This window comes from Phyllostomus hastatus, unplaced genomic scaffold, assembly GCF_019186645.2.
Source record: "Phyllostomus hastatus isolate PE091 unplaced genomic scaffold, TTU_PhHast_1.1 phas_contig_196, whole genome shotgun sequence".
NCBI lineage: Eukaryota > Metazoa > Chordata > Mammalia > Chiroptera > Phyllostomidae > Phyllostomus > Phyllostomus hastatus.
In genome coordinates, this window is record NW_025333709.1 from 1,483,744 (window position 1) to 1,754,610 (window position 270,867).

Consider the following 270,867-nt stretch of genomic DNA (forward strand, 5'->3'; position numbering starts at 1 on the left):
ATAAAACGATTTCCGTGGAAGGCGATCTGGAAGAGCATCGGAGTCCGCGGAAAACAATCGGAAGAGGGGGCGGGCCGGGGCAGGCCCGGCCGGGACACTGGAGGGGACGGGCGGTGGCCCGGAGGCGACCAAGGCCGGGAGCTCAGGACTTCCCCGGGGTACCGGGATCCGCTGCCACAGCTCCGGCAGCGGAAGTCCCGCCCCAGGCCTAGTTGGCCCGCCACTCCAGATCCGCCCCCTCAGAACCCCCCTTTCACAGATCAAGGCCCCGCCCCGACTCCGTCCCACCTAGGTTCCCTACATGCCCCGCCCCTAGCGGCCTGGCCGCGGGTCCAGTTTCCCCGCCCCCTAGAAGCTCCTACCCACTCAGAGTCTGCGCTCCGCAGCATCCTCCGGAGAAACGCCCACGCTGCTGGACGCCACGCCCCGTCTCCTCGGGGGGCCACGCCCAAAACCGACCACGCCCCCTCTGCCCCAACCCGGCGACCCGGCCGGCCCGGCACTCCAGGCCCGGGCCCCGCCCCTGCCCTGGCCCCGCCCCTTGCTCCGGGCGGCGGCGGCGGCCGAGTCAACCGTTGGGTGAGCGGGAGGCGCGGACGCGGCCAGCGAGCGAGTGGCCGGTAGGTTGCGGGCCGGGGGCAGGGCCGCCCCGCCTCCGCTTTCTTTCTTCTCCGGGCGCGTGCTCGCGCCCTCCGCGGGCCCGGCCCCGCCCAGCGCGGCTGAGGGCTGCGGGGGCAGGCGGTCGGGTTCTGCTGCTCGGGGCCGCCGGCTCCTCGGGGATCCCCGCCCGAGCACGGCCGCGGGCCACCCTCCTTTTGTTCCCTTCCCAAGTCCGGAGACTTGTCGTGGGCCCGGCCCGGGTCGCTGCGAGGCCGGCGCAGTCCTGAGTAGCACTGGACGGCGGGGGCCAGGGTCCGGCCGGGCGGCGATCGGGGCGGGACCCCGCCCACCGCGCCCAGCTCCCTGCGCCCCGCTCGCTGCCTGCAGGGTCCCAGTTTCCTGTCGGACCTAACAGGCGCCTCATTGTTTGGGCAAAGGCGTCTCCAGGGACCCAGCTCAGCGTTCACCGCCTCTGGTCCCTGCTGTGTTGCGCTTTGGGGGTCGTCGGGGGTGGACAGGGCAGCCCAGAGTTGTGGTGTGTGGACAGTGTCACCAGAGTTGTGGGGTGTGGACAGAGTGGCCCCAGAGTTGTGGGGTGTAGAAAGCAATCCCTGAGTGTGTTATGTGGACAGAACAGCCCGAGTTGTGGGGTGTAGACAGTGACCCCAAAGTTGTGGGGTGTGGACAGTGTCACCAGAGTTGTGGAGTGTGGACAGTGTCACCAGAGTTGTGGAGTGTGGACAGCAGCCCGGAGTTGCGGGGTGTGGACAGTGTCACCAGAGTTGTAGGGTGTGGACAGAGTGGCCCCAGAGTGGCCTGGCCTGGCCTGGCAGGCAACCGCCCAGTGTGCTGTTTCCTCACTGGGGGGTGGGGCTGGCAATGAGCAGCCAGGGGGCACCTGCCCGGCGCCCGGTCCGAGCCAGGTACCTGTGCGGTCACAGCCCGCGGTAACGTCGGGCACTGGTCTGGCACAGGGCCTGTGGGACAGGGACAGTGAGGTCTACACGGAAGGAGGTGGCTGGCTCCCTGGGGTGGTCTGGGGTTGGGGGGGAGGCGTGGGGTGGGGTCTGGAGGGGCTGGGTGGCAGCGGGAAGAGTCCCACCGGCTGCACAGGGGTCTGAGACTCAGAGCGGGCAGTGGCGAGAGGGCAGCGAGTGGGAGAGAGCGCTTGACTTCAGAAACGTAGTCGTCGCCGTGGGAGGTGGCCTAAAAAAGCCTCCTCGCTCTGCCCTGGGCTTTGTGCTCAGGGGTGGGGCGCCCACCCCCAGGCACGGGTGACTGGGGGGCGGGGGGATGCCGCCGGCTGGGCCCCGGAAGGCCACAGTGGCTGGAGGTCACAGGGCGGAGGAAAGGCTGTGAACTCGGCCGTGGAGAGGGGTGGAGAGGGCTGGGGAGGGCAGGGGCCGGCGGCCGAGGGCTCAGGGTGGCAGTGTCGGGCCGGAGGTGAGGAGGGAGGGACTGGGCCAGCCTGCGCGGCCCACAGGAGGGGCTGGCAGCTCAAGGGCCCGGGGTCGAGGGCAGGCCCCTCTTCCCCTCATTAGGAGGAGGGCGTCCAGGAGGCAGGGGCGGCGGCCAGGCAGAGGAGCGGCCGAGGGGCCAGTGAGGGCCGAGGACGCGGCCCCCATCCCCGGCAGGACCTCGACTTCTTCGGGAGGTGGGGCGGCTCCAGTTTCGGGACGAGGCCGGGAAGGAATGCCGAGAGGAAGCTGGGCGCTGCGCCCACAGCCTGCGCCCCGCGGCAGAAGGTGACAGGGTGTGCGTGTCCGGTTTCACTGTCTTTTGACTTACGTCTTTGTCCCAACGGCCCCGAGGGAGTCAGGACGGCGGAGAACACGGTGGCTACCGCGGCCGCGCCATGCGGGAAGCACAGAGCAGCCAGCCAGAGCGTTTTCCTTTCCTTTGAAGTGGGCGGTGTTCTGTGCCACTCGGCCGTCCAGTTAGCGCCGAGGGACTTTCCTGTGGCTGCTGACACAGGCCGCCACCAGCTTCTGGCTGCAAGGACAGAAATGTGTTCCCGCACAGCCATGGAGACCAGGAGCCCGCCAGAATGGGCCTCCCTGGGCTGAAACCTCATGTGAGCCTCTGGGGGCTCCAGGGAGTCCGCTCCTGCCCCTTCTCAGCTTCTGGAGGCTGTTCTCAGCCCTCGGCCCGGCACCCCCCTCCCGCCTTCCTCCGCCGCCTCCCACTCCACTCCCGGCAGCCCACGGATCCACTCCCGTGTCAGGATCCTCAAGTTAGTCACAGCTGCAGAGTCCCTGTTCCCTAGAAAGTGACGGTCACAGCTCCTGGGCCGGGACCTGACATCTTTGGGGAGCACCCTCCAGCCTGCCACAGCGCTCCTGACTGGAGTTCTGACGGCCCGTGGTCCTTCCCGTCCCATACACCGTCCCGGGTGCACGGGGCAGCGTCTGGCCCAGGGGCCGCTGCTGCCTGTGTGCGGGAGGGCGCCACCCTGGAGGGGAGGCCAGGGCCGCCCTGGGAGAGGCGCCCCAGGAGAGCAGATGCGCCTGGCTTGGGGGTTCAGTCTGGCAGCGCAGTTGCTCTTTACTTTGGGGGGTTGGTGGCCACTGGCTCCTTTGGCTCTCTGGTGAACACTAGAGTCTGGGTTCAGAAGCGGACACATATTTCCACAATTTCCACCTGCTTTTTTATAGTTTCTATCTCTCTACGGAGATATGCCATCTGTAATTGTGACTGTATTTTCCATTAATTCCTTGATCACACTGGATTAACTGCCCTAAAGTTCCTATTTGCTTGTTTCAACCCCCCATGTAGCTCAGGGTCCATTTCTGTGGATTTCCTTCCCTCTTTACTGGGGGTCCTGTCTTCTCGTGCCTTTGAACATACAGTGATATTTGCGAACTGGACATCGCGGGTGGTCCGCTGCTGTGGATTCTTCTTCCTGCGGAGTGTTGGTTTTTGTTCTGGACGTTTCCTTGTCTGAACTCCAACAGCGATCTCTACCGCATTCTCCGCTCGGCTCGGGCGCACCGGCCGCCTCCTGCTGCCCTCGGACTCTCCTTGTGCGTGACAGTTCGAGGACTGGCCAGGGACCGGCTCCGTGCGCGAGTGCACTTCAGGGCTCCGGCTCCCTCACTGCTGAGGCATTGCGACGTCCCCCGTCCCCAGGTCCCCAGCCATGACCAGGCCCCATTCTCCGACTCCGAGCGGAGGGGACTGCCACCGTCTGCCCGCGCCCCGTCTCCTGAGCAAGCACACCCCTTCCGTCCCATCCGCCGCAACCCTCCGCTCCTAGGGGGCCACTCCCAGTTTCTGCCTGCTCTTCAGGGCTCCCGGGGCCTGCCAACAGTCGGTCTTTATGTTCTTCGCCCGGTTGGAAGTGGAGCAGCCGAGGAGCGTGTGCCAGACTGCGACGAGCACCCTGCCGATTCATTACCAGGCGGCTCTGATCTCTGGGGGTGACTTGCTCCTCCCCTGGAGACTCAGGAGGCCAGGGGGTCGCCACTCCAGGCCACAGGGAGTCTCCCCCTGGCGAAGCCCGGGGCGGTCAAGCCCAGGGCCGGCCGTGGTGAGTGTGAGGCGGCGCGGGGCCTGTCTTCACCCGCGAAGGAGCTGAATGCGCCCGGTGGCGGTGAGGCCGTGGCGCGGTCTCCGTCGTCGTCCTCTGGCGGAGCCGCTTCGGGGGAAGGACCGGCAGTGGCTGCTCTCTGGCCCCCCAAGGGCGGGTGCTCTTGGGCTCGGTTTGCGTCTACGGCCTCGGGCTCCTTCTGAGCGCTGCGAGGCGAGGCACCGTTCGTCGCCTTTCGGCACCGTGTTCTCTCCCTCCGCCTTGCGCCGCGGCGTCTGTCTGGGGAACGGGGTTGATGACGACGAAGCTGTGGCAAGGGCTGACCAGGGCAGTCGGCTGCTGGCGCCCACGCCCCGCGACCCCGGGGAAACACAGTCCTGGGTGCGGAGGGAAGGTCCGCCCTGCCGGCGGGCCGGAGGGGAGCCGCCCTCTAGACAGACGTCTCAGAAGTCTCCGCCCCTGGCCTCTGATTGGTCGGTCCTCTGCAACTGGGCTCCGGATCCTCGAAGTTTCATTGGTCCACAAGGCGCTGTCCTGATTGGTCAGAATAGAGCTACACCGATTGGATGGAGAAAGCCTCAGTCCTACTGGCTGAGATAGAATCCAGAGTGGGGGAGAGGCCCCTGGGCGGGAGTGGCTGTGGGCTCTTTCTTTTCGTTTCAATTTGAGGCCAGTGAAGCCACCAGGAGCCCTTACGCAGGCATCCTCTCGGTCCGGGTCCTCAGACCCAGTCCAGTGGTGCGGACCGGGTCTGGCACACTGGGTGTCCTCGGTGACCGGCCTGCAGTGCCGTTGGTTGCCGCGGGTGCCGCGGGTGGGTCGTGCGCAGGTGGGCGGCTCAGGCCCTCCCGGCCAGCACATCTGTACTGAGCCCCACTGCGTGCCAGGGTGTGGGCTCCGTGACTCCTCCTGAGCGTGGTCCCGCAGAGCGGAGCCCAGGGACATTTTCCCAGGGGGACACTGGGGCAGAGCGGGGCGCCCGGACCGGCCCCATCACCAGAGCCCCTGGTTGCCTGGAGGTCTGCCTGAAAGGACGGCTGGTGGGGTCAAGCGTTCAGCAGCCAGTCGGCTTCCTCACTGCCAGGGCGGGGCGGGGGCGGGAGGAGGACGTGGCCCGGCCCTGGAATTGGTTTTCCCGGGGCTGTGGTCACAAAGCACCACACACAGTGCGGGGTCTAACCACTCACAGCTCTGGGGGCCGAAGTGCAATCATCCAATCATCCAATCATCCAATCAAGGGGCGGGCAGGGCTGTGCTCCCTCTGGGGGGCCCCGCGGGGAGGATCCTCTCTACGTCTTCCAGCTCCCCCGGCTGCCGGCAGTCCCGGGCTTGTGGCCGCATCACTCCAGCTCTGCCCTGCCCGCACGTGGGCTCTCCCCTGTGTCTGACCTGCCCGCCGCCTCCGTCTGGTGAGGACCCTTGGGACTGCATTTGGGCCCATCTGGGTAATCCGGGATCCCCTCCCCACCTCAGAACCTCGGAGCCCCTCTGCAGAGACCTTTTCCAGATAAGGTCACACTTCCAGTTCTGGGAATTGGGACCGGGTGTCTTTGGAGCCATCGTTCAGCCCCTTGTACCTCTGCTTGGACCTGGGAGGGGAGGAGCCATGGGGGGTGAAGAGGGACAGCGGGGCCTCCTGGCCACCTCCCTCCCTTGCCTCAAAGGGGGTCTGCGCCCGGCCGCCGGGGTGTAGGCCGGGGCTTACGCACCCAGGGCTTCGTGCTTGCACAGGTTCTCGTCCCCCTGTGGGGGGCTGAGAGGCGCCGGAGCAGAGCGGGGCCCTCCAGCCCCAGCAGCGCAGACGGGGGCAGGCCGGCACACGTCGCCTTCGTGCTGTGAACCGCTCAGGGCGGGGCCTGGTTTGTACGTTGTGGGGGATCAGGGAGGAAGCCTGTCTCTCCTGGGCACTTGGGGGTGAGGCGGGGGTGGTCGGCAGAGCAGGTGGACGCAGGGCTTGGCCTGCCCCTCCCGTGCTGGGCTTGCCGCTGGCAGCTGTGCCCGGGGAGGCGGCCGTGAGGGCCGGGGGGGAGGGGCAGGGGGGCAGCCGTCCAGGTGGGATCATGGGGCCAGCCGGGCTGTGGCCGGGAGGGGTCCGGATGCCGGGTCGGGGCTGGAACGCCAGCCCTCGGGGCCGGGCAGGACACATAGCCTCGCCCGCCCGTCCCAGGGTCGCCAGGAAACGCAGCGCCGTGCGTGTTGGGGGCCCGCGTAGAGGAAAGAGTTATTACTCATCTTTCATCCGAGACTCGAGTTTGGGTGTCCCGCGTTGGAGCTCGCGAAGTCCGGCAACTCTGTCTGCAGTCCTGCTTCATCCGGGACTTCGTCTACAAACCACAGACAGAAGCGTTAAGTAGAGGAGAACAGGGACCGTCGTAACGGAAAGGAAACCTGGCATGGTTCAGCTTCAGCGTTTCAAGATTTCTGAACTAGAATTTGCTCCTGGAACCAGAAATAGCCGCCCGCCCTTCCGTCAGCTGTGGGTCCTGGAAGCTCCTGCTCACTTTTCCTGAGACTCGGTCGTCGCCAGCCTGGCGCCCGGAGCTCGGGGCTGGGGGCCGGTTGGCCCTGCTCTTTGAGCCCCTCGGGCTCCGTCCTAGGTGGGGGGAGCCGAGGTCGGGGCTCCCGCTGCACGTCCCCTCCGGCCGTTGGTCCCTCGGCCCCCACCAGGAAGGTGGCATCGGCCAGCCGGGGTCACCACTGTAGACGCTCCTGCTCAGCACGAGGAGACACGGGAGGCACGGGGGGATGGGGGGGGTCCCAGGTGTGCGGTGGTCGTTGGTCCAGCGCGGCCGGTGTTGGCAGCTCCCCAGTCCGGTCTCAAGACCGAGACAGCCTCTCCCACTCCCCCTCTGGGCTCCCGACCCCTCCGAGCCGTCTCCGCTCCTCACGGAAGACACCACCACCCGCCGCCCGCCGGGGCTCGCTCGCTGGGGTCCAGTGCCCGCCTTTCACTTCCCGCTGCCTGCGACCCTGGGTGTTCGGCTGGCGGTGTTTCCCCCGGCGGAGTTTGCTCAGAAACCATGGCTCTCCTGCGAGTCTCACGGCGTCCACTCCTTCAGGCGTTGCCAGACCCCTCGAGGTGTGCCCCCCTCGGGGGATGAGGGACAGGGCCCGCAGGCGTCTCCAGTCCCAGCTGCTCCCGGAGGGCTCCGTGGGCCCCGCCCCCTCCGTGGGCCCCGAGAGCACACAGCGGCTGGCACGCGACGCCGCTGCCCGGGAACACGAGGAGCAGGCGGCTCTGGGGCACGCGGGGGTCCGTGTGGGCGGGGGCTGCTCCGGGGGCTGCGGTGAGGCTGGTGGGAGCTGCGGGCTGTGAGCAGAGGGTGGAGGGCAGAGGCGGAGGTCGGGCTTTCCCAGGTGGAGCCCCACGGCAGCGGGGGGCAGGTGGGAGGCGGGCAGAGGGGCCGCCTGGGGGGCCACCCAGACCCCTTCGGTGGGGCTCTCTGGGCTGCACCGCGCACGGACGCCCGCGGGGTGCGTGCTGGCCCACCAGTCGCCGGCCTCGTCGTCCGCCCGACACCCTCGGTGCCTCTTTCCTTCCCAAGACACGCAGAGCGCCTCGGGACCGCCCCTCAGGGCACGGGGAAGCCGCAGGAGACCACGCACCCACTCCTCTGTGGGTCCGGGCGTCCCCGGGCACCCAGGCGGTGGGGCCTTTGCGCCTCCTGCCTGATGAGCGGGCAGGCGGGCTGCGGCCCTGGCTGGCGGGGCTGCGGACGAGGAAATGCGATCCCAGGAGTCAGGTTCGTCCCCGCCAGCGATGCCCAGCTCACCCCGGCAGTAGGCAGCCCACGTTTTCTTCCTGTAAGTCACAGGAGGCCAAACACCCCACCGAATGCGAAGATCTGGCCACGATCCAGCTCCTCCAAGGTCTTCCAAAGAGACTGTGTGTTACCCGTGATCTGCAGCCCCCGGTGTACTCTGCACCCTCGGGGGAGCCCCTCCAGGCCGCCCTTTGCAGGCGACGTCGGGACAGGCGAGCAGGGCCCTTCTCCCCGAATCTGCCGCCCACTTTCTCGCCCCCCCCGCCCCCGCCGGCAGCTCCCTGATGGCCTTCTCAGTCTCCCAGCTTCTCCGCAGCGCGCCCCCCCCCATGGCCCGGTCCTCCCCCCACCGTGCCGTGGCCACTGCCGTGACCGTCTCTGGCCCTGCGTTGTGACTTCCCCACACGGCACGCACGGTTGTCCTGCGTTTGTGCCGTTCCCGCGGCCGAGTCTGGTGGGATCTCCGGGAGTCCTGACGGGACCCAGGTCCCTCTGGGACCTGGGACTGTGAGTCTGTGGAGATGGCGGCCAGGCGCCGCGAGAGGAGCCGCGTGGGGAAGAGCTGGTTTGCACTGTTGGGTTTGAGGTGCCCGCCCGCTGGCAGGGGAGGTGGGAGACCAGGCCTCGGGGTGGTTCCGGTTGCCCGGGGAAGCGGGGGTCGGGGGGGGGGGAGCGGAGAGCCTGGGGTCAAACGCCAGTACCTTGGGGCGGATGCCGATGTCCACAGAGGAGGCGAGTCTGAAGGGAGGAGGGGCAGGGGCGCAGACCACAGGCCCTGGGCTGGCTTGAGGGAGCTGCCAGCGCTGTTGTGTGGCCCCTGGCGGCGGCGGTGGGGGCCGTGGCCACTGGCGGGCCCTGCAGGGTGCGCTGCGCCCTGCAAGCCCCCAGGGGAGCTGCCGTCCGGCCTCGCGCTCGCTCGAGCGGCCGGTGTGCGGACGCAGGTGGTGCCGCACCGCCAGGGGGCCGGCGCCCCGCGGGCGGCTGCTGTCCTCGGTGGCCTGTAGCGTTTTCACGTCGCTGGTTTCACACGCACACCGTCACCCACCAACAGGGCGGCTGCCCGGCGTGAGGCTCCCGTGACGGCTGCAACAAGCGGTTCCAAACTCAGTGCCTTAAAGCAGCACACACTTGCTCTCTCCTGCTCTGGGGCTGCGAGTCCACGGTCAGTGTCACCGGCTGGGGCCAGTGCTGGCGGGCTGCTTCCCCGGGGGGCCCGGCAGGGGGTGCCCTGTCCTCCCCTTTCCAGCTTCCCGAGGCTCACTGCCGCCCCCTCCTCCGTCCTCGTCACTCTTGCCTCGGCCGCCCTCGTCGCACGGCCTTCCCCGAGACCCTGGCCCCCGCCTCCCCCCGACGAGGACCCTGCGGTTCCACGGGGCCACCTGGGGGTCCAGGGGCCTCCCATCTCAGGACCCTGTATCCAGCTCAGCCGCGAGATCCCCCTGGCCCTGCGAGGTGACACCCACGGTTCCTGGCATTTGGTGGGGGGACATTAGTCAGTCCACCATGCCCCTGAAGCAGGGCCAGTGAGAAGACCCTAGAACTCATTTCTTGGCTATATTTAATGTGTATAGTTTTATTTTATGAAGATTCTATTTAGTTATTTTTAGAGAGAAGAAGGGAGGGAGAGAAACATGAATACGTGGTTGCCTCCTGTGCACCCCTTACTGGGGACCTGGCCCACAACCCAGGCGTGTGCCCTGACTGGGAATTGAACTGGCGACCCTTTGGTTGGCAGGCCGGTGCTCAGTCCACTGATCCACACCAGCCAGGGCTAGTATGTATATTTTTAATAATGAGCATTAAATTATTAAATGCTCAGTCATCATATTTAAGTGATTAATTTAGCACCACTTAGATATTGAATAATATGGCAATTTAGAAATGATGGAAACCAATTGTTCCCACTCTGACCTGTCATGAAATAGGGTCACTCAGACACGGACCTTCCGCGCCAGGTTACCCTCCTGGAAGCTGCCCTCGGGGTCAGCGTGCCAACACACTCCCTCGTCAGCCATCTCTCGTCTTGTGCATGTGAGTGACTTTGAGTTATGCTTCTGCTGCTGCAGACTTTACCCCAGACGGTTGGGCGCGGGCTGTGGACCAGAGCCGCCGGTTCGATTCCCACTCAGGGCACGTGCCTGGCTTGTGGGCCAGGTCCCCAGTGGGGGCCATGTGGGGGGCAACCACACACTGATGTTTCTCTCCCTCTCATTCTCCCTCCCTTCCCTTCTCTCTGAAAACAAATAAATAAATAAGAGAATTTTTCCTAATAACTTTAAAACAATTATTTAAAAATACACTCTTTAAAAAACATATTTTTGAGGACTTCCGGCCAAGATGGAGGCATAGGTAGATACACAGTGCCTCCTCACACAACCAGAAGAAGGACAACAACAATTTAAAAACAAAAACAACCAGACCCAACAGAAAGTCAAACTGTGTGGAAGTCTGACAGCGCAGGGGTTAAAGGAGACACACCCGTCCGGACCGGCTCCGGTTCGGGGCTCGGCTCCACGGGAGGGGCCGGGAAGGGCGCAGGGGGGCACCACCACGGCCATGTCAGCAGAGACCCCGGAGCCCAGGACTTCGGTGCTTTGTTTGGGCAAGGACACTGGGCGCGGCCACCTAGCAGCTGGAGGGGGCGCCCAAACTCGCCGTAGCGGACTAACCGCAGCCGCCCACCGGCGGGGCCAGTCTCTGGGTCCCTGTGCCGCGTCCGTGGAGAGAACCGGGGCCTCGCGCCGGGGCGAGGCGTCCTCGGGGCCGCGCTGCGAACACCCCCACCACCGACGGCTGCGCGGTCCGTTCGCCCTGCGTTGCTGTCATCAGTGAAGAGTTGCTTCCTTGCCCAGGGTGACCACCCGGCAGAAGCTGGTTTTCGAGTTAAAGTTCGTTTGGAGACAGGGGAACGTGGCAGATACGGCCCACCTTTAGGTAGCCCACCCTAGGCCTGGCCTAAGCACGCTGCAGGGCAAGTGGAGGCGGTCTGGCCTCCTCGCCCAGGGGTCTGGGTGCCTAAGGGGAGCGGCGCCCCCACAGCCCTGGAGGGGCCTGGCAGCCAGTGTCCCCACGGCCTGGAGACCGGGCGGGGCAGACTGTCCCCACACCGGGAACCGGGCTCGCGTGTGCAGTCATGTGATTTCCGGCCTGTCTCCCGCCAGCTTCGGTCCCCTCTCGCACTCCGACAGGTGGGGATCCCTGCAGGGCGATGACGAGAGGCCCACGCAAGGCGGCAGGTACCACGACGGGTGCCACGCTGGGGATCAGGGGCCGCGACACGCGACACGCAGGGAGGCGTGCAGCTTGCAGCGTGCGTGGCTCGCCCACCCGTGAATAAAGGCGTGTCAGACATCAAAACCCCCCCAAACGTATTTTCTATTATATCTTGATTTTCACAAGATAATCACTTACTGTATTGATTTTTTTAAATTTTTTATTTTTAGAGAGAGGGGGACAGAGGGAGGGAGGGAGGAAGAGAGGGAGGGAAACATTGATCATTGCCTCTTGCTCCCCTCATACTGGGCACCTGGCCCGCAACCCAGGCATGTGCGCCCTGACTGGGAATCGAACCAGCGGCCTTTCAGTTTCTGGGATGACGCCCAGTCCACTGAGCCACCCCAGCCAGGGCCTGTGTTGCTTTTTACCGTGAACTTTAAAGGGTTTTGTTCAGGAGGGTGTTCTCACTGCAGGGCTGCCCTCAGTTGGCGTCCGGGACCCCGGGTGTCGGGAGGGCCCCCAGCCCCGCCCTGGTCGGATCGGCTCCCTGCGCCTCGCCTGTCTGAGCGGGCAGCGTGGTCTGTGCTGACACCCCTTCTCCGGGGTCCTGGGGTTTGGGGCGAGCCAGCCAGGGGCCTGCGGGACCGGCCCCGCGCCCCACCCCCCTCCCCGGTGTCGCCCTGCGTCCCGACACCCGTGGACCGAGGCCGGGAGAAGGCTGTGTTGACCTAGTGGGCCGTCGAGCCGCCGGGGGCCCTGGTGCAGGCGCGTTGTGCTGACGGCGGTCCTCCTGGCTCCAGAGCCGTCCCCCCGGTGCCCGGAGTGAGCTCCTGCGCCCCGCTCAGTGGTTTGCTGTCGCACCGGCGGCCTCCCCCGTGGTCTGGACCAGGCGATCCAGACTGATGTTTCCCCACGCGGTGCCTTGTTCACATAAATTAATGGGGCGGGGGGGGGGTTGGAGCGTGAGGCAGCACCAGCCGATGCCTCCCCTGGGAAATCCTCCTGGGGGGCTTCTGCTCAGGTGCGGGCCGACCCGGAGTGGTCTCCCCCCAGCCTGTGCCCGCCCGGCTTCTCAGCCCGCCTCCGCCCCTGGCCCCGGTGTCCCTCGGACACGCGGGGTCTGCCGCGCTGCTGGGCCTCGCCACCCGGAGTGAGAGGGTCTCCAGGCCCCTTCTCCTTCCGTCCAGACCGGGGGTGGGGCAGCGCCGGGGAGCGGGTTCTGGGGGGTCCTTAGGGGTGGCCTCACAGGAGGGGCGCGCCCAGGAAGGGTTTCCTGCTTGGGAAGGGGACCCCCGGCCTGACTTTCGGTTTACTGCCCCCTCCACCCGGCCGTTCCCGCGGTAACTGGTGGCTCCCGCGGCGGGTCTTGTCAGGGGTCGTCTGCCCGTTTCCGGGGTCCCAGTGAGCCGCGGGGGGCTGGGCTCTTCAGTAATGAGCTGTCTGGTCTTCTTCCCCAGGGCCCCATGTCCAGAAACGCCATGGCAGCATCCAGCACGCGCTGAGCCGACCGGAGTGAGGGCTATGCTGCTGCTGGTCTCGGCGGCGCGGCGAGATGCACAGAGCGGGGGACACGGCGGAGCGCCCGCCGCAGGGCCCGGCGCCCCCGCGCCTGCGGAGCGTGGAGGTGGCCAGGGGCCGAGCCGGGTACGGGTTCACCCTCTGCGGCCAGGCGCCGTGCGTGCTCAGCTGCGTGCTGCGGGGCAGCCCCGCTGACCTGGTGGGCCTCCGCGCCGGGGACCAGATCCTCGCCGTCAACGACATCAGCGTGCGGAAGGCGTCCCACGAGGACGTGGTGAAGCTGGTCGGGAAGTGCTCCGGCGTCCTGCGCATGGTGGTGGGCGAGGGCCGCGGCCGCCGCGGGTCCGGCTCCAGCGACGAGGAGGCGGGCTTCGGCGAGGGGCGGGGCTGGCGGAAGCCCCGCCTCGACTCCAAGGCGCTGGGCATCAACCGGGCGGAGCGGGTCGTGGCGGAGATGCAGTCGGGCGGCATTTTCAGCATGATCTTCGAGAACCCCCGCCTCCGCGCCAGCGGCGCAGAGCCCCCCAAGTCCAAACAGAGGTCCCTCTCAGAGTCGGCCGCTGCGCGACTGGACCTGGGTCCCGAAGGCGTGAGTGGCCCGCCCCCCGGCCCGCCCCCCAAGGAGGAAGCGTCCAAGGCTGCGCAGGACGACTCGGTGTTCGGCGTCGGGCCGGAGAACCCCGAGGACTTCGGGCTGGACGCCAGCATTCTGAACGTGGCCATGGTGGTGGGCTACCTGGGCTCCATCGAGCTGCCCTCCGCCAGCTGCAGCCCCGAGTCCGACAGCCTCCAGGCCATCCGCGGCTGCCTGCGGCGCCTGCGGGCCGAGCAGAAGATCCACTCCCTGGTGGCCATGCAGGTCATGCACGACGGCGTGCGGCTGTGCACCGACAAGGCCGCCGTGCTGGCCGAGTACCCCGCCGAGAAGCTGGCCTTCAGCGCCGTGTGCCCGGACGACCGCAGGCTCTTCGGGCTGGTGACCATGCAGAGCGGCGAGGACGGCGGCCTGGCGCCGGAGGACGAGGGCGCCGTGCGCACGTCCTGCCACGTGTTCATGGTGGACCCGGACCTGTTCAGCCACAAGATCCACCAGGGCATCGCCCGGCGCTTCGGCTTCGAGTGCACGGCCGACCCCGACACCAACGGCTGCCTGGAGTTCCCGGCGTCCTCCCTGCCCGTCCTGCAGTTCGTCTCCGTGCTGTACCGCGACATGGGCGAGCTGATGGAGGGCGTGCGGGCCCGGGCCTTCGCCGACGGGGACGCCGACGCCCACCAGAACACCAGCACCAGCAGCAACAGCGACAGCGGCATCGGGAACTTCAACCAGGAGGAGCGCAGCAGCCGGGTGCTTGTGGTCGACCTGGGCGCCGGCCCCAGCAGGCACGGCCCCAGCAGCAGCAGCAGCACCTGGGAGGGGCCGGGCGCGAGGGGCCCCCAGCCTTGGGGCGCCCCCTGGAACGGGGCCTTCGGCGGCTACGAGGCCGAGGCCGGGCCCCCGCTGGAGGCGGTCCCGCAGGCCGACAGGAGCTGGGACTTCAGCAAGCACTTGGGGCCCGCTTCTCTCGTGGAGGGCCCCCCGGCCTCCTTGCGGAGTGCGGGCCCCCCTCCGAAGAGAGGCGCCGTGGGCCCCGGCGGGGGGTTGGGCCAGCGGTGGCTCCCGGTGCACGTCCTGCAGGAGTGGCAGTGCGGACACGCCAGCGACCAGGAGTCCTGCACGGACTCCACCGACGGGTGGTCCAGCATCAACTGCGGCACGCTGCCCCCGCCCATGAGCAAGATCCCCGCGGACCGCTACAGGGTGGAGGGCGGCTCCGCGCCGCCGCCGCCCAGCGCCCAGAAGAGGGACTGGTCGCGGAAGGCCTTCGGGATGCAGACCATCTTCGGCCCCCACCGGAACGTCAGGAAGCCCAAGGAGGACAAGAAGGTGAGCCTGCGGGGGGGTGGCTCGGAGGTGGACTCCGTCTGACGGCCGGGTCGGAGACGGTGGGACGACCGTGCGTGCGCCGGCTGCCTGGCCCCAGTCCCGGCCTCCCCTGGCTGCGGCCGCCGTCCGGGGCCACGGGGGGCTCGAGGGCTGCAGGCTCCGTCTTGCCCGGGGCCCTGTTGGCCCCCTCAGGTGGTCCGGTGCCCAGCAGGCCCTGGCCCTGCTGCCCTTGGGGTCCTGGATGGGTCGTCCGGTGGGACAGGCGGCGGTGGGAGGGACGGTGACCTCTCGCAGCCCCGGTGAGGGTCTCCCCCTCCTCCCTGCCAGAGGGTCCTGCACGCTGCGTCTCTGGCCTGCGTCCCACCCCAGTGGCCGGGGCAGCGTGCCCTGCTCAGGTGAGAGCGGGGTCGAAGCGCGGAGCCGGTCCACACCAGGACGCACTCCCTCTCGGAGTGGCTCCTTGCGCGGTTTCCCTCCCAGAGGAGACCCCGCTGCGCCGTGTCCATGGGCATCTGGGTGTGTCCCGTCGTCTTCTGGGGGCCCCTGGTGTCCCGTCTGATGTGTAGGCCGCGGCCCACGCCGAGTCGGCTCTTTGTGAGGGGCGCCAGCGCCGTCCGCAGGACAGGCCATCTTTGTCCCCCCGTCCGAGGCCGGCTGACTGTGGGTGGGGGCCTCGGGCTCCTGTTTAAGTTGTTTCACCCTGAACAGAAACGTGCCGAGATGGGCAGCACCGGCTGGTGGAGCAGGAGAATACAGCGCTCGTGGTGGAGCAGCCGCGCACCGCCCCCCGCCCTGGAAGAGGGCGGGGCAGTGTTCCCTGGTTCTCGGCGCCCGAGGCGGCCCGTCGAGCCTGGCAGGGCTGCGGTGCACCGCCGGTGCGGGGCGGGGGGCGGGGGGGGTTCTGTTTCACCGGCAAGGCTCGATTCACCGTGGGCTGGCAACTCAGTGCTGAGACCGAGGCTCTGTGTGGCCTCCTCCTCAGCCCTCGCGTGACCGCACGGGCCCACCCATCTGGAGGTGAGCGGTGAGGGCTGTGGGCCGCCGGGCCCTGCTTCAGCCTCTCGGAACTCACCGGTTTGCTTCGCTGCGCGGCCCCGTGTCACCCCGCCCCCTCCCCAGAGGGAGCGCAGAGGTTTCGGGGCTGCGAGGCCAGTCCCCTGGCGTCCCTCCTGGCCTGGCCCGCGCTGGCTGGGGCTGTGTCGGCGCACAGAGGACAGGCCAGGAGGGGTGGAGGACGTGCTGGGACCGAGCCCGGGCTGGTGCCGCCCCGTGCACAGGGCTGTGGCCTGGGGACCGAGAGGTCGCCGGTCTGATTCCCGGTCAGGGCGCGTGCCCGGGGCGGGGAGGTGAGCGAGAGGCGTGGTCGCGCCGCAGTGAAGCCTGGCAGGGAGGCTGCGCTGTCAGTCGCGGAGCTCGGGCTCCCCGATCCAGGGCCGGGGGGGCCGCCCCTGAGTGGTCATCCGTGGGGAGCCGGCCCGCTCCGTGCCAGCGGGCGCCAGGAGGCGGCAGTTTCCCAGCAGCCCACCCGGTGGTGGGGGACGGGCCAGGGAACGCGAGACCGGCCTTGTGGCGGGGGGTCCACGCTGGGCCGACTCAGTGCCCTGCGGGGACATTTTTCTGTCCGTTTGCTCGCTCGTTAGCATTTTCTTCTGTTTCCTGTAAGTTCCCAAACCTCACAGCGCAGCCACGCCCAGCGGGGCCCTGTCCCTCTCGCTGCCTGCAAGGGCCCGTGGGGGCCGCTGGGGCCGCTGGGGCCGCGACTCCGTGGAGCCCTGGCTGCGAAGCTCCGTGTCCTCGTCACAAAGCCATGTGCCCCTCGCGCCCCACCCCGCCAGAAAGGTACAAACAGAGACCAGCGAGTGTGGGGTTTCTGCGGAGGCTCATTCTTCGTGTCTGGAGCCTTCTCTGGTGTCGGTGACGGACGAGGGACACTGCCTGCAGGGGGACCTGTGTGGCGACAAGCCCCCCAGCGGCCGCGTGGACGGCCGCGCCCCCTGGGGGCCGCTCCCCGCCCCTGGGCCCCGAGGGCCCCGTGTCGTCTGGCGCCGCGGACCCCGGCTCCCGGGGGGACGGGACTGATTCCCACGGGCCGCCGAGCCCCGCGAGTCCCGTGGAGGAGAAGGGACGGCACGGCCGCGCTCTCGAGAGGCGAGCGCCCGCCCCCCGCCCGCACAGCCTCTCCGGGCTTCTCCGGGCGCGTCTGCTCGTCCAGCGGGGTCCTCGCTCGCCGTGCTCGGGCCGCTCTGGGCAGCTGCCGTTTACAGAAAACAGAGGAGGGGACGGCCCTAGCTACTCCGAAGAGAAGGGTGTTGCAGACCGAGGGCCGGAGCGGTCGCGCCGGTCACACTCCACGCCAGGGAGGCCCAGTTCAGCTCAGACCTCAGGAAGTTCCAGTGAGCACTTGCGGCCTCAATCCAGGGCCAGGGAGCTTTAGCAAAAGCAAGTCTCAAAGCGGCCTGGGGACAGTGCAGGCCTGGTTCCCCAGGGGAGAACCTCTCCGTGGGCGTGGGTCCTGTGCACCCGCCCTCGCTTTCCACTGGGAGCTGGGCCCGAGCCACGCAGAACGGCCGCCTGTACTCCGCACATGCTGCGCCTGCGGCCGAGTGCCGCTCTGGGCAGCGGGGCGGGGGCGGGGCGGCAGAGAGAGCCCTGCAGCCCTCGGCAGCACACAGACTCCCGGGACGTGCCCCAGCAGCTGGCGTGTGCTCTTGCGTTTCGTGTAGCTGCATTTCGGGGAGGGCTACAGAGGCCTCCGGGTGGTGGTGCCGCTGCTGGGTGGGGGCTGCAGGTAGGGAGGGCAGGCGGCAGGGGCCTGGGGTTGCCCACGACGGGCCCCGAGCGGGGCTGAGGGCGGGTGCGGGGGACCGGCCGCACGGGGAGGGTGGCCGCAGGCCCATGGGGGCCTGGGCACGAGGCGCTGGCTCCGGGCCTGGGGGGCGCAGCGCTCCTGGGGAGAGGGGGCGGCTCCGGACACCTCTGTGCTCAGAGTCAGCTCGGGGCACGTGTGGTGGAGAAGGAGTTTTTCCGACAAGTGTTTCTGGAGAACATGCCACACTCAGAGGCCTGCTAGAGGGAGGCGGCTTGCTGGGCAGCCCGGAGCGGGCCGGGCTGCGGCCGGGTTGGGCTGTGCCGCGGGCCAGGTGGACGGGAGCTGGCTGAGCTCTGGCAGGGAAGACCCCGGGGGGTCTGCCACCAGGAGCAGAGACGCCCGGCAGGGCGCACCTGTGTCTGAACCAGAGCCACGAGGCCCTCTCCTGGGGGTGTCTCAGAGGCCGACCGGTGGGAGGCGGGATCTGGTGACCCCTGGAGTGACCGGTGGGAGTGGTAAACCTGTGTTTTCTCGACCTCAGAGAGGCGGCAGAGGTCACCTCCAGGTGACTGACCCAGCCCCCTTTGGGGACAAGCAGACCTTCCTGTGCACCTTGGTTTGTCGGCTGGAGCTCCAGCTGGGCACCAGCGCAGGTGCGTTTGAGCTGCCGCCACGCAGCCGCTTGAGACGTCATCACCTCCGGTCGGCTCTGGCAGCCCCTCTGTGGGCAGCTGGTGGCTCCCAAGCCTCCTGGGGTCTGGCTGCAGCCCAGGTGCCTTGTCTCTCCCCAGAGCCCCTGGCTTTTCTCAAGGACCCCCCCTGCCTTCCCTGGGCCGCTGAGGGGTTCTTGTCCCCAGGAGATCAGGTTTGCAGCTGCGATGCTTTTCATTTGAGCGATGCCGTGACTTGCTGGCTGCAGCCAAGAGCACGTCTGGAGATGCATCCGGCATGACAACCGTGAATTAATTCCAGTCGTGCGCCAGAGAAAGGACAAGCTGTTCTGCTGGCCAGTCAGCGCCTGCCCCGAGTTGCTGGGGCCGCAGACGCCAGCCGCGGGTCAAGGGGTCCTCGGTTCCCCGGAATGCTGATAAAGCTGTGGGGACAGCGCGGCCTGTGCAGGCCGGCCCTCATGCTCACAGTCGCTGCCAGGCTGCGCTGCCCTTGCACGGCCGGCCACCCCCGCTCTGTCCCCTGCTCCGTGACACGCCGCCTGATGCCTGCGCAGGCTGAGGCCCGGCCGTCCTCCGTCCCTGGAGACGCGGGAAGACCCCTTCGGCCCGGCTCTGTGCTGTTTTCCGAGGGAGTGCGGTCCGCACCCCGCGGGGCTCGCCCGGGGCTGACGCACTTGGGTGTGTGTGTGGGTGTGTGTGGGTGTGTGTGGGGGGGGCCCACCCCTCCCTCTGTCCTCCGCGTGGCCTCTGTCCTCCGTGCGGCGTGTGTGCGTCAGGGAAGGCCGGGCACCTCTCCCTCGGAGGTGGCTCCGCTCACCTTTGTCTGTCTGTCTGTCCGTCCAGGGCTCAAAGTTCGGGCGGGGACTCGGGCTGGCCCAGACCGCGCAGCGCACCTCCGCGCGGAGGTCCTTCGGGAGATCCAAGAGATTCAGCGTCACCCGCTCCCTCGACGACCTCGAGGTATGTGTCTCCGCTTTTCTCCTTCCATTCCTCAGGCTGTCAGAAACGTGGTCATTCTTACAGACGCATCTAACCTCCTTTGCCCCCCCACACCCTACTCCCTGGCCCCCGCCCCCCGAGGTCACCGCTGCCTCCTGGTGCACCCCGGGCACTTCTCTGCCCGGCCCGAGGCCCCGGGCCGGACCGGCGTGGTGTTCTCAGTGCCGGGCCCCGCGGGCCGGTGTCGCCGCGCCCCACACACGGGCTCGCTCGGCCTCGCACACGTCTGCGGGGAGGGCGGGGCTGGCGGCGCCCCTCTGTAAAGATGCCGACGCACGGACACAGCCGACGCTGTCCTGTGTGGCTCTTTTTTGTCTGCTCCTTGAACCTGTGATCGACTCAACTTCAGGGCGGGTCCCGGCCGCAGGCCGCTGAGCTGGGCGCGCAGACAGCTCCCGTGTGCGCCCGCCGGCCCCGGCCAGCACCCTGCGCCCCGCGGGGCGGCTCCGCCAAGGGACGGGCCGGCGGGGTGCCTCGTCGTCCGCCCAGGTCCCTCGTTTCCTCGGGCGCCCCCTCCTGGCGGGCGGGGTGCACTCCAGAGGTTCGGGCCAGCGCGGTCTGTCCCGTGGCCGCCGTGACGACGGTCTCCAGGGTCTCCATGGCGGTGCTGTGCGGGGCGGTTTCCCTCTCCGCCTCTTCGCCCCTCCTGCCTCCCCAGACGCGGGCGCCCGGTGACCCGTGCACGGGTCCCTCCCGTGTGCCCCCAAGCCGGCACTGCTGCAGGTGTGCTCCGCGCCTGATTCTGCCCCTTCCTGTGTTTGCCTTTTGGTTACGGATTTGAGAGAGAGAGAGACACACCGACCTGTGGTTCCACTTGCTTACACGTTCACGGGTTCGTTCCGTCCCTGTGTGCGCCCTGCCTGGGGGCCGACCCGACAGCCTCGGCGTATCGGGACGACGCTGGGGCCAACGGAGCTACGGGGCGGCAGGCCTGGTCCCGCCACCTCTGACCCGTGGCCCCCGCGGTGGTGTGTGCCGCGCAGCCTGTGGGTGAGGCTGAGCGTTGCTTCCTGGGTGTTTCGACTGTTAGTTTTCTCCCCCGTGAATTAGTTGCTTACTCACGTCCTTTCCTATTGGCTGTTTCTTGCAGGTTTTTAGTAGTTCCTTGTATGTTCTGGGAGTGCGTCCTCTGTCAGACAAACAGTTTGGAAACACCTGCTTTGCAGGTGGTCTCTGCCCTCGACTAGGCTCTCTGCAGTTAAGTGTGTGTGCGTGCAGGTGTTCTAAGTTCTGGTGACCTCCTCTGCCACGTGAGCCGCTGGCCGGTGCCCAGCGCAGTGGCATCAGGCGCATCCGCACTGCTGGGCCGGCGTCACCGCCGTCCTCTGTGGGGCTCCCCCCCCACGCTGACCCCGGAAGCACTCCCTCCCTCCCCGGCCCAGCCCCGACCCCGCCAGTGGTGTTCCGTCTCCGTGGACCCCACTCCTCTCGGGGCCTCACGGCGATGGGATCACACGATGCGTGTCTTCCCGGGACTGGCTTACCCCGCCTCGTGTGCCGTCCTCGGGGCCTGTCCACGCGCAGCAGGGTCGGGGCCTCCTGTCCCAGGCCGCGTGCGGTGCCACCACGGGGGCGGCCACGTTGTGTTTATCCGTCCGTCCCGGCACTGGCTGCCGCGAGCGATGCCGCTGTGAACACGGTGCAAGTGCCTGTTTGAGTTTGTTCGTAACTGGAAAGGTAACTTCAAGTAAGATAACTTGTTGCAGACTCAATAGTTGACTGGTAGGTTTAAAAAATTTTTTTTTAATATTTTATTTATTTATTTTTAGATAGGAGAAGGGAGGGAGACAGGGAGAGAAACATCCATGTGTGGTTGCCTCTCACACGCCCCCTACTGGGGACCTGGCCTGCAACCCAGGTGTGTGCCCTGACTGGGGATCGAACTGGCACCCCTTTGTTTGTTTGGTTCACAGGCTGATGCTCCATCCACAGAACCACACCAGCCAGGGCGGTGTTTTCTTGTTCCCTGTAAGTGAACTGTGACCTGGTGTGCCGCCGGACGCACTGGCTGCCCGAGCTGGCCGGAGCCTTGCACCCCCGTCGCCGCGCAGCAGAGCGGGCAGGTGGCCTGAGGCCGCTCGGTGGCTGCAGGCGGGAGCTGGCCGCTGGCCTGTGCGCGCTCAGGCTGCCCAAGGGCTTCCCGGGCCAGCGTGGGCTGCTTGTCAGGCCGAGGGCAGGCCAGGCCCCGGCGGCACCGCGCCATCCCGGGAGAAAGCAGGGTGGCCGGTGCTGGTGCTGGCCGCCCCGTGGGCCCTCGGTGCTGTCCGCGGCCCCTGCCGGGGGCAGGCCTCCACCACGCCCGTGTTCTCGGTTTGGGGTTTTGCCAAGTGCCGTGTGTCCATTTTCCTGGGAGGAGGGTCCCCGAGGTGAAGACCTCGAGGTGAAGAAGCTCGCGTCCGATGGTCCGCCGTGTGGTGGCAGCGTGTGGGTGATGTCCGCTTCTCCCACGACCTGTGGGCCCGGCACCAGCACCCGGGGCGGCGTCATTGCTGCTCCTCCTCACCCGGGAGGGCGAGCCGGGGCTTCCCACGACAGCGACCGCGCGTCTGCCGCCGTCGGGCGGGCGGGCGGTCGGGGCAGCCGGGCAGCCACGGCTCTTCTCTCGGTCTTGGCGCCGGCCCGGCGTGGACACGGGCTGACGCGGGGCGGGTCTCAGCACTCGCAGGCCACGCCGGGCCGCGGGGCCTGTGACCTCCCCACGCCCTGGGCCTCTCTGGCTGGGATAGTCCGTCAGGGACATGGGGTCGGACGCCCGTTTTCCGCCTCAAGACCTGAAACTCTGAACGGCCGGTGACCGTCGTCGACCCCGTCACCGCGAGGCCCTTCCCGAGGGGGCCTGCCTGCGGCCGCAGTGCCTGAGCCCCGTGCCCCGGGCCCCTGTCCCAGCCTCCCCCGAGTGCGGCCCCTCCCCGAGGTGCAGGCTGTGTCCTCTCGCCTCCAGCACCTTTCTCTGCGCCCTGTTCCCACCGCGAGTCCCCCCTTGGCCACCGCCCCGGCGGCTCCTGCGCGCACGGTCAGTTTCCAGTCTGCTCCCGGGGCCCTGCGGGCAGCAGTGTCTCCGAGCGGGTCCCCCGGAGGCTGGCTCAGACGGGGGGCCGTTCAGACACCGGGAGGAGGGGAGCCCCGGTGGGGACCCGCATCATCCACACCACGCGGCCGTCTGCGTGCTGGGGCTGGGGGCGGTCCGGGCGCTTGCTGGGCTGGAAGGTGCCGATTAACGTCGGGTCGTTAAAGGTGAGGATGCGTGCTGTCACCTCCAGGTGCCTGAGGACAGTGAGAGAGTGACTGTGCCTCGGGCGGACAGATGGCCGGAGGAGTGTCGCTGCGGGGGCGGGGCGGGGCGACGGGACGGGGAAGAGCGGGGACCGGGGACGTGGACCGGTGACGACCTCAGCCAGCCACAGAGTGAAGACGGGGGGGGGGGGGTTGCTTCCCAGCCCACCCCAGGAGGCGGGCGTTGGAGGAAAGGAGGGTGACGGGGCGGCTCCCGGTGGCCCGGGTGTGAGGCTCCGCCTCGGGCGCGGGGCACAGTCTGGACCCCGAGGCTCACGCTCGCGCCACGGACGTCCTGCGTGTGTGGCGCCTGCACGTCAGCGCGAGTTACCACGCTCACGGAGGGAGCGGAAGAATCAAGGGTCGTCTCAGCAGACGCAGGAGGGGACTGTGGGGAGATTCGGGGCCCGTCCAGGGCTCTGGAAACCACCACCCTCAGGATGGGAACCGAAGGAACCCCCGTGTCCTGGTGGTGGCGTGTGAAGCCCCTAGGGCGTGCGCCGTGCGTGCGTGAGCTCCCCCTCTGCGGTCGGAGCGGGAGGTGGGCGGCTCCGCGGCGGGGTCTCCTGTCATAGTCCCACATGCGCGTCCTCGCCGGGGTGCCAGGAGGGGTGACGGCGGGAGGTGGAGGGCTTGCGAAGGGACACCGCTCACTGCTGTCCTCACTCGGAGGCCCGGGGCGCGGGGAGCCCGGGAGAGCAAGCAGGCCGGCCGTCGAGGTGACCGACGGGCTGAGCCGGGTTGCGGGGCGCGTGCCCGACTCACAGAAGTCGGCTTTGGCTGCAGTGAGAAGTGACCTCCGGGTGCAACGCCCTGCCAGTCGGAACCCCAGCAGGCGTTTCGGGGGCTCAGGAAGGTGGTTCTGCAGTGTCCGGGACATGCGAAGGGCCGAGGGCAGCCCGGAGGCTCCTGGAGAGGAAGAAGGTAGCGGGGACACTTGCTCTGCCAGCCGTCGGAGCTCGCCGTGAGGTTTGAGAGCGGTCGGAGACTGAGACGCGGGCTCAGGGCGGACAGACAGACATGCAGACAGACAGACAGAAGGTGGAGCCGGAGAGGCCTGGGCTGCGTGTCGTGAGCGGGGTGAGTGTGACCTTGGTCGGCGGGGCTGGAGCAGGTGGAGAGGGCGCAGAGGAAGACAGACGCCCCGTGTCCTCCACACCACACGAGCGTGGCAGAGCTCTCGCAGCAGAACAGGGGTGCCCCGGGGCGGGGGGGGGTCGGGCCCGCCTTCCTGGCGGCGGGAGGGGGCGACTGCAAGGCAGACACAAAAAGCTGGAACGGGATAGGCGAAGGCGGCCAGCCGTGGCTCAGGGACTCTCGGGACCTGAGTCATCCAGACCCACCCTCCCTGGCAGGGGAGGGGCCTGGCCGCTGCACCGTGGAAACCGCGACGGTTCTCCGTCCCAGGGGTGCCTCCGGGAGCGGAGTGGGCCGGAGGGCCTAGTGGGCACCCGGTGGGAGCCACACGTGAAGGAGTGTCCAGGCACGTGGGCCATCCGAGGGGCGGCGGTTGCAGCCGCAGTGAGGTGCGTGCACTAATGTGACGGCAGACAGACGGCGTCCCTTGTTGGTGTGGACTGGCCCCGGGGCGCGTGCCTGACGGCCTCCGTGCGTGTGAGGACACAGTGCCCTGTGGCTTGGCACCCCCGCTCCGGGGGTCTGACAGTGACCCCGGAGCTGCAGGCGGCTGAGGCACGGCGCTGGGCCCGAGGCACTGAAGACTCGTGCAAACCCGTGACGCCGTTTCCCGGGCGGGCCCCAGGGTCTGTGCGTCTGTCCTCCTGGCTTCCCGTCGGCCCCGCACTGTTCCTGGGGCGGTGGACACGCCGCGCCCCCCGGGAGCTGCTCTCGGGAGGAGACACACCACACAGGTGCCTCGGCCGGAAGGCGTGGGGGGGGCCTCGCCGGGCGGGCAATGGTCGGGGGTGGGGGGGGGGCGTGCGGGGCCAGGCGGGGTGGGGGGGAGAGACGGCCCCCTCACCGGCCGCGGGCTGGCGGCTGCTCGGAGGAGGGGACGCTCACGCCCGGCCCTCGATGCTAAGAGGGGGCAGCCGCGTGAAGGTCCAGGGGCAGGACCAGCAGGGTGTCGGGGACGGAAGGAGGGAAGTCAGGCGGAGACCTCGGGTTTCGTCCAGGTGGGTGGAGTCCAGCGGGGTCCGGGAGTACAGTTCTGCCAGCCCGTGGTCGCGCCGCGGGCACATCCGTCTTCACACGCGGGGCAGGGCTGAGTGGTGGCGACGCTGCATCACCTGCAGGGCTGGGGGTGCCCTGCGTGTGGCCAGGGGGGCAAGCCTGCTCCCTGCTCCCAGCGCCTGGGAGGGGAGGACCCAGCCCTGCTCCGGGGCGGTTCTCTAGACTGTGGGCGGGTCCTCGCTCCCTCCCGGTGGCGGTGGCCCGAGACACCACCCTCTTCCCCAACGGGCTGCCGGCAGGGCCCTGCCCCCCCTCCCCCGCCTCGTCCTGCTGCTCTTGGACCCCCGCCCTGGCTGGCTGCAGCTTGTGTCCCAGGCTCGACGCGTGGGACACTCCCCACCCTTCATTGCAGCCCCAGAGGGCTCCTGCCGCCCCTCACGGCACCCCCGCCCCCTCCATCAGGGCCCCTCCCCTGCATCTCCGGTTGGAGCACGTGCTGGAGGAAGCCCCCTGGTTTCTCCGCCTGAGCTGGGCCAGGGGCACCCAGGTGCTGATGGCGGAACTGGCCGTGCCGGTTTTGGACAGCAGGGGGCGCCAGGGCCCAGAATGTGTCCGGACGCCTTCCCGGGGCGGGGGGGAAAGGGCGCGGCTTCCGAGGCCGCTTCCTCCCTGGCACTGGTCCCTGCGAGGGCTCCGTCTGGCCCCGCCCTCCCGCTCGCAGCCGGAGCGAGAGGCTGCAATCGCCTTCTTTGGTCGCTTTGCCTTCTTGCGCCGCTTGGCCGGTGTGGTGCGTCCCTCCCAGCGGCTGGCCCACCTCGGGGAACCCCGCGCACACGTGACGCAGGGTGCAGTCGGCGCGGGCTGCTTCTTGGAGAGTCTGACTGCCGGGGTTCCTCCCGCGCTCCTCCGCTCTTAGACCTTTCACGCGGGAGACCACCTGCGCTCTCTTTAGGGCGGCAGTAACTCGGGGCAGGCACGGGGGCTTCCCAGCGAGCACTCACTCACACCTACTGTGCGCAGGCGTCCTTCTGGCCCAGGGACAGCGGGGAACACACCGCTGGTGACCGCTGCCCTCGCGGAGCCGCCTGCCGCCGACACCGAGCGGAGATGGGCGTGCCACAGCGCACGTGCGGAGGGGGGGCTGGGCAGGCATCCCGGGCGGGATCCTCCTGGGCGAGCTCTCACCAGGGTCCTTCTGGCCGCTGAGCCTCGAGCGAACAGTGGGGGCGCTGGGGAGGAGGGTGGGCAGTCAGGCTCAGGGGCCATGTGCTGGTAAACCGGTCGGACCCCTTGCCTGAGGTCGGGGGTGGAGCTGAGCTGGGGGGAGCCCCGAGGGTCCCTGCCCACAGGTCATAGCCGAGGCTGGGCTGCAGCAGGCACCCCGAGGCCCCCCGCCAGCTCCCACTGGCACTGTGGTCCCTCTGCTGCCGCCTTTCATCCCTTAGCGAGCCCGGAGGCTCCTCTTCCTCCTCCTCTTCCTCCTCCTCCTCCTCTTCTTCCTCCTCTTCCTCTTCCTCCTCCTCCCCCTCTCCTACCTCCTCCTTGTCCCCCCTCCCCTCTGCCTCCTCTCCCTTCTCGCCTGCCGCTCCTGCCCCTGCCCGCCGCGGTGGTGGTGCAGGCGAGCACTTTCTCTGTGTGCGGGTCTCCCAAGGGAAGCTGTCAGGGGAGGCGTGGGCCGACGCCGTTTCTCTCCGTGATGTTTTCGGGCAGGTGTGTGCTTCTGCAGCAAACAGAGCCGTGGCCCGACTCCGTCCCTGACTGAGTGCCCACGTGGAGATGCTCGGGGTCCCCCGGAGGGGAGCTCAAAGGAGGGCAGCCTGACCCCCAGCGGGAGGGCCGCCACCCCAGCCCCACGGTGACGTGGGCGCTGCCCTCCCAGCCCCGGACGCAGTGCTCCCCGAGGCTTGCCCCCCCACCCCCAGCACGCTGGGTGCGGGGCCCACGCCCGCCGGGCCGGGTGCCCCCTGCTGTGAGTCCTTGCAGCCCGCAGCACCAGGGGCGCGCCTCCATCCTGCGAGCAGGCGGTGAGCCCCGAGCGGCTGCTGGGTCCAGACCGGTTTCTCTGCTTCTTCCTTTTTTACACGGGGACCTGTGAGGGCTCCCCCACTCCCGGGTGGCGGCAGGTGCGGGGCGGCAGGCGGCGCGGGTCGGGGCGGCAGTCTCAGGACAGGGTTAGGAGGACAGAGGCCGCGGGGCTGGCACCGCGCACGCTCGCGCTCGCGGAGGCTAACAATAGAACCAGCAGCGTAATTAAGGCTGCGAGCGGCTGCGTGCGGCGGGCTCTCTGCCGCTGCCCTGCAGCTGCTGTGCCGACGGAGGAGTCACTCCCGTCGGCTGCACCCCCATTCTTCTCCTCTGGCAGAGGAGACACTTTAGAAACGACCTCGCGGCGTGATTTATGTAAATAGCTTTTTTTTTTTTTTCCACGAGAAGATCCAGAGTCTGAGTGCCTGGCCAGCCCGGCTCCCGGCAGTGTCCTGTTGCCATGGGTGACGAAGGGAGCGGGCTGGAGCGTCATCTGAAATGTCTTTAAACTTTGGCGACGAGCACAGGCACGCCGGGGCGCGGGCGGCGGGTTTCAGCTCCGCGCGTCCGCTGAGGTTCGCAGGGCTTCTCGTCCGAAGATGAATTTGGAGAAAGCGTTGTCGGAGGAGACGCACGCTGTGACTGATCAGCAGGTGAGTTAGTCCAGCGGCTTCTCGTCCTTTAAACAGAATTGTTGTAAGAAGACCGGGCATCCTGACGACTGCTTCGTGCTCAGCCTGTGCAGTGGATGGTAGCCTTTAAGTGTGAGCTTTGGGATCGCTCTTCTTGTGCCTGCACCGCGGGGCTTGGAGACAGTCCTCTGGAGGGAGCTGCCTGGCCCTGGGGCCGCCGACCAGCCCCCGGAGCCGGGCTGGGTGGGGTCAGTCATGCCAGGGTCTGGGGTCCGGGGTCCAGGGTCTGGGTCCAGGGTCTGGGATCTGGGGTCCAGGGTCCAAGGTCCGGGGTCCTGGGTCCAGGGTCAGAGATCTGGGGTCCAAGGTCCAGGGTCTGGGGTCCGGGGCCCATCTGGGCTGTGCTGCAGGCAGGCTCGGCCAGCCTTAGAGGAAGGTCCCCTGTTTCACTTGCCCTTCCGACAGTGATGCCGACGGATTTCAAAGACGAGGGAGTTCGTTGTGTTGAGATCGTGAACTTTGACTTGATCAATGTATTGACATTGACTGCACTGTTAATTACCACCACCTGCCTCGAATCTTAAGTGTAAGGGGTTGGTTCTCTTTCATGCGCGTACATAGGAGATCACCGGCAATCACATTAGTGATTGATCATTATCTGAGCTTATAAAGTTGAGCTTACTATAAATAGTTTTAAAGGTTTACGGTTCAATAAAGAGAATACTTTTTATTTTCCTCTCGTGACTGTGCTGTGGGGATGTGAAGGGGAACATGAACTGACCGCATTCATGGGAGACGGTCAGGAGTCACAGGGTGCCGATTTCAAACTGATTTCTTCTCTGGGGCTTGTCTCGTCGTCCTGCGCCCCCCGATACCTGGTCAGAGGGTCAGAGCCGTCGGCAGAGGAGGGCAGCCTGGGGGTCGGGGTTGGGGTCGGGGAGTGAGCGGCGGCCTCCCTTCCCAGTGGGGAGCGGGCGGAGGGTCGCTGGGCCGGCTGGGGGTGGTGCTGGTGGGGTGTGTGCAGGCTCAGTGTGCTTTGAAAACATTCCGTATGTGTTTGGGAAGCCGTGGCCCCGACCGAGCTGAGTGGGGGGCCGGAGGGGCAGCCCCCAGTGCAGAGGGCTCGTGCGCCCTCCTCGTGAGGCTTCGCGTCGGGGTGGGGGGGGGGTGGGGGGCGGTTTCCCACGGACGCGGTCCTTAATGGACCGGCTAACCAGTGACTTCTACCTCCGATTAGGCTGCCTTTTCTTTTCCATAGTACATTAAGGCAAAGTGTAGGAACTGTTGGTTTTTTAAAAAATTTTTAAATATTGTATTTATTTATTTTTAGAGAGAGGAGAAAGGAGGAAGAAAGAGGGAAACATCAGTACATCCATCAGTTGCCTCTTGTGCACCCCCAACTTGGGACCTGGTCTGCAACCCAGGCCTGTGCCCTGACCGGGATTTGAACTGGCGTCCTTTTGGTTCTCAAGCCGGCACTCAGTCCACTGAGCCACACCAGCCGGGGCTAGAAAGTGTTGGCTTGTATTCTGAGTGAAGGGAAAAAGCCGCTGAAATCTGCCTTCGGACTAGTGTGCAGAGTGCGCAGGGTCACCTGTGAGATGCCTGCAAACGCGCAGACCGGCCAGCGAGCCGTCCCGTGAGTGTGTGGTCCCAGGCCGCTCGTGCGGCTGCGCCCTGAGCCACGCAGACGGAGCAGCGCCCTCCTTGCGGAGTGGGGCGGCAGGTGGTGCGGTGCTGCCGCCGCCGCCGCCGGGGCCCAGGGCAGCCCCTGCCCGCCAGCCGTGCAGAGGTGACAGGCCAGGTGGACGGGAGAGCTGCTGCTGCTCTCCGAGCCTCTGCTTGTTCGTCCTTAGGACGAGGAGGAGGCTGCCGCACACACGCGGCCCGGCCAGCAGGGGGCGCGTGCGCAGCACCGGCGGGCTGTGTGGCCGGCTGCTCAGAGGCGCCGTTCCCGCTGAACCGCGGTCGCGGAGAAGCGGATCCCCGCCCCCCCCCCACCTTTACGTTTACGCGGACCCCCCGCCGCAACCTCGGGAGCGCCCAGGAGGGACGGCGGTGCCGGCCCAGGAAGACGGAGGTCGGGGGGCTCTGGCTGGCCCAGGATCAGACCAGCGTCCCGCCTCCCGCCTCAGGGGAGAGGTGTCGCCGAGCAGGCCCCAGGGCACGTGCCCCGTGGCCAGAGCAGAGCCCCCCGCCCTCTTTCAGCCCCAGCGCCGGGGGCCGCGCGGCCGAGAGGGCAGCGAGGCCCTGGGCCAGGCAGCACGAAAACCCGCCGCCGAAGGAAGTGGGAACGGTCCCAGGAGGAGGCTTCCAGGGCGCCCCGCGCCCACCCCGACCGCGGGCTGCCCCGCAGCGCCCCCTGCTGGCTCCGCTGCCGCGTGCCCGCCCGGCCCCCGGGCCGGCGCTGTGGCCAGAGCCGCTGTGCGGGCGGGCCGTGGCAGCACTCGTGGGTGCTGCCGGGGGCGGCCGTCTCGAGGCCGGGGCTGGGGGCTTTCCCAGCCAGAAGGCGGGGCAGGAGCAGCGCGGTGGCTCCCTGCGACGGTGGCGTCCCCTACCTGCTGCCCGGCCCTGCGCCCTCCGCCCCCTGCACCGCTGTCTGTGTGTGGTCGCCACGCTCCATGCGCGCGCCCCCCGCCCCCCGCCCCCCGGGGCTGAGGGGCAGCCTCCCTCAGTGCCGGTCCCAGGCAGCTGGGGCTGCTCGGCCCGCCACCGCTGGGGCCCGGCCTTCCCTTCCTCGTCGTGAGCACAGGCCCCGCTGTGTTCTCTCTGGCAGGGGCCTCTCTGGGTCGGGGCACGTCGGAGGTCACCGGTCTGTTCTGACTTCACTCTGGCCAGGCAGGTGCCTTGGGCCGGCCAGGGTCTGAGAGGAGGGACTTTCCAGAGACCAGGGCTTGTGCCTCTTGATGCGCGGGGGCTCCGTGTGGGACCTGGAGGCAGAGAGGCTGGACACCGGTAGAGGTTCTCCGGGTAGAAGCCGGACGTGGTTTCCCGGGGGGCTGGGCCTGGGCGCAGAGCCGAGGAAGGCCGGGCCTGCTGTTGGGAAGGAGGGACCCCAAGCACGCCCTCGGGGACCTGAGGGCACCGGGAGGCAGACGGCCCTGGGGCCCAGAGAGCCGGGGCGGCCTGGGGCACAGGAGGGCACCCCGGCAGCAGAGCTGGGCCTTCTGCCCCCGCAGCCACCGCCCAGGACTCCCCACCCTGCCCCTCTCCCGGGCGGGGCAGCAGGCTGCCCGCTCTGCGGGTGCAGGGGCGGCCTGGAGGGGGGGCGCGGGTGCCCGGGGAGCTGCGGCCTGGCTGCCGGTGGCCGTGGGAGGCGAGGCACGTGCCAGGCGTGCCCTTCTGTGGGCCGACGTGTCGGAGGCGCCTCCGCCCGCTCGCCGCAGAGCCTGCCAGGGATGAGCTCACGGCTGGCACCGGGCTCTGGCATTTGGTGTTCTTCTTCCCCAGCTCAGATGGCCCGACGGGGCCCATGCCCCTCCCAGCTGCCCCCCTCCCCCGAGTCCCGGCCGGGGGGCCCCAGCAGGCACCCGCCCGCACCTCTCCGGACCCTGACGCCGGATGGGGGAGGGGCCCGCGGCCTGCGAGGGGCATCTGTGTTTTCCCCCCTCAGTGGGCCCGTCCCTCCCTCGCTGTTCGGCGCTCCGAGTCCCGTTACCCGTGTGTCTGAGGAGACCCTTCCCCCACTCCCCTTTGTCCGTCAGGAAGCCGTCACCGTGGACCGGCAGCCTCCCCTCCGGGCTCCCTGCCCCGTGTGGTCCCGTCTGCTCCCGCTGCCCGGTCCCGCGGGACCCCCGCCCCTGCTCCGCCTCTCTGTGCTGGCCCCCAGCGCCTGGGGGAGCCGAGAGGGCCTCACCCCCAGGCGGGCGAGCCCAGGGCCTGCCCACACGCCCGGTGCCGCAGCAGCTCCCCTGGGCCCCCCTCACGGCCCCCACTCACGGCCCCCGTTCCCCCTGCTCCGGGTCCTTCTGCCCTGTCCCCTAGAGACTGTCCCCGACCTGCCCCGTGGCAGGGCTCACGCACCCCCTCTCCAGACCCACGACACCTCCGTGTCCCCTCCCATCTCCCTGGCCGTGCAGGGGCCCAGCGGCTGGAGGGTCCACGTTTGCCTCGGACGGACCCCACAGCCCAGCCGGCTGCCCTCGGTCTGCCGCCCTTCCCGCGGGCTGACCCCGAGTCCCCCGCTTCAGCAGGCCCTCCGCACCTGCCCCCCTGTGACACTCGGCCCTGGAGCCCCGGGTGCCAGCTCTTCCGCACAGCCCCGGCGACACCTGCCTCCCTCCCCGGCCCAGGCTGTGTCCTGGAGGCGGGGCTGGTCACCCTGCATTGATCTCCAGCCCCCCCCCCCGGCCCCAGGGGGGCAGGGCAGCCTGGGGCAGCAGAGCCGGCCTGGGGCAGGCAGGGCTCCAGCTGGAGGCCGACCTGGGTTTGGAGGATCCTCACTGTCAGGAGAGAGTGTCGCCCTGGGTTCCCCCTGGGGTCAGGCCTCAAGTGCGGGTGAGAGGGCCCTCGGGCCGGGCCCCCGCGGGGAGGGGCGCGCTGTGTCTCGTGCACGGGCTCACCGTAGAGCCGGGGTCTGCGTGGGCACCAGGCTTGGTGCCACTTCCCAGGCCAGCGGTCACGCTGACGTCACTTGCGGGAGCTCAGCACTGTCCTCTCGGATGCCAGACCCCGAGTGTCGTTCCAGACCCGCTGCCCCCCGTGTGGGGGGCCCTTCCCCCGGCCGGGGTCCCTGTGGAGCTCGGCACCCAATCCCGGTCCCCGGCGTTGGTGCGGGGCCGCGCGCCGCCCCTCAGGCTGGCCTGCGCCTTCCAGGCTGTGCAGGAGGAAGAGCCCGAGGCTGGCCCCGGGCGGGGCGGCCCCGTTAGCTGCTCAGGCCTCAGGGACCTGCCGTCCCTGGGGGTGCCTGACCCGAGTCTCCTCGGGCAGCGGGCCGGCCAGGAGCTCTCCGGGGGACACGCCGTGTGCACACACACGTGCACCGCACACCTCACGCACACAAGTGCGGGCCCCCCCCCGGGCTCCGGCACGCTGCCCTCGCTCGCCTCCCCTCCCGGTCGCGGGCGGCCTGTGCTGTGCAGCGCAGGCTCCGCCCTCCGGCCCACACCCCCACCCGCGCCCAGCCGTCCTGTGGCCGCTGCGGAGCGCGGGGCTCGCCTCTCGGGTCCCAGACGCTCCCTCCCGTGAGCGTCCCGGTCTGAGCCCGGCGGGGGGGCGGGGGGCGCCTCTTCCTCGCCTCCCGCGCCTCCGCCCTCAGCCTCCGCGGTTGCTCCTGCTGGGAAGGACAGCGTGTGGTGTGCGTGTGTGTGCGTGTGTGCCCTCGCACGCGTGAGCGTGGAGAGCGCTGGCGGTGGGCGGGCTCGAGGGCACAGCCCCGAGTGCTCAGGTGCCGCGGGGCTGCGGGAGGCCACCCCCGTGTCCCGTGCCGAGGGCCCTGGGGCTGCCCCTCGAGGACAGTAACCACGGCTGTGGTGGGCTTACCTCAGGGGCCTGGTAGGGAGGGCTCCTGCAGCTGCAGCCCAGGTGGGCAGGGGCGCCAGGTGAGGCTGCAGGTGAGAGCTGGGCACAGGGAGGGTTTCTCCAGGCCGGGGGATGGAAGGGGCTGGGCCCCTTGGGCAGCGGCTCTCCGAGTCCTGGGCCGACAGCCCACAGCGGGAGTCACGCCAGGGCATGCACTCACGTGCTGTGTGTGCTCGCGTGCACACGGCTCTGACGTGGGGTGACGGGCAGCGCAGACCTGGGGCACGCGTGGTGGCTCCCTTTCTGCTGCTGCCTCCCCTTCGTTCACGCTTCGTGAGTGCTCCTCACGCCCATGGACTTGACCCGGCAGGCCCCTGGAGGCCGCGGCCCCGCGTGTGGGCACGGGGGGCGGGGGCGGCGGGGCCGCACAGCCCCTCCCGCGGGCGGGCTGGGAGCCGGGCCGCACCTCACACCCGCTGAGCCCCGGGTGGGCCCGAGGGTCTGCTGGCCATCCGGCCCCGCCGCCCGGGTCCCCTCTGCCCCTCCCGGACCTGCCTGTTGACGCGCTGGGGCCAGCGGAGAGTTGCCTTGAAACTTAAACAATCAAGTTTTTTAGAAGTGAAACCACATTGTTACATTAAGGCTTTTCATCATCTAGATTACTTATGTCTTTCTGTTTGTATTAAAAACATTGGATACATGTGGGCAACCTGCAGGCCTCCGGCTGCGTGTTCAGCAGACGTGGGATCGTGGAACACGCTCCGAGTCCACGGCGGGGGACGTGGTCCGTGGCTCAGAGCTGCAAACGCTCGTTGGTTGCTGTGGGGCGCCGCGCCCCGGAGCGGCCCGGGAGCCGTGCGGTCCGGCGGGGCCGCGAGGCGCTGCTCAGGGACCGGCCCAGACACGGCCGGCCCACCGCACTCGGGGCTCCTCCCGCGAGTCACCCCGACTTCCTGAGCCTCTCGCTGCCGTGGAGGGTCCGTGGGACGCGTGTGGCCCGCCTTCCCGCCGGGAGTGAACCCCAGTCAGCCCCCGCCCCCGCCCCCACCCAGGCGTCCGCGGCCAGTCCGCGGACTGGGGGCGTCTGAACTTCAGTCGCGTCTCGAGGACGCTCCGTGAGCGCCTCCAGGCCGAGAATGTTTACACGGGTGAGAACTCCAGCCGGCGGGGGTGGGGGGGGCGCGTCGCAGACCTTTCGGAACCGCCTCCTCGTGGCGAGTGTCTGAGTCGTCGGCGGAGGAAGGTGCTAACTCACTGGGCCCTTCCCTCCGGCAGCCTGTCTGTGTGTCTGTCCTGCCCCGGTGGGCGGGGCTCCTGGGTCTGGGGACTCGGAGGGACCCCGGGAGTGCAGAAATGAGCGCAAGTCAGGGACACAGGTTGTCCTGGTGCCCGAGCGACTGTGAGGAGCGTTACTCCTGGACCCCTGCGGCGGTTTGTGGCGGTCCCGAGGGGTTCGTCCCCCTTGTCCGCTGTGGGGCGTTCTTCTGGAATGATCCCTGGGGGCATCCGCACCTTCGCCATTTGGGACTGCCCTTCCTGTCGGCCAGGATGTGCCCAGGACATGCAGACCAGGCCCCCGGGAAACACACGGCACCCGGCCCTGGCTCCTTCGCTGCCCCCCTCCGCCGCAGCCCGGGGCGCGTCCCCTCGGTGCACACGGGACAGCAGACCGGAGAAGTGGCGCCGTGGTGGCCGTATGTCGTGTGCAGATCCAGCCGCCTGTTCCCTGCTCGCACGTGGACTTGGGGGAGGACGCCGGTTTTCCGTCCGGGCGACGTGACTCTGTCCCCACGGGCCTGCCTTCCAGGCGGGCGTCGGGCTGGGCAGTGGGCAGCTGCCAGGCTGAGTCCCACACAGAGGCGCCCGCGGGTGCAGGGCCACGAGGCAGGCTCCCCTGGGGCTGTGCCGTGGGGCTGTCCCGTGGGGCTATGCCCGCGAGGCAGGCTCCCATGGGGAGCGGTCCTGGCGCGGGGGCCCTTTCATCGAGGGCTTCTGGGCGGAGCTCGCTGCCCGACGGGCGTGGAGACGGGAGGCCAGGCTCAGCCCTGTCCCCCACCCGGGGCCTGGGCGGGCGGGTCTCCTGGACAGCGGACCCGGCTTCTGGAAGGGCCCCCTTCGGGCTCTGGTCACACCGCGGCCTGTCAGGTCTGCGGTGGGGAGCAGTGGAGGGCGCGGGTGTCACCCTTGGGTGGCGCGTCCATGGGTTGAACTTCGGTTCTGGCCCCGCTGGGAACATCACGGGCTGGTCTGAGCGGGGTCTGTGCCTGCAGGCAGAGGTGGGGGGTGCCCGTGACCTCTGAGTTCTCGCCGGCCCCTCCAGGCGAACCCTCAGCACGCAGAGGCCACCGGTCCGCCTGCAGCTCCCCAGATGCCTGGAACCTTCCTGAGGGGTTTGGGTGTGGAAGACCCTCCTTTGGCCCAGGGACTGGGGGGCAGGGAGCCCGCGTGAGGCTGTGGCTGGGGAGTCCCTCCTGGGAAGTGCTGGCCGGCTGAGGTACAGGGAGCCCTGACTCCTCCTCCTAGTGGGGGGCAGTGGTGGGCGGGGGGGCTCTTCCAGGGTCCCCTCTGAGTGCTCCCCCCACCGGCTCCGTGCAGCCCTGCGGGGCGCTCTCAGGTGGGACCTGCAGCTCCGGGAGCCCAGCCCTGCGGCCTCCCCCCCCAACCTCTGGCCTCCGCTGCTGTCCTCCCCGTCCCCACGGTCTGCGCGGCCGCCTCCAGCCCGCCGCCGCTGCACCTCCTCTTCTCTGGCCGCAGCCTCCGCAGTCCCCGGACCGTCCCACGCCCGGGGTCAGGGCTCCCCGCGGCTGCGGCTCCCTCGTCGCGGCCGGCCGGCCCTCCCTTGGGGCGGGTCTCCTCGGGTGGAGGGGCGGCTGAGCTGCGGGCTCTCGCTCGCCTGGGCCTCTCCGGCCGCCTCCTCCCTGCACGGACACACGTGTGCTGTGGCCGCCCGGCCTCGGGCGTCTGCGGCGAGTGGCCGCCGCTGCAGGGACCCGCGGCGCTGCCCGCCAGTGTCACCTGGGCCCAGGGTCACCCGCCGATGGCTGCCCGTCCCGCCCCCCCTCTTCTGCCCAGGGACTCCCCTACTTCCCCGGGGTCAGCGGAGTGCCGCCAGCGTGTCTGCCACCACACCGTCCCCACGACCTCTCCGCGCACCCAAGGCTGCGCTTTTCAGACGTCCTGCTCGGGGGGGCTCTCCCCGCACCTCCTCGCTCTGCACGGAGGCCCCGCCGCCCGCTGCCGCGCCCTCGCCTGGGCCCTCAGAGGCTGCCCTGAGCCGTGTGCACACGCACCCCCCCCCAGCGCTCACCGAGCTCACCGCCACCTTCTCCCCCAGCGGCAGCTCCCTCGACGCCCTCTTCCCTGGGCCCCACCTCAGTGCAGGTGTGGGGCGGGTCTTGTGTCCCGTCGGCCGCAGCCTGAGGACTCAGCCTTAATCCTGCCTGTGGCCGGCGGGGCCGCGCCCTGCGTGACTGGCTCGTCGGACACTGTTACTTGGACGGCTCCTGGCGGTGTGTGTGTGTGCCCGCAGACGTCCTCCTCGGGGGCCTGGGGTGGCTCGCCCTGATGCCTGTAGGTGATCCGTGGTGAGCGTGGGCAGGACCGCCGTCACGTGCCTTTGCCCTCGCTGGGCGGGAGACCCCCTGCCCTGGTCCGGGCGGATGGCCAGGTCCTGGCTGCGGCTGCCACCCTGCTTGGCGTCCGGCAGCGGGGTGGGGGGGGTGGCGTTCGGACTCTGGACCCGCAGCAGCTGCACGCGGTGGCCCGTGGGACGCTGTTGGCCGGTTCCAGAGCCCTTCTGACCGGGACTCAGGAGGGCTGGAAACCGTGGCAGCCCCTCGCCTCACCCACCGGGGCACAGCTTCACCTCGAGGTCCGAGGTCAGACCCCTTCCTGGGGAGGAGGGCGGTCTCTTAGCGGGGCTCCCCGGGCTTGCAGGGGCAAGGCCCACCAGGTGAGGGCCGAGCCCAGATGTGCTTGGGGTGGGAGAGGGCCCCCATCCTCCATGCGGGCTGGGGGCGAGGTCTGGGGGCCTTGGCGCTGGGAGTGGGCGACGGAGCAGGGAGGACAGGGCGCCGCGTCCAGCCGGTGCCGAGAGCCGCGTCCCAGCGCGGACGCCTGTGCGCCCTCCCGCCCGCCCCGGAGGCCGTGCGGCGCCTGCCTTCTCGGGAGAGCCGGCTTTCGCTGGAAGCCGGGCCTCTGGGCCTGGCTGGTTCGTGTTTCGCCTGCGGGCCTGGGAAGGGGCGTGGTGTGCAGCCTCCGGCAGAGGGGGCGCGAGTCCGCCGGGCGAGCCAGCCGGTCTGGGTGCTCTCCCCGCCCCTCCCTCGGCGGCTGCGCCTTTGGCAGCACCCTCCCCACCGCATGCGCCCCGAGCCCACCTCCCTCGGCAGAGCGGCCTCGAGTCCAGTTCCCCCTGTCACCCTGGGCTCTGTGGCTCGGGGAAGCGCCTGGGTTCACCCTTGCTGGGGGCGGGGAGCGTCCTGCACACCTCACCCCCCCACCACCCCAGTGCCCACACGGATGGCACGCCACCTTCAGGTGGGGCCCGAGCTCAGACACTCCGTGCCTCCCCACCTGCCCCCGCCCCTCAGGCCGGCCTCCCTCCCGTCCGGATGGCAGCGGCCCCCCCAGAGCCGTCCGACCTGCGGGCACACGCCCAGTGGGCGTCCGCGGCCGCCTGCGGCCTGCCAGTCACAGGGCAGCAGCAGCCTTTGTTGTTCCAGAGTGTCTGTCACTCCAGAACCCCCTCTGCAGCCTCCAGCCTCCAGCCCCAGCTGCAGTGCGGGGCCTCGCCCCCGGCGCCCCCCGAGCCTGCCCCTCCGTCCTCCAGCCTCGCCCTCCTCCCGACGCCCTCCTCCCGCACCTGGCGGCGGCAGGCCCGGTGGGCTGCCATCCCGGTGGGCTGCTGCCTGGGGAGCTGCTTGAGCTCCCCAGGGCCAGGGTCCGCCCCGGAGAGTGGAGGCCGTGGCACAGGAAGCCCGGCACCAGGGCGGAGGCACTGAGCGGCTGCGACATGTGCAGGGCAGGGCCGGCCCCGGCCCCGCTGCCTGGTGGCCAGCAGCCCCGAGACGGACCGCTGGCTGGCCGGCCGCCTGCTGCCCGGCCCTGTGTGCGCCCCAGCCCGCTGCCCTCGGCCCGCAGACTGGGGTGTGGGGGCGGGCTCTCCCCGAGGCCGTCCCGGAGACTGGGATGTCCAGCGCGCTGGGGCTGGCCCTCTCCCAGCGCACCGGTGGACGGGGACTTCCGCTCTGTCCCGGGCGGCCGGCTCGCCCACTGGCTGGGCGGGGTTTAGTCAGGAAGTGGGAGCCTGACTCACGGAGGCGCCCGGGTCTCCGGGAGGGACACCTGCAGGCAGCAGGGCCCTCCACGGAGACCCGGCCCGTCCTGCGGGCGGAGGTGCTGTTCCCGACCCTTGTCCAGCGGCCGACTAACGCATGTCTCTCTCTCTTTTCTTCCAGTCCGCCACGGTGTCCGACGGCGGTAAGTGCCGGCCCCCGCGTCTGTCTCTGTTACTCGTGACGGGCTTTTCGGGTCGGGCAGGTGGGCGTGCCATCGACGCCCTCCACACGGGGGGTGGCTGTCCCGTGCGTGGGGAGGGGCTGGTTCGGTCGGGGCTGATTTCGGGGGGCTGCCCCTTGCCCCCAGGTGGCACGGCGTGTTTCGGAGCCGCTCACAGCTGAGACATGTCACGAACCTGAATTTCAGCATGACGGGCGCCACGCCGGCACATCCTGCCACACGCCCGGGCCCGGCGAGTCCCAGCCTGCCCCCCTGCGGGCGGCCCAGCCCGCCGGGCCAGGGGAGGCCGAGTCAGAGCCCTGGCGGAACCTGAGCCGCCCGGAGACTCGGGGGGCGCTCTCGGCTGCTCAGGCCCCCTCTCTCAGGAGGAGTGTGGTCCATGGATCGCTACGGAGTCGGGGCGGGGGGCGATCAGAACTCTGTCTCTGAATGGTTGGCGCATGGGGGCCCTGGGAGTGGGGCTGGCCCGCAGCGGGTGGGCCGGGTCGTCTTACTTCGCCGCCGGCAGTTCCTCGGAGGTGGGTCATTCCAGTCCAGTGGCGTCGTTAAGCTCCGAGACGACTGGGCGAGTTTCTTCCAGATAGTCCTCGTTTCTTATACTGACTCATAAAAGCCCTTATGCTTGTAGGTTTTGGTCACATGGTTTGAATCGATCTGTTCTCCTGTCTTTTGGGAGCTGAACTTGACAGTTTACCAAAGGTGCCAGCCTTCTCTTCCCTTCTGTGTGCCGGCCCCGGGCCTGAGGGGGGCAGCCGTCCCGGGAGGGGCGTGGCGCTGCCCGCTGCGGGCATGGCCAGCCCTGGGCGGGGCGAGAGGTGCTCCCCCGGGCTCTGGGCGAGCTCACACCTGCAGACGGACGGGCCGGAGAGGTCCGGGGGCTGGTGTGGGGGGGCCTCCTTGTGTGGTGGAAGGAGCTGTGCCACCTGTCCTAGGTCCCGTGAGAGCCGTGTCGTTTAATCCCACCCAAGCTGGGAGTGGGAACAGCTCCCTCGGAGGAAGCCGGACCGCCCCATTCCAGGATGAAAGCGGCGGCTTTACGAGAGCCGGCTCACGCTGCCCCTCCCCACCGTTCCCAGGGCTGTCCGCCTCCTTTCTGCGGGGACCGCAGCAGTTTGAGAAGTCCGTTTGACGCATTCCTTTGAGCCAGAGACGTCCGGCCCCGTTCGTCTCTGAAGTTCTCCTCAGAGTGTCGGCAGTGGACGGGAGGCCCTGGGGAGCTCTGCTGCAGGCCGTTCCGTGCTTGTCTGCGAGCTGCCTCACAGGCCTGGGGTCCTCCCCGAGGAGGTGGGGTCCCGGCCGGTGCCCTCGGTGGGGGCTTTCCACCCCTCCGGTCCCGCCTGCTCTCCCCGCGTCCAGCCGGGAGCCCCTTGGCGGTGGCGGTGCCGGGTGTGGGTGTGGGTGGGGGGGGGGGGGGGGCCCCTGCGGCATGAGTGTTTCCGCCCTCAGCGACCTCCCTGGTTGTGAGTGAGGAGTGCGGCGCCCGCACGCGACTTGCGTGTTAGTCCTGGGACGCCTGGAGGGCCCTCCGCCATCTTCTCCGGCGCCGACACGGAGGCCGAGGGGCTGGCTGCGCGGGGCTGGGGAGGCCCGAGGGGGGCTGCTGAGCACAGAGCAGCGGAGCGGCCCCCGCCGGCTGCTAGGGCTCGTGCGCTCTCGCCTCCCACCCTGGCGACCCTGAGAACCCCTCCAGTTCCTGACCCTGCTCCCTGGGGACATCTCGGGGGGACAGAGGAGACCCCATCCAGGCCACCCTCCCCCACAGGGGACAGCAGTGTGTCCAGAGGGTCCGGGCAGGGGCAGGACGGCCAGGCTCCCGTGGGCTGGGGCGGCGCCGCGGCTCCCTGCGGGGGCTCGGGCCCCGGGCAGCGTGGGGTGGGCTCGCCTTCCAGCCTCGCTCCCGTGATGAGTGAGCCGTTCCCCCCCAGGGGGCACTCTGTGTGCGACATTCCCTGTCCGTGGGCGTCCTGGGCCTGCCCCCCATTACCTGCTGCCCCATGCATGGTGCTGCGGCCGCACTTGCCGGGCATCGCCCCGTGTCTCCTCTCTCCCGGAAGGGGACAGCCGCCCTCGAGGGGGGGGGTGTGGTCCGTCCCCGAGGGGGGCCAGCCAGGCTGTGCTGAGGCCCAGGGGGGCAGGTCCAGCCTCAAGGAAAGGAAGAACATTCCAGCATTAGAGAGAGGCCTGGAAACGCACGGACCTGCCTCATGGGGAGAGACTCAGAGGTGTGGGCGCGGACCCCCGCACTGCAGCCACGACATGGGAGGTGGCGGCCGGGTGGGCAGGAGGCAGGCGGGACCCTGCCCTGTGGGTGGGACCGAGCCCCCAGGCCCCTCGGCCTGCGGGTCTGTGCCTTGCTGCTTTATTGCAACAGAATTGGTCTTGTGTTATTTCGTTTTCGTCCCTCACTCAGCACTGAGCAGCTTTGCCAGCACTCCCCTCCCGCCAGCTCACACAGCCTCAAAGGTCGCGTGCTGTCTGCCGTTTCTGGATCTGACTTCTGAAGCGGGGACTCGGGGTGTCCGACGCCCACGCCCACTGGCACCTGCCAGGCTGTGGGTGTGGGGCCGTCGGCCCCGGCTCCTGGCTCTGGGGGGGCACCACCATGCGGCACCTCCCCTCGTGCCGGTCCCAGAGTCTCCCAGGGGCGCATCCCTGTCCTCGACTGTGGTCGGGACCTTTCCCTAGCCCGGCCCCCCCCCAGGCCGCAGCGTCTCCCCACCCCCTCCACCGAACTGAACCCTGCCGCTGCGCCTGCTGCTCCCTGGCCCGGCCCCTGGCCCGGCCCCGCTCCCTGACTGCTCCCAGCGGCCACGGGGCTGCGTCAGCACGTCCTTCCGCCCCGCTGGGCACTGCCACCCCACACCGGTCCCCCAGGACCCCTTAGGCACACGGGCCGTCCGGCTGCCTCGCTCAGCCTTGTCCTGCCACCGGCGCGCTGCCCCCTGGCCTGTGGCAGCCCCTCAGATAAGCCCGTGCTGACCGCCGGCCCTCGCACTGAGGGTCACCCTGGCTTCACTTCCTTCCGACGGCGCCACGAGGCCCGCTGTTTAAACCCTTTTCTGCGCCGTGGGTTTTGTTTGCTCCCCTGCTCCCTGGAAGGGGCACCCGCAGGGCGGCTCGGGCCTGTCCTCGTCACCCCGCACAGCACACGGCACAGAGGCATCGGCGAATGAACGGCTGCGTTGCGGCATTTGAGGGTGCGCCGACCTCGGCCGGAGCGCGGGACGGAGACCCGGGCGGGGCAAAGGGCTTCTTCCTTGGAGAGACGCTCCTGGCAGCGGAGCGGGCAGCCTGCCGCGCGCAGCGGCTGAGACGCAGAGGCAGCCGCGTCTGGCCGGCGGGCGCTCCTCTGCTCGGGCGTGGCCGGCCTCTCCCGGGCGGCGTCCGGCGTCCGGGCAGCGGGGCCTGCGCTCTGTCTCCCCACAGTGCTCACTACGCACCTCCTCTTAGCCGAGACACCCCACTTTGAAGCAGGCTGTGACTGCGTGCCATGAACTAACGAGCACTGGTCTCTGGTACTTCTGATAGTTGTTTAACATGGACACTTGGGCCTTTTTGAAACCAGAACGTCTGAGACAGGAGCTGAGCCTTTAATTCTTGTTTCTGAACGGAGGTGGGCTTTGATTGTAAAGGCGTGCCCCCCCCCCCGCTTTCGGCCAGCCCCTCCTCTCTTGGGGTGCAGCTGGAACCGGGAGGCAGGCCGCCACGTGCAGTGAGGCTCCTGGCCGGGTGGTGGCCGAGGAGCCCTGACCCGCCAGAGCCCGTGCGGCCGCGCCGGCTTTCGTCCTCGGGGGACACCTACCCTGGCTCCGTGCACTCGGGGCCGCGCCTGCTCCCACCCAGTCCCGGGAGCACAGAAGCGGGGAGACTCGCCCCTCGTGACCGGTCGCAGAGAGCCTGTGCCAGCATGTCAGGCTGCCCCGTGCGGCCTCAGGGGGACGGTTTGAGTTTGGGGCTCCCCTGCTCTGCGCACGGGGCTGCCCGAGGGGTGGGCACTTGGCCGCCCGCGCAGGGCGGAGGGCCCGGCGGGAGGCTGGACGGGTGGGGGCACTTGCCCTCCCACGGAGCGCGAGGGGGGCCCAGCACGGCCCCCGCCGCTCTCAGGCGGCCAGAGCGGGTCCGGACCTCGATGGCGTCGTTTGTAAAGGGGCTGGTGGGCCCGGTCACTGGTCTCCAGGCTCCGTTCTGAGGGGCGCTGTGGGGCCTCATCACCGGGAGGGCCTGGGGCTGCGCTGGCTGAGGGTCCGTCCCGTCTGTTCATGTCCGAGCCCAGTGTGGCCACCCCAGGACGGCCACCCTCGCCCTGGGGGTGCACTGTGAGGGGCCGCAGAGGCTCGGGCACCCGTGTGCCTGGGCTTTCTCGTTAGGGGACAGGGTGACACTTGTAGGGACTGCGGCAGGAAGGAGAGGCTTCGAAAGAGACCTGACCGGGCCGGTGACCCTGAGATCGGTCCCGGACGGGGGAGGGCAGCTGGGAAGGACATGGCCGAGGTGGCCGGGGCTCGGGCCCTGCTGTGTCCCGAGTCCACAGCCGAGTCCACAGCCGCGCCGTGGTGGCCAAAGACACGTCCGTGCTCCTCGGGAGCCGCGGGCCGCAGCGTCTCCGAGGGGGTTCCAGGCCTTCGGAGAACGTCACGTGCGTGAGTGTGTGAGGATGAGTGTGAGAGCATGATTGAGTGTGCGTGCGCGTGAGTGTGCTTGCATTAGGAGGAGGACTGGGGAGAGGGAGGGAGGAGGAGGAGGAGAGAGACCGGCGCGGTCAGCCGCAGCGCGCAGGCCGCCGGCGGCTCTGGCTGGGGGGGTGGGGCGCCCTGAGTTGCTCCCAGCCTCTTCCTGCGGGTTGAAACGCCCCCTGGTGGCAAGTTGCCCTGAACGGGGAGCAGGGCGGCGCTCTGGTGCATGGGGGGGGCGCTGTCCCAGCTTGGGACGCCCCGACCGCCCCCAGTGTGTTGGGCCGCGCCAGTGCTGTGCCCAGCCGAGCGCCGGCCCTGCCCCGCGTGGCCCCAGGTCCTCACGGCAACCGGGGGGCGGAGCCCGACCCTGCCGCCGCCGCCCCCACGCTCTGCGCTCCGCCGCGGCGCGGCCGCCAGGGGGCGTCCTCCGCTGCAGACCCCCAGGCCGGAAAGGACCGGGACAGAAGGGCAGGGCCGACGGAGACCACGCTCCACCCGCAGACCCCGGTCTGCGGCCGCCTTCTCGGAGATCGTTGTTGAGATCGACGTGACCCCTTTGCACCAGAGCTGCCAGCGGGCGGCGGTGGTCTGTGCCGCGGAGGCCGGCCGCCGCTCGGTAGCGCCTGCGGGGTCCCAGCTGCTTTCCTCGCCGGTACCTTCTAGCCCTCCTTCCTGACCGCGCGCGGTTCCTGGCGATCGCGCCGGTAGAAAAGGCTCGTTTCGTGTGTCTGAGGTGGAAAGGTGTTTAGACCGAAGGTACGGGGGAGACAGGAGGCCACGGCCCTCGTAATCAGTATAAAGAGCCGCAAGTATTTCCTTCTCTCCCCTCACCGTTGCTGGTGTAACAAGCCCAGCCACCGAGGGGAGCCGAGCGGCGGGAGGCCGGCCCCGTTCGTCTGGGGCGGGTGCCCCCGAGCGCAGCTTGTGCGGCGCGCTCGGCCGCCTGAATAATTCAGCTCCGCCGCGGCAGCAGGCTGAAGGCCCCGTGAATTATGCATGCGTCCTCCGGGGCGCTCCGGCTCGGCTCGCTGTGGGTCTCCTCCCGGGAGCCTGCGGGGGAGCTGCCTCTGCCGCCGGTGCCCGCGGCCCGGGAAGGGCCTCCTTGGGGAGCGAGCTAAGGAGCATGTCTCCGTGTGGGGCCCGAGCCTTTGCCCGCGGCCCCGGGGGCTGTGCCGGCTGAGCCTGGTATGGACTCGGAGGGGTGGTTTGCGGTGAATGGTTGGAAGTATTTGGTTAAATGGCATCACAGTGGCTCTTATCAGCTCCACCCAGGTAAAGTCCCTCGTGGTGTGTGCCTTGTGGTTGGCGGGGGCAGGCGGGCCCGGGCGGCCGTCAGGTATGTGCACGGGGCCTGTGGCCCACGGCCCCAGGAGGCGCCCGGGCCAGGCTGTCCGCGTCGCCCGTGCGTGGCCTGAGGCTGTGGTCTGGTGAGGTCGCCTGGTGGGACCACACGGGTGACGCCCGAGTTACAGAATCATCTAGAGCGTTTAGCACTGCGGCTCGCTACCTGCGACAGGCAGGCAGCCCACATGTGGGTCCCACCAGCGTGGGGGGGGCGGCTCTTGCGTCTTTCAGCAGACCCGAAACCGACCTCGGAGCTTTCTCACTGGGAAAGCATGTCTGAACTGGTCGGCTGGACGGGAAGGGACCCACAGCAGTGACGACCAAAACCGGGGAGTGTCCCCTGAGGCCGAGGTCGGTGGGGGCTGGGCACAGTCCCGCTGTGGGGTGCGCCGTGGTCGGAAAGCGGGCGCACGGCTTCCCCACGCACCTGACCCTGACGGGGAGTCGGGCTGTGGGGGGCGCCCGGGGCGTCCGTCTCCCGGCCTCGGAGTTAGGTGGGCATCCTGGCGTGGGAAGGCACTTCAAGTTCAAGTTCATCCCTCATAAACGAGCACCACTCTCCATGTGTCTGTGTCGAGAGCAGGTCCAGGGCGAGCCGAAGACCAGGGCCCCTGTGCATGTGTCCAGGGCCCAGGGGGGTGCTGGGCGGGTGTGGCCCACGTGGGCGGCTCCTGCCTTAGCCTCTCTGCAGGGGCTGGGCGCCTGCCACGTGACTGACTATCCGCAGCTCCTGCCGGGCTGTGCGGTCACAGACTTGGCTTGGGGGTCCCCGGAGGGGGAGCGGTCTGCCCCGGCAAGCTCTGGGCTGCGGCCATGCCTGTCCCAGGAGCCCTGGCTGTGGAGGGGGAGGTGGCCAGAGAGACGGCCGGAGTCACGGCCTCGCCCTCCTGGTCACTGTGCCCACTGCCCCCTCGGCGAGCGCCCCTGGTGCACGAGCAGAGGCCCAGAGAGCAGGCCCCAGGGCGTCTCGGTCAGAGACCGGACGCGTGTGGTCCGTTTCCGGAAGGGGGGCGAGGCGCTCCCTGGGGCGTGGCGGCGGAGGGGCCTGGCAGAGTGGACGGGCTCCTCTGTGGCCCTGCCCCCGCCGCCGCAGGGGGGTGGGGCAGGTGCTCCAGGCCACCCTGCTCGTCGTGGTGTTGGAACCCACACGCCTCGCGCCTGGGGCTGGGAGCTCCGACGCCCGCGATGGCGTGCGGCTGCGCTGGCTGCGGTCGGCGGCCTGTCCCCCTCCCTGGCCGGGGTCTAGCCGGCCTGTGGGGACAGAGCTCAGGGCTGCCCTCCCCTCCAGCCGGAGGGGCCTGCACGGGAGCAAGGTCTCTTCCCGACAGGCCCCTGGTTGTTGCTGTCCCCCAGGGCCCCATCCACACCGCTCCTGCCCCTGACCAGGCCGGCCCTCTTCCCTCCGCCGCAGGGCCTGTGCGCGGGCTGGGCCGTCCTGCAAGGCTGGGCCTGCTGCCCGGGGTCGGTCAGCTTCTGCTCGCCCCCCGGCTCCCAGTTCGGCCTTCATTGCCTCGGGGGTGGTGGAGGCGGTGGGGACAGTGGGGGCGGTGAACGTGTTGGTGCTGACACGACTTCTCCTTTTGGGAGACCCCCTTGTTCACCCATGTAAAAGGCACCTTTGCTGAGGTCCCGTCCACCGTGGTGTCGGGGGTTGGCTGTCGGGGTCGCCCCCGCCCCCGGGGGCGGGGCTGTCTCAGCCCCTGCTCCCCGACTGTCCCTGCTTCCCCTCCACTTTTTAAAACGTGGTCTTCTTGCTGGGGTGCAGTGGGCACACGACAGACACCGTGTCGGTGCCGGGTGTGATGGTGACCGGCGTCTGTGCCTGCTGCGGAATGGGCACCACAGTGAGTCGGGTGGACACCTGTCACCTCACCGAGTCACAGAAGTTTTTTTCTCGGGGTGGGACTTGCAAGATCTATTCTCGCAGCAACTTTCAGACGCGCCGCCGCTCAGTGTTACTGATGCTGTCGCCGTGCCGCACCCTTTGACCCCTCCCCCTCCCCCACCTGTGCCGACCACCGCCCCGTTGTCCGTGGGTCCCTGTGGTCCTTTACGGCTGTGCCTGTGTCCTCTGGCTCCTCCCTCAGACCCTTCGGGACACGGCCCCTTCGGGACACGGCCCCGTGTGCTGTTCTCGTGTCTTCCCGACTTCATTTCCCGCTGAAGCCCGCGGTCCGGTGGGGCTGAGTCCCGCCTGTCGGAAGGGACTGGGCACCTGACCGCTGACCGAGTGGCCCAGCGCCCGGCCCCAGGACGCGTGTCCCTGGCGCGCCGGCCAAGGGCCAGGGTGGGACTCGTGGGGCACCAGGCGGGGCTGCCCCCCCCACCGTCGCCCCGCTTTGCGCGGTCTCTCCGGCGTTCCCGCGTGGTGTCCCCGGGGACCCGCACGCTCGGCCCGGCCCGTTCGTGTCTCGGGAAGCGTGTCGTCCTCTGTGTCGTCGGTCACCAGCATCAGCGGCACGTTGTTCGCCCCTCGGCGCCCCGGTTCCTGGACGGACGTGGGGCCGGAGCTGGCCTCGACCCGGAGCGAGAGGGAGAGCACGTGTGTGAGAGTGAGAGCGTGAGTGTGCACGGGGGTGTTTGTGACGTGCTGTCGGCGTGTAAGACGCCCCGGCCTGGGAAGAGTCTCGGTGAGCGAGCGTCCGAGCCACCCTGAGGGCAGAGGCCCCGGGGGTGGGACCGCAGGTGCCGGGGAGGAAGTTTGCAGCATCTTCTGTGCCTTCGGAGGGACCGGCCGAGGGAACCTAAGGAGGGTTAGGGAGGGGGAGAGAGCGAGGTGGGATCCGGTTACCTACGGGGGTAGTAAGATCCGGCTCTCGGGGGCGGGGCCGGCCAGGGGAGGGGCTGGAAACGGGGGCACAGCTGGCCCTCTGTTGGAAGAAGGCGGACCCGGGGCGCGGCCGCCCGCCCTCCCCGCCCCCCAGGCCTGCGGGTGAGGGTTTGCGGTCCGAGGACCCCATGGGGCTACTTTTCGTGCGCGGCCCTGAGCCTGTGAAGTGCAGAGCGCTGCGGGGAGACGCCATGGGTCGGGGTTCTTGAAGCCAGGCGTCTCCAGGTGCTCCTGTGTGCCTGAGGCCCGGCCCGGCCCCTCCCGCCCTGCTGCCTGCGGCCCGGCAGTGCGGGCGGGGAGCTTTGCGCCGGTGGCCCCGCTGCACGTCGCAGCCCTCCCCAGGCTGGCGGGGGTGGCAGCCTGTCGCAGGAGCACCTCGCGCAGCACGGAAAAAGCAGCGTGCCCCCCGGTCCCGCGGGGCTTCCTGGGGCCTCCTGCGTCTTTCTGTGGCAGCTGAGGTCGGTCCGTCACCCCCTGCCCTTCTGTTCTCCGTCCGGGTCCGAATGCCGTCTGAGCCGTCTGGAGAAGGTGGCTCCCAGGCAGCACGTGGATCTGACGTGGTCGAGTGTCCGGTTCGGCTCCGCTGGCCCCAGAGGTCCCTGGAGGCCCCCGTCCCCTAGGTGGCGGGTCTGTGCCCGGGGCCCCCGCACAGCCCCCCAGCTGGGTGGCCCTCCTCTGGGGTTGTGGGCATGGCCTCTGCCCCCCCCCCCAGTCGTCAGCGTGTCTCGGGGGGGCTTCATCTGCAGGGGGGAGCCCCCTCTGCCCCACCAGGGCTTGGCAGGTCCCCACCCCCGCCAGTCTCCCCCCCTTTTGGTCCCTCGTCTCGGTAAGGCGCCCTTTAAACGTCGGGCTGCAGCCGGTTAACTAGTGGGCTGGACGCCTCCCCACGGCCGGCCCAGACGGCTCGCCACGCACCCGCCGCAGAGCACCAGGGACAGTGGGCACACGGAAGGGCACGCGGGGACACGCAGGGCGCACGCCGGTTCTCGGGGCAACCTCACGCCGAGAGGCCCTGCTGGCAGGCCGACCTCCGCCTGCGCCCCGCAGGTCTGGGGACGTCCTGGCGCTGTGTCTCTGTCGGGGACCGAGGAGGGCGCGCCCCCTTCCTGCCCGGCTGGCCACTGCCCCTCCCTCTCGGGTTTTGTGGGCCGGGCCTGCCCACTCGGGGACGGGGAGCCTAGGGTGCTGGCAGAGGGGGCGAGGGCGCCCCCTCCTCTTGGTGGCGGGAGACGACTCGGGGGCCCTGTGAAGGCAGCGGAGACCGCGGCGTCTCCGTTTGGAGTCTCTCTATTCAGTGCTGCCGTCCGTTTGGTTTTCCCTGCGTTTACGTTATTTTAGATTCTGCGGCCACAGTGGACGTTCGCTGTCGCACCTCGGTTTCGGGCGCTCGGTGCAGCAGCAGCCCTCCCGCGGCCCCTGCGCCACACGCTGGGCTGGGTGGGGGCGGCCTGCGGCTGGGCCGCGGGCCCGCTGCGCGGGCTGAAACACTGTGTTTGGACATCACGGCTGAGCGTTTCTCGCGGAGAGCAGCCCGGTGCAGAAAGGGCACACGTGTGAGGGCCCTGGCTTGGCCCACGGCCCGGTCCCGCCCTCCACACCGCCCACGGCGGCAGCCGCCCCGGACCTGCTGTGCCTCCGAGCCCCACGGGCAACTCCCTGGGGAGCCCCTGGCGGGGCAGCCCCGTCCCGCGTAGTTCTGGTCACCTCTTCCTGCTGAGCGTGCGCCCCGTGCGGCCGCCTGGGGTCGGGGTAGCCCCGTCCCGTGCTCTGTCCCATGCTCTGTCCCCAGAGCCACACCGGGCACGTCTTCGGTGCTCCCGGGGCGGGGAGGGCTGCCTGGGTGTGCACGCCAGAGATGACCCTCGACCAGGGCCCTGGGCCGCCGCCCGCGGGCCGGGGCGGGGACGGGCGTGCAGGTGAGGTCTGTGCCGCCCGCAGAGCTGAGCGGCGCCGACCTGAAGGGCTGCGTGAGCAACCACAGCCTGAGCAGCAATGCCAGCCTCCCCAGCGTGCAGAGCTGCCGGCGCCTGCGGGAGCGGAGAGTTGCCAGCTGGGCCGTGTCCTTCGAGCGTCTCCTGCAGGACCCGCTGGGTGTGCGGTACTTCTCGGTGAGTTGGGGGCCGCGGGGGGTCACGGCGCAGGCAGCCGCCGGGCGGGCGTCTCCTCACACTCGGGCCGAGGGGTCGGGGGGCACTCGGATCAGCCCCCGAGTTCCTGGTAACCACGTGGGGGGCCACGGGTGGTTCCCGCTGTCGGAGGGGCGCTCCGCTCTCAGGAGGACCGCTGCCAGTGCAGCGTGGCCCTCACGGGTGGGGCGCAGCTCGACCTGAGTGACCCCTCGGTGGGTGCACCGTGCACGGCGCCCCAGCCCCGGGCTCCGTGGCAGTGCAGCGGAGGGAGAGGCCGGCGGGAGGGCGGGCGGCCTCTGTCGGGCCGAGGTCGGGGGCTCACGCACTGTGTTTTCTAGGATTTTCTGAGGAAGGAGTTCAGCGAAGAGAACATCCTCTTCTGGCAGGCCTGCGAGTGTTTCAGCCATGTCCCCGCGCACGACAAGAAAGAGGTGCGTCTCTCCACGCAGGGGCAGGCCGGGCGTGGGGCGGTCTCGGGTGGGGCGGCCGTGGGGGATCGGGAGGGTGGGTGACAGCGCCTCCCCTGGCTTCCCGCGCCACCCTCCACACGGCGCTGCCCACAGACGCCCGCAGCCGGGCCCCGACAGCCGCGTCGGCCCTGGCCTGGCCCCTGCCTGCCGTGGCCGGGGGCCCCCCTCCCTTCGTGGGAGGCCACGTGTCAGCGTGTGCCCCCAGTGCTGCGCAGGCCCAGTTCCCACCTCCCAGAGACCACACACGTGCAGCGAGGCCCGCGGACACGGCTCGCGGGCCGAGGGGTGGCGCCGCCCGAGTCTCTGGGACACAGGCGTCACCGAGAGCGCCCAGGGAGGCGCTCGCTCGGGGAGGGTCCGTGCCGGCTTGAGCTCGTGCCAGCGCTCACTGGCCCCGAGACGCTGCGTCTCCAGAGCCTGGGGCCGTGTCAGGCGTGTGGGCACAGCAGCGAAGCACGCAGGAAACATGCGTGGAGGGCGCCTGCGGGCTGTGCGCCCGGCTCATCCACGTGTCCTGCCAGCTTTCCTACAGGGCCCGTGAGATCTTCAGCAAGTTCCTGTGCAGCAAAGCCACCACCCCGGTCAACATCGACAGCCAGGCCCAGCTGGCGGACGACACCCTCAGCGCCCCCCACCCCGACATGTTCAAGGAGCAGCAGCTCCAGGTGCCTCCACACCCTGTTTCGTGCAGGGGCTCTGGCCGCGGGCCGGGGGCGGAGACTCGGGTCCCAGACAGCGAGCTCCCAGCGCCACCAGGTGGGGAGGGGCGGAGCCTGTCTTCCCACTGGCTCCTGTGTCCAAATGCGGCCGGCAGCACCTCGGGGCCCAGGGGGGCGCGGACAAGCGGCTGCTGGGGCCTGCCCGTGTGCGCGCCTGTGTGAGAGCGCGGGCTCGAGGGGTCTGTGGCTGCAGGGCGTCGCGGTGGCGAGGGGCGCGCCTTGGACTTGGTGTCGCCTGGAGCGTGCGCCCCAGCGGCCTCTGCAGAGACGGCTTCTGCTGCCGGGTCGGGTGAGGCCAGTGGAAACCGGAGGAAGGCGTTCCCAGCGCAGTCCCCGCCCCCTTCTGCTCCCCAGCCGGTCTGGGCTCCTCCTCACCACGGGGCGCAGCGCCTCCAGGATCGCGCCGTGGCGCCGCCTCTGTGGAGCGGTTGGGAGTCGTGGGTTTTAAGTGTGGTAGACGAGAGACCGGCGTGCTGTGGAAGGGCGCGATCGCGTGTGAAGGAGCTCTGGAGAGTGGCACTGGGCCGGGCGGGCGGGGAAAGGGGCCGGTAGGTGTCTGTGGGTCCCTGCGCTCTGGCTACTTCTGGGGCCAACCGTGTGGCACTTACCCCGCAGATTTTCAACCTGATGAAGTTCGATAGCTACACGCGCTTCCTGAAGTCCCCGCTGTACCAGGAGTGCATCCTGGCGGAGGTGGAGGGCCGCTCCCTCCCCGACTCCCAGCAGGTGCCCAGCAGCCCGACCTCCAAGCACAGCGTCAGCTCGGACCACTCCAACGTGTCCACGCCAAAAAAGGTGCCGGCCTGCCGTGCCCCGCCCGGCCTCGGGGGCTCGCCCGGTGGGAAGCGAGCTGTGCCGCGTCAGGCCCTGCAGCCAATGAGCGCCGCGGGGGGGCGTGCACCTGCTGTGGGCGGGGCTGAGGCTGTGGGCGGGGCGGGCAGTCGGCACTCCCTGCAGCCCCGCCCCCACCTCCTGCCGCACCGCGTGCGGTGCCCCCGGCCTGAACCCCGGGTAACCACGCTCTGCTCTCCGTCTGACGACAGCTGAGCGGGAAATCGAGGTCGGGACGGTCCCTGAACGAGGACGCGGGGGACGAGGATGGCGAGAGGAGGCGGAAAGGGGCGTTCTTCTCCTGGTCCAGGGCCAGGAGCACGGGGCGGTCCCAGAGGAAGAAGGACCACGGCGACCACACCAACGGTTGGTGGCGTGCGGGGCGGGCGGCAGCGGGCAGGGCCGCAGGGTCTTCACACGCCCCCCTGCCGTCCCCTCCTCTCCCCCGTCCTGGCTGGAGCAGGAACGGGCGCTCAGGGGGGAATCGGGGAAATACAACCGAGTTTAGAAAAGAAAGCACCGCGCCTGCCGTTTGCCGCCCCCCCCATCCTCGTGGCCCTGCCTCGGTTTTTCCCTGCGCGCGTGCGGGGCCACACCCGCCTCCTCAGTGTTTGTGCTGCCCCCCCCCCCCCGTAGTCCGGCCGCTGAGCATTGGGGGAATTGTGGGTTCTGCGGTCGTCAGTCTCAGAGGCTGCCCGGCCTAGACGCTTTCCCCCAGGCTCTTTTTCTTTTCTGCTGCATCCCTGGGGAGCTGGCGTGACGGAGACGGGCTTGCTCCGGAGCCTCGGGCTCCTGGGCCAGGGCGCTGGTTGGTGGCGCTGGCGGGCCAGCGAGGCAGCCGCCGAAACGCACTGCAGAAGGGCTTGAAAGAGTCTTCCCCCCAGAGATTCTGGAAAATTCGAGGACTTCCCAGGAGACAGCCTGAGAGCTCCCGGGCTGTGGCCCTGAAGTTTAACTCGGGCCGTGACCCTGCCGGGGAGAGACAGGCACAGAGCAGCTCTGAGCCGCGGGCGGTGGGTGGGCATCTCCCCGCCTCCTCCCCGCGCCTGCGCAGCCTGCCTCGCTTGTCTGTCTCCCAGAAGGCGGCAGCAGCAGGGTGACGCCTGGGGCTGGGGACCCGTCATCCCCAGGCCACATCGTCCGTTCTCAGGGACAGGCAGACAGCGTAATAGACTTCAGGAGAGCGCCGCTGGGGCACGGCTGCCATGGAGCCAGGCGGGGCCTGGACCTCGGAGTGCCGGGGAGGTGGCCCGGGTCATCTCGTGTAGCCTGCCCACCCGCGCAGGGCCCCAGGTCCTGACCCTGGCACTGCCAGGGACTCAGGCGTGGTGGCCCGGGAGTCAGTGCTTTTGGAAGGTGGGCCAGCGGTTCAGGAGGGGCCTGCACCCGCCACACCCCCAGGCCCCGCACGGCAGCCTGCCTGGGGAGCAGAGCCCGCGCTGCCGAAGGGCCTTTCCAGACGCGTGTTTTCGCGGTTTCCGGCGTGGCCCGGGGTCGCAGTGGGTTCCGTTAGTGACAGCGGTGGCCGAGTGCTGGCTCGGGTGGGGGCTCTGCAGGAAGACGTGACGTGAGCCTTGGGCAGAGAGCAGGGACCGCCTGGGTTTGCCGCTGGCCGCGGGGGCAGTTTCTGTGTGGGCGGAGGGGCTGCGGGCCGGGCAGAGCTTCTGGATGAAACGGCGGGAGGAGGGGCCCCACCCCAGGGGCGCCTCCCTGTCTGCCGACCCGCCCGGGGCCTGCGGTGCGGCGCGTGCTAGGGGCGCGCCTGCACCCCCCTGAGGGGCAGCACCTCGGGAGCCTTCCGTTCTGCCCTCTGTGCTCGGCGTCCCTCGGCTCAGCCCAGGGGGCTGGGGGCGGGGGCGGCGGCCGTGAGTGAGCGAGGGGTCCCGGTGTCGAGCGGGGACACTGAAGCTCTGACACCGAGTCCCTGTGTTCCCCCCAAGACGCCCCGCACGCCAACGGAGGCCTGGGCCGCAGGGAGTCGCAGGGCTCCGTGTCCTCCGCCGGGAGCCTGGACCTGGTAAGTCCCCGCCTGCCCGGCCGCGGGGGTCCGCAGGCGCGGCTCCTCCCCGAGGGCCCGCGCGTCACAGCCTGACGGGGCCCCTGGGACCGGGCAAGGAGCCGCCCGGTAGGCCTGGGGGGCGCTTCTCGGCTCGGAAAACGTCTGTGGGTTCGTTTTTGGGGTCTTGTTCTCATTCGGTTACCTTTTTCTTGAACTCCCACTAACAAAGAAAAGCTTTGAAGGCGGGGGCTTTGTCCTTGTCTCACCGTTTGGATGTCCCGCGGACGCAGACGTCCCGGGGGCCGCCGGGAGGGCTCCTCCCCCGCCCCCTCCCCTGCCCCAGGAGGAGCCCGGCCCCATCCCCCCCTGCCCCCTGCCCCCCTGCCGCCGCCCGGAGCGTGTTCAGCCCCAGTTTGTGGCGAGGTGAGGGCAGGCGGGGAGCCGTGGGGTCGGACGTGCTGGCCTTAGGCTGTTGTCTGAGGCCCGATTGGGAGACCCTGGTTGCCGCCAGCTCCCCGGCCGCTGGGAGCCGGCCTCGAGCTGCCACCCCCGACAGACCGCCCTGCGCTCGGGCGTCTCGCGTGCGCGTCTGTGGGGACGGGCCGCTGGGGCCATTTTGTAACCAGTGTGCCACTGGCAAACTCGCTTCCCGAGCTGACGCAAGGGTGCAGGGGACGCTCAGTGTCCCTCGGAGACGGCGGCAGTGGAGTGACCCGCAGGGCGGCTCTGCGCTGGCTGGGGGGCGTTCCTGGTGAGGGAGTGAGGCTGCGACTCGGGCCCAGAGGGGGCGTCAGGAGAGCCCCCGGGGTGCACTGCCCGAGTGCTGCTGTGGCTGGCCCCTACGCGTCCTGCCCGCCCCGGAGCCCCTGCCTCTGTGCGCCCTGGCGCGGGGCGCGGTGCCGACTGGCAGTTTCCCGAGCTCTCGGCCTGGTGCATGGGCAGTGCAGACGGTCCCGTCACAGACGCTGCCGACAGGCAAGGCCCGCCCCCATCCACAGGTGCGCCTGGCAGGTGAGCCAGGCCACGCGCTGCCCGGGCAGAGGTGGTCAGCGCTCTCGGGGTGGGCCCGGCCGTGGGCTGCCCCCCCCCCGGCCGACAGGGCGTGCCCTCTGCCACCCGCCAAAGTGGGAGGGAGCCCCGCCTCCCCCGAGCCCCTCGCAGCCTCTGCCCGCCCGAAGGGCTTCCCAGGACCCTCGTCGCCCCGCCCAGCCTCCTTCCTCCCGACCTGTGGCCCATTGGGTCAGTCCGTTCCTCCCAGAGAGGCCTCGGGCCAGGTCCTGGGAGCTGGGCGAGGGCAGCTCAGGGTCACAGGGCGGCGATCGTGGCTCCAGAGAGTGAGTTGGGTAGCGGCCCCCCTCGCAGGCGTTGGCACCCTGGGACGGGGCGAGGCTGTGAGCCCAGCGTCTGGTCGGGAGAAACGTGTGCTGTTCCTGCGGGAACTCGGGGGCCCTGGAGCCGGTGTGGGCCTCCCTCGGCGCGTGGGAGCGACCTCTGCCCTCTGGGGCACCCTGCGTGCCCCCTGTAACCCCACGCCCCTCCCGCCCACAGTCAGAGGCCTGCAGGACCTTGGCGCCTGAGAGGGACAAGGCCACCAGGCACTGCTGTATCCAGCTGCCCGACGGGACGTCCTGCTCCGTGCCTGTCAGGGCGGGGCTGTCCATCAAGGAGGTGCTGTCCGGGCTCTGTGAGCGCCACGGCATCAGCGGGGCCGCCGTGGACCTCTTCCTGGTGGGCGGGGACAAGGTACGGGGCCGGGGGACCCGTCCAGGGGACCCGTCCGGGGGGCACTGGCCTGCGGGAGGGGGGGGCTGGTGAATCTGTCTTGTCTGAACCTGCCCTGTCACCCGCCTTCTCGGCCGTGGGGTGGGCTCCTTGTCTGAGCAGTTTGCCCCAGGCGTCCTGAGGGCCGGACTGCACTCGGGGGGTTCGCCCGCAGCTGCCCCTGCGCCCTGCGCAGCTGTGCGCCCGCGGCCCACAGGGAGCGCCGCCTGGCACCTGCGGCGCTGACCCCGCCCCCTCTCCCCCTGTGCCCCGCAGCCTCTGGTGCTGCAGCAGGACAGCAGCATCTTGGCGTCCAGGGACCTGCGCCTGGAGAAGCGCACCTTGTTCCGGTGAGAAAACCGCGGCTGCCGTTTTCACGATCCCCAGAGCCGCACGGTGTGCTGACAGCTGGCCCCGCCGTGGGGCGGGGGCGGGAGTAGCGGTCGCTCGCAGACCCAAGGGGCCAGAGGTTCGCTCTCCCTTCCGGCCCCTCGACCACGGTGGCGGCCCGGCAGGCTGGCCGCCCTGCAGGGGGCTCCCTCTTCGCCGGCCATGACGGCCCCTGTTCGTTTCCAAAGGGAGCCTCCGAGAACGCCCTGCAGGCTGGTTCCCCCCAGAACTGGGGGCGGGAGACCCCGGGGCGTTCAGGACTGGGGGGGCAGGCCGGGGACGCCCACTGTTCTGCTCGGGACGGAACTCCCCCGGAACCCCGACCTGGATTCGCAGCGGGCGTGTCCGTGTTTCTCCCTCCCCGGCCAGGCTGGATCTGGTTCCCATTAACCGGTCGGTGGGGCTCAAGGCCAAGCCCACCAAGCCCGTCACGGAGGTGCTTCGGCCCGTGGTGGCCAAGTACGGCCTGCACCTGAATGAGCTCGTGGCCAGGCTGGTGAGTGACGTGGGGCCTGCGGGGACCCAGGCGGCCACCGCCCCGGCTCCTCCCCGCGGTCTCATCCCGAGTAGGGGAGCCCTCACCTCCTCACACCTGGGCCGTTCCGGAGGGGCTGGGGCCGGGGCGGGGGCTGGGGCTGGGGCCGGGGCGGGGGCGGGGGCCGGGGCTGGGGCGGGGGCCGGGGTGGGCACCTGCGACGTGGCTTCGGAAAACCAAACGGGAGGAGAACAAAAAGCCTGGAAACAGGCCTGCTGTCTGCCAGTCCGAGCAGACGGCCTCTCCGCTCCTGCGCCCTGAGCCGCTGCCTCGGGCGCGTCCCCTCGTGGGGTCTCCCTGCCCCGTCCCCGTCCCGTCCCCGCCTGGGAGAGGCGCCCGTCTCTGGGGCGTTTCCAAGCAGGGCGGGGCCAGGGAGGGGCATGACGTGGGGTGGGGTGGGGAAGAGGGCACTTGGGGTGGAGAGGGAAGGGGCCTGGGCGTGAGCGGAGTCCCCGCCGCTGGGAGCAGAGGCGCGTGGGGGGCGCTGTCCCGGCCGGCGAGCGGGGGCCGAGACCCCGTCCACTTGAGAGTCTCTGCGTGCCTAGCGCACCGCGCCCACTCGCTTGGAAACACTGCGCCTCGAGATGGAGTCCACCTTGCGTCCTTGTTTCTTTAACGAGTGAACTTTATCGGGGCCGTGGTTTCACTGTCTCTAGAACTTGAACTTTCTTGGAAACGGACCCTAGAGTTGTTCACAGTCTTCGACGTGAGGGAGAGGGCTGTGCCGAGGTGTGCCCAGGCCCCCCGGGCGGAGCCGCAGCCCCTACCCTGCTCCGCAGGGAAGGTCGCCGAGCTGGAGCCCCGCGTGCTGGGCGGGGCTGGACGTCACTCCCAGCCCTCCTTCTGAGACCCCACGCTCTAGCTCACTGCCGCTGGGCCTCAGTTTCCCTGTCTGTAGAGTGGGTTGGTCAGGGCTGTTGTGGGACTCCCAGGCTGCCCAGTGGTCAGGCCGTGTCCCTGCCAGGAAGCGGCTCGGCCGCCTCAGGGCCCCCGGTTACCTGGCCTTCGGGGAGGCCGAGGGGCCGAGCCCCCAGCTCAGCCTTCCTCTGGGGCAGCGGCGGTGGGTCCTGCTCGGAAGGGGCTCTCCCCGCCGCACCCGCCTCAGCCCCACCCGGGACACTGCCTCTGAGTCAGGGCCCACGAGGAGGATGCCCACCCTGCTGCCCACGCTCACTCCCTGGCAGTGCCGGCCGGTCAGGGGGGTGGCGTTGAGGGTCCCCTCGTCCAGGTGTGAGTGGTCTAAGGCTTTCCGGCCTGGCCGACGTCATCTTGAGAATGTCGCATTTGCGCACCAGGAAGGGTGCCGCCCGTGCCGAGTGTTCTTCCACCCCCGCCCTGGTCTTGGCCTGGCAGAGGGAGGCCACCCGCTGTCACTCGGGGGGCGGAAGCGGCCCCAACACAGGGGCCCCAGAGCCCTCGTGCTCCAGGCCGCCGCCAGGGTGGGGACTCACTGTTCCTCGCCGGGGGCCTGTGCGAGGCCCTGTACCCCGTGGGCCCGCCCCGCCGGGGCTGTAGGGCCCAGGGTCGCCTGGCGTGTGACTCCCAGCCTGGGCCACGGGCAACTGTTCCGGAAAGTTCCGGTTTGGACGAGTTACTGAGTGCGCCGTCTCGGTCTCCAGAACGGGGAGAGAGAGCCGCTGGACCTCGGCGCCCCCATATCGAGTCTGGACGGACAGCGCGTGGTCTTGGAGGAGAAGGACCCCTCCAGGGGGAGAGGTGAGCGGGGCCCCCGGAAGCCCCAGGCCCACTGCCCGCCACAGAGGGCCTCACTGGGCTGCCACCCCCGTGCCCCGCACAGCCCTGGCCGAGCACAGCCGCACCAGGCCCCTGACTGGCCAGGAGGCCCGGGAGACGAGGGCCGCACCCTGGGAGCCACGTGCCCCCGAGAGCTGAGACCGCCCTGCGCCTCTATCCTCAGCTGGCGGGCCCTGCGGTGCCCCCGCCCCTCCCCCACGACTGCTCCGGGACTCAGCACCCCGGGCTGTGCCTCACCGCGGGGCAGGGGTGGGGGGAGGGGGGAGAGAACACGCTCTGTTCGTGGGAGCCGTCGCGTCCCCGTGAGCCAGGGACACAGTGCCGGAGCCTCGTGGGCTGGGGGCGTCTGCGGTCCGGTCCCCTGTCCCCTGTGTGTGGCCGACCGAGCCCTGCCCAGGGGCGCTGCCACGTCCGCCCCGAGGCCCTGGGGTCCCGCAGCCCAGCCCGGCCCGGCCCCCTCCCCGGCCCGGCCCCCTCCCCGCCCCTTCCGAGTGCTGCCTGCTGGTTCCCTGGGGGCGGAGGTGGCTCCATCAGATTTCCAGCGGCTGCTCAGCTCTCAGACGCCTCCGTCCCCGCCGGGGGCACGTGGTGCCGGCCTCCCCTCCTTAAAGCGGAGGCCCTCCTGGGCCAGCCTGGAGCACGCCGCCCTCGCCACCCTGGGCCTGCTCACCAGGCGGGCGGGTGGGGTGGGGCCTGGTGCCTCCTGCCAGGGCCCTGCCGGCTGGGCCGCCCCCCGGCCCCCTTGTGCACCGGTGAGTCTGCAGAGCAGCAGGCAGACCGCCGGGCGGGGTGTTTGTGCAGCCTTGGGGGGCGCGGCGGCCCTTCCTCCAGCTCAGCTGCGCCAGAGAGGGGTGGGCTTGGGGCCATGAGGGCCGTGGCGGCCAGAGGGCAGCCCTGACTCGGGGTGACAGCCGTGCGTGAAGTTACGTGACCCTGTCCTCCAGAGAGCGCTCACACGGAACAGTCCCTGAAACAGGCTTCTCCGTGCCTGGCCTCCGACGCACCCGAGCGAACGTGGTGGAGCCCCCACGTGCCCCCCCCCACACACACAGCATGTCCTGCCCCAGCGCCAGCAGAGGACGCTGGCCCTGTCCCTGGTCTGGCTCCGGGCGTCCAGCCTGTTTGGGCGGGTGGAGGAGGGGCCTGCCACGCCCCTGTCCACCCAGCTGTGTTCACCACGCCTGTGTCCCCGCCCCCGCCCGCAGATAAACAGAAAGGCACGCCCGTCAGGCAGAGCACCGTGGGGACCTCCGGCTCCAGAAATTTCTCGGCTACGGTAATTCCCCTGCCCGCCCGGTGCCCCACTCCCGCAGGCCAGCCGCATGCCCCTGCCCCCCCACCCCGTGAGCCCGTGAGTCGCCCTGCCTCTGGGGGTCCTCCGCGCCCCCCTGGGCGTGCTCCCGGGACCTGAGACTCGCCAGCTCGCCCGCGTGCAGTTCGAGTCTGGCAGCGACCGTCCCGCTGCCCTCGCGGGCCGGGACGCAGACCCCGCCGCTGTGCCCTGACGCCGGCTGCGTGTGGCCCCGTGTGCGGACTGTGAGTAGAGCCCTTTCCTTCCGATGCAGGGAGAGGAGAGGACGCTAGGCAAGTCTAACTCTATTAAAATAAAAGGAGAAAATGGAAAAAATGCTAGGGATCCCCGGCTTTCAAAGAGAGAAGAATCTATTGCAAAGATTGGGAAAAAAAAATATCAGAAAATTAATTTGGACGAAGCGGAGGGTACGTGCACTCTTTAACCTTGCCCGTTGCGTGGTGGCGACTGTGTCGGTGTTCTGGTGCGGACCTAGGGCGTCCTTGACTGGCGGCCGGGCTTCCGCCGTGCGGGAGTGGACCCCCGGTGTCCGCCTGGGGGGTCCCCCAGAGCCCCAGTTTTCAGGGTGAGAGCCGGGCCCGCAGGAGTCGGGGCGCACCCCAGTGGCGGGGGGTGGGCAGCACAGTGGTCCCCTCCGTCTGCGTCCCCAGCTGGGGTGGGGGCTCGGTTAGTGTCAGAGGGCCCTCAGCGGCAGGTGGGTGCCAGGGAGGCGGTGGCCAGCGGGGGCCCTGGCTCGCTGCCCTCTGCGAGGGGCCTGAGGGCTGCCCCTGCCGGGGCTGCGGGCGGGGAAGGAGGCACTGGGGACGAGCGGGGTGGCCTCGTTGTGGGCACGTCCTCCCCCTCTACAAGGCGCTCACGAAGGAGGGCACCAGAGCGGAGCCATGAGCGGTCGCTGTTGCCGGGGCCTGGGTCTGAGCGCAGGGGCGCTGCGGAGCGGCCGCCCCCGCCCCCCGCGCAGCACGCACAGCCCGCCCTCCGATCCGCAGACCCGCCAACCTGCCGTGGGGGCTGCGAGGGCGGGAGGGACCCCCCCCCCGCGCAGAAGTCTGTGCGTGTCCGAGACACATCAGGGTTTGGGATTGTCACACCCTTGTCCTTGCTCAAAAGCCGAGAGTGTCACGTGAACGCCAGAGAGCTCAGTTCAGGTGCCGCCCCCTGTGCACGGCGGCCGTGAGTTACAACTGAGAAGCCCCCGGGCGACTCCAGAGGCGCCGGCGTGGAAGCTGGAGGGACGCCGCCGGCCGGGAGGCCCCAGGAACGCGGGAGGCCCCAGGGCTGTGGGGCTTGGCGCCGTCGGGGCCGCCCTGAGTGAACGGCAGGCTCCAGAAGCCCGGGTTGGGGTGCCGCCACCGAGGCCCCGCCCACACGCTGCCCCTCCCCGGTGGAGGCAGGCTCCGCCCCCTGTGGCCCTGTCGCGCTGCAGCATCCGAGGGTCGCTCCCGTCGCCCTGCGGACGACCCAGGGCTGTCTGTGAAGGTCCCTGGGGGCGTGCTCCCGGGCACGTCAGCCCACGGGTCCCGGGTTTGGGGTGACTTGGGTCTGTACTTCACACCGCCTGGTTCCTGCGGAGCCATAGCGCTGTTCCGGATTGTTCTAGAAGCCCAGGCCTTCCCACAGTTCTGTGGGCAGAGGTGGCGGAGAGGCAGGTGCCTCCCGACCGCAGCCTGCAGGGGGGCGGGGCGGCAGGCGGGACGGGGGAGGGGGGAGCGGTGGCGGGGGCAGGCGGGACCGCGGAGCGGGAACCTGCACTGCCGGGCGTCCCGTGCACCCTCCGCAGCTCGGCCCGCGGGTTCTCTCCCCACAGCATTCTTCGAGCTCATTTCCAAAGCCCAGAGCAGCCGAGCAGACGACCAGCGCGGGCTGCTGAGGAAGGAAGACCTGGTGCTGCCCGAGTTCCTGCGCTTGCCTCCGGGCGCCGCGGCCAGCCCCGGCCCGGAGACCGGGCCCCGGCCCCGAGAGCCGAGGGGGCCTGCCCACGACCACCCCGACAGTCCGGCGACCAGCCCCAGCTCAGCCAACAGCCCTCCCTCCTGTACCCCCACAACCCCGACCACCCCTGCCACCCCCGAGACCCCCACGACCCCCACAGCCTACGCGCGGGACGTGGAGACCGGGGACGTCCAGACTGTGGAGGGCGAGCACGTGGCCGACCTGACGCTCACGGGGGAGGGGGACATCAGCAGCCCCAACAGCACTTTGCTGCCGCCGCCCCCCGCCCGGCAGGACGCGGCCGGGCCTCCCAGACCAGGTACCTCCGGGCTCGGTGCCCCCGCTCACCTTTGACTCCGTGCCGCTCCGCTTGTCCGCCCGGCTGTCCTCCCGGCTGTCCGCCTCGTCCCCAGTGAAAAAGACACAGCTGTGCTGGGTCCCCCCGCCCCACAATCGTCTAACGAGGTGTCTCCACGGCACTGTCCCCTCTCAGTCACCGTGGTTACGGGGGCTGCCCCGCGTTGTCTGCCAGGAGGGCGTGGGCCGCGGGAGCGGCCGGCGTGTGTCGGGATGGTCCCCGAGGGGCTCCACGCAGACACGCCTGGGCGGTGCGAGCACACTGAGCGCCTCCCCCCGGTCCTGGCCCGCAAGCAGGGCGCTGGGGACTTCCGGAAGTGTACGTGCCACCCTTAAAATGCGGAGAGCTAGCGTTTGTAGCGTTTGTCTCCAGACTGAAAAGAAAACGCTCTTGTTCTGGGAAGTGAACAAAGCGCAGGCGATGGAGCGGGACCGCGCTCTCGGACGCCGCAGCCGGTCCCGTGGGTGCCGGCCCTGCGTGCGCAGGCGCGGCTCAGGCGCCAGGACATTGGAGGGCTTTCTGGGCGGCGTGCTGACCTCGGATAGTCAAGGTTTTTCTCTGAACTTCCGCGAACACGGGTGTAGTGCGTTCCCGAGCTCGGTGAGGGGCGGCTGGCGGCAGGGACGCTTCCCGGGAGCCACGCGTTCGAGGCTGAGCGAGCCTCCCAGTCTCCCACCAGAGGGGCTTCCAGAAGCGGCTCCGCGCCGCCCGCACTGGCGCCGCAGTCGCGTGCGTCCCCGCCCCCACCTGCGGTGCGGACGAGGAGCCTGCGCAGCGTGCACTTCCAAGAGCCCCCAGCGGCCGCCCTTCTCCGCACGCTGGGTGACGCGTGGACACTTTCGGTCACTACCCATTCGCTGTCAGGGCGGTGGGGACACCCTTGCTCGGGCCCATCTGGGACCTGGTGGTAGCCTGGGTCCTGCCCCAGGGCCTGTGGCCGCACCTGCAGGGGGAGGCGGGCGCGGTCATTGCGCTCTGCAGGGGCACTCGCACGATGCGGAGGCGTGCGCGATGCAGGGCGGGGCGTGTCTTCCCTGGTCCCCGCGGAGACGGCGCCGCCGCCCGGCCGGGAGTAGCGGGCGTTTGCATGCGCGCCGCCCCCGCACACATCTGCGCGGACTGCCCTGCCCTCCCCTGGGGCCCGTGCGCAGTGTCCCCGTGTCTGAGTCTGTGTCCTTCCAGGGGAATAAACGCTGGAGCTCACCACCAGACTGGGTCGGAGCTTTCTTTCTCCTGCATGCTTACGTCCACTCTGGCAAACCGCGCGCGTGTTTTACTCCAGGGAAAATACTGCACAACTTCAGGGACTCGGTGGGTCTGCCCGAATGTAGTGGTTTCTTCACGTGGGCCGTTTGCTCAGCAGACGTGCTCACGCACCCTACCCGTGCTGGCAGAGTCGGCTGTGTGGGGGCCCGTGCGGGCTGGGGGGGGTGGCGGGAGGGGGCCGGGGCCTCCGCAGCCTGAGAACGAACACGGGCGCTCTGGGCGGGCAGGCCTCACCCGTCTGCTGTCCCCTGGGTAGGTGAGGCGGCTGGGCCGAGTTCTTCCGAGTCGTTGCCCGTGGGCCCGGGGCCGAGACTTTCCGGCTGCCCTGTGGCCAGTGGCTGCCTCTCAGCTCCTGCCTGCCTCTGCGGCCCCGTCGGTGCTGCCACTCCGGGCTCAGACTTCCCACCTAGCGACCGTCCACACGGGCCTCGTGCCATGGCCAGGCGCCCTCTCTTCCCTGGCTCCTCCCTCAGGGACACCAGAGCCCTCTGTGTTCTCGCTGTCCCTGACTCCCCTGACGTGGTGACAGCCATGCAGGAGCACAGGCGTTCCCAGCGCCCGGCAGGCTCCTCCCCACTGCCCTCGGCCCCAGCCCCCCACCCCAAGATGCCGCGGGCAGAGGGAGCCCTGAACCGTCCGCTCTCGGCAGTCCTGAGCAGGAGCTGCTGCCAGGAGGGGCCTCGGTGGGCGGGGACAGCAGCGTGGAGGCCCCCGAGTCGGGCTCCGTGCCAGGTGCAGTGCGTCGGGGAGCCGCTCGTCCTGGTCCTCAAAGCTTGTGTCGGCGGCAGCCACCTTGCGAGGAAGGGACTCGCCCCGGGAGCCCCGGGCAGGACGGGCTGCGCTGCTGGGGGCAGCGGGACCGTGTCTCTCGGCCTCACTCTGCCCCAGCGCGTGCCGGGAACGGGGCCTGAGCGTCCTGGTGCCTCGGTGGGCGGCCCCTCTGTCCGGGGTGACACGCACCGTGTGGTGGTGTCGCTGGGCCCCGCGGTCCCCACACCTCGGCCGTACGGGGGCCACACCGCTGACCCAGCCCGGCCGCGGGCCTGCCCTCGGTGGCCGAGGACCGAGGGCCCCGGAACGGGGCTTCTCAGAGAGGAGCAGGCTTTCTCTTCCTTTCTTTAAAAAGCACGTTTATTGGTTCAGAGAGGGAGGGACGTCGGCTGAGAGGGAAACGTCGACTCGCCGCCTCCCTGAGTGTCCTGACCGGGGGTGGAGCCCGCCGCGCAGGCCGGGGCGGGAAGCGTGTTCTCAGTGGGAGGGTGCGGGTTTCCGGGGCGGGGGGGGCGACCGGTGTGGCGGGGGCCAGCACGGCCGTGAGAGGCAGCCCTGGTTGTCTGGACCAGAACCCCCACCCCGGGAGTTTGTGGGTGTCCCCCGGCCTTTCCCGCCCTGGCCAGCACCAGGCAGGGTGGCGGCGTTGACTGTCCCCTGGTCCTGGCAAGTGAGGGTCGGGCTCTGACCGTCAGCCCCACGGGGCCGTGCGGAGGGCAGCGCCGGGCTCCCGGGCGTGCTCACGGGCTGGGGGAGACGCCTCCGCCGGCGCCAGCCTTCCGGCTGTGAGAGGCGCCCTGGGACTGCGTTTACGGGGGTGGGGGTGTCGGGGCCGGCTGTGGGCGGCCCGCGGTGCTGACGGGCAGCCTGGAGGCCCCTGGCCCGGCCACCCCCGCTTCGGTTCTGGGCGGGTTCACGGCCAGGCCCTCGCCTTGGCTCCCAGGACGGAGCATTCAGCCACAGCTCAGTCAAGTGTCGGGGCAGGGAACAGCGGGACGCTGGGGTGAGCTGCCCGGGTGGGAGAGGCTTTGCGAGGGGAGGTCCACAGCCCCTCCCCAGGGCCAGGGCCAGGGCCTGAACTCGCTCCAGCACGGCCCCTCCCTCCGCCCGCTGAGTGGGCCAGCCCAGGCCCCACCCCGCCCCGCCCCCAGGAAGCAGAGCCCCGCCTCCCCTGCAGCGGCCACTTGGCTGCCCTGGCGCGCAGGCCCACTCAGGGTCCCAGCTGAGCTCCCCCACCCTTCCGGAGGCCAGCCCCGGGGTGCCCCCTCCCCCTCAGCGCCTGAAGCTGTCCCCGGCGACCATCCACCCCTTAGCGACCACTCACACGGCCCTCCCGGCAGGAGGCCTGGCTCAGCTGTCCAGGCCCAGGTCCCCCCCAGGGGGGCGCAGGGGCGAGGAGAGGCTGCACACTGGGCGGGGCAGAGGCCGGCGTAGCCGTCCCGCGGTCACCCTCCCAGTGGGGCCCAGGGGACCGGAGCAGACGTGGGAGCCGGCACCGAGAAGGCCCTCGAACAGTGAAGGGCTGGCCCCGGGACGGATGACAGCCAGCCGGCAAAGGGAAGGGCCTCTCCAGGCCCTGGGCGCAGGGGGCGGCCCAGCAGGGCCCCTGGGGGGCGAGCTGCGCACAGGTGGGGTCCCCAGAACTGGGTCAGCGCCCAGTGGGGGGCTGCGGAGCCCCGGGGAGGAGGGCTCGGCCGGGCGGCCTGAGCAGAGGAGACAGGCCTGGGCTCCAGCCCCGCGTCTGGCGTTTGAGGGACGGGCGTGCGGGCGTGAGCGGGACCCTGCTCCCCGCGGGAGTGGTGGCCCCTCCCCGAGGAGCCCTGTGGAGCCCCCGCCGGGGAGGCCGGGTGGCGGCTGCTCTGGGCAGGCCGTGGCACGCGGCCGTGACGCCGGCCTGCCGCACGGGGCTGGGCCCCTGCCACTGAGTCACGGGCCTGGGGCTGCCGCCGACTCAGAAGGGCGAGTCCCGGCCAGGCGGGCGGGGCTGGGACCTCGGCCACCCTCCCAAGACCCGCACGTCCCAGCCTGTGCGCCAGCCACCCTGCCCCGGAGACGGGCATCTACCCACCCACCTCCCCGGGCGCCTGAGCCTGCTGAGCCCCTGAGCTCAGAAGGCCGGCAGCTGAGCCTGTGCCCCGCAGGCCTCTGTCTTCCCGGGGGTCCGTTTGGGGGGACAGGGGAGGGCCAGGCCCCCGAGCCCGTGTGGGGCCACAGGCCCGTGAGGGCTCCAGGCAGACGCCCAAATGGGGGCAGAGGGTCCGGGGCAGACCCCGCCCCTCCACACCCTGAAGCCGGGTCCAAGCCCAGCCCCCCCATCCCCCACCCTGCCTGCAGCCAGCGTTCGGGGCACGGGGGCCTGGTGACCGGCTGGGAGCAGAACGTTGGCCGCGTGACTGAAGGACGGGACCCTCGGCCCTGGGCGGGGTGGGGGGAGCTGCAGTTCTCCCTGAAAACCTTCCCCATTGCTTCAAGTGAGACACAGCTGCCCCGAGCGGCTCCCGTGGGAGGTGGGGAGGCCACATGCCCGCCGGGCGCCCCGACACTGGTGCGCCCTGGGGACCGTGATGCGCCCCTCGGGGGCTTGTTGAGAAGACCTTCCCTGGGGGGCCACATGAAGGCATGGGGTGCAGTGGGGTTGGGGACTTCGGGGCCTCAGGGCAGCTGGGGGGCAGCACAGGCTCCTGGCCTGGTATCTGACCCACCCGCCCTCAGAGGCCTTGGACCCACGGAGGGAGCAGGGCCTTGCCCCCCCCGCCCCGCGGCCAGGGAAACCGGGGCCCAGGGAGGGGCATCCATGGGGCAGGGCCCCTCCTCCAGCCTGCTCACTGGGGGTCCTGGGCCGGGGCTCCCTGTCCCCGTGGACCCATGACACCCCGCAGGCAGGCCAGGCTCCTGCCTGCTCCCGGCAGACGGGGTCCTGAGCCGGGCAGCACGGCTGGGGTGAGCCAGGGGGCTCGGTGGAGGGAGCCAGTGCCCCCCTTGCCGGTCCCTGAGGACGCCCCCAGGAAGGCGGGTCTCGGTCTTCCAGAGACGCTGCCCACCCAGGGTCTGGAAGCTTCTGAGGCAGTTCCTGGCAGCCCGGGAGCTCCTGGGGCTGCGGGGGCAGCTGCTGGGCGCTGGGCCGCCTGGAGGAGGGGCAGGCAGGTGGCTGGGGTGGGGCTCGGGGCCCGGTGTGGGGGGTGGTGACGGAGTCGAGGGAGAGCACAGCCGGGCGGGAGTGAGTTCGCGAGCGTGAAGACGTGGCGTGGGCCGGGCAACGGGCGGGCGGACGGGCTGGTGGCCCGGCCCGGGGCGCTGGACGCTGGCGGTGAGGCCTGTGGGGGAGCCCAGTGCTGTTTGGGACACCCCCCCGCCCCCAGGGCTTGGTCCTCCCCCAGCCCAGGCGAGGGGCCTGCCCCTTGGGGACCATTTTTCACCTCCCTAGTGGCTCTGGCCTAAGGACAAGCTCACAGACAGCTCCCCAGGAGGAGCTGGGCGGGGGGTCCGTACCAGCCTGGGGTGTGGGGTAAGGCTAAGATGAGGCTGGGGACCTCAGTGGGGTCCCAGTTTCTGGGGCAAAGGGTGGGGGATTCTCTCATGGAGACGGCCCCCACACTGCTGTCCACTGGCCACAGCCCACCCCAGAGGCCCACCAGAGTCCTCATGGGGCCCTGGGACCCTGCCCTGGCCCCCCGGCCCCAAGCCACAGAAACCCTCCTTTCAGCAGCAGACGGTGTGCCCCTCCCACCAAAAGCCCTGGCAAGGGGACAGTTCAGCGTCCCCTGGCGGAGGGAGCCAGCTGGGCGGGGTGGAAGAGGGGGGCTGAGGGGGTGGCAGGGGCAGGCATCTGGGGACAGCTCTGGGGGCCCAGGTGCTGAGCAGCTTTTGAGGGGCCCCGGGCTGGCCGGAAATGGGTCGAACAAGGGCAGGGCACAGGGAGCCCTGGGTGTCCCTGTGACCAGCAGGGGCTCCCCCAGGGCCCCCAGCACAGAACCTGGGCCCTGCACCCCCAGACCTCAGCCTCCCACACCTGGGGCCCCAGCCTCTGCTCTCTCCTCTCCTGGTTCACGCCTGACCCCCGCCCTCGGCCTCGGGACCCTCCCCGCACTGTGTGGTGTCCGCCAGGCACTCTGCGTGTCTGGGCGTCCGGGGGCCCTGGGCGCTTCCCGGTGCTCGCTGAGCGAGAGGCTCAAGGCTGGCGGTCGGCAGGCTCCTGACTTGGGCCGAGAGGCTTCGGGCAGAGGTTGCTGACCCTGGGGTGCATCTGGGTATTTGGGGAACCCCTCCCACACCCAGCGACAGTGCCAGGCAGCTGGGGGGTGGCGCCTGCCCTGGGCGTCTGCAGGGCTGCAGGCAGCCCGGTGACAGCGTCTCTCTTCTCCCCCTGACAGGAGGCGGGGCCCATGGCAGCCGAGGCCTCCCCGTCAGCACTATCATCGACGTGGACCTGGTCACCGGCTCAGCGCCCGGGCCGGGCCGCAGGCTCCCGGGGGTGCGGGTGGGCCCCCGGAGGTCCGAGCTCCCCGGCCGGAGCCCCGGGCCGGGCCGGCCCACCAAGCCCAAGGCCAGCCCACACCACGCGACCTTTGTCTGAGACCCCGCCAGCGGACCCCTCGTGCCTCCCGCCCCGGCACCTGAGCTGCCCGCCTGCACCCGAGAGTGAAGGCCCAAGACCTCGGGGTGGGGGGGGCAGCCCGAACCTGTCTTCGGGGCCCTGGGAGCCAAACCGGGAGAGGGCGGGGGGCGTGGCCACAGACGGGGCTGGCTCAGGGGGCTCCTCTGACCGCCCCCCCCCACTGCTGCCCTGGCACCCGGCCTCCCCTCAATAAAGTGTCTTCAAGGACCTGGAGTGTTGCCCTCCTGCTGGGAGCTGGGGCCCCAGGCCCGGTCCTCGGGTGCCCTTCACACGGCCCCCTGCAGGTCAGCACAGCTATCCTGTTCAGGGCACAGCGGGGACCCTGCAGGCAGCCGTTGACTCGCGTGGAGGGGTCACCTGCGTGGACCCCCGACTGTGGAGAAGGTCGGGGGAGGGCTCAGGGCTGTGCGGAGCCGGGTCGGAATGGACGGAGGCGGCCCAGGTGGCCTTGGGGTGACCCCAGCAGGGGCAGCGCAGCGCCAAGGGGCCCCCCCCCGCCTTCCCCCCCTGAGTTGGGGGAGGGGGATCCTCACGTTGTCAGAGGCTGAGAGCACCAGGGGGTGTGGGGCTGCTCTGGATGCTCCCAGGGCGCCCCGGGGAGGTGTCAGGAGGAAGAGGGGCCGGTGCCCGCCGCACCTCCGCGGTCTGGGCCAGGAGGGGGCGGACAGTGCTCCGCCCACCCCAGTTCACAGGCGGGTCCCCCAGCCAGGGCTTGGTGGCCCTTGGTGGCCCCTGGGTCCCCAGCCAGGGCTCTGCCGGGGGCCAGAGAGGGAGTCCAGGAGAGACGGGGAGGGGACACCCCAGAGTCGGAAGACCGGGGGGCGGCTCTAGGCCTGCCGCGCCCCTCCACCTCATCGCCCTTCCCGGGCTGCCCCAGGCTGCTCCTGGGGGTGGCAGCAAAAGCCCCATCGGGTCCCTGTCACAGAGCGACATCCTGCCCGAGGCGCCCGGCCTCCCGCCAGTCACCGGCCAGCACCCGCCCTCCAGGCCGGGGCCTGGGAGGGGCTCAGCACAGGTCACACACGGAGCGGGCGGCCAGGCCCCAGCCTGCCGTGTGGCCCTGGGAGACACTGAGGGGCGGCTTCTCAGCGGAGACCCAAGGGCGTGTCAGGTGGCTGAGCCCAGAGCGGGCAGCCGGGCCCCCTGGGCCTGGCCGGCCGAGCCCGGCGGCAGCCGTGGGGGACCCGAGGGCCAGCGTGGGAGGCAGCCGGTTAATCATTTGCAGGCGGCCTTGACCCCAGCTGCCCTGGCCGCTCTGCTCCCCACTCCTGCGGCCCCTCACGCCAACTCCGGAGGAGCCATGGGGCGCTGGGCCTGGGCCCCCAGCCCCTGCCCCCCACCCGCACTGCCCCTGCTGCTGCTGCTGCTGCTGCTCCTGGGGCCCCCCGGGGCCCAGGCCCGGGCCAACAGGGTGAGCACGGGCCCCATCGCCCCGCCCGGCGAAAGCCAGTCTGTCGGGGGGGGATGTGCTGGGCTGGCCCAGTGGTGGTGGGGGGAGCCTGGGAATCCAACTTACTGGGCCCCCACTCTGGGGGAACAGCCTGCTCCCCACTCCAGCCTCTGTGGGGTCTGAGTGTTGGAGGTGGGTGGGGTGGGGCCTCTGAGGGCCTCACAGCGGCCCCAGCCCCAGGGTGGCCCCCAGGGGTGGGGGTGCCCTGCCCCGCAGACCCCAAGCCAGCTCTGTCTGACCTCTTGGTCTCGGCGGTGGGTGGCACGGGCCCAGCGGAAGCCTCGGGGTGTTTGGTGTCCCTGGGTCGCCACTCCAAGACTTGAGGGCCCAATTATGGAGTCTGAGGCCCGGGGCTGAGCCAGCCCCTCACAGGGCTGGGGCGCAAGGGGGCCAGGCCCACACTGATGCCATCCCAGCCCCCTTGGCTCCCCCCAGAACCGCACAGAGCCCCAAGAACCTACAGCCACAGTGACCGCTGGGAGCCCCACAATTCCTGTGACCTTGGTGGCCCCCACGACCTCACCAGCAGGCACTCCAGAGGCAGAGGATCCCCGTGGTGGGGGGCTCACCTCCCCACCCGGCGTGGCTCCCTCCAGCAGCAGCCCTGGGGGCCCAGGTTGGTCAGGGGGACTTCCTGGAGGAGGAGGCAGGCTGCACCTGGGGGGGCGGGGTGGGACGGGCCATGGGGCGGGGGGGCGGTGTGGGAGCCCGTGATGCTGGCTGCCCCCCCAGCAGTGCTCACGGAGGACGGACAGCCCTGCCGCTTCCCCTTCCGCCACGGCGGCCGCCTGCTGCATTCCTGCACGTCGGAGGGAAGCGCCCACAGGAAGTGGTGGGTCCCGGCCGTCCAGGCCTCCCCTCCCCCCCCCACCCCGGGGTCCCTTCCACCCCCCTTCTCCAGAGGGATCGGGCCTGTGCGGGTGGAGCGAGTGAGGAAATGAGTGAACGGTGGGGGGTGGGGTGTGCGTGGAGCTGAGAGAGTTGGCCGGGCCCCCACGTCACTGCACACCCACCCACAGGTGCGCCACGACTCACAACTACGACCGGGACCGGGCCTGGGGCTACTGCGCCCAGGCCTCCGAGCCCCGGGAGGGCCCAGGTCGGTGCCTGGGGTTTGGGAGGCCTGAGCCCAGGCTGGGGGGGTGGGCATCAAGGTCCAGTGCCGGTGGGGGTGGGCGCCACGGGGACAGAGCGGACCGGGGAGGGGCCCCTACCTGCGGGGCCCGGGGGGGGGGGCACCGGGGTTGAGCCCACTAGAGGCCTGGGGGCCGGGAGGGGCGGCACAGGAGCCCTCAGCCCCAGGGTCCCTCCCAGGCAGGACCCTGCCCGCTCTGGGGGCCGCGGGGTTGCGTTGGCCATTGCTGGGACCGAGAGCCCCCTGCCCAGGGTCTGGGTGTTGAGTGGGGCTGGGGGGCTGCACCTCTCCTGGGGCACCCGCACCCCCAGGGCCTCAACGGGGGCGTCTCTAAGGCAGCAGCCCCGACAGAGGTGCACAGCGAGGGGCGCAGAGCGGGGGACAGACTGGCTGGGCCCTCAGACCCTCTCCCTGCCCTCCTGCACGCCCCCAGCAGCCCCGGACCCCTGCGCCTCCAGCCCCTGCCTCAATGGCGGCTCCTGCGCCCGCACCCAGGACCCCAGGGCCTACCACTGCACCTGCACCCGGGCCTTCGCCGGCCCGGACTGCGGCACTGGTGAGCGGGCTGAGGGCGGGCGGGGGCGGGGCCCGGGAGGGCGGGGCCCTGCGGGGGGCGGGGGTGGGCAGGGGTGTGCAGAGAGCAGGGGCTCACCGCACGGCTCCCCAGAGAAGTGCTTCGACGAGACTCGGCATGAGTACCTGGAGGCGGGCGACCGCTGGGCCCGGGTGCACCAGGGCCGCGTGGAGCAGTGCGAGTGTGCGGGGGGCCGCCCCCAGTGCGAGGGGACACACCACACAGGTACACGGGGCCTTCCGTGGGCGACCCGGTCGTCCCTGGTTCCCACCCCTGGGGAGGGACTCGCCCGGGGTCACCCAGCCCCGGGCACCTGGCCCCAGCCCCACGCCCAGCCCCTCCGGGCCTGAGGCCTAGCTTCTGAGCCCTCCCGCAGCCTGCCCGAGCAGCCCCTGTCTGAACGGGGGCACCTGCCACCTGATTGTGGCCACCGGGACCACCGTCTGCGCCTGTCCCCCGGGCCATGCCGGGAGGCTCTGTGACATCGGTGAGTTGTCCAGCCTCCGAGCCGCGCGCCTGGCCTCCCTGCGGGGAGAGGGGGTGGGCGGGTGCAGCCTGGGGCCCAGGCTCACGGCCCACGGCCGCCCCCAGTGCCCGCCCAGCGCTGCTTCACGGGGAACGGCACCGAGTACCGCGGCGTGGCCAGCACGGCGGCCTCCGGCCTCGGCTGCCTGGCCTGGAACTCCGACCTGCTCTACCAGGAGCTGCACGTGGACTCGGTGGCAGCCGCGGCCCTGCTCGGGCTCGGCCCGCACGCCTACTGCCGGTCAGCACGGGCCCGGCCCTCCCGGGGCCACCTCACGCGCAGGGCAGCCAGGGTCTGTCCCAGGGGGAGGGCCCTGGCCCCTCCGCCCCGGGGGCTGCCCCAGCGAGAAGAGCCGGGCTGAGGCTCTGGCCCCCAGGCCCAAGGCCACCGTGTCCAGGGGCAGAGACAGCGGAAGGCTGCTCCTCCGGGTGGGGGTGGGGGGCGGGCGTAAGGGGTCCCGCCCTGCCGGGCATCGCCCTCCCCTCTCCCTGTTTCCCTGCCCGAGGGGCAGCGGGACACCCGCCCAGCCGCCTCTCCCCGCGCCCCAGGAACCCCGACAAGGACGAGCGGCCCTGGTGCTATGTGGTGAGAGAGCAGGCGCTCTCCTGGGAGTACTGCCGCCTGGCAGCCTGCGGTGCGGAGGCTTGGGCGGGGCGGGGCGGGGTGGGGGGGGCAGCCCCACGCCCACACCTGCCCCCTGCTCTCTGGCGGACCACTCCCCGTCTGAGGGTGGGCAGACTGAGGCTTCTGGGGTGGGGCGGGTCCAAGGCCACGCAGCGCGTTGGTGCAGGGGTCAGAGCAGGCAGCCAGCCGGTCCCCTGGTCCTCCAGGTGGCTCTTGCGCACCTGAGCCGTACAGGGAGGGCCCCCAGAGAGGACAGGGTGTCCGTGGGGCGACTAGCACGGTGGGAAGCCCAGCAGGCGGCCCTGGGGTCTGACGCTGGGGGCGGCAGCTCTGTGAGACCACCTCCCATGCCGGACCCTGACCCCAGGGCCCCCTGACCACCCCGGGCTTGGCTCTGGGTCCAGGGGCTGCTGGGAGGGGCACGGACACCCAAGTCCTCCACCTACAGCTGAGGAGACCGAGGCCCGAGCCAGTCCTGTGCACAGGAGACCAGAGCTGGGCCGGGGCGCTGGGCCCTGCTCCGGAGGAGCTGCCTGGGTGGGGAGAAGGCTGCTGGGCTGGAGGCAGCTGATCCTCGGGGAGCCTTTGAGGATGGCAGAAGGCGGGCGCAGCCGGGGCACGAGTGACCGGTGACATGTGCCTCCAGGGTCCCTCACCAGAACCCTGGACTTACCCACCGTGACCCTGCTGGCGGTGCCCGAGGCCACCCCTGCCGGCCCCTCGGCCGCCCCTGCCGGCCGCCAGGCCTGCGGCCGGCGGCACAAGAAGAGGAGCTTCCTCAGGCCTCGCATCGTCGGGGGCTCGTCCGCGCTGCCCGGCTCCCACCCCTGGCTGGCCGCCATCTACATCGGGGACGGCTTCTGTGCCGGGAGCCTGGTCCACACCTGCTGGGTGGTGTCCGCCGCCCACTGCTTCTCCCACAGGTGAGCGGCTGGGGCCCCGGGGTGCCTGACCCCCGACCTCCCTCAAACCACCCCTGCGTCCACCCCGCACCGTCCACGCCTGCATCCTCCACCCAGCCGGCTCGCCCGCCATCCCCGCCTCCACATCTTTCCCCTGTCCTCCCCCCGCCCGCCCGCACGTCTGTGTCCACCTGACAGCACCCACTGTCCTCACATTGCCCCGCCTACCGGGGTGAACTCCCTCCTTCGGCCCCTCTGTTCCCCACTCCACGGCGCCCCTCTGACTCAGGCGGGATGGGGCGCTCAGCCAGGTGCTGGGCTCCAAGGCTGCAGAGACCCGCCTGTCACACGTCCCAGCACCTGGCTCTCCGCTGTCAGAGCGGAGCTAGCCTGCGCGTGCGCAGGAGGGGTGATGGGCGGGGCCATTCCAAGTACAGAGCACCCGGGCCCCGCCCCCTTCCGAAGCCGGCTCGGTCCGCGCCGCGGGGACTCCGAGGCCCTTGCAGCCACGGCCCCTGCAACCGCCGGGGTGGGGACTAGGCTTAGCTCGGAGTGCTGGGGCCTGGGGGTTCCGGAGGGAGAGGGCGGGCCCGGCAGTGGCGGCTCAGGGATCGGGGCCGGGGAAGGTTGGGGGTGGGTGCCAAGGAGCCCCCGCGGTCATCCCAGGGCTGCGCGCGGGGGTGGGGCGGAGGGCGCGAGGCCTCCGCTTACCACTGTGTTCCCTCCCTCTGTGTTCTCCCCGCCGGCCTGTGACATGGGACCCCAGCATGGAACGGGGAGGGGGGGGTTAAGGGGCTGGGGGAGGGGAGCAGGCATCTGCTCCCACATCCAGGGAGGGGTTGGGGGGCCAAGTCTGTTGGGGGTCACAGGTCTGGGCCAGGCAGGGCTGGCTGACAGAACCGGACAGATGTGGGCAGGAAGGAAGGGGCAGCTCAGGCTCCTGGCCCCGCAGGGAGCCCAACAGGGGGCCTGCTCCTTGGGGGGGTGGCCTGCTCCTTAGTGATAGGGACCCCCTCAGCCCTCAAGGCCCGGGGTTTCCAGCCAGCAGCCCGCCTGAGAGGCCACCCCCCGAGCCCCCAGCTCCGGCCCGGCCCGGGGGGCAGGAGGGCGGAGCCCGAGTGGGAGGCCCCGCCCCCCCGACATCAGATGGGAAAACAGAGGGACAGGTAGGGGACGGAGGGGCTGATCCCGGGGCCTGGGCCTGGGCCCCGCAGCAGCCCGGCACGAGGTCACCCTCCTGGGCTGTCTGTGGGCTGCTTGGCCCCGAGCGGGGACAGCCAGCCTCAGGGTCGGGGCGGAGGGTCGTGCTGCCGCCAGCCCCCCCCCACCCCGCACAGCCCTCCCAGGGAAAGTGTCTCGGTGGTCCTGGGCCAACACTTCTTCAACCTCACGACGGACGTGACACAGACATTTCAAATTGAGAAGTACATCCCGTACCCCCTGTACTCGGTGTTCAACCCCAGCGACCACGACCTCGGTGAGGCTGGGCTCCGGCCACGTGGGGGCGCTGCAGGGCCGGCGGTGTGTGCTCCCAGCTCCCGACGGAGCCGGGAGGGGGGCGGGGTGGGCCCCGGAGAATCCCGGGAGAGCCCTCACTCACACAGGGGAGTGTGAGGAGGGACAGGAGGGACAGAGAGGAGGAGGGCGGAGGGCAGGGAGGGGGTCCAGCGGGGGAAGCCCCAAGCGGCCAGCATTTTGGGGCCTGGGCGGGCCTTCCTGCACCCTCCTGGGTCTCCCAGGCGGTAGCTTGTCCCGCGGGGCTGCACCCCAGGGTAAGTCAGGGCCATGCTCTACCCCCCGAGGACCCCCGCCCCCGCCCTGCAGGCTCACCTCTGGCCCCTCCCCCACCCAGTCCTGATCCGGCTGAAGAAGAAAGGGAACCGCTGCGCCGTGCGCTCCCAGTTCGTCCAGCCCATCTGCCTGCCGGAGCCCAGCAGCCCCTTCCCTGCCGGGCACAAGTGCCAGATCGCAGGCTGGGGCCACCAGGACGAGCGTGAGTGGCGCCCGGGGGGGTGGGCAGCAGGCCAGCGTGGGGCCCCCGGGAGCGGTGGGGGCCGGCCCACCCTGACGGCGGCTCCCACCCGCAGACGGGAGCGGGTACTCCAGCTACCTGCGGGAGGCGCTGGTGCCCCTGGTGGCCGACCACAAGTGCAGCAGCCCCGAGGTGTACGGGGCGGACCTCAGCCCCAACATGCTGTGCGCCGGCTACTTCGACTGCAAGTCCGACGCCTGCCAGGTGAGCCCAGCCTCAGACGCGCCGCCCCCCGGGAGGGGCCGGACCTGCAGGGCCCGCAGGGAGCGCCCCACCACCCTGTCCCCCACCACTGCCGGGAGACCCCTCCTCACTCAGATGGGAGGTCACAGGGCCTGATCTGTCCCCGCTGTCCCTCCAAGGGCAGCTGTCTGTGTGTCCCCGAAAGCCAAACGACCTTCTTCCCCCTCGGTCGTCCCCGTGGGCTCCGTGCCCCAGTCCGTCCCCGCAGCTCACACTCCAGAGCACCGCTGACGAGACCTCCTTCTGTTCCGGTGGCGGGGGTGGAGGGGAGGGGAGTGCCCCACCATTCCCCGAGTCACAGGCAGGGAGACTGGGGCCCAGGGAGGGACGGACACTCCTCCCGGGTCACACAGCGCAGGCGTGGGGAGGGCGTGGGCTGGGCGGGGGCCTGGCACTGGCCCCCTGGGGCAAGCCCAGGGTAGCTTCATGGAGGAGGGGGCGTCTGCACTTGTCCTGAGGAGTGAACAGGAGTTCCCCGGGAGGCTCGGAGGGTGTGCCCGGTGGGCGTGTGCCAGAGCACAGGGGCCACATGGGGCCGTGTGGGGGGTGGCCAGAGGAGCGCACGGCTGGTGTGGAGGGGCCTGGGCAGGGCATTCGGGGCCGGATGGCGGGTCAGGCCCTGTCACAGCAGCCGGCCACGGGAGGACTTCCTGGCTGTGAGGCCCGGGGGATGTGGCCCACGAGCTCGCTGGGAAATAAATACCTTTGCCACCTGCCCCCACGCTGGCAGGAAGCCCTCCCAGGGGCCCAGGGGAGCCTCGGAGATGCCTCTGGGGGCATCCTCGGGCTGGGGCGAGGGGGACCGGGGCGGGAGTGGTGGGGGGCGGGGAGCTATTTACAGGGTGCGGGCGAGCTGAGCCCCGGTCTCCCCGGCCGGCCCGGCGCTGACGGGCAGCTCTGCGCAGGGGGACTCGGGCGGGCCCCTGGCCTGCGAGAAGAACGGGGTGGCCCACCTGTACGGCATCATCAGCTGGGGCGACGGCTGCGGGCGGCTCAACAAGCCCGGCGTCTACACCCGCGTGGCCAACTACGTGGGCTGGATCAAGGACCGGATCTGGCCCCCCAGGCGGCCTGCGGATCCCTCCTGAGAGCCCCGGGGTGGGGTGGGGGTGGGGGTGGGGCGGGCTGTCTCCCTGCCGCTCCCTGCAGCTGGCAATAAAGACGTTCCCAAGCGCACAGCCTGCCCTGCCTGTCCCGCTGCCCCAGCCCGGCCTCCCCTCCCAGGCCTGCCTGGGTCCGCACACACCGCCCTGGGCGTGAGCCCCGTGAGCCGTCTGCCCCGGCTGCCGAGGGTCTGTTCACGGGGTGGCCCGCAGCGGTAGGGTGTTTGGGGTCAAGCCTTCCTTGCCTTCCTGCCCAGGCTGTGCTGAGTCAGAGTGTGAGCGGGGCGTCTCCCAGTTGCCCCCCCCAGATTTAGCGCCCCCCAGAGGCGGAGCTCACGGCTGCATCCATTTTCTCCAGTGCCCACTGGGTTCCCATGGGGCCTGCAGGAGCCCCCGCAGGGGGGGAGCCCCTCAGCGTCTGTGGTCGAAGGCCCTTGTCCGGCCACGGGGCTCCCGTCGGCGGCAGAGGCGCCAGGCACACAGACCCCTTTGCTGTAGGCGCTGCTGCTCCCGAGACGTTGGAGCCGGCTCCGCTGGGGCGGCTGGGCAGCCCGCCCCCTCGGCCTCCGGTCTGGAGGAGGCGCCCACCCCTGCGGTCCCGCGGCCCAGGGCCGCAGAGTCCCCCGGGCAGGGCGGGGCAGGGGCGTCAGCCTGCGGGGGCCCTGGCCATTGACACCTGCCTTATCCTTTTCGCCAGGTTCTCAGACTCACCGTCTGTTCGGGGCTTTCCACTCACGTTTCTGAGTGAGGCCGGCCCGTCGCTCTCCTTCCTGAGGCGTGCGGTCCCCACGGCCACCCCGCCCAGCGGGGGCCCGGGAGCCACTGGGCCTGCGGGGGTGGGGGGAGGCGGCGAGGGGGCGCTCTGCACGACGCCGGCCTGGTCCGTTGTCCGGAGGCTCGGCACGGGTCCCTGGGAAGTCCCTGGGCCCGTGGCACCTTCACGGGATGACACTCCCCCCCCCCCCGCCGACGGATGTCCGAGTGGTCACGGACGGGGACGAGGGTCCCAGTTCTTCCTGAGCCCGGGACAGGAAGTGGCGCCTTCAGGAATCTATCTGAGCTGTCACGCTTCCGTGACGTTCACAGTGTCCTCCTGTCGCTCGCTCGATCCCAGCGCCTCTGCTTACCCTCTGCCGGTGCCTGGGGGGCGTCCCGCTGCCTCCCGGCCTCCGCTGCCGAGGCCGAGGGCCGCGCCACGTGCCGCCGGGGCGTGTGCGGCCCCGGGCTCCGCCCCGAGCTCCAGCCTGCGGGCTGGGTGCTGGTCCTGCTCAGCACGGGTGTCCGCTGGTGCCCTCCCCGTGGGGACGCGGGGCCTGGCCCAAGAGGCCGTCGCCTGACCCCGGGCAGTCCGTGTCGGCATGCTCTTCCCGTGTGGCAGATGACCTCAAAGCTCAGGGGCGGCAAACCGCAGCCGTGTATGCAGCTCGCAGTGGTGGGCCGGCAACCTGGACTTGGGCTGGGCCGGCTCCTCCGCCCGCCGGGTGGTCAGTGGGCCCCAGGCTGTCCTGGGCCTGGGGGCTGGGGCTGTGGGGGGACCGGCGAGCCTGCCCGGGCTCCGACATCTGAGAGATCGAGTGCCCGTGACCATCGGCGAAGCCGAATCCCAAGGCAGCGGGACTCCACCTTTCACGGACGGGTGCCCCGGCACGGTTCCAGGGCTGTGGGTGCCGGGCGGGGGGCGGTGGTGTCTGCCGCACTCGGTCCGGGTCAGCGCAGGCCGCCAGGGCCGGGGAGCACAGACCGGGGCCCCAGCCGCAGGCATGCGTGCCTCTCCGCCCCCGAGGCTGACGTCCAGGGTGGAGGGGCCCACGGGGTGGCTTGCGGTCAGAGGCTCCCAGAGGGCGCCTTCCCGCTGTGTCCCCCGTGGCCGTCCCCTGCCGCCTCTCCCCTACTGGTGAGGCCAGGTCCTGTGGGATTAGGGCTCTGCCCTTTGACCCCAAGTAGCCTTAATCATGTCCTCAAAGACCCCTCTCCATACACAGTCACATGGGGGCCACTGTTTCAATGTCTGAATTTTGGAGGGGACACCGTGTGGCTGGGCCGACACTTCCACCCACACGGCCCCAGGCGTGTCAGGTGGCACGTGCTTTCCCCCGGCCGCCCCGCGTGCCGGAAGATACAGGCTGGGCAGCTCGCCCGGCCCCAGCTGACCTCGTGTGCAGCCACAGGCATTCTGGAAGACCCTCCCTGGGCCCCTGGGGGTGCCGCCAGGCTGGGAGCGGAAGCCGGGCTTCCAGAGCGTGTGGGAGGTGAGTGGCAGGTGCCGTGTCTGGCGCCAGGTCCTGCAGCTGCGGGGAGACGGTGTCCCGTGGCCTTGAGTCTGGCAGCGGTGACAGTGTCCCTTGGCCGTGCAGTCGGTCAGTGGAGCAGCTGTGACCCACCGCTCCTCGGGAGGTGGCAGCCATGCCCCCGGCTGCGGAGTCCAGCTGTGCGGTGATGCAGGGCTGACCTTCTTCCAGCAAATTCCTTCCTGCGTCAGTGGCCAGAGTGCGTTTCTGCCGCTGGCAACCAGCGCCTCTGGCCGTAACGGTTCGGGAGACCGCCGCAGCTCGGGCTGCGGCGCCAAATACCGAGGAAGGACAGGGCAGCCGAACAACAGACACTCGTCCATCCCTCACGGCCCCGGAGGCCGGAGTCAGGCTCGGGGTCTGGGCAGGGTTCCCTCCCCGGTGTGCCGACGGCCGCCTTCTCGCCGCGTCCTCACTCACTCGTCTCTACTCAGAAGGTCGCTGATCCCGTCGTGGGGGCTCTGCTGTCCTGGTCTGACCGCCCCCCAAAGGCCCCGCCTCCTGCCCCCTCACATGAAGGGTTGGGCTTCACCATGCGCATGGGGGGGGACTGACACTGGGTCTGGAGCAGGAGCCCGCCCAGCGGACGTCCGCAGTGGGGGCCAGGCGGGAAGCTCCCCCTGCCTATCAGCAGCCCCGGCGGCCGTGGGCGGGGAGGGGAGCTGTCCCTCCACACTGTAGCCCAGCCTTTCTGGGGCCCGTGCCGGGGGAGGGGGTGCAGCTGCCGGGCGTGGCGGGAGCCTGGGCCAGGGCCAGGCCTCAGGAATGCAGCAGGCATCCTTCCTCCTGGCAGCGGCGGCCAGGCACCAGGCGCCTGGGTGGTGGATATGGTGGGCGTGCTGGAGGCCACCGCCCCCAGCTGCCACCCAGCCTCGTGCCGGCTGCCCCTGGGGCCCGCGCGTGCGGGCAGCATGAATAGGCCCCTGCGGCTGGGCAGCCGCTCCGGGGAGGCAGCTGGGGGCTGCACAGGTGACGCAGGGTGGGAGGCCGTGCGCAGGGCACGGAGCTGCTTCCCGGCTGGGCGTGACCCTGCTCTGCACTAGGCCCCAGGCAGGACATCCCAGGGCATCAGAACCAAGCCCGTGGCCCACCAGGGACCTGCCCCCTCTGATCCCCCAGGGGCCGTGGGCAGGCGGAGCGGGTGGACCTGGCTCTCTGAGTCTAGCGCGGGGGCTGCTGAGCTGGGACTCCGGCCCGGGCTCGGCCGCCGTGGATCCGCCCTGGAGGTGAGAGCTGGCACCCGTGGCTCCGAGTGCCACTCCCCTCCCCTGCGAGTGGCAGGCCGCAGCCCCGAGGGCCTGGGCGGCGTGAAGACCCACGCACGTGCCCCAGGAGCGGCAGGCTTCCTGCCTGCGGATTTTGGGTGCACCGCGCACTGTATCTCCCCGCCCTTCCCCCTGCCGGAATGGAGACCCCCAGAGGAGGGGGCCTCCGGGAGGCCACAGTGCCTCCCACGGGATTTCCGGGGTGCTGCCCCCACTCTGCGCCACCGACCTGCTTGGATGCCCCTGGAGCCCTAGAGCTGGGGGCTGCCGGACGCTCCAGGTGCAGCCCTGCGAGGTCCCCAGGCCACCTGGGTCCTGTGAGGTCCCCAGGCCACCCGGGCTGCAGCTGCAGGGCGGAGGGGAAGCCCAGACGCTCAGAAACCCCACCTGCACCCCACTGCGAAGGGGCTACCCCGTGGGTCTCACGGAGCACACAGCTCCTGGGGGCCGTTGCTGCCGGGGGCGCAGGGTCCAGCTTCCGGGGGACAGTGCCCAGCTGGGCTGCAGGAGGCCAGACACGGGGCCCGGGGCGCTGTGTGTGCAGTGAGTGAGTTCTGGTACGGGCAAGCGGCAGCCTGCACGGGGTGGGGTGGGGGGGGCTGAGCTGCAAAGGCAGGACCACACCCCCCCATCACCCTGCCTGGGCCCTGGGGCGTCCCTGGGGCGCGAGGGTGAAGAGGAGGGCTGGGAGCAGAGTCGTCCCCAAGTCAGCCTGTTGTTGGGGTGTCTGCTGACAGCCCTGGGTGGTGGGGGGTGGGGGGCAGGTGCCAGAGGCCAAGGCCAGGTTGGCTGGAGACAAACGTGAAAACTGGAGAGGTCGGCTCCGGAGCAGACCTTTCTGTTGGGCTGTTTGCTTCGCGTGTGGAAGAGCAGCAGAAGCCTGGCGCAGCGGAGCCGGCCCTGGGCCCCCGCTGCGGCTGGCGCCGGAGGGGCTCCGTGGACGGACGGACGGACGGACGGACGGTCTGGGGCGCCGACTGCGCACGCCGCGGCCGCAGGGGCGCGGCGGGAAGCGCACCCACCTCGCGGGACGCCCCGCCCGCGGCCCGCCCTCGCTGGCCCAGCCCAGGGCCCTCCCGGAGCTATTTTGAAAGTGACCCTGGGCTGGGGCGGCCGCGGGGCGGCGGGCAGAGGCGCGGCGGGCGCGCGGGAACCATGACAGAAGATGACCGAGGCGGCGCTGGTGGAAGGCCAGGTCAAGCTGCGGGACGGCAAGAAGGTGGGGGCGCGCGGCGGGCGCGGGGCGGGCGCGGGGCGCGGGCGGCCGCTCACGGCCCCTCTGTCCCCGCAGTGGAAGAGTAGGTGGCTGGTGCTGCGCAAGCCGTCGCCGGTGGCAGGTGAGCGGGGCGCGGGCCGGAGCCGGGCCGGGACGGGTGCGGGGCGCGGGGGAGCGGGCGAGGGTGGCCTCCTGCGCCGCGCCGGCCGGAGCGCGGCCAGCGAGCCCGAAATAGCCGGCAGCGCCGGGGCTGTAACCGGAGAGCGGTCGGGCCTCGGCCTCCGACTGCCGGGGACGCCGGGACCCTCCCGCAGGCGGGGCGCAGGGCCCTGGTCGCGGACAGAGGCCGGGGGCGGGAGCCCCCTTCGCAGGAGGGCGGGCTGCGGCCGGAGCGGCCTGCGCGCGGGAGCCCGGGCCGCCCCCAATCCCGCGCAGTGCTCCCGGGGTGGTGTGGCGCGGCGCCGGAACTCACTCCTGGAGTGAGCGTTGGTCGGGGCGGGGCTGGCTGTGTGTGGGGGGAGGGCGGCTGCCCCGCCGCCTTCCCCAGGTGGAGCAGAGACCGGGCTGCCGGCAGGAGCAGGGCTGCTTCTGCGCCCGAGGAAAACGAAGTGTGGGGGCCGGAGCGGAGACTGGCCCCGCCGGCCCGGGAGCCCGCGGCTGGGCATCTTTCTCCTCCCCCAGGGCCCGGGCGCAGGCGGTCGGGAGGCCGGGCGCTGGGCGGCTGCAGCTGCTCCCGGAGACAGGTGCCCTGGAGCCGGCCCAGGCCCCAGGGGTCGCGTGGGATGCCAGGGTGTGGGTGCGAGCCGCCTCCCACGCGTGGGCCTGCCAGAGAGTCTCCCGAGACACCCGGGTGCCTGCTGTTTCCCAGGGAGGGGGGCAGGGGGTCCTCCCTGTTCTCTGGGGTCCCCTCCTGGGCTCTTCCTGCTGAGCCTGCACCGGACTCCTCACCGCCGTGGAGACACAAGGGCCCACTCCAGGTCGCAGACACGCACTCGGGGCCTCATCACCGCCCCCCCCCCCACACACACACTGTGGTTCAGGCCCAGCCCCGAGGCTGGCGCGGTGTCCTGGGGGGTCTAGAGAGGCCTGGTCGAGGGGGCGGGGGTTGGGGAGACCGAGGCGCCCTGGCAGAGAGGGGGAAGAGAGGCAGTGGCCAGGCGGAGGGCAGGGCAGGCCCGGGGCAGAGGCCTGCGGTGCCGGTGCAGGGCCCAGCCCGCTGCGGCCGGAGCGAAGCTGCCTGCAGGCTGCGTGTTGCGTGGTGGCTCCCCGGGGAGCAGGGGCCTGTGCGGCCCTCTGGGACCGGTGTGCCCCTGGAAGAGCAGCCCGGGGTCAGCCTCTGCTCCCTCGGGGAGTGGGGTGATGTGCACCGAGCGATGGGTTCAGCTCTGCACCCGAGAGCCGGCTGCCAGGTGAGCTCCGCCCCACGGGAGGCCCGGCGGAGGGACAGGTGGTGCCGGCACCGGGGAGCCCTCAGGTGGCCCAGGGCTGCCCGCCTGCCCCGGGGCAGTGGAGGCAGCAGGCGCAGTGGGGCAGCGGGGCGGCCTCCGAGGCAGGGTGCCGGGCTGGGTCGGAGGGGAGAGGGTGGGGCCCCCGGGCAGGGCCTCGCATGCGCACAGCTGCCAGGCCAGGGGCAGGTGGGGGCGGGGGGAGTGGTGGGACGTCCGCTCAGAGCCCACCCACGGTCAGGGCGTGCAGACTGTGGCGGCCTTGGGGGCCTGACTGGAGGCAGAGATCCAAGGCTGCGCTCCTGCGTCACGCCCTCCCGGGAGGGCCCTCGGGGACAGTGCAGGGGCACCAGGGGCTCAGCGGGGGCCAAGGGCACCTTGTCACTTGGTGGCCTCGCCCCCACCGGAGGGAGCGCCTCCTGGAGTCAGGGCGAGGCAGTGAGAGAGGTGCCTTCACCGAGCCTGGTGATGCTTCAGCGGGTGTGTGTCCCTGGGGGCCTCGACCTCTGCCCTGGACAAAGGGCTCCTGTCCGGGCCCTGTCTCTGGTCCCGGCCCATGTCTGGTGGCCCTGGGCAGCCTCTCTGCCCCTCCCGGCCCAGCACACTCAGGGGGTCCCCAGGGCTTCCTTCTGCCCAGAAGAGCCCCCGGAGGGACCCTGAGTCCCGGGGCTGGGGGGCTTGTGGGTTCTTACGGGCAGAGGGCTGGCACCCAGGGGCCCGAGAACAGCCGGGGCCTTGCCTTTCGCCCCAGCCCCCCGCTGCTCCGGGACAGGCTGCAGGGCCAGCCCCGCAGGAGCGCCTGCCCTGTCTCCCCCAGGCCAGCACTCAGGGCGGGGGTCCTCCAGAGCAGAACTACCCCGCAGGCAGCCTGGCAGGGTTGGGACCTGCCGGGTGAGGTGCTGGGAGCCCACCCGCCGTCCCCACCAACCCCGGGCTGCGCGCTCAGTCTGCCCGGGAGCGGGGCCTCGGGGCACCTGCCCCCCCCACGCGGCTGGCAGCTCTGCTGAGCTGGGCGTGTCCCTAAAGGACGGGGGTCCCGGGGTGGTGATGGGCAGGGTCTCCCTCCAGGGGGCACCTCCTGGCTCGGGATTACCTGGGTCCCGTGGGAATGGGTGTGCTGTCTGAGTCCCAGGTGGGTGTCGGTGGTGGCCCCTCCTGTCCCCGTGGAGCCCTTGCACAAGGAGAACCCCTGGAGCTCTCGGCTCAGGTCCCAGCTCTGTCCCCGCGCCCTGTGCGCCCTGGACCGGTGCTCGTCCGGCCCATGGGGGACGGGTGAGGGGGCCGGACACCCAGACCCTGTGGGCCCCCGCCGACCACCGGGCCCCCCAGGTGCCCCAGGCACACGCTGTGAAACGCCTGCACGTCAGACGGGCGGGTGCCTCCTGGCTGCAGCCTGAGGCCCTGCACGCCGGCCTGCCCGGAGGTCCCGCACCCCCAGCTGCTTGGGGCTGCCCCGCCCCGCCCCCACCGGCTGCCCGCGCCATCCGCAGGGCCCCTCCGGCTCCTGCTGGCCTCTCTCCTGAAGACTCTGCCTCAAGGTCGCTGTGACCTCTTAGGGCCGAGTCTAGCTGCCGCTCTCCGGCCTCTGCCCCGGGCCCCACCGCGGCCACGTGGGTGTGAGTCTGCATCCCCAGCCGGCCGGCCAGCCGTCCTCGCGGCCCGTCCCCCACAGGGAGCCCGGAGGTGCACCCCCCCCCCCCCCCCCCACAGCCGGCTGTGAGCGCCTTCGAGGGCTCATGACTCCCCGGTTATTTTTACATCCAGCTGCCGCTCGAGCCACCGGTGCCCTGCAGGCCGAGCTCAGGCTCACGTGTCAGGGCATCACCCCAACCCTACACCCTCTCCCCCGGCTCCAGCATCCCCTCCCTCTTCCTCTCCCTCGTCCCCCATCCCCCATCCCCCACCCTGGAGGTCCCGGGAGCCCAGCTCCCTCTGCATCACCATGATGGCCGCAGGCTGGCCCGGGCCAGCGGCACCTCTTCCCCAACAGCTGCAGGAAGCTGCAGGTCTTCAGCGTGGTTACCCATGTCCCTGTCCCTTCTCTGGACACAGCCAGGCCAGGCCCCTTTGCTCAGAGCCCCCGGGTGCCCTGGGGCAATGGGATGAGGCTCTTGGCCGACCCCCAGGCCCGCCTGACCTGAACTCCTGACTTGGGACCACTCTCTCTCCCCCTCTGCCAGCCCCGCCCCGCCCTCCGGCCCCTGGCCCCCGGGGCCTTTGCACTGGCTGTCCGCTAGCACAGTGCTGTGCCCTGCCAGGCTGGCTCCTCTCGTCACCTGGCAGGTGGACTTCGAAGTCTGTCTCTGACCTTGCCCTCAGGCACAGCCCCTCCTGGTCACCAGGGCCTGTCCCCACTGCCCAAGTCACGCTTTCCCAAGGCTTCCCCCCTGGCGTCCCGCTGCAGAGTCCGACCGCTGGGCTGTGCCGCCTGGGCCCCGGGTTGCCCATGAGCAGAGTGAGGGCTGGGGGAGGGGCGGCAGCGGGGCAGAGCCGGAAGTGGGGGCCCCAAGGGCCCCAGCAAGGGGGCTCCCAGCGGTCCCCAGAGGGCGCTGGGCCCTATGCAGGACGTTTGCCCTTCTCCCCTCCCTCCCTGCAGGGCTGGGGCAGCCCGAGCTGCATCCTTCCTGGGGTCGGGGACCCAAGGCTGCCCCCCAGGTGCTGGCCGAGGCTCCCGGCTGGTGCCACCGTGCTCACTGTGGTGTGGCATCGGGTGCCGGGCCGGCCGGGCAGCGCCTGGACCCCGGAGGAGGGCACGCCCACTCCGCACACCGACCGCAGAGGCTCCGAGAGCCGAGGACTGTGTGTCCGGAGCCCGGTGTGGGTGTGTGCATGGGAGTGCTCACCCCCCGGGCGTCTCCTCGCCCCCCCTCGTCGTCGTCATCTGGGCCTCCTCTCTCCGTGGCGACCCCAGCCCCCTGCAGCCCCCCTCAGGCCCCACGGACATTGTGCCCCCGGAGCCCGGGCCAGGCTGCAGCGGCCTGTGCCCTTCGGCCCCGGGTCGCTGCGGTGATTAGCGCGGCTGGTCCCTCTCGGGACCCAGGGCCCGCGGGGACAGGAGAGGAGCCCCACAGCCGGGCGGCGTGGTCTCCGTCCTGCCCAGGAGAGCCTCCCCAGGGGCCAGTCCCGCAGGACTTCCTGGGGGCAGGTGCCACCCTCCCCCACCCCCGCCCTCGAGGACTGCCCTCTTCCCGACAGGTCTCGGGCCCCTGACTGAAAATTTCCGTTTCCCTGTCACCAGGTCCTACAGCAGCTTTGCACTAGAAAGCATCCCCAGAACAGCTTTTAAAAACGGGGCCCATTTACTGCCGGAGGGGAAGGGCAGGGGACGGTGCTGGTGCGGCTGTGGGACCCGGGGTCCCCCCACGTCCCCAGCTTCCCCATGGCGTCCTGCGCGTCCCTGCAACCTGTCAACCCGAGACGCTGCTCCTGCACTGCAGCCTGGGCCTGGGGCGGGGGCCGTGCTCCAGGCAGGATTTGCCTGGGGCCCCACGGACCGAGGGCAGCGCGCTGAGAACGCATCCCCAGCCCTGCCCGCCAAGCAGCTGCTTGCTCTGCTGGGGGTGACGAGGACAGAGCCCCCGCAGCTGTGGAAGAGACGGGGCCTGTGTGGGTTCCGGACCAGCGGCCCCTGGACCGGAGACCCAGAGGTCCGCAGGGGTGGTGGCTGCAAGGGCGCCCCCCGAGCCACCCACGGCACGTCCCGCAGCCCCTGCTAGTGCGACCCCCTCGGCTGCAGGGTGGGGCCGGGTGACGTGCTCGCCAGGGGCAGGCCAGCCCCGGAGTGTTTGGGGTCCTCTGTCTCCGTGGGCCGTGCAGGGTGGGGGTGACATTCTGTGGTTGAGGAGACGGAGGCTCAGAGTGGCTGGGTGACATGCTCGGGGCTGCCTCTCGAACCCGGGACTCTCGGGGGGGGGGGCGGCGAGGTTCTGGGCACCCGGGTGGCAGCCGCGCCGGCCGGCGCCCCTGACGGCCCGCGCCTGTCCGGTCCGCGCCCCCAGACTGCCTGCTGATGCTGGTCTACAAGGACCGGTCGGAGCGCGCCCGGGGCCTGCCGGAGCGCGGCAGCCAGACGCTGGAGCGCATCTGCGGCCTGGAGCCGGGGCTGCCCTACGAGGGCCTGGCCCACACGCTGGCGGTCGTCTGCCTGCCGCAGGCGGTCATGCTGGGCTTCGACAGCCACGAGGCCATGTGCGCCTGGGACGCCCGGATCCGCTGCGCGCTGGGCAAGGGTGAGTGGCGCGGGGCGCGGGGCTGGGCGGGGGTGCCCCGGGGCCCCACCCACGGGGGGGGGGCTGCAGAGGCCGTGGCCCGACCCCAGGCCACCGAGCTGCGGTGTCTGCTCGGCCCCCGGCCCGGGGCCTGAGCTCAGGGCCCCCAGTCTAGGAGTGTGAGGCTGGGTGGGGGTGGGGGAACGCTGGGCCTTTCCAGCCTCCTAAGTTGACCCCATCAGTTAGCACTCGGGCCTTTAACCCGAGGGGATGGACGTCTGAGCGGTGGGGCCTTCCAAAGTGCGGCCTTTGCTCCCTCACCGGGGCCACTGGAGCCCCGGGCCAGGGCGAGGAGCAGCTGTCCTGGGGTCGGGGGGTGGGCAGGGCGTCCACGGAGGGGAGGGAGAGGATGGGGCCCCGTTGCTTTCAACCCTATCCCGTGGGAACAGTGGCCCCCTGCCCCACCTGGGGCCCCCAGGCGGGGTGCTGAGGGTAGGGGGTCTGCGGAGGCCTGGCGAGAAGACACGGGGGAGAGGGGTCCCCTGCTGGGGGTTCCTGCCAGCTCACCGGGGTCAGAGGCTCCACCCCCTTTTGTCTTATGGGCCGGGGTGGGGCCCCTGTGGGCCCCCGTCTTCCAGCCTTGGGGCTCCCAGGAGGAGGAGGAGGAGGAGGAAGAGGAGGAGGAGGGTTGGAGCTGAGGCGGGGTCAGGAGGGCTGGCTGCCACCTACTCTGGGGGCCCGTCACCCCAGGTGGGCACTGCTGTCCGAGGTGAAGCGGTCTGGGGACACAGGTCACAGTGGCCTCCTTGTAGGGGCTGCAGGGGCTGAGGACCAGGCTGAGACGGGGGCTCGGCCTCCAGGAGCAAGTGGGTTGTGCTTGGCCCCAGGGGTGGGGGACCCATGGTTTCTGGAGCGCCCCTGTAGCCAGGCTCCGGGCCTCCCTGAGCCTCAGTGTCCCCGGTCTCTGAGACAGGGCCACGCGGCTGCCGCAGCAGCCGTTCCTGAGGGGAGGCGCTCTGTGTGCCAGGACCCCGTGCAGGCTGTTTTCACCACGGGCGCCAGGGCTCGCTGGGGTCTCATCCAGCTGCGGCCGGGGGTGGGGGGCATGGCGGGGGAAGCCCCTCCGAGGACCAGCCCGCCCTTGAGGCACAGGCGCAGCCAGAGCAGCCGCTGGGGCCTGGGCAGCGCCCTGCCCTCCCCGCCCCGCCCCCATGCCCGGTGACTGCCCTCTCGCCCCGCCTGCCCCTCAGTGCACAGGTTCCACGTGACGGTGGCCCCAGGCACCAAGCTGGAGAGCGGCCCTGCCACCCTCCACCTCTGCAACGACATCCTAGTCGTGGCCCGAGACGTCCCTCCCGTCGTCACGGGCCAGTGGAAGCTGTCCGACCTCCGGCGCTACGGGGCCGTGCCCAACGGGTTCATCTTTGAAGGCGGGACCAGGTGTGGGTACTGTAAGTACGCGGCCGCGGGAACCCCGGGCACAGGCGCTCCCGCGTCCCTGCGCGACCTCGGGCCCCGCGCACGCGCTTTGCTGGCGCCCAGGGACTCGGCCTGGGGGCTGTCTCTCACAAGGGGGAGCTGGGTGCGAGTCCCGACCCCGGTGCTCCCCCTGGGGGTGGGGGGCTCCCAGCAAGGGGAGGGCGAGGGGCGGGGCCCCGGCAGGAAGCCGTGCGGAAGGGCCCGGGGTCTCCGAGCCCAGCTCCTAGTCACACTCGCGGCCCTGCGTCGGGGGCACCGGGCGGGCGTCAGAGCCGCTTGAGTTCCGGTTTCATGGAAAAAAAGAATAAACGTATGTGTGAGGACGTTCGTTGAAACGTGTCCACGTGCGTGGGTGGAAGGACGCCCGTGGGCGCCCGGGTCCTGGCCTGTGAGCCCCCCACTCCAGGGCTGGAGGGCGAGAGGAGGTGAGCTCGGACAGGGCGCGAGGCCCGGCCACCCGCGGGAGCCACCGTCGGGCCGCGGAAGCGCACGGGCAGGTTGCGCCGGCCGGGAGGGGGCGCTGTTCCGCCGCCGCCGCCCGCTGCTCTCCGTTCGAGATGCAGATGGGGCCTGGTGGGAGCCGCGCCCCGGGCGGCCTCCAGTGGGGACCAGGAGGGCGAGGACTTAGCTCAGGGGCTGCGGCCGCGATGCACGGGGTCTGCGGGGCTCCTGGGCCTGGCCCTGCCTCGTTCCTCTGGGCGGACGGAGCCATTGCACCTGAGCCCTGGGCTGTGGCGCCTGTGGCTCTGGCCTGCGCCCCGCTGCAGGGCACCCGCTTCCTTGGATACGCGCTATGTTTGCCCCAGGCGTTACGCAGTAGGGCCCGCTGGCCCGCTGGGTAGTTCTCCTCCGAGGCCGCGGATCCCGGATCCTTGCAGACACCGGATTTTTTTTTTTTTTTTTTAAGATTTGGGGAACGGAAGGAGAGAGGGAGAGAAACGTCAATGCTAGGTGCTTCTTGCGCGCCCCCTGGTGGGGCCGGGGCCCCGACCTAGTCTACAGCCCAGGCACGTGCCCTGACTGGGAATCAAACCCGCAACCCCTTGGTTGGAAGGCCGGCGCTCAGCCCACGGAGCCGCACCAGCCGGGGCTCGAAGGGCTTTGAAGTGAGCACGGGGTGAAGCCCCGGGGCGAGCCAGCCCGCTCTGTGCTTGGAGTGCACTGCCTGTCCCGCCGTGAGGGGCCCTCTGGCGCCCCCTTCTAGACGCAGTCCTCCACCAGCTGGGGGCCCCCATGGGGCCGAAGCCCCGTCCCTGACCCAGGAACTCGGGGGAGGGGAAGCAAGTGCTCGGTGGCTTCTCTGGGCCAGGCCCCGGGTGCAGGGCTGGGGCACCAGGTCTTCAGTCCTCGGGGGCCTGGAGGCGGCTGGCGGGCGGGGCTGGCAGAGGGGGGAGGCTGCTCCAGGCTCCCGAGGCGCAGACTGCGCCCTGTGCGGGGGCAGGAACCCCCGAGGGTGGGGGAGGCTGAGGAGCAGGGAACTGCGAAAAGCCCAGGCAAATGGGCCGCGCGGCCCCTTCGGACGGTGCCGGTTGGTTTCATGCCTGCGCTCTGAGGTCTGTGCTGCGGGGCTGGGACCGAGTGTCCACGGAGGCGGCCTGGGGACCAGAGTTGCACAGGGCCACCGGCCAGGGAGAGACAGGACAGGACAAGCCCTGTGGGGCTCCCACGTTACTGGGGTTCGGGGTGCCTGTGCCAGCCCCACGAGCTCTGTGCATCACCCCCATTTTACAGACGAGGAGAATGAGGCAGAGAGCCACCCAGACTTGCCCGTCTGAGTGCGGTGGAGCCCGTGGTCTGCCCGGGGGCGCAGCCCGAGGGTCCCCCACGCTGTCCCCTGCACTGTGGCCCCATGAGGGACCCTCTGGACATGCCAGGCCGCATGGGGGCCTCATCTCTCCTCCAGATCCGAGGAGCTCGGTCCTGGGAGTGAAGCCCCGAGCTCTCCCAGGACCCCAGGGGTGGGTGTCCCTGGGCCCTAGTGAGGGTGCTGGAGGGCCCGGCCTCATGTGCAGGGCCCCCGCTCCCCGGCACCAGCACACCCCAGGCCCCAGCCCCGCCTCCTGGGACAAGGGGGAAGCCCAGCCCCCCAGGCTGCTCCCACTCCAGCAGCTTCCGTGGGTCAGGAGCAACCCATCCACGGAGCCCGAGGGCAGCGTGAGGCTGGAACCCACGGAGGGCTGGCAAGAGGTCGGGGAGCCGCGTCCCAGGCGGCCCCGTCACGAGGCTCAGGCAGTCCGGCCCTCTGAGCCGGGTGCCCTCCCCGGGGAGCCGCTGCCAGCTGGGGTGGGGGCTGTGGCCACGTCCCCAGGCCTCACCAACCGCCGCATCTTCAGGAGCGTGACGCGGGGCAGACGCCCCGGCGGAATGCCGCCGGCTCCAGTCCCCTCGTAATGTGGTTTTTTATAGTCGGGGGACTGCTTGTGCCCGGGCGTCTGCCAGGTGCCCGGGAGCTGGGGATTAGAGGCCGGCCCGGGAGGGCGGGGTGGGCGGCGGCCGGCCGGTGTGGTGGGGCCTCCCCCTTGCCTGCCGTCCGGCCGAGGGGGGACAGTGCTCTGCCAGCTCGCCTTGCCTGGGAGGGCTGCCCGCCGGGCCTCTTGGGGGCCCCTGGGGGGGGGCCCTTCTCTCCGCCTAAGTTTCTTTGTCTCTACGGCAGTTGGGTCACCGTTTTGGGGGTGTTGCGTGGGGGAAGCTCCAGCCACCGAAGGGTGTGCACTGCCCTCGCATCTGGGGGGCTACCGAGGGGCACAGTGGCGTTATCGGGGTGGTGGGGGGAGCCGGCTCTCCGGCCCTGCGAGGGTGGAGACCCTGATGGCAGCAGAGGCTCTGGAGTGGAGCTTCCGGTCCCACGCCTGCCCACATGGCGCGCAGGGACCGCCCCCCCCGGGAGAGCACGTGCCTTTCTTTGGGCAACAGGCCGAGGGCGAGAGCCGAAGGCATTCCTGGGTGGTGAGGCCGCTCCGCCGGCCCAAACCCACGTGGCCCGGTGTCCCCATTCACTGGCGGTGAGGGATTTCATTCACCCTGGCGGGGCCGCGGGCCCAGCGGCAGGGCGGGGGGGCGCCCCGCGGACTCACCCAGCCTGCCCTCCGCCCTGGCACCCCTGGGCGTGCAGGCCCCGGGTGCCCGCCGCCCGAGCCCCTTCCTTTGCTGAGAGGGAGTCCCAGGGCGCCAGCTCCGCTTGCACCCTGACCCCAGGGCTCCTGTTTCCCACCTGAAAACACTGGGGGCGGGGCGCTGGCTGGCCTGGGGGCGGGGCACTGGCTGGCCTAGGCAGGGCGGCCGCTTCTTTGCGGGGCGGGCGTCCTGGCTGCAGTCTCACCAGCACCACAGTCAGCACTCGTCACAGCCCTGGGCACGGGGCCCCCCACAGGGTGACGGTCTCACAGCCACCCTCCCGGGAGGGTGGGCCGGCTCTGGGCTGCCCTGCCCCCTGTCCCTCAGTGAGCTCGGAGATGGGCGGGGCCGCAGGGAGCCCCGGCCCCCAGGCTCCGGCCAGGCTGACAGGCTGTCCCCCGCAGGGGCCGGGGTCTTCTTCCTGTCCTCCGCGGAGGGCGAGCAGATCAGCTTCCTGTTCGACTGCATCGTTCGCGGCATCTCCCCGACCAAGGGCCCTTTTGGGCTGCGGCCGGTTCTCCCAGGTGCGTGGGTAGCACGGCGTGGCAGGGGGCCCTCGGCGTCCGCCCAGCTGGGCTCCTGGGGACATCGGCCTTCCTCCACAGGCCTGAGCTGTTGGGGCGCCCAGGCCACCACTTCTGGTTGGGACGGTCGTGCCGATCAGAAGTGGTCAACCGGGTGGGGGTCAGCCAGGGACCCCAGCCCTGGGCGGGGCTCCTGCAGACCTTCTGAGCAGCCCTGGCCCCCAGACTGGTGGCGGGGGGCGGGGCGAGCCTTCCCGTCCCCTGCTCGTGGCCGGGTGCTGTCTTCCAGCCTCTGCGCCGGAGCCTCCGGGCCAGCTCTGGTGGCTGGCGTGGCAGCGCCCTCTGCTGGCGCTGTCCCTCCTTGCAAGCCTGTGTGGCTTGAGCACAGGGTGCGGACAGTGGGCTCCCGGGGCGGGGTGGACACCTGTTGCCCTGCCGTGGGTTGGGGACACACCAGGCTGGCCCTACATGACGTCCCGGGCAGCACGGGGGCTGTGGCTGAGTGGCTGCCGGGAGGGGGCCGGGGCTGCCTCTGGTGATTCCTCTCTGCTGCAGACCCCAGCCCCGGGGGACCCGCCGCCGCCGAGGAGCGAGTGGCCCAGGAAGCCCTGGAAGCGCTGCAGCTGGAGAAGCGGCTCAGCCTCCTCTCCCACCTCGGCCGGCCCGGCAGCGGAGGTGGGGCCTGCGGGCGGTGGGGGCGGGGCTCAGGGTGGGGGCGGGGCCGCCCTCCGGGCCTTCATTCACTCAGTCCTCTCCATCCTGCTTATTCACGCCTCCCGGATGGGCGGAGCCAGGCACACTAGGTGCTGGCCTGGGCAGGACAGGAGGGACGCGGGGGGGGGGGGCTTCCCACCCACTGGACGAGGCCACCGCCCGAGGGGGCTCCCCCATGGGTGCCCAGACACACAGGCCCAGGGTGCAGCTCCGTGCTGGCTCTGGCCCAGGGTGAGGGGAGTGGGGCCGGGAGATGCACTAGATGTCAGCCCCCACCAAGCCCGTCCCACCCCAGGGCCCCCCCCCCCGCAGTCTCAGGGCCCCCTCCCCACCCCAGGGCTCCCCCCAGCCTCAGCGCCCCCTGTCCACCCCAGGGGACGACCGCAGCCTGTCCAGCTCGTCGTCAGAAGCCAGCCACTCGGACGTCAGCGCCAGCAGTCGGCTCGCCGCCTGGCCAGAGCAGTCCTCGTCCTCGGCCAGCACGTCGCAGGAGGGGCCCGGGCTGGCGGCGGCCCAGGCCCCGGGGGAGGCCGTGCTGGGCGCCTCTCGGCCGCCTCCCAAGCCGCCGAGGCCGCGGCAGCTGCAGGAGGTGGGCCGCCAGAGCTCCTCGGACAGCGGCATCGCCACGGGCAGCCACTCCTCCTACTCGGGCAGCTTCTCCTCCTGCGCCGGGAGCAGCCTGGACGTGTGGCGCGGCGGCGATGAGCTCGGCTCGCTGCTCAGCCTGCCACCGGCGGCGGGGGCGCCCGAGCCCAGCCTGTGCGCCTGCCCGCCCGGGACAGCGGAGTACCAGGTGCCCAGCGCCCTGCGGCCCCATTACGACACGCCCCGCAGCCTGCGCCCGGCCCCCAGGGACCAGACCCCCGCTGCCCAGGGCGGCCCCGACGGCAGTGCAGCCGGGGACCCCGGCGGCCAGACGCCCACAGGCTGCCCCTCTGGTGCGAGGCGGCGGGGACAGGAGGCGGAGGCCCCGGGCGGCGAGGCCGCCCGAGTGCCCTGGGAAGCAGGCGGCCCCCACGCGGGGCCCCCTCCGGCCTTCTTTTCCACGTGCCCGACCTGCGGAGGGCTCAAGGTAAACCCCCTTCCCTGAGGGCAGGCGCGCCCCTCCTCACGGGCACGCGCGAGGACCGTCCTTTGGGCATTTGGTGACACCGGCAACAGTGCGGCTTAGTGGGGCGTGGGGGCGGGGCGGCCCCTGGGGGCCAGCCTCCAGGGGGCGGAGCCTGCAGGAGGGCGCTGGGGCTGCCAGTGGACCCGCAGGATCGGGTGGGGGCGGGGACGGACTTGGTGCAGCTGGAAGTGCCTTCTGTTAAGTGGCGGCTCTGGGCAGGTGGGCGGGTCCGCTGAGCCCCCGGCCCAGGATCAGGTGTCAGGCGCGGGTGGGCGCTGGGCCCTCCCGGGGGGCCCCTCCCCTCTCAGCCCGGGTCCCGCTTCCGCGGTCCCGCTTCCGCCGCTCCGCAGCCTCGCCGCCCCTAGACCTAAATCCCTCCGCAGCGGCGCCACTCGCCCGAGTCCCGGGGACTTTGAGCCAAGACGGACCACCCTGTGCGGCCCTGTGTGCAGGACGGGGGGCTGCTTGTCCCTCCGTCCTCCTCGAGCCACACCCACCGGCGGCCTGTCCTGTGGGGAGGAAACTGAGGCTCAGGAGGCCCAGGGACTTGTGGGGGCGGGTCTCTGCCCTCCCGGCTCCGCCCACGCAGCCTTTTCCCGGGAGGGGCTGAGGCTGCCTTCCGAGTGGCCGGCGAGGCTGGAGGCCCAACTGCAAAAGGGCTGGAAGGCTGGGGGTCAGAAGCAGAGGCCGCTCCTTCGCGCCCCAGGGACCGCCGTGGCCCCCGGGCCCGCCAGCGCCCTCCGCGGCCTGCCCGCTCGCCTGCATGGAGTGCCGCCGTGGGGCCTGGCGCTGTGCGCTCGTGCTGCGGTCTGAGAGGCGGCGTGAGCAGCGCGGCCGCGGCCGCGGCCGTCGGCTCTGGACTCTGGGTGGCTTTGCCCCGCGCTCCGGAACCAGCCCCGTGGGGGCGGGCGGCTCACCCGTCCCTGTCCCGCTTCGTCCCCTCTCCGCTGGCTGAAGGCGTTTGTGGTTTTCACACCGTTGAGATCTGACCGTTTGTAATAAATCCTTACACCGGAAATAAAACGTTCTTTTCTTATCATCTTGTTCTGTTCCGTGTGGCCCCCCGCCCCGGCCCTCCCCGCGGGATGAGACCGATGTCCCACGCGAGGCTGTGCCTGGCCGGTCGGCCTAAAGCCTCGGCGTGCGGGGCGACGACAGCGGCGGGCTGCAGGCGGCCCGGGGCTGGCGCGCGCTCACGACCTTGAGTACGTGCATGCGTGTGCGCGCGTGTGTGTGTGTGTGTGCACGTGTGCTGTGTGGCTGTCCAGTGCATGCACGCAAGTGTGGTCCGTGTGATGTGTGCACACGTGGCGTGTTCCTGAGTGTTTATTGGAGACCACAGTGAGGTCCTCGGTGGCCCCTGGGGCTCAGGCAGGTGGCCTCCAGTGTCCAGGTGAGGTGGACACTTGCTCCGTGGGCCCGTGAGGGTGCTGGCTCGGAGCCAGGTGGCCCTCTCTGCCGTCCGCCCCACGGGTGGCGGGGCTCCGGGGACCCCCCAGTCTTCCCTGCACGTGCGGGGGGCCGGGCCCGCCCTGTCGCCCTGTCGCCCTGTCGCCCTGTCTGCAGCCCTCTGGGCGAGCCCTGCATCCCTGCCGGTGGGGAAGGCAGGCTCGGGGGCCGCACGGGGCCCGCCTGCCGGCCGGGTGGCCCTAGGAAGTCACGCCACCAGTCTGAGCCTCAGTTTCCTCTCCCGCAGGTGGGCCCGCGGGGAGGGTCTGCCGAGGTGACACAAGTCAGTCAAGTCAGTGCCCCACAGAGGCCTGTGAGTGAGTCGTGTCACACACACGGCCGCCACCACCACCTCCACCCCGAGGGGTCTGGCCAGCCTCACAGGAAACACGCGGGGCTGCGGGCTGGGGCGGGGTGGGGGAGGGGGAGGGGGCAGGCGTTCCTCCCACCAGAACCCGCGGAGCGGAGTGACTTGCCCCGCCCTGTGACGCCATGGAGGGCGGGGCTACGCCTTCCGCTCGCCCCGCCCCACGCGGGCGGATTTGGACGCGGCAGGCGGTTGGCTGGGACTCGAGGGACCGGCCGTCCGGGGGCTAAGGTGGGAGGGTGGACGCAGGCAAGTCTGGAGCCGGGTGGCCAGAGCCTCCCACCCTCGGTCCGCGGCAGGAGGCGGCCCCCAGGACCCGGTGGGCGGGGCCGGGCTGTGGACCACCAGGCCTCATCCAGGGGAGGGAGGGGCCCTCCGTGGGCGTGGCCACTGCGGCCCTCTGGGGGCTCCTAGAGGCCTCGGCCTCCCGGGTGAGCGGCCCTTCAGGTGCGCAGTGCCGGGGCTGGGGGGTGGCCTGAGCGGGCAGACGCCCCCCACCACGGGTCCGCAAGTCCTGTCTCCAGGGCCCTGCCTGGCCCTGCCCCAGTCCCGCCCCCGGGGAGGGAGACACAGCGGCCTTGCGTCTGCTCATTTCCAGACACCCGTGGTGTCTCGCACCTGCGGGGCTGGCCCTGGAAGCAGGTGCCGTCTGTGGGGTGCGGGGGCGCCCCTGAGGGCAGGGGGGCCGGTGCGCAAGGGCCTGGCTCCCGGAGCGCGTCGGCCTCTGGTCCTGGGTGTGGAAGGTCAGCAGACCCCGGGCACCGCCCCAGAGCACACGGCCCCTCACCGGCCCCTCACACCAGGTGACGGGTCCCAGCAGCCCCTTGCGCAGGAGCCTGGCCCAGGGCGGGGGTGGGGCGCTCGTTCGGAGCCTGGCAGTGCCTGCGCCCTCCTGGGAAGCAGAGTGGGCTCCCGCGCCGTGGTTCCAGCCCCCAGTCCGGCCGCGAGGCCCAGCTCCTGGGGGGTTTGGGACACGGAGGTCCTGGGGTCAGCATAGGTGCCGGCCATGAGCTGGGTGCTCCGTCCCTCCTTCTGTCCCCAGGCGTCAGCGTCCCCAGCTGTGAAGCCACCACAGTCCCTTCCTCCCCTGGGTTCCCCTGGCTCTCTCAGCACCTGGGAGAGGCCCCTGGTCAGGCCGCTCTGCTGCCTGGGGGGTGTGCGTGCGCCACAGCCTGGCCTGCCCCAGCACAGCAGGGGGCCCAGCTGCGAGCCAGCAGAGCCCCTTACAGCACGGGCCGGGTGGATGGGGGCCACGTCCCTGACTCCCCACCCCCCCAGATGGGGTCCGGCAGGGCAGGGCTCAGGGACAGGCGTGAGTGCTGGGCGCACAGGGCGGGGCCCCGGGCTGCTCTCCCCTGCGGCCAACCCCATCCCGCCCTGGGTTGCCCTCCGGGTCAGTGTCCTGGCCCTCAGCTGGGTGCGGGGGGCAAGGCGGGGGACGGATGGACAGACGGATGGACAGCTGACCGAGCTCTCTCTGGTCTAGGGAGCGGCGGCCTCACCCCCCGGGTTCCCGGCGCCTTCAGGTAGGCTTGGCTTCCGGACCGGCTCCTGCACACACACGGGGTGGGGGGCGGGGGTCACGGAGGCCAGGGTGACAGCCCAGCCGGGAAACCTGTGCCGGAGAGGGCCCGAGGGCAGGAGGGGGTGCTGCTGGGACCGGCACCTGGTCCCCTTTGGGTGGGTCCTGCCTGTAGCCAAGGGCTGGCGGGAGCCTGCTGTGGAGGCCCAGCCTGGACCCCACTGAGCAGTTCCTGGGACGGGGGAGGGGCCTGACGTGCTGGGGGGACACCGAGGAGGGGGCGGCACTGTGATGTGCATGTGGCCCTGCACTCAGGCCTGGGAGGAGCAGGACACCAGGGCCCCGATGAGAAAGCGGCTGGGAGGGGTGGTCGAGGTCGGCGGCAGGCAGCAGGGCTGGAGCCAGCAGAGAGAGGGCCCTGGGGGTCGCCCACAGCAGAGGGGAGGTGTGTGCTCGGTGGTGGGGGGACTGTCTCAGGGTAGGCAGAGGCAGACCAGGGAAACGGAAGTAGCCCCCAAAGCCCTGCAGAAGTGGCGGCGAGAGCAGGAGGGGTGGATGGGGGGCACTGGCTGCGCAGTCCTGGGGTCAGCAGGCTCCCAGCCACCCCTGGGGACTCACAGCCCCGTCCTCGTAGGGGCCCTGGGGCCCGAGAGGCCCATCAGCGAGGCGCCCACCTACGTGAACATCCCCGCCAGCCCCTCCCCCAGGACACAGCTGCACTACCTGGGCCTGGGGCTCCCAGAGGCCAGCGTTGGGGTCCGAGGTAGGTCCCCGCAGAGCCTACAGGGGTGGGCACCTTGGGGACCTCAGGTCCTGCTGGGTGGGTGGCATGGGCAGACCCCCAGCCCTCCCCCAGTGCAAGTGGAGGCCTCTGCAGAGGAGGGGGCTCCCCTGGGTCACCGGGCCGCTCACCCGGGGCTGCTTGCAGGGGCCGGCGCCGCCCACTACGCCCAGATCGACCTTGCGGCCACCGCGGCGGCCCACAGGGCGGGCACGCAGCACGCACAGGCACGAGAGGAGCGGCTGGCCGAGCTGGAGCCCCGGAGGAAGGGGGCCCCTCGCTGAGTGGCCCGCGCTCCCATGGCGGACAGCTGCGTGTGGTGGAGCGGTGGTGCTGGGCCAGGACAGCAGCCTCCCTCGCCTGCACCAGCTTCTGAGCTGGGGGTCCAGGGGGCGGCAGCAGGCTCGGCCCTGAGCCCTGGGGTGGGGTGGCAGGGCCCTGGGGCTGTGCCAGCAAACAAGTGAGGTCCAGGGCTGAGAAGGCTCTGCCCCCAGCCCTGGACACAGTTCAAAGGTACAGGGCTCTCCTTTTAAGCTGCAAGCGGGGGGCAAGGCATGGCCAGCGTGCCCCGGCCCAGGGCTGCAGCGCACCAGGCCCCTCCGGTGGGGGGCCCAGACACCCACGCCACCACCTTCGCACCTCGGGAGAGAGGCGGTGTCACTGTCCAGTCACAGACCTCAGGGAGGGCACGGTGTCAACTCCATGCCCATTATTTTGACAAAAGTGAAATTTCTTTATAAGTATCCTTAAAATAAAGACACGAGAACCAGAAACTCTGAACAGCCCATATCTATTTTTAAATCTGCGTTCTTCACCCAAAGACTCGGCACAAGGGAGACTCCAGGCCCGCATGGCGCCAGCGGCAGGGCTGGCCGCTGCGGAGGTGACCTGAGGGGGCTGTGGCAGACGCGGCCATGTGCCCGCGCCGCTGTCCCCTCTCTCGGTGGGGGCGGGGGAGGGGGGCTGTCGTGCTGATGGCGAGGCTGGACCACCGACAGGGGGCCCGAGGGGACAGGGCGTGAGGACCCGGAGGAGACGAACCAGAGACGGAACGAAGCCTGCTGTCTGCAGCTGCACACGGTGCCCAGGCTCCCGGGGGGGGGGTGGGGGGGCGGCCTGACTGGGCCGGGCGGGGGACCCGGGGCTGCTGTGCGGTCGGCTCCATGGAGGGACCAGCCGGTCTAGGGCAGCCCTGCAGACAACCCAGTGGGCTTGGCTTCCCTGTCAGAGCGCAGCAGCAGGTTCCCAGACGGATGTGGAGACGCGAGAGGCCCCCGAGCAGCCGGTCCGTGGCAGAGACCCCGCGCCTGCACCCCTGTGCTCCTGAGCCCACCAGGCCTGTCTGGTGCCAGAATGAGGCCAGTCTGCAGGACGAGCAGGGGGCGCGAGGCCGCAGGGGAGACAAACCCGCAGCCCACCCAGACCCGGGGGTCAGTGGAGGCCCAGGTCTGCATGAGACCCCCGCCTCGGGCAGTGGCCCCCGCCCGCGCCCACGCATGGCACCCGGGCACACAAGCCCCAGCAGGCGGCCCCTGGCCCCCGTCCCCCAGATGAGTGGGCACGGGCTTCCCAGGCCGCAGTGCAGCTACTTGGTCCTGACGGGTCAGGCCCTCCGGGTTCAAACCCGGGAGCAGCGTCGGCTGCCCCATGCCAGCTGCCGTGTGGTCACAGCCCCGTCCTGGGTGATGGTTGGCACTCCCGCCAGACGGGGGCCTGCAGGCTCCTTGAGGCGGCGGGGGGGATAAGCCCCCCCCCAAGCTGGCCTGAGCGCCGAGCCCGTTTGGGGTGGGGGGAGGCCGGAGGCCCTTCAGCCGGGTGGGGGCCCAGGGGCCCGAGGGCCGGCCACAGAGACGCTGGGAGGAGGCAGAGGCGGGACGAGACGAGGACAGCCGCGGAGGCGGCACCGGGGCGCTGACCTCGGGAATCACACGTGGGGACAGCGCAGGACCTCAGGGCGCGGCACCTGCGGCGGCACGATCCAGGCGCAAACCGCGCTGCTGCGGCCAGAGGACACCGGTCCGCCGCCGCCGCAGCCTCCCGCCGCCCCGTTCACGCAGACGCCCCCGGCAGTGCGGCCCCGGCCGGGGGTCAGAGCTCGTTGTGGCGCGCTCTCGAGATCCGGCTGGACAGGTCCTGCAGGTGCTTCTTCACCTGGAGAGAGGGACAGACGGCCGGCCCGGACCCGCGTCCCGGCCACACGGGGTCACCGCGCGGCCCTGCCGCCTTCCAGTTCTCCACTCCCAGAAACCGCCAAAGCCCAGTCACCGACGCAGCGTGGCCGTGGCCGGGACACCGCCAGAGAGCTCGAGAGGAGCTGCTCGCCAGGGCCCGTCGGTGGTCCTGCCACCGGCCCGGCACCCCTGGCGGCCCCTGCCTACTCCTCCCGGAACCTGCCGGCTGGGAGGCAGCTGCCCCCAGGCTCCCATGGGTCCCAGGAACGAGAGTCTGTCCACGCACTTCCTGGCCCCCACGCGGGCTTTCCCGCTCGCTCACACCCGTCGGCCTGCGCCGGGCGAACCTGCCCGCCTGTGAGCCCTCGAGTTCCGATGCCCCTTTTGGAGTCGACTGCGCAGGCGCCGCGGCACTCGGCTTCCCCCACACACTCAGCCAGGAGCAGGCGCAGTCTGCACGGCCATGTGCTCCCGCAGGGCCTCACCCCTGCCGCTCCAGGGGCTGGCGAGGCCACCCCCCGCCCACCCGCTGCCCCAGCCCTGCAGAGGCCAGTCCACCGGCCCCGCTGGGGACACCCTGTGCCACCCCTGCGCCGGCCCCCGCGTGCACCGTGCCCTCCCCACCAGACCCGCACCACAGGCTCTCTGGACAAAGGCCCCTCACCTCTTGGCTCTCGGACAGCGCCCACCCCACACGCCCTGACCAGAGGCCCCACAGGAGGGTGGCAGCTGGCCTGGGGCCGCTTGCTCCAGCCTTCAGTGGGTCCCCACCCCCTCCGCGGCCCAGTGTGGGCCCCCCCACTCCCCCAAACACGGGGCAGACCCTCAGGGCGCAGTGGCCTGCGTGCGCTCTGGAGATACCCAGTGGCTGAGGACCTTCGGGACCACTGACCAGCCACCCATGTTCAGGGCCAGGATTACCGGCTCCGGCCCTGCCCGCCCACCCGCCCTCACCAGGGCAGCCTGCGCAGTGTCCATGCAGGAGCAAGGCTGCACGCCCGAGGTCCCGCCCCTCCGCAGGGGAAACCGAGGCTCAGACCCGGAAGCCGGGCACCCACGTGGGCTGGGGGCGGGGCCTGAGGCCGCAGGCTGTGTCCAGGGGCGGGGCACCCACCTTGTAGCCCAGCTCCTTGGTCTTCTCCTCCAGCAGGGCGTAGCGCTCCCGGTTGCGGCTGACGTGCTCCGGGTCGCCCAGCCGCTCCACGTGCTTCAGCTTCTGGTGCGAGATCTCCAGCTGCTTCTGGAAGTGGCTGTGCTTCTCGACCTTCACCTCGAAGTGCTTCAGCTCCTCCTGGCGGGGCGTCGCGGGCGGCTGAGTCACCCACGGGCTCCTGCGGCCCAGAGCCCCTCCCCTGCAGGCCCGCCACCCAGCGGAGAGGGAGGGAAAGCAGCGACAGCACAAGCTCCCACCGGGCAGGCGCGTGGGGCACAGCTGGGCGCCGTCCTTACCCGCAAGGCCTCCAGCTCCTTCTCCGTGAAGTTGGAGGCCCGGGCCAGGTCCCACAGGTCCAGCACCCGGGGCTCCTCGAACTCTGGCGGAGAGAGGGAGGGGTGGCCTCAGACTCGCGGGGCCTCCTACAGGCCCCGGGAGGCGCCTCCTGTGCGTGTGAGCATGTGCAGACATGTGGGTGGGTGGGTGTGTGTCGTGCAGCGTCCTTGGGAAGCAAAGGGGCATCCTCCCCATGGGCCCTCAATCCGCAGCTCGCGGGACCTGCCGGAAGGCGGGGGTCCCGAACACCGGCCCCCTCCCAGGCCTCCTGCTGGCGGGTCCCGGGTGAGCAGTGGGCTTGGGACTCGAGAAGGACGCGTGGGTGCAGACGAGCCGCCGCACGCGGTGCTGTGGCCAGTGTGACCAGCTGTCCCGACAGATGCGAGGGGCGCGGGGAGGCCGAGCACCTGGCCGTGTGGCACTCCTGGAGAGCGGAGCCCGAGAGCAGCCCGGCCCGCCGCGCGCCCGCGCTCACCGGCCCCGGCGCCGTAGCCCTGGTGGCTGACCCTCCGCAGGCGGTCGTAGCCCTGGTCGATGCCCCGCAGCCGGTCCCGGAGCTCCGCGTGCCTGCTGTGCAGCCCGGCCTCCTCCTGCCCGCGGCTCATGTCCGACGGGCTGATGGCGTTCTCCTGGAGCTCTGGGGGGCGCCAGCCCTGCGTCACCGGGGGCCACACGTCCTCTCGTGTCTGGCTGCAGTGTCCCTCCTTCCACGGGCCCCAAGGTTGCTAGAGGGTCCCTCTCCCAGCCCCTTCCTCCGAGAGGGGCGGACCCGGGAGCCCTCGCTCTCATGCGGCCCTTTCCGGGACGTCAGCGCACCAAGAGCCCGAGGCCGCCCCGCTGAGCCCACCCGGCCCCCCTGGGTGCCTGTCGGCTTTCTGAGGGTCGGAGCCCGTGACTGGGGTGGGTCCTGAGACCAGACAATGGTGCCATCAGCGGTCACACGGCCAGAACGAGGTGTCCGTGGGAGCAGCGGGCGGTGGCAAGCCCTGAAGCAGCGCCCCGTCTGACTAACGCACCTGCGCCTGCCGAAGGCACCCTGACGGGTGGGATCCTGCATGGCGCTACCCCCCCAGAAAAGGGGGCGGGCAGACGAGGCCCCCACACGGTGTCCCCCAACAGCCCCTTCTGGAGCCAGAGCCACCCACGGGGCGGGGCGGGGGCGGGGAGGCACCTTCCGTCCTGCTCAGGGCCTCCAGCAGGACGTTGTACTCCCGGACCTTCTCCCTGTGGTGCTGGAACTCCCGCCAGAGCTTGTCCAGCTCTTCCCTGGAGAACTTCCCCGAGGTCTGTGCCTGCGGCGGGCGGGGAGGGGGCGGCCGAGTGAGCCCGCTGCGGGCCGGGCTCACCTGTCCACGCCTCGGGCGCCCTACCTGCCCGTGGGCCCCAGGGCAGCGTGGGTTAACGCAGGCCCCAGGCTCAGCCTGGGGGCTACAGGGAGCCCCTTCCCCCATGGGCCCGACCCTCCCCGCCCCTGAGACTGAGGCAACAGGCCGGTGGGAGAGCTCCCACTCCTGACCTCTCGCAACGTGGCCCCGACAAAGCATCCCGGACAGGAGCCGGCGGACGGCGGGCAGCGAGGCGAGTGCCCCACCACTGCCTGGCTCTGCAGCCCCAGCAGCGGCGTGCGCTATGCACCCCCACCCCCTGTGCGTGGCTGCTGGGCAGCTCCAAAGGCAGGTGACCCCCAATTCTCGACACAAGGGCACGCATCTCGGGGTCCGCAGGAAGCATCGGGGTACCTTGTGCCACAGTTTCTCCAGCCGGGGGTCCTCCAAGCTGTCCTGCTCGGTCCCGTCGTTGAGGGAGTTGCTGCTGAGCGCCCGGGCGTCCTTCCTGCCGTCCAGGCCGTACTTGGCCAGGATGACTAGGGGGGAGAGGCTGGCGGTCAAGGCGGGGCCGGGGTCGCCGGCCAGGTCCGTCCCACTGCCTGCAGGTTCCCTCCTCCCACCCTGGAATTCCCGTGACACTCAGGACCCAGCGGAACAAGACAAGCCCCGGGGCCACACGCTGCCCGAGGAGGACAGCGGCTCAGGGCCCCGCCGACAGCGGTGGCTGCCCTGTGGCCTCCACAGCGAGCAGGCCCGGCTGGGCCGGGAGCCGTGCCCGTGGGGTCGTGTGCAGAACCATCTCGCAGGTTTTCAAAACCCAACTTCTCAGGCACGTCTAGCGAGGGCGGGAGGGACAGAGCTCAGGGTGGCGGGTGTGGCTGGGGGCCTTTTCGTGGCCAGCCCGCCCCCTGCTGGACGAAGGTTTTCTAAAGGAGAAACTGCAGGCAGCAACTTCCAGTGCAAGTCCTAGAGACCGGGAGGGAGGAAGGCCCACCAGCCCGCCAGCCCACCAGTCCCCAGTCAACTCGGGGACACGCCGGAGCCGATTCTCGGCCATGTGGGGTGCAGTGCCCAGAACTCAGGGCCCACTCCCGGGGCTCCCTGCTTAGGTGGGAGTGGGTGTGCCCAGGCCTCTCCAAGCCCCCAGTCCCGTCCTCGCTAGAAACTGGCCCAGGGCCCCCCTCGCTCTGCGCCCCATTCCTGCCAGCTGGCCCCAGCCCCTCCCGTGGGCGGACCCCTGCTGGATACAACCAGCCCCGCTGGGGGCCCCAGGGCGCATGCCCTGCACACCAGCCCCTTGGCTGGGCAGGCTGCTCCCCCTCAGGGAGGCCCTGCCCCCCACGCAGTCTACAGCTTCCAAACCGAGGACCTTACTGCACCAGCGAGCCCAGACCGCCGCAGGGCTGGAGAGTGAGCCGAGACGAGTGTGTGTTCCCGCACTCACCGGTGAGCCTGGGGGCTTCCCAGGTGTCAACGCCCACCCAGCCCTCTCCCTGAACTGCAGGAGGCCCCACCTGCACAGGGTCGCACAGGCAGACACACCCACCAACCCCTCAGACCATGCCGCTGAGGTCCCCCTTCGCCCCATGTGACCGGCACCTGAGAAGCCAGGAAGCAGGCCGCCTGGAAGGACGGCCCGCAGACCGAGCCCCACTATGGGGTGGCGGACCGCGCCCCCAGACAACGCGGGAGGGAAGGTACCGTTGAGGTTCCGGATCAGCTGCGCCTCCTTCTCCCCGTCTTCGTCTAACCCTTCGGCCTTCAGCTTCTTCCAGGCGAACTCGTCCCTCTCTTGTATCTTCAGGTCAGCGTGCAGCTCGGACAGCTCCACGGGAGACAGCTGCAGCTGCGGGACACGGGTGGGGACGTGGGACGACGGGCCGTGCAGCAGCACCAACGACACCGGCCGGGAGAGGCTGACCCCGGAGACAGGGCGGCCGGAGACCCCGGCAGCTGGGCAGAACTCGGGGTCGGAGCCCCAGCCCTGCCAAGTCCCGCACATGGTCCAGAAGGGGAACCTGGAGGGACCCCGGCCCTGAGGGGCGAGGACCACCGGCCTCGCCTGGACCGTGCGTCCCCAGGGAGCCGCCTGTCCTCAGCGGCCTGGGCCTGCAGGCACAGGTGGGGAAGGCAAGAGGATGCCCCACCATCCCTCCCTGGAACCTGGGGACAGTCACGGGGCACCCGGGCCAGCGGGGTGAGGGGATGCAGGGGCCAGAACGCGGGGCTTGCTGAGGAAACCAGCTCTTGTACTGTGAGACCGTGACTATTATTAAATTAAAGAGGACAGAAGGCCGAGTTGACGAGAAACGTCTTAAAGATAAAAAGCGCCACAGCTCACTGGCTGGGAAGCTTTCCTCGTGAGCAGGCGCCCGCTGAGGGGGGCTGGGCAGGACCCCAGTTCCCGAGAGCCGCACCCCTGCCCGGCCTCGCCCCGCCGCCCCGCCTGGTTTGGGGCCACACCATCTCTCCCAGCGGAAAAGATACGTGAGGGTTCTCGCCTGTTCCATGAAACTGGCGGCTGCAAATATTAATTAGTTCACACACCTGACACCCCCCCTTCGGGACTCGCTAAGGACCCCCAGTGACACACCTGGGGCTGGGTGTGCAGGGTGCCCAACTTCCTGCCTGTCCTGTGGGAGGGTCAGCCCTCAGGGCCAGTGTGGGCTGGAGGCACGCGCCCCCTGCTGGCGGGGGAGGGGAGAGCGCCCCGGCTGGCTGCACACTGGGGCTCGCCAGCACCGAGGGCCCTGTACCCACAGCCTCCGGAGCCAGAGGTCACGCGGAGCGGGGCCGAGCGTGCGGTCCCGGGCACAGTGGGGATGAAAGCACAGACTCCTGGAGTCCTTCATAAGGAGAGCAGTGTGACCTCGGGCCTCCGGTCTCCACCCCTCACTGGCCCCCGGTCTGACGCTCGCACTGCCTCTGCTTCTTAGACGGACCAGCCCCTCCGACTGCTGCTCCGCCACTGCCAGCGGGCCAGGGCTGCTCCCCGGGGCCAGGGCTGCTCCCCGGGGGGAGGGAACGGCGCCGGGCGAGAGGACACGTGTGCACCGGGCCGCTGCCCCAGAAGGAACCGCAGGGAAGGGCCCCTGGACTGGGCAGGTTCTTCCCTTCCCGAGCCTCCGACCCCAGGGGACGAGTCACCGGGGTCACACTAAGCCTGCGTTCCGGTTCGTGCTGGTTCTGAGCGCAGGAGAAAACAGCTGTGACTTCTGAGTCTGAACAGAAGTGTGAAACCTGACCCCCTCGGGTTTCCTGTCCTTCCGTTCCTTCTCCCACCCTCAAAATCCTGACCCGCCTGTGACAAGAAACGCTCAGGTCACAGCGCGGCGGCCACCGCTACAGACGGCGCTGACTGGAAACAAGAAGGCACCTAAATGCTCATAAAAGACCCACAAGAAGAAAAACGTGCTTTGGGGTTTCTAGTTTAACGCCGACTTCCAGACGCCACCTGCAGGTGCGCTCGGGCTGCAGGCTGCGCGTGGTGCGAGCCGAGAGCCAGGCCCTGTTTGTGAAGTGGACGGGCAGGCAAAGATGTGCACCGCGGACAGCCAGACCTGGACTCGGGAACCGGGTTCTGGGCGGCTGCGGAGGGGCAGGGTTGCGCACTGCCCCACCTGGTGACGTCAGCACGTTAAAAGCGGAGGTCCGGCAGCAAAGGAACCTCCAGCAGCGTGACTGCAGAGCAGTCGCCTGTGCCCAGGGCCCGCAATCCTCAAAAAGCCCCCGGGCAGAGGGTGGCTACGGACAGCCCGCGAGTGAGCCGGAGCCGGCACCCGTGCGGCTCAGGGAGGGACCGCCAGCCCCCACTCCTCAGAGCCCTGCTCCAGGTCCCGTGGGAACGAACACCCGGCACCCTCCCCCCGCCCCGGATTCTTTCAATATCTCTTCAAATTACAGTTACCCGTCAAGGCCTCCCGTGAAAAGAACAAGTTAGTAGCAGCCAAACGCAGAGCGGGACGTGTCCAGCATTCAGAGTAGAGAGGACCACCAATGACCGCCAGACCAGCACCACGGGGGTGTGTTTGTGGCGTAGACGGTGGCGATGGTACAAGTGAACATACTCCATTTCAAACCCATCCGGATATGTGCATTAAATATGCAACAAAGCAGTTTAAAAAAAAAAACAAAACTGCTCGGAATGGGCCACAGCTCGGGTCCCCGGCTGAGCAACAGTGTGCGGAGTAGTCCCTGGAGACCCGGCGGTGTACAGCCTCAGTGCGGCACCGCCCCTGGTGGGGCCTGAGACCCCCAGGCGCTCCGGGGAGGCGCCCTCGGGACGACCACGTCCCACCCACCACCAGGTGTGCGAGTGAAACCCACCCCTGGCCCGCCCTCCAGGGTCCCTCCTGGTGCCCCAGGGAAGGGGACCGGCCACAGGCGGCCCATAAGGGCACAGGGGCGGTCACACACAGCCTCCCTCCCTGTCTGGGCCCCCGCCGTGGAGCACAAGCGCTTCAACGGTTTTAATCACCGAGTGAGGACAAGAGCCCTCGACAGGAGCTCGCAGCTCCCAGAACCTTGCTCCCGGGCGCTCTGCCACCCCGCCAGCACGTGACCCTGAGCTAAGAGGGCGAGGCCCCTTGCAGGACTTCTCTCAAACCCCGGGGATCCGGGGTCTCGCAACACCCGAAGGCGTCCAGGTCCCACGAGCGCTCGTATGCACCAAAGAGGAACTGCAGAACTTCACGGGGAGTCAAGACGGAAATGCTGGGGCAGGGGGAGGCGACACGCGCAGCTCCCGGAGGACCACAGCCCCACCCGGCCGGCAGCGCCCCCGGCCCGGCCGCTCACCCGCTGGGCCTTCCCCCACAGCTGGTTCAACTTCTCCATGCGGAACTCGCCACCGGGCTCGCGCTTCGGGGGCCGCTCGGGCTCGTTCTGCTCACGCGAGTATTTGCCGCCGTGGCCCGCCACCTGCCAGGGCCCGAGCACCAACAGGAGCGGGAGCAGCAGCAGCGGCGGCGCCAGGAGCCGGCGCAGCCGGGGTCCGACCGTGTGCGACGCCATGTCCTTCCTCCGGCCTCAGAGACCCCGCACTCAGGTCCACAGGTCTCGCCAAGCCCCGCCCCGCCCCGCCCGCCTCCGCCGCGCTGCCTCCTGGGAGTTGTAGTTCTCTTACACGCGACTGGCCCAGGCGGGGCCGCGGACAGACTACGAGGCCCGGGAAGCATTGCGGAGGCACGTGGGCGTTTCCCAGGCAACCACGCCGCGGCCTCGTGACGTCCGGCGCCCGAGGAGGTCGATTGCGCTAGGGCTGCGGGAATGGATTTCAGGGTTGCCCGGGTTTCGGGGCGAGAGGGGTCAGGTTCTCCCAGACGCTGGAAACCCAATGCCCGCAGGGCCAGTCCCCTCTACTTCGTAGAAATTGTAATTCGGAAGTCGGGACCGTGTCTTTCTGTGCCCGAGACTGTTCCTGCGTCATCTGAAGTTGAATCTTCCTTGTCATTGTAGGCTTGGGGGAGGTGGCCCCTGCTTGGCACTCGGGCGTGCACGTCGCTGCTGTCATGCACCTAGGGGACACCCAGCCCCTTCCTTCACTTGACAGAGGAAGAAAGGGGGAGGCCCGCCCTGGCCGGGCGCTCAGTGGGTGGGAGAGTACTCCGATGCACAGAAAGGCTGCGGGTTCGACCCCTGGTCAGGGCACATGCCTAGGTTCCATCCTGGGTTGGGGCAGGTACGGGAGGCAACAAATCAATGTTTTTCTCTCTCACCAATGTTTCCCTCTCTCAAAAAAAAATTCGTAAGCATATCCTTGGACAAGGACTTTAAAAAATCGTTAACAAAATATTAGCAAATCAAATCCAGCACTATATATGAGGGAGGACCCTGCAAACTGGAATTATCTTCTGGAAGATGGGCCCCTTGTAGTATAGGTCTCCCCTGCTAGGTGAGCGTTCTAGGAACCCACCTGTGTCAGTGTGCCAGCTGGTATTGTCGTGAGAGGCTGCGTTCTGCTTCAGTGAAATTTTTTTTGAAGACTTTCAGTGTGTTTGGCTATTTCATGATGGGGGATTTACGAGCACACCTGCCCACACTGCGCTGAGTATTAAGCAATTTTTGACCCAAAATGGCATGACCCCCATGCTCCACCCTCCCCATTCACCCCATCTCACCCTGTGCAACATTTTTTCTTTGTTTCCCCCAGATGAGAAACGTCTAAGGGGAATGTTTTGCTGATGTGGAGGAAGTGAAACGGAAAACAGCAGAAGCACCAAAAGGAATCAAAACTGACACGTGCAAACACTGTTTTGAGCAGTGGGGAAAACGTCTCCATAGGTGTGTTGCATCACATGGAGAACACTTTGAAGGTGACTGAAGTTTAAACATGTGAGAATAAATACACAAATTTTTAATAAATCAAGCCTGGCTTTTCTTGGGTCCGCCCCTTGTAAATATATAACTAACTTTGGCTTCGTATCTGATGGCGAGTCAGTGTCGGTGGCAGTCTCTTCAGTAGCAGGATAAAGGACACCACGGCTCGCAGTGGTCCCGGCAGGCTCAGCTGCAGCACGTGGCAAGTCCGCCCTCCCCCAGCCCTCGCCGTGGGCGATGAAGTCACGCAGCCAAGGAGCGGCGGAGGGCACTTTCCCGGCTGGGTGAGGGGCGTCCACATGCGATGCACAGCTCACAGCGGACGCCAGGCGGAAGGCCGGGCCCCTTCACGCTGAAACGAAGAAGCCTGCGAGGAGGCTCAGGCGCCGTCTGTGACGTTGGGCACACGGCGTCGCGCCCACCGGGGCCGCCAGAGTGAAACAGACCCGCTCTGTCAAGTGCTGGAAAGAAGGTGAAGCAACCGAAACCCTCCGACATTTCCGGTGGGTGTCGAAAGCGGTCAACCACTTTGCAGAACTCTGTGTCAGTTTCTCGTACAATTAAAAAACACCCGCTTGACGATCCAACCCAATGGGTCCAATGCTGTGGATCCGGCAACGTAACTGGTGGATCTGGCAATGCGACTGCCAAGTCGCCCGGGAGGCGTGAAAACGCGTGCCTGGAGAAAGACGCACGAGCGCGGTTTCGGCGGCTTCGCTCGTCGCCAAGACCGGGAGCAGCCCCGAGCCCGCCACCAAGAAAACGAATGCACAAACCGTAGTACACGCATCTAAAGGAACACTAGTCAGCACAAAGGAAAAAAAAAAAACCCACAAAGGAGCTACGGCTACACGCAACAACACGGACTAGCTTTCTCGCGGGGAGGAGTTCACCAGAGCGGGCCCAGCAGAGAGAGGCGGCGGGGTCTGCTGGCGGGTGAAGGGGCTGGACGCTGGGGGAGACCAGGCAGCTCTGAACCGCTTTTACAGGCTCCAGACAGCTCCCCCGCAATGTTTCTGCAGACTCGGGCGTCCCTCCTTCTCCCCAAGGTGTGCAGTGGGGTGGGAACGCGAGGTCCCCTCCCCCACCTTCCACCGCCCTCCGCTCCGGGGCCTGCTGCGCTGGCCGACCCGGAAGCACTTCACTCTGGGACCCAGCTCACCACTGGGCACCGCCCCTCTGCGCAGGGAGATTACCTTGTCCGTGGTAGACTCCCACTCAGGAGTGCCAACACGAAACCTCCACCGGCCTGAAACCACCGGGTGCAGAACAGTAGTAGTTACTGAAACTGCTCTTTTTACAAATTGACGTTTTGCATGAGTTCCTCCTCCTCCTCCGTGCTCCAGCCTCCCCAAGAGGGACCTGCAATGAGGCGCTTTTTTGCGACTTTAACCTTGGGATGCCCCAAGGGGGGGCAGATGCATGGGTCCAGCTGGGGCCTCCCTGCGGGTCTCTGTGCGGACCGCGTGCTTGGAGCCCCTTGTGCTGCCCCCCCCCAACCCCCCGCACCGGGCTGCCGCTTTATGAGGCAGCCCAGTTCCCGAGGCCCCGCCCCGCCCCGACGAGCAGTTGAACTCGGACAAAGGCCTTTTCCTCCCTAATGACATGAGCAGCCCCATTTCTGATGACCAGAGGACGCGTGCATGACTCCAGGACGGTCACACCACTTCCTGGGACTCAGCGACTGTCCACCGAATGGGTGGGGACGGGACAGTGGGGCCTCCTGCTCCCACGGGTGGGGTGGGGTCTGCGCAGACGGCTCTCCGGCTCTGCGAATCAGCCTGGAGAGCAGGAGTGCGCTGGGGGAGGAGCTGCGGTCTCCCGGCCTGTGAACACGCCTCTCCACGGGTTTCGACCTTCCTCCGCGTCTCCGATAACATGTTCCGGTTTCCCCTGCAGTGATCTTGTGCATTATTCCCGGACTTTGGGTGCTGGAAATAACGTCAGTTTAGGAAAGCTTATTTTCCCCGCACAGCCACTAACACAGAGTTAGAGCTCGATCTTGCCCACAGATTCTGAATCCAGCAACGGAGCTAAACGCCCCGCTCAGGGCCGTGGTTTCTCTGTCCACGCTCAGGCCCTTGCGCACGCAGCCGTGTGGCCTGTGAGTAGAGACGGCGCTGCCTCTCCCCAGACCTCGCCGGCCCCAGCCGCCTCCAGCCAGACTTGCGGCCCCCTGGCCGGCCTCCCGGGGCCAGCTCCCAGCACTGCCCGATAACTCGGGGGACCCCGCGAGCTTTGGGGCGGAGCCTCTCATCAGACCCCCGGCGTTCCCTGCTCTCCCGAACAGCGAGGACGTTTTCTCGAGAACAGAAACTGGATCTTGCCGAATGCTCTCTCTGCGCCTGTCGACAGGGTCACACGCGTTCCGGTGTCCAACACGCTACCGCGCGAGCATCCCTTGGGTGCAGGAGAGCGCCTGTGGCTGGGGGCAGAGGAGCAAAGGCCCCAAGCTCGCCCTCCCCCACCCGCCCCCGTCCTGCGAACTCCTGTCCTGTGTCGTCTTAGGCTCTGTGTCTGTCCACTTGGCGTCCTTCAGTCGAAAGGCCACGCCGACGGCCCACGTTGTCACATCTCCCCGGCCATCCAGAGCCCACAGTCTGTGCTGCCTGTCACACACCACGCCCACGTGTCTCAAGCCAGTGTCCCCCGGGCCCGGTGCCAGACCGCGAGGGGCAGCCCGCGGGCCCCAGAGCCTGCTGGACTTGTTCCCTCTGGCCAGTCCAGAGCGGCTTCCCCGACCTGCCTTTCCTCCGGCGTGGTGACCTGGCGGTGTGGGGCCAGGAGGGACGTGGGAGGCGACGGCAGAGCCCCCTGTGGCTGTCCCAGGGGGCCCACCTCGGGCGGCTGGTGGCGGGGGGGCCCCTGAGTATATGCAGGAAAAGATTTCACAACGCGAGTCCGGGGGATTCTGAGAGCACACTGTGATAGCTGGGGACAGTGACGCACGGCAGGACAGAGGCGAGGCAGCAGGAGAGAGCGAGGTGGGGGTGCCCCGGGCCCCCAGAAATGTTACGGGAGAGGAGTGAGCTTAGATGTGGCCGCTGGCCGCTCACTGGACAGTCAGGGGCAAAGGGGGCCCCGGGGGGCAGGTTCCGGGGTGGGGGTGAGCCTGAAATGAGCGGCTGCCACCCACTGCTCCCCAGTTGCCAATCCTGTGGGGGCCCTCAGAGTTTAGGAGGCCCTGCAAGCCTGTGGGGGGAGGGGAACGGGGGAGGGGAGGAAGGTCGGGGAGAGAGAGCTGGGTCCTTCTTCCTGAGGGCTTTCTCTTTGGGGCTGTATTTATTTATTGTCAGAAAGGGGGGGAGGGAGGGAGAGAGACACCCACCAGCCGTCTCTCCCAGGAGCCCCAGCGGGAGGCTGAACGTGAAACCCAGGCATCAAACAGGGGGCCCCTGGCTCTGCGGCACAGCCGACGCCCAACCCAGGGAGCCATGCTGCTCAGGGCCATCGTGGGGGGTTTGAAGGCTGGGGCTTCAGGGGAGTCCTCCCGGGGTACCTCAGTAGAATGCCCGTCAGCTCCCCACAGACGCAGCGGTGTGAGGCTCATTCCCGGACCGCGCCGCCCTCGGGTGCGGCTGGCAGACGGCGCTCACCGGCCGGGTTCCTGCTGCCTCTCTCCTGAGCGGGCGGCTCCCGCTCCGGCTGGGGAGGAGCGGGGCAAACCGTTCCCTCCTAGGGGTTCCCGGGGGGGGGGCCGGGCTCTGCGGCCCACCAGCCAGGACTGGTGGACTGCTGGGCCCTCCCGGTCTCGGCGTCCCCTCGTCCCGTAGCCCACGCTGTCTCGGGGACAGGGCCCGCGGGGGGCCAGCCCGTGGCCGTGGCCGACAGGCTGGGGAAGCACTCTGCCTGCCCGTCCTCGCTGCGTGTGGTTCCACTGAGAACTGAGACGCAGACAGATGGCGCCGGTTCCCTCACGGCTCAGGGCGGCTTCAGCGCGGGTTTCGATCCCACCACGGACAGGCTTAATCATGACAGAAGCTTCCCTCCAGGGGCAGGGGGTCCCATGGCTTCAACTCCTCCCCTTCCGGGGGCCTCGTGGGCTGTGGGCCATGGGCAGGGGCAGCCCGTGCTCCGCCCGCACCGGCCTCCCTGTGCTCACTGCCCCCCCCCATTCCTGGTGGGTCCTGCAGGAGTCTGCCCTCATCTGGTTGCTGTCATCATCCGGCCCCCTTCATGTCCCCTGGGGCCCCCCCCACCACTCCCCTGAGACAGGACCCTGTGCTGGCCAGACAGCCTCCAGGGACCCACGTCCGTCTGTCTGTGGCAGGAGAAGTTGGCCGGCTCTTGGGAAATGTCAGGGGGTGAGTCGGCGCTGGCCTCGGGCGAGGCCCAGTGACGTGCTGTCACTTTGTGAGTCTCTTTCCTTAATCAGCCTGGGAGAAAGGGCGCAGCGGAGGGTTTCCCATGGCAACCACCAGTGGGCAGAGTGCTCCCCTGTCTGGACTTGTCCCCAGAGGACCGGATGGCCCGAGGCTGCTGACCCCGGCTCCCTGTGGTGAGGGCTGTGCCCTGGGGTGTGACTTCCAGGCACTGGGCTCGGGCTGGAGGACTGGAGCAGGTGCAGCTAATCAGCCCCATCCGCTCATGGACCTGACGGAGAAACTGAGCCCGGAGGGGCAGACGCTCACTCCGCTCAGAAGGCAGGTGTGTGCACGAGCCGGCACTGGGACCTCGAGAGAGCGCTTGGGGGATGCCGCCCGCTGCACCCGGGACTCACCTCTCCGCCGCGTCACCACCCGCCCGTCCACCCATGCACTCGTCCATCCACCCATCCATCCATCTGTCCATCCACCATCCATCTATCCACCCACCATCCACCCACCATCCATCCACCCATCCACCCATCCATCCACCATCCATCCACCATCCACTCACCCATCCATCCACCCACCCATCCATCCATCCATCCACCATCCATCCACCATCCACCCACCCACCCATCCACCCACCATCCATCCACCATCCACCCACCATCCATCCATCCATCCATCCAGCCACCCACCCACCCACCTACCCATCCATCTATCCACCCACCATCCACCATCCACCCACCCATCCACCCACCCACCTGTCCACCCACCCACCTGTCCGTCCGGTAATGAGCCCTGTGTTCACCTGTTCATTTATCCACACGCCCATGAAACGAACTTACCACTATCCCTCCCAGACATCCCACTATCACGTACCCACCCACTTTCCCGCCGACCCACTGCCTCACCCACCTATCTCCTCACCCAGCCCCTACCCCTCAGCACCCCACACACCCATCCCCACTCACCTCTCCGCCTACCCCCCAACCATAGTCCATTTACCTGCTGCCCACCCACTCCCTCACCCACGCACTATCCTCCCCGCACTCACCCACTTGCCCTGCCACTGCCCGCTTACCCCGCCCTCCCAGACTTCTGCCCGCCCACTTCCGGTCCTGCTCACACCCCCGCCATCCGCTCATCTGCGCACCACACCGGAGCGGCGTGTGCTGAGCCGGCCGGTCCAGGGCGCATTCTAGGCAATTTGCATCCGTGTCAGCACTTGATACTATCCGGTTGGGACGTTTGCCAGCCTGGTGGGTGTGCCGTTCACGTGTTGCAGTTTCCGTTTGCGTCTCCCCCGTCCTGCGCCGGGCCGGGCGCTTGGGCTCCCTCTGGTGTGGAGAGCCCGCGTGCGTGCTCGCCGTCGGAGCGGACTGCTCCGCGCTGCTGGGCGCCTGCCTGCAGCGGCGCTTCCCTCTCCTCGTTTCTCGGGTTCGCACTCCTGAGTCCTGGGAAGCAAGACGCAGACTTCAGGGCCACACAGCTCAGATTCAGGTTCATGGGTGAAAACGTCATTAAATCAAGGCTGTGAGTGGGGACCTGCAGACTGCATAGCATTAGGAACGCTTTTGGCTGCAAGCGAGAGAGAGGCAACTTCAGTGACTCCATCGGCTTCTACAACAGACCAACCCGGCGGCGGTGGCAGCTTCAGGTGTGGCATGCTCCAGCGGTTCTGGGTGTCACCCAGTCCTTGGCCCCTGTGTGCTGCTTCTGCGGGGTTGGCCTGTCCCGGGCCTGGTTCCCCTTCCGTTCCTGAGGCCTCTGTCAGCACCTCCGGGAGCTCCACGGTCTCACGCACACAGGCTCTGCAGTGAGCAGGCTGGCTCAGACCACGCGGGCGTCCTCGAACCAGCCTGCGCGATCGGAGCACGCAGTGCGCACGGTGGGTGGAGTCAGCCTCTCGGAGACAGAGACGCGGTTGGCCGCCACACAGGCGCCGCGGCAGATGGACGGGGGCGCGGTGCTGGGCGGGATCGATGAGCGCCCGCTGAGTCGGTGGAGGCCTAGGGTGCTCGGTGGCCGGCCGTCACGCGGGCGGGCGCGGAGCTGCCCCTCCTCCCGAACCTGGGCGCGTGCCTGCGCGCCAGATGGCGGAGGCTCCGGCAGTCTGATCTGTGGATCGCCGCGGGGATTTGCTTAATTAGAAAACTTTCAGCACGGAAGAATGAGAAGGTGGAGGGGCGCGCCAAGCGCCTGGCTCCCCACCAGGGCCGGCAGTCCGGACCGCCGGGCCCCACGTGTTCCTTCTCTCCGCCCCTCCGCGAAGGCCAGGCCCCACGTCTCTGTGTGAGTTGCAGACACTGTGGCGCTTTATCCTTTGTCTTTCGACTCGTATCTGTTACCCACGGGGACGTCTCCTAGAGGACCAGCGTGGCTGGGCCACGCCTCAGAAAACGAACAGTCACTTCTCCAGCGTCAGCTAACAGCCCCTCCGGCTGCAGCAGCGTCCGGAGTGTGCCCGGCCCCTCCGGAGCCGTCCGAGCGCACCGAGGTCTCGCTGAGTCCGCCTTCTGTATCACTGGTCTCTTTAGAACCTTGACATTCCACTCTAGACTCAAAGAGCCCTTTCCCGGTGAAAAGTTTCCCACGAAACGGTGGTTCCGCCACTCTTGCAGCGAGGTGCTGACTTCTGAAGGGCGGGGCGAGTGGTCTCGGGCAGCGCCGTGCGCGGGCCGGTTCCTGCTGGGGTCCCCGCCCCCCCACCGGAAGTGAGGGGTGAGTCCCTCGCGAGGGAAGGAGGGCTTCCCATGAGTGAGGCCACGTTCCGTTCCGTGTGCTGCTGCGCCTCGCCCGCTGTGCGTGGGGAGGCGACCACCTTGAGGCTGCGTTAGCTTTGCGCGTTGCCTCTGAGCCCGCCCCCTCCCCGCCCTCTTTGATTCAATCCGGACATTTTCTCTTACTCCATTACATCTCCTCAACTGACCTCACGATCCCTCTTTGAAGTGCTTCTAGAGGATTTCCTGAGGTCCAAGCTCAGGATGCCGGTCCCACCCTGGAAGCCGCCCGGCCCCCAAAGGCCCACCTCCTGACACCATCCTCTCTGGGGGGTGAAGGTCGCCGTGAATTTTGCAGGCGCGCACACATTCAAATCATACAGAATGTTTCCGAAGAGAAGCTACAAGCATTTCTTATTTCTTCTTCCACGTGGAATGTTCTTATTTCCTTGTGGCAGCATTTACGGTTTTATTTTTATCTCGTTTCCAGCCTTGGACTGTCAAGTGCGCTGGGGGGGTTTTTTTCCCATGTGTGTGTGTGTGCGCACGTGTCTGTCTGCATGTGTCTCTGTGTGTGTCTCTCTCTGTGTGTGGCGTGTCTACATGTATGTGCATCTGTGTGTCGGCATGTGTGCATGTGTGTGTATCTGTGTGTGTCTGCGTGTCCTGCTCCAGGTTTGCTGAACACCTTGGATGTGGGTTGATATTTTTCATCATATTTGGAAAAATTTTTGCTGTCATTTCTTCCAATGTATGTGTTTTTCCTGCTATAGCCTCCCCTCTCCTTCTGGGGCCCCAACGATGGGTCCAGCACAGAAGAGCACCTGTGCTCACCCCCTTAGTGTCACCTCCCTGGGCCTCTGCTGTCCCATCCCTTGTCCCCTCCCCTTTCAGGACAGGCTCTTCCTGTCACGCGCCGTTGGGGACCCCAGCTCCCTCACCTGCTGTGCAGCTCAGCCGGGGTGCATCCATGCCAGACCCCCACCCTGCTCGGTGTAGCTGTCCCACCCGCCCTCTCAGGGCAGCCCTGCCGGGTGGGACCCCTGCCCACTCGCTCCCGCAGCCGTCTGCGTGTCTGAGTCCCAGACCCGGGCGGTGGCTCTGGGGGCTCCGGGGGCTCGTCTGGCTGCCCGAGTGGCCCTGGGTGCGTTTCCGTCGGCTGTTGTCCCCAGATCGTGCATCGAGTTTTCCCGATTCTTCGCGTCTCATTTTTTCCCCTTTTTTTAAAAAAATATTGTATCTATTTATTTTTAGAGAGAAGGGAAGGGGGGAGAAAGAGAGGGAGAGAAACATCCATGTGTGTTTGCCTCTCGTGCGCCCCCTACTGGGGACCTGGCCCTCAACCCAGGCCTGTGCCCTGACCTTCCTCCCGCCCAAACCAGCAGGGAACCCCACCTCACTGCCCCCCACCCCTGTTCCTTCCAGACTTGTGTTCTGCTCTTTTTCTCTCCGTAAAAAAAAAAGCAAAACAAACCAAAAAAACGCAAAACAAAACAAAAAACAACGCCCAATCTAAAAACCATCTAAGAAAAATGAAAAAAAAAACCACCCTAAAAATTATTAAAAAAAAAGACTGAAAAACAAAACAAAACAAAACACAACCAAAGCCATAAAACAACTCTGCAGCCTGTCCTTGAGCGGCTGGCAGGTCCGGGTCAGCGCCCTCCCCCTGCAGTGACCCTTTGGGGTGACGGCTCGTCCCACCGGGTGCGGGTCTGAGGTTTACCTGGCAGCTCCCGCGCCCCTCACTGAAAGGTCCCCGCACTGCAGCGCGGGAAACGCCCCCAGCACACGTGACTCGTCTGCGGCGAGTGCCCGCACGGCCGCCCACCCCGGGCTGCTTTTCACCAGTGCCACCCCCTGCTCCCCTCCCCCCCCACCCCCCACGGCCGTGTGTTCCCGTGTGAACTGTGGGACCAGCTTGTCCAGGATAAACCGGCTGGTGTTTCAGCGGGGGCCCTGCTGCAAACGTGTGTCGTGACTCCAGGAATTTGAGCCTCCTACCCCGGACCACCGTGGTTCTCCGCACGTGCGCCCCTGCTCCGTCCCCTTGGGGGTCCTGGGAGGCCCCTCCTCCAGGTCCGGAGACCCCCTCCGTGGTCCTGACTCAGCGTGGCCACTCCCGTTTCCCCCCCCCCTCCGTCTCACGGAACTCCCCACCGTTGGCTGGTTGCTGTGTGGTGCTCCTCTCTCTCCTCCCCTGCTGACTGCCGCGCCTCTGAACTTGGAGCTGCTCGGCCTTGTCCCTGCGGCGGGGACCGCGGGGTGGGCCTCGGGACACAGCGTGCCTGGGGGGCCCTGCGCTCTCCCAGCCCCCATCCATCCCCTCGCTCCTGCAGTGGTGACCCACCCGAGCTTGCTCCAGCACCAGCCTCCGCTGTGCCTCCCGTCCCACCCGCTGCCGTGCTGACAGAGCGGCCCCTCTACCGGGCCGCCACCCCAGGCCCCGGCGGCCACGGCTGGGTCACAGGGCGGGCTCCAGCAGACGGACCACGGGGGCCGCGCCCCATGAGCCGGCCCAGCCCCTAGACAGCCGCGGCCGCGGCTCTGCTGACCCCGAGAGGCTGCGGCCCGGCCAGCGCACGGCTCCCGGGAGGTGGAGCAGCAGTTCGGGGTCAGGGCAAGCTCAGCGCGGGCGCTTTGCCGCCGGCTCTGGTCGAGAGGCCAGACCCCGCTGGACCAGCGCTGCGCGGAGAACCCCTCTGAGACCAGCTCACCTCCCTCGGGGGCTTCTCCTCCGAGGTCGCAGGAGGCGGAAGAGCCTCGTCCACCGCCGGAAGTGCCGGCGGGAGAGGTTGCCGAGGAAACCGCGGAGGTGCAGAGGGTGACATCGACTCCCACCACTTTCCACGGGGCTGTGGCGTGGACAGCCAGGATCTACGGAGGCCATGTGTGGGCGCATGCACATGAGTGTGTGCTCACTGTGGGTGTGCATACTCACATGTGGTTGTGCGTGGGGCCCTATAGCCCCCCAGTGTGCTGATGGGGACCCCAGCAGGAGGCCCTCGGGGAGCCCCCCCTCTCGACAGGCGGGTGGGGACTGCCCCTGGGTGGGACGTGGGGACAAGGAGGACTAGTTAGAGGGGTGAAGCGGCGGCCTGGCCAGAGGGCAGGACTGGTAGTTGCCGCAGGGAGACTTGGCCCCTGGCCATGTAGCGCCCCCTGGGGTCCAGCTCCTGTCGCCGACCCCGCAGGGCCTGTCACGGTCATGGTTTACACGCCCACGCCCACTCTCTGTCCAGCCCAGGGCTAGGGGTGTGTAGGTGGTCCGACCACGCTGCCCGGGGTGGCTCTTCCGTGACGACGGGGACGGATTCGGCCGAGGGCCCAGAGGGGCGGGTCGGGAGGGACGGGATGAAGCGGACTGGCCCTGGGGGGGGCGTGTCTGTGCTGAAAGCAGGGCCCTTCCTGCACCGGCGGGGGCCCGCCGCCCTTGTAACCGAGTGTTTGGCAGCGCGGCCCCTCCTAGCATCCCGCCCTCCAGGGTCCTTGCTCCCTGGGTGGTGGGGGGGGCTGTGCTGCCCTCCACCCTGCCACAGCCCTCACTCTGCGTGCTGGGGGGGGGGCCTGCCCCAGAGCAGACCCCTCGGGTCTGGACACACCCTGTCTCCGTGGTCAGGTGCCGTGGCCGCTGGGGTTCCAACGAGGGCCCGGAGTCCTGTGCCCGAGTCGGAATTGTCGGGATTCAGGACGCCAGGGGCACGGGGCTCTCCGCCACCTTCTCTCTCCGCGTCCCTTCCCTGTCTTGGCCTGGGAGCAGCCGGACCCTCCGGGGTCTCAGGTCCTGGCCCAGGGCGGGGCACCCAGAAGGAGGGCAGGGATCGCCTACTGGGGCAGCACATAAAGGGGTGACTGGGGCAGCACATAAAGGGGTGACTGGAGCAGCACATAAAGGGGTGACTGGGGCAGCACATAAAGGGGTGAGTGGGCCCTGCGGGTCCTGGTGGCAGTCCGGTCTGGCTGGCTGGCCGGTCGTTACTGCCCATGACCACCTCGGGTGCCTCCGGGGCTGGCCCCCTCCTGCGTGTCCTCCCTGTCCCCGCTTAGCTGCTCAACAGCTCGTCCTGCAGAGCCCACCTCAGGGGCCACCACCCCCAGGAAGCCTTCCAGACCCCTCTTTGTGGCCCTATCCCTCAGCTCCAGCCCTGGTCTCTCAGTCTCCACCTCTGCCCTGGGAGCTCCCTAAGGGCCTGGAGGTGCGGTCCCCAGGCCCTGGAAGGGCCTGTGGGGGTGGCGGGTGGGGGCGGAAGAGGCTGCTGTGCTCTGGGCTGTGCCGGGCCTCGGGCCTTGCTGAGCTCAGAGACGCCTGGTGCCTGCTGGGGAGGGGCCCTAGGGGTGTTCCTTTGCCTCTTCGCTTTGTCCCCAAGAGGCAAATGATCACGTTTCCTCCCCTCCCAGCGGCAGGCCTCCCCCCGCTCCGAGCGGCCCCCCAGTGAGAATCCAGCACGAGCTCCAGCTGGAAGGGGGGGAGGGCCCAGACAGCCGCAGGGTGTCCAGCAAGCAGGGCGCATCACACACGTGCTGGGCCGAGAAAAGACACAGGCATGTTTTTAATTTAATTTTTTTTGGTTTTTGCACTATCTCAAAAGGAAAATAACAACCTCAAAATGTTAAAAATAAACTATTTTTACTTTAAAAGGGCAAAAACAGCCCCAACAAACAGAGCAAATAAAAAGATCTTGGCTGAAGGGACGGAAGGCTTACTCATCGCTGCCAGGGATGGGAGTCGGTCAGACCGGGAGAAGCGTAGTGCTGGGGGGGCGGGGAGGGTGTGGAGAGAGGACCGGGAGAGGCACGTGCCTCCACTCGGGTGTGTGGAGGGAGCCAATGCTGGCGTTGGGAGCACTTCTGCCAGAGACAGGGCATCTACCCCCACGGGCTGGTGGGAGATGAGAATTCAGGGAAGGCTTCCTGGAGGAGGGGGCCCACCTGCCCTACACTTGGGAGGGCGCGCCTTGGAGAAAGAGCCAGCATCGTGGAGGGCCGGGGGGCGAGCTGGCGCAGCGGGTGACAGCTGTGCTCACAAGCCAGGGACACCCGGGTCCACATCCCGCTCCATCCCTTGGGGGCCGTGACTCAGGCACAGGCCGCTAACTTCCTTGGGCCCAGTGTGCTGACCTGCAACTTCTGAGCGGTGAAAGCGCAGGAGAGGCCGCGCCCTTAGCTGGGAGGCCCAGGCCGCGTGTGTCGGCCCTTGGAGCTCCGGTGGGCGGACAGGGGCTGGTGGCGGCCTGTGACCACCAGGTGGCGCCAGTCAGCAGGGAGCTGCTGCTGCTGCCGCTGCTTTTTCTTTTTTAATCCTCACCCGAGAACATTTTTTCACTGCTTTTCAGAGACAGAGAGAAGTGGGGCGGGGGGGGGGGGACATTGATCTGTTGCTCCCCATGGGCTCCCTGAGGCCGCCCGCTGCACGAGGACCCACTGCCTCCCTCAGGCCCCTCCCCCGCACCGCTGGTCCCCAGGTCCCCTGGTCCCCAGGCCCCAGGAGGACCGAACTGGGTGTGAGGGCAGGCTGCCCAGGTTCTCTGCAGGCCCCCAAGTCCCCGGGGGCCGGAGTGGGCTGAGGTGGAAGTTTGGAGAACGGGCTTGATTTTTGCGGCTTTGGGAGCCCCTGAACACCACCGGTCGTCGGTCCTGGCCCCTGGGGAGCCCTCCTTGCGCCCTGCGGGGCTCGCCTCTGGGCACATCCGGCTTGGGGGTGCCGAGGGGTTCCCAGGGCGCGAGGGGTCGCCCCCCCTGGGTCTGGGGCCCGGGCCCCTCTCGGTGAAGCAGCAGGTCCATCGTCCTGGCCGAGGCTCAGCTGTGCCCCCGGAGGGGTCGGCGGTGGGCAGGGGCCGGGGACTCTCTTCTCCGGCCGCTCAGGGCCCAAAGCCCCTCTGTGAGCCTCGTCCACCGCATGGATGACAGACACCGTACCCCACTTCAGAAGACACCAAAGGACTAAGTGCTGGGGTGGCTATCGGCTCGGGGGCCTCGCCACCCACAGCCAGGAGCTGGCGGGCCAGGCAGGACCGGACTCCATCTGCCACCCCTTCTGGATGGCTGGGGCCACCGCGACACAGGACTGGAGACGGGGACTGAAACAGCACTCGGACCTCCTCCCTGTCTCAGAGGCTGGAAGTCCACGGTCAAGGTGTCGGCAGGGCCGGTTTTCCCGGGGCCTAGACTCTCCTTGGCGTGCAGACGGCCGCTTTCTCCCCATGCTGAGTCCTCACGTGGTCGTCCCTCTGCGTGTGTGCCCGTGTCCTCACCTCTTCCTCCTCGGGCTCCCTCAGGCCCTGCTCCACCTTCATCGCCTCTTTAAACAGCCGGTCTCCAAAAGCAGTCACGCCCCGAGGCCCCGGTGGCAGCCCAGACAGGAGGACTGCTGGGGTGCAGGTCAGCCGGCAGCAGCCCCTCTGCGGGGCGGGGCTCCCTGCGGCTCGAGCTGCTGCCGCGTCCAGGGTCTGGCCTCGGCCCCGGCGACCGCGCCCCCAGCCCCTCTTGGCTCCGAGGCCGTTCTCGTCCATGCAGTTGGGCCGAGGCCAGAGTGGGCCCCATCCGAATCCCCCTGCCAGGGCGCGGGCAGGAGACCCGACATGCCTTGGCTTCCAGACACCGAGCCCGAGCCCCTGCTCCCGCAGGAGGTCCGGCCCAACCAGGCCCCGCCTGCCTCCGCCTGGCTGGCTCCCACCTCGAGCCCGTCTGCCGGCTTGTCGGGGCCCAGTGGTCGGCGGAGTGTCTGGTGCCGGCGGGGGTGGGCGGGCGGGCTGCCGGCCATCTCTCCAGGTCTCGGACAGGTGACAGCCTCTTTCCCGGCCTGGCCCACAATGGGGGACGGGGGTAGCAGGCCTGGCAGGAGCCCTCAGGACCTCCAGTACCCCTGAGACGCCTAGCTCGGTGTGGGGGGCCAGGCCCAGCCCGGAGGACGGAGTGCCCTGGGACTGCCTGGCCTGGGCGGGGCGGGGGGGCGTCCTGGGGCCCAGCCCTTCCTGCACCTGCCTCACGGTGGCCCTTGTCTGTGTCCAGGGGCCTCCTCAGCCTGGGGATGGGCCTGACCCATCTCAGTGTCCCCAGCTGGGGCCTGCGAGTGAGTGGGGCTCAGCGGGACTAGTTGGATAAACGGGAGAAGGAGTGAGTGAGTGAGTGAGGAAGTGAATGAGTGAATGAGTGAGTGAGTGAATGAATGAGTGAGCGAGTGAGGGAGTGAATGAATGAATGAGTGAGTGAGTGAATGAATGAGTGAGCGAGGGAGTGAATGAATGAGTGAGTGAGGGAGGGAGGGAGCAAACAGAAACGGAGGCTGTCTGGCACTGGAGTGCCCCAGGCTCCAGCAGTCGGGCTGCTTCCTGGGCGGGTCCCTGGCCGCTGCTGGGGGCTGCGCGGATGGGGCCTCAGCTCTGGGGCATCAGGGCCTTTGCACATGCTGCCCGGTGTGTGGGTCCCCACGTCCGCGTGGCTCCCTGCATCCTGCCTTCGGCCCCACCCACGGGCCACGTCCGTAGCCAGGCCTGCGGACTCCGGAGTGGGGCTGCTGCGGCCGCCCCGGCCCCTCCCTCTCGCCTGCACCCTGTTTCCCCCCATAGTCTCTGCCTGACCCTCCTCTGGACTCTCTCTTTTCATCTCTGCCCCCCCCCGTGGTTCCCACTGCTTCCTGCCCCCCCCCCCGCCCCCGCAGGTTGGTGCGGGGAGAAGGAGGGTGCACAGGAATGGAGGACTCGGCCCAGAGCGAGCCCAGGAGGGTGACTTGCTGAGCTGCGAACCCAGGTCTCCCAGGCTGCTCCCTTGAGGGGGCCCCCCAAGGGCGTCCCCCAGAGCCTGGGCCAAGGGGGTGGGGTTCTGGGGCAGGGAGGCAGACTTTCCAGGCCGGCAGTCAGACGTGCAGCCATGGTCAGAGGGCAGCTGTTGGCTGCGTCACCGCGGGATCCGGCCGGCACGGGAGAAGGCGGCTGCCATGGGGAGGGAGGGCCAGCAGGCCAGGACCGGGCGTGCCCAGTGGGGGCCAGGGTGGCAGAGTGGGCAGCCAGGCCCGCACACCAATGGCGAGGTGCTTGCCGGGCGGGGAGGCTGTGTCAGAGGCCACAACCTCGCTGGGCGCAGGGGAGTGAAGAGGACCCGGTCCACTGGCGTAGACACCGGGCCGCCCCTGCGCAGGCCACTGTCTGTCTGCCCGCCCGCGGCACCCCGCCGCCTCCTCAGTGTCACTGTCATCCCCCACCCTCCCCTGTGCCCTGACGGAGGGACCGCAGCAGCCTCCTGTCCCCACACCCCCCCCCTTGTCACCTGCCGCTTGCTGACGTCTCCTTATCGCTCCAGGATCTCGTCCAAGCTCCCCAGGCGGGCGTGGCAGATGGCTCGCTTGGCCCGGGTTCCCCACTCTGCCCCGAGTCCACGGCCTTGGCCAGGAGACTGTCTGTCTCTCTGAAAGCTGAATGTCTGTCTGCCAGGGACGCCGCGGGGGAGGGGGCTCGGGCCGGTGACCAGCACACACCGAGGGCGGGGCTGGGAATGACTTCAGGGCCTCGGCGGGAAGAGGCCGCAGCGCTGTCTCTCTCCCTCCAGGCCTCTGCCATCGTCGCCGTGACAAGGGACACGGGCCAGGCAGGCTGCTGGCTGCAGAGGACCAGACGCGGGAGGCGCACACCCAGCCCCACGCCCGCCCGCCTCCCAGCCGAGCCCGCGCGGTCCGCCCAGGAGAGAGCTGGTGCCCGGGGAGGCGTGGGTGCTCGTTAGGCAGCCGTGGCTGACGGACGCAGGCCGTGCCCAGCTCCAGGGGCCCAGTGCCATCTTCCCCCAGGCAGCCTGCCCGTCGGGGTCACCGCCTGTCCAGACACGCCCAGTGGGGACGTGCCTGTGGCACATCTCACTGCCCTGGAGCTCCCCGGGGGCTGTGGAAGTTAACGAGGAGTCGCAAGCTGCCCTGGGCCTGGCCTGCCGGTCTTGGCCCTGTCTGCTTTTTCCGTCAGGGCCAGGCCCCAAGGTCAGGGGCAGGCCCCAAGGTCAGGAGCTGGCCCCAAGATGCCCTCAGGCAGAGCACTGGCTCCGCTCCCCACTCTGAGTGTCTCCCTTGGAAGCGGGGGACACTGGAGGGAACCAGAGGGGAGGGAAGCCCAGTGCCGCAGCCCCCTTGCGTGGAAGGTCTGGGCCAACGCCAGCCCCTTCCCCCCGGGTCACGCTGCTCGGGACAGCCGCCTTGGAGATGAGCTTCTCTGCACAGGCTTGCAAATGCCGGCTGTTCTGGAATCGTTGCCAGGGGCAGCGACGGTGGCCGGCCGGGCCAGCCCAGGCCACAGACCTGGGAAGTCACACCTGGGTCCGGGTGCGCGGACAAGGGCACAGGCTGTTTTATCGTTCCACCCACAAGGGCTCCCAGAGGCTGCGGGTCTTCCAGTGGTGACGACGGGGCGGGGGTGGGGAGGGGAGCCCGGCTCCGGCTCGGCCTGAAAGCCGGACCTCAGGCGGGACGCTCGGGGCGCACCCTGGAGCAACCGTGGCAGCAGCCAGCTCAGCCGGGGTGCACAGGGCCGGGAGCTGGGGTCCAGCCCCCGCTCAGCCCGGGCCACCCAGTCCCGCACCCCAGCCTGCTGCCTGCCTCTTGCCCTGGGGGGAGGGGTGGCTCCCCCATCACAGCTGGGCGCAGGGGTCCTGGGTTGCAGGGGAACGTGGAGAGGAGGATGTGAGGTGGCTTGGAAGGGGGGGTGTGACGGCCGCCCCAAGAGGCCGGGCCTCGTGGTGGAGCCACACAGGGTGCCGGGTGGAGGCCCCTGCCCGGGGTTGTGGGGGGGGCACATCCGGGGGGCCGTCCAGCTGCGCCTCTCAACCCAGCTTCCCGGCAGGTGCGCGGCGGGGTGAGAGTCACTCATCTCAACAGCAGGCTCTCGGGGGGGTGTCTGTGTAAAGGGCCATGGGCCAAACACCCACTGAAGCCAGAAGTATGTCCCCAAATTCCGGTGCCGAAAGCCACGTGTATTTCTTCCACTTTTACGCCTGCGTCAGCCACTGCGGCCATGGCCGCTGCCGGAGTTCCTGCTGGCTACACTCCGGGTCTTCGCCGGGGTCCCCACGTTTATCTTGTTACCCACAATGCACCATTTTATGTGCTGCTTGTTCCCAAACTTCTTACATTTCTAAGTGGCTGGCATTTTTGCTTACATTTTATTATTTGTAGCTTCAGTGCATAATGGCAAGAAAATGAGAGCAGCATAAATCCTGTGTTTTAAATATTTATGGAGGTTTCTCTGCGTCTGGAGAAGCTCCATGCCCTCCACGGCGCCCCTGGTGGCTCCTGCAGGGCGTCCCTCGCCCCCCACCCTCGCCCACCCGCTCCTGCCAGTCCGGGTTAGCTGGTCCTCGGAGGGGCCCGAGTCCTTTCTCCCTGGAGGGACGATAATTTAATTTTCTTTCTTTCTCGCCTTCTTTGTGGTGTTGGTTCAGGTCTTCGCTCGCAAATGTTTGTCGTCTTTCTCCACGGTATCTGCATATTTGCATGGTACAAAGCGATCCCCCGTGTCCACACGGAGAGTTTCTTGCTATAAATTCAACTTTGCAATATTAATGCTCCTGTCCCATATCCCTTTATTTTATTTATTTTATTTTATTTTTTAAATTGCATTTTATTGACTATGCTATTACAGTTGTCCCAATTTCCCCCCCACCCCGGGCCTCTGTCCACCCAGTGCCCCCCCCACCCCCCTGAGGCCACGCCCCCCCCCCGCCGTTGTCCATGTCCGTGTCCACCGGTCATGCGCACAAGCTCTTTGGCCGCCCCATTTCCTGGGCTGCACTTTCTGGGCCCGTGGCTACTCCTCAATCCCCCCACCTCTTCACCCCCCCCCCACCCACCCCCCACGCCTGCCTGTGTAGCAACCCTCAAACACTCTCTGGGTCCATGACTCTGTCCCTGTTCTCCTCGTCTGCTCGGCTTCTTTGTCAGATTCACTGCTGACAGATGTGCATTTATGCCGCTGATTTCAGTCTGTGCCTTTCCCCATCTGGTCATTGCACACTCGTCCGTGCTGTTTATCATCTCTCTCTCTATTTTATTTATCTACTTTCAGAGAGAGGGGAAGGGAGGAAGAGAGAGAGGGAGAGAAACATCAGTGTGTGGTTGCCTCTCCCATGCCCCCCTACTGGGGACCTGGCCCGCAACCCAGGCTTGTGTCCTGCCTGGGAATCGAACCGGCGACCCTTTGGTTTGCAGGCCCGCATCCAGTCCACTGAGCCACAGCAGCCAGGGCCTTTACATCTTCTGGCTCCAGCCCTCCGCAGCAGGCGGGGGTCCCTTTAGGCGTCTGCAGTGACAAGCCAGAGAAGCTGACCGACAAAAAGGAAGTAACAGGGATTTCCACTCTGGCTGAGATGGGGCAGCAGGGACCACGGGAAAGCAGCGAAAGGATTCCAGACAGAATCCCGGGACGAAGCACAGCGTTGGGGGCGCTGACTCGCTGCCGGCCACCGCGGCGATCACAGACACAGGCAGCCTGCGGAGCGGACCGGCTTCAGCGCAGGCCAGCGCAGCCCATCTGCCGCCCGGCACGGGGGGCGGGGTGGGGGGAGATGGAGTCGGAGCCTGCCCCGGACTCCGGAAGGAGGCCCAGGCGGGGAAGGAACGGAGAGCAAACGCGGAAGGGACTAGAAAGCTGGCGGATGGATATCCGCCATCAGTGCTTAAGAGAAGGACTCGCGCCCTGACTCCCCCGCGGGAAGTCAGAGCCCGCCCCGGGGGTCAGGAGGCGCCAGCGCCGGCCGCACGGGGCTGGGGGCGGGGGGTGGGGTGGTTTCGCCTGCGCGGGCCCGGACGGGGCGCCAGTGGAGGGACGGGGCAGCAGACGCCGACCACTCACCGGAGGGTCCTGGGGCGGGCGCGTCGCTGTCCGGCCGCCGGTCTCAGGGCCGAGCGCTCGCGGGGGGCACGAGGGCCAGCTCATCACAACGGGGGCCGTGCGTGGGGGTGCGCCGTGCGACAGGACTTCCACGCCGGCGAAGGGAAAACGGAAAACGCCACTCGAGAAAACACGGACACCCAGAGTTGAGACTGGAGGCGTGGCAGCTCACCTGTCAGTCACTGACGCCAGCTGGCCCGACGGACAGAGCAGACCCTTTGCCTGCCCCCCGCCGCCCCGGGGACGCGGCTCAGCCTGCTGCTCCCGGGCCGCCCGCTCGCGTGGGCTTCTCCGGGGACGCAGTCAGCAGGGCGGGGCGGGGGGGGGGGCGGTAGAGGTCAGAGGCCGGTCCCTCCACGGGATGCACTTATTCCGTCGTCTTTGGGGTGACGGGTGGGGGCGCTGTGCCGGGCATCCTGTGGAGCGTTGGGGTTTAGCGGTCTTACACACGCCTGTCCCTCGTCCTTTCAAGGCCTCGCACCAGGGTTTGGGGTCACGTCTCCTCGCTGTGGCCGGACTGGGGCTCCGTGGTCAGGCTGCCTGGGTTCGAATCCCCCCTGCCACCGGCTGCTGTGTGGCTGGGGGCAGGTTACTGGGCCTCTCTGGGCCTCCGTTTCCCCCCCGTGTGACCTATGTCACCGGATGCCAGTGCCCACCCGGTGGGGTTGTCGTGAAGGCGCCTGGCGCAGGGGACCCGGGAGAGGCCAGCTGTTGTCACGTGGCCACGACCCGTTCCGTCCCCGCGTGGGTTCTGTTTGCCTCGGAGGTAGTGACTCGTTTTCATGTGCTGACTCTCTGTGGCCGTGCAGCCGGTCGGCGCTCCCAGGGAGAAGGACCAGCGGCTCCGGTGTGTTGCGTGTGGACAGACGTGTGTGTGCAGGGGCAACCCGGTACCATGCACGCTAAGGGGTCTGTGTCAGCGCATCGGCTCGCGAGCTGGTGGGGGCTAGCGCGGCCGCCCCGGAGGCAGTGAGCTGGCCCGCCAGCTGGGAATCCCGGCGGAGCGGGCGCCGCGGCCCAGACGTGGGGTCCCTCCTCCTCCAGGAAGCCCCAGGATTGGCTCCGCAGGCCTGGACGGGCGGCACGAGGCCCACCGCACCGTCAGGGTCCTCTCCACACTCAGGGTGTCCCGACAGCCCCCGTGAGCCCCGCCCACACCGTGTCTGCGCAGCCGCACTGGACGCCTGCTGGAGTGATTGATGCCTGGGGCCCGGCCGGCTAGCTGCCCCTAACACGGGCCGTCCCAGCACCTGTTCCACGTTTTTCTAGAAATACCCGGACAGACGCTGCAGACGCCTCTCACAGGCCGTGTCAAACACCTAGGCCCCCACGTGCCCGTGCCCGTGCGCCCTCCTGGCCCCACCTGCCTGCTCCAGCCGGGCCGGGGGCGGCAGGGGTCCCCTCCCGGGCCCTCGCGCCTGCTCTCCGCCCGGTCCGCGAACTCCTCTGGGGGCGGCTCTCCATCCGGCCTGCGCGCCTCAGGGCAGCCCCAGGCGGCGGCGCCAAAGGCCTGCGAGTGGCTGTCACCCACCAGGCGCCGTTTGGCCCGAGGAGAAACCCACGCTGAGGATCCTTCTCTGTGTTTGGAAGGCTGTGCTTTTTAACTTGTCCTCTTCCATCCTGCTCCCGACTGGCGCTGTCACATTCCCGTCCTTCTCGGTGACAGTTTCGGGTCCTCCTGTCGGGAAGCATCTATCTCCGGCCTGCGAAAATGTCAGCCCGGGGGCCGCAGGCGGCACCCTCCTCCGCGGGGACTCAGGGGCTGGCGTGGGCGCGCTTGGCCCCGGCGTTGGGCAGTGCTCCTGCAGGGCCCGCTTCGGCACCTCCTTCCTGCCTCTGGTCGGTTCTCCGGAACTTTCCGCAGCCCCTCAGTGGGCTGCGGGGCCTCACCAGTCAGGGCTCGGCTTGTCTCTGTGTTGCTTCCCATGTGACATCTTCTCCCAAGTTTTGCTTGAGTTTGTGAACCTTTCGGAACCGCCCAGCACATGAGTGGCGAGGGAGCTGGAGGGGGGGGGGGCTGCGGCTGCCGGCTGATCCCCGAGGACTCGACTCCCCGAGGACGCCTCTCGCTCTGAGCTGTTCCTCTGCAGACGTCTCGGGCTGTGTCCTGCTCCCAGGTCCCTCTGACTCAGAGACGGCATCACGCGGGCTCCTGTCTGCGTCCCTCCGCCTGCAGGTCCCTGAGGCCCCGGGTCATCTCAGGTGGCCGGGCGTTCGGAAGCTGGCCGGACCCTCCCGGGGCTTCCGGGGCCCCGTCCCTGGGACGCCATCACCGCGGGGCTGAGGCCCAGGTGGCTGGGCGTGTCGGCCCCCGGGGCGGGGGGGTCTGCTGGGTGGGGCCAAGCAGCCTCTCTAGGCCGGAGGGTGCGGGGCAGGGAGCGGCCAACCCCCTCTCTGAGTCAGAAATCTGGGGGACAGGCAGGCAGCCGCTGCCCCCTCCCGGCCCCAGTCAGCCCGGTGGCCTCACCCACCTCCTTCTGGAAACACCTCCTCCTGCTCTGCTTCTCCCAGTGCTAACCCTAACCCCACCTCCAGTCCCTCCCCCAGGCTCCTGAGACAGACCCACAGACCCCCCACACACACACACACAGTCTGGGGTGCCCGTCTGCAGGCCCCGGTGCTGGGTCCCCTCCTGGCCCCACTGCGCGCTCCCCCTGCGCTGGGTCTGGGGCACACAGTCAGTCCGTCAGCCCTGCCGTCCACGCTCCTCACACACCAGCCGGGGGCCGCTCACTCCCCCTGCGCCCCCCGCCCCCTGCCGCCGCCCTCCTGGTCCCAGCCGGCGCGGTCTCCCGCGTGGCCGGCAGCAGTGGCCGCAGCCGGAGCCCCCACGGCCTGTCTCCGCTGCCTTCCACCTGTCCCCCCCCCCCGTGGACCCTGTTGCTCCCCTGCTTAAAACGGTCGCGTCTGACTTCCCGCTGCTCCTAGGGTGAAGTTCAAGTTCCTTTACTCTCCCAGGAGGCGGGGGCCCTGGGGCCTGGTCGCTCCCTCGGATGGAGCGACCGCTCCAGGAAGGCCTGCCGCCTTCCCTCCCGGAGGTCACTCACAGCCACAGGGACCTCTCTGGGACCCCTCGCCCCCCAAAACACACGTCTCCTGGAAACTCCTTCTTCAGGCTTGGCTTTTGGGGGCATCCTGAGAGGGGTCAGCCCGAGCCTCCCAGTGGGGGGAGGGCCGGCTCTCCCAGCAACAGGCTCTCGGGCTCCTGCCGGTCTCTGGGTGATCGCTGGGGTGACAGTTTGTTCCAGAAGCTCTGCAAACACCTTCAGACCCCTGCCCCCTGGGTCCGGCCCAGGTTCACTGTGACGGCTAGGACGGGCTGGGTGCTCCGCAGGGGCCCAGGGGCCGTCCTTCAGGGGACACCCTGGCGGGCCCCCTGGGAGGACCCTCCGAGCTGTGGGTGTCGGGACTGGGGGCCGGGGAGGCGTCGCGTGGTTGCGCCCAAAGACGGGTTCACATCTGAGCCCCGGAAAGTGTGAGGGCAGCCCTCCTTGGCAAGAGGATGTTTGCAGGTGGGATCGAACTGGGGGCTTGAGGTGAGACCGTGTCTGATGGGCCCTGAACCCGACGATAAGCGTCCTTGTAAGAGAGACGAGGCGGCACAGACGCACGGGGGTGGGGTGGGGGGGGGGCCTGGGAAGGCGGGCGGAGGCTGGAGGGATGCAGCCGGAGCCCAGGAGCAGGGGGGCCGGCAGCAGCTGGACCGGCCCCTGGAGCCTGCGGAGGTCGGCGGCCCTGCGACAGCCGACCGCAGACTCCTGGCCTCCGGGGTCCGAGGGAGAGCCCGACTCTGTCATGAGCCCTGGGGCGTGGGGCTCGGTGGTGGCAACCCCAGGACACTGCCCAGGGTCGGCCGGGCGGAGCTGGTGGGTGTCCCGTGTCTGGGGGGTCGGCCCTGCTCCTCGTCTGTGCCACCCGAGACGGTCCCTTCAGAGCTCATCGCCCGCTGTCCCCGCCCGCCCTCCCTCAGGAGGGTCCTTGCCCAACCTGGGGGGCGGGGACTTCCTGCGCCGCCAGCGCCCCAGGGCCTCGAGTTGGGGGTGTGTCCGTCTGGCGGCAGGGGCCTGGGGGGCCTGGGGGGCCTGGGGGTTTCCTCCGCAGCCCCTGCCCCTGCCCCGCCTTTGCCTTCACAGCACCCCAGCCCCCCCCCCCCCGGGGTTACCGCACACTCTCTGGGTGCACAGAAGCGCCCGGCAGGCCCTGCGGGCTCCCGACGGCGCGGCCCCTCCCCCCCGCGTGACTCACGCTGCGCCAGGCCTGGGCGGCTGAATCACCCGTCAAAGGCGCAGCGGCTGCCGCGTTCTCGCTGGTTTCTATTTAGAAGCCTGTCCTTTCGCTCCTCGGCAGCCCCGGGTCTCTTGCCGCGGGGACCTCCAGCTCTCCCACGGACCGCACAGCCGCTGAAAATGTCTGCAAAATGCAAAACTGAGTTCAGACAGACTGCGTGGGGTCGGTGTCTGGGGGCGGGGGCCCAGCCTGGCCGTGGGGCCCACCGCCCACACACAGAGCGCCGGCTGGGGCCAGACGGAGTGGAGGGTCCCGGCCCTGCCTGCATCAGAAGGGGTGCGTTTCCCAGGGGGCCCGGTTCCTCCACAGCCCACCCTGCTGGGGTTCCGTTGACACGCGAGGGGGCTTTCTAGAAAACAGCTCTGATGCACTTAGGAGCACGTGGCTCCCTCCCGAGGGCCCCCGGGGGCCCCCGGGGCCCCCGTCACCACCTGAGGCTGCCTGGGGCCGCCTGGGCCAGCAGGGTGGGGGTGCAGAAGCCTGGGACGATGTCACATTCGTCGGGGCCCCTTGGAACAAATCAGACACTGATGGGACGCTCGGGTGACACTGGGCCCGGAACTCAGCCTGTCCCGGAGTCTCGTGACGCCCGACACCTCTGTGTGGCAGACGCTGGCCTCCTCATTTCCTGGCAGTGACACCACCCCCATGTGACTTATCCGGGGTGCTCCCGGGACCAGGGGGCGCGGGGGACAACAGGGCGGGGCAGTAGAAGGAACTAAACAAGAAAGGGGTCCCCACTGAGGTCCCGCCTCGGCCTGACCGGGGGATTCTGGGCGTGCCCTGGAGCCCCAGGGGGGCACCTTGTCCCTGCGGGGGGTGGGGGCTCTACTGGGCCTGCTCCTGGGGCCGGGCGCAGCCCCCTGCCCGTCTGCCCTGCGTGCAGGGCTGTGGAACCGCCGTCCACAACACGGGCCCCCTTGTGACGAGGCCGAGGCTCCGCTGGACGCTCAGAGCACACCGCGGGTTGCAGGCGAGGAGGCGGAGCGGGGCCGAGGTCCGCCCCCCAACCCCCCGCCCCGGAAGAGCCCCCGCAGACTGCGGTGTATTCCAGAGACACCTTCTGCCCTTCTCCTAGGTTCTGTGCCCACTGTCGTGCCGCCGAGACCGCCCTGCCTGTGGTGGCCGTGGTCGCTCTGAGAAGGAGCAAAGGAGAGGACAAGGGGCAGAATTCGACGACAGCCGTGACCTGTCACCAGCAGGCTCATCGGCCTTTTTTTTTTCCCTTTTTGAACCCTGAGGATATTTCGCTGATTTTAGAGAGAGGAGGGGTGGAGAGACCGAGAGAAGCAAGCATCGGCGGCCTCCTGAGCATGACCCGACTGGGGATCGAACCTGCAGCCTAGGAGTATGCCCCGGGCGGGGACTGAACCCACAGCCCGCTGGGGTGCGGGACGGCGCTCCAGCCGCCTGGGTCGCCCGGCCGGGGCCTCGTGGGCCTCCTGGAGGGGAAACAGCCCCGTGACCGGTGTGATCACAGGTCAGTTACCAGGGACAACCCTCCCCAAACCGGAGTGTATTCATAAAAATGTGTGTGTTTATTCTCACCTGCTTAAACTCCGGTCACCTTCGAGGTGCCCTCGGTTGGATGCAACGCCCCCCTGGAGAGCCTTGTTCGTTCCACTGCTGAAACAGTGTTTCAACGCACCGATTCTGATGCCTTTTCCTGCTTCTGCCTCTGCCGTTGTTTGTTTCACCTCGTCCACATCGGCAAAACGTTTCCCTTTGAGGACTTTCTTCATCCCCCGAAACAACAAAAAAGTCTCTCAGGGTGAGATCAGGTGAACTCGGAGGGTGGGGCTGGGGGGTCATGGCTTTTTTTGGTCAAAAACTGCTGAACACTCATCACGGGGCGGGCAGGTATGCCCATAAAACACCCTTCATGAAATGGAGAAACACGATGAGTCTTCAAAACAAAAAAAATTGCCAAAGCCAAACGCAGCCTCTCACAACAACGCCAGCTGGCACACTGACACAGATGGTTCCTGGAGCACTGACCTAGCGGGGGAGCCTGTCCCACAGGGGGCCCACCCTGCAGCAGACAATCCCAGGTTCTGGGGGGCCCCCTTGCATACCTGTAACCCTCCAGAAAGTCCTTACTCAAGTACCTGGCGACAACAATGGCCGTCATGTGGCTCAGGTAACCGGTTTTTTTTTTCTTCAAAGGGAAAAACAAAGTGTTTTGTCTGGTTGTGGCTCAGCAGTTGGGGGACCCGGCACCAGGAACAGAAGGAAGGACTGGTCCGACATGGGGAGACAGTGAGTCTGAAGTTCAAGTCCGATGTCAGGGGAACCACATGATTCTGACCCCCAAAAGGACAATTTCACACGGTGTCACCAATCGGTCCCGTGAATCGTCTCCGGACTTGAATCCTTAGCTCCGAATCGCCCCTCGGCCTGCTGGGCTCATTGTCAAGTGCGTTTCCACAGAGGCTGCTCGTGAGAGAGGGAACCTGCCTTTGGCTGGTCCAAGAAGGCCCTTCTGTGACCTTCTGGAGTGGACACAGCTCCCTGGCCAGGCCCAGGGTTCCGGATCCCTCTGTGGGGCCTCACTGGGTGGCCCTGGTTTCTCCTGCTTCCGGCGGCGGGGGCGCTGCGGGCTGGACACTGCCTCAGCCCTGTGCACAAGGTTCGCCAGCACCTGTGCGGGTCTGGGGGCCTCTTCCACGGGCCTAAGTCCCCTGGAGCGGCCTCGGTTTCTCCACAGCCCTGGCCCTGCTTCCGGACCCTGCTCCACCCACCAGGAGCACGGGAGTGTCTTCTGCGCAGCCCGCGTCCCCCCGTTGTCCTTCCTCTCTCTTTAGGGGGAGTCTCGTGCCTCCTCTCCCCTGGAGTCTCCACCCCGCCCCACCTGCTAGGGCCCTGGGGGCCCAGAGGGGAGGGAGGGTAACTGAGGTGTCGTAGAGTCCAGAGGGCCCCAGGGGACCCTGGGGGCAACTGAGAGGGAAGGGGTGCCATTCCTCAAAAATGAGATAGTGAGACCCCCGTCTCTGGGAGCATTCAAGGGGAGTCTCACTGCTCTTTGTTGCTGGGGTAGTTCTTGCCTTTGGGTGGTAGGTGAGCCTCGGGTGGTGTCGTGGGTTGAATAGTGGTCCCCCAAATATGTCCCGCTCCAGCCCCGGCACCTGGACACAGGACGCTGTTCGGGAAGATTCTATGCAGGTGAGTTAAGGGGAAGGGCGGCAGGTGAGGGCTCCCAGCCCAGCGGCAGTGTCCGGACAAGAGGAAGGAGAGGAGAAGGCACGGATCGTGGGGAGGCCGCGTGGCGACAGAGGCAGAGCCCCAGGGAGGCGGCCGCCCGCCCGGGGAGCGGGGCGCCGGGAGCGGGGAGAGGCAGCGAGGACGCACCTCTAGCGACTTCAGCGAGAGGACACGCTGCCCGCGACTGGATGTCAGACTTCTGGCCTCTGGGACGGAGAGACGACCGCGCATCCCTGTTGTTTTAAGTCCCGCTGACGGGGGACCCTTGGTGATGGCGGCCCAGGGCACACATCACGTGGCCTTGGGGACTGCCCCCAGTCTTGGGACAATCCCAGGTGCCTGGACCCCATCCTCCCGGGGCAGGGAGGGGGAGGAGCCCGGGGGACGCCCGAGGGATGCGGGCACATTCCTGAGGGAGGGGGTCCTCGCTCTTGGTTAAATATAGTTCCTCCGTCCTCTGTGGTCCTGGACTCAGAGCCAGCAGCAGCCAGGCTCCTGGCTTGGGCGGCTCTGGGCCTGTGGGGGTCGGTGGGGGGGCGCCGACCTCTGCGTTAGCCCTGCGGGAGGGTGAGGGGGCGGGGAGAGAGAGGGCCGCTTTGGAGCAACCAGGCGGCAGAGCCCTCCCGGCACACTGCAGCCTAATTGCTTTTGCAGAATGACTCTGCGTGGACAGATGTCTCCAGGTGGTGAACTCCAGGTGGAAGGCGGTCAGGAACAGCAGGGGAGGGCCCGGTGAGGTCAGAGGGAGGGTGGGTGGCGGGCGGCAGGGGCCTGCCTCCAGACTCGTCATCCGCAGGACGGCACCAGGGTGAGAAGTGACCTCCGGCGCATGGAGCAGCGGGCGGGTCAGGAGGAACCCGCAGAACCGAACGCTCCAGCTCTCCCGGGCCCCCTGGGGCTGCCAGGCCCCGGCCCCAGATGCCCGACGGGGGGACATGCAGCCTGTAGGAGGGTCAGACGCTGGACGCCGGGTGGGGCCGGGGAGGGGTGGGGGGGCGTGAGAGAGGAGCATGGAGCTGGAAGAGGGTGCCACTGCCCTGCTCTGAGCCTCAGTTTCCCCTCTGTCACAAAGACCTGGCCCTACCTCCGAGTCCTGCCGGCCTGCCCCGCCCACTCCGGGGGCTCCCCAGGTCCAGGAAACGATTTTCGGAGAGCTGGCGTGAGGCCTGACCCCTGGAGTCCTGCCGGCAGAACCCCATCTCCTCCGGAACCCCTCGTTCCTCGGCGGGCCTCTGGCAGGAGCCCCAGCGTCTGACCGCGTCCCTGGGCGCTGGTTTCCTCCGAGTGCCGCCCCCCTGGGTCCTGGCCGCCCCCTGGGGCTCAGCCCGGAAGTCTGCAGCCTGCCTGGCCCTCCCCGTCCCCAGCCCCACACCCGCCACCAGCGGCCTCCAGGTGACTGACCGCACAGCCCTTGGCCCGCAGCCACCAGCTCGGCCCCCCGCCCTTCACCCCTCTCTGGACCGCTCTCCCGGCCGGACCCTGGCCCCCCACCCCCACTCCACCCACTGTCCGGGCAACTGTGAGCGCACCAGGAGGGAGCGCGGCCGAGTGGACACCCGCAGGGGACGGGACCCACCCCGAACCCTGGCCTTGGGGGCCGTACCTGGGCTCACAGGCCGCGGGGCCTTCGCACCTGCTCTCCGCCCTGATTTCACGCCGCCTCTGTCCCCCTCTGCGGGCACACCTCTCCCGCAGAGACCCCCAGGCCCACCTGGTAGGCTCCGTCAGGTAGCTCTCTCCCGCCCCACACTGTCTGCTTCTCCTGGGACTCGCTGTCAACCTGCTCACGGAGACCAGGCGGCGGCCTGGGCAGCTCCGGCTCCGGCCGACCAACACCGCCTGGGTGGACATTTTCCAGGGAGCGGGCCGCGGGGCTGAACGGACGGACGAGTCCTTGGGGGAGGCTTTTCCAGAGGGGGCGGCCCCGGCCCTGCGGCTTACCGCTGGGGAAACTGAGGCCCAGAGGGGCATGTGGGCTCCCCCAGTGTCCCCGGGGGTCCCCGACCACCCACGCAGCAGAGAGGATTATCCCCTCTCCCCCACTCCGGGGCTCTGCCTCGGCACAAGGGGCCTGTGGGCCCGGCCGGCGGAGGATTGGAGAAGGAGCCGCGGGAGGGAGGTGGATGCTGGGCACGGACCCGCCCTAGGGCGGGGGTGAGCAGTGGGGTGTGGGGGACCCCGCCCCGTGAGCGCAGGAGGGGAGGGAGGGGCCCAAGAGCCAGGCCGAGCGGGGTTCGGTCCCCAGGGCTGGGTGCTCCCCACACCGGATGCCAGGCCGGGAGCACCCTGTCAGTGCAGCGGCCCCTCGGGCCCCTCCTACCGACACAGGAGGGAATCAGGCCCAGCGGGGGTGGGTCCCACGATGCGGGGCGGCTGCCGCTGGGCCCCCGGTCACCTGTCCTGCGTGGGCAGCTGGAGCCAGGACTCAACCCGGCAGGTACGCGCTGAGACAGGTCTCCCGGGGGAGTGCCCCTGGGGACAAGAGAAAGGAGCAGCGTGCTGTCCCCGGGGGGCCGCTCAGCCTAATGAGGCCGCCAGTGCGGGCTCTCGGCATGCAGGGGGCGCTGCTGAGGGCCCGGTCACCTGTCACCGTCTGCACTCAGAGCCACCCCCCATGCCACCCCCCACCCCCACCCACTGCAGGGAACCCAGACCTGGCTGGGGCAGGACAGAGCCGCTCCCGAAGCCCCCTGAGCCCAGCGGGACTCCAGCCGCCCGAGGCCCCCAGCCGTCCTCTCCCGGATGCACTTCTGACCAGGCCTGACTCCACACAGGCTGCGCTCCAGCTCGGGGGATGAGGAGGTGCTGGCAGCGCCCACCCCCCCCCGGCCTCTGCGGGGTGCATCCCGGGGCCTGACTGCTCCCAGTCCCAGTGCCCACCCCGGTGGCCGCGGAATGGCAGGCACCTCTGTGGATGGCGATAGTCTTCCCGGGCGGGGTGTCCCTTCCTGCCAGGCTGGGCCTGCCTGAGGCCCGGGAGGCGTCTGGGGGGCGGAAGGGAAGGAGGCACCAATGCTGCCTCCCTGCTGCGCTGGTCCCAGACCCGTCCTCCGCCCCTCCCTGTCCGTCCTGCCGCCTGCTCACCCGTCTGTCCATCCACCTACTCATCCCCCATCCACCCACCCACCCGTCCATCCGCCCATCCACCATCCACCATCCATCCATCCACCATCCACCCATCCACCCATCCACCCACCTACTCATCCATCCACTCACCCACCAACACACCCACCCATGCACCTGTCCGCCCATGCACCTTTCATCACGCCCACATGCACCATCCACCCGCCCGTCCCCCATTCTTTCAGTCCATCCGCCCGCCCGCCCGTCTGTCCCCCATTCTCTCTCCTCTCCTCCGGGTTCTCTCCGGGAGAGAGCAGGCCCAGGGCGGCGTGGGGGTGCCAGCGCTCTCCGAAGCCCAGGGGTGCTCGGCGAAGGTGCAGCAGAGCGGGGGACAGGGCTGGGACCAACCTCCCGGGGCGTGTGGGGGGGCTCCTCCACGAGTCCTCCCATCCGGAGTCCACGCGCCCCCCCGCACACCAGGGGCTGTTCCGGGCTCACGGACTGCTGGGCGCGTCCGGTGCCCCCTCTGGGCCTGGCCTGCTCGCGCCACCCTGCCGTCCAGGGACTTCGAATCTTGTTAAGAAAGGTGGGTCTGTCTCCCCTCTCCCCTCCACCCCCTCCCCCTGAAATCTTCAGGCTCAGCCTCCCCTGTGAATGGGGACGCGGCCCCTGGGGGTGGAGAGAGCGGGCGCAGAGGGCCCTGGGGCCCGTGGGTCCCTGGAGCGCAGCTGCGTTCACCGCGCACGGCCTGTTTCCGGGGACAAGGAGTGACTTTACCGAGAGGCCGCCGTGTGTCTGTTAGAACGACCACCGCTCCCCAGAAACGCCCCGATGGAGGCGCCGTCAGACCAGTCTGTGCCGGGCAGGAGGCCCTGCCTTGGGAATCCCGCCGGTCACGCGCCCCATCCCGGATCCGGCCGCCCCCCGTGGTGCGGCCAGCCGGCGGGGCCGGCGAGGGCCGCAGGGAGGCTGCCCCGCCCACCCAGGCCCAGCTCCTGGCCTGACCCGGGTGTCGTCCCTAGGATGATGGGTCCAACCTTCGTCCGATGACCTGTTTCCTCTTCATTCATTCCAAAAAAGGGAAAGAATGCGAGTCCACGAAGCCATCACCGCCCCCCACCCCCCCGCGGCCCAAAGGGAAGAAGTGGGAGGCCGGGAGGGCTCCGCGAGGAGCCGCCGGCACTTGGTGTGGCGGAACGCGGTACAGTGTTCTCGGCCCCGGGGCGTCTTGTCAGAGTAAATAGGCTGCTTGAACCTGGAGAGGAGACACTCGCTGTCTCTGAGGCCAGGGCTCTGCCTCCTGGGGGGTGTGGGTGGCGTGTCTGGGGTGCAGGGCAGCCCCCGTCTCTCTCCCCTGCTCCGTACGTGTGCTTGGTGGGGACACCTGATGTCCCCGAGCTCCTCTGCCCCTGCAGCTGACGCCCTCAGCCACCCCATGAGGACGGCGCTGCCACTGCCCCATTGCACAGATCAGCAAAGCGAGGCCCCGAGGGGTCTCACCCGCCCAGCCAAGCCCCGACTCCAGGCAGTGGGCTTTCAGCAGGAAGGGGCCCTCCCACCCCCCGTCCAGGAGGTGGCCGGGTGGGAGGGACCACGTCCCCCGCCCTGGCCCGTGTCCCACCGTCGGGCTTCCCGCCGTGGCTCACCCACCGGAGCACTTTCTCTGGTGTCAGCAAAACAGGACTCGCCCGAGTCCATGACACACGGAGCCCTCGGCACTCTGGGGGGAGCCAGTTCACGCTTCTTCCTGCGAGGGGACGCCCAGGACCAGGTCCTTGCGCCTAAGTGCCCCCCTCCCCCCGCTGCTGGGGCGGGAGCCGGCCCCCACGCGGGGATCTCTGACATCGGCGTGGCGACTCGTCCCGAGCCTGTCCAGATGCCTCTCCAGAGTCGTTAAAAATAACGTGCTCTCGGGCGGATTTCACCACCAAGCACGCAGGCCCTGGCACCCTCCAGGAGGCCGTGCGTCACGGATTCCCGAACGATGATGCGGTGCCAGGCTCGGGGAGGGGGGGGCGACTGGACCTGCACCGGGGCTGCTGGCCAGCTGGGGGTGTCAGGCCCTGTATTTCTAGAGCGCTTTACCCACTAACCCCCAATACATACCTGCACACACACACGTGTGTGTGCATGTACACACATGGGTGTGCATACATGTGCACAGATGAGCACACATGTGCAAGCACACACATGCATATACATGGCGTGCACACATGCTCAGGCATGCACACAGCACACACACATGCTATGTGACCACGCGCACACACACAGACTTGTGTGTGAAACGTGCAGATGGCATGCATACATGTTCATGCACACACAGCATGCCAGCACATGTGTACATGAACACACACACACACACACACATGCACACACAAACACTAGTTACCCACAGTCTAAAAGATTAACTGGAAAATTCCAGAAAGAAACCATCAAAAGGTTTTACATCGTGTGTCTTTCCGAGTAGCGTGATGAAACCCCACACCGTCCTGCTCCATCCGTCCTGTCCCGTGTCCAGGCGTCCACGCCGCCCACCTGCTCGTCACCGAGGGACCCGTGGGGTAACCGGGGGGCTGTCCCCGAGTGGCAGCACTGGTGTCCGAGTCCCGCCTCCTTTGCTCTCTCCTGCTCTGGGGCTGCGAGTCCACGGTCAGTGTCACCGCCTGGGGCCAGTGCTGGCGGGCTGCTTCCCCGGGGGGCCCGGCAGGGGAAGGGTCCCGTCCTCCCCTTTCCAGCTTCCCGAGGCTCACTGCCGCCCCCTCCTCCGTCCTCGTCCCTCTCGCCTCGGCTGCCTTGGCCCCCCGTCTCTCCCCGACAAGGACCCTGCGGTTCCACGGGGCCACCTGGGGGTCCGGGGGCCTCCCACAGGGCTGGGAGGGGGAGGGAGGGAGCCGTGTGTGTGTCTGCATGCAGGGGTCTGTCTGCGTCGGTGTGTGCACGTGTGCGCACGCGTGTGTGTGGAGATGAGGGTGTGTGTGCGCTGCGTCCTCAGGGCGTGCCGTAGTCTGCGCCGTGTTCCTCCTGTCGGAGCCCCGAAGCCCCCACGGGCTGTCCCCTCACGGACGCCCCTGTCCCAGGAAAGGCAGCGGGCCAGCAGCTCAGGGCCCCGGGCCCACGGCCAGCCCCTGTGCCGGCTCTGCCCACTGGCCCCCCCCCCCCGCCCCCAGGGGAGAGCCCGGGCCTGCTGTGGGCAGGTGACGGACGGAGAAGGGGCAGGAGGCAACCTTCCCGGGTGAGGAGCAGGAGCGACAGGCTGAGCAGGGAGGCCGGGAGCGGGCTCAGCGGCGGCGGGACCCCGGGCTGGCGGCGGAGCTGCGTGTCCAGGACCCTGGGGAGGGCGGACGCCCGTGGGGGCCTGTGGCACCGTCCAGACAGGACAGCCCCGGGCAGCCCCGGAGGGTTCCAGGCAGGTGGCTGGCCTCCCGCTTCGAGTGGCCGGGGACGCCCCGGACCCTGAATGGGGGGCGGGGGAGCCAGGCTGGGACCTGGCAGGAACATCGGTGTATGGGTGTGTGGCCGTGCTTCCCACGCACGACGCCACCTTCTCCAGGAAGCCTGCCCTGGTCTCCCAGGCCGGGTGGCCCCCACCATGGGGTCGGGAGCTCCTGGAGGCCAGGGCAGGGTGTGGGGCCGGGGCAGGCCCCAGGAGGAAGTGGTCTGACTCGGGGGGGCGGGGGGCCCCAGGAGGCAGAGAGGGAGGTGGGGTGAGCGGGAAGGAGGGGCCCTGCCCACCCCCCTGGGCCCCGGAGGACTCCTGTGGTGACCACTGTCCTGGTGTCCCGGCTGGGGAGCCCCTGGGTGCGGGAGGCCCGTCCGCACCCAGACGCACAGCTCAGGAGGGCTGGGGGGAGCAGGCAGTCGCCCCCCCCACCCAAGGACAAGGTGGCCCGTTTGCGGGGGGAGAAAGGGCTCGCTCCCCCCACCCCCGTTCTCACTCCTGAGGCCCCTGCCCCAGTGCCTCGTCCCCACAGGGCGGTCATTACGGGCTGGGAACAGCGGGTGGCCGGGGGGTTGGTGCGGGGGATTGGAGTTGGCTCTGTTCCCGTGGAAACCTGTGCTGCAGCGAGGCTGGGGTCCCCTAAGGAGTGCCCCCCCCCAGGCAGGAGAGTGGCCAGGAGGACCTCAGCCCCCGGCCCCTGTGCTGGGCCGGCCTCGGCCTGGGTCCCGGACGCCCCCAGACCGGGGGAAGGCGGGGCCCCGAGACATCCGTGTCCCGAATTGGGGGCATTTGAGGCTGTTTCTGGGAAGGATGCGATGGAGAGCAAGAGCTTTCCGGGACGTGTGAGGAGCGGCCACAGAACAACGCCACAGTGACCTTTGACGGTGGCCGTGCCCTAGGCCCAGGCCGCCCCGGGTCCCTGAGGCCCCTCCCCCCAACCCACAGGGGAGCCAGAAGACTCTGAGCAGCTGCGTGGAGGGCAGAGGAGGGCAGACCTGGGGCGGCAGCGAAGACCCCGGGGTCCATCCAGTCAGCCCTTTGGATGGACGGCACCCGTGACGCCCAGGGTCAGGGGCCCGCCCTGGGGAGAGGAGGGTGCCCCTGGGGACCCGACACCCGGCCGAGGGCTGGGGGGCAGTCAGCAGGACCCAGCACTGGTGGGAGGGCAGGGGGCCGGGGCGCCTGGTGGTCAGTCAGGTGCCCAGGACGAGGCTCCATCCGACGGAGCCGCCCGGCCGGCCGTCTAGAGACGACGCACGGGACGCGCGAGAGGAGGACGTGGCCAGTTGTGTGCGAGCCCTACGTCACCACACCTCGGGGGCTTGGGCGCCTGCGGGCTGCCGGGGGCCCCTGGAACCCTCCCCTGACGCTGAGGGGGGACCGGAGTTCTCCGGAAAGGCGAGTCGTTGGAGAACTCCGGCCGGTGCTGACTGGTGCGGGGCCGCAGCCGGAGAGCAGGGCTGCAGGCAGAGGGGTCCGGTGCCCTGGGCGCAGCAGCCGCGACACCCTCGTGGGCACAGCCCTGGGGGGGTGCCTCCCCCCCACCCCCGGGTGGGGGCCTCGTGGGGAAGCCCCCAGCGCCTCCCCGAGCTCCAGGAGGCCCAGTCGCCCCAAACTCCAGCAGCAGGAGAGGGAAACCATGTTGATAACGCCAGAGTAAACATGTCCAAAAATAAAAGCTCTGAGGAAATGATAACCGAGCCCCAGAGCTGGCTCTCGGACCACGTTCGTAACATAAACAAAGCTCCTGAGGACAGAGGGCCCCGGGACAAACCGGGCGGGGTGTCACCCCGCGGCTCACCCGCCCCCCGCCCGCCCGCGGACACCGGAGCCCTGCCAGTGGGTGACCTGACCCGGGCGCCCAGACGCGGGGACGGGGCTGACCGGGGGAGCCCGCTGCCTGTGGGAGAAGCAGGCGGAGTGATTCTCCCAGGACAGGGCGGCCCGGGGGGCCTCGGGCTTGGGGAGGGGCACCCAGCCCTGCAGGAGACCGCGGGGGGCGGGGGTGTCGGGGGAGCGGGCTTCTCAGAACGGGGTGCCTGAGCTGAGTTCTGGAGCGGGGAGCAGGCTGTCAGTCAGGGTGGGTGGAGCCAGCAGAGGCACGCGGGGCGCCCGGGGGCGGGGGGAGCAAGGGCGCCCTGGCTGACCCCAGCGGCCTGGTGTGGGGAGTCCGGGCACCCTGAGGCCCGCAAGCAGAGAGGTGGGGAAGGAGAGGCAGACAGAGGTCCCCTCCCAGGAGCTCGCGCCCTTGACCTCCAGTGCCCTGGGAGGTCACCACCGACTCTGTGCTCCATCCGTCTCGGGGGGCGGGGGCGGGGCCCTTCCTTGTCCCGCTTCCTGCAGCTGCAGCGGGGCGGCGCTGCGGGCCCAGGCTGGTGTGGGCCCAGGGCAGGGGGATCACTCTTCTGGCCAAAATGCGAGCGAAGGCCGCCGGCCGCCTCCCCGCACGCAGCTGTCTTTCCTCATCCCCCCCGTCCTCCGGAGGCTGAATTCAAAGCACGACATGCGAACCCCCGCCCACTGCGAAACTCTCCATCCTCAAAGCCAAGTTGCTGGTGACCCATGAGACCGTGCTGGGCCAGCGGGGGGCTGGTTCCAGCAGATTCTCTGGCAGGGCCCTGGCGGGTGGGCCGGTCACCTTCGGGAGGCGTGCGAGGGGTTTTGTCCTTCACGGGACTCACCTGCCGCCTCGGATGGTCCCCCTGACACAGGTGAGTGGGGACGACCTTGGAACCGGGCCACAGGCGTCGCGATGGGCATCGTCCCCGTGACGACAGGGTTTTGGGGTGACTCCTGGTGCCGGGCGCCCACGGTGGGCTGTCTTGGCGTGAACACACCCCTCAGTCCATCTCAGGGCCGCGTGAGCTGGAGAGCCACCCCCCCCCTTCAGACAGGCAGTCTGAGGAGATGACTAAGCATGCAGTTTATGTAACAACCCTGAAGATAATTTGACACCGTTTTGGTTCGGGGCACAATATTCTCTTTAAAAAGGAGACATTCTCTGCTTCCACGAGCTTTTCCAAAAGACTGAGCGTCAACTCTCTCCCCCAATAAAAACAAAAAGCCTGCTCTCCCACGAAGACACGAACGCTGAGCTGCGGCAGGACGCGGTCCCCCACGCCGCGCGTGAGCCCCCGGCAGCAGACTCCCCTCGTGGCGATGGCCGGCGTTCGCCGGGCACTCATGTGTGCGGGGCGCTGCCGCCTGTCAGACGGAGGCTGCTGCCTCCCCACTGCCCAGGCGGGGAGACTGAGGCAGAGGAGGGGGCCAAGGGGCCAACCCCAGGGCTCACTCAGTGAGTGACACCGTGGGGGTTTGTCCAGGGCGGCTTCTGTCGGACCCATCGGCCTGGCGGCCTCGGTGGGGCCCAGGGTGGGGGCCGGGGATCCCCCAGTGTGCTCCCTGGGGGCAGGGACGGGGAAGGGACCTGGGGTCGGGGAGGCCCGCCAGCTCACGGCAGGGCGTGCTGTTCTTGGAGGGAAAGCCCTCTCCCCCCTCACCCTGTGTCACAGGCCGCCTTTGAAACATGCCCCTGCGGGGTTCCCTGAGGCCCGCAGCACCCGCCCACCCCGGCTTTTCTCTGCACCCCCTGCCCTGCGCTGGGCTGTCCCTGTCCTCGGGGAGCTTTGGCGAGGCATCGGGGCTGGACCCAGAGGCTGAGCGGGAGCAGACGCGAGGCTGGGCCCCCAGGGGCTGGTGCAGGGGACAGACCCGCAGGGCAGGGTTTGCCGGTGGGGCTCCCACAGAGGCGTAGGGCCCCAGGACCAGGACCCAGGAGACGGGGCTCGCACCCACCTCACTTCTGAGTCTGCCATGGCAGACAATCCTTGGAGACACCCAACAGCCAATATTATTCTAGACGTTTGCCTGTGGCTCATGCCACTGACAAACCAGAAGATGGTCTGGAGACCCAACTTCCCCCCCACCGATCTGAAACATGGAATCCCCAAAACGCCCGGAGGTGAGAGAAACTGCCAGCCTCACAGGAGAGCTTGTTGGAGAGACTCACAGGGTCCTAGAATGCACGCAAACCCACCCACCCGGGAACCAGCACCAGGAGGGCGCCATTTGTTTGTTGGAAGCAGGGGAGGTGACTGAAAGCCAGCTCAGAGCTGAACAAGTGGCACAGTTCCCACTCGGACCCCTCCCCACACACAGCCACATGGGCTGCCCCGCCCTGGTGAACACCTAAGGCTCCGCCCCTTACTACAGCACAGGTGTGCCAAGGCAAAAAAAAATGGCCCAAATGAAAGAACATATCAAAGCTCCAGGAAAAATACAACTAAGCAGTGAAGAGACAGCCAACCTATCAGATGCAGAGTTCAAAACACTGGTAATCAGGATGATCACAGAATTGGTTGAATATGGTTGCAAAATAGAGGAAAAAGTGAAGGCTATGCAAAGTGAAATAAAGGAAAATGTACAGGGAACCTACAGTGAAGGGAAAGAAACCAGGTCTCAAATCAACGGTTTGGAGCAGAAGGAAGAAATAAACATTCAACCAGAACAGAACGAAGAAACAAGAATTCAAAAATATGAGGAGAGGCTTAGGAACCTCCAGGACAACTTTAAACATTCCAACATCCAAATCATAGGGGTGCCAGAAGGAGAAGAGGAAGAGCAAGAAATTGAAAACTTATTTGAACAAATAATGAAGGAGAACTTACCCAATCTGGCAAAGGAAATAGACTTCCAGGAAGTCCAGAAAGCTCCGAGAATCCTAAAGAAGTTAGACCCAAGGAAGCACACACCAAGGCATATCATAATTACATTACCCAAGATTAAAGAAAAGGAGAGAATCTTTAAAGCAGCAAGAGGAAAAGAGAGAGTTACCTCCAAAGGAGTTCCCATTAGACTGTCAGCTGATTTCTCAAAAGAAACCTTACAGGCCAGAAGGGGCTGGAAAGAAGTATTCAAAGTCATGAAAGGCAAGGACCTACATCCCAGATTACTCTATAATTTAGAATGGAAGGGCAGATAAAGTGCTTCCCAGACAAGGTCAACTTTAAAGGAGTTCATCATCACCAAGCCCTTAGTATATGAAATGTTAAGGGGACCTATCTAAGAAAAAGATAAAATATGAACCGTAAAATGACAACAAACTCACAACCACTGACAACTAAACCTAAAATAAAACAAAAACAAACTAAAGCAAACAACTAGAAAAGGAACAGAATCACAGAAATGGGGATCACATGGAGGGTTATCAGCAGGGGAGGGGAGAGAGGGGGAAAGGTACAGAATAAGAAGCATAAATGGTAGGTACAAAATAGACAGGGGGAGGGTAAGAACAGTACAGGAAAATGTAGAAGCCAAAGAAGTTATATGTATGACCCACGGACATGAACTGAAGCGGGGAATGTGGGTGGGAGAGGAGGCGCAGGGCGGAGGGGAGTGAAAGGGAAAAAAAATGAGACAACTGTAATAGCATAGTCAATAAAATATATATATATTTTTTAAAGAGGGCCCTGGCTGGCATAGCTCAGTGGATTGAGCTCAGGCTGCGAATGAAAGTGTCACAGGTTCGATTCCCAGTCAGGGCACATGCCTGGGTTGCAGGCCATGACCCCCAGCAACCGCACATTGATGTCTCTCTCTCTCTCTCTCTCTCTCTCTCTCTCTCCCCCACACCCTCCCTTTCCTCTCTAAAAAAAAAAACAACAAAAAACCAAGCCCACAGCGAGCATCATACTCAGTGGTGAAGACCGAGAGCCTTTCCTCCGAGACCAGGAGCACGGCCAGGGTGTCTGCTGTCCTCGTTTCTACTCAACGCAGTACTAGAAACTCCAGCCAAAGCCATGAGGCAAGAAAACGAAATAAGAGGCATCAGAATTGGGGAAAAAAGTAAAATGATCTCTGTGTGTATTTACTATGATTTTACCTGTAGAAAACTCTCGAGAGCCCCCAGAGAAATACTGTTCAAACGAACAGACGGATTCACTGCAGCGGCGGGGCGCACAGTCAACCCGCAAAAATCGGCTGCATTTCCGCACACGGACGACGAACGGCCTGAGGAGAAGTCTACACAAACCGTTCCATCTGTAGCAGCATCCAGAATAAGGAAACTCGTAGGAACCGACGTAATGGAGGAGGTGAAACACTTGCACAGCGAGGACGACACAACGGACTTCAAATAACTAAAGACATAATGCCCTGGCTGGCGTGGCTCAGTGGATTGAGCGTGGGCTGCGAACCAAAGTGTCGCAGGTTCGATTCCCAGTCAGGGCACATGCCTGGGTTGCAGGCCATGACCAGTTGCACATGGATGTTTCTCTTTCTCTCTCTTTCTCCTTCCCTTCCCCCTCTGGAAATAGATAAATAAAATCTTTAAAAAAGGGAAATAACTAAAGACATAAATAAGTGGAAACGCACCCTGTGTTCGTGGATTGGAAACTTCACGTTGTTGAGATGTTAATCCCACCCAAACCAGTCTACAGATTCAGTGAGGTCCCTGTCAAAATCCCAATGATGATTTTAAGAAAGAGTATTTATTTATTTTTAGGGAGAAGGTAAAGGAGGGAGATGAGAGAGAGAAACATGGATGAAAGAGAGAATCGTCGATTAGTTGCCCACCTCAGCTGGGGCCCAAACCCCAAACCAGGCCCGTGTCCTGACCGGGAATCCAACTGGCAACCGAACTGGCGATCCTTTGCCTGGTGTGAGGACGCCCAACCAACTGAGCCACGTCGGTCAGGGCCCGATGATGGAAACAGAAAACCCATCCTGAAATTCCTATGGAATCTCAGGGGACTCCAGGTGCCGGAGACAACCTTAAGGAAGAAGAGCAAACCCGGCGGACTCGCACAGCCTGGGTTCAAAGCGTAATCCAGAGCCGCAGTCGTCAAAACGGTGTGGTCGGCACAGGGGCAGGCACGGGCCACGGGTCGGAGCAGAGGGGCCCCGGACGGACCCTCCCCGGGGTGGCCCACTGGGGTTTGACAGGGGCGCCCTCTCCAGCCCTCGGCCTCCACCGTGAACAAGAAAATGTGGGGGGCAGCCCGTGTACCGGCCGACAGTTTGAAACACACGCTGTGTCCTCAGGCAGCCCCTCAGGGCCCCGGCTTGGGGTCTGCAGCGGCAGCCTGCCCTCTGCCGGGCCGGCCGGGTGTGGGGTGTGTGTGTCGGATCCGGGAAAGTGAAGGCACGTCTGCCCCGCAAGGGCGCTCCTGGCTGAGGGCAGACCTGGGGTCTGCCCACGCAGGGGCGGAGCCACGCCTGCAGCCGGGCCACCACCTCTCCTCTGGGCCCCCACCCGGAGGGTCTCGTGGGGCCATCCTACCCACACGGCACCCCGGGCCGAGCCACGTGCAAGGGTCCCTGTGGACGCCTGACAGGGTGTCTGCAGGCTGACCACACAGCTGACCACACCGTGCTAGTGGACAGACCGTCCTTGGCGACGGGGAGCCCAGGTTTTGTCCTTCAGCGGCTGGGGCCAGGGGCAACTTGTCCTCTGCTCGTTCTGGAGCAGCCGTCCCCTCTGTGGTCTCCGCCACAGGTCACTGCAGCCGCAGGCCAGGACGCCCTTCCTTCCCCGGGCGGGCGTGCCGGGAGCAGCGGCAGGGGGCCCGGGGACACGGCGAGGGGGCCGCGGGTGCAGCTCCGCGCCCTGCAGGAGGACGGGGGGGCGTCCGTGCGCAACCCCGAGCAGCCGCCGATGCGCAGAGGGCCGTGGTGAGGACCAAATGCAGGCGGAGCAGGAAGAGATGGGATTCACGGGCGACGGAGCTGATGGCAGAAGTGATACCAGGATGTGCGAGCGTCACCCTAGAACACACACACACACACACACACACACACACACACACACTGAAACAGACGAACCTGCAGCCACTTTGAAGAGGACAGAACAAGCTCTAAATCAGCAGAGGAGGGGCCACACAAACGGACACGAAGAGGTTACATGCAAACAATCTAAACATTCTGATGCGATGGCTGTTTGCTCGGAAAGTGCGGGTCGCCGAAGTCGTGTGAGGAAGGAAACCTACTGTGTGAGGAAAGACTGAGAAACAGTCAGCTCTGCCTCTCCCCCCGTGCTCAGAGTCCCGTGGGGCTCCGGCGAGCTCTCTACCCTTTCCCGCAACGCTGCATCAATTTCCCGGGGCAGACGTGCAGTGGGAGGCTGCCCGGTGATGGGTTTTAGGGCACCGGGTTTGTGTCTGAGTGTGCAACCGTGGCACACGCTCCACCCCGATGACAGAACTGGCTCCCCGCGTTTAGACGCGAGTTCCTAATTAAAATACCTGCAAACCCAACTTCGCATGATTTTATGGGAAAAGATTCCTGTTCTGTAACCACGGAGAGCTGACCTCAGACAGTCAAGGGTGTTCGTCCAGAAAAACCACGAATCACAGAAATGAGAAGAGTCAGAAAAAAAGTGGCAATTGCATTAGATTCATCCATTTGTACATTTTTATTCATTCATTTATTCCCAAGTATTTATGAGCATCCTTCAGTGCCAGCTCCTGCCCATTGCTGGGACCCCACCAGGGGCGGGGGGGGGGCGGGGGGGCACGCGTTCACACACTGCGTCTGACAAGAGCCTGAGCGAGCCAGGGAGAGCGGCGACCCCGTGGAACAACATGGAAGTCTCGTCTGGAACAGCAGCCCAAGGGAAGGCAGCCCCGAAATAGCATCGACTTCCCCACTGAAACCAGTGCCCGGACACAGCTGTCGTCATGGTGACCATCGTCTCAGACTCTGGAGATGCCTGCCGTCCACGCCTCGGGGGGGGGGCAGGTGGGGCCGAGGTGCATCTGCACTTCGCGGAGCTGACCCCCCGCCACGTGGCTCTGGGCTCCGTGGTACCAGCTGTGGCTGCTGTGCACCCCGGAGGCTGGAGGGCCCACCCACCAACCTCCCCCGCAGCTGGGGCTGCAGAAGCTTCCCCTTGCCCCCCTGGAGCCTGGGTCTTGGGGGTCAGGGGCTGGGGTGGGGGATGGGAGGAGGAGAGGCGGGTGTGACCACCCCCACCTGGGTCTCCAATGCTCTGGTGGGGAGCACCTTGGGGGGATGCCTCCGACCAGCTGCCTGTCCACAGCGGGAGTGGGGCCCGGTTCAGTCCTGGGCTGCGGGTGGGGGTCAGGGAGGGGGTGGCAGTGTGGGTGGGCCGTGGCACCAGGTGGAAGGGGCCGGCGCTGAGGGGCCTGCTGGTGCGGGAGCCCCACGCCGTGTGGCCAGGGTCCTCTGTAGACGGCCGAGTGCCCCACCCTGGGGAGTCGGCCACACGCGTGGGGTCGCGCCCCCAGAACAGGAGCCCGTCTCTGTCAGTGACACGCCTGGTTCAGGAGCGTTCAGCGCTGTGAGAGACGACCCTGACATTCCACGGTCCTGCCTGTTTGAGACGTTCACGGCAGACAGGCCGGTCGGAGCCCCACCGTCGGCGGGGAAACCAGCGAGACCCAGCGGGCCTGCGGAGCCCTGGGGACTGACTCACACGCATGCTCACAGCCAGGGCCCCGGGGAGCAACCCCCTGCGCCGAGGGGCATGCGGGCCCCAGGGGGACGCACTCTCCAGCGTCCTCTGTGGTCACCTCATTCCCGAGAGGGTTAACCGGAGGGAACTATTGTAAACCCTGGAACTTGACACACCTCCAGGATGCGGTGTGAGAAGCTGTGCACTTCTGGGCCGCCGGGAGCGGCCGCAGCCGGCCCACCGGGGACGGGGCGGCGCGGCTGCTTCTGGGCCTCCCTCGTGTCTCGTCTCTGTCCAGTGCGGCGGCGGTGAGTGGCAGGAAGTGTCCGCGGGCGGGAGGTGGCCTTTGGCGACAGACGGAAGACGGCTCTGCTCCGCTCCGCTCAGAAGGACGAAAGAGGAGCTGCCCAGCTGTCCGTGCTGGACATTGAAGCTGGGGTCGCGGTGGAGTCCATGCCCCTCTGGGGACCGCAGAGGCACGGGGCTGGTCCTCCCACGGGACACGGACCTGGAGAATGGGTGGGAGCCCCCTCCCCTTGGTCGGCATCAAACACCGAGGGAGTGTCACTCGGTGCTGGCTCTGCCCAGGCCCCTGGGGGGGGGGCGGCTCTCAGACCCTGGCCCGAGCCCCGTGGGCCACCGCTGCTGCCCGCTGCACCGTGGAGAGCCCCGGGGGCCCCGGAATCGGGGGAAGGCCGGAGTCGGCAGGCCGAGTGCTTTCCAGGAAGGAGCCTCAGGCTTTGTCAGTAACTCGAGGGGTCCTGGGACCCCCAACCCCTGCAACAGTCAACTTCTCTCTCCTGTTCCCTGGACGGGAAGTCAACGTGAGGTCAGCGCAGGAGGGCCGTGTGCGCAGGCGCTGCCTGGAGGAGGGGGTGCGGGACAGCTGGGGGGCAGGGGGGTGGGGGGCTTCTCCACCACAGGCGGTGGGAGAGCACCCCAAAGACGGGGGCTGCCTGCAGGCGGGAGCTGGGGTCAGCAGCATCGCTGGCCAGGCGGGCACAGCCCCCGGGACGCCCCACTTCCCCCGCCCACTGCACGCGGGGCCCTCTGGTGGGCTGCGTTTTCTCCGGGGGCCCACACACGTGGTCGTTCCCAAAGGTGTGTGCGTGGGCTCTGGGGAGCACTCTGCTGGCCCACCGCCTTTCCCACGCCACCTGTGTGACCGAGCCACCCAGTGCTCGTGGAGTCACGGAGCACGCGGGTGCAGAGCGGTACGAGTATGCAGTGACATCATCACACAGCCTGGTTTCACGTGACCCTGTGGCAGTGTCACGGGGTCTGCACCGGCAGGCGATCACATCAAGTGTGGTCGACAACAAGCAATCACAGAACGTGCGGTCCTGGTACGTGATTACATGACGCTGGGGTTCTACGATGCGGTTTTTATGTGGCCACACGGCAGGCGACCATATGACGGTGCCGCTGTGTAGCGATGTGACCGCGTGCTGTGCGATCGATTGTGCGTGGCCGTGATCACACGCCATGTGATGATGTAACACTGCGATCGCGCGGCACGGTTTCCACACACGCGGTGACACTCACGTGACCACGTGACGATGTAACACTGTGATTGCGCGACACAGTTTTCACATATGTGGTGACACGTGACCACGTGACGATGTGACCATGTGACCGTGGGCTGTGCGGTTGCATAGCGACGTGACCCTGTCATTCTGTGATTGTCCGCAGGGCCCTGAGTGACAGGCGCTGCAGAGGGCCCACCGAGGGCCCTGACGTCATTTCCTCGTGGGCCACCTCGCCTCTGCCGTCTCCGAGCTGCCGTTCCCGCCCCCGCAGCCGCGTCCTCTCCTGCGTCCTCGGGGACCCCCAGAGGCAGCCTCTCCGGGCCCGCGTCTCCCCAGGCCGGGGGCGCACATAGCCGGGGTCCTGTCCCCCACAGCTGGAGGACAGGCATGCCCCGGACCTGTCCCAGGGCCAGGCTAGAAGAGCGTTCAGGGCCCTCCCACCGTGAACACCCCCGAGGCAGGCGGGGTTGGAGAAAGCCCAGAAGCCCCCTGCAGGCTGCACTGGGTGGCGGTGCCCCGGGGCTGCTCTTTGGGGGGGGTCACCGTCGCTCATCGCCACCGGCAGGGAGAGCGGTCAGCGCGCCCTCCTCCCTCTCATGCCTTTGGGGGGCACTGGCTGGCCCACGTGGCCAGGCTCCGGGCGACAGGGGGGTCTCACAGACAGCGCCCCGCCCTGGCCATGTGCGGCTGGGAAGGCAGGGCGAGAGTAGGGAACTTGGGGGCTGCAGCGGGAGGATGAGCTCTGGGAGGAGACAAGGGGGGGGTTCGGGGCGCCAGAGGGAGCCTGTGGCATGGGGGTGGGGGGGCATTGCTACTCTGCGCCTGTGCCTCCCGGGTCTTCCGAGTGGCGGGGGGGCTGGGGTCGTCCCGGCCCGGCCCTCGCAGAACCGGGACAGCCGGAGAGCCCTGGGCCCATCGCCTGCCGCTGGCCGGGCTTTCTGAGGGTCTGCCGGGCCCCAGGCAGGGCCACGCTCCTGCGCCAGCTGTGCAACTACTATCATGAGGGCCTTTCCAGCGTCACTGTGGGGAAAGCAGAGGTCCCCCAGGCAAGGCGGTCAGGTGCCACCAGATGGAGGCGGGGGTCTTTTTCAAGGTCGGCACAAAGGCCCGCACTTACGCTGATTGCTCCCAGCGGCAACAAAGGAGCAGGTGTTCCCAGCCCGCGTGAAACATAATGAGAACACCCGGGAGGCGGGCGTGTCTGCACGTGGCCTCCCCCACGTGGAACCCGCCTGCCTGCCTGCGCCTCCCGCCCGCCTGCCCGGCAGGGAGGTCCCCCCTGGGCTGGTGAGCGGGGCTGGGCACTCGGCTTCCGCTTGGTCTTGCCTCCAGTCTGATGACCCCGTCCCTTGATTTCTGGGACGGTCAAGGGCGAGGCTGGTGCACATAGACGCTGCCAGGCACAGACTGCCGGGAAGATGCTCCACCTGTTCAAGGGGCGGGGTTTGGGGTGGGGTGCCGGGGCGGGGGCGTGGAAACGCCCCTCCCTGGAGCAGGAGACGCGTCATTTACAGCCCGAGTCCCTCATCCCAGCCTCATGCTCTGTATTGCTACCTGGCAGGTGTCGGAGGGGGAGGCTGCCCCCTCCCAATCTGTGACCGGGGATCACCTCCCGATGGTGAGCAGCGGGATCCCCCGTGAGCAGCGTTGATCTGCTCCTGGAGTTTCCTCGCTCCTGTTTCAGCCTTCATCCACTTTTCTGCTGTGGCGCCTTTATTTTGTTGTTGGTTTGTGAGACTTCTTTACATCTTCTTTTTTTTTTTTTAAAGTATTTATTTTTAGAGAGAGGGGAAGGGAGGGAGAAAGAGGGAGAGAAACATCCATGTGAGGTTGCTTCTCGCACGCCCCCTGCTGGGGATCTGGCCTGCAACCCAGGCCTGTGCCCTGACTGGGAATCGAACCAGCAACCCTTTGGTTTGCAGGCCTGTGCTCAATCCACTGAGCCACAGCAGCCAGAGCCTTTACAGCCTCTGGCTCCAAACCTTTGCTGAGTTCTGTTTGTTGCCTTTTCACTTTCTCTGGTGTCTCGTTTTCGCCACAGTCCCTTGAGCCCCTTTTGCTCCAAAATGTCAGTCCCTCTTCACGTATGTGTCACTGTTTCCGTGCATATTTTAAAAATAAGGATACTGGAGTGGTGGTGGGGAATGGAGACCACTGTATTGAACACAATAAAAAATAATAAAAAATAAAACAAATAAAAACAAGGATAACGTGTATGCTGGGCCCCCATGCACTGGACGTACTGCCTCAGCGCAGCGGAGCGGGTGGCCGACCACTGGGCCGCGGTTCCTGGAGTCTTAGCTCCTCAGGAAGCCCTCGCCCGCTCTGAGGCTCCAAACTCAGCTTTCTTGGTTACCCCTCGGTGTTAGGGCGCTGCCTTTCACATTTAGGTCTTCGCGCCGCCTGGGCTGGGATCTCTGGGTGTTTGCTGCGAGGAGGGGAAGCAGCTCATCGCCTCCCACACGGGCAGCCGGTGCTCAGCACCTCCCACGTTGCTGGTGGCCGCCGCCACCGCTGCCGAAACGTCCTCGCGTGGCTGGGTCCCTCCTGGGTGCTGGGTCTCCCGCTGGTCACTGTGGCCATCCCTGATCTAAACCACGTGGGGACAGAAAACACCTGCCTCCGCACAGGTCGGGGTCACGCGCACGAGGCACAGACACAACAACTAAGTATAATGTGTACACGATCCAGGCATGTATAACGTATACATGCATTATGTGTCCGTTTGAAGTAGAATAACGTAAAAATGTCGGGATAGCCCCTAAAGCTCTCAACTCGGAAGCCTCATTCTCCGAGGACTAGTGGAGCGACCGGAGGCCGTGCTTCTGTTCGGATTTACGTGCAGAGACGGGCACTCGCCCCTCTCCCACCCCCTTAAACTGGAAGCTAGACACACTCTTTTGGATCCAGATCAAAGAGATCTGGAGTCTGGCTTTGCCTGTGCTGTGAACGTGACGAGTTGTGAACAAATCACTTTATTTTTCATCTACTTTTTACTATGTTAAAGGGATGCGGCCACAACACATTTTACAAGACCTTTGTTAGAAATGTATAAAATGCATTCTTTTAAAATAGTATCCCATTGTGTGAAGGCTGGTGTTCTGGCGAGGCCAGTCCTCCTAAGGGGTTCTTCGTGTATCAACTGCGTAATCAGCAACAATTTCCCGAGCGCCTGCTGAGCTCCTGGCCTGGCCCTGCGCTCCGGGCACCGGTCAGTGAATGAAAGGAACGGAATCCCTGCTCTTGTCCCAGGAGAAACACCAGGGGAAATCCTGCCAAACCAGGGAAGGACACGGTCGTTAGGGGGTGTCCCCTTCTAGGGATAAAAACAGAGATCAGAGTAATGGGATGGGGGGAGATGGCAATTTTTTGTTGTCTATTTATTTTATTAACTTTATTTTTTTAAGATTTTATTTATTTTTAGAGAGAGGGGAAGGGAGGGAGAAAGACAGGGAGAGAGACATCAATGCGTGGTTGTCTCTCATGTCCCCTACTGGGGACCCAGCCTGCAACCCTGGCATATGCCCCACCTGGGAATCAAACTGGTGACCCTTTGGTTTGCAGGCCAGTGCGCAATCCACTGAGCCACACCATTAGTACTATTTTATCAACGAATATTATTGAGGCGTAAGTTACATACAGCAGAATTCACCCCTTTGAAGTCTAGAGTTGGATGGGTTTGGGGAACGGGGATGCCTTTGTCCCCACCGCCACGGTCACGGCATGGAGCATTCCCGTCGCCCCGAAGCTTCTTTGGGCCCCTCCCAGCCGGTCTCCCTCCAGCACAAGACTCGGTGTCACTGTGGCTAGAACGGTCCTCCTGGAGCTGAGTCCCGGACGCCTGCGGGCCGGGGGCTGCGGCCGAGCGTGCTCGTGAAATCCCTCCGCCCTGTGCCCGGTGGCCGCGCCCCTGGCCGCCCAGCGGCGCCCCGGCTGTGGATGCGCCGCGCTGGGCAGTATTCCCCTGCGGACAGTCATCTGGGTCGTGTCTAGTTTTTGACTATCACGGATGAAAAAATGGGCGAACAAGTCTTAGTGCACGTGTGTGCTGGATTACGCGGTAACGTTTTTTCAACTTCATCAGAAACCATGAGACTGTTTCCCAAAGAGGTCGCACTCTCTCACATTCCTCCGCCGGGGGCGCGGTTCCCACGCCGCTGAGCCGGCGCGCGCGCAGCCTGCCTGCGCCCGGCGTTCCTGGGGGGGGAGGGGGTGCGCGGCGCTCTCGCTGCGGCCCTGGTCGGCGTTTCTTTGACGGGGCTGTTGAACGTCGCTGCAAGTGCGCGCTAGCTGGTCCTCGGCTCTCTTCCTTGAAGCCTCTGTCGAGTCTCCGGCTTATTTTTAAATCCTTTGCGTTTCTTGTTGAGTTGTATTTATCGTTTCATTGTTGCTTAATGTCTGCGGGTCTGTAGTCCCGTCTCTTTCCTCTGCTGTTCAGGAAACTGGTCATTGGTGCCTTTCTTTTCTCCTCCATCAAGTGCAAGTGCGGATGAGGGGGACAGCTGGGCCTGGCCGGGGCTGGGGTGCTGCCGAGAAAAGGCCGAGGGGGTCGGACGCGAGTGTGCAGGCGCGGGGCTCGAGCAAACGAGGCTGGGTGGGCCGCGTGGGCCGTCACGGGTGAGACCGGGGAAGGGGCGATGCGGACAATAGGTTGTGAGTCCTGGGTGGTCTCGTTCTTGGGGGGGCGTGTTCAGTGGCGATGCCGTGTCCAGGGTGTGCCCGCCGGGAAGACGCTGGAGCGGTGGATGGCCGATCAGGAGGAGAGACGTCAGGGAAACGAGAGACCACTGGGCCTGCGCTGGCCTCTCCGCTCCGCCTCTGCCCAGACTGGCCCCCTGTCGGGGGGGGGGGCGGGGCAGAAAGTGCTGCATCCGGTGTGGTTTGAATCTTGGGCACTTACGAGCGGGGTGACCTTGGGCAAGTTCATTTATCTGGCCTTCAGCTTCTTCGTTTAGAAGTCGGGACAGTGACGCCCACCCCACAGGGTTGTCGGTCCCAGGAAATGAGATAAACTGCCTCGTCGGGTGGAGAGAAAGGAGCCCACCGATTTGAATCTCCATTAACAATAATTTCTGATGGGTCTCCTTTCGGTCTTCTTTTTATGTCTGTTCTGAAATTGTTTATACAGGCATATGGTTAAACTGGTACTTGGTGCATAATTTTACATTCCCCTGCATTTGTGATGTTCTTAGCACGACAGACGTCCGATGGGAAGTCGTGCAGCCGTTAGAAACCGAGCTTTCTTTTCCAAGGCAGAGAAAGACAGATACCGAGCGGGCTCGCTTCCGTGTGGAATCCAATGAACAGAATAAGCGGACGGACAAAACAGACAGACTCACAGAGGGAGAGCGGACTGACAGCTGTGGGGGAGGGGCGGTGGGACTGGGTGGGAGAGGCGAAGGGATTAAGCAGTGACAGAACCCGCAGCCGGGGACAGGGACGGCGGGACGGTGACCGGCGGAGGGGGCGGCAAGAGGCTGGAGGTGGCGAACACACGACCCAATGTCCAGCCAACGGGTCGTAAAACTGTGCCCCGGAAGCCTGAGTAATTCTACCCACCAACGCCCCCCCAATACATGCAACGAAAAAGAAAAAGTTTTAAAAAACCATGCTTTTTGATGTTTGGGATTCGCTTTAAATTATTTGTAGCGGTTTCCCGCGGCTCCGATCACAAAGTGCTGCGGCATGAGATGCTGGAACAAAACAAATGTATCCTTTCGCGGTGGGGAGGACGGAAGCCTGAAATCAAGGTGGGGGCGGGGCAGGGCGGGGCCCGCGGGGGCTCGGAGTCCCGCCCCCACCGCCTCTGACTGCGGGTCATTAGCTGTCCTCAGCGTCCTGGCTTCTGGCGGGACCACTCTGGCTTCTGCCTCGTCCTCACATGGGCTCTTTCTGCCTGTGGCTCTGTCTGGGTGTCCTCACCCCCTCTTCCCACGAGGAACCCGGCCGCGCTGGGCTAGGGCCCACGGTGCTCCATCCCACCCTCATCCCAGCTGAGCTAACCCGTCTTCCAGGACCCTCGCTCCCAACGCGGCCACCGCCTTCGCAGGCGCCAGGGCTCTGACCCCGGACGTGTCCTTTGTGGGGACACAGTCCCACTCCTCCCCGAGTTCTACCCAAACAAAATCGGAGGGGTGGCAACAGACGGAATTAGGTTGGCAAAATGTTGACAATTTTGAAGCTAGGGGGTTTATTATGTAATTCTCTTCCTCCTTGTATAGGTTTGAAAAATTCCATAATAAAAAGGTATTAAAAAATCATGCTTCCAATGAATATTTAATAAACTGGAAAATGTTAAGTGCAAAAGATAATATATAAAACCGTGCTTACAATAAAGCCCAGTACCAAAGACACCACCTCAACATGTTCCCAGCAGTTTTCTCTGCGGGAGGGGCGCTGGGGGCTTGCTGTTTACTTCTTTTTACTTTGAAATTTCCTGTATTTTCCCAGATTCCCACACAGGACATAGATTATTTGTATAATCATAAAATAATGGCACTTAAAAAATCAAGCCAACCCTCCACCCCTGTGGTCCTACACGCACCCAACAGCGGGCCCGTCCCCTGCCCGGTCCCCGCTGGGCGCCCCCCCCCCCCGCCCCGTCCTGCCGAGCGGCCCCCGCCCTAGGAAGCTCGCAGGCCCCTCCGTAGAGAGAGCTGCTCCGGCACAGGCAGCCCGGTCTCGGCTAAACCTCAGGGAGTCACAGCGGGTTTGAACGACCGCTGAGGGAGGCAGGGGAAGTGGAGTCCTCTTAAGGATCTTTGAAATTATTAATGGTGTTGATAAAAACCAATTCAAGGGCCGCCCGCACGCCAGGCGTGTGATGGGCAGGCCGGGGCACGCACTGGTTAATCAGGGGGAGGCCGAGGCCAGACAGGGCGCCGAGCGCAGCGAGCTCCACGTGGGTCCGCTGAGCCTTTCTCCCTGCGGGGGAGGCGGGGGAGAGCAGGGCCCTGGAGACAGTGAGGGAGCGTGCTCCTGGGGCTCAGGCACCTCGGGGGAACCGGGAGAGGGCTGGGGCCGGGGCCAGGGCCGGGCTTCAGTCTGGGGGCTTGGACCGCAGGGGAGGCTGCAGGCAGCAGCCCCCAACTCACACAGCAGGTGCCCCCCCCCCGGGGGCCAGGCAGGGGTGCTCATTGGTCACGGACGGCCCTGGAGGCGGCCAGCCTGCATCCTGCTCCCGGATGTGACAGCCGCTAGCTAGGCAACCTGTGTCCCCTCCCCCGGCCTCAGTTTTCTCTTCATCGGAATGGGCTGAGGGTGCCAACCTCTGCTGCTGTGAGGGCAGAAGGGCCGTGCTTGGAGAGTGACCCGAAATCCGACTGTGGGGTGAAGGGCTCGACAAAGGTGAGGATGATGGTGAAGAGGACGACGAAGGTGATGAAGACCGCGATGAAGATGGTGACCCCATCTTGCCCTCCCGGTTGGCAGTCTGCGGAGAGCCGCAGTGGGTGGGCGAGAGCGCGTGCGCTGCCCGGACTGACAGGCAGGGGGCGGTCTGCACGGGGTGGCCGGCGGCGGAACACAGGCCCCCGGTGCGAGCTCGGCTTCGGGAAATCCAGGCAGGCGGGTCGGGGCTGCGCTGGACTGAAGTCGACTTGGATTCCTACTGAGCTGGCTTCGGACGGAACCGACATGACGTGCACTGCACCGGGTTGAACTGGGGTTGGGCGTGGCCTAAGTCGGTGGGCGGAGTTTGCAGGACGGAAGCCCCTGATTTCAGTTTGAGCCTCAGCACCTGCCCGTCTTTGGTGCCCCTCCGCCGCCCGCCCTGCCTGTCCTGGCACGGTGCCCGCGAGGAGGCTGTAGAGCTGGTGGCGTCAGTCCTCAGCCTCACCTCTGCCCCCACCCCCTCCCCCAGCCCCTGACCTGCAGGGCTCCTTGGGGGCCAGGGACCCTCACGAGTGGCTCTGGAAGGGTCTTGGGGGATGTGTGTATGCGGGGGAGGGCGCGCGTGTCCGTGGGCATGCCGGGAGCCCCTTCTCCTCGGCAGGGCCTGCAGCGTCCGGGACTCTGCACCCTGGAGGCTCAGCGTGGGGTCCCTCCCCCTCTGCCCGGCTGCCGTCTCCCGGTCACCCCGCACCGGGGCTCCTTCAGCGAACCCTTTCAAAGGCTCGACCCCAGAAGCACCACCAGGGCTCCCCAGTCACCCGGATGAACCCCGAAGGGGTCCGGCTCAGCCCACCTGTGCGCTGTGGGAACCTCCCCAAAGTCAGCCTCTGTTTGGATGCCCTCACGGATGGGGAGCTCACTGCCTCTCAGTGCAAAACCTGCTTTGTCGTACCGCCCCGCACTGGTTCCGGATAGGCTGCCAGCTCCCCCAGAGCCACCCACCCTCTGTGGTCCCTCATGCACCGGGTGTGCCCTGGGCAGCGGGGGGACAATGTTCGTGGCCTGGCAGCCGCTGAGGCAGGGACGCTGGCTGCCCAGCGTCCCCGCTGGGTCTGAGAGGCTACGTCAGCTCCCAATTCCTCCTTCAGCCGGGTCCCCGCAGGCTTGGGAGGAAGTAGCAGCCCCGTGTCCAGCAGGCCAGGGGAGCCTGGGCAAGTTCAGGGCTCCCTTTATTCTTGGGGGTCACCCCCTCCAACCTGTGCGAGTCCGGCCCCAGCCCTGCTCTGACGGCAAAGGAGGCGAGTCCCGGGCAGCACCAGCTGCTCCACTCCCGGGCCTGTCCTCCAGGGAGCCCGGCCCGGGGGGGTCAAGGCTCAACTCCCTTCCCTCCCTCGCCCTCGCCCACCCCCCAGGTCTGCTGGGGGCCCACATTCCTACAACACTTGGGCCAGTGCTGCTCTGGTTGCCAAGGGAACCAGGAAGCCTCTGCAGTTTGCAGCCTTGGGCCCCGGCTCCTCCCTCCGCCGGGACTCCCGAGAGGCCCCCTGGGTCGGGGGAAGCAGCGTAGCCCTGGGCATGGGCCCTACGGGCACCCAGCACGCTGGCAGCCCCGAGATGGAAAGCACAGGCAGGGGCAACACAGCCTCAAGGGGAAGGGTAGTGTCTGCTTCCAGAGTTGACCCTACTACTGGCCGAGCTGGGTCGCCTAAGGTCACGACCCAGGGGCCTCCCAGGGAACAGGGTGCAGCTTCCGGCTGTGCACACCCTTGGGCTGACGGAGGTGCCTGCCCGCTGGGACCCACCCACGGCCTCCTCCACCCGGGCCTCAGTCGCCCCCTCGCAGTGAGGAGGCCAGGCTGCCGTGGGATGGGGCTCTGCCAGCTTGCCTGGCTCCTTCGCAGCTATGGTGCAGTGGTCCCGCCCAACTCCCACCCATGCCTCTCCCCCACCGCCCCAGCGCCCTCAGGAGAAGGCCAGCCCGCCCCGGGCCCCCTCCCAGGGCCAACAGCGTCCTCGGCCCACCCTCCCGGAAGAAGCTCAGATCCGTCCCCAGGAGCGTGCAGAGCTGGCGCCAGGCCCTTACCTGCGACCTCCCCCGCCGCCGCCGCTGGTCCTGGCTCTGGGGCCACCGCGGCACCGCCCAGAGCCCCGGGCCCCTCGGCTGGTGAGCTGCCCCCTCAGTCCTGCTCCTCCGACCCACTCCTCCCTTCTTCCCGGGCCGAGTCCTGGCTCCAGTTCCCGCCAGGCTGTGCTGGTGGCCAGGGCCTCGAAGGACGGAAGGGGGCAGAGAGGCCACACGGAGCGGGTGTGGGCGCTGAAGCCGCCCCGCGCGGCACCATGATGCTGGCTGGAGGGCATCTGTGGGAGCCACAGAGGTGAGCCGAGGAGCGGGGACCCTGCCATACACTGCGGGCTTTGTCCCCTCAGTGTGGCCGATGGGCCGCACCACTGCAGGACGATGACGGGCCGGGAAACCGAGACGGGGGCCGGGAACTCCGGACTCTCCGCCCAGTGTGTCGGCAGACGTGGGACTGCTCTGAGCAGTGAGATCTCTCGATTCAGAAGAGATCGTGGGGTGACTGGACTGGGGCGGCGGAGGCGCCGACCCTGGGACCGGCCCTGCCCCCGAACCCCCTGGGGCTTGAGCCCTGGGCCGCGGGGGAGCAGGGTGGACAGGTGGGAGCAGTTCCCTGCCAGAACATTCCCGGCAGAGCTCGGGCTGTCCATCACTCCGCTCGCAGAGACCCGGGGACGGGGTCCACCGTGCCAGGTCCCCCCGGGAGACGGGGGACCCCAGCTGCCGCCCCCCAAGTGGTGCGCCCGGCAGGCTGGCAGGACCGTGGGAAGCCCCTGGGACTCCCCTGCCTCCTTGGGAGCGGGACAGTGAAGGCGCCGCCCGCCCCAGCGGGGACTGTGGGTCCCCTCCTGGAGCTGGAGAGGCGCCGCGACTCGGGGCGCGTTCAGCGCCGCGAGGAGGAGCCGGAGGGGGCGGGCGCTCTCCTGTCTAATCTGCAGCTCTCCCCGCTCAGCTCTCCTCACTCCTCCCTGTAATTATCCCATCAGCGGGTGAAAAGAAACCTCCCAGAAGAAGGCGGTACGTGGGGGCTGTGGGCCCCACGGGAGGGAGGGGCCGCCTCTCCCCTCCCGGGGCGCGTGGGCAGCCTGCAGTGTGACCGGCTGTCCCGGTCCAACACAGAAAGTCCTGTGTCCCAGGACCCCCAGACCTGGGTGAGGGGGAACGGTCACTCTGGGCCCAAGCTCCGGAGGGCCTCGGAGCTTCCTGGGAGAGCAGGTGGGGGGACCCCTGCCCCAGGCTCGTCTCTTCCTGGGACCCCACCCCACCCCACGTGACCCCTTTCCGACCTCTCTTCACTCTGGGCTCTGGGCCTCTCCTTAGCCTCCTCCTGGGGAGACCCACTGACCCTGCTCCCCAGTTCTGTGCTGTATCCCCCGCCAGAGCTCCAGACCCCAACGTCCACCCGATGGATGGCCCGAGGAGTCGGGCTGGGAGACAGCGGGTTCCCCCATTGCCTTGGGCCACGGGCCCACTGCTGTCTCCGTGATGAGTGACTGTGAAGTCCACACGTCCCCCCTGTCCCCACCTCGCAGGTTCGGCCGCCTCCCCCCTTCTCCCTGCCCCACATCCCCCTGCCCCCAGCTCCGATTCCCTGGGGGTGGCACGGGGCAGGGACACCCAAGGGACAGCGGTGCGGAGGCCCTCTGGCTGGTGCGGAAGGAGGTGACGCTCTGCCCAGCTCAGCTGGGTCTAGCCCTGCGGTGGAATATTACTCAGCCCTGAAAAGGATTGAAGTGCAGGCACACATGACAACATGGATGTTGAAACCCTCGGAAACTCGACGTTCACATGAGCCAGACACCGAAGGCCACACACACACACGCGCACGCACGCACACACATGTGTGCACATGTGTGACTGGACTGCACTTCTGTGGAGTGCCCAGAACCGGCAAATCCAGGCACAGAGACAGGAGGGTGGTTGCCAGGGGCTGGGGGAGGGGCACAACGACCTAACGGGTCTGGGGCCTCCCTGGGGACAACGAAGTTGTCCGGGACCTGGAGGTGGTGGCCACACGGCACTGGCAATGCACTAGATGACACAGGATGGCCCATCTCAGACAGACCTCCTCCCCGGTCCTGCTGGCGGCTGTCCGGTCACTTCCTGAGCTCCGAGCGTGCTCCGCTCCTGCGCCCTGCTCCCCAGCCCACCCCCAGCAGGGTCCCCTTCCCGGGTGACAGCCATGTCCCCGGGGACCCACCCCACCACTCCACCAGCGGCCAAGTCTCCGTCTGCAGTGGGCCCAGGCCCCGCAGCTCACACGGGGTGGCCCACCCCGCTGTCCCCCCTCACCCCGCCTCCCTCTCCGGTCCCCCTGCTGCCCCCCAGCTCCCCCGGCGGCCACTTGGCCCGCCCCTCCCCTCCCCCAGGCCTCCCCACACGGCAGGCCCTGCGGCCAGGATTCACCGGGGAGGATAACATTTAGAAAAATAATTCTTTCCTTCTTTTTTCCCCAAAGAAACTGAAGAAAGCTGTGGTTTGCAAAGCTGCTGACCCAGCAGGAAGCGCAGGCTGGACCGCCCGGGGGTGTTGGGGAGAGGCCAGGGCCAGGTGGGGAGGGCCTGCGGGCACACCCGGGCTGGTGCAGGGAGAAGGCCCCTTATTTCTGGAGCCCCCCCCCACCTCTCCTGAGCCCGGCTCACCCGGGTCAGAGCCCCGCTGGGCCGGTGAGGGCCTGAGCGCCTCCTCACTGATGTGGGGCTGAAAGCTTGCCCCTGCCCCCTCCAGGGGCTCCCTGGCGGTCCCAGCCCTCACGTGTCCCTGGGCTCCAGCCTCCCCCCCCCACATCTCCAGGTCTCCATGCACCTGCCTCTGTACCCCGGCCCAGACCTGGCCATTCCCTGGAGCAAAGCCTCAGGCTGCCTGTCCTTGGCTTCCTTCCTCACCCAGTGGGATGGGGAGGGTGCCCAAAGGGGGGATGGGGCAGGGGAGCAGTGAGGCTGGCCTGGCTGCTGTGGTGGTGACTCGGGTCATCTGGGCCATGGGCTGAGCATCCCGGAGCGTCGGCCTGAACCAGGCCTGTGGCTTCGAGCTGAGGAGGCAGGATCCTCGGGCTCCGGGTCTGCCTGGGGGTGGTTCCTGCGTGGAGGACGCCGTGGTTCCCCCCAACCCCCACCCAGTGTGAGCTGAGATGTCACGGGCCAAGAAGGGGGAGCCCACAGGAGGCACCTACTGCATGGGTGTTATTACCGTTCTTGTCGCCGCCATGATGATTCTTCTCCCAGCCCGCGCCACAGCCCGGCCCCCCGTCCCCGAGGGGTCTGTGGATCTCCCGGCCCCCGGGGTGTAGGGGCTCTGAGCGGAGGGAGCTGCCTGGCTGTGGGGCCCAGGAGCCGGGACGGGGCTAGAGGGGCCAGCACTGCACGTGCTCCTGCCGGGTCTTTCCCCCTCCCGGGACTCAGTTTCCCCCCTTTGCCGCGGGAGTAACGATGTCCGTCTGTCCGTCCGCCCGTACTGCGAAGGAGACCAACGGGCCAGCCCACGCGGAAGGGACCGCGGTCTGCCGGGGCGTGCTCAGGGAGGGCCCAGCACGGCAGCCCGCCCCCGCAGCCCGCCGCCCCCTCCCTCGGAGGACACTCGGCCCCACCCAGGCGGGACCCCCGCACGCCCGCCCCCTCCGGCCCGGGGCGGCCTAGGTGCCCGGGCTCAGAACGCCTTCAGGCTTCCCATCAGGCTGTGCGCGCGCGTCCCGGCGCGAAGTCCAAGGCCAGGTCGGCGGCAATGCTCCCCGGGTCCTGTGCTCCCGGGTCCTGTGCTCCCGGGCCAACCGCGCCCAGGCGTCTGCGGAGCTGCCCTGTCTGCGCGGGGGGTGGGTGGGGGGGTGGGAGGTCCCATGGCTCGCGGTGCACGGTGTTTTTAGGACCATAAGACACACCTAGGTTTTAGAGGAGGAAAATAGGAAAAAACTTTTGAAGCAAAATATGTGGTAAAATATTTAATAACCTGTGACCCCATTCCACCGCCGCCCCCACCCCCCACAGCGAGCCAGGTAAGCTACATTCAGACTATAAGACGCACCCCCATTCCCCCCAACTTTGGGGGAAAGTGCGTCTTATAGTCTGAAAAATAAGGCAGTTGCGTTTTGGGGCGCAGGAGGGTCAGGAAGGGCGGCGGGGAGGGGCTGGCAGTGATGGAGGCTGGGGGGGGGACGCGGTTTCCTCTCCTTCCCACCGGCCCATGACATCCGTGCACCCTTCCCAGGGCTCTGGGCAGGGGGCGGGCCACGGGCAGTGGGGGACAACCCAAGGTCACTGTCAGGGCGCCTCGTCCTGGACGCCAGGGAGCAGCCAGAATCTCGTTCCAGGGGGGAGGCAAAGCCTGCTCCTCCAAGCGGGGAGGCCCAGGCCTACCCCCAGCCGCCTTGACCTGAATTTCTGTTCAACCGAGTCCCTCACCCCGGGAGGCGCCTAATCGTTACTTGCTAACCTTGGTGCTAATGAGCTGAGCCGGCCCCTGGGGCACCCAGGGCCGTCTGCAGCGCCTCCCGCCGCCTCGGCAGCTGCGGGGAGAGCCTGCCTGGAAGCCTGGCCGCCTGTGTCCGATCTGCAGCTGCTGCCGCTGCTGGTCCCGGGGGGCCGTGTGACCTGGGCGCCTGGTCCCCCCACCAGCCTCACTTCCTGGACTCTAAAGTGGGGTAACGCTGGCACCCGCCCCAGGGGGGTGCAGGGCGCCCCAGCAGCAGCCCCGGGTGGGGCTCCCCACTGCCGGGGGGCTGTGTGTCCCGCTCCCCTGGGACTGTGGCATGCTGGAAAGGACGGGACACTTCCATTTTCTGTCGGAGAGTCTGAAGTCATGGCTGATACAGTGGCGGCCGCCTCCATCTCTGCCCGTGAATACAGAGCAACCACAGGCCCCACAGAGGGGCCCCCACAGGTGTCGGAGCCGCCCCCTTCCAGAGCGGGTGCCGGGGGAACAGAGAGCGGGACCGGGGACGGGCGCCACGGCCCGGGGAAGCGCAGGCCGGGGATGCCACCTGCCGGCGTTACAGAACAGACCTGGGGCGGGGTGGGGTGGGGTGGGGTGGGGGGACGACGATGTACTATTACTTAATGGACCCACCCTCCTGCTCCGGGGGTCCCCCACCCCGTACTGGGTTCTCCTTGCCCCCTGCCGGGGAAAGACATCTCTCAAAGCCAGAGATTGGTGAAAAGGAAAGGGGTTATTTATTTAAAGAGTTATGCAAACTTAAGAGTAATGACTTAATGTGTTCACTGAGATCCCAAAGTCCTTTAGAACACCCACACACGCACAGTCCTTCCTTCCCCCACTGCCCAGTCCGGGGAACTGTATCTTAGAAAAAGAAGTAAAAGTCTGTGGTTCTTCTCTGCCCAAGCTGCGTGGTCCCAAAAAGACCCCACGTATGACTGCCAGGCCTGGGTTTAAATCCCAGCGCCAATCTTCCTCAGACGCCTGGTTTCTGACTCCTCCCACAACTGGCCACAGCTGCCAGCATTCCCGTATTTCTCCAGCTTTCCTGGGCTGCCACAGTAAGTCCGGGCAGGCGTGTCCCTGTGGTGTGGAGCCAATCATCTCCAAGCTTTTACGCAGGCGCTGTAACCAGCGGGAGTTGCCTCCCAGTTCCATCCTGGGTGGAAGTCACCACCTTCCCCCTGGCTCAGAGCATGGTCACAGCTGTTTAACATACCCATGGAACCAGTTAAAGGTTATAGATACGTTAAATGACCGTTCTAGAGGTTAGCTGCAAAGCTGTTGCTGTTCAAAACCAACTCTCAACGGCCCTGCTCCATGCGTCCCCTCCCCCAGCTCATACTTGTGGGGGTGAGGACACCCTATTTTTCCTAATATTTCCTGGACATCCTGAGTTCCGGACCCCATTACAAATCCCTATTTGGGCCCCCCCTTGGCTGCACCCTGTTACACCTAGACTCTGGAACCTTGTGTGCTCTTGGTGGGGGGGGCTTCTATTACTTGACCCTTGACCCTCGACCCTTCCCTGATAAGCCCACCCTGCCCCGCCCCCTCCTGGGCTCAGCTCCCGCAGGTCCCTGGGGGAACCTGAGCTCACCAAGGCTGGGTTTCTGTGGCCACCGGCCTGTCCTCTCCTTACTGACAGCACCTCGGGGCGGTGTTGGGTGGGCCTCAGTTTCCCACCACGCTGAGGCGAGGAGGGAGGTCACGTTTGAAAGGGCTCCCTGCCCAGACGAGGTCCCCCTGGCACCACGAGAGCAGGACGCTCAGGGGGGTCCCAGTCTTCCTTGCTGGTGGGGCTCGAGGGCCAGAGCGGGCACTTCAGGCCCCAGGGTGGAAGAGACCCCGTCAGCTACTCATTCACGGTGCGGGTGCTGATGGCGGCCCCCCACCCGGTTCACAGGTGGGGCCCCGAGGCTTGCCCAGGTCACGGGGCGGAGGTGGTGGGGTGCACCCCCTCCCCTGCTCGGGGTCATTGCCAGGCCCCGGGGCTGCCTCCTCAGAGGCAACCCTCCCCGCCCTGGGGGAAAGCAGGAGGGCTTCCAGATCTTTCCAAAGACCCCAGGCTTCGAGGAGTTCTTCCGCACCCTCGGGAGGGTCCGGGGGTCCTGGGGAGAGGTGGCACCTATCTCAGATGTCAGCGAGTTTTCCCCACGTTGGCACCTTGCACCTGCTCCCCCAGCAGCCCCGTCACGGCACTGGGGAGCCCGCCCCCGGGTGATCTGGCGCTCCAGAGGGAAACTGAGGAAGTGAACGTCAGAGAAGCACATGGCTAGGGGAGGGCCATGGTCCCCCCACCAGTGTGGCCGCGCCGTGCTGGTGGTCGAGGGGCCCCCTGTTGCCCCTGTGAGTATTGCTGGTCCCCAGGGGCTGCCAGGCCAGCTCTTTCCCTCGTGCCCGAACACGGCCAGGGCCTGGCCCGCAGCGGACGCGCAGAGGGAGAGTCTGTTTGCTCAGTGGGAGGGTGGATGAGTGGGTCGGAGGGTCGGTGGGTGGACGGTGGGTGGATGCGTGGGTGGGAGGAGGGAGGGATGGATGGGTGGATGGATGTATGTGAAGAAGCATGAAAACGTGTATCAGTGAGTGCGTACACATGTGAGTGCACATGCACGTGAGTTTCATATGAGCGTGAGCCTGCCTGCATGCAAGTGTGTAAATGTGTGAGGACACACATGTGTCTGCATGTGGTTGTGTGTGTGTGAGCATGTGCACAGGTATGAGAGTGAGTGTGGGTGTGAGTATTGCATGAGTGTCTGTGAGCATGCGTGTGTCTGTGAGTTGTGAATTCGTACAAGTGTGTGTGCACATGAGTGTGAGTGCGTGCACGCACATGTGTGACCAGGGGGACTGCTCAGTGGAGCCGCAAGCCGGCCTTGAACTCCCACACGGGTCCCCACCTGAACCCCGGGCAGAGGGGCCAGCCAGTGGGCGGTGGGTGCTGCTTGTTCCCGGGGTCAGCGCCGTCCCGGCTTCCTCCAGTCCCCGAGGGTGGCCTCGGTGGTCCCACCCGCGGGCTGGCTCCCTGTGCCCGTCCCCAGGCCCTCGGTCCGTCCGAGTGCAGCCCCGCCCCTGCTCTGGCCCAGCAGCGGGGCAGACGCGGTCCAGGGCGCTCGGCCGGGGCTGGGAGGGCCCTGCCCGGGAACCCAGACAGAACAAACACACGGGACCGACCTCGGAGTCAGCACATTCCCTCCCGCTTGCCCTCTGTCTCAGATTTCTGGCTCATCGGAACAGCGTGTGAGACGCACGATCAAAACACCACCATGCCGTCCAGGTTTATCGTGAAGGCCATCTCGTCCCTCCGGACGCCCCGCGCGCCCTCCTTCCCCTTCCCCGGACCGGGGGTTCCAGCTCTTCCCGGTTCCGCCCGTATCGGTGTGGCCTTTCCCTCCGTGCCCCGGCGGTGTCCTCATCCTGCAGCACGACATTTCAAATTTCAGACGCCACCCGCTGACCCCGAGGAGGACAGGCCCCCACCGACCCCCGCCCCAGACAGAGAAGCCTTTGGCGGGCTCCCAGGCATTTTCCCCGTTGGGGTCCTTCGGGGCCCTCCGACCCCCGAGCCTCCGCCTCATCCCCGATTCCCTCCCTTTGAATTCCGTTCTCTCTCCACTCTGCCTCCTCGGCCTTGGGCTGCCTCCCCGCTAACGAACAGGCAGGGTTTTTCTTTCCTGCCGAGTTCTCGTTTGGGGGCGGGGCGGGCTGTGCTCTTCTTCCGCAGTGCGTAGTCTTCTTCTGTCTGCGCTATGCGGGGATCTGTCTGTCTCTGGGAGTTTTTTCTTTTCGTTTACCCTCGTCTCTGCTTTCTCGAACGTGGGCGATCCGTGGCTGTCCGTCACGTGCGGGTCAGGTTCTGTGACACACAGGTCAGATTGTGCGCTGCCCCGCCCCCCGCCGTCACCCGGAGCGGAGCCGGCTGCAGCGGGCGGTTGGTCGGCCGACTCCGCCTCCTCCCCGGCAGGTTCTGTGCGGGGAGGGTGTCCACCCCGTGCTCTGGTCCATCCTCGCTGGGAGCAGTGATTCCGAGCAGCGGGGCAGGGCTCTGTCCCTTCGCTGCGGAAGGCCACCCAAGAAGGGCCAGCAGGCTGCCGAGGGGCGGGTGGCGCGCACGCCCATTTGCGCAGAGGGACCGGCGTGCGCGCTCAGAGGAGGTCAGTGTCTGCCCCGCCAACAGGGGTGCGTGTTTCCGGGGGGGGGTGAGGTTTGGAGCGACGCCCACTTCCTCCTTTGTGTTTCTCCGGATTACCCGGAATAGTCACCGCAAACACCGGCTGCCTTCCCACAGCCACGTGCATCGTGGGGAGGGGAACCCTTCACGTTAGTAGCCCCCAAACTGCTTCAAAGCCAGAGCCGGCTCCCCCGGGCTCACAGCCCGCACAGCCCAGCAGGTGACGAGGCCCCGGGCCTCCCCGCGTTGCCCTCTGTTCCTCTGCCACGGAGCCCACCCTCGCCCCACCGCTGCCGTCCCAGTTCCCCGGACCTCTGCTGACCCGTGCCCCCGCGCCGGCTGCTCCTTGCTCGCTCTGCCCGTGCTGGGGTGCTGGCTGCCAGCGCTGCCCAGGGCCCTCTTCTGGTCGGTGCCCTTGTCCTGCAGGCTCCGGGACCCTCCGAGGCCTCCCCTCCCGCTCTCCAGCACGGTTATGGGTTTCGGCGTCTTTCCCGTCTCACCGGTCTTCCCTCTGGTCTTGGAACAGGACAACAGATGTGGACGGATGGCGGCTGATTTGCCCGCTAACGTAGGTACCTCCCCGGGGCTGGCCTGGGGCCCGGGACGCCGCAGCCGACACACACGCGCCAAGCGTCTGAGAACGACTGAACAGGGACCCCGAGAATGGGAGGGCGGGAGCAGGGAGAGCAAATAGGTGGCTGGAATTTTGGGTTTGCCCTTTAGTTTTTCCTCCATAAGAGATAAAGTAAGAACGCACCGTCACAGTCATGGTTCCACGTAAGTCAACAAGCGCTCAGCGGACGGCCGAGTTAAGGACGGTTTCTCCCCCAGAGAAACCACAGCTGCTCTTCCCGAGTCAGCAAGTGGCTGCCGCGGGCGGATCGCCAGGCTCAGGGGTGGGGGGAGGCCCAGGGTGCGTGAATCCCCCTCCCCGTGAGGAGCGGGGTTTGCGTGCAGGGAAGGGACAGCGTCGGTGTTCGCCTCCTGTTTCCCCTCTGCTGTCAACAGGGCGTCAGTGTGTTTCGTGACGATCCGGGCCTTCCGTCCACGCCTGGGACCTGGGTCCTGCTGTCCAGGCACAGCATCTCCCCTCTCGGTGCGGGGGCCGCTGGCCCTGAGGTCCAGGGGACACCCGGGCAATCTGATAGGCAGAGCGAGTGCGTCTGGCCGGTGGGCTCGGCCAGGGGCGGGAAGTCTGGCTGCTGCGTCAGCCCCTTGGGGGCGGGAGCCTGCGGGGCTGAGGGGACAGGGGGCTGGGAGAGGTGTCCTTCTGGGCTGGCAAGACCGGAGGTACCCTTGGGCCCCTGAGCCCCCTCCTCCAGGACAGGGAAGCCAATCAGTGCGGGGACGGAGCCGAAGTGAGTGTTTCATCTCAGGGCAAGCAGCCCGTTTTTCCTCATCTCCGTGGCTGGCAGCCTGCCACGTCCTCGGGCAGGGCCCTGGTGGTGGCGAGGCCGGTGTCATTGTCCAGCGGCTCCCAGCTCCTGCCGGGCGTGGAGTGAGTCACACACAGGCCCTCTGGCCGTCTGGGGCGCTGCTTCTCACGGTGGGCCCCGTCTGGGGGGGTCACATAAAACCCATGTTCTCGCCCTGGCTGGTGTGGCTCAGTGGATTGAGCGCCGGCCTGTGAACCAAAGGGTCACTGGTTCGATTCCCAGTCAGGGCACATGTCTGGGTTGTGGGCCAGGTCCCCAGTAGGGGGCGTGTGAGAGGCAACCACACACTGATGTTTCTTTCCTTCTCCCTCCCTTCCCCCTCTTCCCCCTCTCTTCCCCTCTCTAAAAAAAAATAAATACTTAAAAAAACAACAACCATGTTCCGGAGGTGTCGCCCCGGAGTCTGTGCCCTGCACATGCCCTGGGGGCTGGCCCTGGGCTCTGCCAGAGGCAGACAGTGCTCGGGGTCTTTGGGCAGAGAGGGCATGCCACCCCTCAGAGTGGGGGGCGGTGGGGGCCAGGCGAAGGCTCGTCCTGCAGGGAGAGGGCTGTGAACCTGGTTCCGAGGATGGGGACACCACAGGCCCGGGCGACCAAGGGCAGACAGGGCCCGGCTGGAGGTGACAGCACAGGCAAAGACCCAGAGAGAGGGGCTCCGGATGTGGAGGAGCCGGTGGAGGCTGGAGGGAGAGCCGGGTGGGCGCAGGTGGGTGGAAGACCTGGGCGGGGAAGGCGGGACGGTCTAGCGCCTTCGGGGCAGCAACCCACGCTCCTCACGGGGAGGCTGTGGGAGGGAACCACTCTGAAGGCCTTTGGGGAAGAGATGGAGGGAGGAGGCTCAGCAGAGCCGAGTGGGCGGACGTGGGGCCCGTGAAAGCACTCTCCTAGTCTCAGCGGGTCCTCCACTCCTGCTCGGCCGACCCCGAGGACGCGCCCTGCCCTTGGGCGCCCAGCCCTGCCGGTGCAGGGGGCGGCTCGCAGGGCCTCTCAGAGCGGAGCGGCCTGCGGAGTGCACAGGGTCCCAGAGGGGCTCAGAGCCCCGGCCTCGGGCCCAGCACCCATCCTCCCTTCTCCCTAGAGACCCCGCCCCCGCCCAGCCAGCTTCTGCAGGACTTCACAGCCCAGAGCAGCTGTCACCTCGCATCGGTCAGCTCGGGACGGTCGTGACTCGGGCGCTCACGAGTCTGTGCTTGGCTCGGGCTGGGCTGCAGCGCGTCCGCGGGCAGGGGACCTGGGAGCTGCCAGACGGACAGACGGACAGCAGAAGCGGGTGCTGTGTCTCCGGGCCTAGGCCCAGAGTGTGCACGCTGCCGTCTCCACCCACGTCCCCGCGGCCGACGCCAGGCCTGGGACCGAGCCAGCCTCACTGCGGTGCCCGGGGGGAAGAGGGGAGCGGGTCCTGATGTGCTCCCTGCCTCCTCTCTGAAGGGCCCCTGGGTCCCCCGGACAGGGCCAGGTGGCGGCTCAGAACCCTGTGCCTGGTCCTGCCAGCGCCCCCCGCAGGCTGCGGTCACACCGTGTGTCTGTCTGCAGCCTGGCACTCCCTGGGGGCAGAGCTGCCTCGCTTCATTCTGGACCTTAAGTGTGGGCACAGGGGAGCTCCTTCGCGGGGAAGGAGAGGAGGAAGGACAGAGGGGGCGGGGTGGGGTGGTGAGGGTGGTGGGCATGGATGGCCAAAGGGGCTGGCGCCCGAGGTCTCCTGCCCCACAGCAATCCCGCCGGCTGCTCCGGGTGCGCAGGGCGGCTTGGCCCGAGGGCCGGAGCTGACGGAGCTGGCCGGCATGCCAGGCCCCGCTTGGGGAAGCAGCCACGGGGAGAACTGCCTGCTTTGCAAACCTGCCCTTCCCTGTGCTGAGCGTGTGAAAGTGCTGACTCCCCGCCTCGCTCGCGCTCTCCTCCTTAGGCTCCCTGACTCCACCTGCGGGGTGTGGGTGTCAGCGGAGGAGGGAAGCCAGCGGGGCGGGCCGGGGCCCCCCGCCGAGGCCCGGGAGGAGCACCCACGGAACAGAGCAGCCCGGATGCCACTGAGCCGCCCTGGGCGCTGCAGCACAAAGGGACTCGCTCTTATCACGGAAAGTGCGGGCCTGGATCTCAACACCTCCGAACGCCTCGAGGAGGAGTAATTGCTCGACTGCAATTATTTTAGGAGGTTTAACTCAGCCGCATGGGTGCTTTTAAAGAATAGTTCTTCAGCGAGAAATTCCGCCCACGGCCCCCGAGGGGGGCTCTCGGGAGGAGGTTCTGGCGTTGACACCAGCCCTGCCCAGGGAGGCGGAAGGACCCCGTTGCCAAGGAAACGGCCTCCTTTGCACTCTGGGAAGCGGGGCACCTCCCCGCAGGGCAGGACGGGCTGGAGGGTGCTAAGGTGGCGGGGGAAGGAGGAAGAGGAGGGAGGGAGGAGGGGACAGTGGCTCTGACGGGCGCTCTTCCGAGCCTGCGTTTCCTGGTGAAGGGGCAAAGAGCCTCCGCCGCTGCCGCCGCCGGGCTCCGCGGGGACTACATAAGAGGACGCGCGGCAAAGGCGCCGCAAACGCCCGGCACCGCGACACGAGGCCCCGCCCCTCGCTCGCCCTCGTCCTCGTGGGCCGGGAAGCGGCTCACCCCTGACCCCGGGGGCAAGGCTGGGCACCCTGGCTCCCGCCGAGGGGCGGGCAGAACACCCCAAACAAGACAAAACAACGCCTGCCCAAGCCAGCTCGGGATGCACCCGCCGGCGACGGCGGGTGGACACGTCGCAAAAGATGCTGGGTAACGATTATTCGTAAAGAACGAGCTGGAAGACACGTGCCGCTGGCGAAGGCGGCAGGACGAGCCGAGCGGTGGGCACTTCAGTGAAAGGGAGGGCGCGTCGGAGTCTCGGCGGCCCAGCTCGCTGGCGTGCCCGCTGGGGACCTCCTTCCGGAGGATGACGGCTCTGGGTCCCGCCGTCCGACAGGGCTGCGCGGCGGGCGCCGGGGTCGAAGGGAAGGGGACACTTCTCACGCCTCAGGAGCCCACACGCCTGCACGGACGTGTGTGGTTCAGGAGGGAAACCGAGGCACGAAGCCAGAAGGGGCCTGGGCCGAGTCCACACGGAGCAGGGGGCGGAATGGCCGCTCCGGCCTGGCCAGGTCTTCCCGGATGTCCAGGACCCCGCGCTGTCCCCCACAACCCCACTCTGCCACACACATGCCCTGGCTGGCGACCCTGCGTGGGGGCCTGGAAGACAGGGCTGCCTGTCGGGCAGGGCAGCCCCCGCATCCTCCCCCAGGCCTCGCCGCCCCTCCCCCCCCTCCAGGGCCCCCCAGTAAGGAGGAGCACACACGGAGGAGCCCAGTGAGGGGCACCGCAGTGTCTCACACGAGTGCTGCACGGTTCACCCCGGGAGATAGGCAAAGTCCTCTCTCCTTTGTTGGAGAGGGGAAACCGAGGCACAGGCCGGCTTCACGCTCGGGCTGCCAAGTTCAAGGGCCCACAGCCCTACGCATCCCACTGTCACCCCTCACTGAGAGTGAGATTCTCCTGACCCGTCCCTGTCCCCAGGCCACAACGCCCCCCTCACGGCAGAGGCCGAACTGCCCCCCGGAACCCACCCCCGCTGTCACCCCGAGTGCGGCTGTCCCCAAAGGTTGGGCCTGATTCTCGGTGGCCCCTCCCTGCAACCCACTCGGCGTGGGCACTGAGAAGGGGGCACGCACCTTTGCTCAGCTCCTGGACGCCGGGGAGCCAAGGGACAGGGGCAGCGTCCCGGCTCCAGGCTCACCCCGGGCCCCCCCACCCCGGGAGGCAGACTCCAGCTCAGCCCCCAGAGAGCCGGCCGGACAGGGGCGGCTCCGGTCAGAGAGCCCAGGGGTCAGAGCGGCCGCCGGGGCTCCTCTTCCTCCCCAGGAAACGAACGAGCAGCAACGACACACGAAAGCGCTCCCCAAGGCCATGTGACCCCGCCGGGTTCTCATCCACGGCGCTCGGTGTGGACCTCTGGTTTCACCCAGTGAGCGAGAGCCTGGGCTCCCCCAGGGAGCTGCGCTGAGCAGAGAAGGAGCTCGCCCTCCCCCCACCGAGCCGGCGGCCAGCTCAGACACGCCCTGCAGAAAACGCGTGCCCGCGGGCAGCCCGCCCGTCGGGGTGAGCCTGGCACTGGGGTGTGTGCGGCACCTGGGACCACGTGACTCACGAGAAAACCAGGTGCCGTTTCCAAGGAAGCCCGGCCTGCACCTCTGCAGCGCCCACGGTCTGTGTCCACCCAGGTCCCCGAGGCAGGAGGGGCGTCCCCCTGGGCTGGCCGAGGACAGAGGCCTCAAAGCAGAGAAGGGGAGCTTTCCGGAGGCTGGGCCGCCCGCCTTGGACAGGGCCAACTTCCCCCTTACCGGCCCGTGAATGGGCGTGAAGGTGGGGGCGGGGCAGGCTGCTGGCCGGGTAGGGGGGTGGCCAAGACCCTGCCAGGGCCGGGCCTCTCCTAAGGGGACCCACAGGCGGAACACGCTGTCCCGACCGCACACACGGCACAGCACAGCGCAGCAGAGAGGGCAGGCGGCCCCGGGGGGTGCTGCCGCGTCCTGGCTGTGGGCCTTCCCGCGAGTTCTGAGCCTCTGTGGGCCTCTGCTCCTGCCTGCCTTGTTCTGAAGGCCAGATGAGTTCACGGCCGGACCCCACAGCCCCTGGCTGGGGGTGAGTCCCATGAGGCCCTGACCGGCTGTGGGGAGGCTTGGACGGGGTCAGGCTTCTTACAGAGCGTTTACTGGGCCGTGGGCCCCTCCGGGAGGCGCTCGGGGTGTCCCGTGGGGAAGCCCACCTGCCCTCCGGGGGTGAGCCTTGACAGGGCCTCTGGGCAGAGACGGTGTGACCACCTGGAGACCACGGAGGAGGGGGCGGGTCCTGAGTGGTCTGGGCAGGGCCCGAGGGGCGGAGCTCCCCGGTGGGCGCTGTCCCGGGAAGACCGGGCTCTTGACTGGGACCGCCCCGCCCCCTGCCGGCTGTCAGAGCTGCAGGTGCGCACACGGCACGCTCGGGGTGGCTCCGCACCAGGTGGGCACCGTGCAGACGCTTCGGAAACTCAGAGCCAGCGGGATCGCCCCCCATCCCCACCCCACCTGCCTCCCGGGACCCAGCCACAGGCTTCTCCCCGAGGACGTCTCTGCACCCCCAGCTCCTCCCCTTATGAAAATAGAGGCAATGACATTTTTTAAAAGTGAGATGTTTGCTCTTTCCGAAAGCTTCAAAAGTATCACTTTTGGGCCGACATTTGGCAGCTCAAGCATTTTCTGTGCCCCTGAGAGACGCCTGCTGGCAAGGACACATGGTTGGGTGTCCGCCTAGAGCAGGGGGAGCTGCCGACACGGCGCCCCTGTGTGCTGGGGTGGGGCTACAAATGACAGAGTCCTTTGGGGGGCCCCCCCATGGGTGAAGCAGGGCAGAGACACCGCCTGCGCTCTGACTGGTGGCCCCTGGAGCCCCACGCAAATCCCGAGGCTTCGAGGGGCTCAGCGCGGGGGCCCCTGGCAGGAGGCCCGCGGGTCTCCTTCCGCAGAAGTGGGACCGGGGGCTCCCTGCCCTGCGGTGTGGGGTCACCCCCAGCCCCCGCTGTGACCTTGGCAAAAAGACCTACTCAGAGCGTTGTCTCAACCACGCAGTATCTGGGCCTGAGGTGACACCCCCGCCCCCAGGCACGGCTTCCCTGGGGGCGGGGGGCGGGGCAGGGGGCATCACTGTGCTGTTTCCTGTGGCTGCTAAACCAGTTGGCACCCGCTTAGCAGCCAAAACCACCCCTTCACGACCTCCCGGTCCTGCAGGTCGAAGCCCCGTGGACTCGGCTGGGTCCCCGGCTGCAGGTCTCATGTGTGGGCTGGCCGGGGCGCTTCTCTGCAGGCGGTGGGGGCACCCAGTTCCTTGGGCTGAGACGGTCAGTTTTATGCGTCGGCTCGGCCGGGCCACGGGACCCAGCATTCCCCCAGCATTCTCTCGTAGATGCTGCTCGGACAGGGGTTTCCGATGAAGTCGGCGCTTATGTAAGCACTTCCTGTGGCTCGGCTCCGGGAACCCCCCCCAATCCCCCGCATTGGCCCCTGTCCTGCCTTTGCCTCCCTGGGCCTCCCGCCACGGGGACGGCGGGCTCCAAGTGGCCGGCCTCCGTCCCAGCCACCTCGGAGCCGGACGGAATGCAGTGTGAGAGCAGGCTGGGGTGGGGGGGGAGGCTCCCCGCGGGAAGGCCATGGGGCTCTGTCCGAAAGGCGAGGGCGCCGGCCGAGTGCGGCCAGCGGGGACCCGGCAGGTGGCCGAGGGCCCACGCCAGCAGGCGCTCAGGGGGCTTGAGGAAGGGGTGTCTTCAACCACGCCCTTCTGACCAGGCCCAGGTCTGAAGGACCGTGGAGGGAGCTAGGACAGACCCCAGAGAGGAGGCCGGGGCTGGGCCCGAGGGACGGGGCAGCCCCGGGGAGGCTGCAGGCCCGGGCCCCGCCTGCAGGGAGCCAGGGAGAGAACTACCCCCTCGCCCCGCCCTCTTCCGTCCGGGACCCCCTGTGGCCTGACGTGAAGAGAAGCGGGAGGACGAGGGCCCGTCCAAGTGACCGTGAGGGCAGAGGGCAGGGGGCAGGGGCGGGGATCTGGGGGAGCCGAGGGAGACCCGCACGCAGCCGAGCCCCGGCCCCCGGCCTGCGGCAGGGAAGGCACCGCGACACGCCCACGGCCCGTGTGAACGGGGCCGTAAGACTCGCCCGAGAGGCCCAGGGAGGCCCGAAATAGAAAGGCCGGGAGCGCTCCGACGCCAGCGAGATGCCAGTTCTCCTAACTCGGGGCACAGACTGAACTCGGCGCTCATAAAAATTCCAGCGGCCGTGTTTTTTATGGAGCTCCAGTTGGTACCAAAGTTCGGACGGAAAAATAAACACGCGGGAATAGCTGAGAGGGTGCTGGAGGGCCGGACTGCGGGGGAGGGGCACCCGCCACCCCGGACGGCGGACGTCCGATGGGGTGGGTGCTGATGGCGCCCCCGAGACCCCCGAGCACTGAGCCGGGGGCCGGGAGCAGCCTGGCTGCCCAGCCCAGCCCAGCGCATGGTGAAGGGCCGTGTGGGTCCCCTGCGGCGGTCGGATCTTTCAAAGGTCGGGCTGTCGGGACCAGTAAGTGGGGGACGGTTTGGAGAGAGAGGGACTCAGAGAACAGACCCCCAAGAGGCGTGGCCTAAACACGCAGACTTAAACGGACGGACACGAGAAGCCAACGCAGCTCGGGACTTCCCCACCGGGGGGACGGCCCGGTCTCCCGGGGGACAACACGGACGAGAGTGTCTGCGGACGGAAACGGAGACAACCCCACAACCTGCGCATGGAGAACAAATACGCAAAAACTAAAGGCAGTCCAGGCGGTGGTGTCGGGAAGTCCCTTCCCAGGCGGAAGGTCTCGAATGGGCAAAGAGGTTGTAACAGTGGAGCAACCCAAACACAGACACGTGGAAGAAGCGAGCCGACGGGAGGGAGAACAGCCCCCCGTCGGGGACGCGGCCCCTGGGCCCAGGCGCAGGCGCCCCCTGCCCTCTGGGGAGAGAAATGCCGGTCGGAGCCCCGCCTGCGACGCTGTCACTCACTCAGCCGCGCGGCAGAAATAAACAGGTTTGGCACTGGCCCTGTCGCTGCGGCCTCGGGGACACGCAGGGGACCCAGACGGCGCCGGCGGGAGCGCAGAGCGGCGTGTCCCTGGTGGGGGGCAGCGTCTCGCAGAACCACGCAGGGTGCTGCCCTGTGACCCCGCAGACCCGCCTCCTGGACTTGACCTTGAAACGACACCTCCCCTGATACTGGTGGACACACACGGGCTCTTCTTCACGGCGTTACTGTCATGGCCGCACGGTGATCACCGCGTGGGAAACGCCACCGGCGGCGTGCTCCCCGCGTGTGTGACGAAGGGAAACGACGTGGACGCGTGGCTGCCGGTGGCCGGTCTCGGCTGCAGCTCCCCTCAGTCTGCGGGACGAGATGGGCAAACAGGGCCCAGAGCGGAGACCGCAGGGGGGTGAACCCCGCTGTGTTTCAGGAAACGAGGGGGGCCGTGCTGGGAGGGGGATGGAGGGGCTCACCCAGTGACCGCGGACCCTCACTCGGGCCGGATCTGGGGCGCGGGGCGGGGGCGTGAAGGCCGGCCGGGTGCCACTGGCCCGCGGGGCCCGGCTCCTGCAGGGCCCGGACAGAGCAGGCCTGAGGCAGGGCGCTGTTTGAAGGCGCTTGAGGGCGCGGTGCCGGTGCGGACGCCGCCGGCCCCTGAGGGACGCCCCTTCTGCCCTTCGGCGGCCTGGTTTGTCCCCGCTCTCGGATGCCCTCCGACCAGCCCCAAAGGCTGGGGACCCGGTGGTGGCCCGGACCCCGGCCGGCAGGAGGGCAGGCCTGGTCTTCCTCCGGGGCTGTGCCCTGCAGGGCGCAGGAGGGAGCCTCCCCGACCGCCCGTCTGTCCCGGCGGCGGGTTTGCTGTCCCCAGGGCGCGTCGCTCGTGATGAACTCGGGACGGCAGTGAAGAGGGAGACGTGGCTGATGTAGCCCCTGAGCTGAGGCGCCAGCCCTGCCCGGAGGGTGCGGGGTGGGGGGCGGGGGTGACCGCCACCGGGGCAGGACCCGGCCAGGAGGGAGGTGGGGAGTGTGACCCCACCTCCGCCGCTCCCCAGGGCTGTGGGCACAGAGACGCTGGGGAGGACCGCCCCTTCCTGGTGCCACACCCTCCCGCTGCAGCTGTGCCAGAAGGAGGGGCCACCCGCGGCCGTGACCCCGTGGCCAGGGTGCCCTCACCCCCCTGAACAGAGGAGGAGCAAATCGGGGCTGTGGGGGGTGAAGTGGCAGGACCAGGACCCATCTCTGCCCTCTGTGACCGCCAGTCCCGTCCTGAGGGCCACCAAGCCACCTTTGCAGTAAACGAAGGAGACACACTAGTGACCCTGTGCCTTCCAGCACCAGAGACTGCTTCCCCCAGAGACCCCGAGTTTGGAAGACTCGTAGGTGCCAAGCAGCACTTGTTCCCCTTTCAGAATGTCCCTCGGACGGGGGTCCACGGCAGAGAGCCCCTCGTCGGGGAAGGGGGCAGCCGGAAAGGGAGCCGCCTCCACCTGCCACCTCCTCCCCTGGGGCCGCTCCACCCGGGGACCTGCTTCCAGCCCTGGGGACACAGACACAAACCCAGGGCAGCCCCGCCAGCTCCAGCTGCCAGCCAGGAGCCTCCGCACAGCACCCGGGGGCAGCAGGTCCCTGCGGGCCCAGGCCCCGCCCCAGCGCAGCTTGGACCCCGGCGGGTAGGCGGGGCCATGCGGGTAGAAGGTGGGATCTCACCGGGGCATCTGGGGCCAGGCCCCAGCCCCTGACCACCGCCTGGGCACCAGGTTGGGGTGCCCTGGGGCGTCCCGGCCAATAGGCAGATGGGCCCCTCACCTGCCTGCTGGTGGGGAAGCGCCACTTGAAGGGTCCCCGGGCTCTTGGCGCCCCGGCCTGGCTCCCCTCCTCGGCCTTCCGTGCGCCAGGTGCGGGGCCGGGCCCCACACGCTCCGGCCTGTGGCTGTGGTCTGGACGCTCGCACTCCCCACGTTCACAGGTTGAGTCCCCAGCCCCCGTGGGACGGTGTTGGGCGGGGGTGGGGAGGGGGCTTTGAGGCCCTGGGGTCACCGGGTGCAGCTGTATCTGTGGGATTGGGGCCCAGACCAAGGAGACCCACCCAGCCTCCTCACCCTCCACCTGAGGACTCGGCGGGCAGGCACCGGCTGTGCGCCAGGAGGTGGCCCCCCCACCCCCGAGCTTGACCCCCACGTGCTGACTCCCGATCTCGGACTCCCAGCCTCCAGGGCTGCGAGCGCCAAAGGTCTGTAGATTGCAATCTGCCGGCCTGCGTGGGGCTTTGCTACAGCAGCCGGACCCACTGAGACAGGTACCAGCACAGTTAGACCCGATCACAGGTGGCCCACGGGGACAGGGGCAGTTCCAGGAGCTGCTGAAGGTCACACAGCCATCGTGTGGGGCAGCAGGTCCAGGGCTGGGGGCTGCACTGCCCTGGACGGGGAGTCCGGGGGGCTGGGCTGTGGGAGAGTGGTGGCCCGCATGCCCCTGGGGCCTCACACCCCACCTGTGGCTCTCAGCAGGGAGGCTGTGCCACTCTGGGCCTCCGTGTGCCCCTGCAGCAGCACGGCGGTGACGGTGACGACGGTCCCTCGCAGGGAGGAAGGTCCAGGCCTCCGTGGGTCCTCCAACATCGCGCCACCCTCCTCCCAGAGCCCACAGTAGTCACGGCGAGAAGCCAGGCCACCCCCGCGCCCGTGCCCGCTAATTGAATAAATATTCATTTGTGTGAGCACCCGAGGACGAGGTTTCCATGGAGACCCACTCCTGACAGCTTCATCAGACGAGGGCACGGGCTCTCCGAGGCCTGTGCCACGCGCTGATGGGCGTATCCCCATCGGTCTCGGTCCCCCCCGCTGGCCTGTCCCCGGAACCTCGGAGGAGCAGGGCCGGGGACCTGCAGTGGGCCTGAAACTCGCTGACATCGGTCCACACCGCACGCCGCCCCGGAGATGCTGGCGTTGGTCCCGGCCCCCGCACACGAGTCCCAGGGACCCGGCGCCCGTGGCTGGTTTCCACGGTGCACCCAGCGTGTCCCACCCGAGGAGGGGCGTCTCCTGCTGCCACCACCCCGGCCGCCCCCTCAGCCGGCGCGTCTGGGCCTGTGGGTGGCACTGGCCCCACCTGCCTCTGGGGCACTCTGTCAGGGGTCACTGCCGCCCACCGCATGGTCCTGTGCTGACCTTCTCCTTGACCTCCCCGGCTTCCCATGCTAGGTGGCCTCAGGCTCTCTGCCCCGCTCCCAGGCGACGCCGGAACTCGCCGTGTGCCTGTGCTGTCCAGGGACAGCCACCCCCGAGTGGTGGCCGTGAAGGTCAGCAGTCCTAAGGAAAGAAAGCGTGGGCCACTGCTGAGTCACCGCGGAGGCCACCCAGCGAAGCGTTCTGTCCATGGGAGCGGCGCCCTGGCCCGCCCTGCCCTGGAGCAGGCCCCGGGGATGCAGACACCACCTGACGCGGCCGGGAAGGGTTGTGCCTGGGGGTGGGGCGGACAGAGAGGCGGAGACGCTGAGCTGCCCTGGGCCCAGGCCTGCCCTGCGCCTGGAGACCGACGCACAGGCTGCCGTCTGCCCCGCGGGGGCCGAGACGTGGGAGCTCCAGGGTCCAGCCAGGGCGGAAGGTCGCCCGGCGCAGGCAGGCTGCCCTGGGGCTCGCTGGCCGGGGGGCCCGCCTCTCTGCTGTAAGCCAGAATGCTCCAGTGAGTGGTGCCCAGATGGGGAGATAGTGCCGCGGTCCTTGCCCCCCGCAGGCCCCCCCCGCCCACCAGCAGTGCTGGCCTCTCGCACACAGAGCCCGGAGCGCCTGCTGTTTCTGCTTAAGCCACGTGGGGCTCCCGCCAGGACGCACGGGTGAGCAGGCGGCCACTCGGAAAGAGTCCTCCGGCAGGGAATGTCCCGGGCAGCGTCTGTGATTGAGTCGCAGCGATGAGGAAAAGCCGCAGCGCGGGCTCAGGGTCTGAGGAGGGGCCCAGCGGCCGGTCCGCATCTCCTCTGAGCCCCCAGGAGCCCCGCAGAGCAGGGCTCATTACACCGGAGCTCACGGTCAGGTCCCGGGCCCCGTCCACAGTCGGGGAGCGGGGGTTGGCCCTCGTGTGTCCTCCGTGAGGCCTGGAAGGGCCCGTCGTGGCCACCTCCCACCTGTCCGGTCGGATCTAGCCGAACCACGTTCCCAGCCTGGGTGGGTCCGGGGCCAGGAAGCAGACAGCGCCCGAGGGGGTTACAGGGAGCGGGGCGGTGCCAAGGGACAAGGAAAGGCCCCCCCCTCCCCGCTAGTGACGGCTGGCGATGGAGGGAGCACATGCCAGGCCTGGGCCTGTGGTGGCTGGGGCAGGGCGGCTCTGGAGGCTCACGAGAGCCGGCCTTGGCGGGAAGCCCACCCCCCCCCCCCGCCTCACCCACGGGAAGGGCGGACGGAGGCTGCCGACTCAGACGGATGTGGGCTTCCCCTCTGTGCTCCTTTCTCGTTTCCCCGTCCGTCACTACAGAGGACTGCCCCCCACCCCCCGCCCCAGCCCTGCGCTGGACCTGGGGTGCAGGGCAAACGCCTGGGTCCCTGCCCTGAGCATCCCGGGCGCGAGGAGAGGCACTCAGGAGAGCGAGACCACACGCATCCTCCCCCCACGACAGGGCCCTGCAGCCCTCAGGCGTCCTGAGGAGACCCCGGAGGGCTTCCTGGAGGAGGCGGCAGGGCTGATCTTGACCGATGAGGAAGAGCGGGCTGCGAAGGTCACGGTGGGGAGGGTGCTCTGTGCAGAGGGGGCCCGCCACCCAGGAGGGTGTGGCGGTGTGGAGGGCATTAGGGGAGAGCAGAGCTGTCGGAATTCCAGGAGAGGGGAGAGAGGCAGGCACCAGACCACTGCGAGCTAAGTTCTGGGCCCGCGCCTGCCCTCCTCCCTGCGGGTGATGGCTGTGGGTGGGGTGGGTTTGCTCACGGTCCCATCCGGAAAGACCCCTCTGGGGCAGCTCCTCTGGGCGGAGGGTGGGGGTGACACCCACGCCGGCAGCGTGGGACCCGGTTCCTGCTCTGTCTCCACCCAGGCTTCTAGCCCTGGGGACCAGTGCGGTGTGTGGGGGGGGGCGGGCAGGGCCACCCGATATCACCCCCTCCTGGACGCCAGGCCAGCTGGCTACCAGGGTGAGTGGCGAGGGTTCCAGCTTCCCCGGCGTACCTGTCTTCCATCACTCCTGCCGGGTTGCCGGGCGGGGAAGGCCAAGGCCGGGCAGCGCTGCAGCCGGCAGGTGCGTCTTCCGTGTGTGAGACATGTTCGCTGCCTCACGGGGTTCACGTGTACGTTTTCCGGAGGTAGCTGGAATGATGCCTGGACTGAGGCGTCTCATTCCTAGAAACGGAACGCTGGCGTGTCCCGCGACACGAACCTGCTGGGAAAGCCGCACGCGGTTTCCCGGGGCGACCCCTGTGAACACTGCGGCGAGGAGGGGTTCGCTCTAAAACGGTTCCCCTCGGCACAGCACCGGAGCCGGCTGCCACCGACCGACGCCTCTGTGCTGCGGGTCTGGGAACGCGGCTCTGCGCTCCCGTGCTCTTGCACGACAACGGCTCAGAAGCCCGGCCGCCTGGGCAGGACCCTACCCCACTAGGGTTTCGAGGGCCGGGAGAGCCCGAGGAAAGCTGGGCCGCACCACTCGTTCAGAGGGGTACACGGTGCACCGAGCGCCCAGGGCTACGGGGCATCATCGCACTGGGGGGAGACCCGGAGGAGGAGACTGCGGGGAGACACAGGGGGGGCCACGAGGTGGGGGAGCACCAGCCCCGGTGGCACGAGCTGGGTGTGCCAGGGGACCTGTGGGAGCCCGTGCGGGGGCGGCCGGTTAGCGCACACGCTTGCTCAGCAGCGCCCCCTGAAGGGGGGGCCTTGTCCTGCCCCAGGCCGGTGGGGCGTCCCATTTGCCGGAGGTCTGAGAGGACCCACAGGCGCCGTGGAGGCTGGGGCCGGGCGGAGGGGCTCCTGGCTGCTGCCCAGCACCAGTCCGACCCGTCCAGCCCTGGTTCTGAGGGGCCTGCAGGCTCAGCTTCGCTGGCTGGGGCCGGGCCGCTCCGTCTGGCCTGCCTCTGTGCCCCAGTGCCCCCAGGCGTAAGGGTCCGATGAATTCTCCGTGTGCCTGTCTCTTCCTCTCCTGGTAAGGACACCGGCCGCTTGACCAGGGCCCACACCCTCTGGCATGACCTCACTGACTCTGACTGAATCCTCGGAGACCCTGTTTCCCGGGGGGGGTCACCCTCAGTGATTCCGGGACGAGGACCTGGACCGTCCGGCCCGTACGTAACAAGCGTGCAGCTTGGGTGCCGTCTGTGAGCAGTTGGGACAGCCCGCGTGACAATCCGGATGTCTGTCGTCTTCCGGCGTGACAGCGGGCCAGGCACCCCCTGCTGGCGGGGCGTGCTCCCCAGCCCCACCCCAGCCCGGCCCCACCTCCTCCCCAGGCGCTGTAGGCACTTGGTGGGGCCCGGTGGGGCCCAGCTAGGAGCGACTTTGCCCCTGGGGGTTGCTCTTGGCCACTAGTGGGTAGGGGCCAGGGATGCTGCGGAACATTCTGCAATTGACCAGGCAGCCCCCACCACAAAGCAGTACCGCCCAGGTGTCAACGGCGTCCAGGCCCAGAAACCCTGGACACCTTGACCTTGGCATATGGCCACCCTGCTACAGACTACATTTCCTAGCCTCCCCTGCTGTAGGTGTGACCATGTGATCACGTTCTGGCCAATCAGATGTCAGCCTGAGGGCCACCTGCAACTTCCAGAAGCGGGTGCCCTTGCCCTGGCCCTGGCCCTGGCCCTGGCCCCCCCCACCGCGTGGACTGCAGGCTTGCGGGGAGTGGCCTGGAGGTGGGCGCCGCCCGCTGGGGAGGGCCCAGCAACGGTGGAAGGCGCCAGCACCTTCGGCCGCCCCCCAGGCGGCTGTGTGGGCCCCCGTGCAGACTTCCGTGTGGGAGGGAAACCAGCCCCGGCTGTCTGAGCTGCTGTGTTTGGGGGCCACCTCGTTACAGCAGCACCACCTGCACCCCGACTCACCCACAGCCCCAAACCTCAGGCCCGGCCCGGCCCCTCCCCTGACGCATGGCCCGTCTAAGTCCCAGCCTTTCTGGGGCGGGGGACGCGACAGGAAGACACCGCAGACCCGGCTGCCTGGGAGCCGTGGGGCCCGGGTCCAGGGCACAAGGGTGGGGCGAGGACGGCCCAGCCTGCCTTCCGGGGCGCTCGGGGTCAGGCCCAGAGCCCCGGGTCAGGGAGAAGGTGACTGGTCTCACCCTCCCAAACACGGCCCAGGCTCTTCGGCATGTCCCCCACTGAAAAAATACCCGAGCCCCACGAAAGGAGGGCATCTCCAAGCCCCCCCAGCTCTGACGCACACGCCAGGTCCTCAAACTGTGGGCAGGAAGTCGCTCTAGTTTATTTAGCCCCCCGTCGCCCCCCCTCCCCAGGCATGTTCCTGCATCCTGGGTGGGCGTGATGCGAAGGGCGGGTCATGCCTCAGGATGCAGAGGACGGCCCCCCGACCACAGGCCGAGGTCGCCCGGTCACCTGCCCACGCACGGGCACCTGGGCCCAGCGGTGCTCCCTGGAGCCCAGAGCGGGCAGCACCTAGCCCCGCGTCTGCAGCCCCCAGGTGCAGCGGGGGAGGGGTCTATGTCACCATCTCCCCTTCCTGGGCACCGGGATGAGGGGCTGCTGACCACCAGTGTCGTCCCAGCAGGCTGGGGGGGACACAGCAGCTCTGGCCATGGGAGGGGCGTGGCTACCTGGGGGTGCCCAGAGGGACCACGGGGGTGGGGCCGGGGGGAGAAGCTCTGGCCTCAAGGCAAGGTCCCTGGGGGTCCTTCGTTAGTGTGGGTGGTCGCCCTGGAGGCACCCGAGGTGGGCGGTGAGGCCGGACGGGCCAGGGGCCTGAGCCAGAGCGGGGAACCGCCGGAACATTCCTCGGAGCCCTGGCAGCATGGCTGCCCGTGTGTCCTTCCCTACCTGCAAAGTGGGGGGGTTAGAAGCACCCAACTCCCGGGGGGGGAATGAAACGAGAATCTTTCACATCTGCTGAACACCCCGGCAGCTGCCTGCAGAGGAGAGCCCTGGACGGAGGGCCTGGGGCCTGGCCCCGGGGCGGCGGGGGGGGGGGGCGCGTGCCAACCCCAGGGTCGCTGCCCTGCTGGAGCAGCCTACCTTGGGGGAGGGGCGGGGGAGCGGTAAGTACGTGAGGAAGTGGAAGAAGCTGCTAGGAGGCAAATCGCTTGGCTGAGGAAGTGCCCCCTCCCCGCGGAGGTCGGGTGCAAAAGCCCCTTACTTCCCCCACGCCAGCTCCAGCCCCCACATGGTGGTGTCCCCTCCAGGAGAGCGCCTCAGGTCCGGCCTCTCTGTGTCCACCAGGCCTCACGGAGCCCCGCCCACAGGGGCACCGGGATCCCGTGCTCCACCTCAGCAATAACCCGAGCCCCCTACCCGGGGCTGGAGTGGACCCCTGGGAACATGGCGTGCCTCGGCCCCCCGCCCCCCACCGTGGGCCAGCCGGGCTGGGACGGGCCGGCAGGGACCGAGAGAGTGGACCCCACCGGCGGGGACTCGAGGAGCGGACGGTGATTCTACCAGAAATCCTATCAGCTCTGTGTTCCCGGAGCTTGCTGACTGGCAGCCATGGTGAGATCTGAGTGCTTTTTTATTAGAATTTTTTATTTGCCAAAGTAACTCTGGCTGTCAGAACAAGTTAAACAGCGCAGAGACACACAAAGGAAAATCTCGCGGCAGCCTCCCTCCCAGGCCTGCCTGCCTCCCACGGGCCGGGTCCCCAGGCTGACAGGAGAAGGTGTCGCCCCTCCTGGCACCCGAGGGAGAGAGGCCGGGCCCACCCCTCCGAGGCTGTCGGGAGGCCGGAGGGGTCGGGCCGTTTGCCCGCGGCCCCCCCGCTGGCGGAGGCGGCAGACCCCGCAGGGTTTCAGCGGCGTCTCCGAGCCCCGCTCCGAGTCCCGCGGTGCTCAGCGCGGCCTGGCTGTGCTGTGGTCTCCCGGTGGCACCTGCCAGCCGGCCGGCCGGGGGCTGGTGTCCGGGAGGACCTGTGAGTCTTGTGCCTCCGGCCACAGGCCCCGGGCCTCAGGGCAGGCGGGTGGGTGACTGGTCCCATGGCACGGTGACTCAGAGGCCAGCACAGGGCTGCAAGGACACCCTCCCTCTGTCTAGAACCCCATGGAGGCTGGCACCCAGAGGTGCCCGGGAACGTTTGCAGACCAAATCAACGACCAAACGAATGAAGGGCTGCCCACAGGGTGAGGCCAGGCTGGGGAGGGGGCCCAGAGGGCCAGGCTCAGGGGTCTGGGCAGCGGCAGCCCCTGGACGGTGGACATGGTCAGACCCGGGCTGGCTGGAGGCAGGGGAGCCGTGAGACGGCCAAGTGACACCCGTGATGGGGAGCTGGCGTGACCCCAACAGGCCCTGGGCTGCACCCCGAGACAGGCTGATGCACCCCTTTAACCTGCTGCACTCACGGCACACCCGAGACCGTCCCTGGAGCAGCTCTCTCGGGCGGCCCGGTGCCAGCTCCGCACGGCTCCGCGGTGCCAGCCCGGCAGCACGACCGGTGCTGCAGTGGGCCCCGCCGCGGGCTGGTGCGGGGAAGGCCGGGCCTCGGGCCAGCGAGGCCTGGCCACGTTCTGACAAGACCAAGCAGTTCCGGAACCCTTCAGGGAGGGGCAGGGAGAGGGGCAAGCCGCACTTTCCCTGCATCACCTGTAGAGACAGTTTCAAACAAATGGGGGCAAAACCCTCAGCTCAGCTGGAAGGAGAAAACAAGTCCCCCCAGCCTGGGGGCTGGGAAGCCGGCTGGCTCGGCTGTTCCCGCACCAGCCTGGCCTGGGGCCCTGCCCCTGCGGGTGCCGGCGGAGGGCAGGACCAGAGACACACACACGCCCACCTGCGGGAGCAGGCAGCCCAGCAAGGACGGACCTGGCATGGGTTTTAGAACCAGCCCGTCCGACACCCCATTGTACAGAAGGAAAAACTGAGGCTCAGGGAGGCGGGAGCTTCTTCCAATGCCAGACAGCCGTCAGCGTGGAGTGGGAGCCGCCCCCACAGCCAATAGCCCCGGCCTCCAAGGGGCAGAGCCCGAGCGGCCTGCTGGGCAGGGGCACCGCTCCTCTGTGCTCCCGGGGCCCCACACCCAGCAGAGCCCCCGTCCAGGGCCGCCGAGGAGGCTGGAGGACCTGGGGCACACACAGGGGCTGCGACCTCAGCCACAGGACCCGCCCCTCTGCCACACTTCCACTGAGGCCCTGCTGCAGGCCCTGGGCCCGTCCCCCTACCAGGCGGTGGGGCGGGGACATGGCCCGGCCTCAGGAGCCCACGGCCGAGAGAGACACGGGCACTGAGGGTCACCGGAGGGCATGGGGGGCAGGGAGGGGCCTGGGACCCAGCCTGGGTTTCTGGGGGGCCTCCTGGGGAGGGGGTAGCCACAGGGGGAGATGGGCCGGGGGCCGCCAGCCTGCAGAACCACCTGTGCCAGGCCCCCAGGCTACGCAGGCAGTGACGGGTGGGCTCACAGCCTGGACGAGGGGGCCACGGAGCCATCTGAACGAGGCAGAGAGGAAGAGGCAGGACCCAGCCCACAACCCGGGAAGAGCTGCTGAGATGGCGCCACAAAAACACTCCCACAGCCTGCAGCCTGGGAGGGCGAGCGAGGCACCTGTGCGTGTGCGCAGCGATGTGCGTGCACGCGTGTACGACACACACACAAGCACGCACACATGAACTCACACACCTGTGCACACACACACAGCATGTACACACAACCACACATACGTGTGTGGGTATTGCACACATGGGTATGTGCACACACATGCATGAAGTGTATGTGTGCACACGGGCAGGTGTGTGGCGTGCAGATACGTGCGCACACCTGCTGGGAGTGCACACACATGGGTGTGTGCATGTGTATTTGTGTGAAGCGCTGAGTCATGCACATGTGCAGTGCCCAGTACATATGCACGGATGTGTGTGCACAGATGTGTGTGCCTGTGTTGTGTGAATGTGGGTGTGTGCGGTGCATAGACCCTGTGCACGCACACACACACGCACAGCAATGGGTGCAAGGAGACAGGCTGAGGCCCCTTGTGGAGCACAGAGCACCTCACCCCAGGTGTCCCCGGCGGGCCTGCGCCCCAATGCCCCCCTGGCACGGGGGCCAGGACCCAACGTCCCCGGGTGTGGTCCTGGCTAGACCAACCCCTCTGGGCCCCATTCGTCCCGGGGATGGGGGGGGCAGCTGAAGGGCAAAGACAGCCCCCCTTCCGAGTGGTTTCCTCTGAGCTGCACCTCCCCCTCCCCCATGTCCCCCAGCCCCCCCCGACCCCAGCAGCACCCACCCCGTTGTTTCTCCAGGTCCTGCCAGGCCCGGGCCTGGTCTTCAGTGACCCTTTGGGACAGGCAGTCGGCCCCGGGCCATGCCGTTCTTGCTGCAGGATGACCAGGGATGTGCACCAACGTCCGGGGTGAGAGGCCACCCTGGCTCCCTGGGGACAGCTTCGGTCCCCGGGCCGTGGAGCGGCGGGCAAGCCTGCGTCCCGTGCGGCCCCGAAGCCCAGCCAAGGGCCACTCCACTCCAAGAACCCCTCGGGGGCCTGGCTCTCCGCCGCCCCTGGACCCCAGACCTATGGGAGAGGCACTCCCTCCTGCTCAGGACAGGGACAGGCTGCCAGCAGTGCCAGGTCTGTGACCTGAGGTCAAAGGCCAGCCAGGGGTCCCTAGGATGTCCAGGTACACGAGATGCCCCCAGCACGGGTAGCCCCTTCCTGGGCAGTGCCAAGTTCTGTCTCCTTTGGGCCCCCGCTGCTTCCAGTCCTCCCCCCGCCCCAATTCCTTGTGCCACGCTCTCCCTGCTTGAGAACACGCGAGGTGTCAAGTGGAACCCGGACCCTGCATGTTCCTGGGCTGGCCCCCAGCGTGCTCCTCACCAGAGGAGAACCCTGGCGGTCCGGAGGAGGCCCCCAAGGGTGCCTGGGTGCTGGGAGAGGGAGAGAGTGCTCCACAACCTACACTGATGTCCTCGGCTCCCCCTGGCTCCCTGCCCTCCAAGACAGAGCCCACCCCCGCCCCAGGGCACATGCCCCCGGGGCCTCCCCCCCCCATCCCCTGCGTTCCCCAAATGCCCCTCCTCCAGGCAGCCTTCCGGAAAAACCTCACTCACTCCCAGGCATGGATGGCATCCACCACGCCCATCTCAGGGTGTGGCCAGCACGCCAGTGCGTGCGTGCGTCGACGCAGGGAGGACGCAGGTGTGTGCGGGTCTTCCCTGCAAAACGCACCCCCAGGTGCTCCGATCGGTGGCACCTTTAGGCCCCTAGAACCAGGAGGACCTTCCACAAGGATGGTGTCCTCCCACCTTCCCAGGGTCACACACCTCTCACCTGCAGGGCGCCTCAGTGCCTGGGGTTGGCACCGGAGGGTCAGCCCCTCTGGGGCGGGCCCACCACCTGCCAGCCTGACTCCGCCCACCCTGCCTGGGCTCCCGCCTCCTCTGTGGCACGTGGTTAACAAGGCTCCAAGGCTCCACTGCGGGCCTCTCCGCTGAGGCCTCTGAGCTCTCCTGCGTCAAGCCGTTTGAGGCCCTGGGGAGCTCTGCGAAGAGGCCCCCAAACCACCCGTTTCTAGGCATCACTGGGCGTGGGGGTCGCTCCTTCCCCTCCCTGCCAGAAGTGTCCCGCCTCTCCTCCAGCCCCGGGAATGACCGACCGCCCCCCCGCACCCCCGCGATCCCACCATCTAAGGAGGCTGGGGGGCAGCCGCCAGCCTGGTGCGATCTGGAAGAGGAAAGCTCTTCCCGCTGGTCCCAGCAAGAACGAACTCCAACCTCTCCCCAAAGTCTGTCTCCCACAGCCCTCAGGCTGCCCGGCGGCAGGGACCGGCCCTGGACGCGGGCAGGGGAGTGACAGTGCACATCTGTGGAGTCAGTGAACAGAAACAGGCGACAGGGCGAAGCGCATTACCCTGAGCATTCACCCCTACGCCGGCAAGAATGAGGCACCCACGCAAAAACTCCCGTCATCCGGGCAATTCGGTTAGGGGTATTAGAGGTGGTGGTTTTGAACACCCCCCCCCACCCCCAACCCAGCATGAGAATTAAACTTCAACAATTGCCAACACGGGTGCAGAGCTTGGGAGTCTGCCCGGAGCTTCCACGGTGGCCGCTGTCGTGATTCGTGCAAGCCGGCAAGGCAGGGGACCAAGGCCAGGGGTGCGGAGGTGGCTCTGCCTGGGAGCACTGACCAGAGACGCGTCTGGACCCCGCGCTCAGAGGACGGCCAGCGAGAGGCTGGCTCTCCAATCAGGCGGCGGACCCCAGCCGGCCGGTGCCGCGCGCGAGTGTGCGCGCCCGCGTGTGCGTGTGCCCGAGGGGAGGCGAGGATGCTGCTGTCTGAGAGCAGGCTCCGGGAGCTCACCGCGCAGGCCAGCCGGCACTCAGCCCTGTCCCGCAGGCTGCAGGCGGCCCTGGAGGGGGCGCCCTCGCTGTGGGCTCGCGCCCCGCGCCACCGCCCCACCGCCCCGACTCCTCCCCGGCGCTGCGCAGGCAGGCTCGCCGAGGCAGCCGCGGGCTCGGGCTCCGGCTCCCGGCCCGCTCCCCCCGGGCTGGCGGCGCTGGCCTGCCCGCCAGGCCGCCCCTGCCCGCCCGCGCCCCGCCCTGCTGCGCAACTCTACCCAAGTTGGAAGCCGAGCCCGGGCGGCTGCACTCGCGCGGAGCGCACGGCGGCGGCGGCGGAGGAGAGAAGGAGGCGGCGGCGGCGGCGTAGCTTGGGCGAGCGAGGCGGCGCCCGCACGGCGGAGCAGGGACCGCGGGGGGCGCCCGCGCTGAGAGCAGCAGGAGGAGGGGCTGGAGAAGGACGCGCAGCGGTGCCCTGCCCGGGAAAGTAAAGTTGGAGCCGAAGGCTGCGCGTGGGGGTCCGGAGGAGCAGCGGCCCGCACTCCGGGGCGCCGGGCCGTAGCCGGCCGAATGGGAGGCAGAACTCCCGGGCTGCCGCCTGCAGCCTGCGCCTCCGCCGGGTGCTGGGGCCGCGGAGCCGCTGGGGGCCACCCGCTCGGGCGCCGCGTCGCCGTGGTCTCGCGGCTGGGGCGCTCCTGGTGAGCGGGGGCCGAGGGCGGGGCCACGCGAGGACCCTGGGACCTGCCCCCTCCCCCCCGCCGCCGCGTCGCCGTTTGCTCCGGGCGCCTCCTGCTCTGCACTAACGCGCGCGGCAGCTGCGGGGAGCCCGGTAGCCACGCTCTCCGGCGCGCCGCTCGCCGGCCGAGCCACCACGGCCGAGGGCCGGCTGCGGGGAGCTTCGGACCCGGGCGGGCGCGCCGGAGGAGCAGGTGGCGATGCGGACGCCGACAGAAGCTTGGGGGCTGCCGAGCTGCCGCAGCTGCGTCCTGGCTCCAGGCGGGACCGCGTAGCTCGCCGGAGGACCATGGCGTCCCCGGCGCTGGCGGCGGCTCTGGCGGCGGCGGCGGCAGTGGTGGGCCCCAACGCAAGCGGCGCCGGCGAGGGGGGTGGCAGCGGAGCTGCCAACGCCTCGGGGGTCGCCTGGGGGCCGCCCCCGAGCCAGTACTCGGCAGGTGCCGTGGCGGGGCTGGCAGCCGTGGTGGCCTTCCTCATCGTTTTCACCGTAGTGGGCAACGTGCTGGTGGTGATCGCCGTGCTGACCAGCCGAGCTCTGCGTGCACCGCAGAACCTCTTCCTGGTGTCGCTGGCGTCGGCTGACATCCTGGTGGCCACACTGGTCATGCCCTTCTCGCTGGCCAACGAGCTCATGGCCTACTGGTACTTCGGGCAGGTGTGGTGCGGTGTGTACCTGGCGCTCGACGTGCTCTTCTGCACCTCCTCCATCGTGCACCTGTGCGCCATTAGCCTGGACCGCTACTGGTCCGTGACGCAGGCAGTCGAGTACAACCTGAAGCGCACGCCGCGCCGCGTCAAGGCCACGATCGTGGCCGTGTGGCTCATCTCGGCCGTCATCTCCTTCCCACCACTGGTTTCACTCTACCGCAAGCCCGACGGCGCCGCCTACCCGCAGTGCGGCCTCAACGATGAGACCTGGTACATCCTTTCCTCCTGCATCGGCTCCTTCTTCGCTCCCTGCCTCATCATGGGCCTGGTCTACGTGCGCATCTACCGCGTCGCTAAGCTGCGCACGCGCACGCTCAGCGAGAAGCACACGACCAAGGGCCCCGACGGCGCGTCCCCGACCGCAGAGAACGGGCTGGGGGCGCCGACGGGCGCCGGCGAGAACGGGCACTGCGCGCCCCCGCGCCGCCCGCGCGCCGACGTGGACCCGGAAGACAGCAGCGCGGCGGCAGAGAGGCGGCGGCGTCGGGGTGCGCTGCGGCGGGGCGGGCGGCAGCGTGCGGGAGGAGAGGGGGCCGCGGGCGGCGCGGATGCGCTGGCTCCCGGGCCCGCGGAGCCGGGCGCGCTCGCCGCCTCGAGGTCCCCGGGCCCCAGCGCGCGCCTGTCTCGCGCCAGCTCGCGGTCCGTCGAGTTCTTCCTGTCGCGCCGGCGCCGAGCGCGGAGCAGTGTGTGCCGCCGCAAGGTGGCCCAGGCGCGCGAGAAGCGCTTCACCTTCGTGCTGGCCGTGGTCATGGGCGTGTTCGTGCTCTGCTGGTTCCCCTTTTTCTTCAGCTACAGCCTGTACGGCATCTGCCGGGAGGCCTGCCAGGTGCCCGACCCGCTCTTCAAGTTCTTCTTCTGGATCGGCTACTGCAACAGCTCGCTCAACCCGGTCATCTACACCGTCTTCAACCAGGACTTCCGGCGCTCCTTCAAGCACATCCTCTTCCGACGGAGGAGAAGGGGCTTCAGGCAGTGACTGGCGGCGCCCCTCCCCCCGCCGCTTCGCGCGCCGGCCCTGGGCCGCTCCGGGAGGAGGGAGCGGACAGGCGTGGCTCCCAGGGGAACCTGGGTTAGATTCCCTGGAGACCCAGGGATGGGTCGGCCTCTAGGGCGCGGGGCAGGAGCGAGGGTCCGAGATCCGAGAGCCCCCGGGAGAGGGGAGGAGAAAGGGAGACGCCTCTGCCTTCCCATCTCAGCGAGGGGCCGCTGCCGGGTCTCCAGGCCTGGATTGCCGCCGGGCGCCCTGCCGGGTGTGGCTGTTCGGTCCGGTCTTAGACCGCAGCGGCATGTGCGACCTCCCAAACGGGTGAGGAGGCCCCCTGGCGCACGCTGCCCCCCCAGATCCACCTCCGCGAGTAAGGGCTGACCTCCCCAGGACCTGGAGGGGGCGGCGGTCTGGGGGCAGGAAGGAGGGCGCTGAAAGTATTTGGTTCCTGAAAGTATTTACATGTTTGCCAAAAAGGACAGCCCAAACTACCAAACTATTTTCTAAATAAACCTTTGTAATCTACGCATGGGGTGCAGCCGTCAGTACCTAAGCGGCCGGTTGGCGGCGGCTTCCAGACCCTCCCCCTGCCTGACCTCCCCCCAGGGTGAAAGAGGACCTCCAGACTCTAACCCTCCCCCACCGCTTGCATGAGAAAGGGGAGGTCGTTTTCTTCTTTAAGCCAAATGTTTTACCTCCGGGTCAGTTACGCACTCAAAATCCTCGGGCTGTCACTGGCTAAGGGGAACTCCCAAATGGACTCCAAACTTAGGTCCTGCAGGGCTGTCCTCTCCTCATCTCTGTCCCTGTCCCCCCGTGGTCCCACCCAGGGCCTGCCCTGGCCTGGCAGCCCCTCCCCGGGGGGAGAAGGTGCGGCGGCCAAAAGCATCTGAGGCCGAAGCTCTGCCTGGCGGCTGCGGACTAGTGGCACCTCTGGGCACGTCGTGGGCCGGCCGCTTTGGAGGACCCAGGGAGCACGGGTACCTGTCCGGAGCAGGTCTGGGGTGGCACTGAGGCCAAGGCCGGCCTCCAAACCCTGTCACAGACCAGAGGCCTTTGCCAATTTTTTGCTGTTTTGAACAAGAGGCTGGAAAGTCATGGGGGGTGGGGTGGGGAAAAGCCTGCTTTGCTGGGGAGGGGTCGGAGCCTACTGGCAGGGTCCACCCCACCTACCCCCTTCGTTTCAGTGTCTTGCCCCGGTTCCCCACCCCCCTACCCCCATGTCTGCGCTCACCCCACACTGAGGCTTGAGGAGGGTGGCTAGAAGAAGAGACTGAAGTATTGGAGGCTGCCCCCACCCTGGGCTCTGCTGGCTGGCCCTTCACGGAGACTGGAGCTGGGGTAGCTCAGGGGAAGGGGCGGGAGCAGGATCTGGGCACTGCAGGGGGAGGCGTGGCTTCCCCCGAAGCAGGTGCGTGCAGGCACACGCCCGCTGAGTCTGCGCTGGAGGGACTCACGCTGTGGACCCCTGCTGGTGGGCATCCCGTCTTCCAGGCCCCTCCCTGCCCGTCCCCTGCCTGCCAGCTCAGCGTTCTCCCGGATCGCCACCCGTCTGCCCCCGGCCTGGGGTGGCCACACGTCTGCCGGGAGGGGTCACCCCAGGGTCCTTCCTCTCGTCCTCAGGTCCCTGAGCCTCTTTCCCGGTCCACGGGCCCGGCTGTCCCTTGGATACCCCCAACCTCTCCATGATGCCAGACCTCATCACCCCAAGCTACGGGTCCTCAGGACAGGCCGGCTGGCCAAGCTGCCCCAGGCCGTGCCCACACTAACGCACGGGGCACTCCACCCCTGCCGGGTTTCAGCTCAGGGACAGGTCGTGGAGCCCAGACCTGGGGTGGAGGGGTGGGGTGGCCCTGTCCAGCTCCGCCCGCCCGGGCCAACTGGCACATCCCTGACCCGTCTCCATCGGGTGGGGACCTGGAGGGACACCCGTGTCGGAGGCCCGGCTCTGCCGCAGCGTGGCTGAGCCAGCTCTGCAAACCCTGGCCCCCTCCCGGCCTCCACGCCCCTCCTGGGGGGCATTGCTTGAAGCCTGCCAGTCTTTGGTCAGCCTGCCAGCCGAACCGGGGTGACTTCTCTGGAGGTGGCACATCGACACCGGGGTTGCTGCTGAGTGGTGGGGCCCCCTGGGTGCGGCGGGGCAGGGGCCCCCGAGGCTCGTGGGACGAACGAACGCAAAGTCTCCCCTGGGGGCGCGCTCCCTTCCTCCCTGACCCGGGAATTGCACCTTGCACGCCGCCGCCCGCCTGTCGCAGGGGCTGCTGGCAGCGGCGCCTGGTCCCCATCAGCCGGCAGATGTTCCCCACTCCATCCTAATTGCCGCCTGGAGAGGCTTCCTCTTCAGCTGGGTAAACAGAGACAGGCCGGGCTCCCCACCCGGCGCTGCCGCACTGCCGCAGGGAGACGGGCCTCGCGCAGCACCCTGCTGTCTGCGCGGACCAAGGAGGGACGCCGGCACCCCGCCGGTGCCCCCGAGCACCGGCTGCTCCCCCCGTGCTCCAGGGACCACCCTGCAGGGGGGCTTCTCCGCCCCCCGGAGCAGGGGCCTGACGTCCGTCCTCCTGCCCGCGGTTGGTGCGGCAGGTCCGTCCACCGTGGCCCGTCCGTCCACACCGCGCCCTCCTCCCCTACCTCCACGTCTCCTCCGCCGTGCCAGTTGTCAGCCCCGCCCTGCGGCTGAGGAAACTGAGGCCTAGAGCTGGCCATCTGGCCCGGGACCCACCAGTGTGAGGGGCAGAGGGTGCTGTGAGCCCAGAGGTGTCCAGCGCCCACCCTGAGACTCCAAGCCCCTGCCCTGAGACCCCAACCCCGTGTCCCGTGAGCACGGCACCTGCGGGGCCTCGCGCTGCGGTAGCCTCAGACACAGCCCGCCTTCCCGCGGGGGGGCCGTCCCTCGGGCTCGGGAGGGTTCAGGAAAAATTCTAAAAAACCCCCACGAGGAGATCCCGGAAGGCGGCCCCTGAGTGGGCAGACGGGCTTGACTGTGGAACGGGCCCAAGCCGGGTGGGTGCCAGGGTGGCTCTTACAAGATGTAAGTGGGTACACGTTTGTTTAAATTACTTCCTGCATTCTAATTTAATGGCTGAGTTGAAAGAGAAGGGGGGAAAGGATCATCCAAAATACCCCAGTACAGCTCAGTGTGGAATTCAGAAACCGCCCCCCCCCGGAGCAGGCGGCCTGGGCGCACGCCGGGAAAGCAGCTCCCGGCTCCGCGTCCAGCCCCCCGCCCCCCTGCGCCCGGGCCCGGGGGCGGGGCTGAGGGCGGAGCAGACTCGCGCGGTGGCACTCGCTGGCGGCGGAGCCGGCCTTCCCGGCTGTGCTGGCAGCCGGCTGTATTTTCGTATCACATCCGCCGCAGGCTCAAGTGCTCGGGCTCAGCCTCACATCAACACACACGGAGCCGAGGCGGGCCTGTCTTCAGTCTGGTCGGGCAGCTGCGGCCCCAGGCAGAGCCAAACCCCACCCCGATGGCGGTGGGCCCCCATCAGTGTCCTCCTACCCTGCCGCATGCGGGGGGGCGGGGGGCTGCGGGGCACAGCTGGGCTGAAGGCTGCAGGCCCCACGGCCAGTGTGGGGCGCCGTGGGCACCTGGCCCCATGACAGCCCTGGCTCTCCCCGGGCGCTGGCGGGCAGCCTCCCCTGCTCACTCTGGGGCTTCCAAGGGGCAGGATGTGGAAGTGGGTGGGGCTCATGGAGGGCGGGGTGGGAGCTGAGAAGTGAGTAGGGGGAGGGAAGGAAGGGCTCAGGTGAGAGTCTGGCGCCAGGGCCCGGGCACGCTGGGCTCCCTCCGCCCCGATCGCCAGCCTCCACTGGACTAGCTGGGCTCTCAGGAGCATGGGATGCGGCTGCAGGGGGGTCGGGGGGGAGGGCGCTGATGGGGGCCTCGGATGGAGGGCAGGGGCTCTGCACGCCCTTCCCAGGCTGGCCAGGGCGAGGCAGGGCAGGCCCGAGGCTCAGGCTGGGGCACTGCTGTGCCTCTGAAAGTGGTCTGGGAGCAGAGCTGGCTGCCAACCCTGGGCCCGGGGGAAGCCCTGGGGACCACGAATGTGCTGCTTTCCTGCCAAAGGCTCTGTGGCTGCTCCCAGTAAGAGCCCCGGGGACAGTGATCACCATGTCGACACAGGGGCTCTCCGTGCGGGGGTGGGGGGTGTCGCTGGCCCAGAAAGCCTGGTTCAAAGGCGTTCTCTCTGGTGGCTGAGCACAAAATGTACATGAGCTCCCTGGCAGTGATGGGGAAAAGGGAAACAGGATCCACACCTGCACTCTGCTGCCAGGTTGACCGCGGACGCTGGGCCAGTGGGCCAGCATGAGGCCTGCCTGAGAGACCAGCAGGCCGGTGCCGGCTGCGCTGCCCAGGCCTCTGTGACACGGGGTCCTGTCTCCAGTAGGGCCTCGGGGACCGCAGAGAACCCCAGGACACTCACACAGCCCCCAGGCCCAGCCCCAGTCCCCAGCTGCACCAGATGGGGCCCTTTCTTATCTGCTCTGCCCTCACCCCTGGGCCTGCCCTTCCCGGACCAGGACCAGGCTAGGAGCCAGGACAGCTGTGGGGCGTGACAGCCCTGGGGACTAAGGTCACTCGGCCCTGCTGCCTGAGGTCCCCAAACCCCGGGGCCAGAACAAGCCTCTGGGCTGCAAAGCTGCCACGGCAGACCCCCAGCTCCCGGCTGCGGGCCAAGCCCACAGGGCTCCTGCCTCCTCGGGCGCCCCACCCCCATCCAGTCGGGGGCTTCCTGTGTTCTTTGAAGAGGAAAGCCACCTCTTCCAGCTGAGCATTCAGTCCTAGATGTCAGGATAAAATTCCGGGGAAACTTTCGGGACTCTCGGAAAGCCGGCCACATCTGCCCTGTCTCTTGTCACTCACTTTCTTTAAACGCGTGTTTGTGTGGGCCCTGGTCTGGGGAGGGGGCACGGAGCCCACGGCTGTCCCCGCAAAGCCACCAGGGCCACAGCCACCGGGAGACCAGAGGGGTCAGACCCTGGGAGGGGCCGGCTGCTGGGATGTCAGCGGGACTCCAATGCCGGGCCGCTGACCTGAGGGAGTGGACAGCGACCAGGGTGGCCGGGAGGCCTGGGAAAGCCCTGAGCTGGGGTGGCCCGGGTGTCAGAGACGGGGCCGCACCATGGCGGATATTGTGGGTGGGGCCCCCGCCACGACACCTCAGGGAGACCCTGCAGGAAGTCACTGCCCTCCTGTGGTCACTACTGCCACTACGGAAAAAACAAGGCACACCGATGACCACTTCTTTAAAGGCTGTCCATCGAGCGTCCACGGCCCCCCGACACCTGGTCAGCGGCAGAGAGACACGCACTCCTATCCCCGAGGAGTGGGCAGTCGTGTGGGGGGCAGGTGGCGCCCACAGACCCACACGAGCAAAGGTGACAGTAGGGACGGCGGTGTGTTGGGTGCAGCTGCCCGACCCTGGGGTGCATGGGGGGCGGCGGGTGTGCAGCTGACGGTGAGTCTCCTCCTGGCACGCTGGCTGGGGACCCGGCCTCGCCTGTGGGCGGAGCAGCTGGCCCCACGCGCCCGGGCTGGGTGCTGGGTCAGTGTCCTGGGCCGCCCCAGCGGTACCTCACACAGGGGCTCACACAGCAGGAGTGCGTCTCCTCCCGGTCCTGGGGGCTGGAAGCCCAAGGTCACGTGTGGGCAGGGCCGGGGCCTCCCAAGGCCTCTCTCCCTGGCACTGTGATGGCCGCCTTCCCCTGGGTCCTCGTGGGGTCCTTCTCTGGGGGTGTCTGGGTCTTAACCCCCTCTCCTTACAGGGGCACCAGTCGGGTTGGGTTGGGACCGCCCCAGTGACCCTACCAGAACTCATGTCTCTTAGACCTGACTTTCCAGCCGGGTTCTAGGGTTAGGGCCTCAGCATGTGGACCTGGGGGACACGGTGTGCCCGCAGCAGGCCCCAGTCCATTTTCCGACACCAGGCATGGTCACCAGGTGACTGACATGGGCCAGCTCCCGCCTTCTCCTGCCTCAGTTTCCCTAGTTGTAGCCCTCGAGCTGTGCCGTCCCCATCACATGGGGTCAGCCCTCAGGGGTGGCGGAGCTCCGTCAGCAGCGGCTCTCAGCCCACATCCCAGCCCTCCCCGGAGGGGCCTTGGAGCTGCCAGGCAGCCCTCCCCCCACCACTCGCAGCTGGAGCGCGCAGGGCAGGGCCACGGCCACCGCTGACCAGCAGAGGTTCGGGAATTCCCTGGGCCCTGGTCTCGGGGCGTCCAGGAGATGCCGGTCCCAGGGCCCAGGACCAAGGCCAGTGCACGGCCCACGGGCTGTGGTCCCTCTCCTCGCTCCCTCGGGGGTCCCGCCCCACGTGGGATGTGTGTTTTTAATGTTTACAACACCTTCCTTCAGGACAGCCAGAACAACCGGAAAGAGCCCCGAAGTCCGCCACCCGGAAAGTGGAGAAACCAGCCGTGGCAGACCCACCCACCCCGCGGGAACCGCTCAGCGGGGCGCGGCTGCGCCGCAGGACACGCCCCGAAGCCCGCGGCGCGGATGGATCTTGGCAGCATCGCGAACGCGCGCGGGGCCGCGCTCAGAAAGGCCGTGTGCTCCATGGTTCCATTTGCGTGACATTTTAAAACAGATTTTACATTTTAGAGCTGCTCCGGGTTCACAGCGCGATCCAGCAGAAAGTACAGGATGGTCCCACGTGCCCCTCGGGCGCGGGCTACCGTCTCCATCTGTACATGAGGGGCGGGCGCGCACCCCGCCGGGAGCGGCAGCGGGCGGGGGCGGGCTGTGAACTGTGAAGTGCCGCGGCCACCGAGGCTCAGTCAACACTCAGTGGAGGTGGCTGGCTGGCCGGCCACCAGGGTTCGCAGATGGTGGGAGAGGCTGGCTCCCCAGCCCGGTCCAGCGGGTTCTGGAAAGGTGCCACTGGCCAGAGAGGGATCTCCCAGCGCGACACTTCCGCCTGCAAGGTCGGTCGTCGGCTGCAATGATGGAAAACTACCAGCCGGCTCGCAGGGCTCCAGCCAGAGCCGGGCCCTTATCTCCCATCAGTGAGTGGGAGCCTCGGTGGCCGCGCCGAGCTGGAGCCGGCGGAAGACAGGCCCTTCCGCTCCTGGAAAGCTGGGCACAGCATGGCCGCACTGACGCCTGGCGGCTGAGGGCAGCGAGAGGGCCGGACCCCTGCAGGTCTCCACCCGTCCCGGCCCCGGGCAGTTGCCAGGAGCCTGCAGGACGAGCTTGGGACGGGCCTGTCCTCGGGGGCGGGGCTCAGATCCTGCCGCCACCTCTCTGCACCAGCCTTGACCTCGCAGCGGGGGTCTCTCCCAGGGCTGCGTTGTTTTAGCGCCCCCCACAGGCCAGCAGCACAGAGACCTGTGTCTGCTTGGTCACAACCCATCCGCAGGCACCGAGGAGGCCAGTCGGGGCCCCCAGGGACGGTGGCTGCTGAAGCTGGGGTTTGAGCCCCAACCCCAGGGCCCATGCTCCCGGGTGCGGGGCACCGGACTCCTGCCCCTCGTGGTGAGCCCAGGACCGCCCTCCAGAGAAGCAGGTGCCACGGTTCCCTGTCCCTTGGCAGGGCTGCCAACTTGGGGGCCCAGGAGGCCACTGCAGGGGGGAGGTGGCTGCCCCCAGATCCACATCCTGGAGCAGCCTGCCGCTACGGGGTGGGGTCTGAGCTGATGCACTTTCCTGGGGTGCCTGTGGCTTCTGTGGGCACAGGCCCCCCGGAGAGCACGGGGCAGGGGGCGCAGAGCTGGCTGCTGGCCGAAAGGAAGGTCTCCATGCGAGCCGCACCTCAGCCGACACCTGCTGCGGCCTAAGGCTAGAAGCTGCGGGTGTGGGTGACACCCCTGGACCGGGTCTCCCTGCGTCCCCCTCTCTGCTTGCCTGCCTTCCCCGGAGAGCCCCCCAAGGGGGCGTGACGCCCTCCCAGCTCAGCAGCCCCAGGAAGGGGCTCCAGGTCAGGTCCCACGTGCAGGTAGCTCCCCGCTCTGATTTCCCTGGGCCCCGCTGGGCCGGCGTTCTCGCTGGGGCCTGGGCCCTGTCCCCAGCCTGGGCCCCCCGAGACCTCCCCGAGGTGAGGGCCTGCGGGGCTCACACCGGCTCCCAGGGACACACGCTCAGCTCTGAGCGACTGACTCAGAGTCCCGCACCGGCAGAGGAAAGACTTCCGGGGTACACTGTCCTGTGGCCCCGTCCCCAGAACCTGGTCCCCGCGGCTCAGACTCGGCTTCTGCTTCCTGGGGGTGGCAGGGGGAGTCCCCCCCGATTCCACCTGCAGCGTGTAAACATGTCTCCCTATTGTGTTTAAACTGCTTTCCTGGGAACCCCCCCAGGAAGGAGGCCGGGGGACGGGCAGGTGACGCTGACTCGGGGCCCCACACTTGCCTCCCGGCACCCAGGGGACCTGCGCCGGCCACACGGGGCTTCTTTTTTTCCCTAATTTTTCAAAAATTGTGGTAAAAGACACACAACATAAAATTTACCAGCGTAACCGCTCCTGCATGTCCACCCACTGACAGTAAGCACACTCACTCGGCTGTGCAGCTGCCACCCCCCACCCCCCTGTCTCTCCACCTCCAAAAACTGCGGCCCTGTCCTCACCGAGCAGTGCCCCCGGCCCCGGCCCGGCGAGGCTGCCCCGTCTCGGTGATTTTGACCCCTCTAAGTAAGTCAGCACACGACGTGTTTCTTGTGCCTTTGAGCCAAGGGGGAGAGTTTTAAGACGGGAGGTGGGGGTGGGGTTCAGGGGTGCCCCATGTGCTGAGCCCCTTGTGGCTCCAGCTCATGGCCGGTGCCCCTTATGAGGTGGCCCCAGGCGACCCAGAGCAGTGCTTTGCAAGAGTGGGAATGGGAGCCCCCACTTCACAGGGCGGGCAGGGGGTCCGGGGTCGCTGCCCCAGCCGAGATGTGGACGTGGGACCCCCCCACCCACCCTAGCTCCCCTCCTCGGCCTCCCTGTCCCCGTCTCCACCTCCCCCTTCTTGGTGGAGCTGGGGTCCCGAGGCCCCCGTTCCAATGGCCAGGAGCCCAGGCAGCACCCGCCTGCCTGCACTTGCTGTGGGCACCCCAGCAGCTGCGCTGGGGGTCGGGCGGCGAGCACAGGGACCCCCCGTGAGGTGCGGGGACTCACGGGCACGGGTGAGGGCATCTGAGGACCCAGTGCACGTGGACAGCGCGTGGGGCTGAGCACGGCAGGGCCCAGCAGCAGCGGTCCGGGGCGGCGCTGCCGCAGAAAGGAGCCACGAGAGCCTTTCTGTGGCTTTTCCAGCCCAGACGAAATCAATAAATTCTGGAAACATGAGAACAGCTAACCTTTGAGATTTCTAGCAAAGCTTCCAAGCGTCAGCTGGGTTTGGGCTCCGGCTCGGAGCTGAGGCTGAGCGTGGAGGCGCTGGGAAGCCCCTCGGAGCAGGCGCCCGCCCCGTCCAGAACGCAGGAGCTGAGGCGGACCCCCGGGCTGCCGGGGGGTGGCCCCCTCGGGCGTGGACCCCGAAGGCTGCGCCCATGAGCAGGCTTTCTCTGTGAGCTGCTTGTGGCTTCAAGGCTCCCGCTGCCCCGCCAGAAGGTCTCCAGCGGCACCCCCAGATGGGGAAACCGAGGCTGGAGCAGGGGAGGGGTTGGGCTCCACTCCCGGCCTCACTGCGCCCTGTCCCGGCTTCCCGCCTCCGGCTCCCCCGTGGGAGTGTGGGTCCCCAGGGACCCGTGTGGCTGGCATCCCATGATGCTCCAGGCCGTGCTGGAAGCGGGAGCCCACAGCGCCCCCGGGGGGGCAGGCGTGACAGACACGTGGAGCATGGTGGGGGGGAAGCAGGGCCGGAAGGGCTGTGTGATGTGGGCCGGGACGGCCAGCGGCCCTGCCAGGACCTCCCTGGGGCCTGGGCCCCTGTGGGTGCTGGAGACCCGAGGACGAGGGAGACCCACACCCCAGGGTCACACCCCTGGGCTCCTCCGCCTCCCCACCTGCTCAGTGCCGGCTCCTCCCCTGCCCCCGCCCAGTCTCCTGACGCCCCCCCTCAGGCCTGGAGGCGCCCCCAGGCGGGTGGAAGGAGGAGCCCGCGCTCGCAGGCCCCACCAGCGCACAGCTGGTTGGGCTCCGCAGGTGAGGCGGTGGGAGGGGCGGGGCCACCCTGCACCCGCGTCCAGAGCCACCTTAGGAGCTGTGTCTTTCTCTGGAGGGACGAGGGGTCCCTCGGGATGGGGCAGAGGGGGTCAGATGCGCGCTGCAGACGGCGGCCGGCTTGCCACAGGGTGGACTCAGCGCTGGGAGGGATCGGGGCGGGGGGGGGCATTTGGACAGGAAGCGAGTGTGTCAGTGGGGCACGCGGCAGAGCCCACGGAGGCAGGGTGCGCCCCAGGCCCGCCCCTTTCTGGGCGCGGAGGCGGCGGAGGACGGAGTCACCGGCGCTGACCAGCTGTGCGGAGGAACAGCGCCCCCCGCCGGAGAGGCCGGAGAGGGGCCAGGCGCCCGGCGCTCAGATCCCCGCGGGGCCGCCTGTGTCCTTGGCCCCGGCGCACCGCCCCACACTGTCCAGCACGGCTCCCTCCGGCCAGCGAAGGGGTGGACGGGCGGGTCCCACTTGGGAACACAGCTCCGGGTTCTCCGTGGGGCCCACTCCCTCAGCGCCGGCCCCGCAGCTTGAGCGGGGAGCAGGGGCAGCTCGCGGCTCGGCCTGGCTCGGCCTCCGCTGACCTCGGCGCCCGGCCTCCCCGAGACACGGCCTTCTCGGCGGGGCGGCGGGGACAGTCACGCGGGGCGGGGCAGAGCCCTTGGCGTCGCGCCCAGCCCCGGGTCAGCGCTGCTCGCCTTCCGCCAAGGTGCCCGCCTCTGTCTGCCGGGTGGGGCGCCCAGGGCAGACGGCCGTCTGGACCCCACTTCCCAGCCTGCGCCCCACAGGCCGGCCTCCGGGGGCGGCCTACGGACCCGCCGGCTGAGCCGCGTCCGACGACGGGGAGGAGTCCCGGGTGACGCGGAGCGGACTGCCGTCTGTAATCACCCGGCTCCTCAGGGCCTTCAGCACGCTAACGGGCCGTCTGCTTTCCGGGGACCGTCTCCCCAGGCATGTGACCTCGGACACGCGTGTGTGCCTGTGTGTGCAGCACCCGTGTGTGCCCCACTGGTCAGCTTGGACCCGGACTGTATCCTGTGGGGCAGGGCCGCACCCCACGGAGGGCCCTCTCCCGCCTCAGGGGGCCCAGGCTGGCCGGAGCGCCCGGGGCGGCGCCGGCCTTGGAGGAGCAGGGATGGTCCGCACAGCCGCAGGGGCTGCCCGCGCCTGATGGACAGGGACGGAGGAGCCGGGTGGGGGCTCTGGCAGCCTCCGGGAGAGGCCTCCCCAGCCTGGAGGGAGGGAGGACGGGGTTCTGGAAACCCTGTGGCGGGGGTGTGGGTAGCTGAGCCCCGGAATAGGGGGAGGGGCGCTCTCCAGAGCCCAGGGTGGACGGCTGGGCGAGCCCGCGTGACTGGTGGCAACCAGGAGCGGCAGAGGGATGGGGGGGCACCATGGGCACGGGGGGCACGTCTGGGAGACAGGGTGGGGAGGGGGGTTCGACCTCTGGGACGCTCGCTAGGGCGGGCGGCCACAGCGGGAGGGTGCCGGGCCAGGTCCTGCCTCCGGGAGCCGCCCAGAGCCGGAGGCCACCGAACTCTCAGAGGTCTGGCTGCTGCCCTTGCCCTTGGCCCGTGGCTCCGGCAGTGGCTAATTGGATCTGCGAACTTGGGGCAGCTGTTCACGGAAAGCTTTTAGTCCCCAGGACAGGGTGGAAATTGGATTTCGGGCTCCTGGCTGGGAGATGCTCCCGGGTCCTGACGCCCGCCCTGCTCAGCGCTGAGGGGGCTCAGGTGTCTTGCATCTCCCGTCTCGAGACAAATCCATTTCGCTTCCACGGGCTGCGGGGCTCGGGCTGGCCCCGGCCCGGGGACCACGGGAGAATGTCCCCGCTGCAGTGACTGGGTCTGGGTGGGGACTAACGGCGGTGGGACCGCGGGCGGCAGACCCCCGGGCCGAGGTCCCTGAGGGGCCCCTGGCAGAAGGGGTGGGCGGTTTCCTGAACTGCTCACAGAAACGCGTGTCCGCCCAGCTTTGTCGCCGACCCGCCTCCACCCTCACAGCCGAGGGAGACCGTGAGAAGTTGGGGTTTTGAGCCAGTGAGCGTTGGGGTGCTCTGTTACACCGCAGCAGATAGCTGGAATGCCCCCTGCGGCCCCAGCTCTGCCCTCGGGGCCACGCGGAGCCCGCTCCCTGCACCCCGTGACCACAGCCCTCCGGCGGTCTGCAACCGCGGCCGGTTCCCCGAGGCCTCCCTCTTGGTGAGACAGCTCTAGAGCCCACGGGGGCCACGCCCCTCCAAGTCCTCGCGGGAGTTCCTTCAGGGGGCCCCGCCACGGCTAACAAATGCGCTCTCATCGGCCAAAGGGACCCAGGACCAACCACAGCCCAGCCGGGAGACAGCGGGCCTGTCCCCTCCCTGTTCTCAGACACTCTGCTTCTACTGATGTGACCAAAGCCCACATTCCCCTTCGGGTGACCTCGCCCTGGCAGCTGCTGTCACTGCCACCCCAGGTCCTGCCCAGCAGAGCAGGCTCCGTCCGATGCAGCTTCCACGCTTGTCCTGGGAACCCTGGAGACCCACCGGCCCCCACCTACCCAGGCCCCCCGCCAAGGTGTCAGGAGCCGGAGGTGAGCCGGTGGCTGTGCTGGGGGCAGGCCACCCCCCTCCCTGCCAGCAGGGCGGCGCTAATGAGTGAGTGGGTGGCCCCACCCCGGGATTCAGGCTTCCGAAAATGCCCCCCAAGCAAAACCTGATGCAACCAGGGACAAAGCAATTTGTCACACGTACGTGATATATTTTTAAAAACAATTTCAGGTTTTAAACAATTCACTGATTTTTCTGTCACCCATCTCAACAATACCAGAGAGAAAAAAGAAAGAAAATACATATTTCATCATTTTAACATTCAAAATAACTCTCTCTCCCAGGCTTTGAATCACCACTCCCCAGTTCCAACGTGGGTTTCCCGCGAGTGTCTCGATCAGCTAACTGTTCTTCAGCTGCGGGGGGGGGGGGGCCTGCAGCCCCAGGCTATGTGCCGCTGTGGGAGACGCCGGGGAGGCCCCGGTGCTGCCGGCACGGCCAGCCCTCGCTCCGGCGGAGACCTGCCAGCCTGACACTCCGGCCGGGCCCAGGGAGATGACCGGCTAATCGGATGGACCCCTCACATCCTCAGCGGCCCCCCGGAGACCCGAGAGTCTTGCAAGTTCAAGAAAAATGAAAGGAGACTGTTCGTGGTGCCGGTCAGGGCTCCTGGCTGAAGGCTCCGTTGCATTTCGGAATTGCAGTGAAACAAAGAAGAAAGGACGTGTTTTTAAAGAGAGAAGCCTGAGGGTTTCATGCCGGTTCCTAGAGGCCGACGCCCGGAGCGGATTCAGGAGGCTGCGGCACAGGCCGCGTGCACGCCGGGGGCAGGGCTGTGGCCTCCCCGGGGCTCTGGGGGCGCTGTGACTCGAGTGTGTCCGAGTCCGTGTTCTCCGGGTTGGGAGGACCACGCCCATCTGTTTGACTCGAGTCTGGTGCTGGAGAGTGAGTTTCCCCGACCCCTTTGGGGCCGCGGAGACTTACTCTTCGTGCAAATTCCCAACGTGGGATTAGGTGTCACTCAACTGTTAGTCTCCACACCCGCCGAGGCGTCGGGCGGGGGGCCCCCGGGGCGCCCTGCCCGTCCACAGTGGGTCCTGAGCCCACACCAGGGGCTGCGTCTGCGCCACCCGCCTGCCCTCACACAGCTGCCGCTCCCGTGGCCCACACGTGTGTGTGTGTGTGTGTGTGCACGTGCTGGGGTGCTCCGTGCCGAGGGGACTCTGCGGCAGAGCACAGATGTGTATGGAGAGGGGGTGGTGTCTGGGAAGGGCCCTTCCCCACGCAGCGTCCCGGGAGCGGAGGGGGGGTAAGTGACAGTGTGACCCATGAGGACATCCCAGGGGAGTTCCAAACGGAGGCGCAGGCCCGTGCAAAGGCCCTGGGGCAGCAGGTGCTGGGGCTGCCAGGGGACAGCAGGCGAGTAAACGGGGGCGGAGAGGCAGGGGAAGGGGCGCATCTACCGGCACCGCCAGGTCCGGGACCTGCCCAAGGGTGACTCCCTGCTCGCTCACCGCTGCCTCGACTCCCGGCACCTGCACCGGTGCACCTGGCTCCCCTGTCTCCTGCCTCCCCTCAGTGTCCCCTCGGTCCCCCTCTGATTACAGCCTCTGCCCCCAACCCCGTCCGGGGGAGGCTGACACCGCCCCCCTCAGGGTTTAAATACCGTCTGCACATCGTGATCCCCCAAATGCACATTTCCACTGGAGGGGCTGCCCGACTGTGGACCTGAGCCCACGGCCGCCCGCCGCCCCTCGGGGCACCTGGGGGCTCTCAGACCCCCCTCGGGCCCCGACTGCTCCGGCCGAGCCAATAGCTGCCCTCGGGCCTGCTCGCACCCTGAGGTCGGCTCCACGGGAAGGGTGCGGCCTCTGGCTCCCTCCCGCGGCGAACGGCAGCACCCGGTGTGTCTGGGCAAACCCCCGAGGACGGGCTCTGCCTGCCCACCCCCTCTCGGGGGCGGGACAGCCGCGGCACCCTGACCTCTGGGAGGTGAACGCAGGGCCACGTGGGCTGCCCCGGGGTCAGGGTGACGGTCAGCGGGGCTGTCGGGCAGCAGAGGCCTGCTGTGTGCCGGGAGGGGGCGGTGCGGGCCGGCGCCCCTGGGGGCTTCCATGGGTCGGGGGGGCCCTCAGGGCTCACTCGGCCTCCCTCTGCGACCGCACTCTCTGGCGGGACCGCGGGTGTGGGAGCGCTGGGTTAGACGGGAGAGAGAATGCTGAGGTTTTAAAACGCATGTCGCCAACTTTTTCCCCCAGAAGCTGTGCTGCTTCCAGCGGCCTGTGCTGTCATGCCACATGGGGTCTGGGGGGGCTCGGCCGCCCGTCCCCCGGCTGGAGCACAGGCCTCGGGCTGGGGTTCCCGGCAACAGACACTGGTCACTCACGGTCCTGGGCGCCGGGAGCCCGCCATCGGGCGCCAGTTCCGGTGGGGACCCTCCCCCGGGCAGCCGACCTCTCGCTCGGCCCTCTCGGGGGGAGGGGCTGGGGAGCTCTGTGGGGTCTGTCTCCTGGGGGCACTGATCCCGCCTGTAGGAGCCCCGCCCTCATGGCCCGAGCACCCCTCCGGCCATCGCCTTGCGGGGTGGGGTCTCAACACAAGAATTTGGGGGGAACATTTCGTTCTAGCATGGGTGGTGTTTGGCCATCATGTGGATGGAAAGGGGGACCCTGTGCCCGCCTTGGACTCATCTGCCTCGCTGCCCCCGCCCCGCCCCCCGCATCACGCGGGAGCCCGGTGTGCAGAGTGGCTGCCGCGTGAGGCGCAGGGGCGCACAGCCCTTGGGCCCTGGGTGGGTGTCCTGGCGCCCCCTGGCAGCTGGGGCCACGCGCTTCCCCCCCGCCCCGGTGCTGGGCCACAGGCGGGGGTGGACGGAAGCCGGTCCCTGGTGCTGGCCCCAGGCACGGGAAAGGGACAGGAGGTGAGCCCTCCCTGGGACCCCACTGCCCAGCTGGCTGCCCCTCCCCACTGTGGCCGGCTGTCCCGGGGAGGGTCAGGGTTAGGGTTAGGGTCGGGGGTCCTCCGTGGGCAGGCCACCCGCCCCACACTCAGGGACGCCCGGGACCACCTGCCACAGCGGCAGGCAGATCAGGTGACTCAGGCTGAGCTATTTTTAAGCGATGCGAAGGCTGGCGAGGAAGCCGCCTGACAGCGGCAATTAGCCCCCACACCTGCACGGCGCCACCTCGTGGGGCGCCCCCCGGTGCCGGTGCCGGGCCCGGAGCCCGGCTGCGCGCCGCCCCGGGGCACCTTCCTGCTGGGCCAGTGGAGGCCCCGGGGCCCCGGAACCAGGGCGGGCAGCTGGCGTCCTGCGTGCAGGACAGGGCTTCTCACCCCTGTCACCCCGGGGGGCCCCGCCACCCCCCCCCACAGGCACCAGGCTCTGGCAGCCCACTTCCACCCGCCACGTCAGCCTCCCAGCCCTGGGGGGAGCCCCGCCCTGGGCCCTGGGGTCCCCGCTCGGTCTCAGCTCTGTGGACCCAGGCCGGTGTCCCGGGCTCGCCTCCGACGGCCATCGGCCGAGTCCCCCGCGCCGCCGCCCCCACGGCCCCCACTCCCTGCGGTCAGAACCAGGCTGGGCCTCCCCTGGGGGCGCCACTCCTCGCAGAAAACCGGGGTGGGTGGGAAGAAGCGGCATTCTATCCGAAGCCCCCCGAAACATGCACACGCGTGTGCACACAGGGGCATAGTGCACACTCATGCACCACACAGGCATACACGCACCACACCCACACGTGCACACCGGCAGGCACCTGCCTGTGTGTGCACACAGACCCACCTCCACCCCTGGGCCCCTTCTTCAAGCTGACGAACCCCCGCCTGGCTCGGACCCCCGAGGACGCCAGCCCTCCCGGGGCCCAGGAGAGCTCGGGCAGCGAGTCCAGTCGGGCCCGACACCGGAGCTGGAGAGCCCGGCCCTCCTCCAGGCGCCTCCCCGCCCTGCCCCGGCCTGCGGTGGCCCCCGAGGGCCCGGGGAAGCGGCAGGTCCGCAGCCCTCGCCTGCTTCCCTGCCGGCGCCTCCGATGGCGCTGTGCCCGGGGTGGGGAGCCTGGTGCGGGGTGGGAGGGGCAGTTGGCTGGGCAGTGGGGTCCTGGGGAGGGCTCATCACAGGCCCCTCAGCACCCTGCTCCTGGAGCGCCACCCTTGGCTGCAGTGCCTGGCCCTTCCAGGGGACCTCCTCGGGGGCCACCCTTTGAAGAAAACCCCTGTCTGGTCCCACCCCAGGCCTGCCGGCTCCCTCCTCCTCGTCGCTCTCCCACCTGGCTCCGGAGCCGCCTGCTGCTCCCCGCCCCCGCCCCACCCCGTTCCACGTGCCTGACGCTGGCTCCTCCGCTCGCCGCCTCTCGGAGACCTGCTCCTGGGCGAGGGCTCCACGGAGGACGAGGGCCCTGGACGCCCCGTCAGAGGGGTGAGTCTGGGCTGGGGGCAGTGTCCATGCACGGTGTGGGGGGGGGATACAACATGCCCACAGGCCGCAGAGGGCTCCCAGAAAGCAGGGTCCGGGCGGCTCCACCGCTCGTGGTCTGGGCTGTGGGGTGCCTCGCTTCACCCCCACTGTGGGGCCTCCCCCATGGGAGGGCTGTGGGGCCGGACCAGAACTGGGCAGCTGGGGCCCGGTGGGGAGCCCCGCCGAGGCAGTAGCTACAGGGCCAATGCCGAGATGCTCCCGCCCCGGGGGGCCCAGGCCCGCGGGCACACGGACACCTGCCCGTTCCCCGTGTTCAGCTGCACAAAGGTCACAGCGCGCCGGGCCGCCAGGCAGCGTGCCGCCGGGGGCAGGCTGGGCCCCGGCCCTGTGGGGAGCTGCCCCGCCGGCCCCGGGGCCTCTTCTGGAACTCGGTCAGGCCGGCTGCTGGGCTCTGCGCCTGGGCCACAGAGCGGACCCACTGGCCGTGCAGCGGACCCTGCCCAGGCTTCCGGCAAAGACCGAGCGCTGTGCCAGGGGCTGGGCATCGGGGAGCCGCCCCTCAGGTGCTCCTCATGGCCTCGGGGCTGCCGCACCCCTGCCATGTGGGTGGACGCCCGCATTCTCCCCAATGTCGGGATGGTTGTTAAAGGGCTCAGTGAGACTGGCAAGCAAGCACATGGGAGACCCCAGAGAGGACCTCCTGCCGCCCGAGGACCCCCGCCTCCCAAGGCCCTGCCCCCACCCCGGCCCTTTGAGCTCCTGAACCCGCGGCAGCTGCACCCGTGGGCGAGTGTTAGACGTGCCGACTCCCGGCTCCCAGGCCTCCTGAGTGGGGCGCTGCCGGCTCCTGGGCTGCCTGGGGGTTCTGGGGAGCTTCTGAGTCGGGGGGTGGGGCAGGACATGCAGCTGGAGGGGTGGAGGTGCCTGTGCTGGCTGGTACAGAGGTGGCCCGAGGCGGGACGAGGGTGAGGAGAGCCTTCCCTACAGGAAGAGCAGGGCGCAGGTGAGGGTGGGCGGGTGTGTTCTGGAAGCTGGGCGTGGGGAGGACGGGAGGGGGGCATCTGGGAGGGGGCGCTGCTGCCCTGCCCCCGCCCACTGGCGCCTCTTCCTCTCCCTGGGGCCGCCCTGGTCTCCTCTGTCCTTCTGAACACGTGTGGGGAGCGGGAAGGGCCGAGTCTCCTCCTCCTGCTGCTGCTCCCAGCGCCCCGCCTCCTGGAGACTGGACAGGTGGTCCTGTCCAGACCCTCTCAGGGGGGGACAAGCCGCCTGGCCGGCAGTCCCACCGACATGGTGGCCTTCCAGCTGGGACGAAGGCGGTGCCTACCAGCCCCACCTGCCTGCTCAGGACACCCGCCCACTGGTCAGGACAAGTGGCCGTCCGTTGGGAAGCCCCTGAGCGTCCCTCTGGGCCGTGCCCGGCTCCCTGGCGACCAGCAGAGGTCTGAGTGGGCCCAGCCTGCCCGAGAGGCTGGCCCGCCCTGCTGTCCCCGAGCCCTGGTGACAAGCAAATGCGGAAGTGAGCAAACAGCCAGAACTCGGGGTCTCACGCGCCTCGTTGGCCCGCATCTGGCTCCCCTGCTCTGACATTTTGCGGGGAGCTGGTCGCTCCCCTGGTGCTCAGAAGTTGGCCCCGTTTGCAGGAACCGTGCTCAGCGCACCCCGTGGATCCAGCTGCCGTCTGCAGAGTGAACCCGATGGGCTGTCCGCCCGCTGGGGTGGCTAAGGGAGAGCTGTCCCCCGCGCCCCTGGGGCCCGGGAGGAAGCGCAGGGGCCTCCTCCAGCCTCAGAAGGAAGCCTGGCGGGCAACGCCGCCTTCGCCGTGGGGGAGGGCTGGGCGCGAGGCGGCCTCGACCCAGTTTGCCTCCCTCAGGGGAGGAGCGTGGAGCCCGCATTGGCTCTAAACTGGATCAGACTGTCCTGGGCCCACGAGAGGACTTCCGGAGCGGCCGGCTTCCCCGTCGCTCCTCAGGGTCCTGCGAGAGGCCTGTTCTTGGCGTTTGGAGAAGGTCCGTGGCAGATGCGAGGGCGCCTGTGGGGGGCTGGGGTATCCGGGGGGCTGGGGTATCCGGCCGGCCCTGCAGCGGGCCGGGACACGTGCTCACCGGCCAGGGAGGCTGTCGGGGGCGGGGCGCCGGCACAGCCCCTGGAGGGCTTCAGCCTCCCATCAGCCCACCTCCCACAGAGGAGACGGAGGGACGGCGGACTCCTGCATGCGCTACCTGTCAGGGACCGGAGGCTGGTGTCCCCAGAGCCCACCCATGTGCTGAGGCCCGAGCCCCAGGAGGCGGTCGGCGGAGCCGGGGCCCCGGGAGGTGATTTGGTGGAGACGAGGTGGTGCCTGGGGTCCCCGTGATGGGGTGAGCGCTCCGATCCGGGGAGGAAGACAGACCAGAGTTCCGCCGTGTCTTGACAGCGTGGGAAGCCCTTGGACCCTGACTGCGGCCCCGCCCCCCGCTGGGCACCTGCTGGAGACACCGGAACCCCCTGCGCCAGGCCGGCTCTGCATGCTTCTGACACTGTCTTGGCCCCTGGTCCCAGTTACCCCCTTTGCAGAAGAGGACATGCTGGCCCAGGGAGGCCTGGCCGGCCACCGGCTGGGGGCCCTCGGTGGGTACCAGTGGGGCTCCAGAGCCCTGCTTTTCCCAGACCCCACCCTGCATAGCCTCCACCGTGCTCGGGGGGGCCGTGGGGACGGTGCAGGCCCGCAGGAGCGTGAGAACCCGGGAGAGAACGGCCGCCCACTTGGTGGTGGGAACCTGCTTGCGGAAAGGCGGGAACAGGGCGCGATGGGAGGAGGGGCGGGGCGGGGCCTTGCCGCGCAGGCGCACTGGGAGGCGCAGGGGCTGTGGAGGGCGAGCTGTCCCACTAGGGAGCAGAGGCCAGGCGGGGTCCCCGAGGGCGGAAGGCAGACCCCTGGAGGGCTCGGAGGGACGGCTGCCTCACAGCCACTGCGGAGGACCCGGAGCCCCTCAGTTCCCACGTGGCAGAGGGGAGTCCCCCCGCGCGGCTCTGCGGGCCTTTCCCTCCGCAGGCTGGTCCCCTCGACCTCATCCCCCGCCCCCACTTCTCTCCACCCCACCCCACTTCTGACAGCAGAACCCAGGGCCCCGCTGTGCACACAGCAACACCTACTGGACGGTGACTGCCGCCCCCCCCCTCAGGCTCAGTGTCCTCGTCTATAAAACGGGGGTACCCATGAGCTCCCCCCTCGATTCACAAAGGGCTGACATCAAGACCTCACTGCGCATGTGCGCCAGATCAGAGCAGAAGGACTCATTTGTATAAGGAGCCACACAGGCGGTTAGGGCCACCCCCCGCGGCTGCTGTGGGGCGGCCCGTGGGGGGCGCGGCCACCTCCGCGCCACCCGCTTTGTGTGTGCGTCTGGCTGCCGGCAGCAGGAGCCCATGGGCTGTGGGACGGCCCTGAGCTCATTTCACAGAGAGGAAAGGAGATTTGTGCTTTTTTTTTTTTTTTTCTTAATTCAGTTTCCTCCTCGGAAGCTGGCAGGCAGCCTGTGGACACCCAGGTGCCACTTTCCTGCGGACGGCCTTCCATGCTGGGCCGCCTCGCTGTGGGGAGGGATTTGGGGGAGCCCCCAGCATTGGGCTGGAGGGGCTTTGCCTTTGGAGCAGAGCTGCCCCGCCCTGGCCTGGCCGCCTCCAGCGCGGATGTTCCGCATGAACGAAGACGGAAGAGCCTGGGCAACTGAAAGAAAGGCGTGGTTCTCAGTTACGTCCGAGCTCTGCGGACTCGTGGGGAACATGCATTTACGCCCGGGAGGTTTGGGGCTGCCTGTTACGCAGTACTGGCATGCCCGCAGCTAACTGACGCAGGCCCCGCTACCGCCTGGGGACGCAGAGGCCGCCGGAGCCGGCCTGTCTCTGAGCCGGCGTTCCTCCCTGCTCCCCAGTCACGGCCCTGCAGCCCTCCGGGGTCAGTCCTAAGGCCCCGAGTGACGTGGTGGACAAACGGAGGTCGTGTCGCTGTGCGAGCCCATTTCCCTCCTCCGGGATGGTCGCCGAGGCCCAGCTGGTTCTCACGTCCTCCCCCGCTCTCAGCCTCACGGGCCTCGGGTGACGACAGCTGTGCCAGACGTCCACGAGGGGGTGTGCTCAGGTTAGCATCTCGCTCGCTGAAGGTCACCGGAGGAGGAAGGTGTGGTCAGGGCTCCGGTGTGCCTCCCGAGGTCTGTTTCCGCGTCTCGTCCGCGCGCGCACACACAGGCTTCCTACTCGCCGAGCGTCTGCGAACACTGCAGGCTGCACGCTCGGGCGGCGCCGGAAGGGGGCGCTGGGGCGGAGTCACCGGTGGTGGGCGTGGTCTTCCTCCTGCTCTCTCCGCCTGGTGTCCCGAGTCTCCAGGAGGACCGACTTCTCTCGGTGTCCGAAACCAGAGATGGTTTTGCAGAGAGGGGGAGGAGGGGTTCCATCTGGTGCCCGGCCTGTGGCTGGGGAGGGCACCCTGCGATTCAGGACCTACGCTTAGCGACAGGGGAAGCTTTGGGGAAGAGGAGGAAAGTCAGGGCCCGCCGTCCTGGCCCCGCCCCTGCCGAGATGGGTGACCCCGGGCAGGTGTCTGCACGTGTTCGGCCTCAGGTGTAGAAAAGGGGGCGTCTAGCCTCTCGTAGGACCCCAGGGTTGTGAGGACCCACGGGGGAGCTGGACCCGGGGCGTCACTCCAGGAGCAGTGCGACCGGGCCCAGACCCTGGGCTCTTTGTGTCCCGCACGTGGGCTGGGAGCGTGGCCGTCCCAACACGCCTGCGGGCGCCCAGACTGGGAGGCGGACGCTGGGCCCTGGTCCATCCATCAGCCCTGCTCCGGCGGCAGAAGGGCCTGCTGTTTCCTGCACTGCTGCGTCGGAGCCGAGCTAACGAAATGAACCCCGGAGAAGCCGGCGCGGCAGCGTGCAGGGTCGGAGGTGGGGGGCCGGCTCCTGGCGCCGTGAGGCTGGCTGGGAGGCCTGCAGGTGGCGGGCAAGGCCTTGGGTGTGCAGGGCTGTCATGTGTCACTGTGGGCGCCTGGCTGAGCCCCGGCACCCGGTGGGAGGGGCACCGAGCGTCCGGCTTCCTTCTCTTCTCCCCCTAACTGCGCCCTTACCTGCTCCGGCTGCCGGAGAGTGTGCGGCCCAAACTCCTGTTATGCATGGGGAAACCAAGGCCCAGAGGCAGTGGGCAGTGTGGGAAGGGGTCAGCCTGAGCAGGTCTGAACCCAGACCTGGACACTGGGAAATTGGGGGCGATCCCATGGGAATGTGAGGGGGAGGGGTTCCCCTGTGGCCAGGGCTCAGGGAGGAGGAGGAGTGAAGCCGCTGAGCCCTGCAGCGTCCTCAGGGCAGGTGGGTGTGCTGCAGGGCGGGGGCCGGTGAGCCCTGGGGGAGGGGGACAGTCTCTCTTCTCAGTCCCCCACCTGCAGCCCCACCCCCAGACCCCCACCCCCGCCCCAAAGTGCCCCCAGGGAGTTCTTCCCCCAGATCTGCAGACCCAGACCCCTTTCAGGGCACTTCCTACTCGTTTTCACCCCTAAAGAACCGGCCTGGGCTTCTGCGTGAGAAGGTGGGGCGGTGCTGCCATCTGCTGACCACCGTGAGCACTTGCCACAGGCGTGGAACTCAGTTTCACCCCAGAGGGGCGGGGTGGGAGGGAGGAGAAAGGGGAGCCGAAGGGAAGGGGAGGGGAGTCCCGAAGGAAGGAGCTCGGCCTGACTGGGACAGACCTGGGCTTGGACCTTGCTGTGGGACCTTGGGCAGGTTACTCAACCTCTCTGGGCCTCGTTTCCCTTATCCGCAGAAAGGCGGTAGATAACAAAGCGCAGCTGGGAATAGCAACCATAAAGCGTCTCGGTGCCCGAGGAGGAAACCAGGGCTGGGCGGTGCCCCCGAGGCTGGTGAAGTGTGACGCTGGCCCCGCCAACCCCAGGCTGCTCAAGATCTCTAAGTTTCTCCACAGCCCACGTCTACTGGCCCGGTCCCCTGTGGCCCTCGTGGGGTGGAGGGTGGCGACCCAGTCCCCTGTGCTCCCCTTGGAGGCCTGGGTTGCTCCCGACGGTGTGGGTGGGCCCCCGTGGGGTAGTAGAGGCAGCAGTGTCCCCGAGGCCAGCCTGGAGGAGACCCCCTGGAGCACCTGGAGACGGACGTCGGTGGGGTCCCACCACCAGTGGGTGCCACCCTGCAGCAGAGCAGGGCAACGCCGGCCTGGCCAGAGCCTGCCATCCGGCTCTGCAGCCTGAAGACAGAATCCAGACGCTGAAATGGAGGGGTCCCAGCCCTGGCCGCCCCCTCCAGAAGCCCCTAAGGAACGGGACTCCAGTCCCGGGAGGAGCTGCAGCCCCTGAACCTCCCTGTCTGCTCTGGGCACCGGGCCACGCGAACCCCACCGCACCGCCGAGCCCCCCTTGGAGAAGAGACCCCTCCCCCCACCCTCCCTCCCGAGGGGGAGCCCTGGCTGGTCAAAGTGGAGCGTGAGGGTCAGCACTGCTTGGCCCAGTCCCGCTGGGCTCCGGCCCCTTCCCTGGGGGTGGGTGCAGCCTCGGCGCCCTGCACCCCAGATCCCGGCACTGTCACAGAGAGGGCCACGGCCAGCAGGGCTCCCCTGGCCAGGAGGAGCCCCTCCCTGGGGAGCCCGCGCCCCGCCTGTGTGGGGCAGTGCGTCTCAACTCCACAGTGCCTGCGCCAGGACGGGGCACCCGCAGTGCAGATCTGCACGGGACAGGCGGGCCCTTCATCATCCCGGGTCGGGTGGAATGGGAGCAGGGAGGCAGGCAGGAGGCTTCCAGAAGGCAACTGCCCGCGCCCCCACCCACACCCCCTGCTACTAGCCCTCCGGGTCGCGGCTGCCATTTGACACGCGGCCACGAGGTGGCGCCATTGTACCACAGACGAGGACGCGGCTCTGAACCTCCCCTGCGCTTCCTTTGGGCGGAGCCCCCACACCCCACCGGTCCCCTCAGTTCATCAGGTCAGATTGGGGGCACTCGTGCTGCCGAAGAGCTGGAGGAGGGGGCAGAGCAAGGCAGCCGCATCACCCCCCACCCCCAGGAGGATTCGACTCCCTCATCTCTCTCCTGCACGGCGCCCCCAGTCCCCAGGCTGGGGCGCGCCAGCACATGTGTGTGAGTTCTGGTCTCTGGTGGGGAGTCTGCCTTCCCTCCCTCCCTCCCTCCCTCCTGCCTCCGTTCCCCGAGCACCTGCGAGTGGCCTGAGCCCCGGGCCCTGCAGGTGCACAGCCTCTGAGCCTGGGTCCCCCCCTGGGGCAGCTGGGGACCCCAGAAGGGGCACTCAGGGCCCGGCCCAGCACGAGGACTGCGTACAGCTGAGTGCACAGGGCACGTCGGACCTGGGCCAGGCAGGTGCAGGGCTGCAGAGCGGTCAGGGGGTCAAGGGGTCAGGCTGTGGCCGGGAGAGCCTGACGCCTCTGAAGGCTGTGATGGCACTGGCATCCCCGAGTGTCACCGTGTCCCTGGGACCTGGTGCACCAGCTTGATCTTGGAGACAAAATGGACCATGCCCCCCACTTCCAGGAGGCAGGAAAGCTGTCAGTGCCCCTGAGCTGGGAACAGGTGGGTGGGTGGGGGATGGTGGGTGGTGGGTGGGTGGTGGGTGGACAGATGGATGGATGGTGGATGGATGGATGGATGGATGGTGGGTGGATGGATGGTGGATGGTGGGTGGGTGGACTGACAGACAGGGAAATAAATGGATGGATAGATGGGTGGATGGAATCATGTGCCCTTCTCAGCAGAGCCAGCGAGGTCCCCATGTACGGATGTGGCTCCTGCCAGCTTTGACCCGGAGGTCACAGGAAAGGACGGCTTGACTGTGAGACTAGGACAAAAGACCGCAGACTCAGCTCCCGTCTGCGGGGACGCAGCCTGTCCCCAGGCTCAGGACACATGCGGGAAGCACAGTGCGCAGGAGGCTGAGCGGCATTCCCCAGCAACCCCTGGAGCTCGTGTCTGGGCTTCTCTCTGCGGGTGACCCCCGAGCTCTGCCCAAGCCCAGACGGCAGGGGGCGGGGCCTGCGTGCACACCTGGCTCCCTTCAGGGCGCCCTTCAGGACACTCCCTGGGGGCTGCTTCCCATCACAGTGCCCCCCCCAAACAACGGGTTCTGCCCGCCTGCCACTGCCCCACTGCCGGGACCTCTCGGAGGCCCCTGTGTGCCCCGGGCTGAGGCCGGAGGTCCCCGTGCAGACCGACTGCCCATCTCCCCCGTGGAGCGTCAGGCTCAGGGACCTCCGGAGCCAGCAGGAGTGGTGCGGGCCAGGCTGCCTGCCACCCGGCCAGGAAACGCTGCTGTGGCGTTTTCGTCTTTCCCTGCAAGTCCTCAGAAGGGAGGGTGGGGAGCAGGTTGGGATGGGGCGGGGGTCACGCGTGGGCTCTAAGAGGCGCCCGCCCGCAGAGCTGGAGCTCACAGGGACCCCAGGGGCAGTGGGGCGCTGGCCCCACAAACGGGGCCGCTTCCTCGGTGGCGGAGACAGGGTCAGGGGGTGCTTCAGACCCCTCTGGGAAGACACCCGACATCCTGCCCTGCCCCACCCCTGCAGCTGTGCTGGGTCTGGCTGGGCCAGGACGGTGGTGTGGCCCAGGGGGCTCATGGGGCAAGGCCACGGCCAGGGGTCTGGGCAGAGCCCCGCAGTGAGCTCCAGTGGGAGGAGGGCGCAGGCCCAGCCTGAGATGCTCAAAGACATCCCCATGGCCTCTCGCCTTTGCACTGAGCGACTTGGGCCTGTGGCCAGTGGCCCGCTCCCACAGACCCGCACCACTGCGGGGCCCAGGGTCCAGCCACCGGGCAGGTGTGCCAGCCGGGACCCTGGCGGCGGCCAGGTGCGCTCCAAACGGAAGCCCCCACGGAGGTGCTCCGCCCTCAGCAGCTCTGCCCACGGTCCTCAGCCCAGCCTGCCCTGCCCTGCCCCACCCCACCCCCGCCCCTGCCTCTGCTCCTTCGAACCCCTCTCACCCCCGAGGCTGTGCCGGCTGCCTCACTCTCCGCCCTCCCACAGGTCTGCATCCCGGGACTACCCTGGGACCCCCAGGCCGTCCCCTTCCCTGGCCAGCCCTCTGGGGGAGTCACACCAGGGGAGGCCTGGTTCCCATTCAACTCCGTGGGGAAGCGATCTGCCCTGGAGACATAAACATGGAGGCTGTTTTGTTACAAACTATGGCTGCTCTGGGGCGGGGGGGGAGGGCACAGAACACCCGCCCTCTCCATGGCAGGCCCCCAAGGCTCCACCTGAGAAAGCCAGGGCACGTGAAAAGGGGTGAGCACAGAGAGGGGGGCCAGCCAGCCCGGAACCCCGCGGGGGGCCCATCATGGGCGCTCGCAGAACCAGGCGGACCTCAGGGGGCTCGGCGGGCGCCCAGAACCCTCCCAGGGAGCAGAGAAGCTGATGAACGGATCTTCTGGGGCTGGCAGTGGGGCCGGTGCTGCGGGCGGTCGGAGCCGAAGGAGGGCTCGCGTGGGCGGGGCTGCAGCCCAAGGGCTCCCCGGCCTGGGTTCTCAGGTGGGGCCCGAACCCTGGACACCTGCCTTCTGAAAGAAGCACTGGAGCCCCCCTCTGGCTGCGGGGAGGGGGGCAGCCCCTAGCGCCGCTTTGTTCTGCGACAGTGGGTATCGGTTTTTCTCCCGCGGCCCAATTACCTGGTCAGTGAGGCCGGGTCTTCTAGAACCTCAGGCTCCCAGCGCGCAGCTGGAGCTCACGGGCCTGCGCAGCGCAGTGCGGCGCACGCTCCCTCGTGCTCGGAGCTCCGCGGAGGAAGCGACGTACTCCCGGCCGCGGATGAGCCGCTCTTCTCGGATATGGGCGCTGCTCCCGCTGGTGGCCGGAGGGATGACGGCGAAACGAGCCTCTTCGGCTGCTGTGCCGTCCGCCCTGCAAGGGTTCCCGCGCCCCACACTCGGTGACAAACACGCGGCCAGCCTGTGCCGCCGTCCCCATGTGACGTCACGTCGCCCCCACCGCCGACCCCACCCGAGTGACGTCATTTGAGTGACGTCACGGGGAGAAGTGGTTTCAGTTGGTCCCTCTGCCTGGCTTGACCCCTTTCCCAGATACTGGGTCACCGCGCATGGGATGTGCGGTCATTTCCGGGGCTGCGGTAACCAGACACCCCACAGTCCTGGGGGTGCAGCCCGAGATCACGGCGCCGGCCGGGCCTTGCTCCCCCTGGAGGTGCCAGGAAGGGTGTCCCCTGCCCCGCGCCCAGCGGTGCCTGTGGCGGCCTCACCGTCCTTCCCAGGGCGTGCTCCCCGTGTGCGGGTCCGCGGCCGCCTTCCCCTTTGTAGGGACACCACCGGTCATGCGCGTGGGGCCCCGGCTCCGGCAGGACCTCATCCTCGTCACTGTATGTGCAGAGACTTATTTCCAGATAAGGTCGTGCTCTGAGGTCCTGGGCGTGGGGACTACAGCCCTGGAGGACAGGGCGCCCGCGGACCGGCCACAGGCACCTGCCCAGGCTGTCGGGAGCACGTCTGGCCCGGGAAGGAGCGAGCCGGGCGCGCCCGCTTCCTTCGGCGACTCCGTATCTGCGCTGCGGCCGGAGGCCCCCAGGGGGCACCGGTGTGTGAGAACCCAAGGTCTGGGCAGGAGAGGTCGGTCAGTGCTGCGCCGTGGGGGGTGGAGTTCGGTTTCTTTGGGGGGGGGGACGTGAAGGCGGAAGAGCATCGATGCAGAGTGAGCGTGTGGCCCCTGCGCTCTGTCCCCTCCGCACGACGGCGCAAGGTCAGCGAACCACTCGCAACCTCCCGTGAGGCTGCCGGGCGCGCTTAGCGGGGGAACGATTTCCCGGGGCGCTGACTCCTGGGCCCCTCCCGCTCAGCGAGGGAATCGGCATCCCGCTGAGAACGCGGCGCGCGTCAGGGGGCTCCGCGGCACTGTGTGGTCACACCGGCGCTGGCGCCCAGTGGGCTCCCGGGAGACATTTGCTGCAAGGATGGAGGGAGGAGAGTGGTTCGGATCCACACTCGACGGGGAGCGCACCGTCACCCCGCGTCGCAGTGCTGGGGCCCGGGGATTTCTGGCTCGGTTCGCAGCGCCAGCCGGAAGGGTCCGGCCTCACTGCCCACCGACACTGTGGGACACTCCTGGTTTTATGGTTCTGCTCTTTCCAGAAACATCTATGTAGCCAGAGAGGGGAATGGGGATGAGGGAACATGCCCCGTGACCGAAGGGACGGAGGATGGGTTCCGGGACGCGGTCACTGCTTTCATCCGCCTGAGGGCGGCCGCCGGAGGGAGGAGGGGCCTGAGCAGGTGATTTGGGGCTCACCCATAACTGGTGAGGAGTGTCCTAGGGAGGCAGGTAACAGTCGGAGCTTTCAAGGCATGAAAAGGGGGTTCTCAAGAGATAGTGAGCTCACTGTCCCTGGAGGCGTGCAAGCTTAGTCTGATCAGCCACTAGCTGAGAATATTGCAGAAAGCACCCGTGGATATGAAGTTGGACGTGGGGAGGGGGGTGGGGAGCCAGGCACTGAAAGCCAGAGCAGGAGGCCGGCGGGGCGGGCGGGGGCGAGGTCGAGGTTAGTGGTGCTCTGCACTCCAGTGGGGCTGCTGAGTCCTGTTCACAACCATTTCTGCGCCACCGGGAGAGCACAGCGTGAGGCCCATCGGGGAGCCGGGTCCCCTCCCCAGTGTCTGCAGATCAGAAAGCCCAGGTGGGAACCGCGGGCAGACACCACGCCCGGGCCCCCAGCAGGTCGGTCTGCGGGCCGGGCCGGCCCAGGCGGGAAAGGGCGGGGAGGGGGCAGACGGGGAGGCGGGGCCACGGCGGCTGTCCGTGCAGGCGAGGTGTTACAAAAATGCGGGGAATGCTGATCGCTTCAGCCTGTGGGGCGAGGCAGCCGGGCCTAATTGTGGTCCCCCGGCCCCCCGACGCCCCCCAACACCCTCCTTGCGAGCACAGGGTCTGGGCTCTTGATTAGCCGCCAGCCTCCGCCCTCCAGCGGTAAGATCAGGGGGCTGCATCTAGCGTCCTGTCAGCCCCCCCACATAATGGGGAACAGATGCCCTCAGAGGGGCCGGCGGGGGGGAGGGCTGCCCACGGCGGCTGGGGAGGGCTTCCCAGAACCAGTGGGCGCACTCGGCTGTCTGAGCATGGCAATACTGCCGTGTGCTAGAACCTTCCGTGGGCTGCCCCGCACTCTGCTGGATCTTGGGGCTCACCATTCTGATCCCCACCACAGCCGAGCTGAGGGAAGGCCGAGTCCCAGGTGGCGAGGGAGGGGCCGGGCACTCTGAAGGGGCTGGACACTGGGAGGCGGGGCAGGTCCGACCTCAGACCCTCGGGGCCTAAGGCCACTGCGAGTCCCCTGGTGGCCCCTCGCCACGTCCTCCTGAGGACACGCACCAGGCCTGCTCCGGCGTTGCAGTGCCCCCATGCAGGACCCGAAGGTCCCTGCCTGGCTGAGGGGCCCCCAGAACCAGACTGCAGCTGGGGTCTCTGGGCGCGGGCAGGGGCGGCGGGTCTCCCCAGGCCCCTCCCTTTCTCAGCCGTGGCTCCTGGAGCGAATCTGACCTTGAGGCGGTGACACCGGAAACACGGCCAGGCCCCACCCCCCCGGGGCCTCTCCGAGCGGGGACGGGACCTACTTCCCAAGAATTTATGGAGCTCGGTGTCCGGTTCCGGGCCCCGCCCGCCCTCGTGCACAGGCCCGGGAGAGGCGGGTGTCACGGAGCAGGCCCACGACACCCCACAGGCAGGGTGTGGAGGCGGGGGGGCCGAATACGGCTGAGGGCGGGCCAGGCCGTGGGCACAGACGTGTGTACGTGGGCTTAGTTTCCTGTGGCCGCTGCAGCAGCCTCAACAAGCAGACTCACTGTCTCGGTTCCGGAAGTCTGGAGTCCCAAATCCAGGGGTCCACGGGGCTGTGCTCCCTCAGGGGGTCCTCGGGGAGGACCTGTTCCTTGACTCTTGCAGCTCCCGGTGGCTGCCGGCACGCCCTGGCGCGTGGCCACGTCACCTCACAAACACAGCGAGCACAGAGGTGGAACAAGGAATCGTGGGCCTGGCCTAGGTGCACTTTGGATGCAAACCTAAACAAGTGAAATCTTGTTTTAAAAATATATTTTATTTATTTATTTTTAGAGAGGGGGAAGGGAGGGAGAAAGAGAGAGAGAGAAACACCAGTGCCTGGTTGACTCTTGCGCGCCCCCTACTGGGGACCTGGCCCACAACCCAGGCCTGTGCCGGGAGTGGGAATTGAACCTGAGACCCTTTGGTTTGCAGGCCTGTGCTCAATCCACTGAGCGACTAAATAACTAAAATCTTTTTAAAAATAAATAGGAATAAAAATCTGGGACAATAACGTGGTTTTCATTATCTTCCTGATAGTGTTTGTTTTTTTCCTACACTTTAAAAATTGTTTGCTTTTATTGCCTCTTTAAGTGGTGACGGTACGGCAACGCCATTTTCCATATAAAGACTAGAAAGGTAATTCCAGCTTCCCACTATCGAGTGGATTTTAATTTGTTTTCGACCATCGCTGGTCCAGGGAACTTGTTTTTAGCCTCACAGCACAGGGCTAGTTACAAAGAGAGGCCGCGTCTGTGCCCTGTGCTCCCGGGGCCCGCTCCCGCTCCCGGGGGTGAACCGGATCACTCCGCGCTGGCGCTCGAGAGCCGCTGCGCAGACTGCCGCCGCCGCTGCCGCCTCCTCCTCCGCAGACCCGGCCGGCGGTGGGCACCACCTGCGCGCTTTCCTGGCTGCAGCCCGCCTCTCGGTGCGGGAACGGCTCCGTCTGGCTTCCCTGTCGGCCTTTATTTCATTGCGGCCATGTTATCTGATTTTTCCCCCTCCGTTCCTTAAGAGATAAATTCAAAGTTGACAATAAGGCACCTTTGATGTCAATCCAAGCCGGGAATCTGCGATTTCTCACTTGTTTTATCGAATCGCTCCAAACTGTCTTTGCAAATTAGAGCTTAAACAGTACGCTGGAGCCTCATCCGCTTTTTGAAGAAGGCTCTGGGTCTCATTTCTGCCCGCCCGGCTCTCCAGGTGCCGGAGCCTTTGTCTGCGGGTCCTTGTGGCTCTGTGACCACAGGGCCCCCCCACTCTGTCTCCCCTGCCGTCCTTTCTGCGGAGCGGCCCCTCTGGTGTGGCCCGCCCCCGCCCCCCTCGGCTTGTCCGTTGCCGACCGCGCGGCTGCCCAGGGGCCAGCTGCACCGCCAGGCCTGCTTCCCTGTGCTTGCAGGCCGGGTGGCTTTGCCTGGAGGATGTCAACCCTCACGCAGGAGACCGTCCTCGGTGAGGGACATCACCGCCACTGCCCGTCTGGCCCATCCTGTCCAGGGAGCCGGGGTCCACCCAGGATCGGGAAGGGGTCCCCCTACCGTCTGAGCCACCGGCCCCTCGCCCTGCTGCCTGGGAGATCAGAACCCCACCCCCCACCCGACCTCCAGCAGCCTCCTCCTGGGCAGAGGGACCAGGACCCTGGCGGGCGGCTGTGTCAGGGGGACCGGGGCTGGGCTCCCCGGGGCCTGAGCTGATTTCTCCGAGGAGGGGGAGCAGCGGAGCCCCGCGCAGGGCGAAGGCGCAGGTCTGACAACAAACAGGTGTGAGTTCCAGTCCCGCCGGGCCGGCCGCGCTGGGCGACCCCGGGCAGGTGACTTCCCCGGTCATGCCCAGCAGGGCAGAGCCCCGAGAAGCACGCCGGCCGGGGTCACCTGCGCGCCGGGGGCCCGGGGTGTGCATCCCGGACCCTCGCCCAGACGACAGAGTGCCGGTCCCTCACGCGCCGCCAGATGTTGTGGGCCGCGCTGACCTCCTCTGGCAGAGTCTGGGCTGCGAGCAGCTGCGGCCCCCGGCCGCCGGCGGGGCCGGGCAGCTGCTCGCCAGTCCTCAGCCCTAATTGCTTGAGGATGTTTCAGCCGGAGCTCTGCTCAGCCTCCCAGCCGTGCCACACAGGCTCTGGCCGGCGCCGCAGCGGGCTGAGCCCCAGCTCCCACCCGTGCACTCCTACCCCCCGCACCCAGGGCAGGGCGCCCGGCCGGGGCACAGCCCCACCGTGTCCTCTGGTGGCCCGCAGCCCAGCTCTCCCACCCTGCGTCCGGCTGCAGGTCACTGGAACCATCAGCCCCCACGGGCTGGGCAGTGACGTCGGGGAGGCGATGCCCACAGAGACCACCTCTTCCCTGCCTCTCCCGCCCCTGGGGTCCCTCACCATCCGGCACACCCAGGGCCCAGGTGGCGGAGGAGGAAGAGGAGGAGGAGGAGAAACCGCGCCCACGTGTCATCGCCCGCCACTCATTTGCAAAGCCACTTGTTTGCTCAGCTGTGGTCGCCGAACAGCGCCGCCCCTGACGATGCCCCGGGCCCTCGGCCCCAGAACCTGTGTGCGGGGGACCTGTCGGAGCCAAAGGGACTCTGCAGGCGTGGCCAAGCGATGGGTCTGAGGATGGGGCGACTGACTGTCCTGGGTTCCCCGAGGAAGGCTTTCAGAGGGCCGGGCGTGGGGGCACAGAGCCCGGATCAGACACTCCAGGCGGAGCCCGGGCCCCTGCTCAGAGGGGGACAGGGAGAGGCAGCAGCCGGACCCCGCGGGGGAAGGAAGGAGAGAAGGACAAGGGTCGGGAGAGGAGGACAGGAAAGCGGTGCCTGGAGGCGACAGCGACTGGGCGGCACTGCGGCCGGAGCCCAGACGTGAGGCCCGGGGGCGCCCAGGGGCGTCTGTACAGGGGGCTGGAGGGAGAGGTCGCCGCACAGGCCCGTGGGCCGGTCTTCTGTCTCTGGCGTGGAGCAGGTGGCTGTGGGAATCATTAGCCATCGGGCCCTCAGGTGTCCAGGCTGGGGCAGGTGGCCTCGGATCCCGGCCCCCAGCTCCTTTCAGCACCAGACAAGGCACACTCGGCCCTCCAGGGACCCCACGGGCTTCCCAGCCCACTGGCCTGGGCCGTGACCCCACCTGAGGACAGAGGGATCCTGCACTTGGGCGGGGGGCAGCCCCCCAGGCCCATGTGGGCACAAGATGGGGCTGTCTCACCGGCCTCCCCCACCCCGTAAGACTGGGGCCAGCCCCTGCAACCCCCCTCCCTCCCTCCCTCCCCGGGGCGCCTTAGGGAGGACACGGGAGGCGGAGACCAGGATCCAGAGGAAACGGTGCAGGGCAGGGTCGCAGCTCTGAGAAGGGATCTGATCCCGGCAGCTCCCGGTTTCAGAACCGTGGTGCCCGGGTCCCAGAGGCGCGCCAGCCCACGGGTCCCGGCCGGAGGGCTCTCCTGGAGACGCCGAGGGTGGAAACGCGGCCGCGGGTGCACGCGCCGCCCCTTCCGTGAGAGACGGGCGAGCAGTTTGAGGAACCGGCGGGTTTGACCGTCTCTGCAAAGCCTGTCGCTGCGTCTGCCGCCCAGCACGTTTCCGTGGACAGCACAGCGGCACGGGCACCCCGCCGACCTGCAGCTCTGCCTCTCTCCGCTGGGTGGCGGTGTGAGCAGGTCGCTTGTCCTCTCCGAGCCTCGGTTTCCCAGTCTGCACAACGGGGGTCGTGCCGCGAGCGCGTGCTGTGCGTCCAGGTCACGTGAGCGGGTGGTAACCCGCCCGAGGGTCACGTTCACCAGGTGCTGCTGTGTGCCCGGCACGCTGCCGTGTGGAGCTAGCCCCTTTCCCTCGGGCGGGAGCTGGAGGCTGCAGGGGGCCACTCGCTGGCGGTGGCTGCGCCTCCGCAGGGCGGCTGGCCGGGCTCTGCTCGTGCGGCCAGGCCTCAGAGCCGCACCGGTCACTCCCCAGCGGTCAGTCTGTCAAAGCTGCGGAGGAGGCAGCTGTGACGACATAGCACCCTTCCGGAAGGAGGGGGGCGGAACCGCGGCGTGGAGGCAGGGTGCGGGGTGGGGGTGGGGGTGGGGGTGCAGCACGAAGCAGTGGGCATTTCCTCCACGCAGCACAGGGGTCTGCACCCAAAGTGCTAGCCCTTAGACCCTCCTGGCTTTGAGGCGGCCCCCCCCTCGGAGGGAGGGGCCCACGCCCCACCCCCGCCTACCAGGAGCCTACAAATGACGGCCCCACCGCGCAGCCCTCAGCCCCCACGGCCTCCGATTTGGGGCTAAAGCAGCGGATGAGGTCTCAGAGGCTGCCCCCCCCCCCACCGGGGACACAGCCCCATCCCCGTTCCCGTCCCAGGGGCTGCGCTGGCCCTGAGCCGGCTTCTCCAGCGTGACCCAGTGACCTTCTCTAATTTGTAAAGCAAACTCCAGGGAGGGTGGGAGGAGGTGCGGATAAGGGCTCTTCACGGGCCACTGCGCTTCTCTGCCCCGCTCAGCACGCATTATGTCCCATCCGTCAGCCCCCACCTGGCGGGGCGGGGGCGGGGGCGGGGGCGGGGAGCCGGAGACCTCCCTCCCTCCCCCCAAACCCTGCAGCAGCCCGGGCTCTGCTCTGAGCTGAGTGACTGGGTGGGGTGGGGCCCCCGGCGGGTGATGCCTGCAGCCCAGCCCCGCTTGACCCTAAAGCACTGGACAGCAGAGAGGCTCTTGCTGGGGCCACTCGTTTCCGGATGGCCCAGCCCGGTCACCCTGGGCGCGCTGAGCGGTCGCTTCTCGGTGAAGCCCGGAGACCCCGGGTGTCAAGGCTGATGTGGCCACGGCCGGGCCTGGGGCCTGTCCTTCCATGTGGAGACGGGAAGAAACGGCTTTGGGCAGGCGGCCGGGGCAGGGGCGTCTGGAGCCCTTAGTCTGCCTCTGCAGGGCGGGCCGAGTCCCGAGGGCCGCAGCTCCCAGACCGGAGGGGCCACGGGCCCCTTTTCCCAGGAGCTTTGTGGGACGGGCGTGTCTCGGAAGGCGCGGGAGGCCAGGAGGGCCACGCAGGGTCTGGAGTCGGGAGCGAGAGGAGCCTCGGGTGTCCTCCCGCACCTGACGCTTGGGAGCTCCTTCTCTGAGCTCTCCGTCCCCTGGGGGGGCCTCCACCCTGGCTCCCGAGAACTCCCGGGGACCGTGCTGGGGACACATCCCCAGGGGCAGCACTGCACACCCACCTGCTCTGTCCCTGGGGGCTCTGGGGCTCAGGGGAGGTCCCCCCGGCCTCTGGAGGTGGACAGCAGGAGGTGGGGGAGAGGCTGGGACGCAGGGACCCTGGCGCTGGCCCCGGCTCCTTCTGGGGCCAGCGGGTGAGGGCAAGGCCAGCCGGGGTCAGACGCCTCCCCTCCCCTCTTGTCTGAACGGAGGGCCCAGGGAGAGATCTCGTGCTTTTCTCGAGCGGCCGCAGCCTGCGTCCTCGGCGAGGCTGGCCGACGCCTTTCTGTGCGGCTCCGTTCCCTGAGGACCCACCTCCAGCCCTAGGTCTGCGGCCGGCTAGTCCGGCCGGCCCTGGACCACTGCCGAGCGGCCCTGGCAGAGCCAGCCCGTCCGGCCGAGTCAGGAATGGAAAGGGAAGACGGAGCAGGGACTGGGGCCCGGTTCCTGGGCGCCTCCTGGGCGCTGCAGGGTGCTGGGTCCACAGCCACTCTGCCGCGGCCTCAGTCTCCACGGCTGTGAAACGGGCTCGGGAATCCCTCGCCTGTCAGGGGGCAGGAAACCCGGAGTCGGGCGCCGGCTGCAAGGACCCGCGAGGAGAAAGCCGGCGACAGCTCCGGGGCGGGGGTGGGGGGGGCACACGTGTGTGTTTAAAGAAACGTGTTCAACAGCCCAGACGTGCGCTCCAGTGCCACCGAGGAAACCCTCTCCCAGCTTTGCCTCCAGGGAAGAGACTTTCTCCGAAATGCCACGGCCGCTCCCCGGCCAGGGAGAGGTCGCCGCTGTTAGTGCTGGACAGACAGGGGCTGACACTCCCGAGTCCCGAGCCAGGGACGTGCTCGGGCAGCAGCTGGGTGCTGCCCTCTCTGGGCTCCCTCCCGCGCTGGATCGGCAGACACGAGGCCAAGCGCTTCGGCTCCTCAGCGGTGCTGGCAAGTGCCGGGACCTAGTTACGGCGACGGGTTGGAGGCGCCGTGGACGGCGGTGGGGGGACGTCCTTCTGCTGGGACTCTCCCTCGGGCTCCCCGCTGCCGGCCTCCGGTGACCCCCCACCCCGCACCTTCTCACCAGCGCTGTGGTCTCCCGAGACCCTGGAACGCCAGCCCACTCTGATGGCCCCGGTGCCCCCGGCACAGCGGGCACGGCCTGACCGTGCCGTTCTGCTCAAAACGCTTCTCAGTCCCTGGGCCGGCCTTCCGTGCCCGCCCGCCCGGGGCGGCTGGGGCAGGGAGCCGGGGCAGCCCTCAGAGCGCGGACCGGGGAGCGGAAGAGAGGGACACCCATCAGAGGGGGACAAAACCCCTGACGGGGCAGAGTGGGGGGCGCCAATGTTGCCCAAGGAGTCCGGAGACCCTCCAGGGGCAGGGGCGGTGCAAGCTGTCAGTGAGGACAGGGAGGCGACTCCAGCCGCGGGCGGGCTGGCTGCCCGGGGCGGCGACCCTGCACACGGGCAAAGGCCGTGGGCCTGCGGGGCTCCGAGTGGGGTGGGGAGGAAGCGGAGGGGGGCGGAGGGAGGGCCTGGGGGGCAGTGCTTGGTGCCAGGTGAGGACACCGCCATTTGCTGGGCGACCTTGGGCAAATCTTGGCATCTCCCTGGGCTCAGCTGCTGCAAGAAAGGGGGTGGTCGGGGAGACGAGCGAGTGAGTGGAAGTCCTGAGTCCCAGCCCTGGCTGGTGTCGCTCAGTGGATTGAGTGTGGGCTGCGAACCAAAGTGTCGCAGGTTCGATTCCCAGTCAGGGCACATGCCTGGGTTGCCGGCCATGGCCCCCAGCAACCGCACATTGATGTTTCTCTCTCTCTCCCTCCCTTCCCTCTCTGAAAATAAATAAAATCTTAAAAAAAAACTCCTGAGTCCCCTGCGGACAGGGCGCTGGGTGCCTGCTGGCTGCCCAATGTCCAAAGTCGACTGGCCATCGGCACAGCCGGGTCCCGCAGTGACAGCCCGAGGAGGGAGGGAGGGTGGGTGTGGAGGGAGGGAGGGGGAGGGGGACATGTGTTTCCCTTTTCGCGGAGAACCTGGAGCTGCTTGAAAACCACTGCCCGAGATTCCAGCACCCGCCCACCCCCCACCCCCCTTCTCGGTGAACCGTCCCAAAAAGTGCTCATCTGAAAAAAACCAGACTCCCGGGGCAGGGGGGCGAGGCCCTCCAGGTTTCCCTGGTAACACTGCTTGCATCCGGGATGGGAAGTGATCTCACGGGGGACCCCGCGATCCCAGAGACGCCTTCCGAAGGGGGGGCCCTGGGAGGGGGGCCCCCACAGCTGTGCCAAGCTGCCTTCCTCCCAGCCCGGGCGTGCTTTCCTGGGGCGGCCTTGAACCTGGCCCGCGCTGCTCTGCCTTTCCCGGACTCACCTCTTGGGCAATCAGCTGCCCCCTGGGGCCCCTCGCGCTGCATAGTGCGCAGCCCCTGAAGGGAAATCAGTCAGACCTTGAAGGAAGTAGATCTGGGCTCCTGTCTTCTGGGGTGAGCCTCCTTCCCGCCCTGCCTGGCGCTGGGCAGCTCACCGGCCTGTGCACCCGAGCGCTCGCACCTGTGCGCCCAGGCTGGGCAGCAGGGGGCGCCCCGCCGCACCCGGCGTGCAGATCCCCCCCTTCCTGCTGCTGTGTGTCCTCGGCGCGTTTCCTAGCCTCTCTGTGCCTCTGTTTCCTGGCCGCCGAACGGAGGGTAACCTGCCACCCCCCCAGATGGCCGGCCTCTCTCAGACACCAGGTTTGCAGGAGCAACCCCCTGGCGCCCCGCCCCGGCCCACCTCCTCGTGCGAAGCTGCGTGTGCGGCAGGGCTGGGGGGCAGCGTGCCCTGGTGGCTGCCTCATTCCATCGGTCCCTGGGACTCGCCCTCCCTCCCTCCCAGACGCCAGGCGTGAGGTCAAGGGGCCGAGGGCCCTGCGCCTCAGGTGGCGTCCCGGTTCCCCGTCCCATCCACCTCCTGTGGCCCAGGGCGGGGGGCAGAGGGCGGGGCCCGGGCAGGACCTGGCTGCCAGCGGGACTCAGCTTTGTGCTGGCCTCGTGACAGCTGAGACGGCGGAGCTGGGACTCACTCCAGGACTCGGGGCCCGTGGGCCCCGCCAGCACGGACAGACACCCGTCAGAGCCCCCCAGGTGCTTCCTGGAATCCCACGAATCCAGAGGCCTTCCCCACGCCCTTGTCCCTGAGGGGGAGCCCTGGAGGCCGGGGTGCGGGTCTGGAAGTGTGGGGAGGCTCACCCCCACCAAGGCCCCTTCCTGGGAGGACTCAGGTCTGCTGTCCGCAGCGTCTGGCGGGGCCCCCCGGCGACAGCCCAGCACCCGGCTGCCCTGGGCCTCCGCTTCCTGGTCTCCCGAGTGGGGGTGGCGGTGACGCTCGGGGATCGCCTCACGCAGTGGAGCGAGGAACCCCGTGAGGTCGCAGACCAGCAGGGCTGCCCCAGGGACCGTGGCCCTGTGTCCCGGGTCCTCCCCCGGCCCCTGCCCTGGAGGCCGGTCTGCACTGGACCCTGTGGTCTGCGGGGGAGGCTCCAGCGCGGAGGCGTGGAGGACTGCAGAGGTCCCAGACGTCACACACCCGCAGGGCACATCCAGCGGGCTGCCTCTGTCCACTTTTGGTTTCCGAACGCCTGGCTGGGTGTTCGTGCCAGCTGTGTCCTGGCTGGGGGGGTCCCGGCGCCCCTCGCTGGGGGCTGCAGGCCTGGGCCTCGGGGCTGAAGGGACCGCGAGGGACAGACGGGAGGCGCGGTCGCTGCGCGGCATCGGCCGGCCTTGGCCTGGCGCCGGCTGGGGCTCTCCCTCCCGCGCGGGCGAGAGGGACCATGTGAGTGCCGGGTGGAGCGGCAGCGGACAGGTGTGGACGCGTGGGGACAGACCCGAGGGCGTCCACTCTCTCCCTCAGATGGGGCGGCACAGCCCACCCTCTCGGTGCTCCCGAGTCCGCTCTGGGGCTCGGGGTGGGGGGCGGCCCGCTCTCCCCGGGAAACTGCTTCTCGACCACACGGGTCAGACTCGAGTCCTGACGGCACCCTGCGGCCTCGCGTCCCCCAGAGCTGCTGCAGGGGGCACCAGACCAGGGGCAGCCTCCCGGGATGCCCGTGGGGGCTGAAGGTCCCCCCACCCTGCCGCCGGCACCTTGGTCACTGTCACCAGAACCTGGCCAGGCCCTGCTCTCATCAAGCTCATTTTCTGTTGAGAAAACTGAGGCTTAAAGAGGCACACAGTTTACTGACCTGGGTCCCCCAGGACCAGAGACGAGATGCAGTCCCACCAGCTGCAGGGACAAGCGGACAGTGGCCTGGTGGCTCGTGACATGGTATCTCCCACAGGGGCAGACCCCACGGGTGGCAGGGGCGGGGGCCGGGGCTGCTCTCCGAGCCCCCGATGGGTGGGCCTCTCGATGCTGTGGGAGCCTGGGCCCCGCAGGCCAGCTCTCCTCTCCGGACCCCGGCCTCCCGGGGTGCTCCTGGGCATTCGGTAAGGAAGAATGGGGAGAGCCTGCCCCTCCACCCGTCCCTGCAGCAGCTGCCCCCGACCTGCCCTGCCCAGGTGGGAGGCCCCTCCATTCCCAGAGGGAGCCGCAGGGGAGGCTGGGATCTGTCCCGTCCCCTGTCCCTTGTCGGGGATTTACACTGAAATGTAGGATTCAGTGAGGCCATCCGCTGCCCTGCATGGACCCACCGGTGCCCCCAGAGGAGTGAGTGGGCCCCTCCCAGCCAGACAGGTGTCTGCACCACTGACCCCCCCCACCCCAGTCTTCTTACCTGGGCTGACATCCCAGGGACCCCGCACCTCCAGCACCGGCTGGTTCCGAGCCTCCCCCAGCCCCTCCCTGCCTTCTCCATGCCCCTTCATGAGTAACATTCCCCTTGCCTGGGAAAGAGAAAGAGTGGAGTTCAGGAACCTGCTGCTCCAGGGCCCAGCCGATGACTCCTGGCTAGGCAGGCCCTGTGGGAGAGCAGCTTAGGTCTCCAAAGTCCGTCTGTCTTTCTTGTTGTAAGAGCAAGAGCACCGGTCTGTGCTCAGACACAGTTCTTCCCATAGACCCGGGCTGGCGGGGGGTGGGAGGAGAGGAATGCATCCTCAGACCCAGGAGAGAGAGAACGGAAGGGAGCCGATTCCCACCGGGATGTCCACGGGAGGCTGCCAGGCTGGGCGCTGCCCCCTGCTGGAGTTCCACCCTAATTACAGGCCCAGGGACAGAACGGGGGGATGCGGGGGGCGCGCGGGGGCTGGCCTCTCCTGGATTCTCCAGGCTGCCGGACCGGAACTTGGGCCGGATGTGGCACGCACACTCTTCCTGATGGATTTCGAAGGTCACCCTAGCTCCTTGGGGCTCGGACCCCTCCTCCTGTCCTGCTGAGCGGGACCACCAGGGCCAGAAGGAGACGTGGGCACATCAGAGACTTCGTCCGTGTGCAATCAGACCGTGGAAAGTGGACGCTGCCCACCCCCTTCCCACGTAGGCAGGAGTGGGCTGCCTCTGTGGGGCTCCACGGGTCCAGAACGGGCTCGCTGCTCGGCTGCCTCACGTCCGTGGCCGCGGAACAAATGGCGGAGTGAATGAATGAAGTGCCTGCCACGCCCCTCGCCGGGCCGGCCCCAGCCGAGTGCCCCCGTCATTGCTGTCGGGCTCTGGCCCCACCTTCTCGGGGCGGGGAGGGCGGGCGGTCTCCCGGAGACAGTCCCGGCTCCCGAGCCTCGGGGGCAGTGGAAGAGGCACCTCCACGCCTCGGCCCAGTTCCGCCCCACGGCGCGCCCCACACCACGCCAGAGTCTTTAGTTCAAGGCCCCCGACTGCCGCAGAAACGGAGTGGGGTGTGGGGACCCAGGCGGCGAAATGCACGTCTTCGGGTCTGGGCCGCAAAGCAGTGGCTGCTTCCAGTCAGTTCCAGGAGTGTCCCCACGGTGGCGCTGCTGGGACGGCCGGGCCCTTCCTGGCCCGGTCGCTCCGCTCGCTCAAACCTGCAGAGCCGATCAGCCTGAGACGCCGGCGGCCCCTGCCTTCGCCCAGAGCAGCGAGGGAATCCCCGCAGAACCTGGCTCCTCTGTAGATCCACGTCCGAGACCAGCAGGTCTAGGACGCCCCCTGGATCCGAGAACCCGATGCGGAGTGATTCGGGCAAATCTCTTCCAAGTGCTTCCGAGCTGGCGTCTGTAAGCCCCGTCCCCGTGCTGTGAGTCCGCCGGGGACGCTGGGGACGCCGGAGACCAAGAGCCAGGCCCCACCTTGCAAACTGCTTCCCACGCCACTGCGACACTGGACAGCTGATGGCGGGACAGCTCACCCCGCGGCTGCAGCCAAACCATTCACTCGGGGGTGCGCAGAATAGGCTGGCGAGTGGCAAAGAAACTTCAGCCGCTGCTGAGGATCGTAAGCGCCTCGGACCACGTGGACCGAGGGGCTGAGAGAAGCCAGAGCCCCCGCCAGCAGGCAGGGCTGCTGCCCTGAGGGCGGGGGGGTGAGGCTCAGTCCATCCTCACGGGCCTGGGGGCGGAGGGCAGCGAGATGGGGCGCAAGGTTCTGGGCGTGGTGTCCGTATGCAGGGGACAAGCGAGGACACAGGCCTCTAACTGAGGGGTCCAGGCCGGACTTCCACCCACCCACCCACCCCTCCTCAGGCACGGAGCCAGCAGAAAGCCGCCACCCACCCCCGGCACTGGTGATGGCGCAGGCGTGGGCTGCCGTGTGGAGTCAGCTGAGGGGCCTGCCGGAGTGGGCGGGCCTGGGAGTCCAGGATTCGGCTTCCTCCCACACCGCGGGGCACCGATCCCTGCCTGTCCCCAGCCGGTGCGCACAACTGCCCCCAAGGAGGCTCTGGCCGGCCCCAGGTGGGCCCACCCCAAGGAGGGGGCAAGGGGAGCCGTGGGCAGAGGAAGCCAAGATGTGGGGGATGTGACCGACCGGCCGCCTGGCTCAGACCAGGCCCCGGGACGCAGGGAGGCTGGACTTGCCTGAGAAACAGGAGGTCCCGCCGCCCTGCTGAAGCGTCCCTCCTGTGATGGACACAGGGTGTGGGCGTCCTGTCGAAGGAAGGGGGTGTGTCACTCAGCACATAGCCCCACACTCCATCAGAACCCCCCCAGAACTTGCCTCGAAACCTTCGTCACACCCCCCAGCCATCAGAGGCCAGCCCAGGCCAGCCCCGGCGAGGGCTGGGGGAGGCCCCGTGGCGGGAGCTGCGGAGCGGGGGCCTTCCCCGGCCAGGCGCACTCGCCCAGCGCTCTGCTGGAGCCCGCGGTTCTGTGTGGATGATGGGGGGGGCGTGATGACGCCACGGTACATCCCCCGCCACTGCGTGTGCATTCCATCCCTCCGGGCCCTGCTGGGAGGCTCCCAGGGCGAGGAGGTAACAGTCTCCACAGCCGTCAGCACTCGGCCGGCTGCCCTCCCCGCTCTGTGCGGAGCCCGGGGCGGGGCCTGGGGGCCTGGGGCCTGGGGGCTGAGACACCCTGCCGGTGCCCAGGCCGATGACGATGACAGTCTCGTGGGCTGAGATCTGACCGTGGGTCGGGGGGCCCGTGGGGGAGGAAACGGGAGCCGGGGTGAACGTCAGCCACGGCACACGCCCCGCCAGACTCCAAATGCAGTGCGCCCCGAGGCCCACCCCGGACCACCGGCCCAGCCACAGCTGGGAGAGGGCTCGGCCACGGAAGGCGGGCTACCACCTCCAGGCAGCCCTCGGCACAGAGGCCACTGGATACCGTTAGTCTGGCAAAACGTGGAAAATGTGAAAAACGTGGAAAATGAAAGGGGCCGTGCTACCTCCCGGCGGGGGGGGGGGCAGCCCCACACCCCCCTGCTGGGAAGGCGGTCTGTGGACAACCCAGACACACACACGTGCATTCACACACACGCACGTGCATTCACACAGGCGCTGCGGGGCCCATCGGTCAGAAACAGGAGAAGCAGCGCCTGAGGACACAGTGGCGCGGGTCCTGGTAAGTGACACACAGTCGGGGCTACGTGCTGTGATCGGAAAGAGGGGCCAGTCAGCGGCCGTGAGAGAGGGGCGGCATGCAGCCAGGCTCGGGGGCCCCGGGCCACACTGGGGGAGAGGAGGGTGGGAGAGCGAGCCCCTCCCCAGGGCTGTGTGTGTCCCTGTGTACCTGGGTCTGGGGGAGACGGCGTGGGGAGCCCCGCCCACAGGTGAACACACACCTAGGGTCGATATGCCTCCCACAGGGCGGGGGCAGCCCCCCAGGACCTCATGCTGCCCTTGGGGGACTCCCCCTTGGTTTACACCTCAGTGTCGGCTGGTCAGTGGGGGGCTTTCCCCCCTTAGCTGCCTCCGGACCTTTCCAGCCCCTCCGCACCGCCGTGGCCCTCGGTCACCTCCGGGGCTCTCTGCATCCTCACTCCCCAGCCGTCGGCCAGAGGCCCCCACCTCTGCCTTGTCTCTGCCATCACCCTAAGGGCCCCCTCTCCCAGGGTATCACTTCAGACAGCTTTCACTTCTCCCACTTAATCTGTAAAGATTAATTTTCCCCTGGTACCAAACTCACACGGAGCAGAGGAGTGAACAGGGGAGTCCCGCCCCTGACTGCAGCACCCAGCGCTGCGGGTGGGGCGGGCGTCTCACAGCCCCCTGCCGCCCCGCCTTCCCCAAACCAGGGTGCCGTGCCCTGCGCTGTGTCCAGGGGCTGCTGCCGGAACGGAGGACCCCACGCGGGGAGCTCCAAACAGCAGAAAGGGGTGTCTCCCAGTCTGGAGGCCTGACGCCCAAGATCCAGTGTTGGTGACGGCCGCGGGGGCGGGTGTGTTCCGGGAGCTGGGAGGGGGGAGGGGCTGCTGAAAACGGGCGGGCGGGGGGGGGGGGGAGGCTCCAGCCCTCGCGCCCCCACCCCGCGGCCTGCGTCTCTTCGCAGGGCCTTCCTCGGGTAAGGACGGGCGTCCTATAGGATGGGACCCCCACTCTGGTGGGACCCGTCTCTCCCTGCCCCTGCCAAGGCCCTCTCCCCGGAGCAGGTCCCAGGTTGCGGGGACTGGCGGCCCGGGCTCCCGCACGGGAACTTCCGGGCGGTTCGGCCCCTCTTTGTGCCCCCGTCCGGCCCTTCCCACACATCCTGGACCCGCTCTTGCTTGCTTCCCTCAGTCGGTCCTCGAGCGGCCCCCTCCTGTCCGGAGCACCCCACTATTTTCCCAGCTGCACGGTGGCCCCCTGCTGAGTCCCATGTGGGGGTTCGGATTTTTGCAGCCGCACGTCCTGCTGGGTGGCCTCTGGAGTCGCCACTCCGCTGAAGTCCTCACGGGGTGTGCGGGGCGCGGGGAGGGGCCCGGACGCGGTCAGACCCACGGAGCCCAGGCCCGGGAGGGAGGGGCGTGCTGAACCCGCTCCACTCAGACTCCGCCCCCACTCGGATCCCGCGCTTCTGATGGGGGGCGGGGGGGCAGGGGGCGGGGCTTCCTCGCACCGCCAGCCGAGCGGTGGGGGGTGGAAGGGGCCGGCCTTCTGCTCCGGCGACCGGCGGTCCCGCGGCAGACATTCCTGCCGCACGCGCGCGCCGCGCTAGGCCACAGGCATCCGCGCCGAGGCCGGGAGGGCCGAGCCGGCCGGACCGGCGCGGTCCCCGCCGCTCCTGGGAAGAGGCTCCCTGCGCTCGGGGTCGCCCAGCCCTTTGTTCCAGCCTCACGCCTCCAACCCCAGTCACTTCCAATCAAGGTCACGGGCAGCCCGAGCTGCCTGCAGGTCCCCCGTGGTTCGGATAACTCAGAGCACGAATCTGGGCTCCATTGCGGAAACCCAGACCTGCTCCCACCCCCAGGTGCCCCTTCTATTGGAACCAGACGTCCCCGCACCCTGAGCCCCCGCGACCGCGGCTTCTCAGCCCTCGCCGCCGGGGCGCGAAGGGGCGTGACGTCACCGCCGGGCAGTGTGGGTCGCAGAGCAGTGCCCGGGACAAAGGTCTCCCTCCCTCCGACGGACGTCGTCTCCCCATCCCGGCTCGGGGGCCTGATCCCGGAGGAGGGGAGGCACCCAGTCTCCCTGCTGGTCCGTGGCAGGGCTGAGGCAGAAACCCATGAACTTCCATGAACCCCTCTGGGTGGGCGGGGGACCCCAGACAGACAGACAGACAGACAGACAGAGGGATGGACTGTGGACAGACGTGACCCAGCCAGACCACGTGCTGCCGGGGGCACCTAGCGGCTGGGTGGGGGTGTTCTCTGGCCAACTCTCACGAGTGGTGTGCGTGTGTGGAAGTTTCCCCCAAACCCCCAAAACGTGGAGGGAAAAAAATCTACCCACAGAGAAGGGACAGGCCCCTTCACCAGTGAGAGCCCCTAGCAGAGTCCCAGTTTTGCTGAGCACCTGCAGGGGGTGGGGGTCCCACGGGTGCTTGCCACCCAGGGACAAGGCACACACAGCCAGCAAGCCCTGGGAGGGGGTGAGCACGGGCCGGAGACCAGCTCCAGGTACTTCTTCAGAGACCCCGAGGCAGGGGGTGGGGTGGCCAGGTGGACCCCGAGCCTGCTGGGGTGGGGGTGGGGGTGGGGGCTCTGTCAGAGCTGCTTCACTGAGGGGACAGGCAGGGGCGGTCCCCTCCTCTGCCCCGGCTGCCGGCTGCCGCTCCCAGCTCTCAGCTGTAGCCGCGAAGGGGCCCTTCCTGGGAGCTCAGGCGGGGCAGCCGGCGCAGTGGCACTGGCTGGGAGGAGTCACCTGCTGGGAACTGAGGGCTCTGCCCCCGCCCTCCGGGTGCCAGGAATGTGGAGGGAGCCTCCTCTCCCCCCTCCCCCTCCCTTTCCGCCGCCTCCTCCCCTCCGCTCCCCTGCCTCGTAGTGGATGGGACTCTGGGAAGGACCCACCCAGCACCTTAGGAGCAGGGCCCGCCCCTCCCAGTGCCAGAGGGGAGCCCTCCCCGCGGAAGGCGGAAGGACCGGCCCGGCCCTCTGGAGGCAGCCGTGGCCGTGGGCAGGCATCTGGTCTTTCTCAGAGCGACCCTTTCCCACCTAAGACTTCCGGGCACGGCCTCTCGACACCACCCGTACCAGTGTCGCAGCGGGGGTCCCCGGGGGCCACGACCTGCTCGGGGCCGCCGTGGGCTCAGCAGCCGAGCTGAGACGTGGGGCCGGTGCCTGCCGCCTGGGAGGACGGCCGCGCTGCCAGGACGCGGCCCTCGGGCTGTGAGGTGGGGGGCAGGCCATCCGGGAAGCCAGGAGCAGGGCCCTGGGGCTGTCCGGAACCCGCCCCCACCCCACGGGGGGCCGGAGGTGGGAAGAGCAGACACTGCCAGGTGCCCCAGGTGCCGGCTAGGTTCCCCTGGGCGTCCCCTGTCACACCCACCAGCAGGGGGGTAGCACTGCTCGTCTGCTGGGCCACAGCAAGGCCTGGCCGTCCCCCCCACCCCACCCCCGCCAGCCCCTGCGGCCGCTGTCAGCCCGCTCCTCCGAGGCCCAGCTTCGGCCCAGCCACTCCCCACAGTGGACAGTCCGACGGCCTCGGTGGCTCCCCATTGCTTTGCAAACTAGGAACCTTGCGTTTGCCAGACACACAGGCCTGTCTGCCTGCCTGGGGCCGCAGGCGGTCCCGGCCCTGCCACCCCCGCTCCGCTCCCGCCCGGAGAGCTGCACCCACAGCAGCCTGCTGGCTCCCCGCCCATGCACCCCTGCCCAGCCCGGAGGAGAGCCGGGTCAGGCCAGGCGCAGGTGACAACAGGAGGGACCTGAGACGATGGGTCCTTCTGAAGTGCTCAGTGACGTTCAGTCTGCCTGCCTGTCGGGACCCTTCTCCCAGGAGTCCCCTTGGGTGGGGGGCCGTGCCCACACAGCTCTGGGGCCCACGAGCAGGGACAGCGGGCCTGGCCGTCAATACTGTCCGCACTGGGGACGAGCTGGCAGCAGCCTGATGTCCTTGGGGGGCGTCGGCTGTCTCCCCACGTGCCGGCGCGCGGTTCTCTGGCCCCACAGCCCCACACACGGTCCTACTTCGGGGCGGCGGGCTCAAGTCCGCTCCCCTGGAGCCCTGGGACCACTGTGGCTGCTCCGGCCGAGAGAGGAGGGCGGACTGCTGCCCTGGACTCCCAGGCCAGGCCCCCCCACACAGGTGTTCTAGAACCCCATGCTGCGGCCCATGGGGAGGCCCCGGGTCAGGGGCCCTCAGCACGCTCCCGGTACAGGAGCCACCCCGCCGCACACGAGTCCCCCCGCCCTGTGTTCAAGTCAGCTGGGGCCCAGCCGCTGCGCCCGGGGGGGCCCCCCCACCGTCCCCAGCCACAGACCCGGCGAGCGCGCTGCCGGGGGTCGCCTCACCCCCCAGGTTCTGGGGACCGTGTGCCTCGGGGTGGGCGCTGGAGCAGCGGGCGTGACCGAGGGTGCAATGCACAGCGGCCGAGAGAACCGCTGCTCCACTGACCAGCGTGGGCACAGGCTGCACGCACTCCGCTCTCAGGTGGGGGAACGAGGGGCGCGGGAGGCTTTTGTACAGTGACGGACACCAGCAGGTTGGGGGGCAGAGTGAGGACAAGTGGCGTCGGGATGACAGAGGACGGAAGCGAAATGAAGACAAAGTCAAAACTGAACAGCAGACATACTTTGAAATTATTCCCAAAGAAACAGTTTACTAAACCGAAACAAAACAGGCCAGGGCCCACCCCTCAGGTGTGCGGAGCATCTGTGGCCACCAGTCCGGGGCCAGGCCATGGGGACACGGGTGACGGGGCACCATCCCTGCCCGCTGTCCAGGCGAGAAGAGCGGTGGGGACCCCGTGGTGGCCAGCGCGCCCGGAGAGGTGGTGCGTGGGGAGGAGAAGGCAGGGAGGGAGGGAGGGAGCACGAGCCGGCTGTGGCTTGGGCGTGGGGGCCCGCACAGACAGCGAGACCCCGACGGTGACAACTTCCCGCCCGGGGAGTTCTGCTGCAGCTTCAGAATTCTGCCCAGTGCCCGGAGGTGACCAGAAACTCGGGCTCTGGGTGTGGGGGCGCCAGAAACCCCACTTGGAGCGGCGGGGTCCCTCTGGAGAGCGTCCCGGCGCCCGCGGAGAGCAGCCCCCTTGCTCTGAGCCGTGGGCCACCTCTGCCCGCGGAAAGCTTCGGCGAGGGCGAGCCCAGGCACCCCCTGGTCGGCGGCCGGAGCTCGGCCTCTCCCCTCCTCACCTGCACGCGGGCTGTGCTGCGACCGGCGCGGGGCAGAAGCGAGGCCCGGGCCGCCACCTTCTGGCGACTTCGGCCTCCCTGGCCGACCGGGCGCCCGAGCGGAGACCATCTGCCGGTTGCCTGGGTCCCGAGCTCTGGCCACCACGGCGCTCAGGAGCTCGGAGGGGCCCTAGGTGCCGGACCCCACGTGGGGGCCGCCCGCCCCCGTGGCCCGGGGCAGCAGTAGGTATGACGCGCCCTCTGTAGCCCCCAGAAGGCCCCCTCCCGATGGCTTGTTTGGGCCCCCCTCAGCCCCTGGCCTCCCATCCCCCGAGGTCTGCAGGGGCAGTGAGTGGGCAGACGCTGCCAGCCTCCCGCTGCCTCCCTGCCCCTGCAGACCGCGTCCAGCCTCAGCTGCCAACTGCCCAGCACAGACAGGGCACTCACTAGTGTGGCTGACAGAAGAGGGGACAGGACGGGAGAGGTGAGCCTCCCCTCCCCAGGGCCAGCAGCCCAGAGCTGAGAGAGGCAGCACCGGCCCTGAGGAAACCGCCCCCCTCATGCTCAGGGGTCCAGAGGAGGCCGGCTGGTGGGAGCGAGTGTCCAGGGCAACTCAGTGGAGTGGCTGTTATCTGGGAGGCACTCCTCCCACGGCCAGGCTTGCATCTGGCCCCTCTTCGGCCTCAGTTTCCCCACCTGTCAGAAGGCCTGGGGTTGGCTGGTGATGGGCCAGGAACCAGTAATTCTCTTCCTAATCAAGGAGCTCACTCCTCCCCTTGGTCTGGCCCCTCCCGCGGGGGTGCCCCAGGGGCAGAGCTGGTACCTCGGTCCTTCCCCAGACCCCAGCCGGGTGTCCTCCTCCATGGAGCGCCCCCTCTCCACGTCGGCCGCCAGGCCGAAGGTAACGCGGCGAGTCTGCGCCACTGAGGTCTCCGTCCCGCCTGGGGCGGGATGTGAGGGACTGAGGAGCCGGGCCCAGGGTCTCGTGGCGAGCGGCAGGAGGGCCCCCTCTCACCCGAGGTCGCCGGCACGGGGCAGCCGCGGGCGGGGCACGCACGCAGGTGAGGGGTGTCTCCCGGAGACTCGCCGCGGTCGCTCCCGGGAGGCGCAGGGTTCTGTCTGCGCGGCCGCGGCGGGCGAGGCTCCCGGCTAAGCCGGGGGGCACTCGGCCTCCCCGCGCACTGCCGCGCTCTCCCGTCGGGTTACGGACGTCGCGGGGAGGGGGCCCCAGGCCCCAAACCATCGAATTCCAGACCCGCCGGAGCCGCTTACCCCCGGGGGTAGTCTGTCCTCACCCTGTTCTCCCTTCGGAGATGAGGACCCTCCCTCCGCCGCGGCTGTTCGGGGAAATGGAAGCGACTGCGAAGCACCATTCTGCAGCCGCCCTCGGGGGAAGCGGCAGCAGCCCGGGGGGACAGGGGCCCGGGCTGGCGGTGCGCGGCTGGATGGGTCCTTGCGCGAATACCCGCGTCGGGTGAAGCCGGCGCGGCCCGCGCGGCCCGGCTGCGACCCGGGGCCTGGGCTGCCCCTCGATCCCGGGGAGGCCGTTCTAAAGGTCACTCCCGCGGCTCCGAGGGCGGCGGCGCGGGAGGGCCACGCGTTTGCCCCGCGCTCCCGGCTGCAGGAACGGGAGGGGGGCAGCCCCTCACGGATTCACAGCCCTGGAAACGGAGGCTCAGAGACGGACCGGGCCCGCCCCCGGGACCTCGGCGGAGGGGCAGCGGCTGGACGGGATCTGCGGCCCCCTTCCGAGGCCAGGGCCTGCCGGGGCACGGGACGTGGCGGGGGGAGGGGAGGCGGGGGGAGCGGCTGCCACTCTGCGCAACTTCGGGCGGGACAGCGGTGGGCGCAGTATCACCCCGCGCTCGGAGCCGGAGCCTGGGAGCCAGAAAGTTCCGGGGCGCGACGCTGGCTTTAACGGTGCGAGCGAGAAAGCACGCTGCAAGTTTGCGAGACATTCGGGGTCTTGAACAAATGACTAGGGTGCAGCCTTTTTCGGTTTCGTAGGAGCCCCGGGATCTTCGCGCACCCCCACGCGCGCGCACACACCCACTTGCACACACACACGCACGCACGCACACACACAACCGCTTGCACACACGCACACAGCACGCGCGCGCGCACTCACCGCTCTCCGGGTGGCGAGGTAATTACGGCCCCTGCCGCACGCTGATTGGCCAGCCTGTTTCTCCTCGGGCCCCGCAGCCAATGGGCGGCCGCCCAGCCGAGGTCCCACCTCCGCCACCCCCGGCGCGGGGGCGGGGGGCGCGGACCCCGGGAATGGATCACGCGGGGCGGACCGGCCGAGACTCCCAGCCTGGGTCCCCGGCCGCGCGACCGCCCGCGCGCCTGGCCCCGCGGCGTCTCTGGGCAGCGGCCGCCCCGGGGTCCGCGCGTGGTCCTCTGGCCGCGCTGGCCGCCCGCCCGCCCCGCCCCTGCTGGCTCCTCCCCCTCCCTCCCCGCCCCCCGCGGGGCCGGCCCGGGCGGCGACCAGAGCGGCGACGTGAAAGGCGAGCCCGGCGGCAGTCTGGCCGGCTGTCCGCGCGCACCCGCTCCCGGCCCGGCCCCGCGCGGGGCCCGACGCCAGCGCTCCGGCCAGCGGCTCCAGGGCCGGCCGGCGTGGGCACTCGGGAGCCGCGAGCCGCCGTTCCGAGTGGACACAGGGACCGGCGGCGCCCCGGGCGCCCGGGACCCCCGAGGAGCCCGGCAGAGCCCGACGGGCCCGCAGCCGCGATGCCGGACGAGCTGACGGAGCCCGGGCGCGCCACGCCGGCCCGCGCCTCCTCCTTCCTCATCGAGAACCTGCTGGCGGCCGAGGCCAAGGGCGCCGGGCGCGCGGCGCAGGGCGGCGGCGGCGGCGGCGGCCGCGAGGACGAAGAGGAGGACGACGACGACCCGGAGGACGAGGACGCCGAGCAGGCGCGGCGGCGGCGGCTGCAGCGGCGAAGACAGCTGCGCGCGGGCTCGGGCCCCGGCGGGGAGGCACGGGCGCGGGCTCTGCTCGGGCCTGGCTCGTTGGGCCTGGGTCCCCGGCCGCCCCCCGGCCCCGGGCCGCCCTACGCTCTGGGCTGCGGCCGTGCAACGCGCTGGTACCCGCGGGCGCACGGCGGCTACGGAGGCGGCCTCAGTCCCGACAGTGAGTGAGGGCGCGTGGATGGGCGGGCCAGACCGCGGGGTTCGCACACCTCCCCGCGCGTCCGCTCCAGGGACTTTGCGTTCGTCCGCGCTCTTTTGGGGTCTTGTGTGTGGCTGGGTGTGGGTCGTGGGGGCCCCCAGCCGAGACCCTGGTTGGGCGGGTTTGGAGGGACACTCTGGGGAACAGGCTGCCCCCGCGAGGAGGAGGTTACCCAGAGTCTGGGTTTCACCCGTTGCCAGGCCCGGCCGGTATCGGGGAGGCTGGGGAGCCGCGGGGAGGAGCCGGGGGAGAGCGGACGGCAGACAGCTGGGGAGAGAGACCCGCAGGAGAGACGCGGGAGAGAGGGAAAGACAGGGAGCAGGGGCGGTGGCCCCGGCGGCGAAGAGGGAGGGACGTTGGGAGAGGAAAGAGGAGAACGAAATGCAGGAAAAGAAGCCCAGCCGAGAGGGGAGAAGAGAGGAAGGGTGCAGAGAGGGGAACGAGAGGGAGGAAGCACGAAGTGCGCGACCAGAGGCAGGAAGCATGGGCGCGGGCAGAGGGAGCCGCTGCTGTGGGCCAGACCGCGGGAGGGTCTTCCCTGGCCTGTGCCCCAGAGTCCCGCTCCCCCGGGGCTGGCCGCGGTGTGCCTGGCGGCGGCGGGGGAGCCCACCGGCAGCCCCTATCTCTCCCTTCCCTCTCTTTTCTGCTCCTCCCCCTCTCCTGCCTTTGTTCCCTGCTGAGGGTGGGGGGCTGGGACTGGGGTTCTCCGCCTCAGAACCCCCTCAGTTCTGCGCCCTTCCTCTGGGCCACTGCCTCCCTTGGAGACGTGCCCGTTGCAGGGAGACACCTGGGAGGGAGACCAAGCATTCCCCAGGATCGGGACTGGGAACCTGGTCCCCAGGCTGTGCCAGCCACCCCCAACCCCAGCACACGTGCACGGTGTGGCCAGCTCCCCGGCCCCTGGGTCTGGGGCTCCCGCCTGGAGCCCGCTCTGCTCTGGGGCAGGTCTCCCTGCACGGTGGTGGGTGGGCAGGCAGAGAGCTGTCCCCCACTCTGGTGTGTTTGGGGGCCGTCTCAGACGATGCACTCAGAAAGTTTGCACCCCTCCTGTAAACGTGGGCAGGCCTCAGTGCGGCCCGTGAACAAGCGATCAAATGTAGGGCCGTCCCTGGGGGCGGCTTTTGAAGGGGGTCTTGAAGGACGAAACTCCTCCCCTCTCTTCACCCCTCCACCTGCAGCCCTTCTGCCCGGGAGCCCCCAAGAGGCAGCTGGCACCTCATTTCGTGCGAAGCGGGTTAGGGAGTAGGGTCCCCGTTTACACCAGAGCTGGTACGCCGGCTTGGCACCTTATGTTAATTTTACGAACCGCCACGAGTCTGGAGGTGTGGGGTGTTGTGGGGGGCAGAGGCCCCCCAAATCTGGTGGCAGGCACACCAGCCTGGAACCTGACCCTCTGCCAGCACCGTGAGGGCTCAGCCACCAGGGTGGGGGGCACGTGCAGGTCCGCACACCTGTGGGCCACACCTGCACACCTCCAGGGCGCCCGGTGACGCAGCCCAAGCCACCACACACGCCCACCAGTGCAGACACTCACACCGGGGACCCGCCGCTGCCGGGTCCACCGTGTCCCGAGAGCTGCCCCACCAAACGCTAGCTGGACTGCCACCCCCCCCCCCCGCAGGGACCTTTGCACACAGGCCCAGGCCGGACCGAGGGGCAGACGGGCCTGAGGTGGCTCTGCGTTCAGGCCTCAGCCGCTTGGAGCCAGGCCTGGACCCGGGTCCTGCACAGCCTTGGCGGGAGCCTCTCCTCCTCGCCCGCCCGCCCCGGGCACCTCCTCTCCTCTGGGAGGGCAGGTGGAGCTCCCGGTGTGGAGCCCCAGGTCCGGGAGGGCCCCCTGCAGACGTCTGGACCCTGAGCCCCCAGGCTGCAGGGCCTTGTGGGTTTGGGTGGGGTTCGGGGCTGCCTGTTTCTGCCAAGCCCCACGGGTGCGTGTGCCCTTCCAGCGGGACTGTCGGTTGCTGGGCACTTATTGGGACCTGTGGGTGGGGGGTCGGGAAACGGGCCGAGTGGGCATCCCCCAGTGGGCAGGGGGATTCCTTCAGGGGCCGTTTGCGGTTCTTTGTCCTCCTTCTGCGGGGAGGTTTCTGTGCACGCGGGAACCGGCCTGCCGGGAGAGTGAGTGCTCCGGAAGCGGGCCCAGCGGCTCATAACAAACTTTTGTGTCTGGGCTGAGGGGGGCCGCGGGGGGGCGGGGGGCGAGGGGGTGTCTGCTGTGTTCCAGCGAACAGTGCGTTTCTCTGAGGGACATCTGCCCCCTGTGAGGTGGCCTGCGGGCCTTCGTGCGTTTTCGTGCGTTTTAATGGCGACAGGAAGTCAGTCTTTCTGTGTGTTTCTCTGCCTCGCGAGCGGGTACATGGTCGCGTGCTGGTGTGGCGCAGTGGCTGCTGCCCACCTCCTGCTGCTCTGCCTCTCCCATCCCCCTTCGGATGCGCCCACTGCGGGGCAGTGCGCTATGGGTGCCGGGGGGAGGGTTGGCTGTGCCAGGAATACTGCCCGGCCTGCAGCGGTGCCGACCGCGCGGCGTGGTGGGCGCGGAGGGCCTCAGCGACCCGCTCTGGGGAGCAGTCCGCGCAACCAACCGTGTGCCCCTCTCTCTCCTGCAGCCAGCGACCGGGACTCACCGGAGACGGGCGAAGACGTGGGCCGCGCTGAGGGCGCCTGGCAGCGGGGCCCCGGCCCCGGCCCCGGAGCGGTGCTGCGGGAGGCAGCGGAGCTGGCGGCTGCGCGGGGCCCTGCGGCCGGCGCGGAGGAGGCGGTGGAGCTGGCCGAAGCTACGGCGGCTGGGGAGGCGCGCGGCGGCGTGGCCGTCGGCGGCGGGCGGAAGAAGAAGACGCGCACGGTCTTCTCGCGCAGCCAGGTCTTCCAGCTCGAGTCCACCTTCGACCTGAAGCGCTACCTGAGCAGCGCGGAGCGCGCCGGCCTGGCGGCCTCCCTGCAGCTCACCGAGACGCAGGTCAAGATCTGGTTCCAGAACCGCCGCAACAAGTGGAAGCGGCAGCTCGCGGCCGAGCTGGAGGCGGCCAGCCTGTCCCCGCCGGGCGCACAGCGCCTGGTGCGGGTGCCGGTGCTCTACCACGAAAGCCCCCCGGCCGCGGCCGCCGGGCCCCCCGCCGCACTGCCCTTCCCGCTGGCGCCTGCCGCGCCCGCGCCGCCCCCACCGCTGCTCGGCTTCTCCGGGGCCCTGGCCTACCCGCTGGCTGCCTTCCCGGCCGCCGCGTCTGTGCCCTTTCTGCGGGCGCAGATGCCCGGCCTGGTGTGAGCCCCACCCGCTGGGCGCGCTCCCCGCGGCGGCTGGGGAGCTCTGCGGACGGACGCGCAGCCTGGTGGCGCCGGAGCGCGGGGCCGCAGGGGCCATCCAGGCGGGCTGGCGCGCCCTCACAGCCCCTCTGGGCCTTGGGAGGCGAGCTTCGGCCCTGGTGCGCGAGGTGTTGTCCCGAGCTCCCCAAGAATGTAGCAGGTACGGCACGGACAGCGGGCCTCCCACACAGTTGCAAGGCTGGAGCTCCTCCTCCCCCAGGGAAGAGGGTGTCACGGAGAGGCAGTGGCCGTGCCGCACAGAGTACCCTGGGGACAGGCCTCAGCCTGGAAGTCAGTGTAGCCACCCCCTTGGGAGCCGGCACCAGGCCAGCCCGCAGCAAAGACAGCCGCTTGGGGTGCTTCGGCGGTAGCCCCTTCCCCCGTCCCAGCACAAACATCTCTTCTGGGGACCAGGAGGGCAGGCCGCCCGGGGATCGGCATCAGCCTCCTGGCCCTGAGGCCGGGCTGGGCCGGCGGAGAGGTGGCCCCCTGGGGAAAGCCCCTGCGGAGGGGGAGGGAAGTGACCTGGGGGAGGGGCCACGACTCCGATCGTCCCTGCGGAAGACGGGCCGCACGGGGCTCCTCTCCGGGCTGCGGCCTCCATCAGTGAAGACTTGGTTTCGTTTCGTTTTGGTTGTTTTTTTTTTTTTTTAAATGAATCTCCTTATTTGCGTATGGAATAAAAAGGGACGTTTTCTGGACAGTGGGCTGCTTTGTGGTCACTGGGGTGGCCCCTGCTCTGGCGGCCGGGATGGGCTCGCCCTGCCTCCCTCCCGGAGCACTCTCCGATGCTGGCCCACCACAGAGCCTGCCGCCCGGGGCGGGCTGGCGGGGGTCTCAGGTCTGGGGGTCCCACTCAGACTTCCCCTCCCGACCCCCGACCGGGCAGGGGGTGGGGCAGGGGAGGGAGCTGGGGAGCAAGAGGGGGCCAAGGAGTTTCGAGGTCTCCACGGAAACAGCCGCCAGGCGGGGGAGGCGGAAGCGCGCTTTGGCCCAGGGGGCTGTGCGGTGCCCCGTGCGCACCGTCCCCCTCCTGCACTGGAGCTGCGAGCCGTCTCTCACCAAGTGGGTTTTCTTCTTTGGGCCAAGACGGCAACACGGGCACCGCAGCAAGGTCGGGTGAGGGGCGCTGAGCGTGGGCTTCAGCGCCACCCCCCCCCCACCCTAGCTGCCGTCGCTGGCCAGCTGGGGGACTTGGGCGTTGGGCGCAGCCGCAGCTCAGGGCCCCGTCTGCGGGCCTCAGGGGAAGCGTACGCCCGGGGTCCGGGTCTCGGTGGCCGCCCGCCCCCCTCGGCCTGGCTGGCAGGGGGTGGGGTGGAGGCGGGGCCCCGTGCGGGGCGAGGCTGTGCTGTGCTGTGCCTGCTTCTCCAGCCTGGAGAGAAGCTGTTCGGGCTGAAAAGCCTGCTACTGGCGCAGAGTCAAGGCCCCTGAAAACCTCTGTGGAGGCTGCAGGCCTGGAACAGACACTCTGGGGCCAGGATGCACAGCACCCCGCCACACCCTGGGCCCTCGGCAGGGGGGGAGGGGTGCCACAGCCCCCCACCCCCCACCCAGGCAGCTGGCCCATCTGTCTGTCTGCCTCCACCCTTCAGCCTGCTGACCAGGGGTCGTCCCCTGCCTGTCCCCTCCTGGTGCCCTGAGGCCGGGCCCCTGAGAGCTCCAGCAGGGCCTTCTCCGTGGGATAGAGGGTGACCCAGGCGGTCCTGCCCCCCTGGGCCCTAAGATCCCCACCTCCGGGCCCCCAGCGCCCGATGCAGGACAGGTGGGCATCTCGAGGGGCCTGTGGGAGCAGCTGGCTGCCCGCTGCCCGGCTCGGCCTCCCGTCACCCTCAGAGGCTCGGACTCCCCCTGAGGGTGGGTGGGTGGGGGGTAGCGGGAGGCCGCCCCACGTTGCTGCTCTTCGCGGTGGCTGGAACTGTTTTAATCCAAAAGGGCCTGCGCACATGGTCAGTGAGGTGCCAAGGGGGCTTCTCCTGGCCACTCCGGGGGCGGTGCCCACCCATCTCTCCACCTCTGCTCCCCGCCAGGCCCACTCGAGGCCTCCACACCCTGGCTCTGTCGCTTTTGCGGTGGTCCCACGCAGCCAGCAGACTCCTGCGGACACAGCTCCCACCGCGAGGCCTCCGGCCGGCGCGGGTCCTGCCAGGGCTCCGCCGTCTCCCTGCCGGATGCCAGCCGGTCAGGCCTCCATGCAGCCCCCACCCCGAGTCTGCAGCGGCGACGATACTTGGGGGTGCCGAGGCCACGGGACTCTCAACCACCGCGAATGGGATCACTACAGCCGAGCTGAAAGGGAGCCTCCCCGCCCGCCACGCGGCCGTTTTCCTGGACTGTGGCCCGTTCGGGGGCAGTGCCCAGACGACGTGGCGCGACGTCCGCACCTGCCGCCGAGCCAAGTGCGGTGCCCAGGCCCACAGGCGGGAGCCCTTCCGCCGCGGAGGGATCCACAGCGACCGGAGCTCCGGAAGGCGACCCTGGAGGGCGGGCGCGCGCGCAGGGCGAGGAGCGTGTGGGCGCCGCGTCCAGTACCCGCGCCCCCCCACCCCGCCCCAGGAAGCAGAGAAACGGGCCCCGAGCCAGAGGGAGAAAGAGCCCCCGTGGCCGCAAATGCGGGGCGGACTGTGTCTTCCCGTGGAATCCGTGACGGTTTGGGCTGGCGAGCGGCTAAGGAGCACGCGGGCTTGCCCCGCGCACGGAAGGCGCCGCCCGGAGGTGCTTGCTGCCCAGCGCGGAAGGCCGGGCATGGTCTCTCGAGTTGCAGCCCAGGCACCGAAGCAACGAGGCCTGGGCTCCGGGAAGCCGGCTTTACCCCACGACGGCCCAGCGTCCCGGTGCCGCACCAGGGGTAGCGGAGCCAGGGAGCAGCGGTGGCTACAGGCGGCCCCGGAGGCGCTAGAGGGGCCAGGCCCAGGACCACAGGGTCCCGGGAACCAGCACCGTCCATCACGCGCCAGCCTGGGCTTCTTGGATCTGCGCCTGGCAGGGGATGGGTGCCTTGGACCTGTCCCCACCACCCTGGCCTGCCGTCCCTTCAGCGAGGCCCCACTCAGGGGTCACCCAGGGCTGCGGGGCGCAGAGTCCCTGAGCCCAGGTGGGTGCAGCCGATGCCCAGGGCAGGCCCGCCTCCGCTCAGGCCCAGCCGCCCCCACCCCCACCCAGTGACCCTGCTTGGGTCCCTTCTCTTCTCCATGCCTCCGTCTCCCGTCACAGACCTGGCTGGGGCCTGGGGTCTGTGACCTGAAACAAATGGTCAGCTTTCCTGACCCGCTGGTGCTGACAAGGTGCCCAGGCCCGGCCGGGGCGACGCCCCTCCTCAGCCTAGCCTGGAGCGGACCAGGGTGTGGGACCAGAGGAGGGGCTGGCCCCTCTGGGCCTCTCAGTCCCCTGCGGGGCACTACCAGAGCCATGTCCTCACCAGCGCCTCCTGGAGGAGAAGCTGGAGCAGCAGCGCCCCCCCCGCCCGCCATCAGGGCCTCTGTAGGTGAGTCCCAGGGAGCACCCGGCCCCTGAAGGGGTGCTGGGCGCCAGGCTCCTCCCGTCCTCGGGTCGGGGGCAAGGTGGCGCTGCCATCTGACACCCACGCCACGCTGCACCCAGAACCGACCTGCTCCATCACCCCCAGGTGCTGGCTCCTCCCGGCCCACCCCAAACCCCACCCCTTCAGGCCCTGGGCTGAGAGCGGGCAGTGCGGGGCCTCTCCCCTGCCCACCTCATCGAAAGCTCTGGTGAGGGACTGACCTGTGTCGTGGGAACGGCCCTCTGGCTGGCAGTCCCCCGCCCCATCCACTCTGCGCACCCCGGAGCCCCGGCCTGGACTCTGCCCACTCAGGGCCTCCCACTGGCTGCCCCCACGCCGTCAGGTCAGGCCTTCTCACCGGGTGAAGGTTAGGGCCGTGGGGCCAGCGGCCTCTGACCTCCTCCCCACAAGCTGGGAAGATGTTTTCCTAAAGCCCAGGCTCCCGCTTCCCCAGGAGGTGGGCGCCCTGTCCTGACCGAGTCAGAAGGGGCCCCAAGAGCGGCAGGAACGCCAGGTGGGCTTGTCTTCCTCCTGCGTCTGTCTGCAGGCCTCCCACGCGTCTCCCTGGCCTTCTGGCCCGTCTGCAGCCCTCAGAAAGGGAGACTGAGGCCCAAGTGGGGCAGAGACTCTGGGGCAGGAGCTCCGTGGAGCTGCTCTGCCACCCACCCAGGCCCCCGAACCCCCTTCCTCCGCCTGGTGCTGGGGAGGCCCGCCGCCCGTCCCCGGGCCCCACCCTGCACAGGGGTGCCCATCCGTCCCCGCCGGCCCGTCAGAACCATCTGGATGACTCCCTTTGGCGGTCCTCCCCTCTGGCGGCCAGTGCAGGCGCCCACCGAGCTGCCTGCATATGGCAGGGGTGCAGCTGGGAAGTGGGGTGTGGCCTCTTGACATCCTTAGCCCGGAGCACTGCCTAGCCAGGGGTGTCCAACCTTACGGCATCTCTGGGCCACACTGGAAGAGTTGTCTTGGGCCACACATTAAGTACACTGTGACACGTAATCATACACACACAAACTCATACTGTTTGAAGTAAATTTACGGTTCTGTGTCGGGCCACATTTATGGCCATCCCGGGCTGCGGGTCGGACACCCCCAGCAGCCCCTGCCATTTAAGCCCCCCAGAGTCACCTCCGCCTGGGCTGGCTGCACAGCGCTGCTGCCACTGAGGAAAAGGAGAGGCAGACCCCTCCTCGCCGGCGGACTGGAGCAGGGCCGCCCGGTCCTCGCAGCGCCGGGTCTGAATCCGGGACGGACTCTCCCAACAAAAGCGCGAAGAGAAAACGAGAACCCAGTCCCGGCTTCCCAGTCTGCAGACCCGGCTGCCTGCTGCGCCCTCCCCACCCCCCATGGGCCTCGACCAGGGTTCGTTTTCTAAATTGCAGGCGTCACAGTGTGTATGGTTGCAGCCGGGTGGAGACGGAAGTGAGTCGTCTGCATTTGCGCCACCAAAAAGTCAACTGCGCCTGAGCGTGGGGCCAGCCTGGGGAGTTCCTGTGAAGTGATTTATAGCTGCGTTGTTAACTTCCACAAACATTCGCGCCGCTTGGAGACACACGTGTGTTTACTGGTGGGGTGCCGTCTGCGTTTGCTTGAACATACCTCAGCAAAAATAAACAAGTTAACTAAACACTAGCAACAAACAGGAGACGCCCGGATGGGACCGGATTGGCCAGGAATTAGCTGATGCTCGTTGAATACGGGCGGGTGGGAGGGGTGTGGATTTCCAGGCTCCCGCTACTTCGTTTCACATTTGGGAAATTCCGTAATAAAAAAATGCTTTTAAAGGGGACGAGAAACACCAGGGTGCGCCTTGCCGACCGCGGATGGTCTTTGTCCGGGCTGCTCTGCGGGAAGTTTGTGTTCATCCCCTGGGTTCGCTCGGTCTCTGCGACGCGTTTCAGCCTCAGACCTCTTTGTCCACGAAGCTTCCCTGCCTCCCCCCTGGGTCTCCCCACCCCGGGTCCGCGATCCCCTCCCGGGAGGCCCTGAGACCTGCGCGGACGCACGGGGGCTGCGCGGTCGCTGGCGCCGCCTCCCGGCCCCCCACGCTGGAGTCGCCAGCGCGGACCTGGATCTCCAGCTGCCGCTGCAGCCGGTCTGTCCCCGCTGTGGCCTCGGGAGACTGAGCCCGGCCGCGGCCCCTTTGGCTCCGAGTTCGTGTCTGTGGACACTCTCGGAGTCCCCAGGTCCACGGCGTCCGAGCCTCCCGCTGAAGAGGGGTGGGGTGGCCCACGCGCCGCGCAGCACGAGGCCCCTGGAGGGCAGACCCGGGAGGGGTCCCGTCCTTGGGGCTCCATTCAGAGGGACAGACCGGTGCGAGGGGCGCGCCCTAGCCCCGAGAAGGAGGACGCGCTCCCAGATTCTGGGGTGTTAGGGCCGAGGCGGCTGGGGTGGGGGCCGGCATGGCACGCTGAGGGGCCTGTGGGGTAGCGGCGCCCCAGCCCGGAATTGCGGGTCGCCTCGGGGTCTCGCCACCCCCTGAAACGGTGCCTGGTGGGAAGGTGCCGACCCGCACAACCTCGGCGGTGTCCCCGGGGCTCGGCCTGCCCGGCCGCGCGGTGCCCTCCTCGCCTAGGGCCCTCTCAGTGGGTCTCCGCCTCCGGGTCTCTCTCCCCTCCTCCGGCGCCCAGCATTCCGCCCGAGCGTCCGTCCCCGCTGACCGCGGCCCCCCTTCGCCACATTTCCCTCTCCACGACGGGATTCCTCCCCGCTTCGGACCCGCCCGGGAGGGCTCGGGAGCCCAGGGGCTCCCTTTAAAGGTTTTATTTCTCTGCCGAGACGTCTCCTGGACTTAGGCGCGCCGATTCCCTGCGTCGCCGCGGTCCGGCCGCGGTCGGCATCGCCGCTTCGCGTCCTAAGCCGGCGCCTGTGCGCTGGGACCCCGGGACCGGGCTCGTCCCCTTTCCGGGCAGGAGATTCCCGGGAGGCGGGTGAAGGCAACGAGGCCCAGGCCCGCGGGGCCGTCCAAGCCCGAAGGGGAGAAAGTGGCACCGGCGCCTGCTCCGCGGCTGGCGGGTCCCGCGGACATCCACGCGCAGCGCCCCTGCCCTTCCCCGGCCTCCCGGCAGCCGCCTCGGAGCGCCCGGCCTCCGCCCCGCGGTCCTTCCGGCCCCGCCCCCACCCTGCCGGCCGGCGCCCGCGCCCCCTCCCCGCCCCCCGCCGGGCTCACCTGGCGTCTCGCAGGCGTCTGGGAGTCTGGCTCGGCCTTCGCGCCCCGCCCCTCGGTTCTCACCTCGCCCCTTCCCGCTCCGCGTTCCCCCGCCCTTCCCTTTTCCGCTCCGGCTCGGCACCGAGGGTCCGCGCGGCCTCCGCGCCGGCACCCAGAGAAGGGCGCCGAGCTCAAGCTAAGGACAGGGACTGGGGCCGGGGAGAGGGGAGGCGCCCACCGGGGTCCCCGAAGGCTCTGGAAGGAGGCGGTATTAACCCCGAAGGCCCGAGAGGAGTGAGGCACGAGGCACGAGGGCGGAGAGCGTGCGGTTGCCTGGAGCCTCGGCCTTTGGAGGGGCAGCCCCCCTTGGCTGTCTGCCGTCGGGCCCTCCTGCGGGCACCCTCCTGTGCGTAGGTCACCCCCTTTCCACTCTTCCCTCCCGGAAGCGTGGGGCGCGGAGTTAAGATGGCGCGGCGTGGGGAGAATCACTTCGCCTTTCTGCGCTCCGACCGCCCATCCGTGGAATGGGTGGGCAGCCTTGGCGAAGGGGGCGCGACCCAATGACAAGGGCGCAGGCTCAGGGCGAGCCGCCCCGCACGCGGCCTTCCGTGCCCCTCTCAGCGCCCGCCACAGCCCGGGGACCGCCGAGATGAGACTCCCAACCCACAGGCCGCGGCGCGTGGACCGGGGCGGCTCGGCGCCGTGGCTGGTCCGGGGTGCAGTCACGCCACTGCCCCCACCCCCACTCGTGCGCACAGTCACGCTCCCATTGGCACTTCAGCTGGGACAATCACGCTGGGTGCACCTGCGGGTGCCCACCCACCGCGCAACAGCCCTCCTGGTCACAGCCGCACCCCGACCCCACAGACGCCTTCAGCACCACCTGTCCACAGCCCCGCGAGGGCCCAAGTGCCCACTCCCCTGGCACAGAAACCGTCCGCCCCTGTCACAGCTCCAGTGGACACCCAGGGTGTCTCCACGCCTGTGTCCCCCCCCCCCACAGGCAACCATTCCTCTCGGACCCAACCACAAATTGGTGCCTGTTCAGTGCCCGGAAGTGGACACAGATCCAGGGGGGGTGGCCCCTAGCCCCACCCACACCACATTAGCACTTTCTTGGAGCTGGGAGGTGATTGAGTGCTTTCTTGGAATTGTCTCAAATCCCCTCAGCAGCCTGGGTGGGGGTGATGTCCCCAGTTATGAATGAGGACCGAGGTCCCGGTCCAGCCCAGATCACAAGCACCGCCTGTGCAGACGACAGGGAGGCGTCCAGCTGTCCTCCCAACGGGTAACGGCCTGGAGCTCAGCCCCACAGCCCAGTGGGCTCCCTGGGGCCTCCTCCTCCCCCCACATTTTCCTTCCAGACCTGGGTTCCCCCAGGCAGGGGTGTCTCAGCCCCAATGTGGTGCCCCAGACTGCCTCAGAGGGCCCATACTGTGGAGTGCCGTCCTGGGAATTGTGGAAGGCCCGCTGGGAGCGCTGGGACCCACCGTGCCTTAGTGGGGCCCCGGAGGGCTGCTCCCGGCGCAGGGACCTGTGTGGGTGGCCGGAATGACGCTGGGGTGCTGACCTGCTGACCTGGGGGCGATTCAAACCGATTGTGCAGACAGGGTCCCCTTAAACACACTCCGTCGCTGGAGGCGGGGGGGGGGGACAGCCCCTGAGCCACCTCCCCAGCAGAGCTCCTGGACCCATTTTACAGGCAAACCCAGTGCGGCCCAAGGACGGGGAGCCAGTCACCCCCCCCCCCCCCCCCCCACCCCCGCAGCCCTCTGCTCCCCGACCCAGCCGAGGCAGCCCTGGGAGCAGGGGGCAGGCCCCATCCCACATGGGTGCCCGGGTGTTGAAGGGGAGGCAGTGGGGGACCCAAGGGGGAGCCGAGTCTGTGAGGAGGCCCACCTTCCACTTGTGTCATTCAGTCTGCCCCCCCCCCCAGGACTTCCATGGGCCTCCCCTCTGAAAGCCGGGTTCTCCCCAAGGGCCTGGCAGAGGGATACACCCGGGACTGGACCCCTGGGCCCCAGGACCCCAGCCAGTCCGAGTCCTGGCTTGCCGTCCTTAACCTCCAGGAGACTGGTGCGCGGCGGGGGCGTGGTGTGTGTGTGTGACCGGGCCATCGAGTCTCAAGCGCTGGGAGAGAGGCCTGACGGCCGGCCGAGGCAGTGAGCCCAGGGCGCGCGCGCTCCCTGCCGAGCATCCGCCTGGGTGGGAGGGCCCTCTCTGTCCGTCCGGCACCGGCCGGCCTCCTCCCGGCTCACAGCGGCTCGACCGAGCGCGGGGGACGCGGGGCCCAGGGAGTGCGCGGCCGGCCGGCGGACGGCGCCCCGGGGGCCCAGCCCCCGCCGCAGGGCCCGGGTGACTTTGCCCAAGTTCGTTCTGCCTCCACGTCTCCGCCTGGGCTTCTCGCCCCTTCCGCGGCCCCCGCCCGCGCCCCTTTCCCGGAGTCGCTCGGGGCTGCAGCTCCGCGCCGAACCGCAGCGTCAGCACATCCGGGCCTCACTCCCTTTGGTTTGAATTTGTTTCTTAAATCGCGAAAATCCATTTTCCCAAATGGGCGGGAGCTCGCTTCCCGCGGTGGGGGTGGGGGGGCCCTGCCCTGCTGCCCCCACCTTCGCCCCCACCCGCACCCCCGAGGCCCGGCATTGATCCCGCATCTTGTGTACATCGCATTAGTCCTAATGGTTTAGCTGATGATTCAACTTCTTTTTCGCTAAAAGCCGACCCTCGGTCCTCACCCCTCCTCCGCCTCCGCCTCCGCCTCTCCTGGCCACGCAGGCCCCTCCGCGGCGCGCCTGCGGCCCGCGCTCTCCCAACCCGCTGGGCCCTAGAGACGCGGCTCTTGGAACCCAGGCCGGGCGCCACGCTGACGGTGTCGCTGCCTCCAGAGGAGCGCGAGGGGGGGCACGGGTGGGCTCGGTCCGGGGAGGGCCTGCGGCGGGCACCTTCGGCCCCCTGGCGCGTAAAGTGCAGAACGGAGCCCAGTGGAGACACCAAGTCTCTCCCCCTCTCTGCAGACCCAGACCCGGGCACGACCGTGGACCCACACAGAAGCTGGGAGACCCACACGCGCTCCGGGGAGGGCTCCTGGAGTTCCCGCTGCCAAGTCTCCCCGTGGGAGGCTCGGCCCCAGACCGGGCTCCAGGTCACCCATCACTTTGGAGCAGAGCCGGGCTGTTCGCAGAGCCCCATGGCCCCCTGCACTCCCTCCTGGGTCTCCAGCCCGGGGACCCTCCGGGCCTGCGGAGGGCAGACGCCCGGCGGCCCGACCTTGGGGAAGCTGAGACCCCCGGGGCCCGGCCCTGGGCGGAGGAGGGCCCGACGCCTTCCCGCTACACCCCGTCTGATTTCACGTGGAAACGCTGTCCACTCCCTGTTCGTTTCTCTAGAAAACTGAGAAAATCCAGGAAAAAAAAAAAGGCACCACAAATCCGACTACGCGGAGATAGCCAGAGCGCACACGACTTTGTTTTCTCTCTTTATTTATTTATTTATTTATTTAGAGGGGGCGCCGCACCGGGAGGGCGCAGAACTCGAACGGGTGACAGGTAGCTGGCGGCTGGGCCGCCTCCCTCGGTAAGCGCGGTGGAAAACTGACCTTGGCGGGAAGGCGCCGTGGCGAGTGCAGTTTGGCCGGGGAGTTCGGACAAACGAGCAGACCGTGTAGCGGCCTTCCGAGTCCTTTTTTTCCCCTTTTGATTAGGAAAGGGAAATGCTCACATCAATGTCCAGGAGGCTGACCTCAAAGACCCACTGCACCCTCCTCTTCCCCCTCGGTCTTACTAAACCTAGCCGGAGTTATTCGTGCGCGCAATTTTAAATGTCCTCTATTTCCATAAACAAACAAACCCGGAATACCCGCGCCCCAGCTGCCACCGGAGGACCCCCTGTCCACCCTGTCCGCCCTGACTCTGTTTCCAAACGCCCCGGGTCTGCGGCTGCTCCTGGTGGCCTGGGGGGCCGAAGGGAGGCTCGGGTGCGGAGGGTCGCGGCCACGTGGCAGGCAGCCGGAGGCCCTCGCCTCCGTCCCCTGCGGACCAGCAGAGACACGCGCTCCCAGCGCCGCCCTCCCGTAACCGCCCTTCCGGCCGGGAGGGAGCTGGGATCCCAGTTTCGTGCTCGCAATCCTTTCCCACTTTTCTTTCTCTGCGCCTGCCATTTATCTGCCCCCCAAACCCCCTCCAGCCTCCTGCTCCCCCAGAGACGCCGTGCCACCCACGCGGAGGCCGGGGCCTGCGGGCGGTCCCGCTTCCAGCTCCGAGGATCCGGGTTTCGGAGGCCCGATTCCGCAGCAGCCGGCAGGCCAGGCCCTCTGCAGACGCCCGCCCTGGGCCGCTCCGGAGCGGGACGCGTCCCTCTGTGGGTGCCACTCCCAAAGGCTTCTGGGCCTCCTCCGTGACTCCGGGGGCACTCTCCACTCTGCCCCACAGCCTGGGAGGAGCGGGCGGGTGTGCCGAGCGCCCGCGCTGAATCTTCGAGGGTCTTCAGCCGCCCCGGAGGGTTTCCCCACAGTGAACACCCTACTGGCCACCGGGGTTGAACGAGGGTGCGGGTAAAGAGAACCTCCCTTATCCCCGTCGGGACCCTTCACGTGGGGGTTCACCGGGCAGCCCCGGGCTCTGCTAGGTGACCCCCTTCCTCACCCACCCTCGCTTTCCTGGAGGGTCCCTGCTGTTTCTCCTCTGCCTTCCAAGGCTGGGGGCTCCGGGGGCAGGACCCCTGCCCTGCCATCTGACCAGCTGTTCCGGGGGACCCCCCACCCCCCACCCCGTGGTCCTTCGTGAACAGTGGTGGAGTGAATGGCAGATAAGATTGTGGTCAGTCCCCACAGCAGCCACGCCATGTGGGTGAGGCCTGGGCAGCCACTTAGCTGGGGATTGAGTCTGAATCCGAGAGGCCAGCCTGCTGTTGGTTCTCCAGGCTGCACGGGGCACAGGGCCAGGGCGGAGCTCCGGACAGTGGGAGGCGGAGGGGTGCCTGGAGGGTGGCCACCCAGCGTTCAGACACTCACTGTCCCGCCGGAGGGTTCTGGTTCGAGACCTCACACAGCTGCTGGGGTGAGGGCGGGGTGGAGGGCCAGGGCCCTCACACGTCAGGAGCAGAGGGTTCCATACTGCCGCATTTATAGACTGACTTCAGGACGTGAGAGGCACCTCTTACTGCGGCTGTGTCTTCAGAGTTTGAAGTTTGCTGGGTCACATTGCAATTATTATTATGTTTACCTATGTTCCATTTTTAAAAGCTTGTTTGGAGAAGTAATACATGTTTTTCCTCATGTTGTTCTCAGGTGTTGTGTTAGCGCTCTCCGGAAGAAAAAAGAACCAGTGTAAGGCCTAGGTGGAGGCGTCGCTATCCTGCGTACAGTGTTTCTTGCATCTTCTTCAATAAATGTCTCTTTTCTGTGGCACGTGGCTGGATACTTGGACCCGCGATGGCGAGCAATGGTTTTGGCTCCTGCAATGGGGGCTGGCGAGGCAGGTTCCCGCTCGGTCCTGAGCAGGAGCCCTCCCGCCTGGTGGGACTCCAGCCTGTGCCCTTGAGGCCTTCAACTGATGGGGCGAGGCCCACCCACACTGGGGCGTGTTAACTCCACGTCCTCCGACTGAAGCGCTGACCGCAGCTGGCAAACCCCTCCCCGGCCACGTCTAGGCGGAGTCTGAACTTGAACCACTAGCCAAGTGCAGGCCCCCACGTGCGTCCTAACTCTGTCTCTCCACACAGAGCAGCACGAGGCCCCGGCACCGGCATTTCACCGGCATCGAGTGACGTGGGTGAACCGACCAGTGTCTATGAGTCTGGGGCCCTTCAAACCACGGGGTCCCCCAGGTGCAGGCTGCGTTTTGGGTCCCGCCCCTGGGGAGCAGGCCCGGCCCTGTGTGGCCTGGCCTCCCGGCAGGGCAGCAAGCCCCCACCGGCCCCCTCCCCACCCGATGGCGGGCTCCTGGAGGGCAGGGGTGCATTTTGTCAGTCCAGGCCTCCAGGCCCCGCCAGAGGCTGAGCCAGTGCAGGGGGGAAGTGGGGCAGTTTCTCTCCCACTGTCCTGGGGGTGGCGGCGGAGGGCAGCGAGAGGGAGGGGCCACGAGGCTGGCTCACGGCTCACACCTATGCTCACCTCGGGGGGTTAAAGATGAGAGTGCAGTAAATGGGAAAGCAAAGAAAGGCTGCAGATGCGCTGAAGGCATGTCTGGCCCCAGGATGGGGGTTGGGGGTGGGGCTGGGGGTCGTACTTTCCCCTCTTGCTTCTCCCCAGTGAACTCTTCTAGGTTCTGCTGGCCACTCAGCTACGGACCACACTTCCCAGCCTCCCTTGCAGCACCTGGCTGGGTCCTGTGGTGAGGTTCTGACCAGCAGGCGTGAGGAGAAGAGCCATGTGCAATCCCATAGGATTCCCAAGAAAGCTGGGTGGCCCTCGCACCCTGCTCGCCACTTCCCGGCTGCCCGAGGCACGGCTGTGATGTCCGACGCGGATGTGATGCCGGAGTGAGGCACAGCCTCAGACGGGAGGACCCGGTGCAGGAGGGCTGCCCCGCCCCTGGACCGCCCACCGGCTTGCACTTCTATGTGTCTTGTGTAAGCCACCATGCCCTGGTTTCTGTGTAGGAAACTGAGTCGATATCCCAACTAATACAAGAGCCTTTCCAAGCTGGGCCAGTCGGCGTCTGCCTTAGTCTGCGGGGGACAGAGCACTGAGCACAGCCCACAGGTGGCAGCCCGGGGCCTGTGTGGTCTCCACAAAGGCACCACGGACCCAGGGACCCCTCTTGCTTTTTTTGTCTGCCATCCTAATACATGGGTCCTATCCTCCAGTCACAAGGCAGCTGCCGAAGCTCCAGCCCTCATATCTTTGTCCCATTCAGGAAGAAGCTAAGTGGCCTCCTCCCAGCTTTGAGGGATGCTACTTAAAAGAGGCCCCTCCTGCTGACTTCCGCCCTCATCTCTTTGGCCACCCGGCCTTGCAGAGAGGTTTTAGTGACTAGAGCAGAGGGGAGGGGGTTGGGAGGAGCTAGGAGGCATGGCACAGAGGAGGCTGTGCGCCGTGGCCCCAGATCAGCAGCAAGATCAGGACTTTGCAAAGACCTTCCCCGTAGGGACCAGACTCCTGGTTCTACCTCAGCCCCTGCCCGGGCAGCGGGGTGGGCGTGCCCAGTCCCCGCACCCAGGCCTGGGAAAGGCTCCGGGGTACCAGTCCAAAGGTGGGGACCCGTGAGGCAGGGTGGTGCGGGGCAGGGGAGTCCTGGCACCCCTGCTGTGTGGCTTTGGGTGAGGCCCTTGACCTCTCTGAGCTGCCACTGCCCCCCTCAGCTCCTGCTGCACTGCGGTGCTCGGGACTGGGTTAGCGGAGTGCTGTGGCCACTGCAGGGGCGGCCTTCTCCTCCTGGGGTCAAGGCCGAGTATCAGGGATGGCTCCTCTCCCCAGGGCAGCCCAGCTGTCCACAGCCATACGCTGCTCCTCCCCTTGCCCCTCCCCACTCCCCAGGACTGAGAAAGCTGGCAGGGAAAAAGGTCATGGTCTCGAGTGGCCTGAGGTGCCTCAGTCAGGTCCTGGGGAGTCCTTTCCCGTGACGAGTCGGCCAAGCTCTGGGGCTTAGGTCCGCTCTGTCCAGTGAGTACCAGGTCTGGTGGGGTCCTTGGTAAAGACAGTCCCCTCCTCGCCTCTTGCCCCCCCCCTCCCGCAGAAGGAGCAGCACCTGCCCCCCCGGCGTCTCTGCCAGGGTGGAGAGGGGTCCGTGTCCCGGAGCCCCTGAACTGAACCTGCTGCCCTCTCGGGAGGCCAGGACCCGCCGTGTGCAGCCCACCCGGATCCGTTCCTTCGTCTTCACCTGGCCCCCGTTCACCTGGCTGCTCCCGGGGGGAATGGTGGGGGGGAGGGAGGCGGGGCCAGGCACTGGACTTTCTCCAGAGGGCAGTGGGAGGCCACGGGTGGGTTCGTGCTGTGGAACGGTCCCTGGTGGGGGCTGTGAGCAGCAGCGTGGGAGGGGTGGGGAGCCTGGGTAGGAGGGGGTGTCCCAAGTCTGGCTCGGGGTGGGAGGAAGCTGGAGGAGGTACAGGTGCGCTAGACTCTAGGCTCTAGGTGGGAGTGCGGCCAGCTCCCACGCCTCGGGGTGTCCCACAGAGGGCGGAGGGTGGGCGTCCTCACCCCGACTCCCCAGGCGCTGGGGAAGAGCCGCTAGAGGGGTGCTGATCCTCTCGGCACCCCTCCGCGCAGAGATGTGGGTCCCCGTGAGGGAAACCGGCTGTGAACTTGGAAGGGACAAGGCCGAGGGATGCACAGGGCCCCGACGGAACAGGTGACGGGGTGGCCTGGACTAAGGAGCAGGTCAGAAGAAGTGACCGGGGAGGGTTTGAGTGGCCTGGCTGACCAGCAGGGACTGCGCGGTGAGGAAGGACTCCCTGCGTCCTCCTCTCCAGGCAGGAGGAACAGGCCCCGCCCCCACAAGGAACAGGCCCCGCCCCCACAAGAAACAAGCTCCGCCCCCCACACGGAGCAAGCTCCGCCCTTCTGCACCAGGAACAGGCTCTGCCCCACCACTGAGGAGGTCCCAGGGGCGCTCGGCCCGGCTGGGAGTGGGCGGGGCTCTAATTTTCAGGCCAGCAGAGTCCGTGAGATGCCGCAGGCCCGCACTTCCCGGACTCCTCCGCGCCCAGAACCAGCTGGGGTCTCATTAGCAGGACGATTCCCACTGGGGCGGTGTGGGGCCTGAGACTGCTGTGTGACCAGTTCCCAGGGGACGCCCAGGCTGCTGGCCCGGGGACCGCACTTGGCGGGCGGGCGATGGCCCCCAGCGGTGGGCTCCGACAGCGGGGACCACCCGAAACAGCGCTGGGAACAAAGCTTCCGCGTCTCCTTCGGCTTCAGAGCTGACTGGCTGTGCGCGAGCGGAACGGCCTTGCGCATCTCCGCTCTGCAGGGGTGTTTCAGGCCTCGCCCGAGGGTGTATTTATCGATTTTTTTTAGAGAGAGAGGAAGAGAGAGAGAGAAACATCCGTTGGTTGCCTCTTGTCTGCGACCCGGACCAGGGGATGAACCCACTACCTCTTGATGTTTGGGGACAGTGCTCCAACCAACTGAGCCACCCGGCCAGGACCAGTTGGGAAGTTGTGTGTTTTTTTTTAAGGGTTTTTTTTTAAAGATGTTACTTATTTATTTTTAGAGAGGGGAAGGGAGGGAGAAAGAGAGGGAGAGAAACATCGATGTGTGGTTGCCTCTCATGCGCCCCCTACTGGGGGCCTGGCCCACAACCCAGGCACGTGCCCTGACTGGGAATTGAACCGGTGACCCTTTGGTTCGCAGGCCGGCGCCCAATGCACCGGCCACACCAGCCAGGACAAGATCTGAGGCTTTCTCATACAACAAGCAGTAGGCTGGGGCCCGGCTCCGAGCCACCAGAACCCCGCAATCCAGGGGACAGTGAAGCCAGCATGCGGGTCTGGGGCGGCTCCTTGCTGCCCGACCCTGCTCCTGCATGACCCCGAACCCAGCACACGCTGTTCCCACCGTGCACACGGGGACACCCAGGCCCCAGCGCAGAGGTCCCTGCAGGAAACATCTGTCACCCGGCTTTCCGGTGGCGGAGGCCGGCTTTGAACCTGCGTCGGCGTGCCGCGAAGCCCTTGGATTCTCCCGCGTCGAGCTGACTCCTGTGTTAGGTTATCTCAGGATAAAAATAAAACCTGCACGCAGGGAAGGGTGAGCGGGAAAAGGCCCGAATGTCTAAATTCGGAGAACTGTAGTCGCTCAGGCTGAGGGGGCGTTTGTGGCTCTGACGGCTTCCCCCCAAGTATTTTTTTTTTTTTTTTCTGTGAGCTGATGAGAAAGTCTCATTCCCCGCAGTGGAAGGGGCGAGTCTGGAAACAATAACATCAGCATCCTCGTAATTAGCCCTTAAATTGTTCCTCGCTCCGAAAGCTCCCCCTGGTCCCAGCCCGGTCCCGCTCCTTGCACACTCTTGCTCGCACAAACCTGAACCATTTTTGACAAGATTTTTGAGTTTTGTCAGATGTGAACTGTTAAGATTTAATTGAAAAAATGAACAGAACGCAGCCGCCGTTTCGAAGGAAGTGACCCAGAACCAATTAGAATTTAGTAACAATTGACCATTCAGCGCTGCAATCCGTGTTGGGAGGGTCCGATTAAAGCCACTTCAATTTCACCTCTCCCTCGCTCCTGAACTTAAAATGTCCTGAGTGGGTGGGAGGCTTCCCCGCGTTCCCCCGCCCCGCCCCGCCCCCCAAGCCATTTCCCTGGTTTTGGAGGCGAAGTTCAGCTGGCGGGCCTGTGCTGGAGAGGGCTCGGGCTGGCCGGGATCGCCCGGCCCGCGATGATGATCCGCAACCCAGGTTACCAGCCTGAAAAAACAGGTCAGACCGAGCGGCGTTCCTGCCCAATTGCCGCTGACAGCCCAAACAGGAACCCGCGGGGCCACAAAGAGGCCTTTCATCTGGGGACAGCACGGCGCATAATTGCTCATTCTCTCCTCCTTCTCGGCCGGGGGAGTGTCCCCCCACAAAGCCGGGGCTTCCTGCAGGCCACTTCTTAATCCTTCACGGTGGGTGCCCCCGGGAAGTGTCTGCTGAGCGAACCTGGCCTGGCGTCCTGGGTGCGGTGCCCTGAGCGTAGTAGGTGCTTGTTAAAGGCGGCAGAAGTGGCTTTTGGTCCATGAGCTCTGTTTCCCGCACTAGAGCTGCGGTCCCAGGCCCGGACTGTGCAGTCGGTTCTGCCCCTGTCTGTCTGCCGGGTTCCCCTCGGGCTCCGGAGTCGTGCGGTCCGTCCACTCCGGGGCCTGCTGGGGCTGAAGCCCTCCTCGCTCAGCCCCGAGGCCTGGCCACCCTCTCTGCCCAGCTCCTGGCCACCGCCACGACTTCCAAGCACATGCTCGCTCCTAGAAGACTGAGGCCGGGCAAGGTCAGCGGGCTGGCTGAGTGGAACACGGAACCTGGAATACGCCTGGCCCCATGGGTGTGTCTGCCCCCCCCCCACCCGGCACCTCCAGCTGCCTGTTCTCCAACGTTGGTCCCTGGGGGTTCTAGAAGCAGGGCCTGCCCCAGGCCCTTCCTTCCCTGTCTCTTCCCCGAGGGGGCGAGCAGCCGGAGCCCGGCCCTGGCCGGTCCGCATTAGACTCTACGGGGCGTGGTAAGTCCAACTCACGCACTGAGAGCTCACCTTCACTGCTGTGGGTGGTTCATCATCATCATATTTAATGCCACCGCGAGGGGACGTCCTAGAGTCAGTGACATCCAGGCCAACCTGGCCACCATTTGCGTTCTCGCCGTCACCCCCAGACGCCTTGAGCGAGACCCCACCCTGCGGTGTGAAGAGTCACAGCACAGCACATACAACACAGAGTGCCCTGCCGGGGGTCAGATTCGGAAGGGTCCTTCAGGGTGTCTCAGAGGGGTCACTCTCTGAGCCTCAGGCCTTTGGTGTCCAGGTTGGGGTCCCCAGAAGCAGATGCTGAGACAAGGACTGGTGGACAGGTACTCATCCAGGTTGTGGTCAAGAAACACGGCGAGGGGGAGATAGGGAGGCGAAGGGAACTGGGGGACGGCATGCACCTAGGCCTCCTGAGGGGGGTGCAGGGCTGGGGGTTACCTGCTAGTCCCTGCCAACGCGGCCCGAGGGCTGCTCCAGGGTGTGTGGGGACGTGGGGTCCCTGGCACTTCTGGCTGCCTGCCCTGCGCTCAGCTAGAGGAGAGGCCAGCAGTCAGAGCACATCCCTAGGCAGAGGGGCTGCTGGCATGTGGCAGTTGGGGTCGTTGAGGCAGCTGAGCAAGGGGGTGTGAGGCCGTTCTTCCTTCGATTCGGAGGAGATGGTGGGTGTGGCCCATCCCCCTTAGCTGTGTGGCCTTGGGCCCACCGCTGTGCCACTCTGCGCCTTGGTGTCAGCAGACCTGTGCGATGGGAAGGTGCAGACCCCTCCTGAGGCTCCTCTGAGGCTTGGATGAGCCCCGGGAGTAAACCACCCTGTCCTAGGAGCACCGTTGCTGAGAGCACACGCAGCATGCTGTAGCTGGAGCGGGGTCTGGGCCTCGTTCTAAGGGAAGACACTTCAGAACCTAGGAGCGCTGTGGCAGGGGAGAGGGGTCACACACGTCCTGTGTGGCCCCGAGGACAGTGCTGAGGACTGTAAAGGGAGACACCCCCTTCACCTGCATTTCTGGAAGGACAGAGTTGCTGGTGGAAGAAGCAAGGTGCTCTGTGAGGTAGTGAGCTCTCCGTCCCCAGAGGTGTGTAAGAGGCTGAGTGTTGATGTTAACTCTCCTCAGGAGTGTGGAGAGCTCCAAGCCCTGCGTGGTGTTGGCAGACAGGGGTGGCTGGCCAGGATGCCCTTTAAGATGCTTTCCAGCTCGGAGAGCCTAGAATTCTGTGGGCCTGTGAGGGGCCAGGCCCTGCAAACGTGCTCCCCATCTGACGCATTGCATCTGTGACTCCTTGCGGCTCCCCAGACAGAGGGCAGCAGCTGGGGCCTGGTCTGAATTAGTGGGGTGTTCGGGGGGGTGGGATTCTGGCTTCAGCCTGAGTGGTCTGCTGAGTGGTGACCTGGAGCCTGGACGGGAGAGGGGCCGCCAGCCAGTGGTGTCCCGGGCCTCAGACTGCGAGGAGAGCAGAGGGGAGTCTGCCGGGCTGGGCTGGGGACGAGCCTGGGGGTCGGTGGGAGTCTGGCCAAGCGGCGGCTCCCGGCTGTGGGGGTGTGCTGGGCACAGATCCTGGGGGGAGAGTACTCAGGGTGAAGGGGCCGCGAGAGAACCCCGCCACGGGCCATCTGTGCACCTCATGTCGGCTTTGGCCGCAGACCGTCCGAGCCCTTGGGCCGGGCTGGGAGTTCAGGTCCCGAAAACTCCCCGTGCTTCTCTGCCTTCCCTGGGAGGTTCCCAGGGAGAAAAGTGTCTGCAGATGAGACCTCGAACCCGGCCCTTTCCGGGAGGGGCCGGCCAAGGACATGCTCGGCTGGGGTTCTCTTGTGGCCCCCGGGCTCAGCGCAGCAGGTGCAGGGCAATCGGACCAAAGGGCCCCATGGCACCGTCCCTTCCTGTCCAGCCTGGTTCTGTCCATTATTGTACAAACACTGTCACACAGACCACACTAAACTAGGGCACAGGCCACCCAAGGGAGCCGTGGGGGTGCCAGGCCTTGGGCAGGCAGAGGCGGGCAGGCTGACGTGGCCCAGCCAGCCCCCGGGGGCCCAGAGAGTTCGTGATGAGCAGGTGACTGCGTTCATTCATTTGCCCGTCCTCTCAGCCGGCACCTCTGCCGGGCGGCGCGCCCAGGGAGGCACGGGAACTGACACTAATTGATAACTGTCAGGCACCCGGTGACTGATGAGACCTCACCATCCCTGTGCAATGCACCACGAGGACCCGTCTGAGGTCTGCCGCACCTGCGCGTTTACAGCCGTCGGTGCAGATTGCTCCTGCTGCCCGGCCGCGCACCTCCTGGGCCTCACAAGGCGCCGGGAATGCGGTCCGCGGTCCCTGAGGTGGCCGAGCACCTGGATTCTGGCGGGGGAGGGGCGGGGCTGGTCCTGGGGCGGGACACACAGGGGTGCGCTCCCCAGCACGCTCCTGGGGGGGCCCCGAGGGTGGAGAAGGACCCCCAGGTGCCCCTCCGGGCTGCCGGCCTTTCCTCTCTACAGAATTCAAGTGGAGAAGCCACACACACACACTTATCGATGACAGTCAGCGCGTGCCCGCCTGGGGGGCCCCGGGGGTTCTGGGGCGCCCCGACACCTGCCGGCACCCGGCCAATCAAATCACTAAGTCCTCGTCGCTCGGCTAGGGTTCGGCCTCCATCGCTTGCCTGCTGCGCGGCCCGAACAAGGTATGGAACCCCTGGGCCTCAGTTTACCCACCTGTAAGCAGAAAACAGAGCTGTGCTTCCTCGCGTTTTGAGAGGGTACGTGGGTTCCTCGCGCTTCTAGAAAGGGGCTCAGCACGGTCGTGCACGGAGTTTAGGCCGCGCAGGCGGAAGGAGA

General features: G+C 68.3%; 6 protein-coding genes across 10 annotated transcripts; 5 read left to right on the top strand and 1 right to left on the bottom strand.

Annotated features, from left to right (window-relative positions):
• The first annotated feature begins 556 nt into the window (after positions 1-556).
• On the top strand, positions 557-67,945 carry RGS12 (regulator of G protein signaling 12). Of its 2 annotated transcripts, XM_045834047.1 has the most exons (18): positions 557-620; positions 12,567-14,551; positions 18,875-18,991; positions 38,010-38,031; positions 48,856-49,025; positions 49,385-49,477; positions 50,038-50,181; positions 50,851-51,030; positions 51,279-51,432; positions 53,007-53,083; positions 54,614-54,808; positions 55,103-55,176; positions 55,586-55,712; positions 57,371-57,467; positions 58,712-58,782; positions 59,072-59,225; positions 60,623-61,066; positions 67,513-67,945. In XM_045834047.1, the coding sequence occupies exons 2-18, from the start codon at positions 12,662-12,664 to the stop codon at positions 67,713-67,715; spliced, it is 4,212 nt and encodes a 1,403-aa protein (XP_045690003.1). In that variant the 5' UTR covers positions 557-620; positions 12,567-12,661; the 3' UTR covers positions 67,716-67,945. The 2 variants fall into 2 exon arrangements, with proteins under 2 accessions (XP_045690003.1, XP_045690004.1); XM_045834048.1 differs by lacking the exons at positions 59,072-59,225; positions 67,513-67,945 and having other exon boundaries at positions 60,623-60,833.
• Positions 67,946-68,784: 839 nt separating this feature from the next.
• HGFAC (HGF activator) lies at positions 68,785-76,345 on the top strand. Of its 3 annotated transcripts, none has more exons than XM_045834078.1 (14): positions 68,785-69,168; positions 69,643-69,823; positions 69,943-70,039; positions 70,227-70,306; positions 70,776-70,898; positions 71,010-71,141; positions 71,293-71,403; positions 71,508-71,682; positions 71,991-72,076; positions 72,713-72,989; positions 74,306-74,445; positions 74,821-74,961; positions 75,056-75,204; positions 76,149-76,345. In XM_045834078.1, the coding sequence occupies exons 1-14, from the start codon at positions 69,058-69,060 to the stop codon at positions 76,329-76,331; spliced, it is 1,986 nt and encodes a 661-aa protein (XP_045690034.1). In that variant the 5' UTR covers positions 68,785-69,057; the 3' UTR covers positions 76,332-76,345. The 3 variants fall into 3 exon arrangements, with proteins under 3 accessions (XP_045690034.1, XP_045690033.1, XP_045690035.1); XM_045834077.1 differs by having other exon boundaries at positions 68,786-69,168; positions 69,940-70,039; XM_045834079.1 differs by having other exon boundaries at positions 68,786-69,168; positions 69,940-70,039; positions 70,779-70,898.
• A 4,632-nt stretch (positions 76,346-80,977) lies between these two features.
• On the top strand, positions 80,978-98,526 carry DOK7 (docking protein 7). Of its 2 annotated transcripts, none has more exons than XM_045834081.1 (10): positions 80,978-81,094; positions 81,191-81,236; positions 86,559-86,789; positions 88,019-88,219; positions 91,766-91,885; positions 92,441-92,560; positions 92,974-93,671; positions 97,013-97,052; positions 97,683-97,811; positions 97,977-98,526. In XM_045834081.1, exons 1-10 carry the CDS (start codon positions 81,065-81,067, stop codon positions 98,111-98,113), a joined length of 1,752 nt encoding a protein of 583 aa, XP_045690037.1. In that variant the 5' UTR covers positions 80,978-81,064; the 3' UTR covers positions 98,114-98,526. The 2 variants fall into 2 exon arrangements, with proteins under 2 accessions (XP_045690037.1, XP_045690036.1); XM_045834080.1 differs by having other exon boundaries at positions 80,983-81,118.
• A 77-nt stretch (positions 98,527-98,603) lies between these two features.
• LRPAP1 (LDL receptor related protein associated protein 1) lies at positions 98,604-107,890 on the bottom strand. The gene is made up of 8 exons (XM_045834088.1): positions 107,615-107,890; positions 104,519-104,663; positions 103,229-103,353; positions 102,661-102,781; positions 101,965-102,126; positions 101,450-101,532; positions 101,115-101,291; positions 98,604-99,980 (listed from the first exon to the last, which is right to left on the bottom strand). The coding sequence occupies exons 1-8, from the start codon at positions 107,828-107,830 to the stop codon at positions 99,918-99,920; spliced, it is 1,092 nt and encodes a 363-aa protein (XP_045690044.1). The 5' UTR covers positions 107,831-107,890; the 3' UTR covers positions 98,604-99,917.
• Positions 107,891-194,380: 86,490 nt separating this feature from the next.
• Positions 194,381-196,317, top strand: ADRA2C (adrenoceptor alpha 2C). The gene has a single exon (XM_045834085.1). The coding sequence runs from the start codon at positions 194,389-194,391 to the stop codon at positions 195,781-195,783; it is 1,395 nt and encodes a 464-aa protein (XP_045690041.1). The 5' UTR covers positions 194,381-194,388; the 3' UTR covers positions 195,784-196,317.
• A 50,176-nt stretch (positions 196,318-246,493) lies between these two features.
• Positions 246,494-250,938, top strand: HMX1 (H6 family homeobox 1). The gene is made up of 2 exons (XM_045834089.1): positions 246,494-246,896; positions 249,542-250,938. Exons 1-2 carry the CDS (start codon positions 246,494-246,496, stop codon positions 250,195-250,197), a joined length of 1,059 nt encoding a protein of 352 aa, XP_045690045.1. The 3' UTR covers positions 250,198-250,938.
• The last annotated feature ends 19,929 nt before the right edge of the window (positions 250,939-270,867 follow it).

Bases quoted from the DNA above. Each gene is read 5' to 3' on its own strand.
- ADRA2C (XM_045834085.1), top strand. From the start codon at position 194,389: ATGGCGTCCCCGGCGCTGGCGGCGGCTCTGGCGGCGGCGGCGGCAGTG.
- LRPAP1 (XM_045834088.1), bottom strand. From the start codon at position 107,830: ATGGCGTCGCACACGGTCGGACCCCGGCTGCGCCGGCTCCTGGCGCCG. The intron at 102,782-103,228 runs GTACCCCGATGC...CGCCCGCCGCAG, and splicing joins TGGAGAAACTGTGGCACAAG to GCACAGACCTCGGGGAAGTT. The intron at 101,533-101,964 runs GTGAGCGCGGGC...TCTCTCCGCCAG, and splicing joins GGGCTACGGCGCCGGGGCCG to AGTTCGAGGAGCCCCGGGTG.
- HGFAC (XM_045834077.1), top strand. From the start codon at position 69,058: ATGGGGCGCTGGGCCTGGGCCCCCAGCCCCTGCCCCCCACCCGCACTG. The intron at 69,169-69,642 runs GTGAGCACGGGC...GGCTCCCCCCAG, and splicing joins CCCAGGCCCGGGCCAACAGG to AACCGCACAGAGCCCCAAGA. The intron at 71,404-71,507 runs GTGAGTTGTCCA...GGCCGCCCCCAG, and splicing joins CGGGAGGCTCTGTGACATCG to TGCCCGCCCAGCGCTGCTTC.
- HMX1 (XM_045834089.1), top strand. From the start codon at position 246,494: ATGCCGGACGAGCTGACGGAGCCCGGGCGCGCCACGCCGGCCCGCGCC. The intron at 246,897-249,541 runs GTGAGTGAGGGC...TCTCTCCTGCAG, and splicing joins AGGCGGCCTCAGTCCCGACA to CCAGCGACCGGGACTCACCG.
- DOK7 (XM_045834080.1), top strand. From the start codon at position 81,065: ATGACCGAGGCGGCGCTGGTGGAAGGCCAGGTCAAGCTGCGGGACGGC. The intron at 81,119-81,190 runs GTGGGGGCGCGC...CTGTCCCCGCAG, and splicing joins AGCTGCGGGACGGCAAGAAG to TGGAAGAGTAGGTGGCTGGT. The intron at 88,220-91,765 runs GTAAGTACGCGG...TGTCCCCCGCAG, and splicing joins CGGGACCAGGTGTGGGTACT to GGGCCGGGGTCTTCTTCCTG.
- RGS12 (XM_045834047.1), top strand. From the start codon at position 12,662: ATGCACAGAGCGGGGGACACGGCGGAGCGCCCGCCGCAGGGCCCGGCG. The intron at 14,552-18,874 runs GTGAGCCTGCGG...CTGTCCGTCCAG, and splicing joins AGCCCAAGGAGGACAAGAAG to GGCTCAAAGTTCGGGCGGGG. The intron at 51,433-53,006 runs GTTGGTGGCGTG...GTTCCCCCCAAG, and splicing joins CCACGGCGACCACACCAACG to ACGCCCCGCACGCCAACGGA.